Source organism: Dromiciops gliroides, chromosome 1, assembly GCF_019393635.1.
Source record: "Dromiciops gliroides isolate mDroGli1 chromosome 1, mDroGli1.pri, whole genome shotgun sequence".
Lineage (NCBI taxonomy): Eukaryota > Metazoa > Chordata > Mammalia > Microbiotheria > Microbiotheriidae > Dromiciops > Dromiciops gliroides.
The window spans coordinates 17389027-17677384 of record NC_057861.1 but is presented as its reverse complement, the minus strand read 5'-3'; the positions used below and the strand labels follow the sequence as shown (position 1 = coordinate 17677384).

General features: G+C 43.5%; 1 protein-coding gene and 1 pseudogene across 5 annotated transcripts; both read left to right on the top strand.

Moving 5' to 3' along the window:
* The first annotated feature begins 96242 nt into the window (after positions 1-96242).
* WSCD2 (WSC domain containing 2) lies at positions 96243-237696 on the top strand. Of its 5 annotated transcripts, XM_043975091.1 has the most exons (11): positions 96247-96446; positions 97263-97387; positions 99069-99257; positions 157411-158640; positions 184884-184998; positions 193204-193388; positions 204912-205033; positions 210694-210868; positions 216806-216970; positions 226957-227157; positions 234289-237696. In XM_043975091.1, exons 4-11 carry the CDS (start codon positions 158256-158258, stop codon positions 234639-234641), a joined length of 1701 nt encoding a protein of 566 aa, XP_043831026.1. In that variant the 5' UTR covers positions 96247-96446; positions 97263-97387; positions 99069-99257; positions 157411-158255; the 3' UTR covers positions 234642-237696. The 5 variants fall into 5 exon arrangements, with proteins under 5 accessions (XP_043831028.1, XP_043831026.1, XP_043831027.1 ...); XM_043975092.1 differs by lacking the exon at positions 97263-97387; XM_043975089.1 differs by lacking the exons at positions 97263-97387; positions 99069-99257.
* On the top strand, positions 212153-213688 carry LOC122734339 (annotated as a pseudogene).
* Positions 237697-288358: the final 50662 nt, after the last annotated feature.

The window sequence follows — 288358 nt, the reverse complement described above, 5'->3', positions numbered from 1 at the left end:
CAAGGTCCCTTCCATCTCTAAGGCTCTGATTCTGTGAAGCTCCTATTCCCAGATCTCAGAGGTCTGTGGATGCAGCCCTGATTTACCCTGTCCCTCTCACTTTTCAGATTTCACTTCTTTTAGAATTCCTACTGTGGGGGAAGATGGGGGGCAGGGATCCTCTGTTTTGCAGAGGTGTCCTCTGTTCCAGGAGATTCTTCTGTATTGAGAGATGGTGTGGAGGCGACGGGAGCAGCTGCGCTGAGTCTTAGAAAGCCAGCTGGAGTTTTCTCAGGTCTTTGCTTGGGGGAGTTACTGAAACCCATCTTCCTTCCAGACTCCCAGAAGCCTGGCTGCTTCATGGGAACAGACCTGCTGGGGAGAAGTCCTTGTTCTTGGCAGGAAGTACAAGGAGATCAGCCTCCCCCACAACCGTTTCTGAGTACTTAGAGCTTCTGGGCTCCCAGGGAACTATGAGAACAAGGCAGCCTGTGCAACATGACACCTGCTACTAAGCAGTGCCATGTCCTTTTGGACCAAAAAGTTGGTTGGAAACAGTGGGCACATTGGCTCGGGAATCAGAGGACATGGGGTTCAAATTCTGCATTTCCAACATGACCTTAGGCTAAGCACCTGAGCTCTCTGTGTCTCAGTTTCTTCATCTGTAAAATAAGGGGAAGAGTGATCTGACTTGATGGCTTCTAAGGTCCCTTCCAGCTCTTAATCTATGAACCAGGCCTCTTGGTTCCTGTGTGATCTTGGGCAAACATCATCTCTCTGGGCCTCAGTTTCCTTATCTGCAAAATGAGGGAGTTGATCCATTTGGCCATTGACCTCTCCTTCAGCTCGAAATCCACTAATCCAGTCTCAGCTTTTTCATCAGTATAATAAAGGGGAGAGGGGGAGGGTCTGACTTGATGGCCTCTGAGGTCTTTGTCATTGATAAATCTATGATCCCATGATACTCTAAGTCCTGTGACTCATTGGAAAGTGTCCGTGGAAAGGGCAGCTAGGTGGAGCAGTGGATAAAGCACCAACCCTGGATTCAGGAGGACCTGAGTTCAAATCTGACCTTAGACACTTGACACTTACTAGCTGTGTGACCCTGGACAAGTTACTTAACCCTCATTGCCCCACCAAAAAAAAAAGACTAAGGAAACTGTCAATGGAGAGAACTATCATGCCAGCTATTCACATTTATAGTTCTTACTCTGTGAACTCACATTGATATTGAAATCATACACATCACCCAGGTGACCTCACTTGCTGGGCAGCTGTTCTTCCTATCCCCCAGGGACCAGAGGATCCCTGTGGAAAGTACATTGGACTGATGGTCAGGCGATTGACCAACAAGTATTGATTAGGCACCAATTTGTGTCAAGCGCTGTGCTAGGCACACGAATAAGGACATCGGAATCCTGGGCTCACTTCTACTACAAAATTCTCCTATGACTCTGAGACCTCGGTTCCTCAGCTGTTCCAGTCTGCTATGACACGACTGGTACTTGAGGGAGGTGATGATGATGGTAAGTATAATCTATGTAGCACTTTCAGGTTTACAAAATACTTTATGTATGTTAACTTACTTGATCCTCACAACAACTCTGGAAAACAGGTTCAATTTTTATCCCCCTTTTACAGATGGGGAGACTGAAACTGAAAGGGGGTGAGGTGACTACATTCCCATAGCTAATAAATGTGAGAGGCAGGATTTGAACTTAGTTCTTCCCGACTCCAGGACTAACACTCCTTTCACTTCATCACTTAGCTTAGAGCACAGGAAGCTGATGGAAGACAGAATAGGCTTAATGAGAGAGGGACCTTTTAACTTTTATCTTTATATTATATAAATAATATATCATATCATACCATATATATATATATATGCCTGGCAAACAGTAAGTGCATAATAAATATATGTTGATAAATGGATATTTGTGTCAATTCTTTTTTTTTTTTTGGTGAGGCAATTGGGGTTAAGTGACTTGCCCAGGGTCACATAGCTAATAAGTGTCAAGTGTCTGAGGCTGGATTTGAACTGAGGTCCTCCTGAATCCAGGACTGGTGCTTTATCCACTGTGCCACCTAGCTGCCCCATTAATTCTTTATATATTTTTGAATATCAGACTCTTATCAGAAATGTTTTGTTCACTGAGTTGACTGTATTGTTCCTCAGACATTTACTAGCTGTGTGCAAGACACTTAACCACTGTTTGGCTCAGTTTCCTTATTTGGGAAATGGGGATAATATTAGACACTAGCTGTGTGACCCTGTGCAAGACATTTAACCTCTGTTTGCCTCAGTTCCTTCATCTATGAAATGGGCACAATTATATCACCTACCTACCCAGGTTGGATCAAATGAGGTAATCATAATGTGCTTAGCACAGTGCCTCACATATAGTAATCTGGTGTTGTTATTATTATTATCATTAATCATTCCACTGTTATAGCTGTGTGAGGGTGGTAGAAACTGAAGCATTTTAGGAAGAGAATTTAGGTCCCTTGCACCCCAATACTCCAGAGATTCTGGCCTCCTTTAGTTCCCCTAATGCTCCATCTTCCTTCTGTCTTCTTGCTGTCAGTCCCCTATGCCTGCTGACCTCTCCCTCCTTGCTTCCCTTAACATCCCTAGCTTTTTTTCAAGACTCAGCTCAAAAATTATTTCTTTTTTTTCTTGGTGTTTCTTTAAACAAAATTTCAATCCCAGTTACATGTAAATATAGTTTTCAACATTTGTTTTAATAAGATTTTGAGTTCCACATTTTTCTCCCTCCCCCCTCCCCCCAACAGGAAGCAATCTGATATAGGTTATGTATGCACAATCACATTAGATATATTCCTGCATTAGTCATGTCAAACATCATTTCTGCTGGGGGTGGGGGGGTGGGGGGGCGGGTTTCCTGGTCTCTTCTGTTACATGGGCCTCCCTTGCTAAGGTTACCTCCCTTATACTTTTTCCCTATCATGTATCGATTGAATTATTTACTCCTTGTCTCCCCCATTAAAAAGTGAGCTTCTTGAGAGCAGGGACTGTTTTCCTTTTTCTATGTATCCTTGCTCCTTTCCACAGTCTGCCATGAAGTAGACACTTAATAAACACTTATTGATTGATTGGTTGGTTAGACTGGGCTGAGCTCAAGTCAAGTCCCCTCTCCAAGTGTTCCTTATCTTAGAAATTACATTTGGGGCAGCTAGGTGGCGCAGTGGATAGAGCACCGGCCCTGGAGTCAGGAGGAACTTAGTTCAAATCTGGCCTCAGACACTTAACACTTACTAGCTGTGTGACCCTGGTCAAGTCACTTAACCCCAATTGCCTCACTAAAAAAAAGAAAGAAAGAAAGAAAGAAAGAAAGAAAGAAAGAAAGAAAGAAAGAAAGAAAGAAAGAAAGAGAAAAAAATTACATTTAAGCAGCAAGCCCCTCTAAGGAGGCAGGTAGCTTGGCTGTTATCAGAAGTGCCGTGCTGTGCAGAGTTGATTTCCAACGTTGATCATTAGGAAGGGGATGAAATTTCATGTAGGCAGGCAGTATAGTCAAGTGGAAGGAGCTTCCCAAATCTATGGGTTTAGGAATTGGCTGGGGCAGGGGGACTGTGCAAAAGTAGCAATGACAATTTAAGGCCACTTAGAGCTCACGTTCCATGTATTCCATCAGTTGATCAAAAAACATTTATTAAGCATTTAGTATGGGCCAGGAAAGGTAGCTAGGTGAAGAGAGAGCCAGGCCTGGAGTCATGAGGACTCTGGTCCTGTGTGACCCTGGACAAGTCACTTAACCCTGTTTACCTAAGTTTCCTCATCTGTAAAATGAGCTGGTGAAGGAAATGGCAAAGTGTTTGCCAAGAAAACCCTGACTGGGGTCATGAATACTCAGACCCAACTAATTGACCAAACACATGGCAGTCACTGTGCTAAGCACTTGGGATACAAAGAAGACAAAAGACCACCTATATCACCTTTAGCAAGTCCCCCTCCTTCAATGAGTAGGAGTTTCTTCCCCTCTCAAATGAGGGGGTTGGGATCCAATGATCTCTAAGGCCCTGTTCAGCTCTGACATCCAGTGAGTTTTTATGATCATAGCAGTATCTCCTCTGGAGTCTGAGAACAATCCAGTGTACTGATTTTCAAGAAGGCTCATCTTTTTCTGAACTGCCCCATCCCTCGGATCCTGAGGCGGGTCCCTAGATACTCTCCAGCCTTTTGCCCCTTGTGCAGCTCTATCACGAATCTGCTTCTGGTGTGGCTCCCAGTCTGGTTGTAATTACCCGCCTGCCATCCAAAGCCAGAGTATGTTGCAAATTAGGAAAAAATCAAAGCCAGCCACTTCAGACAATGCTTAGGCAGCAGGAAGCCAAGTAGCGACAGAACCACTCACCAAAGTTGAAATTAACAAGCTTCTTGGGTTGGAGGCTTTAATTAAAAATGCTAGAGAATTATTTCCTTAATTTGTATACTTCTTAGTAATCATTCTCTCCCCCCCACCCCAATTCCCCTCCCCCAACCCTGTCTATCTGTGCTGAGACTTCATCTACAGCTGCTTTAATAGATGGGTTCAGCTGTTTAGAGCTATGGATGCATAGTAGCTGGGATTCTGAGGAAGGGCTTTGAAGGAAGGTTGTTGAATCCTACTTCCTTACCCAATTACTCTGAGTACTCTGAAGATATCTTAGGAGATTGTCTACCCCATCCTACCCTGTGCTTGAAGGGACAGGATAACTGGGTGAACATAAGCTAGACAGAATGTAAGCTTCTGAAAGGCAGAGACTCATTTCATTTTTAACTTTGTGTCCCCAGTTCCTAGAGTGTTTGTTGGTTAATCACTGGAATGCTATTGATCACTGGGTTTACTGGATGAATGAATGAAAAAAGCCCATATAAAGTGTTTATTTGGGGGCAGCTAGATGGTCCAGTGAATATATCACAGGTCTAGAGTCAGGAAGAGCTGAGTTCAAACCCAGGCCTTCAGATACTTCCTAGCTGTGTGAACCTGGGCAAGTCACTTAACCTTTGCCTGCCTCAGTTTCCTCATCTGTGGAATGGGCATAATAATAGCACCTACCTCCCAGGGTTGTTGTAAGGATCAAATGAGATAATATTTATAAAGTTCTGAGCATAGTACCTGCCACATAGTGGGTGTTACATAGGTGTTAGTGGTGGTGTTGATGAAGATGGTGGTGGTGGTGACAACGACGGTGGTGGTGGTGGTGGTGGTGGTGATGGTGATATACCAGGCATTGTGCTAAGTGCTGGATGCATAAATACCAGAAGACAAGCTCCCATCCTCAAGGAGCTTATATTCTAATAGAAGGAAATAACATACATAATTTTGGCCAGGGAGAGGTGTTTTGGAGAGAGAAGTCAGGGAGAATTAAGATTGGAATAATATGATAACAGCTTGAGCCTGAGAAGTGGACCGGTTTTTGCTTTTGCTTTGTTTCTGCATGGCCTAGCACAATGCCTGGCACACAGTAAGCACTTACTGAATGCTTGTTAATGGAATGATTAGTGTGAGTTGGCTTGTATCTCTCCTTTTGGGAGGAGAGGTATGGAATGGGGCAGCCTGCTCTTAGCCCCTGTCCTTTAGCTCAAAGGGAGCTAGATGGACTGGGGTCCCTCATTAAAAAGCCCTGAAATGCTGTTTTATTTCCTTGCTAAACTCAAGTACTCAGAGGCACATAGATTTAGAATTGAAAGGGACCTGAAAGATCGCTTTTATAGGTGTAGACACAGCACCAGAAGGTTAGAGTCAGAGTCTAGATCTCCTGACTCCAATCAGGCCCTTTTCCAAGACACTTAGAAGATCATGGGTCTAAAGCCAGAAGGGATCTCATGGACCAGGCAGTCCAACCCACTCATTTCATCCATGAAAAACCAAGGTCTAAAACAATTAAGTGACTTGCCCAAGGTCACACAGATAGCAAATAGCAAAGGTAGGATTTGAACCCAAGTCCTCAGATCATCTCTGTTCCCTAGGACCATGCTACTTCCTTTCCTTTTTCTAAGACAGCATGGTTTAATATACTTGCCATTGTTTATAATTGTTGACTTCCTAGCTGTGGGACTTTGAACAACTTGCAAGGCCTCTTTAAGCCTCAGTTTCCCCACCTGTAAAACAGACTTACTAATACTTAGTTTATTAACTCCTGCCCTCCAACCAGGATTGTGGGGATCACGTGATATAATATAGAGGAAAGACTTTATAAATGCCAGCTAGTATTATTACCAATAGTTTAAAAATGACTTTATATTTGAATGTGAATAATCATTCCCCACCCCATCCTTCTTGTGGATTTCCTGATATTGTCTTTTCTTTCTTTGTTTCTTTGTTTCTTTCTTCCTTTCTTTCTTCCTTCCTTCCTTCCTTCCTTCCTTCCTTCCTTCCTTCCTTCCTTCCTTCCTTTCTTTCTTTCTTTCTTTCTTTCTTTCTTTCTTTCTTTCTTTCTTTCTTTCTTTCTTTCATTCTTTCTTTCATTCTTTTGTTCTTTCTTTTTTTTTTTGAGGCAAACAGGGTTAAGTGACTTGCCCAGGATCACACAGCTACTAAGCATCTGAGGCTGGATGTTAACTAAGGTCTTCCTGACTCTAGAGTCAGTGCTCTGTACACTGCACCATCTAACTGCCCCAGATCTTGGCTTTTTTTCAAAGATCCCTCTGCTGTAGTATTAAAATGTTACTATGTTATATTTTAATATAAATGATAAGATTTACAATGTAATATTATAACAAGGTAATATTATAATGTAACTTACAATGTAACATTATAATGATAAAATAGTAATATTATTTTATTAAAATAATTAAGAGGCCTTATGATGGGTTGTGTCCAGGGGACCTAAAGCTCAACATGATAATCAATGGTTTCTTCTCTATAAAATGATGGGGGAGGGTGGGGAGGGTAGATAAAATTATTTCTAAAGTCCTTGTTCAGGGGGCAGCTAGGTGGCACAGTGTATAAAGCACTGGCCCTAAGTCAGGAAGACCTGAGTTCAAATCTGGCCTCAGATACTTGACACTTACTAGCTGTGTGACCCTGGGCAAGTCACTTAACCCTCATTACCCTGCCCCCCAAAAATAATAAAATAAAATTAAAAGGAAACAATAAAAATGAAAATTTCTCAAGTCCACATTCTAATATTCTATGGTATAAAGTTTCTCCAAGATCTAACATTCTAAACTCTAAGGCTTTTCCTAGCTCCAATACTCTTTGTTCTAAGGTCCCTCCTTTTCTGAGTTAGAGGTTCTAACATTCTCTGTTCTCCGTTCTAAGGTTCCTTCTGGCTCCAATATCCTGTGTTCTAAGACCCCTTCCACCTCTGATGTTTTGTGTTCTAAGGGCCTTTCTAGCCCTGATATCATGTGATCTAAGATCACTTCCAATGGACAGTTTATGCTCTGATCACCTTTCTAACTTTCATCTAACATTGTTCTGTGTGCTAAGTTCTAACATTAGTCTAATGTTCCTTCCAGTTATGGCATGCTGAAATTTCTGGGTCTTAGAAAAGGAGAGCAAACTTTTGGAAGCGAGCCCAGCCTCCAGAATCTGGCCCCTGTTTGCTCACTGCAGGGTGTCTGGTAGCTTCTGTCAGCATCCAGGTACCCGATATTAAAATGCGCCTCGTTAGCAGTGCCCCCATCGCTTCAGGGACGAAATGGTCATTGTTCAGCTAGAGGGTGAGTCACCTCCAGCCTGCTTTTTCAGTGGCTCATGGGCCTGCTTGGCTGCCTCGGGTTTGGGGGGAGATAAACATGTTCAGGAGATGGAATCCCTTGATAAAGGCAGGGCTGTGATTCTAAGGATTTTGAAAGAAATCGCTCTTGCTCCAGCTTAAGACTACTTGTCTCACCTGCAAGATGCATCTGAAGCATAATGGGTGATGAATGAGAGTTATTTCTAAAGTATTGAAAAATATTGGGCTCCCCACCCCTCGGCAGATTCACACCTCGTGGCTAAAAGATACATCTTGCACCAGCTCCCAGCTCCCATCCATCTCTTCCTCTAAGCCTGGTGCCCACGGCAGGGGAGCCATCAATCTTGCCATCTATGCCTTCTCTCTCACCCTGAGACCCTCGCTGCTTTTGTGGTGTAATGATAGCTGAACAGTCAAAGGGGATCAGGATGCTGGCTGTGGGACACTGAGGGAGGAAGGCTGAGGGTTAAATCTGTGGCATCTCATTGTCATGCAGGTGAAAGCAGAAGCATCTGTTCTCGATTTCTCTGCCTCCTCTGCCTTCCATGAAAGGCAAGCAGCATGGTGTAAATGGGAAGGCTGATGAACTTGGAGTCCGGAGACCAAGAGTCTCAGAGACAGAAGACCTGGATTCTAATCCTGCTTCTGTCTGACCCTGGGCAAGCTGCCTAACCTTTTGGTAGCCCAGGCAACTCTGAGACTAAAAGATGCCTATATTTGCTGATTTGCATCAGTATGGGGAGGCAGCAAAATCACAGGTCTCGAGGAGTGGGTTCTGGGGGTAAAAAAATCTCCCCTTCCTAATTCCTTGAAAGGAAGTCAAGGTGGTAGAGTGGGGAAGGGCTCTGGACCCAGTAGAAAACCTGGGTTTGGATCCCACCACTGGCACTTTTTTGTGTCTATGGGCAAATCCTTGAATTTAGTTTCCTTATTTATAAAGTGACAAGAATAGTATCTGTAGCACCTACCTCATGGAGTTGTTCTGAGACTCCAATGAGATAATTTACAGGAAGGGCCATCTGAATGCTTGTTGTTATTTGGTCTTTGCCCTTTTAGGGGTTATACCAAAGTAGCCCAAGCATTAGGGTGGCATAGTGTGAAATCTGAAGATTTGAGTCTGAATCTTGGCTCCGCTAAGTAATAGTTGCATTGTTGTTGTTCAGCCATTTTTTTCAGTCATGTCCAACTCTTAATGATGCCCTTTGGAGTTTACTTGAGTGGTTTACCATTCCCTCCTCCAGATCATTTTATAAATGAGGAAACTGAGGCATGCAGGGTAAAGTGACTTGCCCAGCATCACACAGCCGATAAGTACCTGAGGCTAGATTTGAACTCAGGAAGATATCTTCCTGACTCTTTCTTGGTGATATTCATAAGATAATAGGAATGACAAATCTAGATCTTCAAGGAACCTCTGATGCCATCTAGTTCAACCTCTTCATTTTACAGATGAGGAAACTGAGGCACAGGAAAGTTAATTGATTTGCCCAGAGTTATACACATTTTCAGAATGGTCTTAAAGATATAGAATGAGTGAAGGCACTTAAGTAAAAACATCTCAGAACTCTACATTCCTCCCTCCCAAAGGAAATTCTAGAATAGTTTGCCAGGGTGAGGTGAGTGGGGCAGATGGGTGATGAGGTCCTAGGTAATGTGGGACTTGTAGAATATTGTAGGTCGAGCAGATTATTGTTCTATGCTTAAGTGCTTATTTATGGGCACTTAAGTGTCTTTTGTATTTTAAACCTATCTTAGATATGAAAGAAATCAATACCTATCTTATCGTGATTGAGCTCCTTGAGGTCAGGGATCTGTTTTTGCCTTTCTGGAACCTACTAGGCACTTGATAAATACTTGTTAATTGACTAACTATTGGACTTGTAGTGGGGGGGGAGTCTGGGTTCAAATCCTTTTTCTGCTACTTGCTAGTTGTGTGCCTTGGCTGGGGGTGGGGGATCAACTATTTTCTTTGGGCCTCAGTCTCTTCCTCTGGCAGATGGTGGGGGTGGGGATGGAGTGGGGCATTGGTCTAGATCATAGAATAATAGATTTTGAGCTGGAAAGGATTTTAGAGGCCATTATATACCTTTATTGTGCACATAAGAAAATTGATGCCCCCCAGGGGTCATAGATCTAGAGCTGGAAGGGTCCTTAGAGGTCCTTTCATTTTACAGATAAGGAAACTGAGGCCCAGAAAAGTGAAGCAACTTGCCAATGACGATACGACTCATAAGTGTCAGAGGTAAGGTTTGAACCCAGTCATTCCTGACTCTTAAGTTTCTTCTTCTAGAAGCTAATCATGCTGTGTCTGGAGTCAGAAAGACCTAATTACAACTCTCACCTCAGACATTTACTAGCTATGTGACCTTGAGCAAGTCATTTAACCTCTGTCTACCTCAGTTTCCTTAACACATGAGCCCCTAGGGATGTAGCAAGATTCAAAAGTACTGGGGGGTGGAGCCAAGATGGCAGAGAGGAAGCAGCAAGCTGCCTGAGCTCTCCTTCTGTTCCCTCAAAAAGAACATTAAATCAAGCCTCTGGACGGATTCTGAAACTACAGAACCTGCAAAGAGACAGAGAGACACAGTCCTCCAACCAGAGATAATTTAGAAGACTTCAGGAAAAGGTCAGTCTGACTTGGGCAAAAGGGAGGCCCAGCACAGGGCAGCAACCCAGCGCCGAGGGGGTCGGGGCAAGTCAGCAGGAGCTGTGGGCCACAGCCAAACAACTGAGGCCCCTGGAACCTGGTTCAAAAATCTGGTGGCCAAGAAGGACAGTGGAAAAACCTACCTGCACCGGCCGAGAGGGCCACTAACGGGTCAGGCGGGATCAGACGCCGAGATCGGGCACCTGGCTGGCCGAGCGCAATCAGACAGGAAGTGCAGGGCGGGGGATCTCCACACACCATAAAGGCCTCAGAGTAAAAAGACGGTCACACAACACCTATACCCCTGCACAAGAAGCCCAAAACAGGGACCCTGGTGCCCCCAGAGCAGACCTCAACTTAAAAAATAAATAAATAAGCTGCAATAGTGAGTAAGAAGCAAAAAAGAGCCCTCTCCATTGAGGGCTTCTGTATCAATAGGGAAGAAGCCAACACAAACTCAGATGAGGACAATAGCCTCAAATTGCCTATATCTGAAACCTCACAAGAGAAGGCGAATTGGTCTCAAGAACAAAAAGCCTTCCTGTAAGAGCTCAAAAAGGATTTTAAAAATCAATTGAGAGGGGGCAGCTAGGTGGCGCAGTGGATAAAGCCCCAGCCCTGGATTCAGAAGTACCTGAGTTCAAATCCAGCCCCAGACACTTGATACTTACTAGCTGTGTGACCGTGGGCAAGTCACTTAACCCCCATTGCCCCAGAAAAAAAAAAAAGGAAAAAGGAAAAAAATCAATTGAGAGAGGTAGAAGAAAAAATGGGGAGAGAAATGAAAGCAAAACAAGAAAACTATGAAAAAAGAATCAGCAGCTTGGAAAAGGAAGCACATAATTTCACTGAAGAAAACAAAGCCTTAAAAAATTCATTTGGCCAAATGGAAAAAAAGGTGCATAATCTCATTGAAGAAAAGACTGCCTTAAAAATCTCACTTGGCCAAATGGAAAAAAAGGTGCATAATCTCATTGAAGAAAACATTGCCTTAAAAAATTCACTTGGCCAAATGGAAAAAAAGGTGCATAATCTCACTGAAGAAAACAATGCCTTAAAAATTAAAATGGGACAGCTGGAAGATAAGGAATCCATGAGACACCGGGAATCAGTCAAGCAGAATCAAAAAAATGAAAAAATAGAAGAAAATGTGAAATACCTGGATCTGGAAAACAGATCGAGGAGAGACAATTTGAGAATCATTGGACTGCCTGAAAGCCATGACCAGAAAAAGAATCTAGACACCATATTCCAGGAAATTATTAAGGAGAACTGCCCTGATATCATAGAATCAGAGGATAAAATCATCATTAAAAGAATCCAACGATCACCTCCTGAAAGAGACCCCAAAAGGAAAACTCCAAGGAATATTGTAGCCACATTTCAGAATTACCAGGTGAAGGAGAAAATACTCCAAGCAGCCAGAAAGAAGCAATTTAAATATCATGGAGCCACAGTCAGGATTGCTCAGGACCTGGCAGCTTCAACATCAAAGGACCACAAGGCTTGGAATATGATATTCTGGAAGGCAAAGGAGCTTGGATTGTGGCCAAGAATCTATTACCCAGCAAAAATGTGCATTTTCTTTCAGGGGAAAAGATGGACATTTAATGACATTGGGGACGTTCAATCTTTCCTGGTGAAAAGACCAGGACGGAATAGAAAATTTGATCTCAACATACAAGACTCTAGAGAAGTTTAAAAAGGTAAACAGAGGGGGGGAAAAGGTTACCCTATTAGGGTAAACTGTTTATATCCCTACACAGGAAGATAATACTCATAACTCTTAAGAACTGTAAATGTATTTGGGCAGAGAGAAGGACTTTACATAGAGGGTATAAATATAAATTGTCTTTGATGTGGTGATACAAAAAAGAATTAAGGGGTTAAAAAGGGAGTCTATGGGGAGGAGAGGAAAGGGGAGGTGGAATGGGATGAATTATATCATATGAAGAGGTGAAAAAAAAACCTATTACAATAGAGGGAAAGAAAGGAGGGGGAACATTGTTTCAACCCTATTCTCATTAGATTTGATTCAAAGAGGGAATAACATATATGTTCATTGGGAGAAAGAAACTTAACTCATTCTTTAGGGAAACAAAAGGGGAAGGGAAAGGGGGGGACTGATAGAAGGGAGGACAAAATCAAGAGAGAAAAGGGTAAAGAAAAGAGAGGGGGTGATAAAAAGGGAGGGCAGATCGGGGGAGGCAGGGGTAAGAAGTAAAATGTAGGTGAGGAGGAATAGGGTGAAAGAAGGGGGAAAAAGTACAAAGGGGGTAAATAGAATGGAGGGGAATAGACAGTCAGTAATAATAACTGTGAATGTGAATGGGATGAACTCTGCTATAAAACGGAAGTGAATTGCAGAGTGGATTAAAAACCAGAATCCTACAATATGCTGTTTACAAGAAACACATTTGAAGCAGAGAGATACACACAGAGTAAAGGTAAAAGGCTGGAGCAGAATATATTATGCCTCAGCTAAAGTACAAAAAGCAGGGGTAGCAATCCTTATCTCAGACAAAGTGCAGGCAAAAATAGATCTCATTAAAAGAGATAAGGAAGGAAATTACATTTTGCTTAAAGGTACTATAGATAATGAAGTAATATCAATATTAAATATGTATGCGCCAAGTGGTATAGCATCCAAGTTCTTAGAGGAGAAGTTAAATGAGTTACAAGAGGAATTAGACAGTAATACTATACTAGTGGGGGACCTGAATCTCCCCCTCTCAGAATTAGATAAATCTAGCCGAAAAATAAATAAGAAAGAAGTGAAAGAGGTGAATAGATTATTAGAAAAGTTAGACATGATAGATGTCTGGAGAAAATTGAATGGGGATAGAAAGGAATATACCTTTTTCTCAGCAGTACATGGCACATTTTCAAAAATTGACCATGTATTAGGGCACAAAAACATCATAGTCAAATGTAGAAAGGCAGAAATAGTAAATGCATCCTTTTCAGATCATGATGCAATAAAAATTACATGTAAGAAAGAGCCAGGGAAAAGTAGAATGAAAATCAATTGGAAACTAAATAATTTCATTCTAAAGAATGAATGGGCCAAACAAGAAATCATAGAAACAATCAATAACTATATCCAAGAGAATGGCAATAATGAGACAACATACCAAAATCTATGGGATGCAGCCAAAGCAGTGCTTAGGGGAAAATTTATAGCTCTAAATGCTTACATGAATAAAAAAGAGAAAGAGGAGATTAATGAATTGGGCATGTAACTTAAAAAGCTAGAAAAAGAACAAATTAGAAATCCCCAATTAGACACTAAATTAGAGATCCTGAAAATTAAAGGAGAAATTAATAAGATTGAAAGCAAAAAATCTATAGAATTAATCAATAAAACTAAGAGCTGGTTTTATGAAAAAAACAATAAATTGTCCCCTGACAATGACCATGTCTTTACCTAAGCCCCTAATACAGCTATCCTTTCCACAACATGACTTTCCCCATCATGGTTTTGATATATCATGGGTTGGTTTAAAAAATTAAATGGGTGGGGCAGCTAGATGGCGCAGTGGATAGAGCACCGGCCCTGGAGTCAGGAGTACCTGAATTCAAATCCGGCCTCAGACACTTAACACTTACTAGCTGTGTGACCCTGGGCAAGTCACTTAACCCCAATTGCCTCACTAAAAAAAAAAAAAATAAATGGGAATTTTGGGAGAGTTTTGCAGAAGCCACAGACAACACACAAAGGCCAACAGTGACACAGAAAAAGTTTAGAAACTCAGAAATGCATAGAATATATGTATAGTATTGTATATTGTCAACATGTTGTATCTTTTAATACCATAATGACTCAGACTTTTCCTCTGGTATGAAGGGAGGGCCAAAAAATTTAATACAGATTTTCCAGATCACAGGGTACCACACCCCTAACCCCTGTGATATGGAAGAGATAATTATAAGAATATTAAATAGCACCAAGTACAGACCCCAGGAGCACTCCAGTGGCATCTCCTTCTAAAGTGACCTAGATGTATCCTTCCCTCAGTTCAGTGTCTCCATTCTACCCTGCACATAGCTGGTTTGTACATAGTTGTTTGCAGTTGTTTCCCCCATTAGACTGTGAACTCTTTGAGGACAGAGACTATCTTTTGCCTTTCTCTGTATCCTTAGTGCTTGGCGCAGTGCCTTGCACATAGTAGCTATTCAGTAAATGTTTATTGCCTGCCTGCCTGCCCATTCATTTGACCATTTCTGAATCCATCTCATTATCCTGGCCCACATCTCTATCTTTTTCACCAGAATAGTTTAAGAAACTTTATCAAATCATTTTGCTAAAACCTAAAACCAACATAAATTATAACCTAGGGCATTCCCCTGATTTACTAATTTAGCAACCTTGTCACCAAAGAAAATGAGGTTAGTGTGGCACAACCTATTCTTGATACAAGCAGGCTGGCTCTTTGTGATCACTGCTTCCTTCTCTAAAGGTTCACTAACCATCCCTTTAATATTATATTCAGGAATTTCAGGAGGGATCAAAGTCTAAGACAAAGACATGGGTTTATAATGTGCAGATTTCATTATTTTCTCTTTCTTGAAATTGTATTTGTATTGCATTTGTAATTGTATTGTAATTATATTTCTGCTTTCCTGTTGATCTTTCAGTCATTACTGGCTCAACAATAAAGTCTATCAACTATTTCCATAGCAGAGAATGCAGTTCATCAGAGCCAAGCAACTTGATGAAGGGCATATAAGGGTTCCCTCTTTTGGACAGTGGTGGTGTGAGTAGAGTGGAGGCAAGGACTTGGGTTCAAATTCAGCCTCTCATACTTACTAACTGGCTGACCTTGAGCAAGTCACAGCTGTTCTGTGAACATTGGTTTCTTCTTCTATAAAATGAAGGGATTAAACTATATGGTCTTTAAGGTCCTTTCCTGCTCTACATTTCTCTTTTTTAAAGCCTTAGTTCCAGTCTGGGGTTGTAGAGGTTAACTAGTCCTGGAAGCTCTTCTTCATTGGTGCCTTCCTCTTCCCTGGGCTATTATGCATGAATTAAAGTGCATTTGATCATTCGCGCCCTACAAATGTCTTGATAATAACAGGAGACCAGTGTCCAGCATTCTCCCTTGCTCTTCACGCTCCAAATTGAATTACATCCATCAGCCACAGCTCTCAGCACTCTTGTTCCTAGGGCCTCCCTGCCTTTAATTAGAATTTCCTTCCTTTCCCTGGGAGACAGAGGGAAGACAGAAGATCCTGACTTCTTTCACCTTGCCGGGGGACAGAGCCTGTGACTGTGTGGCAGACACATGGGTTGGCTAACTGAGCTGGGAAGCAGCAACAACAGAGACAGGAGAGGGAGAGGCTCCATTAGCAAATGGATTCTATAGCCACATTCATTATCCAGGCTGCCCCACCCAGGCTGTATAACAGAATTCATTGTTGATAGAAGTAATGACAGAAGGTACTTGACAACCTACCTCACACCCATCACTACATGTAGGCACGGAAGCCCCATGGGGCTGTATAGAGGCACACATATAGATACACACACACACACACACACACACACACACACACAGAGGACCATATTTCTCCTCTTCTCCTTCTCTCCCTAAAACTTCTTGGGAAAGTAAAGGAGAAAGGTGAAAAGATAGGAGGGGAAAGGGGAAAGAAAGGAAAAAGAGAGGACAAAAGAAAGGGGGAAAGGGAAGGGAAAGGGAAGAGAAGGAAGGGGGAAGGCAGGGAAAAAGAAAAAAGGGAAGAAAAGGAAGGAGAAGGGCAGAAAAAGGAAAGAAAGCAAAAGAAGGAAAGGAAGGGGAAGCTTAAATGGAAAAGGAAAGGGAAGGAAAAGGGAAAGAAGGGAAAAGAAGGGGAAAATGAAGGAAGAGGGAAAGGTAAAAGGAAGGAAGAGAAGCAAAGATGAAGGTGAAGGAAGCCAAATGGGAATGAGAAGAAGCAAAGGGTTGATGATGCTGAGCTCTGAGGGGCTCTCTCAAGACAGTCCTTTCAGTCACACTGTCCTTTACTGGAAGTGCCCAATGCCAATGAAATCACATGTCTGTAATGTGGAAATTTGTTTAACATGATTGTACATGTATAACCTATATCATATTGCTTACTGTCTTGGGGAGAGGGGAGAAGAAGGGGTGAGGGAGAAAAATGTGGAACTCAAAATCTTCTTAAAATGAATGTTGAAAATGATCTTTACATGTCATTGGGGAAAATATTATTAAGTTTAAAAAAGAAATTCTATGTTCAGTCCAATGAACACTTACTAGGAATTGAGGCACCACAGACACTGGGGTTCCAAAGACAACCAAACAGCCCCCTCCTTCAAGGAGCTAACATCTCTCCTTCCCCTACTTTTCTCCTCTTTGCTTTCAATCCTCTTCCCTGCATCCCCTTCCCCCTTCTTTAATTTCCTCAGCTCCTGACTCCCTCCCTCAGCTCCCCTTCTCTATCTCTCTTCCCTCTTCTCCTTGAATGAGACTCAACACCACTTCTCTGCACCCCTCCTCCCCCTTATCCTCTAGCCCAGCTGGAATGAAGAGAAGACCAGCTTTGGCTTGTCTGCCTAATGCCTTCAGAGACACTCTAGGCAAGGGTGATGATTTGCACAGCTGGGTGGAAGATAACAGCACCTGTGGGGGCCCCTCAGTCGGGGATGCGAGAAACTCCTAACTAAGTATCCAAGACTGCACTTGTGAGAATCAACACAGTTCTGCTCCACTGTTCCTTAGGGAGGGGAGGCATACATAAAATCAGGCCCTCAGAGCTACAAAACCAATAATCCCCTGTTCCCACCCCTCTCCACTTTCCACCCATAGAATCAAAAACTTCCTGAAGGGGCAGTGTGGTAGAGTAGCAAGAGCCCTAGATCTGGGAGTGGGCAGATTTGGTTGGAAATCTGTCTCTGTTGCTTATCTGCATTACCTTAGGCAAGTCACCCAGTCTCTCTGGACCTCCATGGCTTTTTAGAGACCTTTTAGAGATACCCATCACAATAGTCTAAGATAGTACCAATGATGGATACCTTAATTTAATTGCTTAATTTGCATGTGATAAAATGACAGAGGTATAATTTCCATATCTGATAAAGAAGCTTGTTACTGGTATAGCAATAAGTTTCTAGACTTACTCTTTCAAGCCTTACTCCCACTGGTAAGTTGGGTCTCTAGAGACTGGTTGCTATCCCCTCCCCCTCAGGATTCTAGGTTAACCCTGAGGGATTGGGGATTTTTCTAATATAATTACTCTCAAATCTCCATCCAAAACCCCAATATCAATGGACTATCTCCTCACTATCAACTAACCCATGATTACTGTTATTGTTCCAATATAATTTTGACCACTGATCTCTTCAACATGATTGCCAAATGGCTGATATCTCTGCAGTACTAATTAACCAATTAATACATCAGTTTTTACAAAGAAATATTTACCGAGAAGATAACAGGGACTGAACCAAACTAAAAGACCAGAATTAGACCTGAACTCATGATCACCAACATTCCCCCAACCAGCTTCATTAATGGCAGCTGCATAACTCATGGTTATGAAGGCAAGTTTCTCCCTTGCTTGAAAGACATGGTGTCTTGGCTGCTAGGTCCAGTCATAAGCAGGTTACTCCTCAGGTCTGGCTCCTCAAGGTTCTGCCAGCTACCAAGAACCTCTTTCATGAACTCTACCTGCTGGTGGCTTTTGGGACCTTTAGATGCCCATGAGGTTGTTTAATAGAGTGGAAAGACTTTTGGAGTCAGATGACCTGTGTTCTAATCTTGTCTCTGACCCTTACTGTGTGAACTTGGCCAAGTTAGCTGGTCCATCCAGCTCCAATCTTCATTCACCTAATAGCTTGAAGGAATATACGTAAGCGAGACAAAAAGAAACATAGGAAGGAAAGGAGAAGGAGGAGGAAGGAATATATTTTAGGCCCATACAAAAGCATAGAGACAGGAAGAGGCATGGTAAGGCCAGGAAATGAATGCATAAAGGGAATAATGAAAAACAGGTCTGGAAAGGAAGGTGAGAGCTGGATTGTGAAGGCTTTGAATGTCCAACCAGGGAGGTTTATTTCCTTCCTTCTGTTAAGGTTCAGCTCAAGGGCCCTCTCCCTACAAGAAGGAATTCCTCTTTGCTTAACTGCTTAATTCCTTCTCCCTCCTGAAGTTATTTTAAAATTCCCTTTATGTGTACTCGCTGCAAGCTCCCCTCCCCCACTTGGAATGTAAGCTTCTTGAGTGAAGATGCTGTTTCCCCATCTTTTTTAAAATTTTTGTTCTTCAGTGCGTAGGACAGTACCTTCTTTCTATGAAGCCCTTGAAAGAGGGAATTTGTAAATGAGTATACTAACTACCTTGATTTGCTTGAGCTCCCCAATTATTCAGGTAACGGAAAAAAGCTGTACAAGGACTGGTTGTATTCACTACGCAGAGTGACTTGACATACCAACAATCCTTTGCGGTGACCAAGAGTAAACCCACCCGGACATAGAGAAAACCAGCAACTCTGAAGCCAGCCAAGCTCATACCAGCTTTGAAGCTGACCCTGAGCTATTTGCTGGTTTATGGACCTTCAAGAGACATTCTTATCTTGAGAGACTCCCCCAACTGTTGGTTATGGGGCTCTCAGAAATATCCTGCTTTATGGTCGTTGGAGACATTTCTTATCTTATTGTCTGTGCACAAGCCTTGAACTTTAGACTGCTTATCACCAAAAATGCCTTCTGATTTGTGTGTCAAAGGGCCACAGCTCTGATACCTGTAATTCCCTACTTCTCTCTATTTCCTGAGTCTTCCTCTCCCCTTGGGAATGGTCGTCCTTGACTCATTCTTTTCCAGGACCTGCCCAACTCCCACTCTCCCCCCAATTCTCTGCCTTCCTTTGTTTAAAAAGTGTGTGTTTTTGCATGTATGTATGCATGCATGCATGTATGCATGTGTGTGTGTAAGATGTGGAGGATGTATATACATATATACATGCATGCATGCATACATGGATAGATAGATAGATAGACAGACAAACATCCTCCACATCCATTATTTAGTTGAGCTGTTCAGTATTAGGTTAACCACTCCCATGCCCATGTTTTACTTCCCTGCTTAATAAAAAATTTTAATTTCAAAGGCATCATCTTTCTCTGGTTTTCTTCCCTTTAGGGAAAAGTGGGGGGCTTAGATCTTGAGAACTGGCCTTTGTGTTCTCTGGGTATCTTCCCCCTTTGGGGGAAAGAGAGATCTAAATTCCCTAAAGAGAGTGTCTGCCTTGGTTTGCTCCCTCTATGGATATTTGATAAATAGAAAATTAATTGGGGTATGATTTTTGTCTGAACATTGGATTCTACAACATGGATTTGAAGATTTGGGAACAAAGGGCCTACTGCTTCCTCTTTTAGATTCATCTCTCCCAGAGGGACCACATCTTATAGTCCACTCCTGCGGAAATGAACCATTGAAAGGCAAATCATGGAAGGGGGGGGCAATAACTGCAAGCCTCATCTGTTCTCTTGCCTCTACTTGCTGCAAACTTGACTGTTGTAATGGGCTGTTGTAATGTATGGACATAGGACAAGGCTTCATCAGGTGTTGGCAGGCCTGAAGGACAAAATCACACTAAATCCTGATGGAGAGTAGATGTCGATGAAGGGTGTTTGAAGGTGCCTCTATCAGTTAAATCATTCAGAGGAACACTGACTTGGAGAGACAGAGCAGAATGTGAGAGCTGGAAGGGACCTTAGAACAGGGGATGTCAGGGCTGGGAGGGGCCTTAGAACAGGGGATGTCAGGGCTGGAAGGGACCTTAAGGGAGCTATAATCCAGATCTTTTATTTTACAGATGAGGAAAATTATATTTAAGGATATTCTATGACTTTCTCGTGTGTGTTGATGAGGCAGAGCCTGTTTCCTGAATCTTAACTCCCAAGATTTTTCCACTGTGTCCTGAGACCAAGCCCTTCATTATATAATATGGGAAACTGAGGCCTTGCCGGGAGGAATGACAGTCTCTCAACAGCTGTCAGCCTGGTGAATGTGGAGACAGTCATGGTCACACTGGCCTAGCAATGAACACAGGTGAACTGACCCCACCTCTCCAATGTCCAACTTTCTCTATCCCCTTTTTGACAGGCAGACTTTTGTTTCCTCTTCACTCATACAAGCCCCCAGAATGCCTTAGGTCTTTTAAAAAAAAAAATATATATATATGCATAACTAAATGGAACAAAAACCAAACAGGAGCATCGAATGCAAATCACCCCCTAAGCCCTTTAGAGAAGCCGTTTCCCAGTAGCTTTGGTGTCCTTGACTGGCCTCATTTCCTGGGTTAATTTCATTGGGAGCAGGGACATTCATAGAGTCACAGCCTGAAGTCTGGGCTTCCTTCCTTGGTCCCTGGGCTCCCAGACTCCTCAGGCTGGCCTAATAAGAGCTTTGTTGGAGCTGCCTGGGACAGAGGCGATTTCCTGGGGATTTGGGGTTCAATTGTCACAATTCTCTCTGGGTTTGAAACTTTAAATGCAAATCTCCAGTCCCAGGAGCTGGTGTTTGGGGAAGGGCTCGGGAGAGGATTAGTCCCCTTTTGCAGAGCTTGGTGTCTTGGCTTTTCAAGCCCAGCCAGAAGGTTGAGCTTCAGAGCTTCCATTGTTCCCGTAAGGAAAGAGGGGAACAAGCATTTAGGAAGCACTTACTGTGTACAGCCACCCTGTTCATAACTACTTTATAAATATTATCTCATTTGATCCTCACAACAACCCTAAGGAGGTAGGTGCATGCTATTATCATTACCTTTTTACAAATGAGGAAGGAGAGGCAGATGAGTTAATTGACTTGCTCAGTGCCAGGCAATTTGTGAGTGTCTGGTGCAGATTTTAACTCAAGTCTCCTTGACTCCAGACCCAGGGCTCCAACCACTGTTCCATCTGGCTACCTCAGCATTGAAATAGTTAGAAATAGATCCTGATCTCAAAGAGCTTATAATCTTTTGTGTGCATGCATATATGTGTACATGCATATGTCACATATATGTGTAAATTCACACAAATTTGTAAATACACATGTAAAGATGAATAAACACATATGTAAAGATAAATATGGAAGCTTTTTTTTAACCTCACCTTAATTGGGGGGGCAGGGCAATGAGGGTTAAGTGACTTGCCCAAGGTCACACAGCTAGTAAGTGTCAAGTGTCTGAGGTCAGATTTGAACTCAGGTCCTCTCAAATCCAGGGCCAGTGTTTTATCCACTGCTCCACCTAGCTGCCCCACCTCACCTTAATTCTTAAATATATTTCACTTCTCTACCCAGAAACTATCCCTTTTTAAAATTAAGAAAAATAAAAATAAATTTAGCAAAACTGATTAACAGGAATTTCATCTGACAGTATGCAGTGTTTCACAACCATAGTCCTCCACCTCTGCGATGAAGAGGGAGGTGCATTTTCTCAACTCTTTTCCAAGGCTAAGCTTAGTCAGTGTAATTAACAAGGAATGTAATTTCAGAGTGGGTTTTGTGGTTATTTTTCTTTGTCTTTATATTGTTGGGGTTATTGTATTTGTTTTCCTGGTTCTGCTCACTTTACTGCATCAATTAACTGATTTTTCTGTGCCTCTCAGAATCTCTTATAGTTTTCATAATCCTTCTTATAGCATAGGAATATTCCATTCCATTCCAAACCCACAATTTGGTTGGCTGTTCCCTAATTCACAGGAACCTACTTTATTTCCAGTACTTTGTTACCAATTTTATACATGTTTCATTGAATTGGGACCTTTGGGTTTTTTTGTCCCTGACCTGCCTGGGGGCATATTTCTAGCATGAAATACCTGAACCAAAGCAGATAGAATTTTAGTCACTTTTGAAACCTAATTTCAAATTGTTTTCCAGAATGGTTAGACCAATTATCAGCACTGCTAATAGTCCCTCCAACATTAACTATTTCTGCTTCTTGGTAGCTTTGATGATGAGAGAATTCTCATTGTTTTGATATTTTTTTCTTATTAGTAATAGGGAATTTACATTCTGCTGGGGGATGGGGATACATCTTGTAAATAGTAGTAAGTACCTTACAGGTAAAAAAAAAAAAAAAGGACCTTGTAGAATTCCAGGCATATAGTAGGGCTTCTAAATTGGATTGAATAGACATATATTTGGGGGGGGGGGTTTGTGTGGGGTTCTTTGTGAGACAATTGGGGTTAAGTGACTTGCCCAGGGTCACACAGCTAGTAAGTGTTAAGTGTCTGAGGCTGGATTTGAACTCAGGTACTCCTGACTCCAGGGCCGGTGCTCTATCCACTGCGCCACCTAGCTGCCCCTAGACATATATTTGTATTGTGTATTTATTTGTGTATATATCTTCCCCATTTGAATGGGAACTCACAAATTACTTCACCTTCAGAGACACAGATTTACTCATCCCTTTAGACTAGAAACGCCTTAAGGACAGGGTCTATCTTTTCCCTTTCTTTATATCTCCAGCTCTTAGCAGTATGTAAACACCAAATAAATGATTGCTGACTGACCGCAGAACCAATGCTCTGCTCACTAAACCAGGTTGTCAATCCCATCTCTTGGAAGTCTTCCATGACCACACCAATCCACAGAGGTCCCTCCATTTCCTGGATGAAATCCCAAAGCCCTCAGTTTTTGGACACACACATATAGCCACTTATCAGGGCATCAGCTTCCTTTTTATTTTCACTTGAAGCTGGACTAGACGAACGAATTCTATTTCTCAGCGGGGGGGGGGGGTGGAGGGGTCACATTTTTTTTTAAAACCCATCATATTTTGTCTATGTCACAATTTATGCTTCAGAGTTGTTGGTGGTGTTTTTTTAAAATAAAAATAGACTAGTTGCACAGTTGCATCTCACTTTTATGGAATATTATGCCTTAATTTCATAGAGCAGAAAGCTTGTTTCTAGGGGAATTTCTATTAAATAATGTTGTCATTGGAGGTTTTTTTTAAATTGGAGCTAGACTCACATAAAAATAGAACTAGAGGGATACTCAGAACAGAGAATGCCTGAGAAAGGGATAAGAACAGAGAATATCAGAGCTGGGAGGGGGCTTAGAACAGGGAATGTCAGAACTGGGATGAGCTACTTAGAATAGAGAATGTTCTGGGAGGGGACTTCGAACAGGGAATATCAGAGCTGGAAGAGCCTTTAGAACACAGAACAGAGTATGGCCAGAGTTACAATGTAGCATAAAAATCATCTAGTTCCATCATCTCATTTTGAAAAGGATAAAAATAGAGGTCAGCTAGGGGGCGCAGTGGATAAAGCACCGGCCCTGGATTCAGGAGTACCTGAGTTCAAATCTGGCCTCAGACACTTGACACTTACTAGCTGTGTGACCCTGGGCAAGTCACTTAACCCTCATTGCCCTGCAAAAAAAAAAGAAAAAGAAAAGGATAAAAATAAGACCTAATGAAGGATAACCTGCTCCCTTCTCTTTATGAGGGTCTGTCAGCAAGCACTGGGTGAGTAGGAATTGTAAAGAATTCAGTCACTCAGCACCCCCATGTAGCAGAGACTGTACTCATTTCTAGGGATACAGTGAAATTTCAAAACAAAACAGTCCTAATCTGCCAGGATTTACACTCCATTGGAGATTGTGACTTTCCTGTTCAGGAGCCAGTTGGGACGACCCGGCTTATGATGATGGTCCGGGCTCTGAGATCTTATGATCTTTCAAAGCATAGCTAAGGTTCCTGATTCCTCAATTTACACACTTTCCACCACACACCTGGAGGTTTTATTTTAAGGGGGGAAAACTAGCCCTGATATTTAACAATGTCAAAGTATCTCACTTGAAAATGCAGGAAGTATTATAAAATCACATTTTAAAGGAAATGGTATCTAATTTTGTTCAGATGCTTAAAATTAGGTGTCAGAAACCAAGCTATATGTGGGAGAAGAAACGTGCTTTCAAAAATTCCATCTCTTGGAGGCTGATAAAACCATAGATTTAGAACTGGAAGGGACTTTAGAAGTTTTGTAGTCCAACCCCCTAATTTCTTTTTTCTTTTTGTTTTTTGTTTTTTATTTTTTCCCACCCCCCTAATTTTACAGAAAAGGAAATTGAAGCCATGAGAGAAATACCATTTTTGAGGTCAGACAGAGTCAGAAACAGGATCTCTTTTTTATATACTAAAACAAATATTCACATTAAAAATTCCTGGGGGGCAGCTAGGTGGTGCAGTGGATAAAGCACTGGTCCTGGATTCAGCAGTACCTGAGTTCAAATCCAACCTCAGATACTTGACACTTACTAGCTGTGTGACCCTGGGCAAGTCACTTAACTGCCATAGCCCCACAAAAAAAAAATTCCTTCTTGAGGTCAGCTAGGTGGTGCAGTGGATAAAGCACTGGCCCTGGATTCAGGAGGACCTGAGTTCCAATCCAGCCTCAGACACTTGACACTTACTAACTGTGTGATTCTGTGCAAGTCACTTAACCCTCATTGCCCAGAAAAAATTAATACCTAAAAATTCCTTCTTACCAGACATATTATAGGATATCAGAGTTGGAAGGGACCTCAGAGGGCAAGTAGTCCAACTTGTCTCTGAACAAGAATCTCTCCCATAACATCCCTAAGGAACAGTCAGCCAGCTTCTAATTGAATACCTCCAATGATGGGAACCTCACTACCTAAAAAAGCAGAGCATTCCACTCTGGAACAGTTCTCATAAATGGGAGAACAAGATGATTTAAACTTTCTTATCTTAGGAAGCAATCTGAGATCTGAAGTCCTTAATTGGGTCAAGAAAGGAAAAGAGTGACCAGCCAAAGAAAAAATCCACACATATCCCTGGGATTTTAAATAGTGGAGTAATTCAGGAGCAAAGCAAATGAAACTGTTAAAGGACTACAGGCTTGGGAGTACCTTGAAGACAGAGACTCCTTCACCTTTACCAAAAGGTAATGGGGGTGGGGTATTGTGAGACCAGTGCTATACTTCCTTTTTGACCCTGTTTTGTTTTTTTTAAAGATCGGACCAGCTAGTACCACAGAATAACATACTAAAAAAATAACAACCCATAAACAAACATGCACACAAATGGATACACAAAGATAACCACACAAGGAAGGAAGCACCTTTGAGGATCATGACCCCTTGCACAAAAGGGCTGAATGCCAGCTATGAACAAAAAAACCCCAAAACTCCAATAACCAGGAGTTGTGAGTTTTCCCTCTGGCCACTAGTGTCCTCTCCAGTTAGAGTTCAGTCTTTCATGAATGTACTGTACTTGTGGGACAGCCTGCCACAGACTTTTACGGGAGGAAGGAGGAGTTTTATACCAATTATTTTTAATATACCACCTTAATAAATCCCTTTTTTCAAAAAGCTAATTGACGTCTACTATCTTGTTGAAATGGGAAGGACACCAGTGGGGGCTCATAAATTGGTTCTTGTCCTTAGTGCTTGAAGAGGACCAAAATGTTATCATAATGGTGGGGTCAGGGTGGTGTGTCCAAATGTGGCTGATCAGACCAATAGGAGCTTGGAAGACTACCACTGATCAAGCACAAGTAGTTCATATGAAAATTAGAAGTTCTGTTCTGCTCCTGACATTTCTCCTGAAATTGTTGGACAGCAAAAACCATATTGATCATTCCTCCACCACCCTTTCTGAAGTCACACTGGCTCTCAGGTGAATGTCCGAGCACTCCACAGCACCTGTTTCAGTCACCTTCAAAGTTGGTGTCTAATAAATATTGATTGATTGAAGGAGTTGAGGCTCAAAATGATTAAATGACTAGGTAAAAATAACACAGATACATGTCAGAGACATGATTTGAACCCAGGACTTGCTTGACATAAAATCCAGCCTTCTTTCTATTTTACTACACTGACTCTACAATACAATCCTATCTCTTGTAAGTGTGGTATACTAAAGGATTACCTAGATGATGTACTATGACCAAAAGCACCAATATATATGTATCTTAAACTTCCCTTAATTGGGCCTCACTTGAATGAAGAAATAAACTACAAAAGTATATCCTGAGACCTTAAGGTAAAAAGATATTAATACCTGGCTTTAAGCCTTTTCATTTGTACTATTTTCACTTCAACAAAAAAAATAACCTGTGAAAAAATATTTCTATTTTTGAATAGAGTGACAAGGACTAAGCTAATAATTAGAAGAGAAAAATGAAAACTTTGGGGGGACATTGTATCTGTCTCTGTATACCTTAAGGATCACAATAATGAAAAGGAAGTTGTCTTTGTTTGCTTGGCCCCAAAAGACAGAATGGAAATTACACAGAGGTAGATTTCAGCTAAGCAATATAAAGATGAATTTGTTAAGGATTAATGCTTTCCAATAATGGAACATGTGGCCTTACTGAGTAGTGAGCTTCCAGACACAGGAGGTGTTCAAGCAAAGGTTGGAAGATTCTCTATTACCTGTGCCTAGAATGTACTTCCTTCTCACCTCTGCCTTTTAGGATCCTTATTCATGGTGGACACACCTGTAGGAAGTCTGAGGCTGGCAAGTGTCTTGAGCTCAGTAATTCTGAGCTGTAGTGGGTATTATCAGATTCATGTGGAGTTTATGTGGCGAGTTCCCATCAGGTTCTGGGAATGTATAGGGTGGGGTTTTCTAAAGATGGTGGAAGCTATTCAGGTTAGAAAACAGAATAGGTCAAAAGTTCCAGTGATGGGCATGTGAGTTGCCTGTGCACTTCCATCTGGGAAAGATGGGGGCAGGGAGAGACAGACAGACAGAGAGACACAGAGAGACCAAGACAGGGAGAGACAGAGACAGAGAGACACAGAGACAGATAGAGACTGAAATAGATAGAGACCCCTACATGGCCCCTATAGTCCACATAGCTCCTTCTTTCTTGGTTTCAGGGAGTTTATTGTAGACAATTATGAGTTTAGTCACAATGGCTCTAAGCCCCTCCTGGTCTCTTTGTGGTTGAGGCAAAATTCACTTTATAGGAAATATTTTAATGAGATGGTGGATTATATTATAGGGTTTGTGGATTGTTGTTATTTGTCCTTCATTCTTTTTGTTTTGTTTTGTTTTGTGGGGCAATGGGGGTTAAGTGACTTGCCCAGGGTCACACAGCTAGTAAGTGTCAAGGGTCTGAGGCTGTATTTGAACTCAGGTCCTCCTGAATCCAGAGCCAGTGCTTTATCCACTGCACCACCTAGCTGCCCCCCTGTCCTCCATTCTTGAAGAGGACCATGGCAGATGTCATGACTTGGATTGAAGTGAAGGAGGGCTGTGCAAAGTCACCAGCCTCACTTTCTCCTCCAGAGCCATCTGGGTCCAGTGGCAAGATATACAGCAGGACGACTGGAGATGGCCCCGGATATTTAAGGCAATTGTGGTTAAGTGACTTGCCCAGGGTCAGAGACATGGAATGAATTTAGGGTGGTCAAATTGATCTTGAGGTGCCCCCCCAAAATTACAAGACTCAGTGACTCAATTTCCCAAGTTTTATTGCAATGCTGTAAGTAAACACAGGGAGAGAACCAAAAGAAATATAGAAAGGTATCTTTCCAATAAGGAAAGATAGAAAGTTATCGTATGGATAAATTGATTATCAGTCTCATTATAATAATCTCCACCTTAGGGAGGTACAGGGGAGGGCCTGTCCTAATTTGGAGTTCCCGGGGGCCTAAGCCAACTCCTGAGGCAGATACCTTTTTCCGTGGAGGTGTGTTTTTGGGGTTTACATGTCATAGGGTGAATCTGGGAACAAATTTGGCCTTTTCTGTGTATGTTTCTTTCTGATTCCCATGCCCTGTTTTCAAAATATCTTCGTTTATCATTTATTTCCAGTTTGATTTTCTATAGCCTGTCATTGTATCATTGTTATAGTCTAAGGTCTTCATGGCATGCCTTCCTATGTTCCCATTATGGGTACTGATTTATGTCGGTAAGAGAACCTAGCATCCTGACTTGTAAGTTATCCATTAACTGGGGTCTGAATCCCTTTTAGAGCTCATATCTGAATTAGAGCTTGGATCTTAGGTTTTTCTGTTAACCCCTTTTTTTTGCCTCCTACATCAACAGGGCTAGTATGGGTCTGAGGTCACATTTGAACTCAGGTCTTCCCAAATTCAGGGCCAGTGTTCTATGCACTGCACCTAGATGTCCTAGTTTGTGTATAGACAGGTGTCAGAAAGGGAAATTGGGGAAGAACCAATTTTTTCTTAGGACTTTCCTCAGGGCAGATCTTCTGTAAAACCAATAACTCTCCTTGATATCTCCTTTATCTGCCATGGATCAGCCTTACTTTTGCTTCTCAGAGGTAATGCTGAAATGTCATATGTGTTCCAATCTCTCTGCTTTCAGACCCTTGTAATCTATCTCTTCCTCCCTTTCCCCCTCTCTTCTCCCTTGCCCTCACTGTCCTTCCCCGCCATCTGTTTATACTAATTCCTTAGTACTGACCAAATCCCTCACAAAATGGCTTTGATTGATTATAAGAGGTGTTGGGGCCTGATTCACACAGGCTTCTGATTAATTGATTCAGTGAAAAAGAGTATTTACCAAACAATAAAAGGTAATTACTTTTAGGGAGGTAAGATAATCAATGGTGCCCCACTCTTAGACTATTTTGAACTCTTCAATTGCTAGCATCTCCCTTGAGAAATTAGTTTGTAATTGTTGTTAGGCCCAAAGGAGATAACATATGTATAGCTTTACAAACTGTAGAAAGCTATATAAATGCTAATTATTATCATTTTGCTGTATCCAACTTTTTGTGACCCCCATGGACCATACTCTTCAGGGGGTCTTCTTGGCAAAGATACTGGAGTGATTTGCCATTTCCTTCTCCAGCTCATCTTACAGATGAGTAAACCGAGGCAAACAGAGGTTAAGTGACTTGTCCAGGGTCACACAGCTAGTAAGTGCCTTAGCCTGTATTTGAACTCAGTTCTTCCTTACTCCAGACCTTGTACTATATTCAGTGAACCATCTAACTGCCTTGAGTTATTGTTATTTTGTGCTTATTAGTTCTCACTGTTTCTGTAGTCGTGATAAAAGCTAGTGTTTAGATAGCACTTTTAGGTTTTCCAACACGTCTGGGAAGTAGGTGCAAACAGAAGTTAAATGATTTATCCTAGACTACATAGTTAAGATGCATCCAAGACTAGATTTGAACTCGAGTCTTCCTACCTCCAGGATCAGCTCTCTGTTGACTGAGTCATCCTGCTGCTGATAGAAAGTCCTTGAGGGCAGGGACTGCTGTGCTGTTGTCTTTGAATCTCAGGGTCCAGCATGTGGCTTTTTGAATGCATAAGAGTTAGAGTAAATGATTTTAAGAAGGCCATTGGACTTGAGTCTGTGAATTTCCCTCACCATCTAATATCACAACTATGCCTCTTTATTATAAGCTAGGTTTGTTAAAATCCATTAAACAAGCAATAAATTCAAAAGTGCTACTTTAAAGCAGACTTTAGGAAAATAGATCGAGCAGCCTAGTCCCTCCTCTTGCTCCATGACCTCGAATTCGTTCTCCCATTTCACCCTGCATGGGGCCCTGATGGCCCCATCCCTAGGTGGTACCCCTTTTGCCTCTGTCTCAGGCTAAGTACTACCTTCCATCCTCCCTCCCTCTGCTGTGTTTCTCTTCTCAGTTTTGCTCCGGCTGCACCAATCGAAATTGGGCAGCTGAGCAAAAGAGTGTGTCCGAAATGTATAGCCCTGCTGAGGTCATTGACAGTAGCGCTTCCTAAACTTTTTCCACTTTCGACCCCTTTTTGCCCAAGAAATTTTTATGCGACCCCGGGGTATGTAGGTATATAAAGGAGGCAGACATAACCTTTTACTGTTACCAAATTTTTCCCAACCTTTACATTCACTTACTTGACCCCATGTGGGATCCCATCCTGCAGTAGAAGAGGCTGGATCTAGAGCATGCGCTTAGGCTGAATGGCTTTACATGGGTCCTTCCAGGCCCCGTACAATGCACTATGAAGATGGCAAGCACAGAGTCAGCAAATGATAGAAGTCTGTGTGTGTGACTGTGAATGTGTCTGTGTGGGGGAGTGTGTCTATGGGGTGTGTATTGGTGCTGTAAAATAAAAGGGTTGAACTATTCCCTGTTCTGAGGCCCCTCCCAGCCCTGACATCCCCTGTTCTGAGGCCCCTCCCAGCTCCAACATCCCCTATTCTAAGGCCCCTCCCAGCTCTGACGTTGTTTTGGGAATGGAAGATGGTTAACCTCTAAACACAACTGTGGCTGCCAAAATAAGACCAGAAGGGTCTCATTCTCTTATACAGACACGAATGATTCAAAAATCATCCCCCCCTTTGTTATTGTCTTAATTAATGTCAGCACACAGGATGCTGCCAAAAACTAAGACTGACCCTAATTCTCCGAAGGTCAAAGCCTCCTCTTCCCAGAAGCATTGTTGGAAGCAATTCCTCTTGATCCTTGTCAATGAACAAGAGAAAGAGCTTTCTGGAGAAAGCTCCCTTCTCTCAGTGACTATGGCAGCTATCACAAAGTCTCTAGCCTGTACTGTGCCTGCAAGCCCAGGCTAGGTTGGAGAGGCTGGAGGTGGAGGTGGGGGGTGGGTGAAGATGTGGGGAAGGAATCAAAGGAAGCAGTCCCTACCTTCGAGGAGCTTATGATTTTGTTGGTTGCTGGACCACAGCTTCACCCACAAAATTTAAAGATGGAGATATTTCAAACAACAGAATTTCACCATTGGAAGGACCATGGGGTCATCAACTCATAGATTTAGAGCTGGAAGAGACTTCAGAGGACAAGCAACTCCTTTTACAGATGAGGAAACTGAGGCTCGGGGTGATTCAGTGAACTGTCCTGGTCATCGAGCTCCACTTTCTCTTTGCAAAGCCACTGTCTTGAGAGCACAACGTAAAATAGAGACTGGGAAACTTGCATTTTGGAGGATTCAATTTCTGTCTCTGTATATTGGTCTGAAGTATAAGGCTTTACACGAATCTCTGCTTCATTTCATCTTATTTGATTTGGCCCAACAAAAATAGGTGACAGCATGGCATAATGGAAAGCCTACTGGCTCTGCGACTTATTACTCATGGGATCTTGGCCAAGTTAAGCTCAACGGGCCACAGTTTTCTTCTCTGAAAATGGGGAGGTTAGACTTAGTGTCTGTCAACAGATGAGATGGTCTCTGGGGTCCCTTCCAGCTCTAAATTGATGATGGTGGTTGTGATGGTAATGGTGGTGGTGGTGATGATGGTGGTGATGACCCTGATGGTGGTGGTGGTGGTGGTGGTGGTGATGATGTAGTAACTTGTCAGGTTCTTTCTGGATCCTGACTGCCTCCCAGTGTGTCTTCCATCTCTTCCAGATTTGTGTCATCTGTAAATTTGAAAGGAAGGCCATTTGTGTCTTTATATGTCATTGACGAAAATACTCAACAACCAAGAGCCAGGTACAGATCTCTGGGGCACTCCACTGGATACCTGCTGCCAAGGTGATGTCAAACACCTTGTAAGAGAAATATTCTTCCTTTCCTATTTTCACATTACCTGTCTTCATTCAATACAAACACATTCAAAGAAATGAACTGATTGGGTGTGTTCATGATAGGGAAGCAGGAGCATTGAAGTACAGAAATGGTTATGAACATATGAAACATAATCTTTGACCTCCAGGAATTAGAAATCCAGCTAGGGAGGCAAATGCATATATAAAGAATCACAGTTTATGGAATGTCACAACTGGGAGGGATATTAGGACAGGGAATGTCAGAGCTGGGAGGGGCCTTAGAACAGGGGATGTCAGATCTGGGTGGGATCTTAGAACATAGTCAGAGCTGGAAGGGATTTTTGTTGGTTTTTTTGTTTTTGTTTTTGTTTTTGTTTTCAGGGCAATGAGGGTTAAGTGACTTGCCCAGGGTCATTCAGCTAGTAAATGTCAAATACCTGAGGCTGGATTTGAACTCAGGTCCTCCTGAATCCAGGGCCGGTGTTTTATCCACTGCACCACCCAGCTGCCCCCTGGAAGGGATTTTTGAACACAGAACATAAGAATTAAGGAGCTGTGCTCAGAATAGAGACTGTCAGAGATGGAAGGAACTCTGTCTTCTTTTAAGACTCAAGTCAATTGCAGCCTTCTGCAGGTCCTTTTCCTGATCCTCTCAACTGCTAATGCCATTCCCTCTAAGGTTATTTTGTATTTACTCCATCTGTATCTGTATGTCTATATTTATCCACATATGGCCTATACTCTTGAAATGCAAGGTCCATGAGGGCAGCAACGATTTTTTTGCCTCTTCTTTGTATCTTCATTGCTTAGCTGAACACCTGGCACTTAGTAAGTTAATCAATGTTTGTTGATCAATGGATTGATTGAACCTCAGAACAGAGAATGCTGGAGCTAGAAAGGACTATAGATCAGACACTTTAAATGTAATACAAAGCTACATTGAGAGTCCTAGTTTCCAAGAATAGTCCCTTTGTCCTCTAACTTAGTCATACAACATTTGGAGTTCAGTTCTAAGCAGCCCAGTTTAATAAGGACACTGGGAAAATGGAGCGCATCCAGATGTGGATGGCCTAAGGTCTCTAGCCCATGCTATGTTAAAGGAACTGGGGAGGTTCAGCCTGGAGTAGATTCAGTGGGACTGTTAGCTATATTCAAGTGTCTCAAGGTGGGTCTTTCAGAGTGTCATTAGATTTGTTCTGTTTGGCTTCAGAAGGCTAAATCAGGAACGTCGGGTGGAAGTGTCAAAGAGGACAATTTAGATTCAATGTTAGGGAAACTCTTGTAAAAATGAAAGCTAAAATAGGGATTCTAAGCTGCCTTTGATAGTGGCAACTTCTTCTTTTGAGGTTAGTAAGCTGACTCTGTATAACCAATTACTTATTGGTGAAGATATCCTGTTACTCCCCATGCTCATTGTTCTGTGGAATAACTTGCTCTTTGGAAGATGGAAATGTTATGATTACTTAAGTTCTGGATTTGGAATCAGAGGACATGGGTTCAAATTCTGGCTCTGTTCTTATTAGTTGTGTGATGTTGGGTGGGGTCTGTAAGGAATTAATTGTGATTTGGGGTTTCCATGACCACATCTTTGCATCATTATGGTCAGACTGAAAAGATGTAATCTTGAAAAGCCTAAGAGAAAATGGGTGTGTACTTGAAGAGATTATGGAAAAGAACATTTACTGAGTCAAAGTATCAAACTAAGTATCTAAACCTCCCCTAGTAGTTCCCTTACGCCTACATGGGCCTGGCCAAATTATAATGGAGACAGCCCAGGGGGTATGTTGAACCAATTGGAGACTTAGCATGCCCAAGAACCTCCCCTTCCTGTGGGAGCGGTAGAAGAGGGGGGTGGGGAGAGAGAGAGAGAGAGAGAGAGAGAGAGAGAGAGAGAGAGAGAGAGAGAGAGAGAGAGAGAGAGAGAGAGAGAGAGAGAGAAAGAGAAAGAGAGAAAGAGAAAGAGAAAGAAAAAGAAAGAGAAGGAGAAGCTGGGTGGTTGAGCTTTGGACCAAACCAGGGAGAGACTGCACAGCTGACTCTCATTGAAACTACGGACTCCAGGTGGTGAATTTGTGTTGTGGAAGTGAGACCAGCTCTTTGACCTAGGTGAGTTGGAAGCAAGTTTGGGGTTTAAGTCAGTCTTTGCTAGAGCCAGGGAGCTTATTAGTTTTCTCTTCCCCTATTCCCTTTCTAGTTGTCCCTGGTTTTATTAACTTCACCTTTGTTGTAAATTTTGTTCCCATTAATAAAACCTGGTTTGTTTGTGGAAAAGAGGCTGTTAATCTCCTTTCTTATTAGTCTGGGAGAAATAACTAAAAGAGGCAGTTTGGAAGGGAAGAAACTTTGGATCTAGAGGTCTCTCATTATTTTCTGAACCCCAATATTATGGCAAGCTGCCCAATTAACTCTCCCCATACTGAATTTGGCCCTTACAGGTCAATTATATTCTATAAGCATCCTTTAATTCTTCTATAAAGTCAAAGGGTTGGGGCAGCTAGGTGGCATAGTGGGTAAAGCACCAGCCCTGGATTCAGGAGGACCTGAGTTCAAATCCAGCCTCAGACACTTGACACTTACTAGCTGTGTGACCCTGGGCAAGTCACTTAACCCTCACTGCCCTGAAAAAAAAAGATTAAACTTAAAAAAAGTCAAAGGGTTGTATTATTATCTCATAGAGCCATAGATTAAGGAGTAAAATTGAGTGACCTTAGAGATTTATCCATTTCAACCCTCCTCACTTGACAGATGAAGAAACTGAGACCTAGTGAAGGAAAGAGACTTTCCCAAGATCACAAAGATAGTAAGTACTTTTTTATCCCAGGTGATACATGGGACTTGAATTCTCATTGCCTTCTCAGTTCTAAATCCTGTTTCTCTGTTCCTTAGGAGAGGGAAGGCATTCTGAGTATAAAGGGGAGTGGTTGCCTTTGATTGATTGATACCTTGACAACTTGAGAACAAGTCTCAGTCAATCACCTGTAAGCTGTAAGTCCTAAAAGGTATTTGATGTTGCAAGAGCATCCTGTTCCTAAAGGTTAAGAGAAGCTGGTCATCACCTGGGGATCAGCCATAAATGAGCAAGTGAGTTCAGAAGAACTCACAGGAACTTTCTAGAGATTACTTTGTGTTACTTTCCAACACATCCCTGAGAAGGAACTGCCTAGGGGTGAGGTGGTGGGGAGAGGAAAGAAAAGCTTTAGTTTGGGGTTCAGTCTTAGCTAGGTCTTCCCCTCCCATCCCCCTATCCACATATCTTTTTTTTAAAGTGAGGCAATTGGGGTTAAGTGACTTGCCCAGGGTCACACAGCTAGTAAGTGTTAAGTGTCTGAGGCCGGATTTGAACTCAGGTCCTCCTGACTCCAGGGCCGGTGCTCTATCCACTGGGCGACCTAGCTGCCCCCCCATCCACAGATCTTTGAGAAGAATAGGCCCTTGAAGCTTCTGAAGATCCAAAGGAGACTGGATTTCCTTTCTTCCCAGTACTGTTCTAGCTATATCCTCTGATCAGCAGGCAGCAGGATCTGCACTGGGGGCCAAGAATAGCAATTTACTAAGTTGAAAAGAGACTCCCAACCCCTCAGGGGTATCCCTAGATCCCTTAGGAGGTGATATATATGGTCTGCCTGGGAGAGTAAGGCCAGATTAGTTAGATGACAGCTAGACCTCCTTTACTTCAAATAATGAATTTCCCCTAGAATGGCCAGAACCATCATTTGTATTCTAATTCTCATTATTTGAAGTTATAAATATGTAACATATGATCATTAGTTTCAGCTCAGTGGAAATGTGAAAGGCAAATTTGAATAAGGCAACCCATTCAGGGGCAAATTCATTATTCGCACTAATGGGGAACCTAACTTTACTCACTATGCTAACAAAAGGAATAGCTCTAGCAAAGGCCTAGAGGTAGGAAAGGGCAGGAGGGCCTGTTGGGAGATAAGGCCAGAAAGGGATAATGAGGTCATCTTGTGTTATTTGTGTTATTTCCTGTCTTGCTAGGCAGCTGCCGCCTCCCAGCCCAGCATGGGGGCTGCTTCCTCATTAGAATACAAGGAAATACAAAGGAACATGTTTTCCACAGCTGTTGGACAGTATTTGCATAATCTTCCTCCAGCCTGCCCCTTCCCCCATCCCATATTTGGGGGAAGGTGAGTCTAATGCTCGTCACTAGACTGACAGCCCTCTTGCTGTGAACAGACTGTATCATTATCTTGAAAGAGGCTAGAGTTGTAAGTGTGACAGTTTTATATTTCCATAGACCATCACAACTGGAAACATCTGGCTCTGAAATGTCTAGGAGTTCAAAGACACCATAAACAACTCAATATATGACATAAAGAATATAGAAAACAGAAACAGAGCCTGGTTGAGACCACTGTGACCTAGGGGAGGATCTGAATCTGAAATCTCAAATTCTCTTCTCTATCCTGCCAATGATTTGTTTTGGGATCTCCAAGTGGCTTCCCCCCCATGCATAGCCTGATTTCCACAAGATTTACAGCAGGAGGGAACTTTAGAGACCCTAGAATCCAATCAGTTTTTTTTTTTTTAGATAAGGAAACTGAGGCTCCAAGAGGTTAATGTAACAGGATTATAAGATTGCATATTTAGAACTAGAGGGGACCTTAGAGGTTGTCTAGTCCCATCTCCATGTAGACGCTTGGATGTAGGGGATTTGATTTCATCCTCTGTAATATGGAGATGGGGAGGGGGAAACTCTGAAGCCAACTATTTCAACCCACATATGAAAAAGAATGTGCTCTCCAAGGTGCCTGGAGTAAAGCTCATCCAGTCTCTTCTGGATGACCTTTCAATGAGCAGGAGCCCATCACCTCCAGAGGCAGTCCCTTCTTTTCTGGCCCAGATTTCACTGTTAGGAAGTTTCCCCTATATCAAGTCTTCCTTTGTCTTTGCATGTCTTCTTTGAACTCTGTGGCTGGTCAAATGACTGGGGCAACTAAGGTTCAATCTTCCAAGCATATTGATTCATTAAGCAATGAATGTCAATCCCTTGGCAAAGCAGGGCTTGGTCCATTCCTCAGCTTTGACCTAGACCCTAAATACAGGGGGAGACAGACTTTTATGAATTAAAAACAATTAATTAAGTAAGATCAATTAATTAAAAGGAAACTATACATTAGGTAAAATGATTTCTAATTGGATGAAAGATTAGGGACTTTCCAAGTTGGGAGGGGGAATGAACAGGTACAATTCCCTGAAATCAGAAAAGGAGCTGTCCCACTTCCCAAGTATCTGTAAACGATCAAAAGACCATAGAAAATAACTGATGGATCAGTACCAGACCAGTTTTCAGATAAGGCATATACATTGCTTGAGATGTACAATTGTGAGAAAATGCCTTGCATCAATCTTTGGATCTGATTGGCTTTCTGGATAGCATAACCTAGGTCCTTAGTTGTTGTTTCGTCATTTCATTTGTGTCCAACTCTTTGTGACCCATTTGCCAATTGCTCAGAAAAGATCTTGGAGTGATTTGCCATTTCCTTCTCCAGTTCATTTTACAGATGAGGAAAAGAGGGTTAAGTGACTTGCCCAGGGTCACACAGCCAGTAAATGTCTAAAAGGCAGGATTTGAACTTCCTGACTCCAAGTCCCAATGCTCTATTCACTGAACTACCTATCTGCCCCCTCCCCCAATGACAGCAGTCATGGTCTTTTCTTCTCCCAGTTATACATCCCAGCTTCCTTCATCAAAGTCTTGTGTGACATGGCATGGTCCTGAGGCCCTTTATGGGTCTGGTTGCTTTCACCTGGAAATTCTCCAGTTTATCAAGATTCCTCTTAGAATTATCCCTCATCCCAGGAAGAGTTGGATCTGAATTCCATCTCAGAAACATAATGGTTAGCCAAGTCCTTTAACCTCTCATTGTCCCCAGAAACTCTGTAAGATGATAAATGGCAGCAAAGGTCCTGACCTGAATTGGTGCAAGAAATTTCCTCACCTGGGAGTTCTCTACACCAAAGATTTCATGGGTCTAGTCCCTATGCTCTTACTAGCTTCAAACAGTATGTCCAAGGTCTATTAACATCTCTGAGCTCCCTTTTACTCCTCTGGAAAACAATGGGGTTGAATAAAATGAGCTTCAAGGTCCTTCGCAAGTACAGATCATACACTGCTTTGATCCTTTGGGTGAGGAAGAGTATTCCAAGAATTGGGAGGGTCACGAACCAAGGTCCAGCTCTAAATCCTGATATTGTGATTTGGATGCCTGCTAATAACAGAAGTTGCCATTTATAGAGTACTTAATGGTTTGCAAAGCTTTTTACATTCATTATCACCTTGGATCCTCCTAACAGCCCTGGGGGGAAGGTGCTAAAGCAATTTGCCGACATATAACAAATGAGGGAACTGAGGCTCCACTAGATGGAGTACCTTGCCCAAGGTCACTTGCCTAATAGAGCTTCTAACCCAAATCATATGTAGGGACCAATTTTTAATTGGGGAGTGTTAGCTAGTTGGCTCACCGCAATATTGGGGCAAGGAAGGAGACCGACAGCCTCCCTCAAAACAGAGCAGGATTTATTTAACAAGAACAAACTTAAAAAAAAAACAACACAAACAGGATCAGTAGGATTAAGGGAAAGGAAATAAAATGGGGAAAGGGAAATAATACAATCTGAATAACACCACCACCCAGGAATCAGTTGAGAACACACAGCAGTGTCCTGTCACCTTCCAGCTTCAAGCTAGAATGGCAAAAAACCTCCCTTCTTCCCAGCAGACCCCAGGCTGACCAAACACAGCCCCAAGCCAATTGGCTGGCAGCTCTGACTGACAGTTACATGACTGCCCTCACTGGGCTTCCAGTCATTATAATTTTGCCAGGCCCATGTAGGCATCAGCAAGTGGTGATGATGTGAGGTGCCAGCTCCATGGTAATGGCTACAACCAGTGGGTGGAGCACCATGCTGTTTGCGGAGGTGCTGGCCTGAGCCCCAGGCCAGTGTGCTCACTGAGGTTTTAAAAATTCTAGCCAAAAGATGGGGTCATAAAAGCCTCAAATAACAATTAATTCTATACGTATAGATAGGACCAGAGATTTAGACTTGAAAAAGGATTTTAGAGGTCATATAGTCCATATACCTCCTTATTTTACAGAGGAGGAAACAGGCATAGTCAAGACATAGGATCATAGATTTAGAGCTGAAAGGGGCCTTGGAGATCAGCTTGTTCAGTAGTGTCACACTCAAATAGAAGCAGGTTCTCTGTGTGATGCATATTGACTTAGAAAACTACAAATTAACATTATCTAGGTTTTATTGTATTTTTATTTATTTTGTTAAACATTTCCCCATTACACCTCTAAGCTAATTTCATTCTCCCTCAGTTTACACAGAAGGAAACTGAGGCTGAGGGAAACTCAATTGAGTTTAATTCATCAATGATTCAGTCCATCAGTAAACATTTATCAAGTGCCTCCTATGTACCAGGCCCCCTGACCCAAAGTCCACTCTTTCCATTCTATCATGATTCACATTGAAATGGTGCCTTCTAAAAAGTATTTTCCTCATGGTAGCCCAATGAAATAATAGTTCTAGCATTATTATCTCTCTTTTAAAGATGAAGAAACAAAGAAATGAGACAGCTTGCTTAGGGCCATATGGCCAGAAAGCATCAGAGGAAGACCTTCAACCTAGGTCTTTTTTTGCCCATACTGGGGCTTGTGCATGAGCGAACACACACACACACACACACACACTCCAGAGCTATAACTATCAATTCTAGTATCCAGAGGCAAACATTCCTCCCCCAAGCAGCAGGGCCAAATGTGTCCTCAAGTTAACTTTTGGGATACATGATGTGAAAATAATACAAGAATTATTAAGAGAAACTCAACTGAGTGGAATGGGGGATTAGTTCGCTAAAATGGCTTCTCTGCTTCTAAAGGACACCATGTGTTAAATTTGTGCACTCTCTAAATTTCTTTGCCCTGGGGAAGAGCCCTAGTGTCCAGACCTCAGTTATTGCTCTGACCACTGCCAGGATACCCCAAACAATGCCAGGAATTCATTTTGAATTACATGTAAACTTTGTTCCATATCAACTTTACAAAGCCCTGATAGGGTCAATATAATATTTTTCTTCTTCCAACTGTCTCCAAATCATGGAGTGAGAACCAACTTTCAAATGACTCCATGCCATCCAAGTGTTACAGAAATGCTCTCTGATAGTAAAATATTTATCATGCAGTCTCGCCTAGGATGGTTCTAAGTGCTATGTACAAAAGGAAGACGGGAATGCTGAGACACCATGTACTAGGGACATGAATAAAATATATTTCTTAAAGGCCAAGTCTTCAGTTGAACACAAGCTGGGCCCGCAAACGCATAGGACCTCATTTTCCCAACTTGGGCTGGAAAGAAGAGAAAAATATCACTGGTTGGCTGAGGTGATAAGCCTCCTCTATTTGATCCTTGCCCATTTGGGAGTGTGGTACATCAGGGATTGGGAAGAGTTTTATGTTATGACCTCTGGTTTGGAGCGGGGAGGGGAAATGGAAAGAGAAAAAGGGTCTGGGGAGAAGGGACTTGGCTGAATCTTTTTTTTTTTTTTTTTTTTTTTGGTGAGGCAATTGGGGTTAAGTGACTTGCCCAGGGTCAGACAGCCAGTAAGTGTCAAATGTCTGAGGCTGGATTTGAACTCAGGTCTTCCTGAATCCAGGGCCGGTGCTCTATCCACTGTGCCACCTAGTTGCCCCTTGGATGAATATTAATGGAGGTGCTTTTTTTTTTAAAGCACCAAAACCCAAAATATAATTCGTTCTGCTGACAAGGTTTCAAGGACTGATCTTCCAGGCCAATGGACTTGTGGTTGGTTTATGGATGGCCTAAATATTTTCTTTTAGCATTCAGTTCAATTGAGTTCAATTCATCAATGAGTCAATCAAGAAACATTAAAGAAGTACCTCCTTTGTGTCAGGCATTAGATACCTACTGTGTGTCAGTCATTTAGATAGAAAGACAAAAATCAACCAGCCCCTACCATCAAGGAGTGTATGTTCATCAATCAATCAATAGTTAAGCATTTGTTAAGCACCAACTTTGTGTCAGGCATTTTGCTAGGCCTAGGACACACAAGGACAAAAATGAACCAATTCTCAATGAGCTTTTATTCTAATGAGGGGATGTAACACATACATGCAGATAAAAGAAATATAAAGTGGGTTAAACATTAATTAAGTGCCTACTGTATGCCAGGTACTTTAATCAGCATTTGGGGAATAGATATTTTAATGATAAAAAAATGAAACAGTCCCATCCCAAAAAGGAATTTTCATCACTCCTTCCAAAACTCCTTTTTCTGGGTCTCCCCAAGTCCCACTCCTGTCTTAAACTGTAACAGAGGAAAATTTTCGAAACCTCTAAATCCATGACAATCTGAGCTACTTTTCCCACCTTCTGGGAATAGAAGTCAGTCTTCCTCTTCTCCCTTCCAAAAGTTTGTTACAGTTCAGGGTTGGTTTTTTGTTTGTTTGTTTTAAACATCACTATTCCATTTAACAGCCATGTGACCCTGGGCAAATCACTTTACCCTGTTTGCCTCAGTTTTCTGTGAGCTGGAGAAGGAAATGGCAAACCACTCTAGTATCTTTGCTAAGAAAACCCCAAATGGGGTCACTGAGAGTCAGACACAACTGAAATGACTCAACAACAACAAAAATTCCATAAGCAAGCCATCCTCTGCCTTCAAAACTAAAAGATTACAGGAGTTTTGTTGGAGATTTTATTTTTATTTTTAACACATGCCAGGTCGTGAGGAAAAAGGCATTTATATTGTGTATTCAGATGGGAACATTTCAGTCAATCTGTGCCTGTGTGTTCAATTTCCTAATCTTCTGGGGAAGATGTTACTAGGGGATGCCATGTCTTTAGTTTACATAAACCGTGTAATCTTTCCATTTACTCATCAAAGTCAACACTGAGACAGGCATGGCATGGGCGCCCAGTTTACACCGTGTCTTGGCACGGGCGACGTAGTTCTTGTAGCCCCAAGGACACCCGCAATGATGAGCAGAAGCGAAATGTTTACATGCCCGAGACAAATTATGTAGCAGGTGGGAACTCACTTTATTACTACATATTTCACTTAGGGTTTTAGCTAAAACTTATCTCTCGATTATTACCAACGAAAAATGGTACAGAAATATAATTCTGAGAATGTGCTAAGGAGACCAATACAGGCCTGTTTGGATAGAAAGATAAATGGCCTTGGAGTGAGGGGACCTAAATTCAAATCCCACCTCTGTCTGTAACCTTGGGCAACTGCTTTTCACCTCAGTTTCCTCCTTTGTTAAATGGGTTGGACTAGAATTCTGGGGTGTTTTCCAGCTCCAGATCTAGAAACTCATGCCCCTTTCTGAGCCTTAGTTTACTCATCTGTCAAGTGGTGATCATTAACATAGAGGTTCTATGATTTGGTGGGAGAAAGCAGTTCACCAGGAATTCTGAACTCTTAGAACCTGAGTTCAAATACCAACTCAGTTACTTGTATGATGTTGGGGAAATTACCACACCTCTCTGCCCCCTCCTCCATTTTCTTTATGCAGCCCTATGGTTTGATCCTGTGACCTAAAGATGATAAAGACTTTGGTCTCCTATGGCCATAGGCCCAGTCTCCCTGTGAACAACCCATATCACCTGTAGATGGATTTTTTTTTGAGAGGCCATCGGGGTTAAGTGACTTGCCCAGGATCACATAGCTTTTAAGTATCTGAAGCTGGACTTGAATTCAAGTCTTCCTGACTCCAGCACTGGTGCTCTATCCACCTAGCTGCCCTTCTGTAGACTGATTTTTGCTGCTGTCAGCCCCCTCTCCATATGGTCTCCCTGGCTTATATCCACTATGGGTGGCCTGTTTGCTGCAGGGAATTTGTCCTTGGCATGCTAGATAATAATAGCTGGCATTTACATAGGGCCTTCTATATGCCAGACACAATGCTAAAAGCTTTATAAACATTACCTTGGGAGGTTAACTTATTATGATGCCCATTTTACACATGAGAAAACTGAGGCTTAGAATAGTCAAGTGACTTGCCTAGGGTCACATAGCTAGAGTGCTGAGGTAGGATCTGAAGTAAGTTCTATGCCCAGCAATCCCCTATCCACTTTACCACCTAGAAGGAAGAGTGGGAACCTACCTGAAAAGTGTTATATGGACACACAGGGAACTCTCTAATCAACTTAGATTTTAAGAAGGTATGCACCAAAAATTGAAGTAAGGACAGATAAGAGAAATTTATCCTTTAAGATACACTTGTTAGGACCAAAATTCAGAATAAACTGAGGCTGGAAAGGGCAGCTAAAGATTTGGCTTTGGAAGCTATATTAAGAGAAAGAAAAAGGTCTGAGAAAGGACAAGACTGCCACTGAAGATGGGTGGGAAGATGAAAACTTGCCAAAAGATAGCAGGCAGGAGTCCTACTTAATTTTTATTTTGTTTCTGTTTCCTTTAGCAAGGAGAATGACTTTTGGACTGAGAGATCTATGGCAGCTAAAAGAGAGTTGATACATGAGATAGGAAGAGACCATGTAACTGCCCCTGATATATTCAATTCACCCAGACCAGAAAACTATATCCCCAGACACTGAGAGAACTGGCAGATTGTTTGCTGAGTCACTGTGTGTGATATCTGAATGATTGTGGGACATGGGAGACATGACGGAGGACCAGAGAAGGGCAAATATTGTCCTAGTTTTGAAAAAAAAAGAAGAAAATAGACTCTCTGACTAATGGGTAGTGACTTCAATCGTGGCAAAATTCTAGAATGGATCTTTTTAAAATGGTTCATGAATATCTAGAAAAGAAAATAATTCCTGCAATGAGGCAGCATGTCTTTACCAAGAATGAGTTACGATGGACTAACCTCATTTCCTTTTTCTTTTTTTTTTAAACTTTAAAAAAATTTTTTGTTTTGTTTTGTTTTTTCAGGGCAATGAGGGTTAAGTGACTTGCCCAGGGTCACACAGCTAATTAAGTGTCAAGTGTCTGAGGCTGGATTTGAACTCAGGTCCTCCTGAATCCAAGGCCAGTGCTTTATCCACTGCACCACCTAGATGCCCCTCATTTCCTTTTTCAACAGGGTTCTTAAACTGGTCTATCAGGGGAATGGTGGAGATAATTTGTTCAGAATTTAGCATGCTTTTGATAAAGTCTGTTAAAAGTCTTGTGTAAATGATGGAGAAGTGTGGGCTGCACAACAGGACAATAGCCACAGCCAAATAATAGTCACAAATGTTTTGGTGTCAGTTTGAAAGGAGGGATCTAGTGTCTGTGTCTGATCTAGAGGTCTGTGTCTGACCCTGTGCTTCTGAATAACAATACTTTGTTGTTCAGTTGCTTCTGACTCTTTGCAAACCCATTTGGGGTTTTCTGGGTAGGGATACTAAAGTGGTTTGCCATTTCCTTCTCCAGCTCATTTTACAGATGAGGAAACAGAAGCAAACAGGGTGAAGTGACTTGCCCAGGGTCACATAGCTAGTGAGTGTCTAAGGCTAGATTCGAACTGAGGAAGAGGAGTCTTCCTACCTCCAAGCACAGTGCTCTATCCACTCTGCTACCTAGCAACCTTCAACAGTAACAATCACTAGCGTTTATAGAGTATTTCACGTTCTGCAAGCCCTGTATACATTTTAATTTGATCATTACAACAACTCCATGAGGTAAGCATTAGTAAAATCCCCATTTTCAGTCAAGTAAACTGAGGTAGAGAAAGGGTAAGCAACTTGTCCAAGGTCCCAAGGCTAGCAAGTGTCTAAGGCAGGTCTTCTTGACTCTAAATCAAGGCTCTCAATCCACTAGGCCACCCAGATGCCTCAATACCTGTAATTTGGATGACATGCTCATTGAATTTGTGGATGACACAAAGCTAAGAGGGAGAGTTAACACTCTGGATAACAGAATCAGTATCCAAAAAGTTATGTATGGAATAAAAAATTGGACTGGGTATAATCAGGTGAAATTTAATTGGGATAAAGTTAAAGCTTTACATGTGGGTTTAAAAATGCAATGGAAGTTCAAGTGGAAATCAGACTTAGCAGTTTGTCAGAAGAGGACCTGGGGGTCTAAGTCAACTATAAGCTCTTTATGAAGCAGTAACTGTGACATAGCAGCCAAAACAACTAGGATTTCATCTTGAGGGGCAAAACTTCCAGGAACAAGAAAGCTCTTTGGCCAACAGCTACTCTTAGAACAGCTCTGGAGTTTCATGCTCAGTTCTGGGTGTCACTGGAGTGACATTAGGAAGGTAGAATGTGTCCAGAGGAGGGCAAGAAAGATGGTGATGGATTTTGAGTCCAAAATCATATGGTCATTGGTTGAAGGAATGAGGGATGTTTACTCTTGAAAAAAGGTTTGACGATCATGGTAGACATACTCAAGTATTTGTGGAAGAGAGAAGGAGACTTGGGTTCTAGGGCAGAACTCAGACTAATATAGGCATGATTTAGTGAAAAAAGATGGCTGGACTCAGATTCAGAGGACCTGGATTCAAATCCTGACTCTCCCACTTACCACATGTGTGAGCTTGGGTAAGTGTTACTTCCCCACTGTGGGCTAGACTAGATAGCCTCTGAGGTCCTTTCCACTCTAAATCTACAATTCTATGAAAAAAAATAAGGTTTGATGTATCAAGAAACTCCCCAGCAATGAGAGCTGCACCAAAGTTGGATGGGCTTTCTGAGGAGGTGGTGGATTCCTCCTTCTGAAAAGGGGAATCATTTTTATATAGCATTTACTATGTGCTATACAAGTATTATCTCACTTGATTCTCACAATAATTTTGGGAGGTACGTGCTGTTATTATTCTCATCTTATGTTTGAGGAAACTGAGGCAGACAGGGATAAGTGACTTGCCCAGGGTCAAACAGCTAGTAAGTGTTTAAGACTGGATTTGAACTGAGGTCTTACTGACTCTAGCATCAGCACTCTGTGCATGGCGCCACCTAGCTGCTGTAAAATCTTTGAGCAAAGACTGGGATATGGGTTAGTCTTGATGGATAGTGAGGTCCCTTTTAAACCTGAAATGATATGGTTTCCATAAGCCAAGTTTGAATGTCAGCTCTCTGCTCCTTGCTACCTTTGTGACCCTGGAGAAATCACTCAACCTTGTTCCTAACAATGTTTCCTCCGGGATTTCACAAAAACCCTAGTTTTTACTTCTCTAAAGATTTCGAGAGCTGGAAGGGACCTTATAATTCATGTAGCCCAACTCCTTCTCTTTACAGATGAGGAAACAGAGGATCTGAGACATTAAGTGAATAGTCCATGGTCATATAGAACTAATGGGTATGGTGGTGGGGGGGGGAGATTTCTGATCCTCTAAGTCCCAAACTCTCTCCACTACACCATGTGGCATCTCTAACAGGCTTTTAATGAATGCTTGTTGGTCAAAAAAGTGAATGAATGCATTGTTTCATTTAAGGGAGGCATTGTGATACAATGGAAAGAACACTGGACTTGGGGTCACAGGACCTGAGTTCAAATCCCAGCTCTGCCACATCTTACCTGTTTGACCTTGGGCAGGTTATGTCTGTGGACTTCAGATTCATTGATTCATCCTCTATGAAATGAGGTGGGAGGTTGGACTAGATTAGGGATTCTAATAGGTTGCAGTCTATGGACTTGTTTACGTTTTTTGTTTACTGTATTTCAATATAATTGGTTTCCTTTGTAATCCTGTGTGTTTTATTTAATGCACATACAAACATGATTCTGAGAAGGGGTCCATGGGATTCGCTAGACTGCCAAAGGTGGGAATAGGAGAGTCCAGACCACAGAAAATGTTAAGAACCCCTATACTCAACGATCTCTAAGTTCCCCTTGAGTTTTAGATCTATGATCCTATTCTCGATATTCTAACTTTGGGACTATAAGTGTCTGGCCTCAGTTTCCCCATCTGTCAAATGACCAGGCCAGAGTAGATGATCCCCAAGGTCTCTGGCAGTCAGTGCTCAACCTTATAACATGACAGACCTTTCCTCCCTCCTCTCCTGAGTCTCCTTTCATCCCAGATCATTGTCTAAGGCAGAGCCCAGGAACGATCAGACTGCTGATGATACATGAGATGCTCCAGGGTCTCCAGCTCTGACCCTGTGATTTATTCTGGGAGCCCCTCGTGACTGCCAGGGCTGTGATGACGGTCATGCCCTTTCTTTGAAGAGCAAGGGTTTGATGGGGGCTTTTTTCCACAGGTCCCTCTGCCTGTCACCAAGCCTTGGAAAGGGGCAGGTCTAGCCTCTTTGTTGCATTCTGCAGGGGAAAGGAAAGACTTAGCCCCTTTATGGTGTGTGTGTGTGTGTGTGTGTGTGTGTGTGTGTGTGTGTGTGTGTGGCGTGTGCGATGGCAGGGGGAGGGGAGGTGTGTCCAGGGAGCTGAAATCATGAAGTAATCACACACAAGGCAGCCCTGTCTGATGGCTTCTTCCTGGAACCCTCCTGCCCCACCCCGAACCAGTCCTTTCTCCTATTCAGTTCTTGGAATCCATGGCTGCTGCCACTTCATGGGTCCTGTTGCTAGACTTGTGGCCCGAAAGTCCCCATCATGCCTCTCTGCATAGGCTCCAGTGACAGGGCAAAGAGACCTCTTCCAAGCAGCTGCTGAGATGAGTGACTGGGACAGGCCCCCAAGTTTTCCTTTTGCGTGGAGGGACAAGAGGAGGTCACCCAAGACTTTGCCGACAGCAGCAAAATGGGTTCTCTGGAGGGTTGCCTGGGATAAATGTAATTGGCAGGGGCGGGACGGTTGTGCAATCTTGGGTCATATATTATCATAATTCAATAACGATGTTGTGAATACTGGAGCTGGGAAAGGGAGCTGCTGAGGACTGGAATGCTTAAGAAGCTTTGAGACCCAAGTGGGGGCCCAGCCACCGGCAGCGTCTGTTTTGTTTGATGCAGAAATTGAGCACTTGCATTGAAAAGAAGAAAAGGGAGATCAACAAGAAAGTGAGATGAGAGGAATGGGGGTATAGGGAGAGAAGGGGAAGAGACAGAAGGGGAGGGGAGGAGAGGGAAGAGGAGAATGAGAAATAGGGAGGGGAGAGAAGGGGAAAAGAAAGTAGGGAAGGGAAGAGGAGAGGACAAGAGGGGAGAGGAGAAAAGAGCAGGGAAAAGCAGGGGAGGAAATAGAAGGGAAAGGGAGGGGAGAAGGGGAAAGAAAGAAGGGGAGGGGAGGAAAGGGGAGAGGAGAATGAGAAATAAGGAGGGGAGAGAAGGTAGGGAGGGGAGAAGAGGGAATAGGAGGAGAAAAGGGAAGAGGAGAATAATGAGGAGTGGATAGGGATGAAGAGAGCAGGGAAGAATGAGAAGTGGGGAGGGGAAAGGAGATTAAGTAACTGTAACCAGGTCAAGAAGCCAGCCCACCTGTCTGTACCTGAAAAGAAATCCCTTCTACAGGATAGCTTAGAAGGGGTCACATGACTATCACTTGAAGCCTTCCAGTGATAGAGAACCCCTCTCTCCCTCAGTCAGCCCCTTCCACCTTGGGACCACTCTCATTGTAATGGAGCTTTCCCTTGGATCAAGCTGAAATCTGCCTTTCTACAATTTTCACTCCTTGATGATGGTTCTGCCCAATGGAGGTTAAGCAGAATTAATTGATCTTCAACTTGGCCATCCTTTAAATACTTAAACCCAGTTCTCATGTCCCCCCCCCCCCACCTTGAGTCTTCTCTTCCCCAGGTTAAGGATTCCCAGTTCCTTCTGATGCTTTTGCTATGACATAAACTCAAGGCCCCTCAACATCTTGATTGCCTTCTGACTGGTTGCTGTAAGCCCTGCTGACCTTTGGAGGTATCTGTAGAACATTGAACACCACCCACAAACAAATAAAAATAACATCAATCATTACAAGAGTAAAAATAACTCACATTTGCACAATGCTTTAAGGTAAAGTAGGCTATGCAAATGCTTAGAGAACACATGTGACAAAAGGTAACTCAGGGCTCTTAGAGGTCTTTTGGATAGACTCCCCAAGACCTTCATTCCTTTATAGAGCTTTTCTGCTGGGTCCTTGTAGGGACCTGAATCTGCATCCAATGTGTCCCTGGTTCTAAATGCAGATATGGGCATCAACTAATCCAGAGATGCTACAAGAACTCTGTTAGGAAGACCCTTCAAAGCTTGCAAGTTCCTGGTCCTGTCCCCCTCTCCTACCCTCTAGCTAACATGGGAAAGGGGAGAGAAAAACTGAGAGGAGACAACTATGACCACAGCAAAGACTGAAGCCTAAGGGTCGGTTCTAGCTCCACCAACTGATTCTTTCTGAGGGATATAATGGGGACATTTCCTCCACTTACTTGAATCTCCCTTGCAGAAATTGCTTAATATTTTGTAGACTACTCATAGGTTGTGAACAAATTTCCTAGGACATTGTGAACACCTTTCCTATGTAACATCACTCCAGGTGATCAAGAACCCCTCTCCCCATAACACACACACACACACACACACACACACACACACACACAGAGAGAGAGAGAGAGAGAGAGAGAGAGAGAGAGAGAGAGAGAGAGAGAGAGAGAGAGAGAGAGAGAGAGATATTCTAAAGCCCAGGAGTCACTGATTCAATAGAAAAGGGTTCTCACCTCATTAAGGTATTTAGGCTTAATATCTTGACACCATTCAAATGGGGTGGGGTGGTTTCATTGATTTGCTCAGTTGGGCTCCACCATTAGATATGACTCAATTCAACCTAAAAAGATAAACCTAATCCATATATTAAATACCTACTATGTACTAAATCCTGGTGATAAGGAAGATAAAAAACCACTATACCCCCTGTCCTCAAAAAACTTACATTCTAGTAATTCCTTCAAGCCACGCATGACCCAAGCAATCCAGAAACTGAAAAGAATCAATTCCCTGACTGCAATCCTGGTTAAGTTCATGGAGAGTAACCTAAGCCACATCTGAACACCAAAGGTGAAATATAGCCTGTAGGGGAGGGGTAGCTTGACTTGGGCAGAAACCCAAGGTCTTGGAGGGAGTCTTTGATGACCTGATGAGTAGGATCAACCTCTCACCAGAGTTGCAATAAGAGCTAATCCTTGGGCCCTTGGAGACAACACTCCTCGTTTGTGTCACTCCCAATGTGCACTGCTCTTTGAGGATGTTTTTCTAAGCGCAAGCTTTGGTCCTGGGAATCCATTTTAGCAAATGGGAAGAAGTCACCGTGGACACTCATCACCAGGTTGGTGCCTAGACACAAGATAAAAATCAAAAGGTAGAACTGGAAAGGATTATCTAATCCAACTGGGAGCTAACACTTCAAGAACGATGAAACCACAACAGAAACAAAAAAGATCTTCCTCCCCACCCAAGTCTTCTCCCTCCTTCAGGTCTTGGATGGCCAGCAGAACTCTCCAAGGTATGCTATCCTCTTTGGGACCTGTTGAAGCCTGAGATTCTGGGTTTCATGAATTTATCCTGAAGGTGGGATAGGGATTGGCATGGAGGGGGCAGTGTGTGGGAGAAATGAATAAGCAGAGCAGGAAAACCTGATATGTTTATTAAAGAGATTTTTGGATTATGTGGGGGGGGGGAAGGAGGATCAGAACTCCAGAGAAGAAGGTCTTTCCCAGAGATCAGCCTTTCAACCCCCCTCTTTAATCTTTCCCAATCCTCTTGCTTTCATGCTTTAATCCACACTTTGTTTTATTCTCCTGTCCTCTCTCCCTCCTTTCTGATAATCAGGGATAACAATATCCATGACCAGACGTCTCTCCAGCATCATGAGGGGAGGGCACTGGACAACTGCTGTCCAGCTCACTTCTGGGCCTTCTGAGCCAAATGACCCCATCTGTTCCTCTTGCTTTGCCCACATGTTCCCCCATGGGAACCATCCTGAGGAAGATGGATCTGGCCCTTGCTTTCCAATGAGGTGATGTCCCTTTGGAGGCCAGGGTGATGGTCTTGGCTTATGTCAGTGTTAATGAAAGCAAAACTATATGCAAGTGTCTTTGGGGGAGTGGGATGGAGAGGGGAGACTGATTCCTTGTTATCCCACAAGCAAAGAGATATTTGTTTTGTTTTTTTTAATCAACCCAATTCCACTCTTCTTGTTTCCTGTAGCTCACCAGTGGGGGCCATCTCCAGTCATCCTGATGTATATCTTGCCACTGGACACAGATGGCTCTGAAGGAGAGAGTGAGTTTAGTGACCTTGCACAGCTCTGCCTTACTTTAATCCAATTTACTGCAAATCATGACATCACCTCGGAATGTCATGGTCCTCTTTGAGAAAGAAGGACAAACAACAACAGCTCACCAGAGCTCCCCTTGGTATGGAGAGTCTACTACTCTCATCAATCAATCTACCTCCCAACATGCATTTATTAACTGCCTACTGTGTTCTAGGCATTGTATTAGACAAAGAAGCAAATAATCTTTACTCTCCAGAAGCTTACAAGAAGAGACAATAAGTCAACAGAGAATAATATAAAGAGAGCAAAGACAAAGAAATACCAGATAGTTAAGGGAGGGCATGAGAATTGGAGAGAATAAGAAAAAGACTTCATATAGAAGATGATACATGAGCAAGGTCTTGAAGGCATACAGGGAACCTATGAGATGGGGGTGAGGAAGGAGAACATTCCAGGCATGGGGGATGGCCAGTGCACATGCAGAGAACATCCTCCTCCCAATGGGAGGATGGATAGAGAAAGGACCCTTCTTCCCCTAAGGCAAACCTCCAGAGGGCCACCTGCTATAGACTTACCATGATCCAACCCCTTCCTGGACTATGGTTCTGTACTGAGATAGAATAGGGTTGAACTCAATTGATCCTCCCTTTAAATCAAATGTGGATGTTGGCCCTGGGCATGGTGTAGTACAGAACACAGGACCTGAAGTCTGGAATGCCCAGTTCAAATTCCACCCAGCACTTAGAGTCAGGAAAGTCAATTAAAATCTCTGAGCCTCAGTTTCTTCACCTGTAAAAAGAGGAATTTGGACTAATGAGCTCTCTCCCAGCTCTAAATCTATGATCCTATGATTTGTGATACTTTGAGGTAGTGTCCACCAGCCATTGACAGATCCAATGAAGAAAACCAGAGTTCAAATTCAAGTGACAGATCCAAGGATAAGGGAAGAGAGTGTCCCCCCCCCCACACACTTCCCCATTACTTTCTTAAGTATAAACAATCAACAAAACAATGAATCAAGCCCTGATTTACAGCATTTGCTAATTTCTGAAAATTCAACAATTAACTTTGAGTCCAGCACATCCCTGGATAAATCTATGCTAAAAAAATAACAAATCTGTCCATTTATACAGGACCTACTATGTTCTGGGTACTGTGCTAAGTGCTTTACAAAAATTATAGCATTTGATCCTCGCAACCACATGGGAAAATAAGTACTATTATTATACCCATTTTCCAGTTGAGGAAACCGAGGTAAACAGAGTTTAAGTGACTTACCCATGACCATACAGCTGGTAAGTGTCTGAAGCTGGATTTGAACTCAGGTCTTCCTGACTCCAGATCCTGCTCTCAATCCATTGCACCACCTATCTGCCTACAGTAAGGCTCTATGTGCAGGAAGACTAAGTAAGGAGATAAACAGATAAAGACCATCTGGAGTAATACAGTGTGAACCAGCTAACTGAAGCCCTGGGGACTATGGATGAGAGTAGTAACAGGTAGGAAAAAGAGCCTTGAGCTGAGAAATGGGAGCTTTGAGATACAACCCCACCCCAGATACTCAGCTACTGAGCTGCTGTGGGGATCTTGAACAATTTCTCCTCTTGGGGATGTGGTTTTTCCCCTGCAAAATGAGGAATCTGGACTTGGGCATCCCTGAGGTCCCTTCTGGTCCGGACTTCCCCTCTCTAAGATTCTTTTCAGGTTTCATATTTTTAGCTCTAAGATTCTTCCTGTTTCTAGCATCCACCCCTTTCTCTTCATCCCCACAGCCACTGTCCTAGGTCAGGCCCTCATCCTCATTATAATGGCCTCCTAATTGCTCTCCCTGCCTCAAGTCTCTCCCCTCTATAATCATTTCCCCATATGGGCATTATTCCTTAAACACACAGCTGACCATTGTTCTCTCCTGCTCCATAAACCCATGACTTCCTTTGCCTCTAGGATCAGATGTGAACTCTGTGGCTTTCAAAGCCATTCACCCCTTGGTGCTTTCCTCCAAGCACTCCAGGCCTGGTATTCTTATTTCTTACATACAACCTTCCAGCTTCTGTCTCTGTACCTTTGCATAGGTTGTCGCCCATGCCTGAAATGGCCTCCTTCCTCACCTCCTGCTTTTAGAATCACTAATTTGCTTGGGAGCTCAGCGCAAACACCACCCCTACACGAAACCTTTCCTCAGCTCCTCAGGTGCTAATGCCTCCCCTCCCAAATGAGCAGGTGATTTTGTAGCTGTTTTGCATGCACTTATTGAATATACTTCAATCAATCACTTGATCTGTGTTTGTTTAAACCCCTACTATGTGCCAGGAACTGTTCTTGGATGCTAGGGAAAGGTAGGAGGGAAGGAAGAAAGGGAGGGAGGGAGGGAGGAAGGAAGGAAGGAAAGAAGGAATGAAGGAAGGAAGGAAGGAAGGAAGGAAGGAAGGAAGGAAGGAAGGAACAGAGAGAGAAGGAAGGAAGGGAGGGAGAGAAGGGAGGAAGGAAGGAACAGAGAAAGAAGGAAGGAAGGGAAAGAGAGATGGAGGGAGCAAGGGAAGGAAGGAAGGAACAGAGAGAGAAGGAAGGAAGGAAAGAAGAAAGGAAAGGAGGGAGGAAGGAAGAAAGGAAGGAACAGAGAGAGAAGGAAGAAAGGAAAGAAGAAAGGAAGGGAGGGAGGGAGGAAGGAAGGAAGGAAGGAACAGAGAGAGAAGGAAGGAAGAGAGGGAGGAAGGGCAGGGAGGAAGAGAGAGAAGGAATCCTTGCATTCAAGGATCTGACATCACCAATATTGTCACCATATCTCTTACTGGTGCCCCAGGCTAATCTCTGAAAGTAAACTCTTGAGAGTGGGAATTTTTCATTCTTTGCCTTTTATCCTCAGAGCTTGGCACATAGTAACCACTTAATAAATGTTATGAGTTGCTGACCTTCGTTGGTAGAATACCTATATTGGTGAAATCACAAGTCTTTCCCTCAGATTCCCCTCCCCCCACACAAATGTACAGGGCAGTGTGTGTTTTAGGACCTAAGGACAGGGCAGCTAGGTGGCACAGTGGATAAAGTACCAGCCCTGGATTTTGGAGGACCTGAGTTCTAATGCGACCTCTTGACACTTACTAACTGTGTGACCCTAGGCAAGTCACTGAACCCTCATTGCCCTGATAAAAAGTACTTAAAGTTATGTAACAATCCTGCAGCTAAAACTATGAAAAATAAGGATACAAGAACAAAAAGAAAGAAAGAAAGAAAGAAAGAAAGAAAGAAAGAAAGAAAGAAAGAAAGAAAGAAAGAAAGAAAGAAAGAAAGAAAGAAAGAAAGGAAGGAAGGAAGGAAAAGAAAAGAAAAAAAGTACCTGGAGTACAAGGAGCTTACCTTTTAAAGAGGAAGACAATATAGCAACCAATGAAGTCAATTAATAAGCATGTATTAAGTACTTACTGCATGCTAGATGTACTAAGCTCTGAGGGTACAAAGACAGGCAGAAGAACAAAAACAAAACCAAATAACCCAGCTCCTGCCCTCAAGAAGCTCCCAGTCTAATGGGGGAGATAAATTATGCAAATAAGTATGTACAGACAAGCTATATATAGGATTAATTGGGGATAGTCAACAGAGGGAAGGCACTGGCATTAAGGGGGAGAATGTGGGACTTCAGCTGAGTCTTGAAGGAAAACAATGAAGCCAGGTTATAGAGACAAGGAGAAAGAACTCTAAGGGGGGGAGTGCAGCCAGAGAAAATGCCAGGAGTTGAGATAGACTGTCTTCTTTGAAGAACAGAAAGTTCAGTGTCATTGGATTAAAGAGTATAATGAGGGGGGTGTTGTTGCTCAGTTCTTTGAGTCCTGTCTGACTCTTCATGACCCCATTTGGGATTTTCTTGGCAGAGACACTGAAGTGGCTTTGTCATTTCCTTCTTCAGCTCATTTTACAGATAATAAAACTGAGGCAGACAGAGTTAAGTGACTTGCCCAGGGTCACATAGCTAGTGTCTAAGGCTGGATTTGGATTCATGAAGGTGGGAAGTAAGGTGTAAATAGACTGGAAAGGTAGGAAAGGGTCAGATAAACAAACAAAAAAGATAAACAAGATAAGTATTAATTTTCTCCCCACCCACACAGTTACTGACTGGGTTCTTAGAAGTGCTCTCTGGAAGTAAGATTCTCGAAAACCGGGATTATTTAAGTTCTCCATCTTTTTCTCCCTAGAGCCTATAGGGCACAGAGCCTGCCACACACTAAGCATTTAATAAATACTGTTGACCAACTGACTAATGAAGGAGTTTCAGTCTCTACTGGAAATGTTATAGCCTCCATATACCTTCAGTTCTTGTCTGAGACCCAAGTCCTTCATAGATGATCTGTCCAATGTGCTGGAAGCCTCCCTTTTATTCTTTTGATATTTTTTGAATGTCAGCGGCCACAAATTGTGCCACAGTGGATAGAGCGTTGGGCCTACTGTCAGAAAGACCTGAGTTCAAATCCAACCACAGACACTCCCCACCCCCACCCCCACCCCTCTACCTGGGGGGGGGGCAGAGGGGAAAGCATTTTCCCTCTAGGGCAAGTCGCTTAATCTCTGTCTTTCTCAGTTTTTCCAACTATAAAATGAGGAGAAAAATAGACCCACCTCTCAGGATTATTGTGAGGATAAAATGATAGTATTTGTACGAATTTGTCAGTATAGTTTCTGCTACACAGTAGGTGCTATAGAAATGCTTATTCTCTTCTCTTCCTACTTGGGATCCATTGATTTTTCCCTCATTTTCCAGTCCTCTATGTTACAGAACCACATCATGTGAGAGTGGGAAGGGACCTTAGCAACCAATTTATAGATGAAAGAGCAACCAGGTGTTACAGTAGATAAAAGTGCTGGGCCTGGAGTCAGTAAGACTCGGGTTCAAATCTGATCTCATACACTTGATAACTGTGTGACCCTGGGCAAATGACATCATCATTCTGTGCCTCAGTTTCCTCATCTGTGAAATGGGGATAACAATAACACCTACCTTCCAGGTTGTTGTGAGGATCAAATTAGATAATATTTGTTGTGGGTTATATAATGTTGCTTCTCCTCCTCCTTCTCCTCCTCCTTCTTCTCCCCTTGTCTTCTTCTCCTCCTCTTCCTTCTCCTTTTTCCTTCTTCTCTTCTTCCTCTTTCTCCTTTTCTTCTCCCTTTCCTTCTCTTCTACCTCCTCATTATTATTTTCTTCACTGCAACATCTTCTACAAGTGTTTGCCCAGCCTTTGCTTGAAGACCTCAAATGATCAGACCCCTAAAGTAATCTATTCAACTTTGGGGCAATACTCATTATGAGGAAGTTTTTGTGCCCACCAGCCTAAAGGAGCCTCTTTGCAATTCTTCCCCATCCCCACCATTCCTAGTTCTGTCACTTGGGGCCAAGCTAAACAAGGTTTAATCCCTCTTTCACATGACGGACCTCCAAAGACTCAAAGATAGCTTTTGTGTTCCCCATGGATCTTCTCTTTCCCCAGCTAAACACACCAAGTTCCTTCATTTGGTGTCCTTGTAATGTCTTCTGTGTCACTTCTGACATGGGCATCATCAATCAATCTCTCTGTCTCATCAACAAGCACTATGATGCACCTACTCCTTTCTAGACACTGCAGCCAGCTGAGAAATCCCTGAGGCATCCCCATCTTTCTAACATCCTTGGCTCCCACCCAAGTTCCCCAATGGGATCACATTTCCAAAGTTACTGGAAGAGGTGAAAAGAAATGAAAGAGCCATGTCCATTTTAGGCCATATTATAAATATAAGCCAGACTGTTTGCCAAATGGAAGAGCTGCAGAATTCATGGGGAAAGAATTTATTGGAGAGTGGGATGGAACCGGCAGGCCCTCTGGGTTGGGTGATTTACTCAGAGCCTGGGCAGGAGGAACAAACTGGCAAATGGCCATTCAAAGGGAAAGGGCCCATTGGAGACAATGATTATCATAATACTTTGTAGTTATGTATCACCTGCTCAGAGAGGCCTTTGGAGCCATTTTCAGGGGTTGGAATGTGATTAGAGGTATTCCTTTGGTATTTTTTAGTGAATATTTTGGAGGCTGAGCTTGGTTGTTCTGTCGGTTGGCATCTAAACCAGCCATTGTATAGTTGTATTTATTGTGGTGGTGGTGGTTGGTGGTGGAGGGAATCTGAACCTGTGAGTTCAATTGTGTGTGGATCTCCCAATTTTGGAAATTATATCTGTGAATGAAGACGGGCAACTTCTGTGTAATGAAGGATCAGAGACTTAGAGTTGGAAGGGATCTCATAGGTCCTTGAATCCAACCTCCTCATTTTGCAGGCAAGGAAGCTGAGGCCCAGAGAAGTTAAATGACTTATCCAAGGTCACCCAGGCAGTAAATATAAGAGGTGATGCCTTCAGCAAGAAGCCTGTTTTGTTCTCCCTACTTCCCTAATGTCTTCCCCTTTAAGATTACCTTCTGATTATTTCCCATGGAATACATGTATACATGCATATATGTAATTCACACACATACACATAACAAAAATGCACACATATGTAAATACAATAACATACATTGTGCACATGCACACACATACACATACATATTCACACATATATACACACATGCAGATACACATACACATTCGGAATTTGAACTCAGGCCCTCTATCTAGAGGGTCAACATTCTTTCCCATACCACACCTCCCCATCATTCTAAAGATGAAGAAATTGAAATCTAAAGAGATGAATGACTTGCCCAAGGTCAGTCAACAAAACCTTTATTAAGTACCTACTATGTGAAAAAAGTACCTACTATGTGCCAGGCACTGCACTAAGTGCTGAGGATATGCAGACAGGCAAAAAGATGGGTCCCTGTTCCCAGGAAGCTCAGAGCCACATCAGCAGCTCTGGATAGAGAAGATCTTTAGAAAAGAAGTGGAGAGCCATCTCAAAGGAAAGATCCTATCAGTGCTGAAGACTAGGAAAGGCCCTTTGAAGAAGGTGGGATTTTTGTTGAGACTTGAAGGAAATCATGGAAGGACTTGCCCAGGGTCACCCAGATATAGTAGAGAAGGACAGCGTTGTAATGTTGCTCTGTCCCCACTTCACAGGGAGTTTGTGAGGCACAGATGAGATTGGGGCATTGCCAACTTTCAGGTGCCATGTAAATGTCTGTTCTCCTGACTGCTGCTGAACCTCCTGGACTTGGTCATGCTCCCAGGGAACCTTCTCTCCTCCAGAGATTAGGAAGCTATGCCACCCTCATTCCTAGTTTTTCTGACTGGGTGTCAACTAAGGGAAAATGCTTTCCCCTCTGCCCCCAATCCTGTCTGTCCAAAAAAGTGTGTGGATGGCAGATTGCTGAGTCCTGAACCCAGGCATCCATCTTCCGCCCTAGTCTGGGGAGTGTTCACTCTCTCTGAGACAGTCTGTCAGTTAGTGTGCACACGTGTGGCCAGCTGGAATGGTAATTTCTCAGTCCATTTTCCCCTGAGGTAGGAAAACAGCCATTCCTTTCTCCCCCATCCCATTCTCTGTCCCCTCCTTTCCTTCTTCCTCACCCCCTTCCCATGCCCATTCCTCATTTCAGAAGAAATAACCAAATAAAAGCAGCCTGGCCATTGGCCACTGAAATCCCAATTACCAACAGTCTAACACATCCATTCATTTTCCCTTTACTGACATTTTTAATGGCCAGATGCCAGGGCCCAGCTGGCCATTCATTTTAGGGGCAGTTGGTCCTCATTAACCCAACAGAGCCTGGATGGCATCAAGGCACAGTGAGCTTCCAGATGGAGAGACTCTGTAATTAGCAAAACTGAAACAAGATGGGGTGTTATTTTTTTTCAGCTGTCAACTAGGGAAACAGTGTGACACAGTGAAACATGAACAGAAATTGAAATCATAGGATGTGAGCTCAAATCTTAGCTCTCCTTTAAGCTAGCTGAATGACCTTGGGCAAGTCATATCTCTGGGCCTCAGTTTCCTTTTTTGAAGTGAGGGGGTTGGACCAAATGGCTTCTGAGGTTTTGCCCAGAGCTAGGAGCCTATAAGGATTTCAAGGAGATTTAATAAATACTTAAATCACCTAACTATGTGCCAGGCACTGTCCTCATGCCTGGAGAGACAGAAAAACTCAAGCTAGTCTTTGCCCTCAGAGACCTTTCTGCCCATCTTTTCCTACTCCTTCACTCTAATTAAACTCATATGTCCCATTAATAATGCTATTGAAGTTCAGAGTTAGACCACACATTAAAATGTAAGTCATGCCCCATTCACAACAGCTCCGTGAGGCGGGGACCACCGACCTTTTTAGAGATTTTTATGATGACCAAATGGAAACCCACCCAAGTGAAATGTCAAGCCCAGAAGTCAGAGCTGGCTTCTGATTGCAAGTCCACTCTAATTCAATTCAGGACCTGTGGTCATTAGCATGGAGACCTTCCAATAAGGGCATTCCCTCCACCAGCACAAATCAGCACCTTTTCTACAACTTAGAGTCACAGACTTGCTTGGGGGTACACAAAGGTAAAGCAGTTCATCCAGGGGCATGCAGCCCAGTGCACCCCCCAGGTCTTCCTGACTCCAAGGTCAACTATCTATAACATCACACATGTAACACACATATACTATGCATAGATAACATAACACACATATCTGTAATCTATATGACCATATCTAACACAAACATCTCTAACATATACATGCATGTAACAAAATCTCTAAAACATATAAAACATGTAAATAGCTCTAAAATATACATATATACACATATAACATAACATCTTCTAAAACAGGCACGTATACATATGAATCTCTCTAAAACAGTGTATATATATTTATACACACACATATACATATCCACCACTTCCAACATCAACCAGTGTAAAAATGTTAACAGCTTTGGGCCAGGTTTAGCAATGGAAACTTCCCTTAAAAGTTCTGATAGAGCCAAGTGCATTCTGCTTTATACTCCTCCTTTTATTCTGGTCCCTGAGAAGGACAAACAGACAGAACGAGGAGAAACATTTGGAGAAACTGGACAGAAATACAATGTACTTTTTGTGGGCTACTGTTTATCTCATGATCAAGGGCGGCTTCTTGCATCATGCACAGATCTATAGGGAGAATTATTAGAATCTTGCAGCTTTAATATTGTACTGCTCCAAAACAAACCCAAGGACATCTGAAGTCTGATTTGAGGCAAGTGGGTGGGAGTATTTACTGTGAAGCACCTCGTCTAATTGCATCATATGTATACGGTCTAAAACACTTATTCATAAGTAAGATGAGGGGGTTAGACTAGATGACCTCTGAGATCTCTTCCAGCTTGGGATCTATGATCCTGTGATTCCTCTGGGCCTCAGTTTCCTGCTCTGTAAAATAAGGGCTTTGGATTCGATGACCTTTCAGGTGCTTTCTGGATCTGGCTCTAGGATCCTATAACAAATGTATCGTATTTTAGGCATCCGAGGCAGTGTGGTGCAGTGGAAGGGATTATGAAACTGGAATCAGGAGAGGCTTGGGTTTGAATCCTACCCTTGATGCTTACTCATTGTATGACCACAAACAATTTACACTCAGCCTCAGTTTTTACATCTGTACAATGAGGATAATCTCTCTCACAGGGCTGGGCTCAGGGAATTCCCTGTGTCAATAGGAGCTGGACATAGCTGTGTGATCTTGGGATAGTCATGACTTCTATGGTCAAATTTTCATCATCTGTAGAGTGGGACTACTAACAACGAACAAACAATAACTTCATCAGAAAGGCAGGGCTGCTTAGTGAGGGAGAACTGGCATGCATTTGGCAAGAGGCTGCTGGGAAGCAGGGTTTGTGCTTGGGCTATAATGAGAAAGTGAAACTGGCCCTGCTCTCAAGAAGCTTCCATTCTAACAGAGGAGACAACATGGAAATAGATAGTTAAATACACAATACATATAAAATAAGTGCAACTTAACTCTGTGTGTGTGTGTGAAGTTGATGGTCCAATGGACAGAGTGCTATGCTGGGAGTCAGGAGGACCTGATTGAATTCAAGTCTAGCCTCAGATTGTTTTACTAGCTGTGTGAATGGTAAAATCACTTAACCCTATTGGCCTCAGTTTCCTCATCTGTCAAATGAGCTGGAGAAGGAAATGGCTAACCAGTCCAGTTTCTTTGCCAGAAAAATCCCAAATGGGGTTATGAAGACCTGGACACAACTGAAATAACTGAACAACAGCAACAACAACAACAACCTCAAAAACCTTAGAGGGAGCAGCATTAGCAGCTAGGAGCTAAGACAGGTCTCCTTCAGAAGGTGGTGCTTGAATATGACTCTTAAAGGAAGTCATGAATGCAAATTAAAACAACTCTGAGGTACCACCTCACACCTATAAGATTGCTTATATGACAAAAAAGGAAAATAATAAATGTTGGAGAAGCTGCAGAAAAATTGGAACACTAATGCATTGTTGGTGGAATTGTGAACTGATCCAACCATTCTGGAGAGCAATTTGGAACTATGGCCAAAGGGCTATGGAACTGTGCATACCCTTTGACCCAGTAATACCACTACTAGGTCTGTATCCCAAAGAGACCATAGAAAAGGGAAAAGGACCCACATGTACAAAACTATTTATAGCATACTTCTTTGTGGTGGCAAAGAATTGGAAATCGAAGGAATGCCCATCAATTGGGGGAATGGCTTAAGAAGCTGTGGTATATGAATGTAATGGAATACTATGGTGCTGTAAGAAATGATGAGCAGGCAGATTTCAGAAAAACCTGGAAAGACTTAAGTGGACCGATGCTGAGTGAAGTGAGCATAACCAGGAGAACATTCTGCACAGCGTCTACAACATTGTGTGATGATCAAGTATGATAGACTTGACTCTTCTCAGCAACACAATGATCCCAGACAATTCCAAAGAACTCATGATGGAAAATGTTCTCCACAGGCAGCAAAAAGAAGTGTGGATTGTGAGTGCAGATTGAACCATACTGTTTCTACTTTTCAGTTGTTGTTTTTTTTCTTTTTTGAGGTTTTCCCCTTATGTTCTGACTCTTCTTTCACAATATGACTATTGCAGAAATAGGTTTAATGTGATTGTACATATAAAACCTCTATCAAATTGCTTTCTGTCTTGGGGAGGGAGGAGGGAAGGGAGGGTGGGAGAAGAAGTTGGAACTAAAAATTATATGAAAACAAATGTTGAAAACTATCTTTATGTGTAACTGGAAAATAATAAAATACTTTTATGATTAAAAAATAAAGGAAGTCATGAACACCAACAGGTGAAGGTGAGAAAAGAAAGGATTCTAGGCATGGGGAACAGCCAATGTAAAGATTCAGAGATGGGAGATGGAGTATTGTGTGTGAAGAAAACAAGTGGGACGGTATGGCTGGATCATAGAATGCATAATGTGTAAGAAGACTCGAAAGAGAGAAGGGGCCAAGTGATGACAAGCTTTATATGCCAAATAGAGGATTTGATCTTAAAGGTAATAGGGAGCTCTTGAAGCTTCTTGAGCAGGCAGGGGTGTGATTCAGTCAGACCTGTGCTTTGGGAATATCACTTTGGTAGTTCCTTGAATAATGGATTAGAGTGGGGAGAGACTTGAGGCAAGGAGACATCAGGAGGCCATTTCAATAGTCTAGGCAAGAGGCAAAGAGAGTCTGGATTAGGATGGAAGCTGTGTGAACAGTGAAGAGGGAACATGTACAAGGGAGATGGAAATGACGAGATTTAATGCCTGGTTGGACATGGAGATGAGCGGGAGTTGAGGATGACACCAAGGCTTCCAACCTGGGAGACTGGAAGGGTGATACCCTTAACAATAAGAGGGAAGTTCAGAAGAATGGAGGGTTTGGGGGGATTAGGGACAGGAGCTCAGGAAAGAGACTAGGGCTGGGTGTATAGATCTGGGAGTCATCTACCTAAAAAGTATAATGGAACTCATGAGTATTGTTGATTTTATCAAATGAAAGAAATAGAATATGGGGGGTGCCAGGTCAGGTTCCTGGGATACATGTTCAATTTATGGTTATGACACAAATGAAGATCCAGCAGAGAAGCTTGAGAAGGAGCAATCGGACACAGGAGGAGAGCCAAGAGAGTATACAGTTGTGAATTACCAGAGATGAGAGAGTAGGCAGGAGGAAATAGCAAGTGAGTGAAAAGGGATGTAGAGAGATGGAGAATTAGAACTTAGAAGAGGTCACTGAATTTGGCAATGAAGAGATTACTGTGGGGAGGGTGAGGAAGAGAGACAGAGACAGAGAGGAAGAAAGAGATTTTCTATTTGAATGATGAGGTCAAGTCACATGGCAGAGGGTTAAGAGAATGAGAGGAGAAAAAATGAATGCATCAAGGATAGATGGTTTCAGGGTCAGTGAGGTGGCGCAGTGGATAAAGCACCAGACATGGATTCAGGAGGAGCTGAGTTCAAATCTGGACTCAGACACTTGACACTTACTAGCTGTGTGACCCTGGACAAGTCACTTAACCCTCATTGCCCCCCCCACACACACACATAAAAAAGGATAGATGGTTTCTCAAGGTGTTTGACTTATAAAGGGAAGAGAGCTATGGGGTAATAGCTCCTACGCATGGTGAAATCCAGTAAGGGTTTGTTTTCTAAGATGTAGAGGAACCTGGGCATTGTTTATATGTATTGTTTATAGGATAGGAACTGGTAGGTGAGGACGTGGTAAAGAGTAGTGTGAGAAAATAATGGGTTTTGGGATGCCCAGAGGCCCTGCTCAGGAGGATAATATTGGGATTGATTGGATTGGTTTTGCTGATGAACTCACTTAAAGTTGGCTTGATTGAAACCACAGCTACCTGAGAGCCTGGCCCTCAGGGAGTTTGTTCTCTGAACTCTGACCTCGGCAGTTCTGCTCATGAACCACCCTCAAGTCCAGTGAACCAATGGATTTGGGTGATGCTAGCCAATTAGCTTGAAGAAATGTGTAAGAACTGCCTCTTCTCCAGACCCAGAATAAGCCTCCACACTCAGACATGCTCTCTGATGTGCTTGTGGTGGCCAGATAGGCTTCTTAACTTCCTGAGACAAGTGTTCTCTCTTTACTAAGATTTGTTTTAATAAATGCTTAATGCCCCCCAAACTGGAGCTAAAGCTTTTAATTTATAAGTAACAAGTATATTAGAAACCCCAACTAATTTTCCCCAAACTTGGGATAGAAATAAGGCGACCATATATAGTTTTACTCACTGCAGTAGATAGAAAATAGAAGTAACTATGGGAAGGATCTAGTGAAGAAGACTGATGGGGATGTATATAATGAACTCTGAAAGTCTTGTAGCACTATGGAAATGTCACTATTAACTAAGAGTTTAGTGTCTTAGATGTCAAGGTCATACATGAGTTAATGATAGAAATAGAGCTCTAATTGTTCATTTATTTACTTATTCATCTATTCATTCAACAGTGAACACCACTGTTCTTGGTTCTTAGGTAAATACAAATGTTAGATCTGGAAAGCAACATGGAACATAGAATTCCAGGTGTGGAAGGGACTTTAGAACATGGGATGTCAGAGCTGGGGAGGGTCTTAGAAAAGGAGTCAGCATTGAGAGGGATTTTAGGACATGGAATGTCAGAGCTGAGAGGGGCCTTAGAACAGGGAATGTCAGAGCTGTGAGGGGTCTTAGTACATGGAATGTCAAAAGAGGGAGGAACTTTAGGACACAAAATGGGAGACCTGGATGGGCCATAGTATCTAGGATGTCAGAGCTAGATGAGATTTTAGAATATGGAACACTAGGGGCAGAACAAAGGCAGTCCTGTCTACAGAAACACCTCTTGGTTTAGGAATTTGGAGTATGTTTATTTTTGTCCGCTGTGTTTGTGGCTTTGCCGCAGAAGTGATTAAGGCTGTGGGGCCCAGGGAAGGCAGAGTCCCATTGCAGCTTGGATGGTCTTGAGCCTGGTGAAGTGAAATCCTTGGCTTTCTGGTCATAAGGAGTGCATTCCTGCGTGGTGAGGGCTGGGGCTCTTGGGACAAGACCTAGCAGAAAACAGGCTTGGTTTCAAGAGGCCTCTGACAGATTGGAAGCTGGATTAACGGGCCTCCGTTTTTCACTACATGGTAGAGACATTATCCAAGCACTCTGGGGCTGATGGGAGGGGAGTGGGTTACATCTGATCACTCCCTAGGAAGGAGGCTAAGAGCCAGGGCTGCTCTGACACAGCCTGCTCTGTCTGTATCATTCCTTGGCCTTGGCTGGGGTCAGCTCCAAGATCTCCAAACCACATGTCAGGGCAGCAGTTTGTTATTTTGGTTTGTTTTATTGATGCTTTTTGGGTCACCTCCCCAAGTTATTCCTCAGTCGATTCTCTCTCTATTCACCCCCCCTGCCACCCCCATTGAATCCTTCCTTGCAAGGAAGCAAATGCAACTTTTCAAAATGCCAGTACCTGGTGGCATATTCAATATTCTGTACCCATTGTCCACTACACCTTTACCAAGAGAAGCATCATTCTCCATTAGCTGAGGTCATGATGGGTCATACTTTGCTATGGCTGAGTATATTGTCCTCTTTTACCTGCTTTCTTCACCAATGGTCCTAGATTTAGGGAGATGGCATCCTCAGGTGGCCTTGGCAGAGCCCATTCAAAACCAGAATGTCAATGAGGGAGTATGACTTGGGCCCCTAAGAATTCAGTTGCCCTTTAAGCTGGATAGAATTTCTATACTTGCTATGAGCTAGACACTGCTAAGCGCTTTACAAATATTATCTCACTTAATAATAATGAGGAGATGAGTCCTCATTATTATCCCCATTTTATAGGAGAGGAAACTGAGGCAAACAGAGGTTAAATGACTTGCCTAAGGTCATACAAATGGTAACTATCTGAGGTCAGATTTGAACTCAAGTCCTACCAACTCCAAACCCAATGCTCTATCTACGACAACACTTGGCTGCCCGAGTTAAGGCCAGAGATTCTTAGGCCAGCATGGGTAGCTCTGACCCAAGCCTTCCTATCCCCATTCTGACTTGGTTTCCCATCCCTGACTCCATTGTATTTGTTCTGGCATCCCTGATAAGTTGTTCTTTAGTCTCAAAAACATTTCACTTACTATTTATGTGCCATGACTTTGGACAAGCCACTTACCCATTCACTGTCCCAAGCAATCCTCTAAGGCTATAATTGGTAGGACAGTAGTGAATCTGCATAGTGGAGGGAATTTCCATACCAGGAATTTCTCATGCCAATGAAATCACAGGTCCAGATTCCCTGTTCCGACCATGTCCTTCCCCCAAGAGAATAACATTTTTAGCACCTAGCTTACAGTGAAACTTCATTATCACCTATTAGACTGTAAAATCCTGGAAAAGTCAGTGGCTGCATCTTATCGAAATGTTCTATCTCTCCTTAGGTCTTGCATGGGTGCTCTGCACAGTCATGGGACTTGGTTTTGTTTTGTAGTCTCTCATTGCAGCTCTTCATTCTTCACCAGCAGAGTGGAGTGAGTGAGCACCTGCAATACGCAAAGTTGAGTAGAAGCTTTCTCCCCTGGGTATTTTATAGCTGGTTCTCTCTCTCTCTCTCTCTCTCTCTCTCTCTCTCTCTCTCTCTCTCTCTCTCTCTCTCTCTCTCTCTCTCTCTCTCTCCTCTCCTCTCCTCTCTTCTTCTCTCTTTCTCTCCTCTCCTCTCTCCCTCTCTCAATATCCTTTGTCTCTCTCTCTCCCTCTCCCACCTCTCTCTCACATACAGATATATACTATATATATATGTGTATATATATATATATATATGTGTGTGTGTCTGTGTATATATATATATATATGTGTGTGTGTATGTATGTGTATATATATATCCTACTAACTCAGAGTTTCTGATAATTCCAAAGCAGGAACCCTAACTCATCTGAAATTCAGTTCTCTGGTAGGGTCCCCTTCTCTACCATGGGCCTAAGAGTCAAAAAGGAAGTCAAAAAATTAAACCATCTTAGATACCAGGACAGAAGTCCCAAAGCTCAGGCATTTTACTTGAAGGGGAGCCCACCAGTGCTTGCTCACTCAGTCTGGTTAATTTTAATTGACAAACATTTCTAATAAACCAGTTAGCTGGCTTCTCAGTCTACTCAGCAGATTTAAGGATTGATAGAGGGAACTCCAAGATAAGGAAGCTCCCTCTACCATCAGAGAGCAGCACTTTCTCTGTATCCTGTAGTCTTAGGAGAGTGGTCAGGGGAGCACTGTAAGGTTAATGACTTGCCCAGGGTAACACAGCTAATGTATGTCAGGAAAGAGACTTGAACCCAGGTCTTCCTAAATCTGAGGCTAGCTCTCTACTCGGCAGATTAGAAATGGCCAGTTAGAAGGAGGAAGTCAAGTGGCTGTAGTCAGAAACATTGATAGCATGGCATACTAGAAAGGATGCTGGGCCAGAGGTTAACAAGACCTGGGTACAAATCCTACCTTGGGTACATAAAAACTGTGTGCCCCTGAGCAAATCACTTACTTTTGCTAAGCTTCAGTTTACTCTTTTGTAAAGTAGGGATAAAGATGCTGCTTACCTCATAGGACTGTTAGGAGAATCATATGGGACAGTGTATGCTGAGCACTTTGCAATCCTTCAAGTCCTTTTTAGATGCCTCTTCCCTGGAGGTGTTTGAATACAGGATATGCTCTAGCTCTTCTGTGGATGGAGCATTCAGGGAATAGTAGAACCTGTGTTGTGAGGGCATGGGCAGCCTTTTTCAGGGCTGCTTATCCACCTTTGGTGTCCTCCTGTCACCTAACTCTCACCTGTGTCTCCAAGAAGCTCTAGCATGCACATCGGCCACACCCTGCTAAAACCATCTCAGCAGACAGGCTAAACCAGATTAAAGGTAACTGATGAGCCTCAAACCCATCAACTAGTTAGGGGAATGCCTACCCTAAGCATGAGAAGACTTTCCGTAGTGGAATGTGTAGGTAAGAATAATTTGTTCCAACAAGCCATTGAAGGTGGCTGAAGCAGGTACTGTGGAGAGCTTAGAGCTTGGTCAGATGTCAAAGACACCAAGGTTATCTGCTGCTTCCAGACCATTGCCAATCATCCTGACTTTTTCCCTGACATTGGACTTCAATGACTGGAAGAAAGAGGGAGGCTGATGACTTTGTGAAACTCTGCCTCACTTCAATCCAATTCAAGATATCAACTTATTATATTATTGGTCCTCTTTCAAAACAAAGGATGAACAACAGCAACATGTTCTAGCCTTAGTTTTAGGATTTCTTTGGGGTCTAGATTGAACCATATGCCATTAAAATGTCCACGAGGTCTAGATTTATGATCCTATGACATAAAAATAAAAAATATATTCAATGTAAATACTAAGTATTTTGGATGGGGGTGGATAATAACTAAAGAGATTAGAGAAGGTATCATGTCTCTACTTAGCCTTATCTTCTCCAAGGGTAAAACTCCCAGGTCCTTAAGTTGATTCTTTTATGGAATGATTTTGTGGCCATTCATCATTCCCCAAATAGAGCCTTGATCTCTGGGGGCCATCATGGCCCTTGAAAGCTATGGGGTAAATTGATGAGGGATTTGAAGTGTTGGAATATTTAACAGGTTTCAAGACCCAACAGAAGGAAACACTAATGGTGAAAGCTCAGGTACTTGGATAGGCAGCTGAGGAGAGATACCACAGAATTACAGAATTTCAGAATCAGAAGGGCCTCAGCAGCCATTCACAAGAGCAATCTCTGCTATAACATTCCTGACAAATGGCCAACCTCTGCTTGAAGACATCCAAGGAAGAGGAACCTACCACTTCCCAAGGAAGCCCATTCCATTGGGTGATTTATCAGGAAATTTTCCCATGATTTCCAGTCCAAATTGCCCCTATGCCTGGTTCTGCCTTCTAAATAGAGCAAATCTAATCTCTCTGACAGTCCTTTCAATACTTAAAGACAGCTAATCATGTCCTTCCTGAGTCATCTCATCTCCAGTTCCTTCAACTCATTCTCATGTGACATTGGCTCAAAGCCCTCCACCATTCTGGTTGCCATCCTCTGGACACTCTCCACGGGCCTTATCACACTGTGGCCAGAAAGGCGTTTCCTGGTGATGCTCAAATCAGAGAACCACAGGACCTTAGATCTTGAAAGTCTTTTTAAGTAAATTAAGTACAACTTCCTTATTTTACAGAGGAGGAAACCAAGGCCTAGAGAGAAGTGACTTGTTTATGGTCTCACAGTGAGTCACTGGAAGCACTCAAACTCATTTCTCTTGCTTTCCAACTTCCTCCTTTTCTGTCAAACCAGATCTGGTAAATGGTCACCTATAAATAAGTCCAGAGACAACACCCTGAGGTTAACTATAACACTCAATTTTTTAAAAATCCATTCATCTATTTTTAGAATTTTTTTTAATTGAGTTCCAAGTTCTTCCCCTCCCTCATCTCTTGAGAAGGCAAGCAATATAATATCAATTATACAAGTGAGGTCAAGCAAAACGTTTCCATATCATTCCTGTTACCAAAAAAGGCAAGAAAAATTAAGAAAGTGAAAAAATAGACTACAATCTACATTCAGAGCTCATCAGATCTATCTCTGGAGGTGGATAGCATTTTTCATCATGGGTCTTTTGGAATTGTCTTGGATCATTGTATTGATCAGAGTAGCTAAGTCTTTCACAATTGATCTTTGTTACAAAATTGCTGTTACTGTGTACAATGATCTTCTGGGTCACTTCACTTTGCATCAGTTCATATAAATCCTCCCAGGTTTTCCTGAAACTATCTTCATAATTTCTTATAGAACAGTTGCATTCTGTCACAATCATACACTACAACTTATTCAGCCATACCCCAATCAATGGACATCCCGTTAATTTCCAATTCTTTGTCACCACAAAAAAAGCTGCTTTAAATATTTTTGTACATACAGGTATTTTTCCTTTTTGTTTTTTATTATAAAAGTATTTTATTATTTTCCAGTTACATGTAGTGATAGTTTTCAACATTTGTTTTTATAAGATTTCTAGTTTCAAATTTTTCTCCCTCCCTCCCCTCCATCCCTCCCTCCCCAAGACAGCGAGTAATCTGATAACATCAAACATATTTCTGCATTAGTCATGTTATAAGAGAAGAATAAGAGCAAAAAGGAAAACATCAAAAAGGAAAAGCAACAGCACCAAAGCCAAAAGGAATCGTATGGTTCAATCTGCATCCATATTCCAAGTTGTTTTTTTCTGGATCTGGAGAGCACCTTCCATCATGAGTCCCCTGGAGCTATCTTGGACCACTGTATTGCTGAGAAGAATCAAGTCTATCACAGCTGATCAACACATAATTTTGATGATACTGTGTACAATGTTCTCCTGGTTCTGCTCATCTCACTCATCATCAGTTCATGCAAGTCCTTCCAGGTTTCTCTGAAATCTGCCTGCTCATTGTTTCTTACAGCACAATAGAATTCTATTACATTCATATACCACAACCTATTCAGACATTCCCCAATTGATGGGCAGCCCCTCAATTTCCAATTCTTTGCCACAACAAAAAGAACAGCTATAAATATTTTTGTACATGTGGGTCCTCTTCCCTTTTTTATGATTTCTTTGGGAAAAAGACCCAATAGTGTATTGCTGGGTCAAAGGGTATGCATGGTTTTATAGCCCTTTGGGCATGGTTCCAAATTGTTCTCTAGAATAGTTAGACTATAACACTTTATTTAGAAAAATAATAACTTTAAAGAGGCTATTCTCAAGGGAAAAATCCTTTAACTCTGAATGTCAGTGCCTTGGAAGAGATAAGCAGAGGCCATCCAGCTTTCTGGAGAGAGTAGCTCTCAGACATCACCCTCTTGAAAGGCTGTATAACCAATTCTTGCCCCAAGAGAGCAATAGCTAGCTATCAGGCAGCCTAATGGTTTAATTAAGAAAAATTAGGACAAAAGAAGCTCAGATCTCCTGGGGAACTTGTTTTTAGTTTTGGACCTTAGTACAAAAATCTTATTTTTCTACAGAGACCAATGGGAAGAAATCTTCATCCAGTATCAAATGAAAAATAGAAGTACCTATGGAATTAGGTAAATGAATCAGAGAGAACCATAGGGAAGGTGGCCTGGGAACTCCTGGAGAAGAAACAATTCCATCTGTATCAGGCTGGGATATATCCCCTCAGGATCAACTACTTCCCAGCTTTGATGGAGTCAAAGTCATGTATCAATATCTATCTATTCATAGCTTGCATACTGTATACTAATAAAAATAAGTTCCTTAAGGGTGGGGATTATTTAGTATCTGTCTTTGAATCCTCAGTGCCAGACACAGAGTTGGTTTTTAATAAGTGCTTGTCAATTGCTTGCTTGTTTGATGACAGAGACCTTGGTAGTAGGGGTGATACAAAGTTTAGATGCCTTGGTGTCCAGCCTCTTGGAGCTCAGTCTAGGTGATAGATAAGATAAAAACTATAAAGTAGGAAATGACATAATAAGCAAATTGTAGCTAGTAAAAGGTAACTATGGTTTTGTCCCAGGGTCCTGAAAATTGACTCTCTTTACTACATAATTGCTGTCCCCAAGACTTGCCCATGTTGCTACATGGCACTATCAACCCTATAGTCAACCCACCAATAAACCTCTTTCCTTGGATTAATTTCCAACAATTATAGGAGTAAAAGGTTTACTCTGTGGGAAAGCCAGTCCCTTCTCCTGGCATAGCTGCACCCATTGTTAGACTGTCTTTTACACTGCGGTGCCCATCTCTGTCTGAATTTGCTCCAGGTACAAGAATTTCTAATTACAACTCTGATGATTGATGCATAAAATAAGTGCTAATGAAGTACACGGTGAAGTATGAGGGGAGAAGGAAGGCTAAGTAGAGGAGGACACATCTGATTTGGTCTTAAAAAGGATGGGTAGGGGGCAGCTAGGTGGCGCAGTGGATAAAGCACTGGACTTGGATTCAGGAGGATCTGAGTTCAAATCCAGCCTCAGACACTTGACACTAGCTGTGTGACTCTGGGGAAGTCACTTAACCCTCATTGCCCCACAAAAAAAAACAAAAGCAAATAAAAAGGATGGGTAGGGGGGCAGCTAGGTAGCACAGTGGATAGAGCACCAGCCCTGGAGTCAGGAGGACCTGAGTTCAAATCCGACCTCAGACATTTGACACCTACTGGCTGTGTGACCCTGGGCAAGTCACTTAACCCCAATTGCCTCACAAAAAAACCAAAAAAACAAAAAAGGATGGGTGGGAATTCAATAATGAAGGTAGGTAGAGAGGACATTTCAAGGGAGGTTAACCTGAGCAAAGGAGGGCAGGACCTTCCAATGTATATTTGAGATGAATAACATTATCTAGCTGTCTGAAGTGAATAGAGTATGCAGAGGGACTAAATATGAGATAAGGGTACAAAGACAAGGTGACACCAGGTTGTGGCAGATCTTCGATGCCAAGCAAAGATGTCTGAGTTCTATTCAAGAGGTAGTAAGTGTCCACTGGAGTTTTTTTTTTTAATTGGAGGAGTAACATGTTCAGATCCATGTCTAAGAAAGGCTAGTCTGTCAGGGTATGAAGGACAAACTGGAATAGAAGGAGAAGCACCTTTAGGAGTTTACTCCCGTATTTTGAGTGAGTGGTAAGGGGGGCTTAACTAGGATAGTCTCCAAGGGGGATATAGAGAAGTGGATAGATATGAGAGATATGGCAGATCTGGGAAAAACAAGATTTGGTTCAAATAATGTCATAGGATCTTAGCTTTAGAGTTGGAAGAGACCTCAGAGACCATTTTGCCCAACTCCCTCATTTTAGGAAGAGGAAACAGAGGCACAGAAAGTCTAAATGACCTCATTCACACAGCTAGTGAGTGTCACAGGGGGACCCACAAGTTTCTCCATCATATCCGCATCATACCATGCCTTTGACTGAATCTGTCCCTAGCACACCACATTGCTTCCTTAATGAGAGAGACCACTCCAAATCAATTCTCCTAGCCATCCACATGGGAAAAGCCAAGTGGATGAAGAATGCATAAGATCCAGATAAGGACATACAGTTGACTGAGCAGCCCATGGGATTAGTTCATCAGTGTGTATCTTGGACAGGTGCCTTGGTGGTACTATATGCTGGGCCCAGAATTGAAATTGGAGAAAGAAATTGAGCTGGATTGCCTTAGGGAAATTTTATGCTTTTAATGGTCCCAAGCGGCCACAAGAACACATTATTTTTCATGGCAATGTATTCCCAATGGGGCTACATGTCTGCAAACTATGGAACAATTCTAACTCTTAAGGACACAAATTAATTTCTGGGGATATTAAAAGCAATGAAAGCATGCCAGGTGGGAGTTTGGAGACTGCAGCACATAATCAATGATCACTGGCCATTGAGGGATGGTTTTAAGGACATTAGTAAGGACATTTGTGACCACAAAAGGAGATGGCTTGTTCATGTACTAAGAACAATGGATAATAACAGATGGGCAGGTGAAAGGAGTGACTAGTATGCAGGAAAAATTCAGGGGATCAGAAGATACCAAGTGACTCCATCTCCTGGCTTCTTTCAAGGGTCAACTCCAATGCTACCTTCAGTAGGGAGCATTTTCTGATCCCCTCTTCTTGCTCCCCCACCTACTAGTGCATTCTCTCTCAGAAATATATTGTCTGAGCATAATCATCTGCACATTATCTACCTCATTGGAATAGGAGCTCCTTGAGGTCAGAGTCCATGTTTTTTGCCTTTCTTTGTATCCCTGGTACCTAATACAATGTCTGTTGTATATTAAGTGCTTAATAAATGTTTGTCGACTGACTCACTAACTTATTCTCCTATCAATCTTTCACACAGTTACTAAATTGTTATTCCCAAAGCACAAATCTGATCAGGTCACTTCCTTGCTCAATAAGTTCTAGGGCTTTCTACTGCTTTTAGGATAAAGCAAGGCAAATCAAGTCAAGCATTTATTAAGCGCTTTGTTGTATGGCTGTGTCTGACTTTTGGTGACCCCCATTTGGGGTTTTCGTGGCAGAGATACTGGAGTGGTTTGCCATTTTCTTCTTCAGCTCATTTTACAGATGAGGAAACTGAGGTAGACAGGGTTAAATGACTTACCCAGACACAGCTGAGACTGGATTCGAACTTAGGTCCTCCTGACTTCAACTCTCCCTCCTGCCCCCTGCACTTTATCCACTGTACCATCTACCTACCCATTAAGCACTTACTAAGTACCAGGCACTGTGCTAAGCACCAGGGATACAAATATAAGCAACTAAAAAGACAGAACCTGCCCTAAAAGGACTTACATTCTAAGGAGGGAAGACAACAGATAAAAGTGAGCTGAAGATTTTGGGGGTGAAAGTGAGGAGAGGAGTTACTGGCAGAGGAGCACGGTGGATAAAGAAACTGGAGAGGAATGAAGGAGTGAATATGGTTGGCCTGGGCACCTCCTTAAAATGGAGTCTCTGGGAACAAGTGACCAATCAGAGGGTGGAGAGATCTTCCAGGGTAAGACCTAGAACCAGGATGCTGGGTTCAAAGGCTGAAATAAAATATAAGCTCCTCTGCCTCCTCCTTAAAGCCCACTTCCACCAAATTCCAACTCACCTTTCCATTGATTGCACATTACTCTTCCTAATGCATTCTACATTTCAGTTAAACTGGCTTGCTTTCTCTACTTCCTGCATGGCATTACATCTCCTTTCTTTGTGCTTTGGGACAGGAACATATCATACCTAGAATACCCTCCCTTAGAACAGAGATGTTCAGAGCTCAGAGGGGCTTCAGAACACAGAATGTTAGGGCTCAAAGGCATCTTAGAATAGAAAATGTCAGCACTGAGAAGGGACTTAAAACAAGGAATGTCACAGCTCAGAGGGTCCTTAGAACAGGGAATGTCAGGGCTGGGAGGGAACTTAGAACAGGGGATGTCAGAGGTGGGAGGGACCTCAGAACACTGAATATCTGGGCTGGAATGAACATTAGAACAAGCAATAACAGAGCTAGCTTAGAACAGAGGATGTCATAGCTTGGAGGGACCTTAAAATAATAACAATAAGGGCAGCTGGGTGGTGCAGTGGATGGAGCACCGACCCTGGATTCAGGAGGACCTGAGTTCAAATTTGGCCTCAGACACTTGACACTTACTAGCTGTGTGACCCTGGGCAAGTCACTTAACCCCAATTGCCTCACCAAAAAAGATAATAACAATAATAGTAATAGCTAGCATTTATACAGCTCTTTGTGGTTTACAAATCACTTTGTATATGTTAGCAAGATTGATGCTTGCAAGGTGGGTGCTATTATTATCCTCATTTTTACAGAGGAGGAAACTGAGGCTCAGAGAGATTGTAGGCTACAAGCCTACAAAGACAAACTTTGAACCCATGTCCGTAGCTTCAAATCTGTGCTTTGTTTTCTGTGCTAACTCCTTCTTTATCACCCGGTACAATCCCTTCATTTTATAACTGGAGAGCTGTTACCCAGAGAGGACACCCAACCAGCTAGTGGAGGGATACCTTGCCTGGCTTGAGTCTCGGTCCCCTGACTCACAGTCCAGCTGTCTTCCACTACAGCACCCTCTCTAGCTCAAATCTGGCAGAATGTGCCTTGCACATAGTAGGAGCTCAGCCAATCTTATTTGACTGACTATGTTGCCGTGTCAGGCAGATGTATTATGGTAGAGAAAGATCTATGGCCATTGGCAAGAAGAGTTCAAAACAAATAACTCAGTGTCTAGAATTGGCAGGAGAGTTTGCAGATGAATCCCAGATGTTATGGAACCAGGAGTAGGGGGAGGAGTAGATAAATGGGGAAATCGAGTTCTGAGTGCCCATCAAAAGATCACCAAGGGACATGTCTAGCTGGAGGAGACAGACAGCATGGTGGAGGGCAAGATCATGGGACTGAGTCAGGAGAAGTGGATTTTAGTCCAATCTCTGCCATGTATGAGTTGTGTGACTTTGGGCAAGTCATTTAACCTCCAAATGCCTCTGTTTCTGATCTGCAAAATGGGGATGATAATCCCTACCTGCCTCATAAGGGATTTTTGCAGTGATCAAGTGAGGAAATGCCCACGAGAGAGCTTTGAAAAGTATAAAGCCTGATACAAACACGAGGCGGCATTGTCCTCAGCAGCAGGGAAGCTCAGGAAGGCACTTTTAGCTGTTAGAGTGATATGAGGACATAGAAGGGAAAGGGGCCTTTGCCTGCCCTGACAAGTACTAGTTCTGAAATTCCCTCCATTCTGCAACTCAGAGACTGCAGAACCACTTCTGCCAAGGGGGAGAATGTGGAGCCAGCTTCTCTCGCTGGCTCTTGCCAGAACTGGCTCTGAGCACGATGGAGACACTGCAGATAACACTGGCACTAGAAGTGGGCCCCATTCCCAGAAATCCTTCCCTGTCTCCCCCTACAATTCCTCTGACCCATACAAGAACCTCTGGGTCTAGAGAACAGCAAGATGAACTGAAGAATAATTGAGAATTTGTCCATCTCAGATTGGCCCTGGGTAACCCTGGAGCAAGTCACGGAACCTGTCTCAACCTCAACTTTCTCCTCTGTAAACTGGGGATAATAATAGCTATTGTACCTATCTCACAGGGTTTTTTTGAGGATAGAATGAGTAAATGTGGGTGAAGTGCTGTGCAAACCCTAAAGTATTTTAGAAATGTGAGTTGATTCCTCAAAACTCATGTTCCACTCCAAGCCTAGGAACAACAACAACAAAAAAAACCTTCCCTGAAGAAAAACCTTAAGATTCAGGCTTTAGAGCCAGAAGGGACCATCTTCTCCAATCTTTTGTTTCTACAGATGGGGAACTTGAGACTCAGATGCAGATCATAGACTTAGAACTGGAATGAAGCTTAGAGCCCATCTAAACCAACTTCCTCATTTTACAGAAGAGGAAACTGAAGTCCAAAGAGATCATAGGATGATACATTTAGATCTGGAAGGGATCTTAGAAGCCACAAAGTTCGATTTCCTCATCTTTTATTAGATTTGCTGGTTTTAATTGATAAAAATCTATTTTCCTCCCTTTCATTCCTTCCCCATTAAAAAAGAAAGAAATATTTAACAAATATGCATAGTCAAGCAAAACAAATGCTCACATTGGCTGTGCACAAAATTATGTCCCAGTTCATCACCTCTGAATTATATCTAATTGCCCAGTAATGGAATGAGCTGAAGTGCTGAGCTCCGCATCACTAGAGGTATCCAAGCAGAGACTGGATGACTACCATTCAGAGTTTATAGGATCCCTTAAAGGTCATTTAGTCCAATATCCCCATTTTATGGATGAGGAAACCAAGGTCACGAAAACTAAAGTCTCTTTTTCAAGCACACAGGGACAGGAATCAGACCCGGATCCAATCCATTGTGCCCTGTTTGCTATCAAAGAAACATGGAGGCCTTTTCCAAGCTTTAGAATTTTATAGATACTAGAAGAAAGCATATCAAAGGATATGAACAGGCAATTCCCTCCTACCTTGTCAGTCTTCTAGCACATTATTCCCCATCTTTGCAATCCCGTGACACTGAACTCCCGGCTATTCCTTGCATAGGTTGCTCAATCTACCAATTCTGGGTATTTTCCCTGGATGTCCCCTGTGTCTGGAATTTTCTCACTCTTTTCTCCTGGCTTTCCTAGTTTCCTTCAAGTTCTCGCTAAAAATCTCAGCTTCCCCTTAATACTATTGCCTTCTCTCCTGATTATTTCCTATTTATCCTTTCCAGGGAAGCTAGGTGGTACAGTAGATAGAATGTTGGGGTGAGAGTCAGGAAGAGCTGAGTTCAAATCAGGCCTCTGAGACAGTAGCTGTGTGACCCTGGACAAGTCACTTCACCCTGTTTGCCTCAGTTTCCTCATCTGTAAAATGAGCTGGAGAAGGAAATGGCAAAACATTCCAGTATCTCAGCCAAGAAAACCCTAAATGGGGTCACAAAGAGTGGTATGCAACTAATTAACTATTCTCCTTTCTATAGCTTGTTTGTATATAGCTGTTTGTATGTTGATGCCCCCATTAGAACTTTCAGGGCCATCTCCAGTCATCTTGATCTATATCTTGCCACTGGACCCAGATGACTTTCAAGGAGAGAGAACTTGCATAGCTTTCCCTCACTTAAGTTCAATTCACTACAAGTAACAACATCACTCCGATGTCATGGTCCTCTTCAAGAATGAAGGACAAGGGGCACCTAGGTAGTGTAGTGGATAGAGCACCGGCCCTGGAGTCAGGAGGACCTGAGTTCAAATCTGGACTCAGACACTTGATACTTAGCTGTGTGACTCTGGACAAGTCACTTAACCCCAATTACCTCACCAAAAAACAAATGTTAGTAAGAACAAAGGACAAAGAACAACAACTTCCATTAGAGTATGAGCTCCCAATGTTTTTTGTATTTTTTTTTTTTTTGGTGAGGCAATGGGGGTTAAGTGACTTGCCCAGGGTCACACAGCTAAGTATCAAGTGTCTGAGTCCAGATTTGAACTCAGGTCCTCCTGACTCCAGGGCCAGTGCTCTATCCACTGTGCCACCTAGCTGACCCTGCTTCCAATGTTTTTTGCCTTTCTTTTCATCTCCAGCACTTAGCAGGATGCCTGGAACATAGTAGGCTCTTAAATGCTAATTGACTGGTTGGCTATCTGCTTCCCATTCTTTAAAAATAGTTCTCAAGAATATTTTTGAAGTGTTCCTTATCCCACATTCCTTCCCTGTCTACCTTTCTCTCTCTATCTTCTCCCCTCCTCCCACTTTGAGTATCTTTCTTTGATCAATTCACAAAAAAGAACTTAAGGAGTCTAGATGATTGGCATCTTGCTCCAAGACACTATCTATGACCTCAAGAGTTTAATCTTACCTTGCTGGTTGGCTAGTGCCATGCCTTTGTTTCTCTGGGTATCAGTTTTCCCATATGACCTCAGATTGTAGGCAGCTCATTTTGGTGGCTTTTTAAAAAGATGCAGGCTATAAGAATGTAGCAGCAGGGGGAGGGGAGGTGGGGAGCTCGTCTCGCTCCAGGCATTTTTTAATTACCCAGGCTCTCAGGAGATACCAACTGGGGTGAGGCATAAAAATTGGGGATTTCAACACATAATGACAATCATAAAACCAACTGGAGAAAATCACTCGGAGGATTATTGAGTGGTAGACCCCCAGCACTTTAACCAGGATGTTTGAAAAGATCTCCAGCATAAAGTTAAATTGATGACTTGTTGCCTTTTTTTAAATTCCAGCTATGGTTGGATGCTATAAATTAGTTGAAATGTGTTTTTAAATAGGTTTTCACAGGAAGCTTCACAGGACTCTTCACTGAAGTTCAGTGTAGGTGCTGTCCTCTAAGCCCACTCACTGTAGTTGGCAAGCTCTCGTAGGGGGAGAATGGGGAGAATTCTCCTTTCATCCAGGGTCTGTCTTGTTTTTGTGGGCAACTAGGTGGTGTCATAGAATATTGGGCCTGAAGTCAGGAAGACCTGAGTTCGAATGTGGCCTCAGACATTTACTAGCTATGTGACCCTGGGCAAGTTACTCCATCCTGTTTGTCTCAGTTTCCTCATCTGTAAAATGAGCTGGAGAGGGGGCAGCTAGGTGGCACAGTGGATAAAGCACTGGCCTTGGATTCAGGAGTACCTGAGTTCAAATCCAGCCTCAGACACTTGACAGTTACTAGCTGTGTGACCCTGGGCAAGTCACTTAACCCTCATTGCCCCTCCAAAAACAAAAAAACAAACAAACAAAAAAATGAGCTGGAGAAAGAAATGACAAATCACTCCAGCATCTTTGCCAAGAAAACCCTAAACAGGGTGGCAAAGAGTTGGACATGACTGAACAACAACAACAAAATGGGGATAATAATAGTTTGTGTGACCTTTACCTCAGTTTTCTGTAAAATGGGGTTAATAATAATAATACCTACTTCACTGGGTTGTTGTGAGGATCAAATGAGATAAAATTTGCAAAGTGCTTTGCAAACCTTAAGTTGCTATATAAATGTCAGCTATTAATTATTAATTTTTAGTGAGGGGCAGCTAGGTGGTGCAGTGGATAGAGCACCAGCCCTGGATTCAGGAGGACCTGAGTTCAAATTCGACCTGACACTTGACACTTACTAGCTGTGTGACCCTGGGCAAGTTACTTAACCCCAATTGCTCACCAAAAAAATAATAATAATGAGACCTGTAATTTTATTGCTGTAGGGAGCCCTACATGAGAGACTTCCTTTCTCAACACAGATACATACCTTCTGCAACTTACAGAATTAATGCAACAATGATAACAACAACAAAAAACCTAGCTTTTATATAGTACATTAAAGTTTGCAAAATTCTATATATGTTAGCTTGTTTAATCCTCACAACAACCTTGGCAGGAGGGGAGGTGCTAATATCCCCTTTTTGCAGATGAGAAAACTGAGGCACAGAGAGGTTAAGTGACTTGCTTAGGGTACAGAGCTAATAAGTATCTAAGGTAAGATTAGAATTTGGGTCTTCTTGACTCCAAGTATGGCATTTTACACACACACACACACACACACACACCCCAAATTAGTTTCTCATGTTACTTTACTGATTAAAGGAAATTCCCAGCATGGAAAATCCCTCTACCACTGCTGATGGGTGCTTACTTTTCTACATTTAGTCTCAGTTGAATGGGGGCCCTGAGAGGCAATTTTCCCAGGATCACAAGCCAGTATTTGACAGAGACAGTAGATAAGCCTCTGTAGGCAAGTTGCTAGGTAGCACACTGGATAGAGAGAACTTGGAGTCCAGAAGACCTGACATTTAATTCTATCTCATACATTTACTAGCTGTGTGACTCTGGACAAGTCACAATCTCTCTGTGCCTCAGTTTCCTCATGTGTGAAATGGAAATAATAACAGTACTTACCTCCCAGGATTGTTGTAAGAATCAAGTGATATGGTATTTGTAAAGTACTATCTAAATGCTAACTATTATTTCCCGTGTTTTCCTGACTCCAAGGACAGGTTTCTATATTATATTATGCTATCATTTTTTAAAAATACAAAATAAATACATGTATACAAGATGAAAGACTGTCCTTTGCCTCTTTGTATCCCTAACACTTAGCACAGTGCCTGACACATAATAGCCACCCAATAAATGTTTTTGTGTAGATTGATGTTAAGAAAGAACTCCCAAAGGAGTTAGAGAGTCTAAGAGGTAGAGGAGGTGGTGCATTTCAGGTGTAGGGCAAAGGCACTAGGACAAGAGACAAGGTGTTGCATTTAGCTGTCCAAAGGACCCAGACACTCCCAATAAATTGAGGAAAAGAAAGACAGGAAGCTTGTCAGAGCCTGAGTGGGTTGAATCCAAGTGCTGGCAACCCAAAGAACAATGCTGACCTTCATTCTTCTTTCTGTCATTCCCCGAAGCACATAATATCTGAGACTCCAGCGACTGAGATGCTGTACTATTTACCCCTTCCAATCACCAAGACCTGGTTGTATCCAGTGCTTCTAGCCCCCACTTCCCACTGATATCTTAACAGGCCTTAAGTCTTCCATTGTTTGAGACACACTATAATAAAGGCTAATTGTTTTATGGTTTGTAGGTCTGCTTGGTTCTTTTTTTTTCTTTTTTTTTTTGGTGGGGGGGTGAGGCAATTGGGGTTAAGTGACTTGCCCAGGGTCACACAGTTAGTAAGTATTAAGTGTCTGAGGCTGGATTTGAACTTAGGTACTCCTGAATCCAGGGCCAGTGCTCTATCCACTGTGCGCCTAGCTGCCCTTGGTTCTTTTTTTTAAAAATTATTTTTGTTATGAACTAAATAGTCATTAATAATCACAAACATTTCAAAATACAAAGAACAAAAAAGAGAAATTAATATGAAGCTGTGAGTTTCTGTTTCTCTAGGTGGGGTTTTTTAAGTATATTCAAAATCAGGCCGGGTTTTTAGGTGTGTATGTTCCCTTCTAGACATCTTTATATTTTCTTCTGTGTATTTTCAAATGTTCTATTGATCTTCTTTTCTTTCTTTTTGCATCTCTACCCCAATCAAACTCTCCCCTATAAATATAGTCAAGCAAAACAAATCATCATATCGGTCATATCACTGCTTGGTTCTTTTTTTTTTTTGGTGGGGATATACCCAGTATCACAAAGCTGGTAAGTGTCAAGTGTCTGAGGTCGGATTTGAACTCAGGTCCTTCTGAATACAGGACCAGTGCTTTATCCACTGCGCCACCTAGTTGCTCCACCCCCCACCCCGCCCCCGACGGCTTGGTTCTTTTTTTTTTTTTTTTTTTTTTTTTTTAGTGAGGCAATTGGGGTTAAGTGACTTGCCCAGGGTCACATAGCTAGTAAGTGTTAAGTGTCTGAGGCCGGATTTGAACTCAGGTACTCCTGACTCCACGGCCAGTGCTCTATCCACTGCGCCACCTAGCTGCCCCCGACTGCTTGGTTCTTTATGAAAATATACTAGTGCTTGAAAAACTGGAACAGAAAGATGTGGCTGAGGGTTTGTATGGGCTGCAGGCTTGATAGAAGTATGTGTGACAGGCAGCCAAAGCAAAATCTTAGTGCATAGCATCCTTTTAAGGAAAATGGGGGCAGTTTGGTGATGAGAGGGACAGAAAAAAAACAAGATTTGTGTACAGGAAAATGATGTATCTAAGTTGTTAAATGATATGAGCTATTGCCCCGGTTATAGATGAACTTTTGGGTAGTTACTAAAAATAGAAAAATAACTCTGTTTTAATAAACACCACGAACACCTACCCACACAACTTTCAGAAGGATGTTGAAGAGAAAATGACCCATGGTCTAAATGTGAGGACTCGGATTCCTTATTAGTGATGTGGAGTGATGACTCACTTAGGTGTGAAAAGTTTAATTTCATAAACAGGCAGAGAAAGAGCTTCTACTTATTAAAATCTAGAGAAATATGAGTGTAAAGAAACACAATTTCAAGGGCACCAAATGAGATGGAGAATCTTATTAAAGACTAGCTGCAAAGCATAATGGTTGCTTTGCATAACTCTTTTCCCTTTGGATAATTTTCATACTCGTTTTCTGATTTAAAAGGGTGGACTTTTTAAAAGGAGAAAGTGCATGTATATTTGAAGACATCCATGATTCAAAAAGGACTATCAATTTGATAGGGGACACTTGGGGATTTGTGACTTTTAAAGTGAAAGGTAAGTGCCCAAGAGGGGACAGGAGGCTGTCTCTCAAGTAAACTGCAGGAGCTGGAAACCTGAGAAGACACAGGAGGGGGACTGGAGAGATGCTTTATGGAGGGCTAGAAGATTCAGAAGCAGTCAGAGTAATGGGCTTCAGGGAGTGATTCTACATTGGTCAAAGAGAGATTTGGCTTCATTGGCCAAGAGCTGCAATGATAGTTATTACCCTTCTGTGTTGCCCATCATTGCAAAGGGATGAGGCTTTTCACTTGTTGCTCGCTGTTGTTCAGTCTGACTTGAAAAGGAAAAGCAGAGGGGGGTTTGCAGCTGCTCTGGTATCCTGGTGAGCTGGCTTAAAAGAATCCACCTGCACAGAACTGTTTTGCTGTGAGCTCAATTCTGATTGGACAGGACAGCATCCATGTCAGTGACTAGTTACATAAACCAGAGACAGCTAGTTTGCATTTCTTTGGTTTAAAGAGAACTGCTGCCACATTAAGAGCGAATGCTTTCTTGTTTCTTTTAAAAATGTTTAACCAACTTTTTTTCTATTTTATTTTCACTTTTGAAAATTTTCCCTCCCTTCTTCTTCCCCCCCACCCCATTGAGAAAGCAAGAAAAATAAACCCCACTAACAGAGATTGTGTATTATCGTGGGAAACAAATTCCTACATTAGCCCTGTGTGTGTGTGTGTGTGTGTGAGAGAGAGAGAGAGAGAGAGAGACAGAGAGACAGAGAGACAGAGAGAGAGACAGAGAGAGACAGAGAGACAGAGAGACAGAGAGAGAGAGAGAGAGAGAGAGACAGAGAGACAGAGAGAGACAGAGAAGGAAAGGAAGGAAGAAAGGAAGGAAGGAAGGAAGGAAGGAAGGAAGGAAGGAAGGAAGGAAGGAAGGAAGGAAGGAAGGAAGGAAGGAAAAGACAGAGAAACAAAAAAGGAAAAAAGAAAGATATAGAAAGCAAAAAAGAAGGAAAGAAAATATACCTCAATCTGTACTCTGAGTCCATCAGTTCCCTATCTTGAAGTGGGCAGCATATTTCATCATGAATCCTTTGGAATTATGACTGGTCATTCTGTTGATCAGACTTCCTGTCTTTCAAAGTTGATTATCTTTATAATATTGTGCTAATACTTTCTAAACACACTTTTTTTTTTGCGCTGGGCAAAAAGGGTTAAGTGACTTGCCCAGGGTCAAACAGCTAGTAAGTGTCACTGACTGAGACGGAGCCTATTTGCTTCATCCATTGCATCACCTAGCTGGCCTCTAAACACACTTTTAAAGGTGTGGACTATTAATGAAAGAGTTTGTAAAGGCTATGTTTGAGTAGAGACAAGAATCTTCCTAGCTGAAAAGTGCTGAGGACCAACCCAGTCAAGCAGTGAGCAGAGAAGTAATTTTGTATGTCACATATATTCCTGAATAGGCCAATAACATTGAAATCTGTAGTGAAGTTATGAGTTACTCTGAGTTTTTCTCTCATATTCATCCCTTTCAATTTCCTATAAGTGTGTATCCATTATTTATCATAGCTAGCATTGGTGGGAGAGTGTGATCTGGGTTTAATTTGTGTATTGTGATTGATGTATTTTATTATTTATATATTTACTATAAAATGTTCTATGTATGTGTCATCTGTAATATTCTCTTGCTTAATTAACTTAATAGTTATGTTTGAGATCTAAGTGTCAATATTATAAATGGTTCGTTTGGAGAATAGCATGCACCACATGAGTTTGTTATCTCAGGAGTGGATTAGCTCAGTGCTCGGCACATAGTAGGCACTTAATGTGTATTGATTGATTGGTTATATAAATAGAAAATACATGGGATGGGGGCTTGAGCTAGGGTAGTGAGTAGTGTAGAACTCAGAGTATGAACAGAGGTATGCGCTAATGGTCTATCTATGAGAACTTAGATCTGCTAATATAAGAGAAGATTGGACTAAGCAAGCCAAACCCAGAAAGAACAAGATGAGAGATGCGAGGCTCCTATACAACATGGGGCTTGACTATATGGTACTCTTTCTGTGACTTATGCCCTCCCCATTACATACCTTAGCCTTGTTGCATTTGGATTTATTAATAGATATTTTAGAGTGCAGAATGACGGACTCTTGATATCCACAGCCTGATCAGATTGCACGTGGAAGATCGTGTAGAGTTCTAGGAGACATTTTAGGGAAGACATTGAGAAACTGGAAAGCACCCAGACGAGGATGACTAAAATGGTGAAGGAACTTGAAACCACACTGTGAAGATTATTTGAAAGAAGGAGGAATGAGAAGCATGGAGAAGAGAAGGCTTGGCTGGTAGTAATGGGGAATGCATGCTGGTTTTCTTCAAATGTTTGAAGAACTGTTGTAATATCTGGGTCTTGGGGTGATGGGGTTGAGGTGTGGAAAAAGTTGAATGATTTGCCCAAGTTTGTGAAGATTAATAGTGCAGGGACAGTGTCAGAACTATTGCTCTTTTCCCAAGTAGCATGGCATAATGAATGGTGAGCTGGTTCTGTATTCAAGAAGACCTGGGTTCACATCCTTCACTAGCTACAAGAATCTGAAGAAAGTGACAACTTCTCTGAGGTTTGGTATTCCACATCTACAAAATGGGTATAACAGCACCAATTATAGGTACTTCACAGAGTTATTGTGAGGCTCAAATAGGATTTCGGGGTGGGGGGGAGGTCCCAGATCTGTGATTTTACTCATAAAGGGAATTCCAAGTGAGGAAACTCCCTCCACTGATGCATATCACATGCTGTTCTGTGTATTATCTTAGACCAGGGCTTCTTAAACTTTTTCTACTTGTAATCCCTTTTTGCCAGATAAATTTTTACATGACCCTGGGGTATGTAGGTATATAAAATAGGTATACATAACCTTTTACTGTTGCCAAATTTTTCATGACCCCCACATTCAGTTATGGGACCCCACATGAGGTCTCAACCCACAGTTTGAGAAGCTTTGACTTAGACCACTGAGACGTATGTCCAGGCTCACATTGCCAAAATGTTCTGACCTTGGTGCCTCCCCAGTTCCTGCTTCTGTGGAGCTGCCACTGCTCCCTGGCTTTGTTCCAGAGTATCTGATAAATAACTGGTGTTTGTATAACCCAGAGCAGTGGAAAAGGCACAGAATGGGAACTGTCTACTATGTTACCTTGAACATGGTGAGTGCTCAAGAAATATTTGTTAACAGACTGAGTGAGATCTGGATTCTGCCTCTGCCTCTTCCTTACTGTGCGACCTTGGATAAGTCCCTCAGACTGTCTGGCCTTCTCTTTCCTTCTCTAAACTGGACACAGAGTGGATTGGACTAGATAAGGTCTAAGGTGCCCTCTGCTGCTAACATTCCATGTCCTTGTCAGTGTAGCCTTGTATCCGCCATCCTGAAATAGCTGAGATTTCCGGAGGATCACCTGATGGCTCAGAGACACCGAACTATCATTGTTGATGACAACCCGGGCCAGATTTTGCCAATAAAGCAGAAACACAGATCGGGAGATCGGGGGGAAGCCAGACAAAGTCATCTCACCCAGGCTACCCACAAGTCTGGAGAAGAACCAGTGTCTGGAAGGGCTTTTGTTTTCCCACCTGCCTTTGGTTCTTTTGCAATTTAACAAGAATTAGGGAAGCAGGAGAAGTGGCCTTTGTATGTATCTTGTTCCTCTTGGGGAGAGAGGGTATGTTTAAGGGTCTTGAAAGAGAGGACTAGGGGCAGCTAGGTGGCACAGTGGACAAAGCACCGGTCCTGGATTCAGGAGGACCTGAGTTCAAATCCGACCTCAGACACTTGACACTTACAAGCTGTGTGACCCTGAGCAAGTCACTTAACCCCCACTGCCCCACAAAAAAAAAAAAAAAAGAAAGAGAGTGCTTTTGGCCCAAGCCTGTTAGACACACAGGCAGTCAAATCTCTCCCCTGCCCCCCACCACGTTAGCAAGAGGAAGACCCGGGGTTCGAGGTCTGATACCAACATTAACTCATTGTGTGACATTGGGTAAATCTATTAACCTCTCTGTAAAATTAAAGACAGATCAGAAGAGCTTCAAGCTTCTCTCTAGCTCTAAAGTTCTATGATCTAAGGCCCCTCCCACCTCTGACATTCCTTGTTCTAAGGCCCCTCCCAGCCCTGACATTCCCTGTTCTAAAACCCTCCAAGCCCTGATGTTCCCTGTTCTAAGGCCACGCCTAGCCCTGACATTCTTTGTTCCGAGGCCCCTCCCAACTCTAATGTCCTGTAGAGTCTATGGCTCAATGTCCCTGGGTCTGTGGAACTTCGTAGAACTTTCATATATCCTCTTCTGAGCTATGTTCTAGTCCCTGTTCTACCACTAACTTGCTGTGGGATGTTGGGAAATGACAATCATGACTGCTCTTGATATTGCACACTAAGCACTTTTTCTGCTTAGTCTTGGTGGAGCCCCCCCAACAACCCTGTCAATGAAGCATGGTGGCCATTATTATCCTCCTTTAACATAAGAGCAAATGAGAGCTCAGAGGGTTGTGCCCCAGGTCATACAGCCAGGAAGAGTCAGAATCAGGATTTGAACCCCAGTTTGTTCTGATTTCAAGTTTAGAACTCATTCCACTATACCCTAGTGCCTTCTCATCAATCTGAGACTCAGTTATCTCATCTGTAAAATGGGGACATAAAATCGATGAATGAAAAGGCATTTTCCAAGCACCAAGTTAGGGGCTGGGGATACAAGGACAAATACAAAACATTTCCTGCCTTCAAAGGTCTTATATTCTGATACATTTGGTGGAGTGATGAATAGTGAGCTGGCCTGGAAGCTGGCAAGAAGTAGGCTCCCATTCCTCCTTCTGATACCTAATAGCCACCAAGTAACTCTGGGCAAGGGATATAACTTCTTGGTGCTCCAGACAATTCTCTAAAGCCATATGTTTAATAAAATGTTCCTCTCCCTGTATTTATAGAGGAACTTCCTTCTTGGGATTCCCTTTTAACCAAGTAAATGATTTTTCCAAGTCTCCATCTGCCTTCCAGCTCTCCTGTGTGTTTTTACTCAAGCACTTCTCTCCCCCCCCCCACACTTTTTTCAGGGCAATGGGGGTTAAGTGACTTGTCCAGGGTCATACAGCTAGTAAGTGTCAAGTGTCTGAGGCCAGATTTGAACTCAAGTCCTCCTGAATCCAGGGCCAGTGCTCTACCCACTGTGCCATCTAGCTGTCCCCTACTCAAGCCCTTCTTAAACATCTTCAATGTTCCAGGCACTGTCCTAGGTACTGGGGATACAAAGATAACAATGAATCAGTCCCTGCCCTCAGGAAACCTGCACTCTACTAGGAAGCTATTCACAGATAAATAAATACAGGATGTAGACAAAATGCAGCATGAGTTTTTGAAAGTGTAAAATGTGGGGAATAGTTGGGGAAGGCCTTTTGGGAGAAGGGAACTGTACTCTGGAACAATATCAAAGAGAGAAGTTACTGTCCAACATGAACACTGATGTAACCATTGATTTCCAATATTGGACCCAAAGTGATTTTAGAAGCCTTAATGAAATCAACAGTGATGTGTTTGTCTGTTGATTCTTTCTTGAAATCAGCTTTAAAGAGTCCCCGTCATCTTACCCTCAGAAACTCCCTCAAACACACATCTATGTGTGTTTCTGACTTAACTTTTCAGGCCTTTCTGCTTTCTAAGTCTTGCCTTGGGCCCAAAGCAATAAAATTCTGACCTGGAATGATGACCCATCTGTGAAATGAGCCTCATCTCTGAACACTGGGGACAGATTGGCCACGACAAGGATGAGTGGAGAAGGGAGAAGGCTTTGTTTTACAAACATTTTGTGTAGTCTTTCATTGCCTGTGTTTGGCAAAGTTGGAGTAAGGTTTGGAGAGGATGGACAGTGAATGTGTCCTTTCCCCTGTTGGTATTGATTGACCAACTGTTTCTTACAAAAATTAAACATTTGTTCTACTCTCCACTTATGCTTCATCAGCTGTTTGTGCTTTGAGGACCACCAGCTTGACTAAAAAAGAGCCCTGTGGATGCCCTGCATAAACTTGAGACATGGGGCAGAGGTGGGGGAGCTGAGACAAGGGGAAAAATGGGGAGGAAGAGTCTGAACTGTATCATCTCAAGGATTTTGTTCAGCTTTTTTAGTCTGTGAGAATAGAGGAGAAGAGGAAAGATACAGAGGGAAAATGGGAAAATGGATAAGAGAAAAAAAAGTGAAGACTGGGAAATAGAGGCAATCTATCAGTTAATCAATAAACATTTATTAAGTTCCTAAAATTAAAAAAAATTTAAAAGTTCCTAAAATTCCTCTGCCCCAGGGCTGGGAATACAAATTTCTGTTCCCCAGAATAGCATCAACAGCATTGTGTGTTGATCAACTGTGATAGACTTGACTCTTCTCAGCAATACAATGGTCCAAGATAGTTCCAAAGGAATCATGATGGAAAATGCTCTCCACATCCAGAAAAAAAAGAACTGTGGCATCTAGATACAGATTGAACCATTACTATTTCTATTGTTTTTTGTTTTTCCCTTTTGCTCTAATTCTAATTCTAATTCTTCTTTCACAGCATGACTAATGCAGAAATATGCTTAACATGTACATATATAACCTATATCAGATTGCTTGCTGTCTTGGGGAGGGGGGAGGGATAAAAATTTGAAACCAGAAATCTTATAAAAATAAATGTTGAAAACCATCTCTACATGTAAATAGAAAAATAATAAAATACTTTTATGATTAAAAAAAACAAATTTCTGGGGCAGCTAGGTGGCACAGTGGATAAAGCACTGGCCCTGGATTCAGGAGTACCTGAGTTCAAATCTGGCCTCAGACATTTGACACTTACTAGCTGTGTGATCCTGGGCAAGTCACTTAACCCCCATTGCCCAGCAAAAAATTCTGCTTTCAGGATGCTTGCATTCTTTTGAGGGAAACAATATGCACTTTTAAAAGTATATATAGGATATATGCCCCCAAAATACAAAGCAACTTTTTTTAGCAGAAGGGAACTCATTCCCTGTGTATCTTAAAAGGTTTCATGTAGAGGGAGGTGCTTGATCAGGGCTTTGAAGGAAATGGGGGATTCTTATTTCTCAATTTTTAAAAATAGATTTTGATTGATCTCTGGTATTTGAGATCATCTGCATTTTCCACTGTTTCTTTTGCCCCTCTCCATCCTGGAGAACCATCCCTTATACCAAAGAAGAAAAGAAAAAGAAATTTCAGCAAAACAATCATGGCCAAAACCGTTTCACATGAAGTGCAGTATTCAACACACAGAGACCCTCACTTCAGTAAGGGAGTTGGAGGCAGGTCATGGCTCTTCTTTGAGGCCAAGCTTGCTCTTGATAATTCCAAGATGCTCAGGTTCAATTGGTTTGTTCTTGTTGTCATTCTTTCCATTTCTGTTGTGGTCACTGGGTAGGTGGTATTCTCCTTACTTCACTTTGCATCAGTTCATATAGGTCTTTCCATGTTCCTCTCTATGTAGCATATTCATAATTTCTTATACCCCAGAAATATTACATCACATCCATGGACCACAACTTGTTTAGCTAAGCCAAGGTCAATGAAGAACAAAAAATTCTAAGAGACGGAGATAGAACCAGAGACAGACAGGTAGGAGGAGTATGGGAAGGATGGAAGAGAAACAGACAGACAGCAACAGAGAGAGACAAAGAGGAGGGAAAGAAAGGAGAGAGAAAAAGAGAGAAAATGGAGAGAGGGAGAGAGGGAGAGGGGAGGGAAAATGAGAAAGAAGGAAGTGAAGAGAGATGTTGTGTTATATGTAGGGTAGTGGAGGGGGAAAAGAACCCTGAACTTGGAGCTGAGACCTGTGGATGTGAATCTGGGCTCTAACACTTAGTTGATACCATGATAAATTACTTGACTTCTCTAAGCCTCAGTTTCTCCCTTTGAAAAAAAGAAGATAATAGCACTTCCACTCACAGAGCTGTTGCAAAGAATGTGCTTGATGCACCTTAGAGCAACACAGAAATATAAAAGTGGAGAATATAAAAAGATACATATATGGAGTGATAGATATTAAAGAATTATAGATTATCGGGACAGACGAGGACTTTAAGATCATTCAGTCCAAATTCCTCATTTTACAGAGGATGGATTTGAGGTCCATAGAGGGGAAATAACTTACCAAAGTCACACGGGGTTAAAGACAAGAACCCAGGCCTCTTGGCTGCCAGGTCAGGGTTCTTCCTACTATAGAATGAGTTTAATAATTACCAAGTGTATTTTATTCTATATGCTTCTGCACTCTAATATTCTCTGTTCTAGAGCTTCTCCCAGCCCTAACATTCCATGTCCTAAGAGTCACTTGTTTCCTTCACTTCATGTGCTTTAAGATTCTGTCTGGGGGCACAGTGGATAGAGCACTGGCCCTGGAGTCAGGAGGGCCTGAGTTCAAATCTGACCTCAGAAACTTGACACTAACTGTGTAACCCTGGGCAAGTCACTTAACCCCAATTGCCTCACCCAAAAATAAATAAATAGGTAAATAGATAAATAAATTTAAAAATGAATGAATAAATAAATAAGTAAATGAATGAATGGATGGATGGGTGAATGGATGGATGGATGGATTAATGAAAAGAAAAAGTTAAAAAAAAAAGATTCTGTCTGACTGACACTCTATGAAACTTTTTGATGTAAGTGGGAGCCACCCCGAGGACATGGATGTGAGCATGGTGTAGCAGTGACAGGCACTCTGTTTTCCTAACTGCGCTGAGGACCATATAAACCAAGAGAAAAATGCACATATGTATTTAGGGGTGCTCTGGGATGACCCAACTGAAGCACATCCTACATTGACTGAGATTCTCTCAGTTCCCCTTCTTCTCCTCTTCCTACCTTGTGCTGCATTGGTGGCTCCAACAATTAATGCACCAGAATTGCACTTAGTGCTTACTAAGCACAGAACACAGTTCTAGGCACATGAGGAGGGGCCAAGCTAAATTAGACACGGTCTCTGCCATCATGTAGGTTACAATCCGAATGAGAGAAATAAGTAGGAACACAAAGTCAATGTGGTATAATTAAAAGATTTATTGACCTGGGTCAGGAGAGACCTGGATTCGAATCTCACCTTCCATCCTTAATCCATTAATGGCTCTAAGCCTCAGTTTCCTCTTCTGCAAAATGGGGATACAAATAGCTTCCTTTTCCCAGAGCCATTGCTGGGATCAAATGAGGTAATATAGAGAGCTCTGCAAACCTTAAACCACTATAGAAACATCAGCCATTATTTTTAAAATAGAATGTGATAAGTGTAGATGAGAGATCATAGGTTTTAGAGCTGGCTGGGGACCTTAGCGATATCAAGGATAACTGGCATTTCTAGGGGCTGCAAGGCATAGTGGATAGAGAGCTGGTCTTGGAGTCAGGATGACCTGGGAAGTCTGCCTCTGACCTGTGCTGGCTGTGTGATCCTGGGGACAGGGCCCAGAGATGAAAAGTAGCAGAGGAGATGCATGGGGAGAAAGAGTCTGTATGATTATAGATTTGGAGTCAAAAGGGACTTTGGGAGAAGCCATCTAGCCCAATCCCTTCATTTTACAGATGAGGAAACTGAGACCCAGAAAGATGACATGTCTTTCTCAAGATCACACAGGTTGTACAAGATGCTGGATTTGAACTCAGGTCTTCTGACTCCAGAACCAGTGGTCTTTTCAATGGACACTGTTCTGCTTATAGACTGTCCCCAAGACAATCCTATGATCTATGTAGGGAGATACGGATAGGGAGTAAACCTGTGATTTCTTTTGGGTAGGGAATTCCCATATGAAGAAACTCACTCCACTAATGCAGATAGGGACCTTCTCTGCAACTTGGTTATGTAGAGCATTGAGATATTAAGTGACCTGCCCAGGGTCACACAGCCAGTATGTGTCATAAGCAGGGTGTGAACTTAGGTGTTCCTCATTCCAAGACCAGCTCTCTTTACCCATTATACCACACTGCCTCTCAAGGTGGTGCCAGTATAATTATCTCCCTTTTACATAAAAAGAAACTGAGGGGCAGCTAGCTGGCACAGTGGATAAAGCACTGGCCCTGGATTCAGGAGGACCTAAGTTGAAATCTGGCCTCAGACACTTGACACTTACTAGCTGTGTGACCCTGGGCAAGTCACTTAACCCTCATTGCCCTGCAGAAAAAGAAGAGGAGGAGGAGGAGGAGGAGGAGAAGGAGGAGGAGGAGGAGGAGGAGGAGGAGGAGGAGGAGGAGGAGGAAGAAGAAGAAGAAGAAGAAGAAGAAGAAGAAGAAGAAGAAGAAGAAGAAGAAGAAGAAGAAGAAGAAGAAGAAGAAGAAGAAGAAGAAACTGAGGCAAAGGTAGTGAAGTGACTTGTCCAGGATCCTGTAGCACAGGTTTGAAACCTATTCTCCTGTCTCCAAAGCTAGAACTCTTTTCATATTTTCTCCATCCCATTTGACAGATCATAGGATACTAAGTCTAGAATTTAGGGTTTCTTAGCCTGGAGTACCTAAATTGGTTTGGTTTTGTTTGTTTGTTTTAATGTTGATAGTGATTTTAATATAATTTGTTTCCTTTGTAATGCTCTGTACTTAGTACATTTAAAAGCATGTTACAGGGGCAGCTAGGTGGTGCAGTGGATAGAGGACCGGCCCTGGATTCAGGAGGACCTGAGTTCAAATCAGGCCTCAGACACCTAACACTTACTAGCTGTGTGACCCTGGGCAAGTCACTTAACCCCAATTGCCTCACTAAAAAAAAAAAAAAAAAGCATGTTACAGGGGGCAGCTAGGTGGCGCAGTGGATAAAGCAGTGGCCCTGGATTCAGGAGTTCCGTGTAATCCTGGGCAAGTCACTTAACCCCCATTGCCCCGCAAAAAAGCAAAAAACAAATAAATAAATAAAAGCATGTTACGAGTAAAATTAAATGTGTGACCCTATTACTGTCCCAAGTGTAGGGAAAATTAGCTGGGGTTTCTAATATATTTGTTACTTAGAAATTAGTGGCTCTGCACCAGTTTGGGGGCATTAAGCATTTATTAAAGTATATTAAATATTAGTAAAGAGAGCGTACATGGCTCTGAAAAATAGGAAAGCCTAGAGAAGATAAAAAATGGGGAACCCCAGAGGGTTGTGTCTACACTCACCCAGTTCCCTCACTAAAAAAAGAGTGTCTCTGCAAGCTTGCTGAAGGCAGGATCAGAGCCCACCCATAAACATTGTTCAAAGCTAATTGGCTAGTATCGCTCAAATCTATTGGCTCACTGGATGCACAGGTAGGTGTGGTTTTGAGTGAGGTAACTTCCTGACTCTGGGCTGACCTTAAGAAAGATCAGGCCCAGCTCTCTCAGCAAACACTATTATTAATAATTTTCTCACAAGCGTTATGCTAAGAAGGGGTGCAATGGGCATCAGCAGGCTGCCAAAGGCATCTAGCACACACCCAGAAAGGTTGAGACCTCCTCCTGCTCTAGAGCCGAAGAAGGAACCAGCAAAGTGAAGCCATATGTCCAAGGTCAAACTGGTAGCAACTGTCAGAGGCAGGACTTGAATCCAGATCCACCCAGGAGAGAATCAATGCTCTATTGTACCACAGCTGTCTCTGGAATGATAGTGGGTCTGCATCAGTCAGTCGACAAGTATTAATTAAGTGCCTGCTGTGTGCCAGGCACTGGGACAAGTACTGGAGTTACAGAAAAAAGGGACTTCCTTTAAAGTGCTATATAAATATAGTTTACTATTAAAAAAAAAAAAAAAGAAAGAGTAAGATGCTATCAGAAAAATGTGGAAAGACTTACCTGAACTGATGCAAAGTGAAATGTACTGTATACAAAATAACAGCAATATTGTAAGATGGTCTGCTGCAAATGGCTTGGTTATTTGCAGCAATGCAATGATCCAGGACAACTCTGAAGGACCTGTGAAAAATGCAATCCACCTACAGAGAAAGAACTGATAGTACCTGAATACCGATGGAAGTATACTTTGTGGTTGTTAGCTCCTTTTTCTAAAGTGTTTTTTTTTGTCTGCTATGTTTTTGCACGACTGCACATGTATAACTTATATTTAATTTCTTGAGTTCTTAAGGGGGGGAGATAGGGAGGAAGGATGAGATTTGGAACCAAAGTAAAGTGGAGAAAATTCTAAGTAAATAAATTTTACAAAAAAAAAAAAAAGGAAAAAAATAGTCCCTGCTCCCAGGAAGCACCATCTGATATCTCCTAATCGTATAGGGTACTTCTGAAGCATAGAAAATTGTTCTGTGAGACAAGGCATAACTAGCAACATAAATATATACATATAAATCTGTGTATAGATATAAATATACAGGTGTGTGTATATGTTGTGTATGCATGTATGCGTAGATACATACAGACATAGCGGAATCATTCTTCGTGGGGGGGTTAGCTGAGGTGGGGAACATTAGAGAAGATCTCTTGGTGGGGGTGTGGGGAAGACTGACTCAGATTTCCCACGTGGGAAGGTCCTGGAGGGTACGGGGTGGGGGTGGGAGTGGGGGACGTTCCCCAAGGGCCTTCCCGGCCAGACTCTGGCTGTCGGTGCCTTCCTTGGGCATCCCGTCTTGCGCCCCCCAGCCTGGTTCGCAGCAGCCGGGAGCTGCCCAGGACCCCCACGCCCCCACCTCCCGAGCGAGCTCCGAGCCCGGAGCTTTCCCCGACCGAAAAGCCAGCCTTTAAGGAGTTAAGCGGCAGGCAGTGCTGTGGGCCTGCTGAATAGAGGGGCAGCGCAGGGAGCTGCAGCAGCAGCAGCAGCAGCAGCCGAGAAGAGAGCGGAGCCGAGCCCGAGCCGAGCCGAGCCGAGCCCAGGCAGCCCGATAGAGATGTTAACTAAGGGAGAGCCCGTGAGGCTCCCGGAGCATCAGTAGCTGGGCTCCAGCCTCCGCCTCCTGCGTGGCTCCCACGGCCCGCGCCCCCTGCCCAGCCCTCGGGCCCCCGATCGGTGGCACGGGCTGCATCCCTAGCGGGCGGCTGGCTGCCCGGGATGGGCACGGGCACTGCCCCCTGGCCAGCCTCGGCTGCGTGAGTGAGTGGAAGGCTGCTGCGGTCACCGCTATAGCCAATCTGGCTGGAGGGGCTCGGGCGCTGCTGCCACTGCCGCTGCTGCTGCTGCTGCATTGGGGGGCGCAGGCCCCCCACCCCACCTCCGCTGCTCCCCACACTTACTTTTCCTCCCCCTGCGGCTTCTCGCCTGGGCAGAGAAAATAACAGTGAGCTCAGCTGGGGGAGAGCTTGCTTTTTTTTTTTTTAAACACACATAATTGCACACATACGCATACGCGCGTACACACACACACACACACACACACACACACACACACACACACACACACACACACACACGGATCTCCTCCGTGCGATTGCAGCAATCTTAGACCTGGAAGGAGCTCGGGGCACCGCGGAGAGCCCGGCTGGGCTCCGGCGCTGAGGGGGAGACACTGGCCAAGCTCCCTGCCACAGCTACTGGCAAGAGTTGGCAAGCTCCTGGCGACCCCACAGGTAACAGGGCAAAGGAGGAGGGGGGGGGTGGAAAACTGAAAGATAGAGGTGAGGGTGGGCAAGAGCCAAAGGGACCAAAGTAAGATTTGAAGAACTGAGGATTTCATCCCAACGAGCTGGAATTGCATCTCCAGGCAACACCCTCCCCCCACCATGGGGGTGGGGGAACCGAGCCATTGGTTCATTATTAGTCAGGGATGGCTTGGGGAAGGTGACAGGCAGACCTGAACAGGTTCAGGGAGAAACTTTCACTTCCCCAGGGGAAAATGAAGTGGCATTTGGAGCAGAGCAGAGCTCTGACTGTGGGCAGGCATGGAGGGTGTTTCTCTGCTGCGTGGAACCCGGCTCTTTATCCGAGGGCAAGTCGGACAGCTTTAGAGACCTTATTTTTCAAAAGGAACGGTGTCATAAAGGATAAATGGATCCTTTCAGTTTCACTTGTTAAAAGCCCCAGAAAGGGATATGATAGGGGTTGTCTGGGAGGCTCAGGGGAGGGGAGAAAGTAATAATTTTTTCTCAAGTTTGTGGTCGATAATGGGATGAGATTTCTGGAGATGAGACCTTCCAAGACGATGAGCCAGGCAGGATTTGGGGTAGGTTGGGGAGGAGGCTGGGTATGGTCACTGCCGTCCTGTTTTCTACCAGTACAGAAAATTAAATATAAGAGATTTTAAGATTAGATGAAACTGGGGACTGCTAACATGGTTGTTGTGTGAGCGTGCGTGTGTTGGGCTGGGGGTGTTGTAGATCAAGGGGTGAAAAACAACCAAATCTCTGCTCCTCCTTTCTCATGAAACCCACTCATTGTTCGTTCAGAGCCCAAACAGCTGAGAGTCTCCAAAGATCCTGCTGGCTCCTTGCGTGTACACAACATAGCTACTGGGGGAGAGGAAAGGGTGGAAGTTTGCCAGCAATGAGAAGATTCAATCAAAGGGCTCAAGGTATAGTCTCATCCCTCACCCTCTAAGGGAAGGGATTTTGTAGAATTGCAAGAGGACCTTCCCTAGCATAGCATCTAGTTAAATCCCCTAGTTTGAGAAAAAAAAAAAAAAGGAAATTGAGGCTCAAAGAGACTTCAGGGCAGACTCCTCATTGGAGTTGAGGCGGGAGAAGGTCAGAACCAGAGAAGGCCAAACTTTTTTGCAAATGAAGGGCCGGGATGGGGGTAGTAGTTTGAAGGTGGGTGGGCCACCACCCAACATGTGGCAGTTTCATCTTGAGAACCCATAACAAAGGATCCTAGATCTGGAATAGGAAGGGACGCCAGAGACCATAGAGTCTATTTCCTTCATTTTACATATGGGGAAACTGAGGCCCGGAGTGATAACCACCGAAGCATAGATTGAGTGCTAGAAGGAGCCTTGGAGGTCATCTAGTCCACCACCCCATTTTTTTCTTTTTGCGGGGCAATGAGGGTTAAGTGACATGCCCAGGGTCACACAGCTAGTAAATGTCACGTGTTTGAGCTGGATTTGAACTCAGGTCCTCCTGAATCCAGGGCCAGTGCTTTACCCACTGTGCCACCTAGCTGCCCTACCACCACCCCATTTTAAAGATGTTAGGATCGTTGATTTAGGGCTAAATGGGACCTTAAAGGCAGTCTATTTCATCCCTGTCATTTTATAGATGAGGAAATTGAAGCTGAAAGAGATATAGTGACTTGCCCATGGTCACACAGCTAGGAAGTGGGAAAGCAAGAATTTGAATCCATGTTCTCATCCCCCCAATCTCTTGTGAGAGCCCTAAGCCACCCTCCTGACCCAACCTACACTGGCTCACCCCTACTCCTTGCCGCACTGTGGCTGGGAGCCATGGGGGACCATCGGCCAATGTGTTAGTCTAGCCAGAGGCTAGAACCTAGCAAGATGGATGCCTTAAGCACATGCAAACATCTTTTCTGCCCCATGCTCCTCACTGAAGTGCTCTCTCCTGAAGCCCTTGGCTCATTCCTGGAGTTCTAACTCAAGTAGACTTTGCTTTCCCATCCTCCTGTGGGCCACTCCGTGACAACATGGGGAGAGGCTCTGAAATAGAGTGGGGTTGATTTTCTGCCAAGCCACTGGAAATGTTAACTAGACCTCCCCCCAATCCCATGCTGGCCCTGAATGAAGAGGGGTGATTGTGTCCTATAGTTTGCCTGAGAAAACAATCCCATTCTGGCCTCTAGACAGGCCACAGGGGGCATTCCTTCAAAGCCAGGGGGTGGGGGATGACCACCACCCTGGAACTGGCAGGGCCACCCTAGAAGGGGCCAACCTCAGAGTTATTTCTAGAAGGCCAGGTGTCCAAGGCAGACACAAATCCCAGACAGCACAATCAAGTTATATCAGCACTCGACTGAGAGTTGAGGGAGCCAGGCTCTTGCTCAGCTTCTGCCACAAGCCAGTTGGGTCTTGGGCAAGTCACTCAACTGCTCCATGCCTCAGTTTCCTCATCTGACACATGGATGAAGTCTCCAAGGTCCTGATTTTCCAACACTCTTTTAATACTCACTATTCTAAGGTCCCTCTCACCTCAGACATTATGTTTTAAGGCATCGTCCATTTCTGACATTCCATACTGTTTTCTAAAGTCCCTTCGAGGGACTGAGCCATTCTCAGCCTTGACATTCTCTATTCTCAGGACCTACCTAGCCCTGACATCCTGTGTCCTGAGGGTCCTCCCAGACCTAATATTTGGTGTTCTAAGGGCCAACCCAGCTCTGCTATCTTCCGTTCTAAGGTTCTTGCCATCTCCTGCACTCTCTGTTCTAAGGTTCTTGCCAACTCTGATGTTCTATGATTCCATTCAGCAGCCACGGCTTAGGCAGGGGTGAGTACAATTTTCCAGATGGGCTTTTCCACGCTCGCGCCACAGCACCTGCTGTCCTGCTGGGGCCCTGCATGGCTAAGCCAGCTCTACCCATAGCACAGGTGAGGTAATCTGGCAGTCCTGCCTCCTCCCTTGCCCAATGGCCTTATCCCCGAAGGCTCCACCCACCCCAGCTCCTTATAAATCCCTGAGTGGGGAGCCCCAATGGGCAGTGAAGGAAGCCAGCTGTGAGAGAGTGGGAAAGCTGGAAGCACCCAGCCAGCTGCTGGGTCGCCATGACAACGTGAGGTGGAGGTAGGCTGTCTCCGATGGCTTTGGCTGGTGGGGGTGGGGGTGCCTCCCTGGGAGCCAGGTGGAAAGACTCGGTGGCTTTGTGTTGTCAGCCATCCCTGTTGCTCGTTTGTGCAGAAAGATTTTCCCTGACTGCTTTGCCCAATGCTAGTGAGTGAAGCTTGTTATTCCCAGGCTGGAGAAGGAATATTAGAGACAGAAAGAGCCTGCAAGCCAAAAAGCAACAGGGGGGGGGGGGCGGGGCGGATGAGAGCTCCAATGTCACTATGGTAAGGGGCAAAACAGTCAGGGTAAGGTTAGCCCAGTCTGGATGCATGATCTTGGGCAAGTCACCTAAACTCTCTGGTCCCAGCTTCCCCATCTGTAAAATGAGGGAGTTGGAACTATATGTCCTCTGAGTTCCTTTCACGATACTTTGAACCTAGGTCATCCAGACCCCGGGATCTGCTCTTTTCAGCCACGATGCTTTCCTATCCCTGTCTGCAAATGGGAATGGTACCATTTGTGTTTCCTGCCTCACAGCACTGCTGTTAGAAGGAAGCTTCGTCAGCTTAGTAGTGCTGGAGGAAATGAAAGCTGGGATCCTGAAGAGCTAAGGATATGGGGTCCTTTCCCAAACTATGGGCTTCAAAGATAGCAACTCTGAACGTAGGGGTAGGGAAGCTTGACTGACTTGGAGCCGCTAGGGAAGATAGTAGAAGCCTTGTAGAGATAGGGAAGTTTGGGGTTCACCTCTCCCATCTTGGAAAAAAATTTCTTTCTAGTTAGAGTGGGATTTGGGGCAGCTAGGTGTCACAGTGGATAGAATGCTGTGCCTGGAGTCAGAAACACTTGTCTTCTGCATTCAAATCCAGCCTCAGACACTTACTAGCTGTGTGACCCTGTGCGAATCACTTCACCCTGTTTGCCTTAGTTTCCTCATCTGTAAAATAAGCTGGAGAAGGAAATGGCAAACCACTCTAGTACTTTTGCCAAGGAAATTCCAAATGGGGTCCCAAAGACTCAGACACCACTAAATAGCAATAGAATGGGATTCAATCCAGTTGTTGTTCAGACATTTCAGCAATGTCCAACTCTTTGTGACCCCATTTGGGGTTTTCTTAACAAAGATACTGGGATGGTTTGCCATTTCCAACTCATTTTACCAATAAGGAAATTGAGGCAAACAGGATTAAGTGACTTGCCCAAGGTCACACAGCCAGGAAGTGTCTGAGGCTGGATTTGGACTCATAAACATGGGTCTTCCTGACTTCAGACCTGACACTCTATCCACTGTACCACCTATTTATCCAGCACTGAAGAGGGAAGGAGGCTTAGACCATAGAGAGCTGACCTTGGTGCTGGGAAGACCTGGGTTTGAGTCCCACCCTTGACTCATACAGTCTCCATGACTATGGCTAACCATTAGCTTACTGGTTATTTCAGAAGACTCTAAGTTGCTGAGTTATATTGGTCCTAGTTTAACAGGGGGTGGTGGGTGCATGGGAAGGGAGCATGCCCTGTTCCAGGTGAGGAAGATAATAAGACAAAAACCCCAAAAGGATCCTGGACCTCAAAGAGGTTACTTTCTAATGGAGAGAACATGGGACATTAAATGTCAGAGCTTGACAAGACCTTTAAACAGAGAATGTCTGAGGTGAGATGGACCTTCAAACAATGTAATTTCTAGAAAGAAAATGTTGTTTAACTAGGGGTCTGGGATAAGAGATAGCACTGGTCCTCTGCTTGGATGGTAGCTCTGTGTGTGTGTGTGTGTGTGTGTAAGTATATTAAGGTCTCCTTTTCTCTTATGGGGATGAGAAATAAGCATTTATATAGTGTCTACTATGTTCCAGGCACTGTGCTAAGACTTACCTGATACTGAACCCTTATTAAATCTCTAAATATGGACCTTCGAATTTCATGTTTGTTTCTGAACACAATGAAATAACAACAGCAATTGCTATCTTTAAGGTTTGCAAAGTGCTTCACAAATATGAAGTAGGTGCCATTATCATCTGTATTTTACAGAAGGGGAAGCTGAGACCGAGAGAGATGAAGGGACTTGTTCAGGGTCACACAGCTAGGAAGTGTCTTAGGCAGAATTTGAACTGAAATCTTCATGCCCCTAGGCCCAGTGTTCCATGCATCTTGTCTGAGGTGAGAATTTTGATGAACATGTTAACCTGAAAATTAATTTTAAAAATCAATATAACAAAATTAAGGTCTTTAATCAGTTGCAGCTCGAGGCATTTCATAGCAGATGCCGAGAATGTCTAAAGATGAGGACTGGGGACAGGGTTTATATAGGGGGTAACAGAACAGAGAGGGAAGAGATTGCATCTGGGAAGACTAAGTTTCTCACAGATAGAACCTATCCAATGCAAAAGAGCCTTTTGTATAATAAGCTAAAGTCCAAGAAGTAAGCCTGGGAACCCAGAGGTTTCTGGGAGGGGATAGTTTGAAGATCCAAAAACCAGAGAATTGACAAAGTCTGGCCAACCCCAGGCAATTCATTGACCTGGGAATGGAGACCAGGTGAGGATCAGTCAGTGCTTGGTAAATTGTGTTTGTCAAACAGAAGGCCACTTGGCCCCACGTCGCCTCCCTTAAATTTTATTATTTATTAAATTAAATTTTATTTAATTTCTTAATAATAATTTATTTTTCCCAATTCATGTAAAAACCATTTTAAACATTTTTTAAAATGTTACTGAATTCCAAATTCTATTCCTCCCTCCTTCTCCTTCCCCTATTCCCTGATATGGATTATGCATGTATTAATAATTTAATAAAGTTGTCCCTGATAGTTCTTTTTTTGTGGGGCAATGAAGGTTAAGTGACTTGCCCAGGGTCACACAGCTAGTGTCAAGTGTCTGAGGTTGAATTTGAACTCAGGTTCTCCTGAAATCAGGGCTTCCCCGACAGAGTTCTTGGATAGGGAACTGGACCCAGAATGAGGAAGCAGGTTTTGGTCCTACCTCTGACCCCTTCTAACTGTGTAACCCTGGGCAAATTGCCTTTTGGGGCCTCAGTTTCCTCATCTGTAGCAAGAGGGATTGGACTCCATGGCCCCGAAGGTCTTTCCCAGCTCTCAATCTATCAGTCTAGCCTAAACAAAACACAGAAAATGTGGTCATTTTCCTTCTATAGGATTCAGTGTGAATGAGTGTGTATGTGTGTCTTTGCCTATGTGTGTGAGAGACCAAGACAGGGGTCAGAAGGGTCATCACTTTAAATCCATCCTTCCAATATGCTCTTCCACTAAGTAGACTGCCTCTCTTCGTTGGCTCATTTTCTGAAGGGTTGCATAGAGCTGGATCGGAATTGATGACTGCTCCAGAATGGTTGGTTGGGTGTTTTTTCGTCCTTTCTTTTTTTCAGCCAGTTAATTTTTCCCAAAGAGCTGCTGTCTTGCAATCCTACAGTGCCTCATGTATTCCAGAGCTTTCCTCTCTTCCCCTCTCCCTGGCCTTATTAAAAGGGGACACAGCTCCTTTCCTCCCTCCTTTATCTTCCCTTCCTCCCCAATCACACAAACCTCTCAACAGAAACCTCCATTTGCTGGGAGTTGCTGAATAAACCTACAGATGTTCAAAGCTCAGGTATAATTTTAGGCAGAACATCTGAAAATAGGCAGCCTGGGAGTCAGTAAAACATCTTGACATTAGTGTTTCTAATTAGGAGAAACTTGTTTTCCTTAAATAAATAAATCAAGGGTAAAAGAAGACAATTGTCTCTTATCGGTGGCTCTCAGGTTCCTAGCTGGATGTGGGGAGTCTGGGGAAAGGCAAGGGAGAGGTCATGGGTCCAATCAGGGAAGGATCCCCAATAAGGTTTTTATTTAGAGCTCATTAAAGTATTAAGATGTGTTCTCATGGCAAGAGTTTTTAAAGAGCTGATTAGACAGCTTCTGAAAATGACAGCTAACCTAAGGAATAATGAGAATCACAGAATTTCGGAGCTAGAAAAGGACCCTGAAACAGAGTGTCAGAGCTAGGAGGAACCTTATAACATGGAATGTCAGAGCTGTGAGGAGCCTTGGAACAGGGAATGTCAGAGATGGGAGGACCCTTAGAACATGGAATGTCAGAGTTGAGAGGGACCTTAGAACAGAGAATTTACAGGACCTTGATGGCTCTTATAGACCATAGAATGTCAGAGCTTTGAAGTGCCTTAGAACATGGAATACCAGCATAGACAAACACAACATAGAATGTTAGCTTTCAAAGGAACTTTGGAATCATAGAAGACATAACATTACAGAAAGAAGGGAGCTAAGAGAATGTATAGTCCGATCTTGCCTTTGGACAGATGGGGACATTGAGACCAAGAGAGGCCAAGTGATTTGTCCAAGATCACACAGTGAATTGGTGCCAAAATCAGAAGAAACTGGAAGTGATTATTTAAATTATATTGCAATAAGAGTAGTTGTTTAGTCACTTCAGTCTCTTCATGACCCCATTTAGGGTTTTCTTGGCAAAGATACTGGAGCGGTTTGCCATCTCCTTCTCCAGCTCATTTGACAGATGAGGAAACTGAGGCCAACAAGGTGAAGTGACTTGCCCAGGGTCACACAGCTAGTAAGTGTCTGAGATTGGATTTGAACTCAGGTGTTCCTGATTCCAGGCCTGGCGCTCTGGGCACTACAGCGCCACCTAGCTGCCCCATTGTCATTGTGATAAGACCATCTTCCAATTTAATTTGGTTGTGTTGTGGACTCTAAGTGCTCACACTGGGAACTCTCTGAAGTAATGAAATCATGGGTCCTATCCTACCCCACCCCCAGAATGTATGAACAAGATGTCATGCTGAGTATTTGCCAAATTCTCACTGGGAGGCTCCAAGCAAAGGCTCAATAGCAATTTGTTGGTTTGTCATAGTGGAGATTCCTTTTCTTTGTGGGTTGGACTCAATAATAATCACTAGCATTTACATAGTACTTTAAGGTTTGCAAAGATCCTTATAGATTTTTATCTATAAAAATGACAGTCCCTGACTTCAAAGGGTTTATTGTTATGACAATAATGCTAATTCTAATAATAATTGAAACAGCCAAAATTTATAGAGAACTTATTATATACTGCGAACAGTGCTAAGCACTTTACAAATATTTTCTCATTTGATCTTCACAACAACCCTGGGAGGGAGGTGCTATTACTCTCTCCATCATACAAAGGAGGAAACTGAGACAGAAGTTAAGTGACTTAGCCAGGATCACACAGCTAGTAAGTGTCTGAGGCTAGATTTGAATTTAGGTCTTCTTGATTCCAGGTGCAGCCCTCTACTAGGGATGGGGAGAGATAGGGCATATATATTCAATTTTATGATCCGAGGTGGTGTGCTATAGGGACAAGGAAGAGTTATAGGCAAAGTACTCTGGGTCATGCCCACCTCTGCATCAGGAGCTGAGTGGAATGTTGCCACATTGCATGTGGGTATTTTTCACAGATGGCTCCTTTGGGCAATCTTAGCTTCTAAGAACTGAAAGGGATTACTTCCTCTAACCTCATTCTTTTAAAGAGGAGGAAATGGAGACCCAGAGGTGTTAAGTAACTTGGCCACCATTACAAGCATCATAGGTGGTCAGGCTAGGTCCTGACTCCAAAGTCAGTGTTCTTGCCACTATGCCCCATGTCTTCAACACTGCATAGTAGGCATCCATATGACTTCTCTTCCCGAGGTCCTTCCCTCTTTGTTTGTAAGTCTCTGAATACAGTCCTAGTCATGCCCTCTGGGTCAACCAATCTCTTTCTAGTCTTCTGTGCTAGGACATGATCCTATGAGTTACAGAGCTTCTCAGACCCTGATGGAGAAAGCTGGAACCATGAACCCCAAAGCGATGCCAGACATGCTTCCAGCCCATCTGCATCTATTCTTTTTTTATTTTTTTTTGCTGGGCAATAAGGGTTAAGTGACTTGCCCAGGGTCACACAGCTAGTAGGTGTCAAGTATTTGAGGCTGGATTTGAATTCAGGTCCTCCTGAATCCAGGGCCAGTGCTTTATCCACTGTGCCACCTAGCTGCCCCTTTTTCCTTTTTTCCCTGCATCTATTCTTGAGGGGAGAAATTATCATGGAGAGAGGACCCACTTTCCTCATCACAAAATGCAACAATTGCAGTTCAACTTCCACCAATAATCAGATGGGCACAGGAACACTGACCAGACCACTGATCCTGCTTTCAGCCTAGCTGCTGCATCTATTTTTGAGGGAATGAATTATCAAGGAGAGAGAACCTACTTTCCTCATCACAAACTGACTTGCCCAGGGTCACACAGCTAATAAATGTCTGAGGTGAGATTTGAATTCAGGTCCTCTTGACTCTAGGGCCACTGTTCTATCCACTGCGCCACCTAGCTGCTCTGATAGGAATGTAAAGAAAGAAGATACCTAGGGCTCCTAGGCCTCTGCATTCATCGACCCCTCACCTCCATCCATCAGATTACTTCCAGGTACAGGGAGAGGGGCTCCTGCCCTTAAGACTCCATTCCATCCCTGCTATGTGTGAGATATAAAATTGGATACTAGAGCATTAACCTCCCCTTTTAACCTTTCCCTTATTTATCTCCCAGACTAGTAAGTGGAAGAAGCCTCTGGTCTTTATTTAGAGCTTTTATTGTTTGGAAATTACAAGGTGATGTTGATTAGAGAGATAGGGAAGTCCACTTCCTGAAAGGGTGGTCCTTCATTTTTTGCTAACCGACTGTTAAAAACTTTCACTTTTTACCACATATGCCACTCAGCACACCCATGCCAGCTGCCAGCTTCCAGCCTCCAGCCTCCCTCTACATCACCAGTCTTGCTACTTAGATGACACAGTACAGAGAGCCAAGAAGACCTGAATTCAAATCTAACCTCAGCTATTTACTAGCTGTGTGACCCTGAGCAAGTCAGACAACCTTTCAATGCTGTAGACCAGGGCTTCTTAAACTTCTTCCACTCATGACCCCTTTTTGCCTGAGAAATTTTTACACAACCCCAGGCATTTAGGTATAGAAAATAGGTCTAAAAATCAAACATTTACTGCCAAATTTTTCATGACCCTCACATTGAGTTATTCAACCCCACTTGGGTCCTGACCCACAGTTTAAAAAGCTTGCCTCTAGACAAGCCCCAAAGTCTATAAAATGCAGATCGCATGTCAGTCTGCATTGAGTGAAGGGGCTTTCTCATCCTGGAGTTCTGAATAGAAATGAGATCACATATCTAATTTCTCACACACTGGTTTTCAATTTTTATGGTCTCAAGGACCCCTTTACCCTCTTAAAAATGTTTGAGACTCCCCCCTCCAAAAGGGATTTGTGTGGGTTATGGCTAGATACTGCAGGAATTTTATATATATATATATATATATTATATACATATACTGAGTATATATACTTGAGGGGTACACACACACACACACACACACACACACACACACACTTAAAAATGATTGAGGATCTCCCTAACGAGGGGGTTTCTATGGGTTATAGCTATGTAGGGCAGGTATTACCACCGCCCATTTTACAACTAAGGAAATAGTTTTAGAGAGATGAAGCCACTTGCCCAGAGTCACACAGCCTGTGAGGATTGAAGGTAGACTTTAATGGCAGGACTCCTGACTCCAGGGCTAACATTCTATCTACTGAAGTCTGATTGATCAATGAATCAATGGGCAAGAATTTCTTAAGTGCCCCTCCTGTGTCTGACACTGGGCTGGGTGCTGAGGGATCAAGTGGCTCCAAGGAGACAGAGACATGAATGGGCTGGGAAGACCTCATGGAGGAGGGGGGCAGGATTGGCAGGAAGAGCTTAGACAGGTGGAAAGGAACAAGGAGGGCATGATGGGGGTGGAGGGACAGCCTGAGCAAAGACCCAGAGGTAGGACAAGGCATTGTGTGAACACACAGCAGGGAGAAGAGCAGCCTGGCAGAAGGTGAGGAAAGAGGAGGAGAGTTCACATTTCACACACCCGATACTGATCATGGAAGAGCTCCAGTTCTGGGGAGCCCAACTTTGCCTTCCATTCCTCGACAGAACTTTTCTTCTTAAAGAAGAAAGACTTCCTCTGGAGCTGTAGTGAGGGGAAGGAGGCCTAGGACCCGAGTCAGGAGCCCAGAGTGCTGGGTTCTATCTCTTTCACTGACCAGATGTTAGACTTTGGACAAATCCCATCCCCTCTCTAGACCACCATTTCCTCTTCTATACAGTGAGAGAGTACCACTCTAAGGTGCTTCTCTCCTCTGACATCCCCTGTTCTGAGGCCCCTCCCAGCCCTGATGTCCCCTGTTCTAAGGCCCCTTCCACTTTTTGTAGTTTTTGCATTTAGCCACACACATATGCACAAGAGTGTACTCATACACTCACACACACACACACACACTCACACCAGCCTGCTGTGCCTCCCTCTCCAGCCCTACTACTGAACTGCAGCTTTAGTTACCTCCTACTCTATGTCAGTGTAGGCACCCAGAGGCACCCAAGTGAATTCCTTCCAAGAGCCCTAAAATAGCGGCTGGGTGCCCACCCCCATGCTGTCTGCACTCAGAGGGATGGGGCCCTCGGGAGCTGCTGTGCTCAGGCACCTTCCCCCACAGGCAGCCCACGGGCCTCCTCCCCCTCCCCCATCCCCTCAATCTTGGAGCTGGCTGCTAGTGAAAGGGAAACCTGCATGTTCTTTCATAAAAGAGAATTGTAGACAATTAGAGCTGGGCAGAGCGCAGCAGTCTCATTAAGTGTCCGTTGTCAGGATGTCAAGATGATTGATGGGCCCTGTCCTGGAGGCTCACTCCTCACTGCATCTTCTGACTCATCAGCCTCATCTCCAGGCCTGGGCTGAGTATTCAGAGAGGATTCTCTGTAACTTCTCCATGATCCCCAGCAAATCTGGCTAAATTGTTCTGCCAAACTATGTCATGGGCTCTGGCTATGACTGTGGTCTAGAGTTCAGGCTTAGAGCCATAAAATGTCCCATCTGGGAAAGGCCTTAGAGCATTGAATGTGAGAGCTGGAAGAAACCTTAGAAGAGGGGATGTGAGAACTGGGAGGGGCCTTAGAATAGGGGATGTCAGAGCTGGGAGGGACCTTAGAACAGGGGATGTCAGAACTGGGAGAGGCCTTAGAACAGGGGATGTCAGGGCTGGGAGGGACCTTAGAACAGGGGATGTCAGAACTGGGAGGGGCCTTAGAACAGGGGATGTCAGAACTGGGAGGGGTCTTAGAACAGGGAATTTCAGAACTGGGAGGGGTCTTAGAACAGGGAATTTCAGAATTGGGAGGGGCCCTTCCAGCTCTTAATCCTACTTTGGGTTCTTTAAAAGAAACAAACCAAAAAAGAATGATAAGGGCAGGCCTGCCCACTTCTCCTGGGATTTCAGGTCCTGTGTAAGCCAGTCAGGAGAGCCTTGAAGGGTCTTCATTTTGCTGTTAACAGTGTGACTTTCCCTTAAGCTGCCATCACCCCAACCAAAACAAACCAGACATCTCCCCTCAGGAGCCCACTGTAGGTGGTGGCCAAGGAAGGTGAGCATGACTTCGGAATGGGTTCAGATTCTCGCCTATGACCCTTCAGGTGAGGGGTCCACCAGCAGCCATGCTGATTAGTTCAGCCCTGGATTAGTCAGTCCTACATTATAATGGTAGCGTGCCTCAAGGTTCTCTTCCGATGCTTTAAATCCTACTTCAATCCATTTTTCTGGGATTAGGTGGAAGTGGGGGCTCCATTCACAGGCCTAGATTACCACCCTTCTATGTCTTCTCATCTTGTGTGGTCTTTCTGGTATGTTTGTGGGGATGCAAGGGTATGTTGAAACCAGCTCCAACTAGATCAAGAGAGCCAATTGTTAAATTTTCAGTGTGAGCATTTATAACTCAGAAATGGGCAAACATTACAGATCAGAGCTTGGTTTATTGTTTTGTTCATTTTCTCAAACTTGAAAAAATTATGGAGAGAATGTTAATAATGAATATTACAATTATTAAATTAAAATTAAAAGTATTTTAAGTGTGCTTCCCCTCCTATACCCCAAGAGCTGGTTCTTAAACATATACCAGAGGGGGCAGCTGGGTGGCGCAGTGGATAAAGCACCAGCCTTGGATTCAAGAGGACCTGAGTTCAAATCCAACCTCAGACACTTGACACTTGCTAGCTGTATGACCCTGGGCAAGTAACTTAATCCCCATTACCCCGCAAAAAAGCAAAAACAAAAACAAAAACACAAAATCCATATACCAGAAATAGAAGGAACCTTAAAGATCATCTTGTTCAACCTCCACATTTTACACACGGGGAAACTGAGGCCTGTAAAGGTGAAATGATTTGCCTTTTTGGGGGGGGCAATGGGGGTTAAGTGACTTTCCCAGGGTCACACAGCTAGTAAGTGTCGAATGTCTGAGGCCGGATTTGAACTCAGGTCCTCCTGAATCCAGGGCCTATGCTTTATCCATTGTGCTACCTAGCTGCCCTTTTGTGTGTGTGTGTGTGTGTGTGTGTGTGTGTGTGATTTACTATTAAGGAGCTAAAAGGTAAATTACGTCCAACCCCTTCATTTTTGTTCATTAGCTTGTTCGTTAGCTACTAGAAGTCACCTACCAGGATGATTAGTCTATGGGATGGGGATATCTTTGTTGCCAACAAAATTATTGTGGTGTAATGGGGACTGGTGTTCTCAATACCACCCCTATTACTTAATGACTTTTTAGCCATGAGTAACTCACCTCAACTCTCTGAGACTCCTTTTCCTTGTTTATAAAACAGGAGGAGGATGGGGGTGGGAACAAGCATATTTGCATTTGATCCTCACAACTGCCCTGGGAGATGGTTGATGTCATCTTACAGTTGAGGAAACTGAGGCAGACAGGTTAAATGACTTGCTCGAGGTCACACAGATAGGGAGCGTCTGAGGAAAGATTTGAACTTAGGTCTTCCAATTCCAATCTGAAACTTCTATCTACTGCACCACCTAGCTGCTGGCTCAGTATGGCAGCTTTGGGGTTTCACACCCAGGCTGGTTGGCTCACTCTTCAGCCTGACTTTGGGGTGATTCTTCCAGCTCCTGATGCATCTCTCTTCACCACCCCCCAACATTCCATCATATATTTTGTATATATTGAGACTATTTAATTCTTTGTTTTCACTGTACCTAACACAATGCCTGACACACGAAAAGTATTTGAATAGTGCTTTCTGATTGATTAAGCAATAGGTTGAAATGCATAAGGTGCAATAGAAATAGGCATAAATCTGGAGTCCTGCCATGAGATTCTAAAAAGTCAATTCAACAGACTCAGTATGGGAAGATGTGACTAAATAGAAGCTCATTTAAGAAAAATCTAGGGGTGGTAGTGGACCACAAGCTCAATGAGGAAGAAACAGGAATACTGAGTCAACAGAGTGACATCAGAATAAGCATTTATATAATATGCCAGGCACTGTGCTGAGTGCTTTTTACACATGTCATCCATTTGATCCTCATTATAACCCTGCCTCCCAAAATTGCCTCTATTTTGGAAACTCCAGCATCAGAATGACTAACAAGGGTTTGATAACCAAGATTAGCCAGGAGATAGTAAGGGAGCATTCATCTATCCTTGATGAATATAAGTTGTCTGACACAGATGCCTCTGGCCCTGAAAGAATTGATCAACTCGATGGCTGACCCACTGTTGGTGATATTTGAAAGATGATAAGAAATGAGAGGAAGCCCAAGATTAAAAGAGGGTGAATGGGGGCAGCTAGGTGGTGCAGTGGATAAAGCACCAGCCTAGTATTCGAGAGGACCTGAGTTCAAATCTGGCCTCAGACACTTGACACTTACTAGCTATGTGACCCTGGGCAAGTCACTTAACCCCTGTTGCCTGCAAAAAAAGAGGGTGAATGTTGGTATGATTTTTTTAAAAAAGGAAGAGAACTGAGTCTGAAAACTATTGCCCATGAGGTTGCTTGACTTCCATTTCTGGGAAAATTATAAAACAGATCATTAAATGTTGGTGAACATTTAAAAGGAACTGGTGATTGTAGAAAATCAAGCATGGTTTCATCAGTGACTAATGATGTCGAACTAACCTCATTTCTTCTTTGGATGGGATTCTGAAACTAGAATGCTGTGGTTAGGGTTTATCTAGATTTTTAGCAAACCTTTCGATAAAGTACTGCATACTATTCTTGTGAAGAGAAGATAGAATGCTCTTGAGAAGACAAAAATACAATAGAATGACTTGAGAACTAACAATTTGTTAACAGTTCAATGTCAAGTGGAGTACCTTGGGGATCTGTACTTGGTCCTGTTCTAATCAACATTTTTGTTAATGACTTGGATAAGGGGAGGTCATCAGATTTGCAGAGGACATCAAGCTGGGAAGGATAGCTAACACAGTGGCAGACTAGAACATTGTATTGAGTCTAATAAGACTAAATTCCATAGGGATAAATGTCAAGTCTTGCACTTGGCTACAAAAAAAAAAATCAACTTCAGAAATACAAGGTGGAGGAGGCATAGTTAGACAGCAGTTATTCTGAAAAAAATATCTGGGGCTTTTGGTGAATGCTTGCAATCTCAAGATGAGTCAGCAATGTAATGGGGGAGCCCAAAAAGCAAATGTGACTTTGGGTTGCATTGAGAGGGTCATAGTTTCCAGGAAAATGGAGCTGACAATCCTATTGTACCCGGCTTTCATCAGACTTCATCTGGAGTGCCTGGTACATAATAGGTGATTAATAAATGCTTGTTGACTTTTGTATTGTATTCAGTTGTAGACACCATAGTTTAAGAATGCCATTGATAAGCTGGACTATTCAGAGGAGGACTTTTGGTCCATGCCATATGAGAATCCATTGCAGGAAAGGGACATATTTAGCTTGGGGAGGAGATGACTGAGAGGAGGTCTTCGAGTATTTGAAGACTGTCATGTGAAAGAGAGATTAGATATTGTTCTATTTAGCCCCAGAGAGAAGATCAAGGAGCACTGAATGAGTTTCAAAGAAGCAAATCCAATGTGATGTCCCAGAAAACTTCCTAACAGTTGGCACTGTCCTGCAGTGGAATATGTTGTATTGAGAGATGGTGGCCCCTCTCTCCTTGGTGTTCTCCAAGCAGAGGCTAGAGAACCCCCAGCCAGGTAAATTGTACTAGGGATGCCTTTTGTGTAGGGGTTAGACTATGTGGTTGTGGAGGAGACCTTTCGACCTCAGAGATTCAGCGATTCCAAGAAATTGCTTTTGGCCCCTCCTGGGCTTTTGAGCCTTTGTTTGTGGGGATTTGAGTGGCTGAGAGTTTGCCATTTCTTCAGGAAAGACTCCAGGTCACTTGATCTATAGTGGCCATCAATAAAGAAAACAACCTTCTACTGGAACTGCCTTAAAGTGGAATAAATATGTAACCAGTCTTGGTGTATGGCTTAGCTCAGCCACCTTGAACAAGTCATTTCCTCTGTTGAGACGTTGGTTTCCCCATCTGTAAAACAGTCCATGAAGCTCTTCCCAGCTCTAACATTGTGTGTTCTAAAGGCATGCTCAACACAGACATCCTCTTTCCTAAGGTCCCACCTCCTCTCCCTCCCCCTAGCTCTGACATTTTATGGTGACACAAGATTTTGTGGTTCAGCTTTGTACATAGCCTCCCTTTGTCCCCCATGCCCCAGCCTCAGTCCAAGTTTCAGCTCTTTCATCTTTCCTAGAATATTTTCTTTCCTCCCCTTCCTGCTTTTCCCACACACTAAAATTCTCTGCACTCAGACAGAGCTGAAACCCTGACTTCCCCACTCAAATCTTGTCCTTGTTTGAAACATTTTCTTTGGTATTTAGCTAATTAAATAGGAGCATTTGGTTTCCGCCTACAGACGACTATAATCGCCTGTGTGTGCATAACATGCTGAGCATGGTGCATGCTTCTGGCTGGTGGGGCTGCCAGAACTTCACAAGCCCCGCCCAGTGCCACCAACTCACTGAGGAAGCCAGCTAAAGGGCACTGGTGCACTAATCTTCAACCTCTTCTTTGGAAGCTGGAAAGGACTCTGGAGATGATGTCCTCAAGCCTCCTTATTTTACATGTGAGGGAACTGAGGCTCAGAGATGGGGAGTGACTTACCCAAGGTCACACAGAGATAGGACTTAAAGGCTGAGCCCAGGTATGCAATGTGGGAGAGTAGAAAGAGTTCTGGATTGAAGGCGAGTGGGCCTGGCTTCTGATCCCATTTCTGCTGCTTGCTGTGTGACCTTGGACAGAGCAGAAATTCTTTGGACCTCAGTTTCCTCGTGTGCAAAATGAAGAGGGTGGAAGGACTAGATGACTTTCAAGGTCCTTCCAGTTCTAAATCTGGGATCCTACAATCCAGCACTTTGGCTAGCACCTCAGGGCACCTCTCTGGTCTAGCCTTTCTTTGGCTGCTGGGTGCAGTCTTTCTGCAACATCAACAATCTTTTCCTCTACTCACATACAGTCATCAAGTGTCATACCCCTAAGTGACCCTAAGCCTGAGACACCTAGACTGTGGTCCAGTCTTACTCCTGCATTTCACAGATGAGGAAACTGAGACTCAGAGAAAGGAATACCTGTCCCTGCTATCACACAGCAGAGCCAATGTGAGGACCCTGTTGTATTGACTTTTAGTTTGGCGTTTTTTCCTCTACATCCTAAGGGACTTCTTCCCTGCAGCACCCCCTTCTAGAGCTGGGCACATGATCATATCCTGAGATCCTAATTCTCTGAGACCTGGATCTTGCAGATGGTCATTTGTGGGGAGATGCCATCTCCTTGGGCTTCCTCATGCCACTCCCTCCTCTTCTGTCCCCTCCTCTCTTCCTTTCCCCTCCCTCCTCCTCTCCTCTCCCATCCCCACCCTTCTCCTTCCCTCCTCTCCTCTCCTCTTCCTTTCCTCTCCTCTCCTCCCCTCTCCTCTACTTGCCTCTCCTCTCCTATCTTCTTTTCTCCTCTCCTCTTCCTCTCCTCTTCTCTCCTCCTATCCTCTCCTCTTCTTCTCTCCTTCCTCTCTTCTCTCCTCTTCCTCTCCTTCCCTCTCCTCCTCCTCCTCTCCTTTCCTTTCCTCTCCTCTCTTCCCTTCTCTTCCTCTTCTCTCCTATTCTTTTTCTCTCCTCTTCCTTTTCTCCCTCCTCTTCTCCTCTCTTTCTCTCCTCTCCACTCCTCTCCTTTCCTCTTATCTCTTTTATCTGTTTCTTTCTATGTCTCTCCCTCTGTCTCTCTTTGTCTCTGACTCTCTGTCTCCCTCTGTCTCTCTCTTTGTGTCCCTGTCTCTCTGTCTCTGTCTGTCTCTGACCCTGCCTCTCTCTGTCCCTGTCTCTCTGTGCTTCTCTGTGTTGCTCTCTGTTCCTGTCTCTGTCTATTTCTCTGTCTCTGTCTGTCTGTGTCTCTGTGCCTCTATGTGTCTCTCTCTCTCTCTCTCTCTCTCTCTCTCTCTCTCTCTCTCTCTCTCTCTCTCTCTCTCTCTCTCCCTCCCTCTCTCTCTCTCCCTCCCCCCTTCAGGCAGGAGATCACAATCCTTATACCTCCTTCCCTGGAATGCTAGGAGGATTAATTTGTGACTATTTGCAAAGTGCCTTTTGAAGAAGAAAAGGGCCACGTGTATTATGATAATACCCCTTTACTCTCACACAATGCTTTCATTTTCTGCTTCCGTTGCCCATATTAATAAAGTAAGACTCACAACATACCTGTGAGACAGGAATTAATTTGTATTAGTCTCTTAGTCATCCCCCAGCTCCTGGCCTGCAGCCATTCCCTCTGTGTGCTCTCATCATGCTGGATGCCACATGCTGAGGTGGCTCAGGCCAGACTTACTGGCTGGCAGGGCTGGAGAGACTTCTAAATGAGATTAGGGTTCAAGAGTCGGGGCTTGATGGGAGGGATCCATTCTGTGGGGGGATTCTTTGAAGAATATACAGTATCACAGAGATGCCTGATCTCCCTGCCCCTTCTTATTCTTCCTCTAGACCTTCACTTAGGGCAAATCCTATTAGGACACCCACCTTCCCTCAGTAAACTGTAATGGTCTCCTATTACTTCTCAGATAAAATATAAGCTATTGCTAGGCACTTAAAGACCTTCCAAAGCTAACCCCTTTCTACCTTTCCAGGTTTCTGACACCCTTGTTGTTGAGTCACTGTAGTTTTCTGACTCTTTTTTGGCAAAGATAGTGGACTAGTTTGCCATGCCCTTCTCTAGCTAATTTTTCAGATGAGGAAACTGAGGCAGACGGGGTGAAGTGACTCACCCAGGGTCACACGGCTAGTAAGTGTCTGGGGCCAGATTTGAACTCAGGGAGATGAGTCTTCCAGGCCCTTCCTGACACCTTACTCCCCTCTGTGTACTCTAAGAGCCAGCTATGCTGGTTGTCTTTCTATTCTTCCCACACAAAGTTCCATTTCCACCCCTTTGACAGCTTGCCATGGGTATAATGCTTTCCCACTTCATCTCCACCTCTAAGGATCCTCGAATTTCTTCCATATTCAGCTCTGGAGACCCCCTGCCCCCACCACAATCTGCTCCAAGGTTGCCCTCTCTCTAGCTGTGTGCATGTTATATGCCCTGAATTATTTACATTTTGTTTTCTCCATTAGATTGTGAGTTTCTTGAGGGCAGGGACCGGATTTGCCTTTCTTTGAATTCTCAGAACTCAGTGCAACACCTGGAATAGGAAGCACCTAATAATTGTCATGTAATCTAATAATAATTGATTGATTGAAAGAGCTTGAAAGGACTTTAGAGGCAAGTGGCCCAATCTCGTCATTTCACCAGTCAGGAAACTGAAGCCTGGGTTGGCCAAGTGATTTGCCCAGGGTCACAGAGTATGTCAGAGGCAGAATTTGGGCTCCAAAACTAGTGTTCTTACCATGTGTATTCTATTATACATCAGATGAGCAGACTCTTCATGGCCATGGTGCCAGGTTGGTACAGATACAAACCTAGGGTGAGACAGCTGAGGCTCTGTCTCACAGAACTAACATACTTTCCCTTCTCCCCTATACAGAGTGAGACCCAAAGCCTTCAATCACTAACTTTCTCTTGCTCAGTAGCAGTCTTAAAATACCAAGTACATTGGATTGAGAGTCAGAAGTCCTGTATTCGAATCTAGTCCTTGTTGCAAACTACCTATGTGACCTTGGTCCAATGCATTCTCTTTGGGCCTCAATTACTATTCATTCTACCCCAACCCAAGACTCTAAGCAGGCAGGTCAGGCCGGCCATTTCCATGGGCTTGGGCTGTTTCCTCTACCCAAAACAGAGACCCTCCCCATATCTCTGGGCAGATATTAGAGGATCAACCAGGAGAATCCCATATGGGAGGGGAAATCTGAGTATTTAGGGACACAAGAGGCCTTAGACATTTTCTAATTCAACCCTCTCACTTTATAACATTAATTCTATTCTGATAGAATTCAATAAATGTCTGTTGATTGATTGATAGAGTAGGGAAATTGCAGCTCCATAGGGTAGGTGACTTGCTCCAGGTCATACAGTGAGGATGTGAACCGGGTTCTAGCTTCAACATATTTAGTGATAGACTCTTTGGAATTTCAGTGGAGGAGAGAAATGCTTGATGATTTCAAAATTAACTAAACCAAAAACTAAAAAAGCCTATATCTTTGGGTCAGTCCCAGCTTCAGACAAAGGATGCCTTGGTATACCATTTGAGGACTCCCAACTTTGGATGAGTGTCCATCACTGATCTCTGATGCGGGTAATTCCATCCCCTTGACCTAAATCTCCCCAAGTGTCAAATGAAGCTTGTGAGGGGAAAATTGGCTGGGAAACAAAGCAGACTGATAGTGGATGTCCTTCTCAGCCTTGAATGCCTTTGATGCTGGGCTCCAAAGCCCTGCCTTCCTGAAGACTGGCTCCCATCCATGTTATCTCTTCTACTCATCCAAGGCCAACCAACCTTTAATGTAATTTGACAAGCACTTATTAAGTATCCACTGTTTTCAAGGCACTCTGTAAGGCATTGAGGATGCGCAATAAGAATGGGGATTCCCTCCATGTAGGAGCCCCCTCCATCAATGCAGATTGTAACCCATCTGTGACTTATTTTCCAGAGGAGGAAACTAAGTTCCAGCGGTTTAAGTGCAGCTAGGTGGGACTGTGACTAGAGTACAATGACTGGAGTCAGGGAGACCGGAATTCAAACTTGGTCCCAGAGACTTCCTAGCTGTGTGGCCCTGGGTAAGTCACTTCCCTGCTGTCTGCCTCAATCTCCCCAACTTTAAAATGAAGATAATAACAGCATTTACCTTGCAGAGTGGTTGTAATGATCAAATGAGGTAATATTTGTACAGTGGTTGGCACAGTGCTTGACACAGAGTAAGCCCTATGTAAGTGTTTGCTATCATTAACACCTTAGGTCATACACATAGCAAGTACCAGAGACTGGGGTGGGGGTGAACAGTTTGGTGGCACAGTGGATAGAGCACTGGCCCTGAAGTTGGGAGGACCTAAGTTCAAATCTCACCCCAGATAGTTATTAGCTTGTGACCCTGGGCAAGTCACTTAACCCCAATTGCCTTAAATAGTAGGGGCCATCTCCAGTCATCTGTTGCCACTGATCTTGATGGCTCTGAAGGAGAGAGTGAGGTTGGTGACTTTGCACAGCTCTATCTCACTTAAATCCGATTCACTGCAAGTCATGACATCACCCTGATGTCACAGTCCTCTTCAAGCATGAAGGACAAACAACAACCAGAGACAGGATTTCTGACTCTTTTCACCTGTTCTACTCTGCTACAGGTAGGACTGGATGGCCCCTGAGGTCCAGTCTGGTCTGAGGTTCTGGGATTCAGTGACTTGAATTCAAGCTGGAAAAACTATTTGTTCTGAACTTCATTAAACAACAAACTGACAAGGTAAAGAACCAAATTCTCAACCATTTTTTGGCATTCAGTGCCCTTTGCTGAAGAAAGGTGGGTGAGAGGAAGAAGAAATGCTCACAAAACCCCCTTGAGCCAGAAGCCAGATACCCACCTGTAACAGCAGGAGCTCTGGAGCCCACAGAGGCCAGCTTTAGCAAGCGGGGAAGCCCAGCTGTTAATGCAGAGGCCTTTCTGTGGGAGACAGAATCTCTGGGAAAAAGTCAACACATTAGTTATTTAATCCCCTCTAAGTTGTTTGAAAGCCCCCCATCTCTCTGCATTGTAATATAATGGCCCGCGGGTTATTTTTAACATTTATTAGAGGATTTTTGAGTTGGTTAATTACAGGAAGGGTTTTTTTTTCCTCCTGTTTTTTAAAAACGAATTCTGTTTTGATAAGATAAAATTAAAAGCAGCGCCAGGGAAACTACACCGAATACTTTGATTCTCTCCTTATGGCATCTGGACTGATTTAGATAATAATTAAATGCTCTATTTCCATTCTGCCTTTTCCTCTACAAGGTGTTAGTGGTGCTTGGCAAACACACTCTGCTGAATGCAGCCCACGCTGAGCCCAGCTCAGGAGAAGGGTAGAGATCCCCCTGGGGGAATGGACTCCTTCACACCGGGAATCTCAGAGGGGCCCAGCCAGGCCCTGGCACCTGTCTAATGGCACAGAGCACATGGCAGACCTAAATGCCATGAGCCCTTTGGGCAAAGAAATAAAGCAGGAATTGAGGACTAGAGTCACAGTCCAGACCCTAATGCCTTATCTTATGGTCATCATTAACCTTTGAGGCTTCCATTTTCTCCTCTGTAAAAAAGAGAGGGCTGGTCTAGACAGAAAGTAATAAGTATTTATTAAGGTCCCACTAGGGGCAGCTAGGTGGCACAGTGGACCTGAAGTTGGGAGGACTTGAGTTCAAATCTCACCTCAGATACTTAGCTGTGTGATCCCGGGCAAGTAATTTAACCCCAGTTGCTTTTAACATCCGGGGCCATCTCCAGTCATCCTGGAGGAGAGTGAGGCTGGTGAACTTGCACAGCTCTCCCTCACTTAAATCCAATTCACTGTAAGTCATGACATCACCCTGATGATGTCATGGTTCTCTTCAAGAATGAAGGACAAACAACAACAAGGGCCTACTATGTGCCCCAGCACTGTGCTAAGACCTTTACATATATTGAACCTCACAATAACACTGTGAAGTAGATGCTGTTATTAACCCCATTTTACAGTTGAGAAAACTGAGGCAAACAGGGTTAAGTGACTTGCCTAGGGTCACACAGTTAGTAAGTATCTAAGGCTGGATTTGAACTCAGGTCTTCCCAGTTCCAAGTCCAGAGCTCTATCTACTCTACCCCTAGTTAATTGTTGATTGACAAGACCTATGGAATTGAGCACTTCATCTAGGGATAGCCAGAGAGGAAGGACTCAGTGGGTGGGTCAGAAGCAGTATTTGTATCGAGTGGCAAGGGTCCTATGGATCTCAGGGTTGGGAGTCTGGGTCTCAGAAGGTCTTCACCGACAAGAGTGGCCAGAATTCCAGGCCCTAGTGTGTGTGCTCAGTACCTTGGATCTGCTGCACCCCAGGGGGCTTCGAATAAACCTTCTGAGAACAATTCGGTTGAGGGTGGGGGGAGACAGAGACCTCAGCACAACATCTCCCCCATGTACCCCAGGACAAACCCACCCTGGGACAAAGTGAGAACACTGCCCTAGGCTTTGGGAAAAGAGCCAAGCGTGAGGCATTGGGGGTGGCCGGATTTCTACTTAAGTTAACTATGCTTAGTCAGTTAGATGCTGAGCTCTGCTTTTCAAGTCCAGCCAAGTCAGCAAACATTTAGTAAGCACTTACTGTATGCCAGGCACTGAGCTAAGTGCTTCAGACACAAAGAAACTGAAAATAATCCCTGCTCTCAAGTAGCACCCAAACTAATGATGTTCAAACAACTATGTACATTGGTAATATATGTGTATGCATATATATGTGCATGTGTCTGTATACATACATGTATACATGTATGTGTGTGCACACAGTGTGTATATTTATGCATGCATATATACATCTGTGTATTAATATGTAGATGTTTGTATATATGTGTTTATATATATATATATACATATATTGCCTGAAATTACCTTCATTTTATCCTACAAGATATATTATAAAAATACCTTTATTCATAACTCCATATTATCTATATCTATATCTCTCTCTATCTCTCTTTATCTCTTTCTTTATCTCTGTCTCTATCTCTATATCATCTATCTCTATCTCTATGTCTGAGGCTGGATTTGAACTCAGGAAGATGAGTCTTCCTGCCCAAGTCCGACCCTCAGTCTGCTAGAACCTCCCTGGTTGCCACTCTACCAGAATGGGAGCAGTTGTAATTCAGCAATAAAACAAGGGGTTGGACAAGATGGTATCTCTAAGATCCCTCCCATCCCAGAATGCTCTGTCCAAAAGCCCCTTCCGGCTCTTGCAGTCTTAGTTCTAAGTTCCTTCCAAACCTGATCTTCTGTGTTTCCATCATTTTAAGCCTCTTCTCTTTTCAGGGTCTCCCTTGCCTCTCCTGTAGGCACTGGGTTCTGCAAACCTAAGGCTTCCTCCAGTTTTGACAGCCCCCATGTGTTGCTAGAGTATCAAGATTTCTCCAGCTCCGGGACAGTCTAAGATGCTATTTTCCAAGGAAAGCAATTATCCAGCTCAGAACTGGCTATTTCCTCCTTCTGTTCCCTCCCAGAAGCTCATTTACATAAGGGAGGACTCCCCGGGATCTGGGGATCTGTCTTTGTTCTCCTAACACAAAAGATAGTTGCTCGAAGGACACAATTAGCCCCTCTCCTGGCAGGCTAAGGATTATGGTTGATTCACCCAGAAAGCCCTTTCAAGTGCCCCATTAAAGGAAACCCTATGACCAGAAGATGAGATGGAGAGGGTCAGGTAACAGGGAGCCTTGTGTTTGGCTCTGGATTGGTTTAAATTAAGGCTGTGAGACGATGTCACTGAGGGATAAAGGAACAGGGATTGAGTTACGGGTCACGGAGACGGGATTCCATCTTGTTGAGGGGAAAATTTCTTTGGGCCAATTGTACTGAATGGCCCTGGTTCTGAACACTGGAGGCTGCTGGCTGATTAGGGATTTCTGTGAGCAAGGAGCTGTAGATACGATCTTCTGAAAAGGGGACGAAAGGAAGGAGCTGGAAGGAGGAGACACAGATGACTTGCCTGTGTGCCCTCAGGGAAGTCGTGTCCCTTTTCTGAACCTCAGTTTCCCCAGCTGTCAGATAAGAGGATGAGACTGGATGACTTCTAAGGTCCCTGCAAGCCTTTATATCCTAGAGGCCCTAGAGGCTTTAGAGGTGGAAGGGATTTTAGGGACCAAATAGTCCCACCCCCTGGATTTAGAGCCAAGGAAACAGGCATGGAGAGGGAAGGAAGCCCACTCACGGTCATCTAGAGCCAGGAATGAACCCCAGAGCAGCCCAAATATCCCCTCTTGTGTATTCTAAGGCACCTCCAATCGTGTCTTCTATTTATTTTTTCTGAGCTTCTTTCCATCTCTGACATTCCCTGTTCTATGGCCCCTCCCAGCTCTGACATTCATTGTTTTAAGCTCCCTCCCAGCTCTGATTTTCTGTGATTTCTTTGAGAATTCTCCTTGACAACTTCCTTGAGGAGGAAAATCTCTGTGATTCTGAACAGTGGGTAACCAGCTAGTCCAAGGTCATCTATTCAATCCCTGTCCATATTGATTAGCTTTATCTCCAAAGCCACAGACTGCCACCCCCAAACTCTGCCCCATCCTGCTCCAACCAAGCCAGCCTTTTCCCAATAACCAAATGCAAACTGCAAGGGGTGCTGGGCAAAAGAATGCAGACATCTCCTTGAAACTCATCCCTGCTACTGATCCAGGTCCCCAAAGCACCATGGGCATATTTGGTTCAATGCTCAGTGCCTCTGCAGGGCCTGACATTGTGCTAGGCACTGGAGACTGACCTTGTCCTTGATTTCGGAGCTCATATCCTTCTGGAGGGCTTCAGCATTATTCAGATAAGTATGATGGAGGTAATTTGAGAAGGGAGGGAACACTGATGAGGGGTCGAACAGTTGAAGGCTTTATAGAGGAGAAAGCACTGAAGTAAGCCTTGTAGGAAGTCAATGATTCTGACTCCAGGAAATGAGGAGAGAGGGCATTTTAGGCACAGAGGTGGGAGATGGAGTCCGGCATCTAAGGGGCAATGAATTATTGAGTGTGGCTGCGACAACAGTTTGTGAAGGGGAATAGTATTTTTTTAAAAGAACTGGAAAGTTAGATGGGGGTCAGGTTAAGAAGGGTCTTAAATGCCGGATTAAGGACTTTATAATGTAGTCCATGGGCAGCTAGATGGCACCATAGTGCATAGTGCCAGACTCGCCTTCCTGAATTCAAATCCAGCCTTTAATAGCTATGTGATCCTAGGAAAGTTGCTTTACACTGTTTGCCTCAATTTTCCCATCTATAAAATTTTCTGGAGAAGGAAATGGCAAGTCACTCTAGTATGTTTGCCAAGAAAACTCCAAATGGGGTCATGGAGAGTCAGCCATGACTCAATAACATGGATAGCTAGGTGGCACAGTGGATAGAATGCTGGTCCTGGAGTCAGGAGGACCTGAGTTCAAATATGGGCTCAGATACTTAGTATCCATGTGACCCTAGGCAAGTCATTGAATCTTCTTTGCCTCAGTTTCCTCAACTGTAAAATGAGCTGGAAAAGGAAATAGCAAACTGCTCTTGTATCTTTGCCAAGAAAACTCCAAATGGGGTCATGAAGAATTGAACATGACTAAAAAATAATATATTTTATAAACAGGAGAATTGTATAGTGAATAGAAAGCAAGCCTTGAAGACAGGAAGGCTTAGGGTCAAGTCCTAACCCTTGACCATCCTAGCGGTGGGACCCTGTGCAAGCTTCCTAACCTCTCTGTGCCCCAGGTAACTTTCTAACACTAGACATTGCAGATAAAGTACCCATCTGCACTGGTAGAACGATTTTCTTCATCAGGAATTTGTTACTCTGATGACATCACAAGTCCAGTCCCATCATGCACCAGGGAGCCAGTGAAGGCTCTTGAGCAGGGAAGGAAGGAAGGAAGGAAGATGATTTTTGGTAGCTATGGGCAGGGTGGATCCAAGAATGGGAGAGACTGGTCCAGGCAAGAGAAGTCAAGGACTTGAACTAGGTGCGTCGGCCTTGTAGGTAAAGAGGAGAGTGAATTTGAGAGATGACAGGCCTTGGCAACTGATGTGTGTGATGCAGGCAGGTGGCAAGATGATTATCTCTCTTTGCTTCCAGCATTCTTCCAGCCTCACTCCCTGGCACTGATAAGGGCGGGGGAAAGAGGGGACCACCCACTGGAGTGAATTCCATCTTACTCTTGGAGGCCAGCAGAGGGATGATGAAAAGGCTCAAAGAAAAGCCCCCACCTGAGGCGCTGTGTTAATATACCGGGACACATCTCTCTGGACTTTAATTATTTAGGGCAGTGTTGCTGAGCAGGTGCATCTCTCTCCTATAGCATGGAAAATTAATAGAGACCCAGGAATCAGAATCCGCCCTGTGGCCTTTTTTACTTTAAATTTCTTGCTAAGAAGTGGGATGAGACCAGTGGGATTTGGGGAGAATTATCAGGCCTGTGGATTAGTTTTGTGAGAATCAACAGAGAGCTAGATGTCTGAATGCTGGATAAACAATAGGGAACCTTATGGCAAAGAGAAGTTTTTTCCCCTTAAAAGAAAACACAGCTCCCCTAAGCTTAATTGAACACCTGAGCTGAAGCCTAGGAAGTTAATTTCTTTCACTTCCTTCCCAGTTTCCCCTGCCTCTCCCACCTTGTGAAGGTGACTCTGCCACTGGGGTGGAGTGGAGAGAGTGTCTGACGGAGAGTCAGGAAATCCACATTAAAAATCTGGCTCTGCCCTGTGTCAATCAGCTAATCAGCATTTATTAAGCACCTACTATGTGCCAGGCATTGTGCTAAGGGCTGAGAATACAAAAAGAGGCAAAAGACAGTTTCTACCTTCAAGAAGCTTATAGTCTAATGGGGAAGACAACATGCAGACACAGACACACATATACATACACACATATATACACATACATGTATATACATACACATATATGTGTGTACATACACATACAAAGCAATCTCTATATGCGTGTATATATGAATGCACATACATGCATGTGCATGTATACATGTGAAGTCATATGTAGGTACATACACACATGCATGTGCATGCATATATATGTGTGTATATGCCCATGTACACATACAAAGCAAGTTATAGATAACTTTTATAGAAAATAATGAAAAGAGGGAAGGCACTGGAATGTAAAGGAGTTGGGAAATGCTTACTGTAGAAGGTGGGATTTTAGTTGGGACTCAAAGGAAGCCAGAGAGGTAATCAGTCTGGGCTGAGGAGGGACAATCTTCCAGGCATGGGAGCTGGACAGAGAAAACGCTTTGGGTGTACTGAGTTTGAGGTACCTACTGGACAACCAGTTTGAGATATCTGAGGGGCAGTTGGAGATGTAGGATTGGAGGTCAGCAGAGAGGCTGGGGCAGGAAAGATAGATATTTGAGAATCATCAGCACAGAGGTGGTCATTAAATCCATGGGAGTTGGTGAGATTGTCAAGTGAAGAGTCAAGAGGGAGAGGAGAAGAGAGCCTAGAACAGAAGCTGGGGATGCCTTTGGTTAGAGGGACTGGTCTGAATGAAGAACCAGCAAAGGAGACAGAGAAGGAGGAGGAGAATGGAGGGGGGTGGCGTGGTTTGACTTTGAACAAGCATCTTTGTGTCTCTGAGCCTCATTTTACTCATATGTCAAAGGGAGATGGCCAAGCATTCATTAAGCAAGTCATTTGCAGCATTTAAGGAGCTATAAAAACACAAGTTGTTGCAATTTGATTTTTTTTGTATTCAGTGACTAACAGCATGCCCAGCACATAGCAGGAGCTTAATAAATGGTAGATTGACTAAGTCTTCATAGGGGAATTTCAGAACTTGAGGACCATTTGAGGCAGGGTAGAGCCACGGAGAGGAGGGAGGAAGAGGGGGAAATGACCGATGAAATTGACCAAAGCCAAGACTGCTGAGGCCAATCTGGTCAGAGATGGGGTTCCTGCTCAGAGGGTTGATGACTGGGTAATGATGATGATGACAGGGTTAACGATGGTGATGGTGATGGTTCCCAGTAAAGTAGGCTAGATAACTGGCCCATTTGTAACTTTTAGTCTTAGAAAGTTACCTGTGGCCCAGAAAGATTGAATATGTCTAGCATCACATACTTGTAAATGTCGGATACAGGATTTAAACCCACGTCTTTTTGATTCTAGATCCAGTACTTTAGATGTTGCCTCTCCCAGCTCCCCCTCCCCAACTCCTCCCCTGTCACTTCCCACAGTGTCTGTTAGCTAGATGGTGAAGTAGCTCTAAGTCCTGGGTCTAGAGTTAGGAAGACTTGAGTTCAAATATATACATAATACACACACACACACACACACACATATACACATGCATATATGCATACACAATACATATATACACACAAAACAAGCTGTGTGTCATTTCCCCCCAAGACACTTATTAAATATGTGATCATTGACAAGTCACTTAAATGTCAGCCTCTGTTTCCTCAATCATAAAATGGGAGCAATAATAGAACCAACCTCCCAGTGTTATTGTTAGGCAAAAATGAGATAATATTTTTAAAAATGCTTTGCAAATCTTAAAGTGCTATATAAATGAGAGCTAGTTATAGACCCTGCCCCATGTTAGCACCTCAAAGCAAAACCCAGTGGTCCCGTCTTAGTTACTGTTCTGCTTTGTGGATGAACATTTCCACAACAGGAACAGGAGAGGCAGGTAGGGGGTGATTTGCTCACTGAAGAAATCACAGCCCCTTGAAGTCTTGACGTAGAAACATTGCTAGGATTACTCCAGGCTTGGCACTGAAAGTTTTTCTTCCCTCTCACTAGTGTTCTGTGGTCTTTGTAAAAGGAATCCAGCTCGATGGGATAATAATGGCCTATTAATTGCTCCCATTGGCCAGATCACATCTCTCATCTTCGTTTGTAGAAAGCATTTCCCCCCTCCCAAAGTCAAAGTCATTCCTTCCAACGACTCCCTCGAGTCACTTGCCTCTGCCCCTCCAACCATACGGGCCCACACAGTGAGAGCAACCCCAGATAAGGCTGTCGTCAATCCCTTTTCATTGGCACCTTGGTTGATCTGAGACCATTTTCAATGGAGGTATTTAATAGAACCTGGTCCCCTGAGACCTTCCGTACAAAGCTTCCAGAAGGATAAAGAGTTGGAGGTGGAAAACACACTCTCACACAGACATACACAGACAATTAAAAAACAAAACAAAACAACCCACTCTTTCATTGACTGAAGGAGACAGACTGGTTGATGCAAGATGTCTCCTCCATCTCTGATTTCAGGGGTTTTGCCGACTGCTTCTCTCCAACTTGTTTTCTTTCCCTTCCCCCTCAGTGGCCCTGTTCTGAGACAGCGCCCCAGAGAAGACAAACTAGAAGGTCCATTTTCTCCCTAATGATTCTATTTCATCAGGCAGGGGGAGTGGGTTAAGAGGTACAATGGGGCTGGACGGGGCTTTTGTCTTCTGCACAGCAGGGCAGGCTTAACAAGGCCTCTCGCTGTTCTTCTTGCCAATGAATGGAGAAAGGACTGATTCCCACAGGCTCAACCTGTAGGCTGAAGGCAATCTGATTACAGTGCTCTGGGCCAGAGAAAAATAGCAGTGGGTGTTAGAGGGAGGGAGGATAGAGTCATGGAAGAGGGGAGGAAGAGAGAGAAAAACGACTGGTGAAATTGACCAGAGCCAAGATGGCTGAGGCCAACCCAATCAGAGAAGGGGTTTCTTGCTCTGAGAGTCAATGGACCCCATTATGATGATGACAAAAGGATTGGGGATGGTGATGGTGATGGTACCCAGTAGAGCAGGCTAGATAATTGGCCTCATATAGAGGTAGACACAGATTCAAATCTCCCTTATAGCTGTGGGACCCTGGGCAAACCAGTTTACTTCTATGAGTTTCATTTTCCTCATCAGTAAAAATGGTTTTTTAAGGTCTTCATAGCTTTTGACCTATGGTTGTTGAGTATGGCCGACTGTTATACAACTTTTCAAAATCAATCATTTGACCTTGGAAGCACCAATCGACCTCTGATAAAGAGTCAATGTGTTGTCCCAGAAAGAGCAGTGTACAAGAAGAAACCTAGGCTCAAATCTAGCCTCTGACATAGGCAAGTCAATGTATCTCTGCAAGTCTCAGTTTCCTCACTTGTAAAAATGAGAATAACAATACTTTGACCCCTTACCTTACAGGATTGGGTTTTTAATTTTTCATTTTGTTGAGGAAAATGCTTTGTAAACAACCACATGGCATAGTGGATGGAAACTAGGTTTTGGAATCAGAAAGCCTTGGGTTTAAATCCTACTTCTGCTACATACTGGCTGTGTGATCCTGGTTAAGCCCCTTAACTTCTCAGTGCTTCAGGTAGTTCTAAGTCTATAAGTTGCAGAATAAGTGCTGATCATCATGGAGACAGGTAGTCTCTTACTGGGAGTTCACTATAAAATCATGGATCAAGGGCCAGCTAGGTGGCACAGTGGATAGAGCACCAGCCCTGGATTCAGGAGAATCTGAGTTCAAATTGGGCCTCAGACACTTGACACTTACTTGCTGTGTGACCCTGGGCAAGTCACTTAACCCTCATTGCCTGGCAAAAACAATAACAACAACAAAATAATGGGTCAAAACCAAAATATTATTATTGTTATTTATACATTATAGGTTTATAGATTTATATAGCTTGATTTTATTATTTATTTTATTATAGAAGATATTTCTATAATGTTTTAAGGTTATTTTTTATAAGGTGCTTTGTATCCATAAGCTCCTGTCATCCTCAGCACAGCTCTCTGGGTAGGTGGATGCCACAACTGTTTTTATACATGTTTTGCCGAGGAGAGAACTGAGACTCAGAGAGATTTGGGAAGTAATAGGTTCCCCCTGATTGGAGGTCTTCAAGAAGAGACTTAATGACAATCTCCATAAGCATTTATTCAGTGCCCACTGTATGTCAGGCACTATGCTAGGTTGTGGGGATGCAAAGACAAATGCAAAACCAGTCCCTACCCTCAAGAAGCTTATATTCTATCCAGGAAGACAAAATGTAAACGAATTTATAGGAATAGGAACCATGACATTGGGGTGATGTCATGACTAGCATCGAATTGGATTTAAGTGAGGGAGGGCTGTGCAAAGCCACCAACCTCACTCTTTCCTCCAGAGCCATCTGGGTTCGGTGGCAAGATATATCATCAGGACTGAAGAAGGTCCTGAATGTTTAAGGCAATTGGGGTTAAGTGACTTGCTCAGGGTCACACAGCTAGTAAAGGTCTGGGGTGAGATTTGAGCTTAGATCTTCCCAACTTCAAGGCTCTGAGCTAATTACTTCTCAGTGCTCTTGGAAACTCTCTAAGACTCTGGACATTGCAAAGAAGGTATAGATCTCCACTGGGGGCAGCTAGGTAGCACTGAAGTTAACTTACTATCCACTATGTAATATGGCCCCTTTGTAGATAAATATATGTTATCTATAAATGTATGTGTGTGTGATACACACATAAAAATAAATACCAGCTTATTTGGGGGGCGCTTCACCTGGGAATTTCTGGAAAGACCTCACCTACAAGATGGCCCATGAGCCGAGCTTTGAAATAAAGGAGAGCTTCTAAGAGATGGAGGTGAGGAGGGGAGAGCATTTCAGACAGGGGAACAGCTGGCTGGTGCAGCACTTTACAGACCTGAGTGCGTTTGAGCCTGCCCATTTTACAGATGAGGAAACAGACTCAGAAATGAAGCGTCTTGGCCACTGGCACAGAGCTAGTAAGTTTCAGAGGCAGGATTCAAACTCAGGTCCTTCTGACTCCAGTACTCTTTGTGCTTGCCCAAGGATACACTGCTTCTACTCAGGGCTAAAGTTAGTTGCAGCTGGTTTTATTTACAGAGCAAGATAGATAGCTACTGGCATTTCCTTTCTGGGAGCCACTAGGGAGGCCCTGTGTGTGGGCTGGAGAAGGAATGAGCAACAAATGAGGTTATTGTAGGAAAACTCTCTGCATCAATGCCATGATTACCATCAGTGCGCAAAGGCAACGACGTTGACCCTGGACCAGATGTTGCCTAAAGGATAAGCTTCTTCCTGATAGAGATTTTATTTCCTTGGGAAAGTCACAGATCGCGACAGGGAGAGCATGATCCAGGGCCACCCAGCCTCGTCCATTCCTTAGCATAAGAGTCATCTGTTGTCTCTCTAAATCTCAAGGTGGGCTAGAGATTTGGCCCAATCTCCTTTGGCCACCATTTGTTTGGGGTTGGTATTCCATCCACTGAGACTCATTAGGGAAAGATAGTGATGATAGAGGCTGAAGATCCCTGTTGTAATCCCACCTCTAATGATGGCTATTTGAGTGACCTTGGGCAGTTAGCCTACCTTGGGACTCACTTTTCTCCTCTGTAAAATGAAAGGGTGGAGCAGATGATCTCTGAGGTCCCTTCTATATCAGAGAGCTCTTGGAACCTGCATTCCAATTCTTCTTCCCGTGATTACTACTTGTGGGAACTAACCTCCTCCAATATAAAATGGGAACTGGGATGGAATGATCTCTAACTTTTCTTATAGCTTGAAATCTCTGACCTTCTGATCCTCTCTAACCCAGAAAGTGGTTTCATCAGATGGTGTGGCCAAAAAGCTCATTCCCTGGTGGCAACCCTTTCAATGATGAGACTCTCCACACTGAGCTAGCCTCATCCTTGGGGAGAACATTACTAGGCACAAACTCCTAGTCTTTCTAATCTAATCCAATCCACTCAAAGCACTGAGCCTAGAATCAGAGGACTTGGGTTTGAATCTCAGCTTCCGCTTACTACCCATGACTTTGATTGTCCACCTTTCTGGGACTCAGTTATCCCCTATGTAAGAGGGGAATGGGAAAAGGCAGAAGGGGTTTAGTCTTTTCCAGTCTAAATCCATGTGTGTACAAGGGGGCATGTTAGATATTAAGGAATACAAAGGTGAAATGGATAACCAAACAGGTCCTGCCTCCCTAAATCATTCACCTTCTACTAGGGCACGTGACATGTAAATGGACAAGTACATACATGGCCATTTGAGGATTGGAGGGGTTGTATGGAGAATAAAAATCACTAACCTGTAGCACTTTAAGGTTTACAAAACATTTAATCTCATTTGATTCTCACAACAACCAAGTCATCTGCTATCTCTGGGCCTCAGTTTCCCCATTTGCCAAATGAGGAGGCTGGACTAGATGACCTCTGAGGACCCTTTCAGCTCTAAGACTCAATTTGTCTCTGATTCCAACCAAGTAGAATGCAAGTTCCTTGAGGGCAGGGCATGCTTCATTTTGGCCTGTTTCCCCAAGCATTTATTAAGCAACTATTGTATACCAGGCTCAGAGGTTACAGAGACAAAGGGGAAACAGTCCCTGCCCTAAGTTTGCATTCTCTCAGGGAAGACAACATCAGCACATATATGTATAAAATGCAAGAAATAAACAAAGCAAACCCATGGTCTTAGGCAGGTTGGTGCTCACAGCTTTGGATAGACTTCCTGCCAAAGGTGACTCTTGATCTGAGTTTTATGGAAAAAATGGGAAATCAAGAAGTAGAAGAGGAAGAGATGGAAAAATCAGCTCAGCATTCTAGGCAGGGGAATAGTGAGTAAAGGGAGAGTGGTGGGCATGGAGTATTACAGAGATAGACGAGGGTGGCTGGTTCAGAGAGCGGTAGAGGGGAGCTAAGGATAAGATGCCCAGAAAGGTAGGATGGGGCCAGGGGATGCAAGGCTCTAAAAGACCAACAGAGAATTTTAGTTTGGTCCCAGATTTAAAAGAGAGCCATGAGAGTTTACAGAGTAAGGGGTAGGGGTGACACAGTCAGACCTGTACTTTGAGAAAATCCAGTTGAATGGAGATTGGATTGGCATGGGGAGAGATTCGGGGCAGGCCCATCACTGGCTATTGCTGTAGTTTCTCCTGAGCTAACATAAATCTAATCCCTCTGTTTGGGGCAGTGGTGGTTTGTCTTGGTGTCTAGGATCATAACAAAGACATCGTACACCAGGCCAGCAACTTGATAGGTCCAGCTGTTACTGATCCCAGAGTCACTCAGAAGCTGCAGGTGCCAAGCTAGGTATTCTCACCAGCAAGTCACTATACCTCTCACATACCCGAGGATAGCTAGCAGTTAACATGACCCCTGAAGCCTCCTCTTCTCAAGGCTAAACATTCCTTATTGCTTCAATTAATCTATATGATATAAACTTGGTTCACTTTCAGCTCTGAAATTCCCTGTTCTAAGACCCCTCCTAGCTCTGACATTCCCTGTTCTAAGAACCCTTCTAGCTCTGACATTCCCTGTTCTAAGGCCCCTCCCAGATCTGACATTCCCTGTTCTAAGGGCTTTCCCAGCCCTGACATCCCCTGTTCTAAGGCCCCTCCTAGATCTGATATTCCCTATTCCAAGACCCTTCCTAGCCCTGACATTCCATGTTCTAAGGCCCCTCCTAGATCTGATATTCCCTGTTCTAAGACCCTTCCTAGCCCTGATATTCCATGTTCTGAGGCCCCTTCCAACTCTGTCATTCCCAGATCTAACATTCCTTGTTCTGAGGCCCCTCCCACCTTTAATATCCTGTGATGCTTAGGTTCCTTCCAGTTCTAAGAGTCTCTTCATTTATGGGTCTGTGTTCCAGTGAAAAGAAAACTAGATTTGGACTCACTGGATCTAGGTTTGAACTGTAGCTCTACTCTCTTCTGTCTGTGACTTTGACTAAGTCACTTCCCCTCTGGCCATCATTTTCCCCTTCTGCCAAAAGCAGGGGGGTTGGACTAAGCAGTCTTTAAAGTTCTGCTCGTTCTCAGTGCCTGTGAAAGCAAAATCCTTTACACTGGGCTCTGGTGAGCCATGTTCTCTGCCTCTAGTTATCAGGTCCCCAGAAGGCAGATTTAGCTGGTATTGGAAGAGGGAACATTTTGGGGAGGGTTAGACTTGGCAGAACTCAGAAGAACAGGCTATGGAAAGCCAGGGGTGGGAAGTAGGCATCCCAGGCATCCTGTAGGCATAACTGGCTGGGAATGAGGAGGGGACCCCACTGATGCCTGGGGGGCCTGCCCCGGTGCCAACTCATAAACCAGGAGGGCCATAGGAAGAAAGAGCTAACAAGGCTCTCTCTGTTTCAGGCCAGCTAAGGTTTCAGACAGATTCTTTAATTGGTCAACAGCCCTGAGAGATCTAGTACCTAGAAGCCTGTTCCATGATCTGGCTGGCTTGAGAGGTGGAGAGGGGTGAGGTCTCTGATCAATGGGCCCTCTTATTAGGTGGGGAGTTTGGGGGCTGGGAATAAACTTTGGAAAGCCTACAACTCCCTACTTTTTCCTCACTCAAAGCATTCTCAAAATAGCCATGTGTTTCTGGCCATGGTAAGATAGACTGCCAAAGAAAACTCCATAGGTTTGGATTTGAGGTGTGGGCCTCTGGACGTGTGTGGGCGTGCGCATGCGCATGTATGAAACACTTCTTTCAATCCGGCCTCCTCCTCTCTCTCATCTCAGTGTTGTAATTTGAACAGTCCCTTGGAATCCTTTTGTTTGTTGTTGTTTGTCCATTCTCAAAGAGGACCATGACATCAGGAGGTAATGTTATGACTTGCACTAAATTGGATTGAAGTGAAGGAGGACTGTACAAGGTCACTAGCCTCACTCTTTCCTCCAGAGCCATCTGGGTCCAGTGATGAGATATATATCAGGACAACTGGAGATGGTCCCAGATGTTTGAGGCAATCGAGGTTACACAGGGTCACACAGCTAGTAAGTGTCTGAAGTGAGATTTGAACTCAGGTCCTCCCAACTTCAGGGCTGGAGCTCTATTCACTGGGCCACCTAGCTGCCTTGGGATCCCTTTATGAGGCTTCTAGAATAACCCTTTAACATCAGGCTGAAAGAATGCTAGATATCAGTTCAGGAGAGACCTGAGGCCAAATTCCACCTCCAACTCTTTGCTAACTAAGGCCATGGGCAAAAGCACTTCTCCAAGGCTCGAATCTGTACCATGGGGATGGTGGTGCTTGTGGCACCAATCTCAGAGAACTAGAAGCAGTGAGGCAAATCTCCTAACTTCTGTGGGTCTCAGTTTTCTCATCTGTAAAATGAGGAAGTTGGACTCAATGATTTCTAAGTTCCCTTACAGCTTTAAATTTATGCTCCTATGATTGATAAACTTTGGTGAGGATTTAATCTAATGTATGTTAAAAGACTTTAAAAACTTTAAGGAAAAAAATCAGGGGCAGCTAGGTGGCACAGTGGATATAGCACTGGCCCTGAAGTCAGGAGGACCTGAGTTCAAATCTGTCCTCAGATGCTTGATACTTACTAGCTGTGTGACCCTGGGCAAGTCACTTAACCCCAATTGCCTCACCAAAAACAAAACAAAACAAAAACCTTAAGGAGTTATATGAATGTCAGTGTACCACCTCCACCCCCATCAGAATGTAAGCTCTCTGAAGACAAAGCATGATTTTTTTCTTACTTCATGTCCCCAGCAGCTAGCACAATATCTGACCCATGGTTGGTGCTCAATGTTTATCAAATTGTTTTTGAATATTGTTGTTGTTGTTGTTACTACTTATAATTAAAACCACCCTTTTTGCTAATGCCCTCCCCTCAAAAATTTATATGGTATTTTGTATACTTCTATATGTATTTCCTATAATAGAAGATAAGCTCCCTGAGGGCAAGGGTTTTGGTTTTGTCTTAGAATCTCTTCCTTGGGGCAGCTAGATGGCCCAGGCCCTGGATTCAGGAGTATCTGAGTTCAAATCCAACCTCAGATTCTTGACAGTTACTAGCTGTGTGACCCTGAGCAAGTCACTTAACCCTCATTGCCCCCCACAAAAAAAAAGAATCTCCTTCTTGAATACAGGTCCCATGCTCATGGTATTCCACCATCTTAAGAATCAGTTACTGGGGGGGCAGCTAGGTGGCGCAGTGGATAGAGCACCGGCCCTGGAGTCAGGAGGACCTGAGTTCAAATTCGGCCTCAGATACTTAACACTTACTAGCTGTGTGACCCTGGGCAAGTCACTTAACCCCAATTGCCTCACAAAAAAAAAAAAAGAATCAGTTACTGGGGCAGCTAGGTGGCACAGTGGATAGAGCACTGGTTCTGGATTCAGGAGGACCTAAGGTCAAATCTGGCCTCAGACCTTTGACACTTACTAGCTATGTGACCCTGGGCAAGTCACTTAACCCCAATTGCCTCACCAAAAAAAAATCAATTACTCAATCAATATTTATTAAGCATCTACTAAAAAATGGCAAAAGATAGTCCCTCCACTCAAGAGGCTTACATTCTTTTGGGGGAGGGGGGCAATGAGGGTTAAGTGACTTGCCCTGGGTCACACAGTAGAGGCTTACATTCTGAGAGAGGAGATAATACATTCCAAATACAAACTAGTGTCCCCACTTGGCAACAATGGACATAGGACTTGAATCCTCAACTTCTGACTTTAAATTCAGTGCACCCCTTCCCCCCCATCAGGCTCTGACCTTGATCCTACTTGATCTCAATAGGTTCTTTCAGCACCTGAAATTGGATGGACCTGTGAGCAATCTGAGATTAGTTAGCATTAAATGGGTCTAACCCATTCCCAAAGAGCTGATGAGATATTCTCTTCCCATCGCCCTGCTTAGGCTCAGCCTAGTCTGGTAAAAAGGGATGTTGGAGGGAAAGTTCCAAATGGCTTTACATTAGTATGTAAGATACCTCAAAGGTATCGACTCTTTTGTTTTTAACTGTTTCTGTAGCTCCCATTTCCATGCACTCAGGTGGGGCACATGGCTGAAGAATATCACCTATATTTTAACATGCATCTGAATGGATTTGTCCCCAAATAGCCTGCATGTCTGACAGACAGTAAGCTGGACAGACAGTGAGCAGGACCCAGAGTTGAAAAGGAGGAAGAAAGTGGGCTGTATTGTTTTGTGGGAAATTGCAAAGCCCTTGTCAAGTTTCCAATTATGGCAAAGGTCTGTCTCTGCAACAGAAGCGAATTTCTGGTGTTACTGTAAGGCAGTGAGAGTCAGAACACTACCTCCTGAAATGAACTAACAATGGACTTATGGAAAGCAATGGAGGGGGCTTGGCAAGTGTGAGCAGGATGCAACTTCTCATCAGTGAAGGACCCTGGTAAAGAGCAGGTATAAAGGATAGCAGTGAGGAATAGGACAGGAAGAAAAGTTGGGCTGATCACATTGTCTGAGTGAGGATGATGGCTGAATAGTATGAGTATTCTACTCATACCCTTAGGCTATTGAGAGAAAGGGAAGATTTTCAGGTTGTTGGATGGAGCCCTGTAGCAAACTTTTGGAGGGTTACAGTTAAGTCATGTGGATGAATTGCAGTCTTCAAGGTTGGAGAGAACTCTGGAATAGATGAGATCACAGATCCATTGAACCATTTCAGGACTGAGTGTCTTCAGCACCTAGGACAGTGCCCAGGACATCCTATTCTGTCTGATTCTTCATGACCCCATTGGGGTTTTCTTAGCAAAGACACTGGAATGGTTTGCCATTTTCTTCTCCAGCTCATTTTACAGATGAGGAGACTGAGGCAAACAGTAAAGTGACTTGTCCAGGGTCACACAGTCAGTAAGCGTCAGAGGCCAGATTTGAACTGAGGGAGATGAGCCTTCCTGATTCCAGACCCAGTGCTCTATCCACTGCACCATCTAGCTGCCCATCTGAGACAGAATAGGTGCTTGGTGATAGATTGCATGGAGCACTCATTTCCCAGGCTGCCCAAACCAGTGGCATTCCCACTGGGCTGGCATTTCTAAACACTGACTGTATTTAAATGCCATCTGAGTGCATATGACCACTTGAAGATGACTGTCCTGTTGAAAAAAGGGGCTGAGAAGGAGAGTGCTCTTCAAAGGCTCAGCATGAAACATGGATGTATTTGAATAGAAAAACAATCTCAAGAACCATTGGCTAAGCCTTGCTTCTTGCCTCCCTCGGGTTTCCATTCTGCCTGCCAGTTCCAGCCTGGCAGAGGCACAGGTACCTCTCTTGTTGCTGGGAATGGCAGCCAGGACAAACATCCTCTTCCTGGGGAAGTCTTAGTCATCTTTTCCAACTGACCCTGATGCCACAGAAATCCAGCTGGCTAAAACTAACAATAACAATAACTAATATTTATATAACTCTTAAAGGTTTGCCACATGCTTTACATACATGAACGTATTCAGTCCTCACAACCACCCTGTGAGGTAGGTGTTATTATTATCCCCATCTTATAGATGAGGAAACTGAGGCTAACATACGTTAAGTGACTTTCCCAAGGTCTCATAGCTAAAAAAGATTTGAACCTAGGTATTCTTGATTCTGAGTCTAGTGCTCTATCTGCCAAGAGCTAGAGATATTCTAGTCTACTGCCTATTTTAAAATGTAAAAAAATATTTTTAGCTCATGGACTGTACAAAAATAGACAGTGACTGGATTTGGACCTCGGGCAGCAGATTTTGGTATATTTCCGCTCACTTTGCAGGGGAGAAAGCTGAGGTTGATAAAAGTAAAAATGACTAACCTAGGGTCACATAGTTCAAACCTGTCTAAGGTAGGATTTGAACACAGGTTTTCTTACTCTGGTTTTAGCAGTCTACTTACTAGCCCCCTCTGAGGGGTCAAGTTTTCATTCACAAACAGGAGTCACTGTAAAATAATCATATTAGTAGTTCACATTTCTAGGAAATTTTCAGGTCTGCAAAGCACTTGACATCCATCAGTTCATTCAAGTGTTGGATGGTTGACCAGTATGTTCTGGTAAGACTTCAAAGATATCTGGCTAGCATCAATAAGCCTTTTGCATGTTCAGACAACTGTAAGTGGTACCGGTCTAGTCTCAACATGAAAGGAGATTGGTGAATCCATCCACTCACCAACAATTCAGCAGGTTCCTATAGGCTGGAACCCACAATGGGTCTTTATTTTAATCTCAATGACACAAGGTAGCAGGACTACAAAGGAAGTACTGTTGGCTGTTCCAAATAGGGGCTTGTGGGTGGGCATCTGGGATTCCACTCCCACCCTGCCTTGCTCTTTGTGTAGCTTTGCTGATGCCACAAAATCACAGAATCTTGGCTAGAAGGGACGTTGGTGTGGTAGGTTAGAAAGAGCTTTGCATTTAGAGCTAGAGAACTGGGTTTCGAATCCTGGCTCATCCACTGACTTCTCGGGTCACTGTGTCCTCATCTGAAAAATAGATTAGATTATTTTTGACATCAGGAAAATTGTTGTAATGCTTAGACCTACCCAAAAGTAGAATGAGTGCCTTGGAAGATTGGGGGAGGGTTCCCCCTCACTTGACGTCTTTAAGCAAAGGTAGGATGACCACTTATCGGGTATGCTTTGGAGTTATGGGTTGGATTCTCAGTCTTCTTCCTATTTTGAGATTCTGTGATCTCTAAAATATCTTCTAGCAATAAGACCCTATGATCTAATGCACACCAAAATCCTGAAATGCAACACCATAAATAGTGGTCATCTAACTTCCAGTTGATGGGGAACTCACTACCTCCCAAGACAGGCCATCCCATTCCTGAACAGCTCTCATTCTTAGGACATGAATTGCCTTTGGGTTTTTCTGGTGTCCAGCTGTGCATCTTCATTTCGATGACGAGATGGCTTTCATTTGCTTTACAATGAGTTTCCTCAGGGGGAGCTGGGAAGTTTTAGCCAAGAAAAGGGAAGACTGAGGGGAACATGACTGTGTTTCCTACCCACTGAAATGATTTTGCATTACTTTATATTTTCTAGTCATTGGTCTCTTGATACATGCCATATTCCCCAGACAAATGGAAGGTAGGACATAAACAACTTTCTTATATTTTGGTATACCAAGAAGCTGGCACTAAGTAGGCACTTAACAAATGTTTATTCGTTTTAATTGAAAACCTAGAAAAAGTGCTCTAGTGAAAGAGGAAATAACTTGCCCTATTTGACCATAAGAGAGAAGGAAGACAAAAGATGAAGGAAGCTCAGAAAGTAGTCAATCTTTTTGAGGGTGTTTAAATATCCCCACCAGGTGGTGCTGCTTAGCAAACCAGGCAAGCCTAGTGGTCACTCTTGAGCCTTGGACCTGGAGTGTGTGGATCTAAAAAACTCACTTCCTTCTCCTCTCACAAGAACAACCCCCTAGCAACTCACTCCCACCAGGGTCACCTATTTCTTTGCAAACCCATGTCCTCTGTCTATATGTACCACCACCATCCCCTTCTCCTCCTTGCTGCTGCCACCATCCTGGTGCAGACCCAGCATCTCACATCTGGACTACTGGAATAGCCTACTTGGGGATGGGGGAGGGGTCTGTTGCCTCAGGTTTCTTCCCACTCCATTCTATCCTCCATTTAACCGACAAAGTGATTTTACAACGTGCAAGGCTGACCATGTCACTTCCTCCCTCATCAGTAAGTTCTAGTGCCTCCATTCACCTCCAGGATGAAATATAAACCCATTGTTTGTCATCAAAAGCCCATTACATACTAGCTGTGTGACCTTGGGCAAGTCACTTAACCCTCATTCCCCCCCAAAAAAAACCCGCATTACAACCCACCCCCTTCCTACCTTTCCTGTCTTCTTATACTGTATTCCCCACCCCACTCTCAGTATACTGTCCTCCATGTTGGTATTCTGCTCACACCCTCTCATCTCCTATTTCCAGGCATTTTCACTGGGGACACATTCTCTCCACTCATCTCCACCTTCTGGCTTCCCCAGCTTCTTTCAAATCTCAGTCAAAATCCCACCTTTAACAAGAAGCTTTTCCTTCTAGAACTTCCTTAATGCCAGTGCCTTCCCTCTGAGACTACTGCCAGTTTATCCTGTCTCTATCTTGTTTGGGGATAGCTAGGTGGCACAGTGGATAGAGCAATGGGCTTAGAATCAGGAAGCCTCGGGGCAACTAGGTGGTGCAGTGGATAAAGCACCGACCCTGGATTCAGGAGGACCTGAGTTCAAATCCGGTCTCAGCCTCTTGACACTTATTAGCTGTGTGGCCCTGGGCAAGTCACTTGACCCTCATTTTCCCTCAAAAAAGTATATAGAACCAGGAAGACTCCTCTTTGTGAGTTCAAATCTGGCCTCAGACGCTTACTAGCTGTGTGACCCTGGGCAAATCTTTACCCTGGTTACCTCAGTTTCCTCATCTGTCAAATGAGCTGGAGGAGCAAATAGCAAACCACTCCAGTATCCCTGCCAAGGAAAACCCAAATGGAGTCATGGAGAATCCGACATGACTGAAAAACACCGACACAACAACATCTAAGAACCAGCTCAAGAAAGTAGGGATGTTTGGCCTAAAGGAGAGAAGACTCAGGGGGAGCTGATGTTTTCTTTGAAGTGTTCTTTGAAGGGCTGTCACGTGGAAGGTGGATTCCACTTGTCCTGGTTAGCTTCAGAATGGGGAAGCAGAGGCGGCACAGCATGGCCATGAGAGCAGTGTCTCTCTCTGAACTGAACAACAACAAATATTTTGTTTGTACCTCGTTGTATGTTGGTTGTTTCCCCCATTGGATTGTGGGCTCCTTTAGAGTAGATTGTCTTTTGCCTTCCTTTGGATTTCCAGTGTTTAGCACAGCTTCCGGTGCCTAGTAGATGCTTGATAAATGTTTGTTGACTGACTGATTCCAAAGAAAGAAACATGGCTGCCATCTCCTCTTCACTCCCTCCCTCCTTAGGTTTTATTAGCTTTATTTTATTAGCTATGCCTGACAAGGGTCTCCATACTTTGTGAAAGCACAGGAGAGCCACTGGAAAGCCCATGTATTCATTGGCATCCATTATAAGATCACAGAGGTAGGGTTAGAGGAATCTTAGGGGTCTCTTAGACCATCCTCTCATTTTCCAAAGTAGGAAACTGAGGTCAAGAGCAATGATTTGTCCAAGGTCACAGGGGTAGATAATAGCAGAACCCAGATTTGAATTTAGAGTTGGATTAGTTGAGCTCTGAAGTCTCTTCTGAGTCTGACATTCCATGATTTTCCCATTATCGAGAAACAATCCCCCCCACCTGTGTGTGCCTTTATGTCTGGGCACGTGGGCATGTGTGCGCATACATACTAGGTCGGTGTCTGGAAGTCTTTCCCCAGGTGATGTAGAAGGAATGTGATGCCCCATTCCAAGTGATGCTTTTCCCCCAGCTGCCATCCAGATAATCTCATCTCCTCCAGTTTAATAGAATCCATGCAGCAGCAAGTATAAAACAAAGCCCTCTTCAAATGTGTTTTCGTGTAAACACAGCATGGGGTGGTGGCTGCCTGCAGAGAAGGAGTCTTGGAAGAGAGATGGCATCAGCCCCAAGTAGAACACTGACAATCATTGCTCCTTGGAGCTGAGAGCAGGGCCTTCCGCAATGGGGATGGAGAGCAGATGTTTGAATGGCTAGCGGCCAGAGTTTACCTGCCCATGAGGTCTCCAAATAAGTTGTAGGATTATAGGATGGTAATCCTAGAGCCAGAGGGCACATCTAGTACTGCTCCCTCATTTTACAGATGAGGAAACTGAGGCCCAATAAGTGACTTGCCCAAGGTCACATACCTGGTGATTATAAGCAGTAAGTAACGCCCTTTTTGTCTCATCCTAATTATGACTGTGGAAGATACTGATTGCAATGTTCTAGCACAGTAAGATGGTGTAGTAGAGAGAGTTCTGGGCTCGGAAACATGAAGACTCATTTTCCTGAGTTCAAATCTGGCCTCAGACATTTACTAGCTGTGTGACTCTGGGAAAGTCACTTCATCCTGGATGCCTCAATTTCCTCATCTGTAAAGTGAGCTAGAGAAGGAAATGGCAAACCACTCCAGTATCCCTGCCCAGAAAACCCCAAATGGGGTCTTGAAGACACTAAAATGACTGAACAACAACAAACGAGATAAAAGAATCATAAGATCAAAGATTAAGAACTGACAAAGACCTTAGAGGTGATTAAATTTTATAGAAAAGAAAACCAAGGTACACAGGACAGAAATGAAGTATCCAAATTTTTTCAAAGTTCTTCAACTCCAAATGCAGGATTTACTCCAATACCCTACACTATTGATGCCAAGACTCGGGGCTAGGACTCCTGACTTTGGTTCACTGTTCTTTCCCCTACACCAAATTTGCTTTGTCCTGCCTCATAGAGGATATGGATGTCTTCCCAAAATTCAGCTGGGAAGGTGTTCCACTCTGCAGTTTAGTGTGTTGGACCCGAAGTAAAAACATCCTGGGGCTCCACAAAATCATAAAGCAGAATACTGTAAAATTATCATGATGAGGCTTAATCCCAAAGAAGAGATAGAAGACACCTTCCTTCTCTTTTCTATAGAAGGAGGAGCGCCTATTGTGGAATACTACATATAATCTCCTCAGACTTCTTGGATAGTTTTATAAACATTTGGTTTTCCCCTCTTCTTTATTAGATGTTATTCACAGGTAGGGCTAGAACAAAGACTCAGGTTAGGGGATTCACAGGGAAAAAAACCTCCACCATTATATGGCAATATAGACAGTCATGTGGCCCCACAGATGCAAAGAAATTCAGCCAGCTTGAGGGGGAGAAAGATACAGGTAGTTGCAAAGACCTGGGGGGCGGGGAGTGTGTGCTCAGAGTTGGGGGTCTGAGCAGGGAAGTTTTATACCTTAAAAATAGGCTTGGTTGAGAATAAGTCACCAATAGCAGATGTAAAAAGAGAGATTCTTAATCAGACCCAGATGTGATGGGGAATTCTTGGGGTCACATCAATTCTAGTCTTGGGTAGGAGTTTCCTTATCTGGATCAGAAATTGGAAAAGAGGTTGAGTTGGTAATCTGAGACTGGGGAGGTGAGGGGGTGGGGGAATGGGTGTGGTTCACAAGGCACTTCGAGAGTCCTAGCCAATCAGAAACTGCAATCAACAGATCAAGATCAATCCTTAAGGACTTAACTCAGGGTCAGAAGGGGCTAGAACAGCAGGCAAGCACAAGTGTCTATCATTGCTTATATGTTTTATGGACATGAGACCCACTTAGCCTAAGTGACACCATACTCAAATCCTATCATTTCTAACAACAACATCAAGTAATATATTTCAAAAACAATTATCACAGTTATCAGGAGAGGTAGCAGTTAAAACACTCTGCAAACCTGAAACTGCTTCATCATGTTTAGTTATAATAAATTATAATTATTACATCTTGTAATAAATTATAAATAATAATAAACTTTATGGATTGTTCTTTGGGAGAAGGTGCATGAAGGACTCTAGCAGGAAAGAGATGACAAAAAATATAACAATGGAATGTGACATGACATGATACAATATAATTAAAGTAACAGTCTAATATAATATAATGCAAGATAATATACATGTTACATTTCATTACAATATAGTATCATATGGTACAGTAGTATTAACCTGAAAATTAATGAAATAATATAACAGAATTAAGGTTTTTAATCGGGGCAGAGGAGTTATAACACAAAGCAGATTGCTAGGAATACCCAAAGATGGGGACTGGGGACAGAGTCTATATGGGGTAACAGAACAGAGAGAGCTATGAGACTGCCCTCAGGAAGAGTAAGTTTCTCACAGTTTCACAAGGTAAGTTGTTTTATATAACAAGCAAAAGTACATTAAGTGGGGCAGGGAGGTGGAACATTGGATAGAGCACCGGCACTGGATTCAGGAAGACCTGAGTTCAAATCCGGCTTCAGACCCTTGACACTTACTAGCTGTGTCACCCTGGGCAAGTCACTTAACCTTCATTGCCCAGCCCCCCTGCCAAAAAAAAGTACATTAAAAAAGTTTGGGGATCTCTGGATAGGAGAATTTTGGAAGATCTACAAAATAATCAGAAGCTAGAAACTGACAAAGACTGGTCAGCCCTAGGCAATTCATTGGTTAGGGAATGAACAATAGATGTGTTTGTCAGTAGGGAAAGGTATATGTGTGTACATATATATGCATACACACACACATACATATATACGTACAAGGGTTAGCTAGGTAGCACAGTGGATAAAGTGATAGGCCTGGCATCAGGAAGATCTTAGTTCAAATCCAGTCTCAGGCACTTTCTAGCTGTGTGACCCTAGACAATTCACTTAACTCTGCTGGCCTCAGTTTCTTCAGCTGTAAAATGGACTGGAGAAGGACATGGCAAACTACTTCAGTACATCTGCCAAGAAAATCCCCAGTGGGGTCACAGAGATTTGGATACAACTGAAACATGACTGAAACAACTCAACAACAACAACAACAACAGTGCATTCGCACATATACTATATTAAATAGGTTTGAATGTTGCTTGTGCCATTTGCTAGCTGTGTGACCCTGAGTTAATCATTGAACTTTTCTGGGACTCTGTTTCCTTGACTATAAAATAGAGTCAATAATAAAATCAGTCATGTGGGGAAGTTCAAAGAAGACACACGCAGTATGTAAAGGGCTTTTGCAAATTTGAAAAAAAATTGAAAGAATTTCAACAGGTATTATTATTAACCTAGAGTTATAAATTTGTACTTGAACTCTCTGTTGTATTGTTACTTTTTCTTTTTCTCCTTTTAAAAACTGGACGTATAATTTCATTTGGTGTGGGAGTCCTGGGTGAGAAACTCTCTCTACCAATGTCCCAGGGTTACACAGCCAGGATGTGTTTGAGGTATATAAACTTAGCAGTGGTAATTGAGGTATCAAAGGGTATGCACAGTTCTATAGCCCTTTGGGCATAGTTCCAAATTGCTCTCCAGAATGGTCATCTCCCTCATTTTAGAGAGGAAGAAACTGAGGCCCAGAGAAATTAAGTAAGCCTCCAAAGTTCCTACACTCTACGTTAGGTCTAAAAATCATAGCCATTTCGGGGGCAGCTAGGTAGTGCAGTGGATAAAGCACTGGCCCTGGATTCAGGAAGACCTGAGTTCAAATCCGGCCTCAGACACTTGACACTAGCTGTGTGACCCTGGACAAGTCACTTAATCCTCATTGCCCTGCCCCCTCAAAAAATCATAGCCATTTCTCAGGGATGTTCTAGAAGGATTTCTTGTTCATGTTTGGATTGGCCTAGAAGTCCTCCCAATTCAGATGTTCTGTGTTTCTTAATCTGAGGTCTAAAGTGAATTGTTAATTGAATGTTTCTCATGAATAGAGAGTGCATTTATTTACCTCTGGATGATTTGATTTAGTGTTGGGTAGATAAGACCTTCCATTTTGGTTACAGTACATTAAACCATGAGAATATGTCAGAATTTCAAATCAACAAGTCCAGACTCTAGGGACCCAGGATGTTTTAACCTTTTGCTATATAAATGTATATAAGTATTGATATATAAGAACTGAGCTTGGCATATTAGAAATAGTCTGAGAATAAAAGAACTTCAGTTTGCAAGGATTCTCAGGAGCCGTCCAGTCCAACTGATAAAGAGAGAATCCCCACTACCAATATTCAACAAGAGGACCATTCAGCCTCAGTTTGAAGACCTTCAGTAAGGCAGACCCCTGCCCCATTGGCTTCTTTTCTTTTCTTTTTCTTTATTTCTTTCTCTTTTTTGTGGGGTAATGAGTGTTAAGTGACTTGCCCAGGGTCACACAGCTAGCAAGTGTCAAGTGTCTGAGGCCAGATTTGAACTCAGGTCCTTCTGAATCCAGGGTCAGTGCTTTATCCACTGTGCTACCTAGCAGCCCTCCTCCCTGCCCCATTTTCAATCAACTGGCTTTTTGTTTGGCGGGGGAGGGCCTCTCATTTGTGAGGCAGTTTTTCCAGACAATGAGTCTAAATGAGCCCTTTTGCAAACCTCTTCAGATGGAAATGACCATAGCTAGAGCTTCCTTCAAGACTCAGCTCAAATTCCACCTTCAACTGAAGGCCTTTCCTAATCCTCCCAAAGCTAATTCCTTCCCCCTGACATCATACCATAAATATCTTGTCTGTACATAGTTCTTGGCAAGTTATCTCCTGGATTAAACTGTGGACTCCCCAATGGAAGGGGCCATGATTTTGCCTTTTTATAGTGTTTAGGATGGGGCTCCATGTAAAAGTAATTCAAAGGCTTTGTGATGGAATTAAACTACAGGAAGGGGCTGGCCAGCATACCATTTCAAATGATCTAACCCAATGTGGAGAGATTGGCTCACACCCCAAGAATCTGGGTCTTGGATACCACCAATGTACATTGAAGAGACTGGAGTAGGGTTATCGCATCATAGTGCCCCCTAAAAGGTCATTTCTAACATTCCATGTTCTTAATGACCCTCCCAACCCTGACAATCTATTCTGAGGCCCCTTCCAGCTCTGCCATTCCCTGGTCTAAGTCTCACCCTATTCCCCGATCTGCTCTTCTATATTCTAAGGTCCTTTCCAGCCATGGCATTCCAAGTCCAAGTTCACTTGTGCTTACATGTGAGGGTTCGAGCAGGTGATGCCTGTGTGTGGAGGGCCTCCTGTCCCCTCGGACTTCTACTTCATGCACATTGTTAGCATCAAGCTAAACCCAGGCTGCCCTCTCCCTCTGCTCCCAGGGCAGCCCTCTCACCTCACTGTCTTCCCAAACTCACAGTTCGCTGCCTTCATCTCTTTCCATTTATCCTGCTAAAAACTGAAGGAAATAAATGGGGATACTAAGTGCCATTAGCTTAATGGCCTCGAACGCCCTTGCCATCTGTCGTGACTTAATTAAATAAAAAAAGGAAATATTGACGGAGCATATGGTGCACATTATAAATAAATATTTTAATGTTGTTTCCTTGGGTAATGATTCTGATATTTCTTGCTCCAGGGTACAAATGTTATGGCCAGCCTCACTTGTTGAGGGATGCCTGGGCTGGAGGCCTTGGGGGAGAATTTTAGCACAGCAGGCTGGATGGTTGGGACAACACCATTTGGGGGAAATCTGGAGTTTGGTGCCTCATTGTGAGTACTTCATGGAAGAAAATGCATTGAGAAGCTGAAACCTATTAGGAGGAGGTCTGTGAGGCAGAGGCTCACAAGAATTAGAGAGGGGTACTGGGAAGTATCCAGGGCAGGACAATTGGGAGTTTGAGGGCTTAGAACCAGTCTGGGTTAGGGTGGTGGGGTGGGCAAGGGGTGAGTGGTTAAAGGGGCAGAGATTTCTATTTTTCATAAGAAGAGACTTTCTAATGATCGCAGCTGTCCAAAGTTGGAACAGAATATATAAATAAGTAAAAAGTTCATTGCCACTGAAGGTATTCAAACGGAAACTGGATGATTCCTTTTTAGGGGTATTGTACAGGCAAAAAGATTGGACTAGATTGCCTGTGTGATCTTTTCCAAGTTGGGCATTGTGGGTTCTAAGATCTCTCCCAGCTCTGCTGGCCTGTGGCCCCAGATCGTTCACAGCTTTGGCATCCTAGGTGGTAGGGTCCTAGGTGTGACCTCTGTTCTACATTCCTTCCACCTCTGACATTGGATGTTCTAAGGTCTTTTGTTCAGAACATTCTCTCATCTAAGGCCCCTCATAGCTATAAAATTCTATGTAGTATTCACCCACCCCACCCCATCCCATTCCAGTCCTGCCATTCTCTGTCCTAAGCAACACCCCCCCAGCTCTGACATCTCCTGTTCTTAGGCCCCTCCCAACCCTGACATTCTACTTTCTAAGGACTAATGAGAAGGGGTTGGGGGCAATGAGATGGAGGACTTCCCACACCTCAAGCCCCCCGCTGAGTGGGAAAGGGGTGAGATCTAGCTGAGGCAAAGCCAAAGGATTCACCTGAGAGGCCTCCAGCATCCTCAGCAGCTCAATATGACCCCGGATGCAACCTTCAGGAACATCCAGGAGAAGCCACAGCTTTGGGAACCCTGGCATTAGCAGCCAGAAGATGGGCCTGGTTTTCTTTTTCTAAGGCAGGCAGGGAGGACCATTTTCTCAGCTGGGAACTGAGCAGAGCCGAATCTTCCTTTTGGGTTCGTGGGAAGAGGTGAAGAGTTTGAAGGAGGGTCTTAAATCACTATCATTAAGCCATCTGGAGCTCATCCCTCCCCACCAGGAGCTGCTGTGTCTAGGGTCAATTAGTGCACATTTGCATCTATTTCATTAATACTTCTGCTAATTGTCTAGAGGAGATAATGGACTTGTCTTATTGTTTCCAGACAGGGAATGTTTACCGACATCCACAGTTAAATGACACCCCAGGTCTCTGCCCTCTCTCAGCCCAGCTGCCTCTGGGGAAAGACAGAGAGCCTCTGGGGAAGTGTAGGATGGTCCCACAGAAAGGAGAATGTCTGAGCTGGTAGGGGGAGGGAGGGTTTAGAACTGGGGATGTCAGAGCTGGGAGGGGCCTGAGAACAGGGGATGTCAGAGCTGGGAGGGGCCTTGAGACAGGGAATGTCAGGGCTGGGAGGGGCCTTGAGACAGGGAATGTCAGGGCTGGGAGGGGCCTTGAGACAGGGAATGTCAGGGCTGGGAGGGGCCTTAGAACAGGAAATGTCAGGGCTGGGAGGGGCCTTAGAACAGGAAATGTCAGGGCTGGGAGGGGCCTTAGAACAGGAAATGTCAGGGCTGGGAGGGAACCTAGAACAGGGGATGACAGAGCTGGGAGGGGCCTTAGAGCAGGGGATTCTGGCCTGTCCTGATGCTGTTCCTTCCAGGAAGATGTTCCTTAGGGACCAGAGCTATCTTTAGTATAGGCCTGATGCTTGTCAGGAGATAATTAAATATGACCTGAAATGATGAAGAATCACAGGACTTTCTGCAACAGCTCAGAGCATCAGATGGGGCAGAGACGTGAGGAAACTGAGCTAAACAGGGTTAAGTGACTTGGCTCAGGGTTATACAGCTAGTAAGTGTCTGAGACTGGATTTGAACTTAGATCTTCCTGAGTCTAGGCCCAGCACCACACCACCTAGGTGCCCCATTTTAATAATAATAGCTAAGATTTATATAGATCCGGGCACTGTGTTCAGTACTTTCCAACTGTTATCATATTTGATCCTTGCCACAATGCTGGGAGCTGGGTGCTATTATTATCCCTATAAATGAGAAAACTGAGGCAGAGCTTAAGTAACTTGCCCAGGGTCACAGAGCTCCTAAGTGTCAGAGGGAGGATTTGAACCCAGGTATTCTGGCAAGAATCCATTACACTGAGGTGATTCCCTACCAAAGGGTCAGCACCAAAGGTCCAGACAAGTGGGAGAGGAGAGAGGTTACTCTAGGCTGGGGTCATCAATGAAGGAAAAGGCAGGATTTGATGGGTCTTAGGTAGCATTTCATGGGTCAGGAGGCTAGTTCTGATGGCTGGGGCCCTAGACAGCTGGGGGCCAGCTCCCATTCCTAAGCTGCTGTGGCCCAGATAAGGGGGAATAGACCCACCTCTACATCGGATACCATCAGTGCTACAGAAGCTGTCCTAAATTTGGAGTCTCAGAACCCAGGGCTTAAAAGGGGGGGGGGGAGGAGTGGGGTGGGTATTGATCAGTGGTGGCATGAGCCCCCAGGCACTGTCTAGTGGCCTGAATTCCTAAGTCTGGGCCAGATCTACATGTGTCCTGCTGACATTCCATTTCAGTCCCCTCAGAGTGACATTCCCTCAGGGTAATGATCACCACTTCTCCACGGGAGCTGGTTGGCAAGGAAGAACAGGAAAGCTGATGAATTTCTCTGAATGGACCAAAGAGCCTTCCCTAAAATTGGGCTGACTAATGAAATTCTGGGCTCATAAAAGATGCCTAGAGCAAAGCTTCTTAAACCGTGGGTTGTGTAACGGAATGTGGGGAAAAATTTGGCAGCAGTAAAAGGTTACGTAGACATATTTTCTATACCTGTATATCCGGGGGCGTGAAAAATTTTTTCCAGTGAAAAGGGGTCTCTCAAATGGGAAAAGTTTAAGAACCCATAGCCTAGAAAACAACCCCAAATCAGTATTTCCTCTAGCCCTCACAGGCTATTTCATTATGCCCTTTGCTTAAAATAGTTGGCCACGCTAGGACAAGGAAGACTTGGTATAGGTTTGGAGTTGGAATGACCCTTCTCTAAGAAGGCAGCGAGGTACAATGGTCGCAGGAGTCAGAAGGCCCAGATTTAAATTCCCTCTCTGAAGGGTACTGCCTATCTGACCTTGGATGAATTTCCTTAACTTCAGAGTGCTCCTTTGACAAATGAAGGGGTTCAACTGAATGGCCTCTGGGGTCTCCTCTGGTTCTAGAGTTATGAACCTAGTCCAGCTCTCTTATCCTACAGAAAAGAAAACTGAGGCCTAAAGACTTTGAATGACCTGATCAATGTCCTAGATCTAGTGAATGGCTAAGCCAGGATTGGAAACTGAGTCTTCTGACTCCAATGACAGCCAGAAGGTGGCACAACAATGGCAAAACAAAGAAAGGGAAGAGAATTACAAAGCACTGGGAGAGAAATGCAACAAAAGGGAGAGGATTTGGGAATAATGGGGCATCAGTAAGATATACAGCACCCATCCATATCTGGCATATCATTTTGCAGACCCTGGTATTACTTATCAGTGTACTGAGGTCATGCTCTGCCACACCTCATAGGGGGTTGGGATCTTTTGGATTTCTATTTTTTTTTTTGTGAGGGGCATTGGGGGTTAAGTGACTTGCCCAGGGTCACACAGCTAGTTAAGTGTCAAGTGTCTGAGGCCAGATTTGAACTCAGGTCCTCCTGACTCCAGGGCCGGTGCTCTATCTACTGTGCCACCTAGCTGCCCCTCTTTTGGATTTCTTAGGGCCCCACTGCATTCCCACAACATTTACAGAGCTAGGATTTGAACCCAGACTCTGATTCCAATGAGCTTAGCTATAAAGAACTATTTTACTCCCCTACCCCCTTCTCCTTCAAACTTGTCAATAAGCACCTACTAAGTGCCTAGCACTAGGGGGAGCACATAAAAAAGTAAAAGACAGTCCCTGCCCTCAAGGAGCTCATGACCTAATGGAAGAGAGAACGTAAAACCAGTTATGTGCAAATAAGATCTAGACTGGAGACATGTTGTTTCCTTTAGCTGGATAGGAAGTTCCTGGAGGGCAGAGATTTTGAGGTTGTTGTGCCCCTGGAACACAGCTGATCTTTAATAAATGCTTGATGATTGATCAGTGAAGAATCAAGAGGTAGGCTGGTTTGGTATGAGAGCAGGGAGAAAGTCTTGACAAACAGATAGGAGTCTTACCTCTTGGTGTGGTTCAGTGTGAAGGGGGAAGAGGGGAATGACATCTTGAGTGACTTCTAGCCCTAAGGAATTTACAATTTCATGGTTTACCCTCCTTACAGTATCTTAGGAAAAAGCAAAGTTCTTAGACCTGAGCTTTGCAAACTTGTTTTTATAAAATATAGACATCCTGGGGGCAGCTAGGTGGCACAGTGGATAAAGCACCAGCCCTGGATTCAGAAGTATCTGAGTTCAAATCTGGCCTCAGACACTTGACACTTACCAGCTGTGTGACCCAGGGCAAGTCACTTAACCCCCATTGTCCCACAAAAAACAACAACAACAAAAACTAAAATAAAATATAAACATCCTGATAATTGTATTCTAGTGGCAATTGCTTGGTTTCTTTTGTAACCCTCTGCATGTTGTTTACGAATTTAAAAACACTCTGAGATAGGCTCCCTTCTCCCTACACACAAAGGTTTAAGAGCTCAGTATCCAGAAATGGAGCCAATATGGTCAAGAAAAGGCAAGGTCTCCCCTGAGCTCTTCCTAAAACCCTTCCAAAAATTGTAAATAAAGTCTCAAGACAAACTCTGGAGTTGCAAAACCCACAAAATGAGAGGGTGAAACAATTTTCCAGCCCAAGACAACTTAGAAGGTTGGCGGGAATGGTCTGTCACAAAACACGGGCTGCAACAGATCAGACTGGGTCCCAGCAAACCAGGAGCAGGCCTTGGGGTCAACAGAGTCTGTGGTGACAGTGGCAGTTTCAGGACCTCTCAGTCCACAGACAATAAGGGGGTCATGCAATTGGCCAGGAGATTAGTCATCTCTTTGCAGGCACTAGGGGCAGGACTGTGAAATGTTGCCCATACTTGGATCTGGTTTGAAGACCTTGATCTCAGTCCCAGGGTAAGAAGGAGTACTAGACCACCAAAGCTTGTGACCACCAGCCCCCGGTCTCACAGTTCTATAACAGAAAAGAGTGCTTGTGGTCCCTCACAGACCAAAGCACAGACCAGGTGAGTAGTAAAAGCATCTCTCCTTAAATCATGCCACCTTGGAAAAACTGAAAACTTTCACTTTGCCAGAATTACCTCTGAAAACAGCTAAAACTTGAAGCTTGGGACAGTTACCCCTCCACTCTAAAAGCAGAGTGTAAAGAAATAGTTTGGGAAAAATAAACAGAAAGATCCTGACTTTAGAAAGCCACTGTGGTGACAGAGAAGGTCAAAACATAAACTCAGAAGACAACAAAGTCAAAACTGCTACATGCAGGGGGCCAAGACAAGATGTCAGAGAAAAGGCTGGTCCGCATACTCCAAAAAATAATGCCATAAGACAACTCCTGGAGCAGCACAACCCACAAAAGAACAGAGTGAGACTATTTTCCAGCCAAAGACTGCTTAATTAGGTGCCTGGGATCACCTGCTATTTGGGGTGAGAGAGGAGGAGCTCAGCACCTGGCACAGGCTGTGCCTCCAGAGCCTCAGAATCTTCAGAAGCTCCTTCTGAAACTCACCTCACTGACTGGTGAGGGGGTTCAGCAGCCGGCATTGGGGGGAAATAGCTGAGGTCTCTGCTGGAGCTGGGGCAGAGAGCCCATATTCTGAACCAGTAAGCAGACTCAAGTGGCAGTGGATCAGTGGGGAAGGGGCACAGGCACACCAAGCATCTGACCATAGAGAATCAAATTTCAATCAGACTTCTGCTTCCAATTCAAAGAGAAAGTGGGCCGTAGTTACTTACAGGCCAGGCAGGCTTAGAACGAGCCTAATCATACCCCCTGGAACCCACTGTAGCTTGGGTCAGTGCATCCTGGAAGCAGCACTACACGTTAAGAAGGACTTAAAGCCAAGAAATAGGTGGTCAAGATGATCAGGCAGAGAAAACAGCAGATCATCAAAAGCTTCTTTGGTGGCAAGGTATATCAAAATACATCCTCAGAAGAAGATAATAACAAAGTCAAAGCTCTTACATCCAAAGCTTCCAAGAAAAATAAGAATTATTCTCAGGCTATGGAAGTCCTCAAAAAGGACTTTGAAGGGAAAGTAAGAGAGGTGGAGGGAAGATTTAGAGAAGCAGAGGGGAAAAAATGGAAAGAGAAATGAGAGTGATGCAGGAAGGTCATGAAAAAAAGTCAACAGCTTGAAAAGCCAAATTGGCCAAATTGAAAAGGAGGTACCTAAATTCTCTGAAGAAAATTATTGATTAAGAAGTAGGATAGAGCAAATAGAAACTAATGACTTATGAGAAATCAAGACACAGTAAAGCAAATCCAAATGAATTTAAGAAATAGAGGGGGACAGCTAGGTGGTGCAGTGGATAAAGCACTGGCCCTGGATTTGGGAGGACCTGAGTTCAAATCCAGATTCAGACACTTGGCACTTACTAGCTGTGTGACCCTGGGCAAGTCACTTAACCCTCATTGCCCCGCAAAAAAAAAGAAAAAAGAAAAAGAAATAGAGGGCAATATGAACTATCTTCTTGGAAAAAACAGTTAACCTGCAAAATAAATCCAAGAGAGATAATTTGAAAATCATTAGACTACCTGAAAACCATGGTCAAAATAAGAGCTTAGACATCATCTTCCAATAAATTATCAGGGAAAATTGTCCTGATATTCTGGAAGCAGAAGGTAAAATAGAAATTGAAAGAATCCACCAATCACCTCCTGAAAGAGATCCCAAAAGGAAAACTTCCAGGAATATTATAGCCAAACTCCAGAGATCCCAGGTCAAGGAGACAATATTGCAAGCAGCTAGAAAAAAGGAATTCAAATACTGTGGGGCTACAGTCAGGATAACACAAGATCTAGCAGCTTCTACATTAAAGGATCAGATGGTATGGAATATGAGATTCCGGAGGGCAAAGGAACTGGGACTACAAACAAAAATCACCTACCCAGAAAAACTGAGTATAATCTTTCAGAGGAAAATATGGGACTTCAATGAAAAAGAGGACTTTTAGGCATTCATGATGAAAAGACCTGAACTGAATAGACAATTTGACTTTCAAATACAAGACCCTAGAGAAGCATAAAAAGGTAAACAGGAAAAAGAAATCATGAGGGATATTAAAAGGTTAAACGGTTTACATTTCTACAAGGGAAGATAATACTTCTAACTCATAAGAACTTTCTAAGTATTAGGGCAGCTGAAAGAAATATACTTAGAGGGCACAAGTTTGAGTTGAATATGAAGGGATAATATCTGTAAAGCATTTATTTTTTGTTTATCCTTGTTTTTTTGTGGGGCAGGCAGGGTGAGGTGGCTTATGTCTGGGGCTGTATTTGGGCTCAGGGCCTCCTGGGTACAGGGCTGGTGATTTTTCCACTGTGTCACCTAGCTGACCCATGATGACATCTTTAAAATAAAGTTAATGGGTAAGAGGAATGCACTGGAAGAAAGGAAAGGGAGAGATGGAAGATGGTAAAGTAGCTCACGTAAAAGAAATAAGAAAAAGCTTATGGAGTGGAGGAGAAGATGGGGAAGGAGCAGGGGAGTGAGTGAGCATTACTCTCATCAGAATTGGCTCAAAGAGGGAAAAACATACACACTCAAGTGGGTATAGTAATATATTTTGCCCTGAAGGAAAGTGGGAGGGGAAGGGGATAAGGGAGAGAGAGGCAAAGGAAGGGAGGGTAGATTGGGGGAGGGGCAGTAAAAAGCAAAAACACTTTTGAGGAGGGATAGGGTGAAAGAAGATAGAGAATAGAGTAAATATCAAGGGGAGGGAATAGGATAGAGGGTAATACAGTTAGCAATAGTAACTATGAAAGAAATGATGAGCAGGGCGCTATCAGAAGGATATATGAAAAATGCAAACCATCAACAAAGAAAGAACTGATGGTATCTGAATACAGATTGAAGTATAATTTTATTTGTTAGTTCCTCTTTCTAAAGTTATTTTGTCTATTTTCTTTCACAACCTGACTAATGTGAAGATATTTTGCATGACTTATATTGAATTGCTTGATTTCTTAGGGAGGGTTGAGGGGGGAGGGAGAAAGAAAATTTAGAACAAAAAGTTTTAAAAATCAATGTAAAAAAATTGTTGATTTTTTTTACATGTAACTTAGGGAAAATTCTAAATAAAAAATTAAAATAAAGTCACACACACACACACACACACACACACACACACATGCAAACCCTGCTACATCCAAAGCTTCAAAGAAAAATATGAATTGATCTTAGGCAAAAGAAGAGCTCAAAAAGGATTTTTCAAAATCAAGTAAGAGAGGTAAAGGAAAAATTAGGAAGAGAAATGAGAATGATGTAAGAAAAAAGAGTCAACAACTTAGTAAAGGAGATACAAAAAATACTGAAGAAAATATCACTTTAAAAATAGGTCAAATGGTAAAAGAGACACAAAAATTCAACAAAGAGAAGGGTGTCTTCAAAGTAGAATTGACTGGATGGGAGAGGGAGTACTTTAAAAGCTCAAATAAGAAAATAATTCCTTAAAAATTAGAATTGGGAAAGTGGAAGCTAATGACTTTATGTATGAGACATCAAGAAACAATAAAACAAAATCAAAAGAATGAAAAAATAGAATAAAATGTGAAATATCTCATTGGAAATGCAATTGACCTAGAAAATAGATACTGGAGAGATAATTTAAGAATTATTGATTTTAAAAAAGAGCCTAGACATTGATATTAGGTCTGGAGTACCTCTGAAGTTTTCTGAGGCAACTCAGAAAACTTTCTTCTTGAGAAGCTAAACTAAATGATGGACATACCTTAGAAGCAAGGGAGAAGAAATAAGGACCACCACCCCTCATTCCTCCAATAAGGGACTTTCCACTCTCAAGTGATCACCCCATCAACCCTCTGTAAAATGGTTGTTTCTAGTCTGGTTGGTGGAGGTAAAAGTTCTAAACTTTCCTTCTGGCCAGGTTCCCTCATATTGAATAAAACCGTTCTTTTATCTTTAATCAGGACATGTTCAAAAGTGCAATTCTTTATAGAGAAATACCTAAGGATCCCCACCAACTATTTCCCTTGTGACAACATCATCTTTCAAGAAATTATCAAGGAAAACTGCCCTGATATCTTGGAATCAGAGGGTAAAATAGAAATTGAAAGAATCCACCAATCACTTCCTGAAAGAGATCACAAAATAAAAACTCCCAGGAATATTATAGCCAAATTCCAGAGCTTCCAGGTCAAGGATAAAATATTGCAAGCTGCCAAAAAGAATAATTAAAATATCATGGAGCCACAGTCAGGATAACACAAGATTTAGTGCTTTCTACATTAAAGGATCAGGCAGCTTGGAATATGATATTTTGAAGGACAAAAGAGCTAAGATTTCAACCATGAATCATCTACCCAGAAAAACTGAACACAATCTTTCTGAGGGAAAAGCAGATATTCAATGAAATGGGAGACTTTCAAGCATTCCTGATGAAAAGATCAGAGCTAACTATAAATACAAATGTTTATTACTTAAAAAAAGAGAAAAGACCAGAGCTAAACAGAAAATCTGACTCAAATAGCAGACTCAAGAGCCCAGTATCTAAGTGCTTAAGATATAAATGAGCTGCTGACCTGAATTAGTGCAGAGAATTTTCTCACTGGGAGTTTCCCCAAACCAATGAAATCATAGGTTCAGATCAAACAACAGCAATAACAATACAAACAGCTGAACATGTGCAAATGCGTGTGTGTGCATCTGCCTCTGTGTATGTGCACATGTGTGTACTGGAGGGAAATTATAAGGCACAGTTCTGTGAGGTTAAATCCTGGGAATCACGCTGACTTTTAGTTCCTAGTCCTTTGTTCCAGAGTGGGGAGGGGGGAGCTCAGCAGACCTTCTGAGGTGGGGGGGACCCTCTGCTCTCTCAAGTCAATCTAGGGACCTTGGGAGGTCTGATTTTCCAAGGCAGGCAGCCTTTGAGTGACGCATAAAATGAGGTGAGCTCCAGTGGTGTGTCCAATCCCTAGCACTTGGACCCCATTCAGACAATTGAAAACCACTGAGAGTAATTCCTGAAATTGCTTGCTCAGGGAAGGGAGTGACTGCCCCAAAATGATGTCCTGTGCTTATAACTTTGGTAGAGGGGATCTAGTTTGCCAGGGCCCTTTAAAGGGGCTTGTGCTCCAGTGGTTTTCTGTAGAACTAAAAATAGGCTGTGTCTCGATGCTCAGGGGTTGAGAACAGGATGCTGGATGGTCAGACACTGCCCTTCCAAGCATCAGCCTTCATTTCCCTAAAAGGAACCAGTCACTGAGTTGTAAAGGGTCTACAAGGTTTTGTAACCCTGGGATCTAGGTAGTCCTAGCCCTGCCATGAATTTGCTGTGTGACTTTGGGTAGTCATTTCATTTCCTTGAGCCTCAGTTTCTCCCTCTGAAGAATAAGGTAATAGAACTGGATAACCTTGAAGATCTCTTTCAGTTCTGTCATTTTGTGAGTCATGGTGGGTTGAAAAGAATACTAACCTGCTTTTTTTCTCTGTATCCCCCCAGGGCCAAGCATAGCATTTGGTATACAGCAGGCACTTAATATGTGCTTGTTGATTGGTTGGTTCAATCCAACCCAACAGAGAAGGAAACAGGCCAATAGAGTTTAAGTCACTTGCCCAATGTCACAGAGCCAATATTTGAACCCAAGACATCTGATTTCAAATTCTGGTTCCCTAGCCCTACCTTTATGGCTTTGCATTGCTGGGAAATATTTGCTTATGTGCAGCCTGGGATAGATGAGCTGACCTCTGATCTTTGATTTTGTTGGCTTTTCAGGCACCTGGCCCCAGGACAGGAATGCATGGATTTCCATCGCTGGTGTACACCTTGGAGAGTACACTAAGACTTTACCCTCTGTGGAGAGAGTCAAAAGAACCAGGTCCCTGGATGAATACCCCTACAATCTCCGGCTGAGAAACTGGGAGAAGAGACTTGAACCAGCAATTAGCTTTCAAGCTGCCTTTCCCCACTTACATCTTTTTTTTTTTTTTGGTGAAGCAATTGTGACTTACCCAGGGTCACGCAGCTAGTGATTGTTAAGTGTCTGAGGCTTGATTTGAACTCAGGTCTTCCTGAATTCAGGGCTGGTGCTCTATCCACTGCACCACCTAGCTGCCCCCACTTACATCTCTTAACAAGATCCCTCCTTCTCTAGAACTTTCAGTGAGGAAGAATCATATGTAGCGAAAGGGGGATGACCATGATATGTTCTGAGGACAGAATCCTTCTTTCCTTATCTCAGAACATCCAGCAGAAGTCCAAGTGAAATTCACCTCTGACCCACCTTTTCTAGTTTCTCCTTCCTTGAAGATCCTGGGGAACCATCTTCAGCCAGTGTTGGACATGAGCTAACAGCCCTGCTGGACTGTTCTTTGTCATTTCAACCTGAAAATCTCCCTTGGAAAGAGGTTTTGAGCTTGATTGTGTTAGCCCAGACTTGTGGAGACTACAGGATATCCCTAGTTCTGTCCAAGCGATATCAACCAGGACATACCCGCCTTGAATCTAGAACTGCCTGCTTTGTGTGAGAATTCTGCTCTCCCAATTCTCCACCCCATGACTTCTTTCCTCTTTGATCCCCAAAACTAGATCCCAAAAGGTGAGTCCGGAATGAACCTGCTATGGCCAAACTCTGGGTCAAGTTCCAGCGGTATTTTCGCAGGAAACCAGTCCGTTTCTTTACCTTGGTGGCTCTCTACCTGACGGCTGGCAGCCTGGTCTTCCTGCACTCTGGCTTTGTGGGTCAGCCCGCGGTGGCCGAGAATGAGCCCAACCCAGTTGTCAGTGCCCCTGAGGGAGCCGAGCTGCCATACCAAGACCTCCTGCACCCAGAGAGGGGCTTCCGGGAGACCCCCGAGTCGCCCAATGCTGTCCGCAGGTATGGCTCTTGGCTTAAGAGTACCTCGACAAAGGATTCAACTGAGCGGGGTAAGCTGGGAGACTACGGTGGGACCTGGAGCCGGGCCCTCAAAGGGAGAGTCCTCAGGGAGAAAGAGGAAGAAAGAGGTAAGAGGGTTGTGATGAAGAGTGAGGAAGATGGAGGAAAGAGGAGGGTGGGGGCAATGACAGGTGGCCACATTGTGAAGGCAGAAGACCAAGGCCCAGATCCTCCTTCTGTTGATTTCTAATGGTGTGACCTTAACTCCTCCGGGACTGTTTCTTTATCTATGAAGAGGAGAGTTAGTTGGATTTGATCTGAAAAGTCTCTTCTTACTCCCAAGTTCTCTGATCCTGTTAGCCTTTGTTCTCCATGACCTGGGATGGGAATAGCGCCTTGGATGTTGTAGGCATTTGTTCTATGAAGAGCGTAATGGACTGGGGAAAAGTACCAGGGACTAGGCGATTCTATGCAGGTTATTTGAAGTATCCCTTTGGATGCAGGATGGCTTTGTGGAGTGATCACCAGGATACCTCCCATTGGCCCCAGGTACATCAGAGTTGTGGATGCACCATCTTCCCCATTAGTATGTGAGCCCCCTGAGGGCAAGGACATTGTCATCTGTCTCTGTGCTCCTCACAGTGCCTGGCACAAAGTAAGTGCTTAACTTATAGTTGTTGACTGGTTAGGTTTAAGGCCATCCCAGAGTTGGCCAAGATTAAACAACAACAAAAAAGTTAAATTCTCCATCCTATTTATGACCATGGGCAAGTCACTTCAGTTCTTCAGACCTCAGTTTCCCTATCTGTAAAAGGAGGGGGTTGGTTTAAATGACCTCTAAAAACTTTTTCCCCTTGAACAGTCTAATGAGATACTTGGAGAGGGCTATCACAACCTGCTTCAGTCTTTTCACTGCCAAACAAAACATCCTTATTTGCACAAATTGATCTTCTTAAATCCTTTCCTTTGTTATTCCCTCAATCTTCTTGCACTCACTGAGACCTGGCTCCCTCCTGATGACACAGCCTCCCTGGCTGCCTGTTCCAGCACTGGCTGCATTCACTCATTCCCTCCATTCATTGGTCAAGGTAATGAAACTTGAACACTCCCTACTCCTTATTGCCACTTTCAGCCTCACACTCTATGCCCATCACATAGTAACCTCTTGTCTTTTGAAGTTCACTCGATTCATATCTACTTTGTTTTTGATTTTGTCTGTGTGGGGCAATGAGAGTTAAGTGACTTGCCCAGGGTCACAGAGCTAGTAAATGTCAAGTGTCTGAGGCTGGATTTGAACTCAGGTCCTCCTGAATCCAGGGCCGGTGCTCAATCCATATCTACTAATCAAAATCCTTGTAGTTCTTGTCTATGGACCTCCAGGACACTCTCCTTCCTTCTTTAGTGTATTCAGTGCTTGGCTCACAGTCTTTCTCTCCTCCTAAATTCCTGTCTTCATAGTAGGGGACTTCAATATACATATTTATTCTCCCTCTCAGTTCCTCAACTTACTTATTTCCCATGACCTACTCTCCACCCTGACTCCACCACACACAGAAATGGTCATAGCCTTTATCTTGTCATCATGGAATTCCATGTTCATGGACTCTGTAATTCCCTTATTTGATCATAAGCTGTTGTTGATGTGGGATGGATTTAGGGTCAAATTGATTGTGAGTCATTCCAAAGGAATTACAAGATTCAGTGACTCAGTTTCTCAAGTTTTATTGCAATACTGTGAGTGAACACAGGGAGAAAACCAGAAAAGTGGAAAGGTATCTCTCGAATAGGGAAAGAAAAGAGTTATATTTATAGTATGGATAAATTGATTATTAGTCTCATTATAATAATCTCCACTTTAGGGAGGTACATGGGAGGGCTTATTCTAATTTGGAGTTACTGGGGGCTTGAGCCAACCCCCAAGGTAGGTACCTTTTTCCATGGAGGTATGTTTTTGGGGTATACAGGTCATAAAGTGAATCTGGAGACAAATTTGGCCTTTTCTGCGCATGTCACCTTTTTATTCCCATGTCTATTTTCAAAATATTTTCATTTATCAGTAGAATTTCTATGCCCTGTCAATGTATCATTGTCATAGTTAAGGTCTCTATGACCTGCCTTTTTATGTTCTTGTTATGGGTGCTGATTAATGTGGGTAGGGAAAACCTAGGCCTTGACTTGTGTCAATGAAGACTCAAGTCTTAAGTTATCCATTAACTGGGGTCTGAATCACTTTTAGTGCTCAGATCCAAATTAGAGCTTGTCTTAGGTTTTTCTGTTAACTCCTTTTTTGCCTCCTACATCATTGTTATCCCACCACTCTCTGCCAACGCCACTCCAAACCCTGTTCTTCATCCTCACCATGACCTCTAATCTTTCTGCCCTTCAGTTCTTTCCCAGACTATCACTCTCTTCCCTTTTCCATCTTGACTCTTTGGTGAACCAGGCCAACTCTATGCTGTCCTTTTCTCTCAAGTCCTTTGCCCCCTTATCCTATTTTGAATCTTGCTCTGCCAAACCTCAGCCTTGAATTACTCTCACCATTCACTACTTTTGCTTATACTTCTGCTGCTAAAAAAGCTGGAGAAAATTGGGAAACTGTGCTGACTGAAGCCACTATAAATTTATATCCCATGACCTCAACTGGGCCTTCAGTCCTGCAAAGCAATTCTTTTATGCCTTGTGTCCAAGTGGGTGCTGACAAAGATCTGAGGAGCATTTCTTAAGTCAGGATGTCTCCTGACTGTAGAGAAATGAAGATTTGAACATAAAGTCCAACCTCAGACTGTGGGGGCTTACCCAACTCAACTGAAGACAGAGCAGAGGGCACAGTGCACACTCCACCCAGGGAGTCCAAGAGCCAAATGAGCAGCCCCCTTTTTACCTGTCATTTTAAGGTTTTGGCACCAAAATATTGAGGGGACTTGTGACCTGAGTTTGGGGGTAGTGGCTACCTCACCCTAAGAATTGGAGGTTCATCATGAATCTTGTAAAATAAAAAAGATATTTATTAGGAGAGAGGAATATATGGCAAGGAGACAGAATCACTATAGAGAACTATCTCAGGGGTAGCTAGGTGGTGCAGTGGAAAAAGCACCGACTCTGGATTCAGGAGGACCTGAGTTCAAATCCAGCCTCAGACACTTGATACTTCCTAGCTGTGTGACTCTGGGCAAGTCAGTTAACCCTCATTGCTCTAAAAAAGAAAACTATCTCACTGGGTAAGAGAAGACCTGGTCTTTTTGTATGTTTACAAAACAAAGGGGAGGGAATCACAAAGCAACAGTGAGGGAAACCAGGATGGGCTAAACAACTGGGAGATTTTTGAATAATGGGGCGTCAGTAATATATGCAGCACCCATCCATATCTTGCATATCATCTTGTAGACCTTGGTATTGCTTACTGGGGTCTTGCTGAGCCATGCCTTTTTCCTGAGGTGGGAGGCAGAGCTATTTTTTCCTTGGGAAAGTTAAAGGATTCCTGGGATTTCAATGAATCTTTAGGTTTCTTGGGGTCTCATTACAGTAGTAGTTATATTAGTAATATTAATATTAGTATTATTACTACCTATGTACTAGGCACCACACTGGAGATACAAAGACAAAAAGAAATGATTCTAATACCCTTCTTTTAGCCTTAGTTCCCTCCTCCATAAAATATGGACATTGGAAAAATGGTCTCTATAGCCCCTACCGGCTTCCAGACCTCTGATCCCTACCCTGTTTTGAAAATTAAGCAAGGTAAGAGATGTAGAAATCATTTCAGAAGCGGTAATATCCTGGGCACAAGTGAGCAATTATTATGAAGGCCTCATTATACATAGTACTGTTAGATATGGGATGAAGGAACCCACTGGTCCAAACTGATTAAACAGAACTCAGTGAAATAGACATCTGGCTTTAGCAGACCTGTTGGGGCATCTTCTCTGAATGGCTTTAAAGCTATGCCCATCCGGGAATAGTCCCTTGCTTGTCAGTTTCCCATTGACAATACTTGACCTTGAGTCCATGGGCCACCCTTCTGTCATGAATGGATATGACTCAGTGCCAGTAAGTAATTCAATGTGAGGCTTTTTTCTCTCCTCCCATCAGCAGTTCAGTTGGGTTAACACTGAGTCATCTTCACTTTCTTCTGGTCCCCTTTTTCATGGGGAGCCCACAATTGTGAGACAGCCAGCCAATGTAAAGCATCTTCCAGGAGTTTAACCCTGAAACCAGACCAAGTTTGTTGGGCCACACAGGGATCAAGCCCCTGAACTAGATGTTTGTACCTTGGGCTAACCAGTTGATATACCTGGAGCTTAATGAGAATGTGCCAGCCTCCCTCAGGGCCTAATGACCATGGACTTGGTGCTGAGACCAAGCCCTAGATCTTAGTCCCCGGCCCAGCCCTCCCCCATCTTGTCCCACCCAGATCTGCCCAGAGCACTCACTGGAGGACAGCATTAATGGCTACAATTCATTAGATTAATTAGAATTGACATTTCCCGAATCTCAACCAGATGGTTAGTGAGAATAAACTGTCAGTCAATGCAAAAAAAACCTCCTGAGTTCTCATTTCCAGCCATATGCACCACGTCCACTGCTATTAACCTCTGGGAAAATGGCTTCTAACTCTTAGTGAGGGAGTCTGGGTGGATGAGCAGTGAGGGCTTTGTTGTGAGGAGAGATGAGAAACTGAAGGTCAAGGTCACGTCCCACATTCTCCCCCACCATCCGCATAGCTCTGAGCTGTGTTGGCTGCCAATGGCTTTGGCTGGTCCCTTCAGAAAAATCCCCAGCCATCTGAGGCAGAAAGGCCAAAGCATTCAGGAGGGAAGTTGTCTTTCTGACTCCAGCCTGGGCTGCAGGGAGGGTGCCTTACTGGACCAAGCATGGGTGCTTATACATTGGAAGAGAGTGTAGAAAGAGCTGGGAATCAGGGGCTGGAGAGTTAGAGTCCCTACTCCTCCAGGTGTTTGTTTTTTTTTTTGCGGGGCAATGGGGGTTAAGTGACTTGCCCAGGGTCACACAGCTAGTAAGTGTCAAGTGTCTGAGGCTGGATTTAAACTCAGGTACTCCTGAATCCAGGGCCGGTGCTTTATCCACTGCAGTGCCACCTAGCTGCCCCCAGGTATTTTCTTACTAGAAGACCTCTGAGCCTCAGTGGCTTCCTCTGCAAACTTAGATTGTTGGGCAGGAGGTGGGGTGGGGTTAGGTGAGTCTAGATGACCTGTCAGTTCCCTTCCAGCTCTATGTCTCATGATCCTAATAATTCTAATTATAATCTTTCATCCTTTAAGAAGCTAATGTTTGTAAAGTGCTTAGCACTATACCTGACACATAATAGGCATTTAATAAATGATTGTTCCTGACATGGGAATTGGACCAGCCAGCTATCAGGAGGGACACATCTAAGAAGAAGAGGAGGAGATTAAATTCTGTAGCAGGAAAGTCAGTTAGGTGCTGGGAGATAGAGAACTCCAGAGATCAGGACTATCCAAAAGAAAATCCCCCTGACTCTCAGAAAGCTTTCACCACCCCCAAAGAGAACTCTCCAGTCAAGAGGTCACCCCATCCATCTCCCTACCATAAAGGCTTTGGCCTCCCTTTTGGTGGTGGAGGAGAAAGGTGTCTCAGAGAATCAGGTCTCTGAGCCACTTTCTCCCCTTGAGGCAAGTCTTTGACGTCCCTCTTGGTCACTAAGCGCCCAAATAAAAGACTATTTTATTCTAATTGAATTGTGTGCAAGAGGGTGTATCTAAGAGGAATATCTAAGGACCCCCACCACCTATTTCCCCCAGGACATTCTCTTCCTCCTTCCTTTCTATTTACAAAGTGCTTTCTAAAAATCATTAATGAGTATTCATGACTTTCCCCCTCCATTTACAAGGAAAAGAGGAAGGAAGAAAGGGAGGGAAAGAAGGAAAGCACCAACAGAGGAAGAGAAGAGGGAAGAAGGAAGAAACATAGGAAGGAACGAAGGAAGGAACAGAGGGAGGGAGGGAGGGAAGGAAGAGAGGAGAAGGAGGGAGAGGAAGGAAGGAAGGGGGAAAAGGAAGGAAAGAAGGAAAGAAAGAGGGAAGGAAAGAAAGAAGGAAGGAAGGAAGGAAAGATAATAATTGACATTTATATGGTGCTTTACAACTTGTAAATTTCTTCCAATAAAAGATCTCATTGTAGCCTCAGAACAATCCTATCAGGGAGAAGCAATTATTCTCCCCAATTCAGAGATGAGGAATTTAAGGCTAAAGAATATCCAGGGAACTGCTCGTGATCACTCAGCTAGTAAGTATCAGACAACAGAGCTGAGGCCAGATCTTCTAAGTTTATCTATGGGACCCTGGGCTGCATTAAGTAAGAATCTCCCAGAACTGGGAGCTAGTGTTCCCCTGGGCTTGGACCTCCCCAGACCTGTCTCTAGGAGGTCCAATTTGGGGTCCCATCTTTTAAGCAGGACATAGATAAACCAGAGAGTGTCTAAAGGAAGGCAGCCAGGAGGAGCACCTTGAGTCTGTGTTCTATCAGAGTCAGTTGAAGGGACTGAGCATTCATTTTGAATCTGGAGAAGAGAAGACTGGGAGGGGGCACCGTGGCTGTCTTCAAGTATCTGAGGAAGTGACATTAGATTTGTTCTACTTGGCCCTGAAGGACAGGGTTAGATATGGTGATTCTGATGTATGGAAATGAGAGACAAATATACACCTGATGTCAGGAAGAACTTCCTAACCATGGAAGCTGCCTGAGGTGGAGGTAAGCTCTCCATCCATGGAGGTATTCAAACTAGAGGTTGGACCACAACTCATTGGTGAGTATTAGAGTGGAGATTCCTTCTGGGCATGGTTTGGTTGCTGAAGCCCTGCAAACTCCCAAATTCCAGGGGTTCTACCAACCTCCAAAGGAAAAAAAAAAATCAGCACTCTAACCACTAGACCATACTACCTTGAAGAAAAAAAGAGAAAAGTATAAGAGACCCTGCCCCCACCCACACAGCAGGGCTGCCTGTGGAATCAGGAGGCATCAATCCAATCTGTCCTTGATTAACTTATTCAGAGCTCAGCAACTGAAACCAACATATTCGATTAATGTGAATCATAATGAGATAAATTCCTGACGGATGCAGCATGCACTTAGTTTTCACCCCACTACCCCCACCCCCAGAGGGGAGCAGGGTCTACTTAATGGTTTAACAGCTTTCAGCAGCCTTTAAGTGGGGAGAACTTTGGATCCCAGGGTGCCAGGGAGGATGGGGTCCTCTGCGGGAGAGATGCCTGGGGATGCGCTGGGCACCGCAGGGAGGCAAGATGAAGCGGGACCAGTAAGATGCCATCCGCTCCACAAACCATCCCAGCCTGGAGAAATTCCTTAATCGTGCTCTTCATCAACTCAGCAATTAAACAGCATGGGCCCCCAGTGGAGAGCCAAGCCGTTCCTTCAGAGAAAGCCAGGGCAGTATCTTCAGCCAGGAAAATGGCGCCAGGTCAGAACCCGGGCCCTATTCATCTGTCTAGAGGTCACACCCTGTGGATGCACCAATCTAACATGGTGGAAACAGGAGCCTTGGATCATGAAGAGGAAAATGGAGCTTTGAATGCTCACTACAAGCCCAAGAAGGAAGAATGGCCTTTGCCAGAATTGTTTTTCCTATTAGAGACCAAGAAATCTCAACAGCTCTCCCACAGAGGTCAATGTAACCAGAATGCACTTGGCAGAGGGGGAACTGGAGGCATGGAGGTATCAAAATTGAGCAAATATTCAACGCTGCTCCATTTAAGAAGCATTTATTAGACACCTCCTATGTGCCAGGAGTGGTGCTAGGTTCTGGAAATGCAAAAAGAAAAATTTAATTTAAGCTCACATGCCACTGGTAGGGGGAGGTTAGAAGAGGGGAAGAACTTGTTCTAAATAGATACAAAATGGGGGGGGCAGAAAGGGCATTGAATTCAAGCCTCTTGGGCTGAGTCTCAAAAGGAATTCTGGATTCCTAAAAGTGATGTCACAGGGATGGAGAGTATCCTGGGCATGGTTGACAGATTGCCTATCCTAAGGACAGGAAGTGGGAAGTAGAATGATGTCTACAAAGGACACATGGACAATTTGGCTGGAATATAGAGTACATGAAAGGGAGAAATGCAAAATTAGTCTGGAAAGATAGGTTAGAAGCAGACTGCTGAAGGACATCAAATGCCTAACAGGAATCCTATTTCATCACAGAGGCAATAGGGAGCTACGGAAGCTTACTGAGCAGAGGAGTGACATCATCTATTTAGTGCATTACAGTTTTCAAAGCTCTTTCACACCCATTACCTCAATGGGTCTTCTCAGCCTCCCAAAAGAGCAATGCAGTATTAGCATCCCCATATTATAGCTTTTCACAAGGCCACACAGGCCCAAGTCATCTGATTCATGGGACAGATCATGGGCAGAAACATTTCCAGAAATGTGATGAGCTCTTTGTATCTTCAGACCCTCCTCCCCCACCTCAGTTTTCCCATATAAACACAACTTTCTGAGCTTGAGAAAGTTACTTCTGCTCATTAAGCCTCAGTTTCCTCTTTTGTAAAATGAGAAAGTGGGCCCCCACAATTCCCTCTCACTTTAGAGCCTATAAAAACCAAGACCCCTGCCTAGACTCGCAATGACTTTGTTTACCTAAATGCAGCTATTTTCTTTGTCCCAGTGGACTCAGATCTTAAGCCTTAGTTAGCAGATTACAGTGGAAAGAGCATCACTGACTTTGGAGTCAGTTACTGATTCTGCCACTTACTACCTGTGTGCCCTTGGTAAAGTCTCCTTACTTCTCTGTGCCTCAGTTTCCTCCTCTGGAAAGGGAAGAGATTGCACTTTAGGGTTTTGAGGTTCTTTCCATCTTTAAGTGTATAACTGCAGGTGCCCCCAGCTCATAAGTCACTTGGCCTTCTGCACTGCTGAGCCTGCTTTGTCTAAAGACAAAGATACCTGCTTATTCTTCAGATACCTGCTTATTCTTCCTCTCCATGTTGACTTGTAGCTTCTTGGTCTTGGACATACTCTTGACTGTGGCAAGTCCTTGTCCTGCCTTTTCTTCTCCAGGCCATACAACATGCCCATTCCTTCAACCAATCCTTAAACAGTGTGGACGCAAGGATCTTCATCATGCTGGTCACTCTCCTTTGGATTCTCCCCAGTTGATCAATATTCTTCCTACAATATAGCACCCACAATATATCCTGAGGTAGGCCATCCATTTCGTTTGAATCTTGGCATCCCATAGCCTGTGCTCTCGGTGTTAGGCAGTGTCCGGTAACCCTCTTCCCATTCTAATTGGGCTCCTGCTTTATTTCTCTCCCCTCCTTTCTTTCTCACGCTGTTCCAGATGCCATTCGGATGTGTTGTAGTCTACATATGTCAAGAGTTTCATTCTGGGGAAAGCACACATCAGTCATTGGACCTGGGAAAATTACTAAAGAGGTCCCATATCTGTTAGATTTGTCATGGACAAGATGAGCTGACCTGAAACCTGCTCAGCATGGTGGAAATGCCAAGTTATGCTGAAAATAATTGGAAGCAATGAGCTATGACTATGGAGTGGGTAGAGGGATTGGCCTGACATTTCTCTCAATCATTCCCCTTTTCTTCTCCACCCTCCAGAAAGAGAAAGTCTTAATTAGGAAGAGGCATTAAGCTGGTACAGACTGCTGGTCTTCACCCAGATCTGCTAGATCAAGGCCAGAAAGAAAAAGTCAGATGGATTCCACAGGATCAGGAGCTGGAAGGGATCATGGAGACCATCTTATTCAACTTTCCCATTTTACAAAGAAAGAAACTGAGTATCAGAGATTCGTGGTGACTTGTATAAGGTGACACAGGTAGTGGTCTAGGATTCAAATACAGGTCCCCTGACTCCTTTGTCATGCTGCCTCCTCAGGCTTTAAGAAGAAGGGCATCTTCTTTCAGATGGACACGTATGGAGGGGACAGAACAGAGGAAGGGAAGGACAATGGGTGAGGACTCAGGAATCCAGGATCCTGATGCTGCCTTTGTCACTGACTAGATGTGTGACCTGGGCTTCAATGTCCTCTTTGGTAAGATAATGAATTAGATTTGATGATCCTTAAAGTCCCTCCCAGCTCTGACATCCCCTCTTCTAAGGGCCCTCCCAGCTCTGACATCCCCTGTTCTAAAGGCCTTCCCAACTCTGACATCCCCTGTTCTAAAGGCTCTCCCAGCTCTGACATCCCCTCTTCTAAAACCCTTTCCATGGTTTTGGCATGGGTAACTTGGCATTGGTTATACTTCAGATAATATCAGCAAAGTGCTTAGCACAGTGCCTGGCATATAGTAGGTGCTTAATAAATGTTCCCTTCCCCTTTTACCTAGGATTTCATACCTCCATGACTCTTCCTTACATGTGTTGCTTCTAACTCAGTGCAACCAAAGGATGTTAGAGCTGGGAAGACAAGCTCAGGATTGAGAAGAGTCTTGGGACTGTGAAATACCATAGAACAGAAACCAGGGAAGGGAACAGAGCTGGGGAGGTCCTTAGACATGGCATCTTAGAACTAGAAGGGATGACAGAACCGAGAATGCCCAAATCCTACCTCAGATACTTTCTGTGTAGCCCTGAGCCACATCTTCATCTACCTCAGTTTCCTCATCATTAAAATAGGGATAATAATAGCCTCTACCTTCCGTTACTGAGGCTTTGCCAACCTCAAAGCACCACCTATCATCTATCTATCCATCCATCCATCCATCTAACTAGCTATCATTATCTATCTATCTATCATTATCTATCTATCTATCTATCTATCTATCTATCTATCTATCTATCTATCTATCTATCTATCTATCTATCTATCTATCAGCTATTATTAATAATGTCAGAGTTGGGAGGATTCTTAGAACACAAAATATTACAGTTGGAAGTGACCATCGAAATGAGGGTGTCCAAGCTGGAAGAGACCTTATACCAGAGGAAGTCAGAGATGTACAGTGCCCTAGAGATTATCTAGCCCATCTAACAGATGAGTTAACTGAGACCCAGGGTGACACAGCATGGCTGAGCCCAGATCAGAACCCAACTCCCGGATTCTGTCTTAATAAGTGAATCTACGACAACCCAGTTTCTTTGGATGTTCCAGGATTTAAAGCAGCTTACTTGATTTGCCCTGTGGCTGAGCTAACAGACTGTGAAAATCACAACTGCTGTGTCCCCGAAGTCTCAATACGCAATATCGTCATCCTCTTGTCCATTTTTTAGGTCAGCATCATTCCCCTTACTCCTGAGAAACTCTGGCTTGTGAGTGAAAGGTTTGGGGGCTGGCTTCTTCAAGCTTTTCTATAGAGGTTTTACCAACTCGTAGCTAATTACTGGGCTAGAACTCGGTGCTAATGATAACAGCATTAAGTGTCTAATCTTGTTGGGCCCTGCTCTCCTGTTATTGTAGCTCTGGTTCATTGGCATGAGATGTTCCCCTGGCCAGAGCTTGCTATCTCCCAGATGTGCACAGATGTTAGCCATCACTCATAGGTGGTTCTTGGGGAGGGGGGCTGTGATGGAAAAGAGATTGTAAATAGCTTGGTGAAGAATCGTCCCCTGGAGATGCGCCATGATGGATTGGAAAGGAGACTGAGGTTATGGTCAGAGGGCTTACTTCTAATCCTATTTCCCCACCAGTCCTAATTACCAGCTACCCAAACAGTAAGTCAGTTCTCCTCTCTAGGCCCAGTTTCCTTCTTTATTATATAAAGGAGTTGGGCTAGGTGATTACTAGGGCTCCTTCCAGCCCCATATCCTTTTTTCCCAAAGGATAATGATGATGAAGAAGAAATCATTTCAGTTGTACCTGGCTCTTTGTGACCCCATTTGGGGTTTTCTTGGCAGAGATGCTGGAGTATTTTGCCACTTCCTCCTCCAGCTCATTTTACAGATGAGGAAACTGAGGCAAACAGGGCTAAGTGACTTGCTCCCTCAGGGCTTAGGGCAGTCCCCAGAACATAGTAGGCACTTCATAAATTTTAGTGGATTGATTTATTGGCCTTGAATCAGTGGCTGTCAGGCCAATAGACAGTCCAGGCCTCCCCATTAACTTTTCTCACCCTCTTACTTCACCTTTCATCCCTGTGCCACTATACAGTAAGGAAATGCTCATAAGGTTCGGGGCTTCCAGTCTTCAGAGATTCTAGTTTCTGCTCAAAGTGGATAGCCAGTGCTTGGGCATCCCCCCTCTTTTACTCAGAGATATCAGCCTCCAATTTGGTCTGACCACCCTCAAGGAGCTCACAGTCTAATGGGGGAGATGACATTTAAACAATTATATACAAATAAGATATGTATAGGATAGATTGGAGATGCTTAGCAGAGAGAGGGCACTGGGATGAACAGGGATTGGAAAAAGGCTTCCTGTAGAAGGTGGGGCTTTAGAGGAATCGAGGGAAGCCAGGAAGCAGAGACAGGACCTTAGTCTTTCCTCTGCCCCTGGCTCGAAGGGCAGACTTGAGCAGGTCATTCCTAAGGTCAACAACCAACATGTGACAAGCAATTACTCAGACCAGTGTTTTGGTTTTTTAAATCAATGATGCTACTCCTTCCAATGCGTTGTGATGGCTGGCTGTTTTTCTCTTTTCATTTGTAGTCAGCTCCTCTTTAGGCTTCATTTTCCTTCCCTATAAAATGAGAGGGTGGGTTCTATATGGGGACTCTAAGGCCTCCTTCATTTTGGAAATGCTGTTTTATGTTCTTCCAGTTCTAAAATTCTGTGTTTGTGTATAAGTGCGCTCTCTCTCTCTCTCTCTCTCTCTCTCTCTCTCCATTTCTCTTCATATTTCTCTCTCTCTCTGTCTCTCTCGGTCTCTCCATCTCTCTTCATATTTTTCTCTCTCTGTGTGTGTTTCTCTTTCTCTGTCTTTCCATCTCTCTTCATCTCTCTTTCTCTCTGTGTCTCTTTCTCTGTCTCTCCATCTCTTTTCATCTCTCTGTGTCTCTGTCTCTGTCTCTCTGTGTCTCTGTCTCCCTATCTCTGTCTGTCTTTGTCTCTCTGTCTCTCTCCTGTCCCCTCTCTCTACCCTTCTCCTTCCCTCCCCCCCATCTTTGATATTCTCTGTCCTAAGGGCCATTTATACTCTATAATTCCACATTCTATTATCAAGGTACCTTCCAGTTTTAACATTGTGTTCTGTTTTCTGAAGCCTCTTTGGTTCTCTCCTCTGATTCAGACTGAGTGAGTCAGGGCAGGACCCCTAGCCCTTCCCTGCATTAGTCAATTCTCTCAGCCTAAGTTGCAGACATTAACAGAGGAGGCTTCTTCACCATTCATACCAAAGAACCACAGGCTTAGTGCTTATCTCTATCTCTCTGCACTCCAGTATTTTGTGCCAGGGGCCTTTCTGTGTCATTTATGTTCTAGGGTTCCACCCATTCTGACATTTTGAATTTAAAGGATTCTTCCACCTCTAATGTTGTCTGTTCTGTGGTTCCTTCCTACTCTAAAAAGCTTAATTTTATTGACTAAGGTCCCTTCCAACACTGAAATTCCATGTTCTAAGTTCCCTTTCAGGCCCAACATACTATATTCTGATTTTCTTTTCTTTTTCTTTTTTCTTTCTTTTTTTTATTGCAGGGAAATGAGGGTTAAGTGACTTGCCCTGGGTCACACAGCTAGTAAGTGCCAAGTATCTGAGGCCGGATTTGAACTCAGGTCCTACTGAATCTAGGGCCAGTGCTTTATCCACTGCATCACGTAGCTGCCCCATATATTATGCTTTTCTAAGGGCCCTATGAATGCCAACATTCTATCCTCAAAGATCTTTCCAACTCCAGATTTTTGTGTCCTAATATTCCCTGTCATTTGTTTTTGGGTCCCTTCCAGCTCTTATATTCTGTCCAAGGCCTTTCCTATATTTGATATTCTAAGCTCTAAGGTCCTTCCCAGTTCTGATATTCTCTGGGTGGGGGAGGGGGTTCCTCTTTTTACAATTTTTTTAAAAAGCATTTATTCACAAGTGAATAAACACCACCAAACACAAATGTTTCCATATTTAAAAGGAGAACAGAAAAAGAGAATTGAATATGAAACCATGAGACTCATTATATATTGCTTGTTTTTTTTTAATGTATATGCTCAATTCAGCAATTAGTTCCAAAACTGTCTTACCCAACCACGTTGCCTTCTGAATCTCCTAATCACTTCTGTGCATTTAAAAAATGCTTCGCTGACACTTTTCTTTCTTCCTTTTTCTGGCATCACCATTACAAACTGCCCCTCTTTCCCCACCCCAACCCATTCTTCCTCCTTCACTTCCCTGAAAAAAAAAAGTTAGCATAGCCAAGGAAGGCAAATTCATACATTGACCTTGTCCAAAAATGTATGTCTCACCCTGCACCCCTCTAAATGGGAAAATGCTTCTTCATCAGATCTCAAGAGTTGATTGGTCATGACACCATCTCTATAAGGGGAGGTTTGACTGAGGAAATCAAGCACCACCTAAAGTGGTCACCAATAAGGTGTCCTGATACTTTAATGAGGTGAGAATCAGCCAACCGATCAAATACTTTCTATCAAGTTGTAAGTGTGCTTGGCTGACTTGGAGTGGTATTAACAGAGTGTTCCAGTTATCTCAGAAAACTGAATTATACCCTGTGGGTCACATATAAGATAGAAGACCAGTTCAGAACTCAAATGATTGGAGCATCTGGCTGAGATCCAGATTCCAGTAAGTTATGAAATAAGAGAACGCATACCAATACTCTCTCACCAAGGAGTGACTTTGGTGAGCTGAGGTCTGGGGCCAGGGAGAGGGAGAAGGAGAAGGATGGATCACTTTGGCTTTTGTTTCCTCCCCCTTTCACCCTCTGCTTTTGCTGGAGGAGGACCTTTCAAATTTCAGAGGTCTGAAGGATTCATCTTCCCAGGGATATCTTTACAGCATCCCTAGAGTAACTAGTGGTCAGGGACAGACTGGACACAGATTTACAGCTCTAGAAAGAGCTCAACAATGAAGCTACATATACCACACACAAGAAGAATGTCTTGAGTATGTCACAAATGGGAGAACAGGACTTTGAGCAGCTGAGAGCCATGAGTTACCTCTTTCCTCTAACTTTGTATGTACTTGTGTGTGTGTACTATACACACTCTGAGGGGAATATCAACTATATCACTTTCATAAATATCCTTTTCTAAAAGCTACTTAAATCTAGCTGACTAAATGACACTCAGCTGCTAATAATGATGGCAAATACATTGGTGGGGGCTCATGAGCTAAAGCACTAGAAAAGATGCCCTCTCAAAGGTAACTTGAGATCCCTAAGTGGACATGATAGACATGCTTGGTGAAAGGGAAGGGAATAAGAATATATATAGCACCCACTATGTGCCAGCTATCATACTAAACACTTTTTATAAATATTATCTAATTTTAACCTCACAACAACCCTTTGAGGTAGGTATTATTATTATCCCCATTTTACACTGAGATGAATGGAGGTTAGGTGACTTGCCCAGGGTCACACAGCTAATAAATGTGTGAGGCTGGATTTGAACTCAGGTTTTCCTGACTCCAGACCCAGTGTTCTATGCCACCAGATGCCTAAGACCTGTTTGGAGGACCTAACTTGTCAATATATTTGAGTGTTGGGAAAATAATCTTAGAATATTTACAATACTGTAGTTATTATATAATTTTCTCTTGGTTCTACTCATTTCACTATGCATCTATTCTTACAAATCTTACCAGGTGTCTCTGAATCCTTCATTTTCATTATTCATTTTGGTATAATAATTACAATGTTCATATACTCTAATTTGTTCAGCCATTCCCCAGTTGACACACATCTCTTAGTTTCCTTGCTATTACAAAAAATATTATTATAAATATTTTTTAAACATAGGACTTTTTATTGTTTTATCTCTTTTGAGAAGAAAGGTAGTATGTGGTTAGTATAGGGTGGGTCTGAAAGTCTGTGCAGTTTAGTGACTTTTTATGTATAGTTCCAAATTGTTTTTCAGAATGTTTTAGCCATATCATAGCTCCACCAACAGAGCACTTTTTTGCCTGCCCTCTAATAGCCATTTCAACAATTGTCATTTTCCTTCTTGTCATCTGTGTCAACCTGATATTTGTAAGATGGAACCTGGAAGTGATTTTGATTTACACTTCCCTTATGAGTGTAGTTTGGAATATTAGTTTCATATGGTTGTTGATAGCTTGCTTTTCATCTTTTGAGAATTATGTTCTTCTAAAAATGGTTATAGCCTTTGACCTTTATCTATTGTCTTAGATATCAGATCTTTATCAGAAATTTGCCTCAAAGATTTTTCCTAGTTAATCATTTCACTTCTAATTTTAGCTGCATTTATTTTATTTGTGCAAAGTATTTTCAGTTTTACGTAATCAAATTTTTTTCCATTTTATCTGTTATGATACTATTTTTCCCTCATTTGGTTCAGAACTCTTCCCCTATCCAGCAATGCAAAAGGTATCAACTCCATTATTCTTCTACTTTGTTTATGCTGTGACCCTTTATATCTAGCCATAGATTCATTTGGATTTTATTGAGGCATGTGGTATGAGATATTGGTCTAAACCTAATTTCTAATGCTTTTCACTTTTTCCAGCAGCTTTTTGTCAACTAGAGTCCTAATTCTAGTAGTTGGGATCTTTGGACTTATCAAACATTATGATATTGTGTTCTTTAATTCCTAGACTTAGCATAACTAATCTGACCCCTTTTGATGATTACTGCTTTATGGTATAGTTTGAGATTTGGTACTTCAAGATCCCTCTTCTTCCTTTCCATTCTCTTCCATTGTTTCCCTTGAAATTCTATATCTTTAATTCCTCCATGTGATACATTTTGTCATTATTTTTTTCTTTAAGAAGTAACCCATTGGTAGATTTATTGTTATGGTGCCAAATAATGAAATTACTTTAGATAGTATTGTCATTTTTATTATTGGTTCACTCAACCATGAGCATTTAATATGTATCCAATAATTTATGTTTGCCTTTATTTCTGTAGAGAATGTTTTATATTTGTATTCATATATTTCCTGTTCATGTGTATTGATGAGTAGACCACCTAATATTTTATACACAGCATAGTTATTTAGAATGGAATTTCTCTATATTTTCCTCATGAGTTTTATTGGTAATATACCCCAAAAAGGGTAATGATTTGTGTGGGTTTATTTTGTAACTATTAACTTTGATGAAGTTATGGTTTCAATTAATTTTTAGTTTTATTTCTAGGGTACTCAATGTGTCCCAAATCATTTCCAAAAAGTGATCGTTTTATTTCTTCTTTGTCTACATGTATTCCCTCAATTTCTCTTTCTTGTCTTATTGCTATAACTAGCATTTCTATAACTATACCAAATAATGGAGGTACTAATGGACATAGATGATTTTCACTCCCTATCTCTTTGGAAAGGTCTCCAATGTTTTTCTGTTACAAATGATGTTAGTTCTTGGTTTAATTATATACTATTCATTATATTAGGGAAAGATTTAGTTATTCCAATGCTTTTATGTTTTTAACAGAAATCAGTTATATTTTCTCAAAAGCTTTTTCTGTATGTGATTTTTATTTCTTCTGTTGTTAATATGGCCTCATATTTATACTTTTCCTATTGTTGAACCAAAGCTGCTTTCTTAGTATAAATTCATACTGATATAATCTTTTATATATGCTGCTGTGGTTTCTTTGCTAATATTTTATTCAGTGTTGTTGTGGTTATTTGGGGTTCTTGTGACTTGTCGGTGTGTTGCTTTCTTTCTCTTTGATTTTCTCTGGCTTAGCTATCAAGATCAGGAATTTAGTTGAATGCATCCTTTGTCTATTTGTGTAAACAATGTATGTAATATTGGAATTAGTTGTTTTTTGGATGTTTATTAGAATTCACTTGTAAATCCATCTGTTCCTGGGTTTTCCCCCTGTGGGGATATCATTTATGACTTGTTTTATTTCTTTTTTGAAGATCGTGTTGTTTAAATTCTCTCTTTCTTGTTCTCTCAATATGGGTACTTTGTATTTTTATAAATATTCAGTCATTTTGTTAAAGTTATTGATGTTGTTAGCATATAATTGGGCAAAATAGTTTCTAGTAATTCCTTTATTTCCTCTTTATTTGTTGTAAATCCTCCTTTTTAGGTTTTGATATTGGTCATTTGGTTTTCCTTCCTTTTTTTTTTTTAAAAAAAAGCAGATTAGCTAATGGTTTATTTTTTGAAAGTTTTTTAAAAAGCAGCTCCTAGTTTTATTACTTCAATATTTTTTTGTTTCAAAGTCATCAGTTTCTGATTTTCAAGGTTTCTATTTTCATGGTTACCTGGGGTTTTATGGCTTTTCTGGTTTTTATTTTTTAGTTGCCTGCCCAATTCATTGATTTCTTTTGTGATCGAAGCATTTAGCAATATAAATTTTCCCCTGAGAATTTGGATGGATCCAAATCTTTTCGTATATTATTTCATTATTGCCATTTTCTTTGATTATCTATTATTTCTATGATTTTTTTACATATCAGTTCTTTAGGATTAAGTAATTTGGTCTTCATGTAAGTTTGAATAATTTCTTCTAAGGCCCTTTATTAATTACATTTTACTGTGTTCTGGCCAACAAAGGTGAGTTTAATATTTCTGCTTTTCTGCATTTGTTAATGAGGTTTTTAATGACCTAGTACCTGGCCAATTTTTTAAGGTGCCATACCAGCTGAGAAATATGAATGTTATGTTTGATTTCCATTCAGCAGTTGCCAGCTATCTATCATAGCTAACTTTTCTAAAGTTCTATCAAGGCTTTATATCATCTCTCTTATTTATCTTTATTGTTAGATTTGTCTGTCTGAGAGAAATGGAAATCCCCAAGTATTATAGATTTGGTGTCTATTCTTCCCTGTCATTTGATTAATCCATTTAAATAATTAGATGCTATGCCTTTACCTATTTTCAGGGATTTGCTGGAACCATTTTGAACTAGCTTGAGAGAGATGACTGTTAATTTTCAGCATGGGCTTTTACAACCCAGAAATCAATAAATGCTATAAATCTGGATTTGATTTATTATTTTGTTGATTTCTAGACTTTGAAAAGTGATAGAGAAAATGCTAATAATGTAGATTAAATTTTAAAGTGTGTCATGTATACTTTCCCCCCCCAAAGAGCTGGTTGTTAAATACCAGAACATGCTTACCTAATTAAAGCAGCAATATTTCTGTTGTCTATGGTCCTTTTTATCATAATGTAATTTTTCTGTTTATCTCTTAACCATGTCTATTTTTACTGTTCAATTATTTGAGATCATGTTTGTTAGCCATTTTTATTTCTTAGTTCATTTGAAGCATAATAAATTTTGTTCCAGCCCTTCATCTTAGCTCTGTGTGAATCTTTTTGTTTCAAGTGTGTTTCTTGTAAACACCATCTTGTTAGATTCTTATTTATAATCCATTTTGCCATCATCTTCCTTTTTAAAAAAAATTCATCTCATTCACATTCATGGTTATGATTGTTAATTGTCTATTTACTTCCATCATTTCCTTTTATACATTTCCTTCTTGAAAAAAAAAAGAGTATAGTAAAAGAGAAGGAATGTGATCAGCACCAGCAATCTACAGTTGAAAAGGTCTGTTTCTGCTTCACTGCACTTCTTCCTTCCCTCACCAAGACCTTGATCACAGCTTCTTGCACTTTCTGTCTTTCCTTTTAATCTCCCTTTACTATCCTTCCTCTGAAAATAAAGTTTGTTTTGCTTATGACTATTCCCTAACCAATACTACCCTTCCTTTTAAGCCTCTGTCTCCTTGCCTTTTTCCCTATTGAATTTAACAAATTACTACATCAAATTTGGGGTGCATGAGCTAGAACAAACAGACCTTCTTTATCTGCTTCAGATATGAGTGAGGTTCACATTCCTTCTTCCATGTTTGTATATTCATTTTTTCAATAACCCAAATGAGGAGGTATGAAAAGTTCTATTCTCTCATGCTTTCCCTAATGTATTCCTTTTTTCCTTCTTTTTTCTTCCTTTCTTAAAACTATCAGAACAAAACAAAATCACACCCAGTATCATTGTTTGCCTCACTTGATCCCTTCTCTGGTCCTTGAAGACACTGTACTTCTGAAAGGACACTAGTCTTTTCTGTTATTATTAAAATGCATGTTCATCATGATTTCACCCCCAAATATATTGCTAGGTTTCTCTTGCCTCATACTTTTACAATTCAAAATATCTATTCAGTTCTTGTCTTTTCATCAAAAATGTTTGAGATTCTTTTATTCTATTAAAGATATACTTTTTCCACTAGGATTATACTCAGTATTGTAGAGTAAGTTATTCAGGCTTGTAAACTTTATAATTTGTCTTTTAGAATATCATATTCCAAGATTCCCTTTACATTAAAGTAGCCACTCCCAAGTCTTGTGTGATCCTGACTTGCAATATTTTTCTTTGACCTGGAAACTCTAAATTTTGGCTATGACATTTCTGAGGAGTTTTCATTTTGAGGTTTCTTTCAAGAAATAATCTATGGAATCTTTCTATATAAACTTTTCCCTTTTGTTTTAGTAAATCCACACAGTTTCTTTTTATGATTTCTTGAAAGATAATATCCAGACTTTTTCTTTTGTCATGATTTTTAGGAAATCTGATGATTGCTAAACTATCTTTCCTTAACTCTCTTGCCAGGCCAAGTTTTTTCCCCCTTTATCATGGATGTTTAATGTTTTCTTCTTTTTAAAAAATCTTTCTATTTTGTTCTAAAATTTCATGTCTTGTAGAACTATTGAGTCCTCTTAAGTCTAGTCTAATTTTCAGGGCATCCAATACTTCAGCAAGGTTTTCCACTTTCTGTTCTAAGCTATTCATTCTCATTCCAAACCTTTCCTCCAGAGCTCCTCTTTCATTTAAAATTCCACTTTCTATCACTTGCTTCATTTCTTCCAGATGTTCTTATAATCCTTGTGGTCACACAATTTTTTCCCTCTGGGTCTCTGGTAACAGTTGCTGTGGAGTCACTCCCTTCTGGGTTTATAACTTAAGTGTCTCTGGACCTGTGATATTCCTTTATAATGTTTGGTATATTCTTCAGTTTAGGCATATCTCTAACCTTGGTTCTTGATTGGGATTTGGGGGCCAGGCTCTTCCACTCCCTGAACTTTTAGATAGGGTGGTCAAACCCTGTTACTTACTTATTTCAATTTCCTGGGCTTTGACACTGGAGTCTATCTCTCTTGATTCACCCATGTTTAGAGTGCTAGCAGGCTTCAATGTCTCTGGTCAGAGCTCTGTCCTTGGTTGTTCTGGTAAGGACACTAGTCAGGGATCTGCTTGGGGTTTCCATCATCCTTGGATGCTCCCCAAAATGGGCATTTCTCAGTGTTTCTAACCCTCTCCCTCTCCTTCACCTTCTCCCAGTCTCCTCAATATGCATGCTACTATGGGCTTTTAGTCAATCCACCTGAGCTCAAACTGATTTTCTTGGCAGGATGCTTTGTCTAGTGCACATAGCTTCTGGCTGATTTTTTGTGATGTACTGAGCTGGAAGAAGGCCTTCTATATGCTTCTTGTTGGATTTCTTGGTCATTGTTCGATCTAATGATTTGTTAAGATCATTTCTGAATTATATGTGGAAAAGTTAAGTTCCTCTATAACATTTCATATGGATATTTGAAACAAAAGTCTTAAATTCTGCATTCTAGGGTCCCTTTCGGTACTATCATTTAGTGTTCTTAGGGTCTTCAACTCTGACATCCTTTGTTCTAAGGCCCTCCTAACTCTGACATTTTCCCTGTTCTAAGCTCCCTCCCAGGTCTGACATCCCCTGTTCTAAGACTCTTCCCAACTCTGACATTTGCTGTTCTGTCTGTCACAGCCCTGATGCTCTTTGAGTTCTTAATGCTTTAAAATGTCATTATTAGATAAACCCTTGTGAACTGCACAACTGTTTAAAGGATCAGGGGTGAGAAATTGATGTCAGAGGGCTGGTCCCAAACAGGAGCAGGTCTAGCATAGGAGAGCCACAGTGATGGCCCAGATGGACAGGAAAATCTCTCAAATTCAGACTACTTTGGATCTGCTGGTTAATAGCTTTAGAATGTCTGTCTCCTGTACCCCGGGAGGAACTGGGCTGTCAGTCAAGAGTCTTTTGATGTTCCTGTCTGGAGTGATTCCTGAAAGACAATGGGCCATGATGCAGGGGATAAAAGAAAGGACCAGCCTGTGTGAGGGTTTTGCCTGTGAGCCTGCAAAGATTGGCATTGTGGATGCTTCCCCCACCCTGAAGATCAGAGAAAAAGGAAAAAGGAAGCCCAGTTAGGACTATAAAATCATTCCAAGAGATGGGAAGTGGGTCCTGTTTGTCCATAAATGTAAGAAGAATAGGACATGATTGGAGAACAATAATAGCAGGTGTGTGCACAGCATTGTCCAGAAAACATTTCTGGGATCCAAAGCCTGGCCCCATTGAATAACTGACATTTGATGAGAAGTATTTTCCAATCCATCCTCTCTCAGGAACCTCATAGTAGTCCTGGGGATAATGACTGCAGGTATGATTAATACCATTTTGCAAAGGGGGAAACTGAAACCCAGGCAAATGAAAGGACTTGTCATTGGTCACGCAACTAAGTATCAGAGGTACTGACTCCTCAGCCCAGGATGTTAGCCAATGCTCTCCATATTACCCTCACTCTATGCACAGTGCCTGACATATAGTTTGAGCTCAATATATGTTTACTGATTGACTGATCAATTAGATCCAAGTCTTCCTAGAGATCTCTTCCTTCAGCAGAGTGCTAGGTGGGGCGGGCCTTGCTTTGTGTGAGCTGAAGCTGATAGATCCCTGGACATTGATGGAATGTGTGCTGGTGAAGGAGAGAGGGTGTTATTATTCTACCTCCTGTTATTCATCTGAGACTATTTCTTTTCTTCTATGGATAGAACTAAGTCTGGGCCCTGGGCAAGCAACCTGAAATTTTTTTTGAGCTGGGAATTAGGTCTATTATTGTCATTCCTGAAATAGCCTATAGGTCACACTGTGAAATCCAACCATACTGTCCTTTACTTTGTCCCTCATGCACAGTGGAGGACTGTCCTTCATGGAGTAGGTAGGTGGTGTGATGAATAGAGTGCTAGGCTTGGAGTCAGGAAGAACTGAGTTCAAAGATGGCTTCAGACATTTACTAGCTACATGACCCTAGGCAAGTCATTTAACCCTGTTTGCCTCAGTTTTCTCATCTGCAAAATGACTTGGAGAAGGAAATGATAAACCACTCCAGTATCTCTGCCAAAAATCCCAAATGGGGTCATAGAGAGTTGGACACAACTGAAATACCTGAAAAATAACATACACAGTAGTCCATTTCCCATCTCCATGCTTTTGCATTGACCAACCCCCATGCAGTCCCTCCTTGCCTCCACTTCATGGAATCCTTCTCTTCCTCCAGGGTGCAGTTCAGCACCACCTTCTACATAACACTTTCTTGATCTCTATGCCTCCTGACCCCATCCTTCCCTAACTACCTTGTAATTATCCTGCATAGACCTCCATCTATACATGTGGCCTCCCCCAGTAGAAGGTAAGGTCCTTGAGGACAGGGACTGTTTCATTCTTTACATTTGTATTCCCACCACAGAGACACAAAGAAAGGCAAAAATTAAATTCATGCCCTTAAGAAACATTCTAGGGCAGCTAGGTGGCGCAGTGGATAGAGCACCGACCCTGGAGTCAGGAGTACCTGAGTTCAAATTCGGCCTCAGACACTTAACACTTACTAGCTGTGTGATCCTCACTTAACCCCAATTGCCTCACGAAAAAAAGAAACATTCTAATAGGGGGGACATGTCAAGAATTTTTGTTGTAGGTCAGTCGCTTCAGTCATGTCTGACTCTCCATGACCCCATTTGGAGTTTTCTTGGCAGAGATACTGGAGTGATTTAATTTCCTTCTCTGGCTCATTTGACAGATGAGAAAACTGAGGCAACAGAATGAAGTAACTTGCCCAGGGTCACACAGCTAGTAAGTGTCTGAGGCTAGATTTGAACTAAGGTCTTCCCAACTCCAGGCCTGGCACTCTATCCACTGTGCCACCAAGAATAAATGGAAGTTATCTGAAAGTTATCAGGAAGTAGAAGTACCTGGGGGGTCCAAGGAAGGCCTCCTACAGAAGTTAGGGTTGGAGCCAAGTCTTGAAGGGAGCCAGGGAAGTTAAGAGGTAGAGATGAGGAGGGAGACCATTCTAGGCATGGGGGAACAGCCATTGATAAGGTAACAGAATGTGGTGTTTGAGGAATGCTGGGTAGGACAGTGTTGCTCAATGAAAGAGTGTGGGGAGGGGAGTCCAGTGTAAGGAGGTTATCAGATCGATAGTTTCTGCCCTTAAGGAGCTTATCTTCTATCAGGGAGAAAACATGTATGATTTGGAAGGGGCAGAAAGAGGCACCAATATCTATGGCAAGGATTCTTCACCTTGTTTGTGTCATGGACCCCTTTTTGGCAATCTAGTGAAGCCCAAAGACCCCTTCTCTGAATTGTGTTTTTAAATGCAAAGAACACAATATGTAGCATTGGAAAGGAAACCAATTATTTTGAAATAGTTATTTATATATATATATACACAAGTATATTTATCTTAAAGTATTTTATTATTTGCCAGTTACATGTAAAAAAGTTGTCAACATTTGTTTTCATAAGATTTTAGTTCCAAATTGTTCTCTCTTCCTCCCTTCCCTCCCCCCTCCCCAAGACAGAAAGCAGTCTGATAGAGGTTATATACGTACAATCACATTAAACATATTTCTGCATCAGTCATGTTGTGGAAGAAGAATCAGAACACAAGGGAAAAAACTCAAAAAAGGGGGGAAACAGCCCCAAAGTAGAAACAGTCTGGTTCAATGCACATTCAGATTTCACAGTTCTTTTTTCTGGATGTGGAGAGCATTTTCCATCATGAGTTCTTTGGGATTGTCTTGGATCATTGCACTGCTGAGCAGAGCCAAGTCTGTCACAGTTGATCATCACACAATGTTGCTGTTACTGTGTACAATGTTCTCCTGGTTCTGCTCACTTCACTCAGCATCAGTCCACTTAAGTCTTTCCAGGTTTTTCTGAAATCTGCCTGCTTATCATAAAATATATATTTTTAAAAACAAGTTCAAAGACCCCAGGTTACGATTCCCTGATTTGAGAGGATCTAGAATAGATTTATGTAGTGTCATGGTATTTGAGTTGAGTCTTGAAAAAGAGAAATAATTCTTTTATTTTTTTTAGGGCAATGAGAGTTAAGTGACTTGCCCAGAGTCACGTACAGCTAGTAAGTGTCAAGTGTCTGAGGCCACATTTGAATTCAGGTCCTCCTGAATCCAAGGCTGGTACTTTATCCACTGCTCCACCTAGCTGTCCCTGTGGGTTAGTTATTCTTATAGAGGCAGAAGTGAAGAGGAAGTGCATTGTAGGCATTGAGGACTGCCTGGGCAAAGACATAGGGCCTGGAAATAGACTGCCATGTATGAGGAAGGGTAAGAACACTGGTTTGATTTGACCATAGGGAGCATGAAGGTGAGTAATATATAATAAGGTTGGAAAGGTAGGGTGGGGCCAAGTCATGAAGGGTTTTTCATGCTAAACAGAACAGTTTATATATTTGATTCTAGAGATAATAGTAAGCCACCTGGGGTTTATTGAGAAGGGGAATGATATGGTCAGACTTGTACTTTAGGAAAAAACCTGACAGGAATTCCCAAAATGATATACTTGACAAATGTTCATCTAGCCTGTGCTTGAACACCAATGTAGGACCTGATTCATGCTGATCCCAAGTCTAAAGCTTCTTTCCATTCTATCCACTGCTGCCCACCTGCAGAGATCAAACCACCCTCCAAAATGCCACTCCTACCCTCTTACTTCTGTGTCTTGGGCTTCTTAGCTGGATGGAGGAGGTGGCATCAAGACAAAAATGAAGATTCAGAGATTTTGATCTCAAAGGGTCCTAAGAGTCCATATAGTTCAACGCTACTGTTAAACTGAGGCCCAGGAAAGTTAAATGATTTGCCTAAGGCAACACAGACAGAAAGTAGTAGAGTGAACTCGTCTTCCCTTTTCCTTTGACTCCAAAACCAATGCTCTTCCCACTGTCCTATCTAGTCTAGATTTAGAGGTGGAAAAAAATCTTAGGATTCATTTCATCCAATCTCCTCATTTTTCCAATGAGAAAACTGAGGCCCAGGGAGGGTCAGAGAATTGCCCAAAGATACTTCAAATCACTGAAAATTGTGGTGTTAGAGTCAAAGTCAGGTCCACTTACTCCATCCCAATCCATCTCTTTGGACACTCCCAATACCATTGCCAGGATTGTTCTTGGCACAGTTTTTCTTTTCCCACTAAGCTTCATCTTTAGCTGGGTCTGTTTTTTCTCCCCCCAGCAAAATACGTCGGCTGCTACTTGGACAACCCCAGCAGACGGGCCCTTCGAGGATTATCCTTCTTTGACTACAAGAAGATGACAGTCTTCCGCTGCCAGGACAGCTGTGCTGAGCGGTAGGGTGGGATGCAAGCCCAGCTACCCCTAATGATGCCCCTCCATCCCCCAGCCCACCTCCCCCCACTTGGTGCTCTTTGCCTTTCTGTCTGTGGGGGGCTTGGAGTGTGCAGGTGTAAGGGCACAGGAGGTGTGGATGTGGGGTTTAAAGGAAATGCATGGGTGCGTGCAAGTTAATCAGGGGCTCCAGGGGGCTTGCTGCTCCTCCCCACCATCCAGTAGCAAATACTGTCAAAACAGGTGATCTCCTGGCAACCCCAGACAGATGAAAGTGAGTCAGCCCATGAAACTTACAAATATGATACCAAATTTATGAAAATGAGAGCTTATGACATAATTAACCAGTTCTTGGCCTTGTGCCAAGGTGCATTAAAATATGGGCAATTCCCTTTGGAGACTAGATCTGTCAGGCCTGCAGGGTCTCTGGCATCAGATCCACTGCTGAACCCACCAGTGAAAGTGCTGCTCATTGGAATACAAGTCCATGAAGGGAGCAGTGGCCCAAGAGTGAGGACTTCTAGCCCTGCATGGGTTGGTTATTTTCAAGCCTCTACCCCTCTAGTTGGACTCATTTGAAATAGCATGGCACAGCGGACAGAGAGTCTTAGATTTGGAAAGCTGGGTTGGAATCCTGGCTTTGATATTTATCAGCTGTGTGACTCTGAGCACGTCATTTCAATTCTCTCAGACTCAGTTTTCTTATTTATAAAATGGGGGTGATAATGATAATAGTGTTCACCTCACAGGGTTGTCGTGAAGATCAAATGAGATATTATACACAAAGTGTTTTGCAATCCTTAAAATGCTGTAGAAATGTAGCTGTCATCATCACCAGCATCATTTATTACATTTACAGGGTGAGGGAGAGAACTTTCTTCCCCAGTCTTTACCTCTTCTCAATCTTTCTTTGGATCTTTGGTGGGGTGACAGGGTCAGAGGATCCTAGATTTAGAGTTGGAAGGGAACTAAGAGGCCATCAAATCCAAGCCCTTCATTTTAAAGATAAGGAAACTGAGGCACAAATGGTTAAGTGGCTTGCTCAAAATCACATAGTTAATAAGCATCTCAAGTGTGATTCCATCCCAACTCTTGCTGATTCCAAGTTCAATATTCTATCCACTAAATCACCTTACCTCTTTGGGGTCAGAGGTGTTATCCATTGACCCCATTCCCAATCCATGCATGGGGAATATCACGACTTAAAATTGGCTGAGATGTTGAAGGGGAAAAAATTGGGGGTTTGCGGGGAGAGGAGGAAGACTATTTGGCAAGACAGATGGATAATAATAACAGCTAATACTTCTATCAGGTGTTAAAGGTTTTCAAAGCACTTTGCATGCATTATCTCATTTGACCTCAGTTTCTTCATCTGTAAAATAAAGACCTAGACCTAATCTATAAAGTCACTTCTAGCTCCAAAGCTCTAATCCTCACAACAACATCAGAAATACACACTGTTAGTCCCATTTCACAGATGAGGCTTAGAAGGGCTAAGTGAATTGACCATTGTCAAATAGCCATCCTGTTCCCCAGGCAGGCCTTCAACCAAGTCCAGCCCACTGGCCATTACACCTAAGGCCCAACCAAAATCCCAACTTCCACAGGAAGCCTTCCCCCACCTCAATTCATTTTGATGTCTTTCCTGGGTTAATTATTCTGTTTACCCTGGAGGTAGCTTGCTTTGAATATGTTGTTTGTATGCTATCTCCTCCAATAACCTCCAGAGCTCCTTGAGGGAAGGGACTGTCTTTTACCTTTTTTTTGTATCCCCAGCATTTAGCAGAGTGCCTGGCACATAGTAGATGCTTAAAAACTATTTCTTGATTGAACACAGCCTGCAGTTTAAGCAGAAAGCAAATGGAAGGAGTTTTTCTTCATTTTTTTATTACTTATCTAAAGCACTTCAAAGGTCAGTCTTGTGACCTGTTTATTAGCCTCAATTTCTTTCTTCAGGACTAAGAATTTAAAGCCATATATAAAAGCAATTTACAGAGGGCATATTTAATGCTAGAGCAGGAATTTCCAGAACTGGGGCCTCCCAGTTGGATGAAATGAATTAATAAATAAATATGGAAGGATTAGAAAAAGCTTCCCCATTAAAATGAATATATGTTTGTTAGGGTGTGTGGTCTTGTGCATTTGAGTGTATTTGGGGATGTGAGTGTGAGAGTACCAGTATGTTTTTAGGTGCAGAAGGGCTGTTATGTATGGGAAAATATGAATGTATGCATTTAGGATTATATGTAAATGTAGTTAGGGGAGCATATGAGCAAGGGTGCATGTAGAAGAGGGCATGTAGATGTGAGGACACAGTGTGTGTGAATCTGTGCTTATATGTATGGGCAAGAAAATGTTTGAGGGCTGTGTGATTCTGCCCAAGTGAGTGCATGTATGAAAGGAAAAAGAAGGGAAATAAGCATTTATTAAGTACCTACTATGTGCCAGGCATTGTGCTAAGGGCTTTACAAGTATGAATTCATTTGATTCTTACAACAGCCCTGTGAGGTAGATAAAAGGGAAGGAATTGTTAGTGTACCAGGAATGAGAGTTGTAGGGGCACTTGAGCATGGGTGGAGACATGTGAGTATCTCTGTGTGGGGGTGTTTAAGGATTTCTCTGAAGGCCTTGTTTTCTTTACAATGAGAGGCAAACACATGGCTAGACACAGCATTCTCATCCAAAATGAAAATGATATTCATGATTAAAAATAGTTCATTGAGGGGAAAGAATTGTCTTTCAAGACAGCAGCCCTGGACATAGTGGGTCAAACCAAGAATTCTAGATTCGGGCTCTCTAAAGGAGAAACTCGAGGGTGCCCTGGCTGCTCCTTGGATCAAAGGATAAAAGCAGGAGGGATCTTGGAGACCAGCTGGTCCAACAGCCTTCTATGCAGGAGAAAAAAAGGAATCATCTCAAACTGGTCACTTTGGCCAAGTCCTTTCTGGGCTCTGCTCTGGTTGGAGGGAGAGGGTCACTAGAGCTGAAACTTGGCAGACCTGTATTCTCCTCCTAGCTCTCACTCACTTTAGGCAAACCAGTTTCCTTCCCTTGGCCCGCCTTTCCCCATGTGTAAACTGAGAAGGCTGTAGTGAGTGTTCACTTCTCTCTCTCTCTCTCTCTCTCTCTCTCTCTCTCTCTCTCTCTCTCTCTCTCTCTCTCTCTATCTATCTATCTATCTATCTATCTATCTCTCTTTCTCTGACATTCTAGGTTACAGGGGAATAGACTGAGGGCTGTAAGGGGCTATAGAGGCTCTTTGTTTAACCCCCTGAGTTCACAAATGAAGAAACTGAAATCAAGTGGCTTTGCCCAAAGTCACGTGGATAATAAATACATAGAATAACCAAGATTTTAACACCGATCCTCTGATTTGAAATCTAGAATTTTTTTCTGCTGCACCACTCTGGCTCTCTCCTAATACTGACATTCTATGACCTCTGCGCTAAGACCCTTCTCAGCTTTCACATTCTATATCCCAAGATCCTTCCTGACATTCTTGGTTCTATGATCTGGTCCAGTTCTGATGTTCTAAGGTCCCTTGTGCTATATTCTCTCCCAGCTTTGACATCTTCTGTTCTAATGCCCCTTGCAGTTCTGACATTTCACTTTCTAAGGTCTCTCCCAACTCTGACTTCCTCTGTTCTAAGGTCCCTCCCAGCTCTGAGATTCCTTCTCAGCTCTGACATTCTGTATCCTAAACTCCTTCCTAGTTCCCAGAACATCCTATATTCCAGGGTCTCTCCCAACTCTGGCATTCTCTGTTCTGTGATTCTAGGGTCCTATGAATCCTCTCTTGACAGCTTCCATTTGCTTAGGTACTTCCCTGATTTAGTCCTGAGAATCCTGGACCAAGGCTTTTTAGAGTCAAACAAGGTCTTGGACCTATGCAAAGTCTCTGCCTCCCCCAATTCTCACCCCAAATTTATCTAGGATTATTACCTTCCCTTCTTACCAATTACCATTAGGGGGGTGGCCCAAAAGCGAAGGACTTCTCCATGAAGGACATCTAGGTCTGGACCCACCAACAATTAGAGATTTGCTCAGGATCACACTGTCAATGTGTGTCCAGGTCTTTCTGAGAGGAGTTCAATATCTACCACACCATGCTGTCCCTCAATAATAAAACAGTAGTGGATATTTACATAGTGTTGTAAGGTTTGCAAAGCTCTTGGCATCCATCATCTCTTTTGAGCTGCCCAATAACCTAGTGAGATAGATGCTATTATTATCCCCATTTTTCAGATAAGGAAACTGAGGCCCAGAGAAATTAAGTGACCTATCTAGGCTCATATAGCTAGTAGGCAGGTTCCTGAATGCAAGTCCAATGTACCACCCGCTTGGCCATCCTTCCTCCCCAGTCCAATAAGAATCCCCTCTCTAGAATCCCTGAGAAATGACTCATCCAGTCTGGGTTCATCTTCTATGATGAAGGGACACCCTCCCTCCTGAGGTTGCCCACTAAGATCATAGGGTCATAGATGTAGAACTGGAAAGGACCTCAGGGGCCAGTTAGTCCACCCCCTCCCATTTTACAGAAGAGGAAACTGAGACTCAGGGCAGGCACACAAGTGGTAAGTAGACAAGGCAGGATTCAAACCCAGGTCCTTCCATGCTACATCTCACAATCTTCCCACCACTTTATCCCCATCCCACTTCTAGACCTCTCCAATTCTAGGAAGTCTTTCCTTACACCCACTCATCAAAATTGTGTCCTCCTTTTACCCTCTGAGGCCAGACTCCTTGAAATCAGGCAGAATGGCCCAATCTGCCCATGGTGACAGTCAGTCCCCAGTCCTGCCTGGTGCCCAAGCTCATAGCTTCCCTCCCTAGAGAGCCACAGAATCTCTCCATCATTTCCTAATTTACCTCCAACAAAGGCACAATCCTTCCTGCCTCTAAGTAATGGGGCTGCCTCTTGCCTTATGATCTATCACACCTGTGAGGCCTTTTTTCTTCCAAAGTGATGCTTCCTTCAGCTGAGGCCCAGTAAATCACCCTCTCAGGACTCACACTGTGGGGCCAGGTTCCACGGAGCATTGGAGGGGAAGCCCAGGGGAGAAGTTGTGGGAAGTAGAGAGTCCCAATGCCTTCCCAGGACAGCTGCCTGAGGGGAAATGATGGTGGAGGAGGGGGCTTGGTAAGGAGATTTAACTGTTCTGAGCCATTTCCACATGGTACGGAGAACAGCTGGCATGCTACCCAGAGGATAATTGTGTGGTGGGAAGGACACTAGATTTGAGGATCCAAGGAGCCTGAAACTCTGATTCATTGCCTGTGGGACTATGGACAAGTTCATACCTTACTCTGGGGCTCTGTTCCCTCTTCTGTTAAAAAAAAAAAGAGTGGAGGGCACAGACTATCAAAGACTTAGCCTGAAGTCCGTGGTCCATGAACCCAATTGGATAAGAAAAACATACATCTTTATTTCAATATAACAGTTTTCCTTTGTACTCCTGTATAATTTATTTCATTCATGGAAAAACATGTTTCTGAGAAGGGAAACTTAGGCTTCGTAAGTGGGATCACCAAAGGGGGAACACAGATGGGTAAGAATCCCTGGACCATTTGGTCTCTGAGGTTCTTGTCAGCTCTAAATCTATGATCCAAATAAGGAGGTTGGGTTGAATTATTGACTGTTGTTTGGGGTTGAATTAATGGGTTCATAAGATCTTTGGATTTAGAGCTGAATGAAAACTCCCCTCCCTCTGACTTTACAGAAGGGGAAACTGAGGCTCCAGAGAAGAGAAAGGGAACAAGCATTTATCAAGCACTTACTGTGTGCCAAGCTCTGTACTAAGCACTTTACAAATATCCCATCTGGTCCTTGCAACAACCCTGTGATCTAGATACTGTTATCATCCCATTTACAGATGGGGAAACTGAGGCAGACAAAGGTTAAATGACTTGTTCTGGGTCACACAGCTAGTCAGTGTCTGAGGCCAGATTTGAAGTCAAGTCTTCCTGACTCTAGGCCTGATGCTCTATCCACTGAACCACCTAGTTGTCTCACAACTAGAAGGAAAAGGCTTTGCTCAGAATCATACAGGTAGTCAGCAGCAGAGTCAGGATTTGAACCCAGGTAGGTCTCCAGGCACCAAATCAATTGATCAACCAACAAGGAGTCAGTCAGCATGCATCTACTAGTACCAGTTGCTGTCCTAGGTGCTGAAGGCACAAAAACCAAAATGAAATGGTCTGTACAGTACCTTCATGGGATCCGTTAGTGTATCATGGAGGATTCAGCCTATGTCTCAGACCAGATATACAGCACCCAAAGCAAAGTGGAAATTGGAAAGTTTTCTTATGGATTCCTGTGCTCTATCTGAATAATTAAAAGCCTGAAGCAGAATTTTGTGGGGTTTTCTGTAGGGAGGTGGGAAGAGAGGTGGAAAATTACCTGACCCAATTTGTCTTCTCTTTGAGCTAGGCATCCATAGCCTCAGTTTTTCTATCTTTAAAATTGAAATTCTTTGTCTTCCTCTTAGTTTATACTTTCTGCCCAAGACTTCCCTGGGCTCTGAACCAGGAGTTAGGAAGACTTAAGTTCAAATCTACCCTCAAACACTTACTGGCTGTGTGACTGGGCAGATCACTTAATCTCTCTATGCTTCAGTTTTCTCTTCAGTAAAATGGGACTAATGATAACATCTACCTCCTGGGGTTTTTTATAAGGATAAATAATTTATTTTTACATATCCTGAGTTTTAAAAGAGATTTTTATATCTTTTATATTTTTATTTCTCTCCTGAAATAATATTTCTAGAGCATTTTGCAAACCTTCAAGTGCTACATAAATAATAAAACAATAATAATAGCAATTATAACTATCATTATCATTATTTTATTATTGTCAGGACTAGGCAACCTTCTCAAGGAGAGAATGCTGGGAAACATTTTGTAAAGGAAAGGATATTCAATAGAATGTAAGCTCCTTGAGTCCAGGGGCTAGCCACTCATGTTTTTGTTTGTCTCCCCAGTGAGAGACTCAGTATTCCAAATCTGACTGATTACCCCTCTCTCTTCATCATTCTCCCTTCATTTCCTCCACTCTCTAACACCTCCTTTGGACTAAACAGCTCAAGAGAGATCAGAAGATTTGGCTCTCCAAGACACATTAGAAGTCACCTAGTCCGATGCTTTCATGTTCTAGATAAGAAAATGACTTGCCCAAGAACAATCCCACCAATGGTAAATGGCAGAGCTCAGATTCAAACCCAGGTCTTTTGACTTCAAGACTGGTGCTGGATCTACTGTCAGAGAATCAGAGTTTTAGAGACTGAAGGGACTTCAATGGCCATCTAGACCAACTCATCCCCAAACAAGAACTCTCTATGTGATATATCAAGCCAACAGTCAGGCTGTCTCTGCTTGAAGACTTCCATGGAAGGGGAAGCCAGCATCTCTCTCAAGAAGGCCTGTTCTACTTGGGGACAGTTCTAATCGTTAGGAATTTTTCCCCTCACACCCAGACTAATTTTTCCTCCCTGCAACTTATACCCCTAAAGGTATATTTTTATTCATTTAAAATTTTGTCTTCTTAAAAAAATATTTTAAAATTTTTTTTGGTTTGCTTTGCTCTTGGGCAACCAATCAGAACAAGACTAATTCATCTTCCATGAGACAGTCCTTAGAATCCTTGAAGATAGTTTTCATGTCACCCCTGAGTCTTCTCTCTTCCAAGCTTACCCTCCCACAGTTTGTTTAATCTATCATCAGTTGACATGAATTCAAGGTCTTTCACCCCATTGGTCAATCTTACTGGACCCTCTCCAGTTTGTAAATGCCCTTCTCTGGTGCCCACAACCTCATCCCAGGTGCTTCCCAAGTACCAGACTCACCAGCATCCTCTCCTTTCTCCTTCAGAGCAAGAACCATCTCCAGTTGCCCAAGGCCTGGTACATAATAGGCACTTAATAAATGCTTTTTCATTTATTCAGGTATTCTAGCAGTAAAAACATGATACCAAAGGGCTATTGTCTGCTTGAGGGGTAGTATAGAGGATGGCATGGGAGATGGGGGTGGAACTATAAGGGAATGAGGGATTGCCCAAGAGCCCCCAGAGGGAAGGAGATGGCAAACTTCAAAATCTCCATTGTTACTCCTTTCCTGAATGAGGCACCAAGACCCTGAATCTCCCCAGTGGAGTGACAGATGTCCCTGCTATTGGTCTATACACCTGAGTACACCAATGTTCCCTTCCCTAGGGGTTACCTGTATGCTGGGCTAGAGTTCGGTGCCGAGTGCTTCTGTGGCCACAAGATCCAGGGGGCAAATGCAAGCCAGGCTGAATGCAACATGGAGTGCAAGGGTGAGAAGAACAACATATGTGGTGGTGTCAACCGACTGTCCATCTATCGGCTTGAGCTGGCCCAGGAATCTGCCCGGAGATGTACGTGAGTCTGTCTGCCTGGCACCATGCACTGAGTGTGTGAGAGGGGCTGCTGGGGATAGGGAGGAAGTGCCAGAGGGCCAAAGATACCCTCTGAGAGCTTAGTGGGCACTCAGATGGAGGCCTGACAGCCCAGACCAATGAGAGGTTCAAGAGGATGGACTGGGACCCATTGGAATATACTGACATGAACACTGATTGCGACTCACAATCAGATGCCTGCATGACCATGGATAAGTCACCTCTCCTCTGTAGACCTCAGTTTCCTTTTCTGTAAAATTAGAGGATTAGATTAGATGATCTGCAAGACCCTTCTAATGTTGACATTCATTGTTCTAATGTCTCATACTCCTCTGACTTTGTATGTGCTAAAATTTGTTGGACTGGAACCGCTTCCATCTCTGAGCTCTGAAGGTCCTTTTCAGTGCTGACATTACATGTTCTAAGATCCCTCCCAGTTCTGATATTCTATGTTCTCAACTCTCTTCTAGCTCTGACACTGTGATTTTTTTGTTTTAAGGCTTCTATCAATTCCAACATTCTCTGCTTTAAGGCCTCTCCCAGCCCTGACATCCCCTGTTCTAAGGGCCCTCCCAAGCCCTGACATCCTCTGTTCTAAGGTCCCTCCCAGTTCTGACACCCCCTGTTCTAAGCCTCTCTCAGTTCTGATATTCTAGGATTCTAAGTTCTAAATAATTTTTGAACTCAGTAAAAATGTTGTTTTATTCATTTTTATTTTCTGGGTTTTGCTTTTAATCCTTTTTGTTCACTTAAATCTCAACCAATTTTTAAAAATTCCATTTCCAATTTCAAAATCTATGAATCAAGATTATTTCCCCCAGCATTTGGGCAGGCCTCCTCTGACGATCTTAAATAATCCAGTTCCTGCACCTGGACCACTTCATACATACTCCTTTGGCAGCATCAGCATGAGGTCATCCTCAAAACAACTTATGATTTCCCTCCTTCAGCCCAAACTTTGGACACAGATAACAAAATGATCTTTGGGAGTTTAAATATGGCCTTAGACACTTACTAACTGGGTGACCCCGGGCAAGTCATTTCACCCCGTTTGCCTCATCTGTAAAATGAGCTGGAGAAGGAAATGGCAAAACATTCCAGTATCTCAGCCAAGAAAACCCCAAATGGGGAAATGAAGAGTCAGACACAATTTGTTTGTTTTTCGCAGGGCAATCAGGGTTAAGTGACTTGTCCAGGGTCACACAGCAAGTAAGTGTCAAGTGTCTGAGGTTGGATTTGAACTCAGGTCTTCCTGAATCCAGGGCTAGTGCTTTATCCACTGTGCCATGTAGCTGCCACATGTCAGACACAATTGGAAAAAAAAGTTGAATAAAATAATATTACTAAAGTAAAAATATGATCATGGCACTTTATAAGTCAAAAGTCTTGCAAATTCTTGAAAGTCTAACATAGGCAATAGCCTACAGGATAAAGCCCTTCACAAACTGGCTTCAGTTTCCCTTTCTGGGCACATTCCTTTCTCTCATACAGTCTACATTCCAACCAAATGGGTCCACCTGCTGTTACCTTAATTCAGCCTTCCCTCACCCCCGCACCCCTTTCCAACCTAGAGTGTCTTTCATTCCTGAGATGTATTTGTTCTCTCCTCACCTCTGCTTCTCTGAAAGGATCCTTAACCTCCTTTGAGGTTCAGCGCAGGGGCTCTGATCTTGTGGGAAGCCTTTTCTGATTCCACTAGTTGCTGATGACACTTTCTCCCCTTTCAACTTCTTCTCAAGTTATCTCTGTGTCAATGTTGAATTTCCCAGTATAATGGAAGCTTCTTGGGGGCAGGGACCGCTTTCTCTCTGTTTTGTCTTTGTATCCCTAGTGGCTAGCATCACATCCTTCATATGTTGTTGTTCAGTCGGTTCAGTCCTGTCGACTCTTCATGACCCCATTTGGGCTTTTCTTGGCAAAGATCCTGGAGTGGTTTGCCATTTCCTTTTCTTTTTTCTTTCTTTCTTTTTTTTCAGGGAAATGAGGGTTAAGTGACTTGTCCAGGGTCACACAGCTAGTAAGTGTCAAGTGTCTGAGGCCAGATTTGAACTCAGGTCCTCCTGAATCCAGGGCCAGTGCTTTATCCACTGTGCCACCTAGCTGCCCCCTGCCATTTCCTTTTCCAGCTCATTTTCCAGATGAGGAAACAGAGGTTAACAGGGGTAAGTGACTTGCCCAAGGTCACACTGCTAGTAAGTGTCTAAGGCCAAATTTAAACTCAGGAAGATGAGTCTTTCTGACCCCAGGCCTGGGGCTCTATCCACTGCATATAGTAGGCACTTAATAAATGCTAATTGAATAGGATTAAGTTGGAGTAAGAAGAGCTAAAGAGCTGTTGTCTCTGGCTTAGTTAGGCTTCCTATCCGTCTTTGGATTTACCTACTTTATCATCATTAGATAGATATTGAGGTTACCCTGTTCCCCATAGACATTAATCACAAGGCTGTGCAGTATAGCAGAGCTGCAGGCTGAGTCCTTACTACCTTTGCCGCTGGGTTCAAATCCTGTTTTTGTTGCTTTCTACTTGTGTGACTTCGAGAAAATCATTTTTAACCTCTCTGAGCCTCAGTTTCCTCATCTGTAAAATGAATCAATGGATTAGATGGCCTCTTTGTGCTCTAAATCTATGACTTCTAACATTTGTGGAGCCAGAAATGCAATGCTGTTGGGGAAACCAGTGGCATTTAAAAATAGGCTTTCACCAATGGGATGATTCATTTGGATGGGATCTTAGGAACCATCAACCCATTCATCTTACAAAAGAGGGAACTAAGGCAGAGAGAAATAACTTACCCAAAGTCAGAGCTAGTAACCAGTAGAGTAAGACTCAAAACTCAGTTTTTTTAAACCCCAAGTGGTCTCCAGGTTTTCTCTCCCTGTGCAAGGCTGCCTCTCCAAATACAATGTTTGTTTGGTCTGAAGGGTTCCTTTGGGTCATAAGAGAGTAGAAGGTTATAAACTCAGCACTATTAGGGACTTCAAAGGTCATCTAGTCAAACTATTTTTACAGTGAGACCCCGAAAGATGAAATTACTTCCTTAAAGGTCACACAGATGGTGATAAATGTGGGCTTCAAACCCAAACCCTTTGACACCCCCCCCATCCTCCACTGTCCCATGCAGCCTCCTTCATTTTACGGAGGAGGAAAACTTAAATGATAAGTGATAGATGTGTCCTTTGACCCCTCCCTCAAACTTTGATCCTTCCACTCTCCCATGTTGCCTCTCTTATCTCAAAAATGTTTAAACCCAGGACCTTCTCCATCTGAAGTAGACACAGCCTCTCCTCAATTATGGACAAGATCCATGTGGCTAGATGGAATTTGACTCAGCCTAGACCCTGGTCAATCCTGAGGTTGTCTGGTATATCTGGACACTAGCCAGAGCTTGCCTGTACCTACTTGCACATGTTTGGTATAAGAAATTTGATCTGTGTGAGACCTTTTTCATCACCCAATCAATGGGAAGGGAGCCAGAGTCTGTCTCCTTCAAGACTTGCTCTTTTCTGCAAGGGGAGATACCAGGTGACCTGTTGGCTACGAGACAAACACTAACAATGCCATAGAATTCTCACATGAGAATTGCCTCTTAGCTCAATACCTCCATGGTTCTGATTGTTGGTTTGTTTTTAAACAGTATCATTTGCATTAAGAATGTGCCAGGGAAAAAATAATCTCCTACACCAGCAGAAGAGTTAGGGATGCTTTGGTCCTAAAATAGTCACCATTTCTTTGTGCTAAAAGGCAAACCCAGGCAAGTGTTTGTCCCATTCTTCTGGGAAGCCCTTGCTGAGACCTTCAAAAAAGAACAGCCACCCAGGGAAAGATGAAAAGACTGAAGTGTGAACTGAATTTAACCTCAAAGTCCAGGACCAAAAACAGAACCCTTAACAAGAAAGAGAGCAGCTCAGATGAGGAGAAACAAGTTGTCCAACTGGGCTTTCAGTCTAAGCTCCTCTACTTCCTCGCTATGTGACCTTGAGCTCCAGAGGACAGAAATAGGATAAGGGCAGGGTGGATGCAGGAAGGCAGTTTGTAGCTTGAGAGAGAGGAAAACTTCCTAATAATCAGAGGGGTCCAAAAGTAGAATGAGCTACCTCAGGGGCTACGGAGTTTGTCCTCCCTGGAAGTCTTCAGGCAAGGAAAAGGGAGCAATTTGTGATTCCTCTGGGTCTCATCAGCAGATCAATAGCTAGGAATTATGGTACCCAGGGCAAATTTAATTGATTGGGGATGGGAAGGACAGGGGATGGTTTGTCCCATTTGGATTCAGTCACACCAAGAGAGGGGTCAGCCAGTCCCCTAAAGAGGCCAGCCCCAGCCCTCACAGACTATGGCTGACAACCCCTGACCCTGACCCAGCCACATCTGTGAATTCAGAAGCAGAGGAAGTATCATGGCAGGCAGTTCTACTTTCATCTGTCTGTGTGACCATGGGCAAGTCACTTTCTGTCCCTGAGCCTCACTTACCTCTTCAGGTAAACAATTAGATTGTAATCAAAAGTTCTCTCATGTTCCTTCTAACTGAAATCCTGTGGTTAGCATGTGTTCAAAGTTAGAGGAGCCTGACCTAAGGGATTTTACTATACAAACATCTGGCTGAGAATCACTCTGTTCAGGATGTTCCTTTTAGACTTAAGATGTTCTGCATATAATTTTGAAGGAGCTAAGTGGCACTAACTGGAAGTTGACTGTGGTCATGATATTAGCCAGATTCCTTGGTTAATGCTGAGATTAGCCAATGAATCATGACATTAGGTAGAATGTGTGGCTTTTAACTGCTACACACACACACACACACACACACACACACACACACACACACATAGTTGTGGATATTCAGGAGAGAAATGTTGGTCTTGTGAGGACTTCAATCACCTGGCAGATAGGAAGCCTGACAGCCAAATAAAATTTCTTGCCTAATCCCTTAAAATAATAACATTTTCTAGAGCCCTCTTTTCCTCACAGGGTAACTTCCTTATTCCCAAAATGAGTAGGAAACCACTGCAACAGAGGTAATCCTATAAAGGACATCTTCTCCTCTGCTCCTGCATATCACTGTCAAGACTCCCAAAGCCCATGTTAAGGGAAGAGGGAGACATATATCTCTGCCATATTCCAATTTCCTCTCTCCTGCAGGGGATGCTCAGACTTTGTTTCTAAGAAGCCTTACCTCAGCCAACTATAGATTGAGAGAATCAAATCCCCTCTTCTCCTGGATACTCTCTTCTCTGTAGGTTTTTGTTGCACTTGGCTGTGCTCTTTCCTGGTTCCCTTCCTACCTGTCTGAGCACTCCTCAGGCTTCTTTGCTGGCTCCCCATCCAGGTTGTGCCCACTGACCTTGGGTGTTCCCAGAGTTTCTGTCCTGGGTCCTCTATTCTCTTCAATGCTCTTTCCACTCTGCTATCTTCCTCCCTGTATTCTCTGAATCTGATACTTAGGATGGGGAAGGGCACAAAGAAACTCTCCCCTTCCCATTTTGCCCTCTCCTCTCTCCCTGCTCTCCAAACCCTAGATATCATAGGCAACAAAGTGAACTGAGGATTCATTGTTTGTGACCAGATCTGTAACTTAGTGGGTACCAGGAACCCTCAGCAAGGAAACTCCCTCTAGCACTAGAAATGTGCTTCTGACCTGTAACTTACAAGATTATCTGGGACACTGGCAGGGGTGGGGGTGGGGTGAAGAGACTTGTCTTGGGTCACATGGTCAATCCAGTCTATGTGAGAGGCAGGTATGGAGCCCAGGGGCTCCTGACTCCAAGCCCAAAGGTATATTCACACTGCCTCATTCAGAGAGGTCACATCACTTAAACTTCTTGTGTTCAATTGAATATTTTTAAATTTTATTTTATTTTTAATTTATGAACTAAAACAATTTTCATAACATAGCATAACTAAAAAGATGATTGCAGGGGCCACTAGGTGACACAGTGGATAGAGCACCGGCCCTAGATTCAAGAGGATCTAAGTTCAAATCCAGCCTCAGACACTTAACACTTACTAGCTGTGTGACCCTGGGCAAGTCACTTAACCCCAATTACCCCACCCCCCCAAAAAATATGATTGCACATGAAACAGCAATCTACTATGTACAACTTGCTATTCCTGCCAAATATACAACAAAGTTATCATGTAAATTTCTTTTTTTTCTTCCCTCCCCCCCACCCTAGAGATGGCCTCCATTAGATGCAAATAGGTGTGTGTATGTGTGTATACATATTTGTCTATACACAAACACACATATATATGTGTGTGTGTATATATACATATATAATTATTCTATACATGGTTCTATTTATCATTTCTTCCTCTGGATGCAGATAGGATCTTTCTTCAATGTCCTTTATATTTAATTTGGATATTTATAATAGTCAAAAGAACTTTTCATTAATTCAGTTAATTCAGCCATTCTTAAAACAATATTGCTGTTACTATACACAATGTTTTCTTGGTTCTGCTAATTTCACTCTTCATTATTTCGTGCATGTCTTTCCATATTTTTCTAAGATCATTGAGCTCATCATTTCTCATAGCACAGAAGTATTTCACCACAATCATGTACAACTTGTCTAGCCATTCCCCAGCTAATGAATATCCCCTCACTTTCTAGTTCTTCACCACCATGAAGAAAGCTGCTATAAACATTTTAGAACATATAGGTTCTTTTCCTTTTTCCCTGATTATTTTTGGAAATACCTAGAAGTGGTATTACTGGGTCAAAGTAATTTAATAACTCTTTGGGCATAATTCCAGATTGCTCTCCAAAATGGTTGGATCACTTCACAATTCCACCAACAGTGAATTAGTGTCCTAATTTTTACACATCCCCTCCAACATTTGTCACTTTCCCCTTCTATCATTTTAACCAATCTGATGGGTGTAAAATGATATCTCAAAGTTGTTTTAGTATGCATTTCTCTAATCAATAATGATTTTAGAGCATTTTTTCATATGACTATAAATCGTTTTGATTTCTTCTTTGGAAAACTGCCTTCAATTCAATTTAATTCAATTGAATCTTTTGGTAAGGAGGGGAAGGGGTGGTATTTGGACCCATGATTTCATAGGTAGAAGGAAATTCTTTGATCAATAAAGACTAGCATCTGTTTTGTTAGTCTTAAGAGAGCTAACAGGATCACATAGATTGAATTTGTCAGCAATAAGATTTGCCCTCCCCCCCAAGTCTTCCTGACTTTGAGGCTGGCTTTTTCTCTTTTATATTAGATTTATATATGTGTATGTGTGTATGATAGATAGGTAGACAGACAGATAGATGGATGGATGGATGGATAAATAGATGGACAGACAGGCAGATGGAAGGATAGACATACAGAAAGATGGAGAGACACAGGAAGGGAGAGAGAGACAGAGACAGAGACAGAGACAGAGACAGAAGGATCATGGACCTATGCTTTTTTTGGGGGGGAGGGGCAGGGCAATGAGGGTTAAGTGACTTGCCCAGGGTCACACAGCTAGTGTCAAGTGCCTGAGGCTGGATTTGAACTCAGGTCCTCCTGAATCCAGGGCCGGTGCTTTATCCACTGCGCCACCTAGCTGTCTCATTGATCTATGATTTTATTGATGTGAGAAACTCCCAGGGAGGAAATACCCCCCCATCACTGCAATTGGCAACTCATCCTGTAACTTAAAGTCTTGAAGAGTTTTCTGGGGCAAACTATACTTCTGTTACCTAAATCATAATTTTTTTTTTTGTTTCTTGGAGTCTTGGTTTTTGTCCTGACCTATAAACTCATGAGGAATCAGTCTCATGATTTCATGTCTTTTTTCCTCCATAGAGTGGAAACTCCTTGAGGGTGAAAATTATTTTATTTTTGTTCTTGCATCCCATCAACTTGCACTTTGGCTGGCACACTGTAGGGACCTAATAAATTCTTGTTGAATTGAATGATTGGCAGTGAACTCCTGGTGTGGAAATCTCTTCCTCCACTGGCGCAACTCAGCTGCATTTCTCTAATTAGAGTCTTAGAAAGTGACGTGGAAGGTTCCATGGCTGGTATGTGTCAGGAGCAGGACTTGTCACCAGGGAGGACTCCAAAGGTAGCCCTCTATCCATTTGGTAGTGAACATTTATATAGTACTCAAGGTTTGAAAAGCATTTTATAGATGTTATATCATTTGACCTTCATAACGGCCCTCTGAGGTAGATGCTATTATGATCCTTATTTTACATATCAGGAAACTGAGTCTGGCAATAGTGAGATGACTCACTCAGGGTCATACAGCTAGTAAGAGTCTGAGGGCAAATTTGAATTCCAGATCCGGTGCTCTCTCTACTGTTCCACCTGCTTCCATTCTATTTATTGTAAGAGCTGACATTTTTTAAGTATTCTAAGGACTTAATCCACAGTATCTCACATGAGCTTCCTGACAGATCCTACAATGTAAGTACTACAGGTCTTATTATACCAATTTTACAAATTAGGAAATTGAGGCATAGAGCAATAAAGCATCTTGTTTATAGACTAAGAATTCATAAATGTTGGACTTTTGTTTTTTGGGGGGTTTTGGGGGCTTTTTGTGGGGCAATGAGGGTTAAGTGACTTGCCCAGGGTGAAACAACTAATAAGTGTCAAGTGTCTGAGGCCAGATTTGAACTCAGGTCCTCCTGAATCCGGGGCTGGTGCTTTATCCACTGCACCACCTAGCTTCCAAATGTTGGACTTTAGAAGTCATCAAGTCCTCATTTTATAGAGACATAAACCAGGGCCCAGAGAGGGCAAACCATGATTACACAGGGATGGGTTTCTACCTCATTTTCCTGACACCAGCCTATTCATGCTGCCCTTTATAACTGCTCCATAATCAGTATTCTCTATTCATGATGCTTGGTATGGACCCAAAGATCTACTTCTCCATGCCTGGAATGGTCTTCCTCCTCCCCTCTAGCTTTTTCATCTGGCTTCCTTCAAGACAATCCCAGCTTCTGAAGGTCTTTCCTGATCTCTAGCTCCCACTCCCCTGCTCCAACCTCCTCCAACCCCCAACTCATGAATGTCTTCCCTCTCTGGTTACTAACCATTTACATTGTATACATCTTATATGTGCCTTGTTTTTTACATATTGTCTCCCCCATAAGACTGTGAGCACCTTGAGATCACAGACAATTTTTGCCTTGCTCTGTATTCCCGGTCCTTAGCACAATGTCTAGTACATGGTAAGTGCTAGTTGACTGACTGAGTGACTGACTTCCTCCTATAGTGAAATTCACCCGTTTTCAGTCCCCTGCCCTGTTCCTGGGGGTGGCTTCAAAGTTGGATATCTGGGAAGCAGTTGAAAATTCCACCAGGCTGTAGGTTTCTTTGTTAGTCACTAAAAATAGAGGGTTCGCATTATCTCTGGATCATTGGGCTAATTCAATTCATCTCTGATTATAGGTAGCCTTTAATAAGCCACAGTTCCATGGCCTGGTTCATCCCCCCACTGTATTCTTTAACACAGCAGAGCCCAGCCTAATTACCCAGGGGGCTGGCTGCTGTCTTCATACCAAAGAGAGCTCTGCCCCTTCTCCCCTTGACGCTGCGCCTCAGTGACATGGGAGCAGCCATTTCGAATCCCCAGAACAATGACATGATAGGATTTCTCAGGTCCCACCCGGTGGATCTCAGCTGCTCCCATTCTCCAGCCCAGCAGTCATCCTGAATCAAAGAGCAGTGGCTCTGGTCCCCTTGAGCTCCCATATAGCCAGGACCAAGGCGGTACAAGAGCTGTCCCAGCCGTGCTGGGAACGCAGTATTGACATTTATGGAATCCAGGTCACTGGGACTTTGTCTCCTCTAATCACCCTCCCCCCATCCTCCCCATATTGGGAGGCCTGTGAGAGGGTTTCTGGGAAAATCAGCAGGGCACCTGGCAGTCATAGAACCAAGAAACCCCAGAGCAGGAAGGTACCCCACTGGCCACAGACTCTAAATGGAGAAAGAGTCCTGATGACAGCACACCCAACCTACCTGACATCCCGTTTATCGGGTCTGAGACTATATCCTGACCCTTCCTGCCTCAGTGGCTCTGACAAATCATTTGGTTCCATGGGACCTAGTCATCTTTTCTTTTTTGTATACATATTCCTCAGACCTTAACATAGTGCCTGGCACATAGTAGGCATTTAATAAATGTTTATCGACTGACTGACTTTCTTATCTGAAAAATTAGAAGGTTGGGTCATTGTATCATAGATCAAGAGCTGGAAGGAACCCTAGGAGTCTTACAGTAGGGGATCTCAGAGCTGGAAGGGGCCTTAGAATAGGGAAGGGCAGAGCTGAGAATGAGAAGGCCTCTTAGAACAGAGGATGTCAGAGCTGAGAGGGGTCTTAGAAATCGTCCAATCTAAACCTGAGTCCCAGAGAAGGGTGCTTACTTGCTCAAAGTAAAAAGGCAGGAGCTAAGCCTGAGATGCCTTTTTTTTTTTTTTTTTTTTTTAGTGAGGCAATTGGGGTTAAGCGACTTGCCCAGGGTCACACAGCTAGTAAGTGTTAAGTGTCTGAACTCAGGTACTCCTGACTCCAGGGCCAGTGCTCTATGCACTGCGCCACCTAGCTGCCCCTCAAGATGCCTTTCCTGAGCCAGATCTCTGCCTGCCTCCCTCCCCCCACCTCCAAGCACAGGCAAGACTAAGCCCATAGCTCACTCCCTGAGAGAAGAGGCCCTGGGTTCCATCCATTCGCCTTTTGCTTCCCTCTGGGCAGCTGAGCTCCTGACAGCTGACAATGAGGGGCATTGTCTCCATGAATAGGGAGCTGCAGCTGCTGGGGAGGCGGGGAGAGGTTCCGTCTGAGGGGAGCACAAAGCACCAGAGTATCCAGGTGCTCATCAAATCCCCCTAGTCCCCCCACCCCATTCAGGCTGACAGCATCACTGAACTCTATCAAATCCAACACTAATAATGGGTCCTCTGGTCTCAGTAGCTCCGACAGTTATAGATCAAATCTTGCTCTTCTACTTTCTACCTGGGACAGCTCCGTCTGGTCTCTGGGGGATAATGGAGAGAATACCGTTTGTACTTCCTCACAAGGCTGTGGAGGGGAATACACGTGGAAGCCTAAAAAATCATAGAAATATCAACTGAGATTATTCTTAGAATCAGGGCACCTCAGTCCTTGCCCCAGCTTTGCAACTGACTTGCTGACGTCTTAAATAAGCTGTTAGCTTTCTCAGGGATTTGACTTTGGTTTTCCCCTGTGCCTGACACATAGAAGGTGTTTAAGAAATGTTTGTTGACTGATGGACTGAGAGGGTATGGGAGGAGTTTAATTCAAAGACATCTTCTGGTTCTAGTGTTCAATGCTTCTATAGTAAAACAGTAGAATTGGGGCTTCAGGATGGATACCACAGCTTCTTTTCAGCATTTGCTAAGAATTTGCTGTGCGACTTTGGGCAAGGTGGTTAACACCTCTGTGCCAAGTCTTAAAGAAAAGTGTTTTGATTGACTAACCCTTCCTTTCAGACCCCCAGGGGTTAATTCTTCTCTCCTTTTGGTTCTGCAGATGGCAGTGCCATTTTCCGAGGCTGCTTTCACAGGCCTGACAACCTGTCCTTGGCTTTACCTGTGACAGCCATGATGTTGAACATGTCCGTGGACAAATGTGTAGACCTCTGCACAGAGAAAGTAAGTGGACCAGTCATATCCAGGCTGGAGTTAATGGGGGAAGGGACGGGGAAGGAAGGGAGGGTGGGTAAGTGTATATGTGTGTATAGATGTTTTATGGGAGCAGTCCATGGTGATTTGATCATCCAGTGAATAAACTGAATTAATTTAAGTATTGACTGATTTGACCTCCTTGCATATGAATAGATGGATCAATGACTGTATGAATGAATCAATCAATGAATGAAAAAGCATTCATTAAGCACTTAGTATACCAAATCCTGCACTAAGCACTGGGACAAAACTAAAGATAGTCCCTGCCCTTTGGGAGTTTGAATTCTCTTGGGGAAGCCTCAGGAGTAAGGCAGTGGTGCCCAGAGAGGGGAACTGGGCCTGGAAGTTACCAAGAAGGGGATTAAATTTATGCCCCTGGATCTCCAGCTAGACTGTGAGCTTCGCTGGGTAGGATCTGGGTCATGAAATTTTCTCCATCCTCCAAGGTGCCATCACGGACTGGGACCATAAGCAGAAGTTAACAGAGGTCTTAAGCCCAAGAGCTGGAGGCTTTAGGAGAGTCCAGTTAGCCCAACCCCTCATTTTTTACAGAGGAGGAAACTGAGGCCAAAGAGCAGAAATCATAAGAGCACACATTGATAGCTGAAGGGAACTCAGAGGTTACCTCATCTAACACCCTCATTTTACAGAAGAGGAAACTGAGGGCTGAGAGGTTAAGTTATAGGTTCTTAGACTTCAAATATCATCTGGTCCAACCTTCTCATTTTACAGAAAATGAGGCCCAAAGAGATGAAGTCATTTGCTGAAGGATACACAGCTATGGTCGTAGACTTATAGATTTGAAGCTGGAAGGGAACATAGAAGCTATGTTGTTCCATTCCCTTTTAAACTGGAGAGACCTAAAACCTAAAGAAGCAATAGTTTCTCCAAGGTCCCCCAGGTACTAAGTTTCAAAGCCAGATCTGATTCGAAAGCCAGCCAACCCTCCTTCTGCAGTTCTTCCCTCCAAGTGGCTGTTGATTTCTTCCTGTAATTGAAATTGAAGGCAGCTGTGCCCTTTTCCCAGAATGAAGTAAATGTAAATCCTTTGTAAATCCCTTTTGCTCAGGAAACAAAGAAATCCTGGGGAAGGAGGAATGTTTGATGTTTAAAATCTAAATATGTGGTCACCTTAAATTAGAAGCTTTAGCACCAGTATTTGGGCATTAATCATTTGTTAAAGCATACCAGGTATTAGTAAAAAGAGAACACGTGGAGTTAAGAATGTTAAGAAAAGGCCTATCTAGCCTAGAGTTCCAACCTGGTCTGGTTCTTCCTCAAGTCCTCCACCATGAGCCTGCTTCAACCATGAATTGCTCCAGAAAACTGAGTGTGGAAGCTTTTTATAGGTCCAGAGCAGAGGTGGTCCTTACACACTGCTTCAAGTTGATTGTACAGCATCATCCAAATCCATTCACTGGACTTGAAGGTGGTCTCAGGTTGAGTTCAAAGTCCTTAGCTTCTGAAAACAATAACTTCTTAAGGGCTGGCCAGATGTGGTTACAATCTAATTAACTTTAAGTAGGCTTAGGGGCAGCTAGGTGGCACTGTGGATAGAGCACTGGCCCTGGAGTCGGGAGGGCCTGAGTTCAAATCCAGCCTCAGACACTTAACAACTTACTAGCTGTGTGACTCTGGGCAAGTCACTTAACCCCAATTGCCTCACCAAAATCAAAAACAAAACAAACAAACTTTAAGTAGGCTAATCAGCAAGCTCAATCACTCTCACTTAATTCAATCAGTTTAGATTAATCTGCAGGGAAACTTTTGAGCATCTGCTAAATCCCATTATTTTCTCACAAAGGGGAGTGGGAAGAAGAGGGTATGGTTGGATACTATGTGGGACTTATAATATTCCATAGCTCAAAGGACTATTAGAACATGGAATATGAGGGCTGGGAAGGACTTTAGAACAGGGGATGGGGCAGCTAGGTGGCACAGTGGATAAAGCACCAGCCCTGAATTCAGGAGGACCTGAGTTCAAATCCAGCCCCAGACATGACACTTACTAGTTGTGTGACCCTGGGCAAGTCACTTAACCCTCATTGCCCAGGAAAAAAAAAAAGAAAAGAAAAAGAACAGGAGATGTCAGGGCTGAAAGGGGCTTTAGAACAAGGAGTGTCAGAGCTGGGAGGGGCCTTAGAATAAGGAATGTCAGAGCTGGGAGGGGCCTTAGAATAAGGAATGTCAGAGCTGGGAGGGGCCTTAGAACAGAGAATGCCAGAGCTGGGAGGGGCTCTAGAACAGGGAAAGTCAGAGGTGCCTTAGAACCCAGAGTGTTAGACCTGGGAGAACCTCAAAACCAAAAAGATCAGAGTTGAGAAAGATCTTCCATTTGGACCACATAAACTGTCCACTGTGTTCATCTTAATACAGATGAAGAAACTGAGTCTCAGAAAATGGAAGTCACTTTCCTAAAGACCCATCAGTAACAGAACCACATTTAGGATCTAGGTCTCCTCACTCCTGGGATAGGACTCTCTTCACTCTAGCACAAGAGCCTTTAATGGACACATTCTAATACATTAGTGCCAACCATCTAGCCAGGTCCCTAGAAAATGGAACTTAGTCTGGTCAAAGTATGAGGGGAGAAAAGACTGGAGGCCTGGGGTCTAGATATTATTATCTCATCATAACTATTGCACAAGGTGGGTGCCACAGGTGTTATTATGCCCATTTGACAGAGAAGAAAATTGGCTCGGTCAAAGTGACTTGCCCATAGTCGCAAGGTGACTTTGCAGCATGTTTAGTAAGTGAACCCAGATCCCCCCAATTCCCTTAAATCCAAAGAAGGATTTAAGGCTTCCTTCAGCCTTCCTGCCATGAGATTGAGGGTGTACAGGCCATCAGCACCAGTCAACACAGGCAAAGAAACACATCAATGTATAATGGGCATTTTTTAGGCACTAACTATGTGTAGAACATTGCGCTGGACCCTGGGGGAGATAGGAAGTTTAGAAAAAAGACACGATCCCAGACTTGGAAATTACAGTGTGGTAGGGGAATGAAACACTACTGCAGGTGGCTAGAATACATTATTCCATGAGAAGTGCCTTAAGGAGAGCTATAGAATACAGTCCTATGGGAGAAAACCATCACCCTTCAGTTGGACTTTAAAGGATGGGGAGGAAATCGATGGATGCAGAAGGGGCGGGAGGGCACACCAGGCAGAGGGCACTGCTTGAACAAATACATGGAAGCCTTAGAGTATTGGAGTCAGAGGATCATAGAATTTAGAACTAGAAAGAAGCTGCAAAATGAATCAGTCCATCTCAAGTTTTTCTCTAGCACACTAAGTCTTTCAGAACACTTTACACACATGATCTCATTAGAGTCTCACTATAATCCGTAGATGTCGAGTCTGCAAATAATTATTATCTCTGAGGCTCAGAGGTTAGGTGACTTAGATAGTCATACAGTTAGCAAGGGTCCAGGGTGGGATTTGAACCCAAGTCTCTCTGATGCCAAGTTTGCCACTACAACATACTGGTTTTCCAAATTAAAAAAAAAAACCTGACATATCACACTTTAATATTTGCCTATTGCTTTGAATAACCATTAGGTTATTCAAGCCTAACAATAACCATAGGAGATAGGTACCAAAGTCATTATTATATATCCATTTAATAGATGGGGAAACTGAGGCTCAGAGATGTACAATTGCTTCACCCCACTAGTAAATGTCAGAGTCAGGATTCATTCCCGGATCTCAGTCTGATCCAAGTCCAGCATTACCCACTAAACATTCCTACCACTATGATTTGGGCTCTCTCCCTAAAAGAACAGTCCTAAGTGCCCAGAGATGTCTCCCTGCCTGCCTGTCCCCTGCAATTAAATCTGAGCCATAACTGGGCACCCAGTTCCGGGCGGTGTGGCTGCTCCCTCTGCAGGCTGGCTGAGCAAGGTGTAAATAAAGCAGGGCCCCTGATTAACCTGCCACCACTGAGGCCCGGCTGCGAAATTGCCTGTCAGTCCCAGAATGTTCCCTCATAACTCTGTGCTTTAAAATCCCAAATGAGGTCACGGAAGATGCAGTCCCCGGGCTTTTAGTGACCTGCCTCCCAGTGACAAATTCACACATTATTCAGCTGCTTTTGGAAAGAAGAATAGAGCAGCAGATGTATGCACATGTAAAAGGATTTGTGGGGAGGAAGAGAGGGAGAGAGAAAGGAAGGGGAAAGGAAGGAAGGAAGGAAGGAAGGAAGGAAGGAAGGAAGGAAGGAAGGAAGGAAGGAAGGAAGGAAGGAAGGAAGGAAGGAAGGAAGGAAGGAAGGAAGGAAGGAAGGAAGGAAGGAAGGAAGGAAGGAAGGAAGGAAAGAAGGAAGGAAGGAAGGAAGGAAGGAAGGAAGGAAGGAAGGAAGGAAGGAAGGAAGGAAGGAAGGAAGGAAGGAAGGAAGGAAGGAAGGAAGGGTGGAAGGGTGGGAGGGTGAGAGGGTGAGAGGGAGGGAGAGAGGAAACCATATAAGCCCTGTGCTAAATCCAAAATAGAAATGAGACATTTAGAAAGGTTCAACCTCAGGGGAAATGGTAAAGATCAGGAGCCCTGTTGTGCTTTTTTTAAGTGCATAATGTGTCTGGCACTGTGCTAGACACTGGGGCAGCAGGGAAGATGATGGTAATGTACAGCAGTTAGAGGAAGCAGCAGTAGGGCAGATGGTAAGGCTGATCCTTGAAGGAAACTAGGGAGTTTGAGAGATGGAGGTGAGAAGAGATTATCTTCCCAACAGAGGAGACCTCATGCACATAGGCTGAAGAGTTAGCATGTCAAATGTGGAGAATAGCAAGGAGGCCCGTGTCTTCAAATATGCCTCTATTCTGATGCAGAGGAATCAACCTGCATTGGGAGAGGAAGGAAGTCAAAGTCTTGGCCCATCTATTCCTACAGTTCCTGAGGGCACTATGGTCCAGGTACTTACCCAAGGTCCCACAGCCTGTATGAGTCAGAGATAGGACAGGAACCTAGGTCTTTCTGACTCTCTGACTAAACTCTCTGTTCATGATGCCAAGCTGCCTCATGTTTACTATTCCTATTCTTATTAATTCCTATTGCTGCTTCTACTACCACTACTAATTATAATAACTGATATTTACAAAAGAAAAGATAAAATAATAATGAGGAGTGAACCTATCAAAAAGAACTTAGATTCTAATACTTTCATTCAACCACAAAAAAGTCATATCCCCCCTATGTGAAAAAACTGAAAAACTCAATATAAAATGTTCTCAAAGTTTTAGTTCAGTTTTAAGCTATTAAAGCTAGCCTAAGAGGAGCTTACCCTCTGTCAAACAAGAGGACAGTAATAAAAATATTAATGATGACAGTAATAATGATATTTACATTAGGTTTTGCAAACTGCTTTTGGTACTTTATCTCATGGAGGTCTACACCAGCCTATGTATTGTGGGTTCCATGGGCACTATCCTCATTCTGTAGATGAAGAAGCTGAAACACATAGAAAGGTTGAGTTACCCAAAGTCACACAGCTTCTAAGTATCAGGAATGGGATTTCTGAGTCCAGATCCAGCTTGATGGTGGTAAGAACATGTAGGACCTGAGGCTGGCTACTGCTGTCCTGCCATCTCCAAGACCTGATCCAGGAATCACTGATTCTCTTTTCTCCCCCCAGGAGTACCCCCTGGCAGCTCTGGGGGGGAAGGCCTGCCACTGTGGTTTCCCCAATACTCGCTTCCACCTTCATGATCAGGAAGATGAGCAGCTCTGTGCCCAGAAATGTGGCGGTGAAGAATATGAGAGCTGTGGGACAGCCAATTATTTCATCGTGTACCAGACACAAGTGCAAGGTAAGTCTGACCTCTGTCCCTCAAGGATCCCCCTCCTGTCCTCCCAACCCAGCATGCCCCAAGCACGGCAGAGCTTGGACTAGACTTCAAGCCTGCCCCCATCACCCTGGCTTCATGGGTCAAATGAGATAATATTTGTAGAGTGCTTACTTAGCAAAGAGCCTGGCAAATTGTAAAGCCCTTTAAGAAGGCTTATTCCCTCTCTCTTTCCCAAGCATCAAATTACACTGTATATACTTCCTACATAGTTTGTATTTACTTATCATACACTTATGGAATATAAATTCCTTGAGAATGTCTTATTAAATTATGTTGTTGCTAACTTTTTTGTGGTTGGCGCATTGTGTTTGCTAAATTATTGGGGGATTAGGCTGGCTTTTGTAAAATATTGCTACTTACATATTAATTGCTATTTATATAATAATGGCTATTGCACCAGTTTAAGCAGTATTATTTTCTGGGTAACTAGTCATTTTTATTAATCATGCTAGCATATAATTAATAAAAGGGGTCAATGTCTTTTTTTGTGGGACAATGAGGGTTAAGTGACTTGTCCAGGGTCACACAGCTAGTAAGTGTCAAGTGTCTGAGGCCAGATTTGAACTCAGGTTCTCCTGAATCCAGGGCCAGTTCTTTATCCACTGTGCCCCCTAGCTGCCCCACAGTGACACTTTTGAATGTCAAAGATGGAACCCACTGAAAGGCTTATATGCCTTTGGAAGAGTGGGTGTTCCTGAGGGTAACAATTGACTCTGATTGGTTAACAGGTAATGATATTATAATGAGGTGGGCCTATTCTAATCAGGGACTGAGGAAGAGTAAGTATTTATTATTAAAGTATATTAAATATTAGAAGAGTATTGACCACGTGGCATTTAACACAAGCTGAACCCCCCCCCCCCCAGCGCCATATTTCTAAGAGAGAGCATATGTCCTAACAGCCTACCTTGTCCTAAGAGGGGAGTGCTCACCAACCAACAACAGATCCAGATCAAGAATGTGTTCCAAGATGGCAGGGGCTGGGAACTTCGTGTGGTCTCGACTTTTATTTTGATAGAGGCGTGTCACTACACACTGATCAAAGCTAATTGGTTAGTGTCCTTCATTTTCATTGGTTGTCGTGACTTGAGGGTGGTCCATTTTAAAATGAGCTGTACCATGAAGTGGTGCTGTGAGGGCTGCCGGCCTGGAGGTCCGTGAGGGGACCGAGCAGACGAAGTGCAACAGGACGGGGAGAAGGAGCCTGGGCTCCGGGCAGACCCCAGCCCCCACCCCGCAGCCGCCATGGGGAAGCGAAAGCACCAGAAGGATAAGATGTACATAACATGCGCCGAGTACACGCACTTCTACAGCGGCAAGAAGCCCGATCTCCCCCAAATTTCCGTCACTTACCTTTTGATCACTGCAGCTTGTCGCTGCAGCCGTTTGAGTATCGGGTGTGCACTCCCGACCGAGTCGTCTTTGACTTACTGAATATTATGTCTTGGATAAAGAAGGGTGGGACCAACCTTGGCTGGATGCCAAGTCTCTGATCAAGCTGAACTTCGCCAAGAATAATGAAGGTAAATACCACTGTCCAGTGCTGTTCTCCGTCTTCACCAACAACTCCCACATTGTGGCGATCAAGCCCACCGGCAACGTGTACACGTACGAGGCCGTGGAGCAGCTGATCCCCAAGACCAAGAACTTCAAAGCCAGCTGACAGATGAGCCCTTTACGTGCCAGGATATCCTGATGCTGCAGGATCCCACGAACCTGGACAAGTTTGATGTCGCCAATTTCTATCACGTTAAGAACAATCTGAGAGTCCTGGGCCCGGATGAAGAGAAAGCCCGGCAGGACCCGACATATTATCTGAAAAAACACCAATGCTGAGACCCGAGAGACACAGCCGGAACTTTACAAAATCTTCAAAGGGGATGAGATCCTGGCCGCAACTATGAGGGCTCCGGAGAAGAAGAAAGTGGACAAGCTGAATGCGGCTCATTATTCTACTAGGAAGGTCAGCGCCTCCTTCACATCCACAGCCATGGTGCCCGAAACGACCCATGAAGCAGCCGCCATTAATGATGATGTTGTCCGGTATGGGCTTGTGAAGAAGGGTTATGTCCGGCTGCACACCAACTAGGGGGGCCTCCACCTGGAGCTGCACTCCAAAAACATGTGAAAACGTCATCAAACTGCAAAAAGAATTATTACAACGGGACGATCTTCCACAGGTCAATTCGAAACTTTGTGATCCAGGGTGGGGACCCAACTGGTACACGGACAGGGAGCGAGTTCTACTGGGGAGTTCCAGCCCAACCTGTTGCACACAGGCCAAAGCATCCTCAGCATGGCCAACTCTGGGCCTAACTGCAACAAGTCCCAGTTGTTTTTTTTGTTTTTGTTTTTGTTTTTGATATCACTTTTCAGTCATGCGCTTACCTAGACAAGAAGCACACTATCTTTGGAAGAGTCGTTGGTGGTTTCCATACCCTCATGGCCTTGGATAATGTGGTGAGTGACCCCAGACCTGACCAACCCAAGGAGGAGATTCGAATGGAATCTGCCACGGTCTTCGTGGACCCATATGAGGAGGTGGATGCTCAGGTGGCTGAATAACAGAAGAAGAACAGGCTGGAGGAGGAGCTCTCAAGGTGAAGGCGATGGCGGTCTGTCAAAGCCGGACACTTCAGGGCCTCAGGCTTACCGTCAGGGAGTGGGCAAATACATTTCCCCCAAGCTATGAAGCAAGCTGCAGAAGAGCCCTCCGCCAGCGCCACCGGAGCCGTCAAAAAGAAACCCAGTAGGGGCTTTGGGGACTTCAACTCCTGGTGACAGCCTGGGCCTGGGACACCGCCTGAGCCGGTGCTTGAGGCCCAGCACATGCCTTGGCTTCCAGGAGGATTAGGGAACAGTCTTTGTAGAGGGGGGCACCAACAGAAGGGGGGTCATCCTGAAATAAAGCAGGATGCTTTAAAAAAAATGAGTTGTACCATGATGACATCAGGGTCTAATGGGAGAGACCCCCTGATCAAAGCCATTCAGATGGGTGTGCTTTGATCCCCTCATTTCACTGAGATAGTCATAATGGATTTCTTGGGAGGACCCAGTTCTGGTTAGGTTTCTCTTCCCCTCTGCCCCCCCCCAACCCTTTAGAGAGGTAAATTTTTAGGAGGGAGTTCTAATCCTGTGCAGGACATACAATAGAAATCCATTATGAATAATTATTGTCTCATAAGAACATGGACTGTCTCCTTTTTGTTTCCTTATTCCTGGTGTGGGTTGATAAATGCTTGTGGAACTAAATTATATAACGGGCAGCTCACTACCTCCCAAGGCTGCCCACTCCTCTTTTGGACAGATCTCATTGCTAGAAAGTTCTTCTAGTCATCATGCCTGAATTTGTCTATTTGCATCCCAGTTCTGCCCGCAGATATTTGGGGATAGAATAACAACAATAATGTCAATAATAGTCATAAGGGGTAATCATATATACACACACACACACACACACACACACACACACACACATATACCTTGAGTCTTGCCTCAGACATACAGAACAGTAGAAATGTCACTGTGGCTGAAGTTAGAGGATTTGCATTCAGATCCCCTCCTAATTAACCATCTGAGCCATCTCGGTCAAGTCTTTTACCCTCTCTAGGACTCAGTTTCCTCATCTGCAAAATGAAGGCATTGGACTAGACAGCCTCTGAGGTTCCTTCCCTCTAGAACCCTATCCTAGACAAACCAGCTGGGTGACCATGAATAAATGAATATAAAAGCATTTATTAAGCTCTCCCCATATGCCTGGCTGGGTGGCCCTGAAGTGCATAAAACACTGGGCTTGAAACAAGAAAGCCTCATCTTCCTGAGTTCAAATCCAGCCTCAGACACTTACTAGCTGTGTGACCCTGGGCAAATCACTTAACCTTGTTTGCCTCAGTTTTCTCATCTGTAAAGTGAGCTGGAGGAGGAAATGGCAAACCACTCCAGTATCTTTGCCAAGAAATCTCCAAATATGGTCACAGAGAGTCAGACACAACTAAAAAATGACTCAGCAACAACAAATACACCCTGCACTTTGTTAAGCTTTGAAATAGAAACAGCAGGACAATCCCTGCTCTCAAGGAGTTTGCATTGAAATGGGGGAGATGACACATCGAGGAAGGCTCAACTTTAGATAGTCCAGAAAGGCTTGAGAACCTGATCACGAAGCAGCAGGGTAGATGACAAGGTCCACAATTCACTTAAACTCTCTGTGAATAGCTCTCTAAGACTCTAAATTGCAGGGCAGTTGCCAACCTTTATTAGGAAAAGAAGTTTTACTTCCAAACCAGGAGTTGCCTGTACCATGAAATCGCAATAAAAATATTATCCCAAGGGATCATAGATTTAAAAGTGAAAAGGACCTCAGAAGAAATCTAGTCCAAGCCTGTATATAATCACATTACCTGGGTACAAGTCCCCCATTGAAAGTTTACTGGCCTTGTGACCTAATTACATTTCTGATCTCAACTTTGATGGGCCTTTAACTATCCATCTCTCATTGGATCCATAAAGTGGGCAGAGTGGGATGAATGATATTCATTTGACAGATGAGGAGATGAGATACATAGAGGTTACAATGATTTGCCCAAGGTCCCATAGTTAATCAATGGCAGAGGCCAGAAAAAACTAAAATTCTATTGGTTCATAGAATCACTCAGTAAGACACTGGACAGAGGCCAGCCCATGCCTGTGTTTACCAGATGTCCAACATCGTTCCTATTCCTCCTGACCCCCAGTGTGCCATGTTGTACATGCTCCCCCCAGACTGAAGCTCTCTGCTATCGCTCCCCTTACACAGAGGAGCCAACCAGGCTTGGCAAGGAATTGGCCTACCTTGCCACCAACAGCTGGGGGGGGGGGAAGAAGCATGTCTTTGTTTTCTCTTCTTGGCTGCCTTTTCTTAGCCTTTTCTGTGGGTTCCCGTGGGTCCACTTACAAAATCTCTTTCTTTCCTTCCCCAATTCTAATCAAGGATCACCCAAGTATCTTCATAGACCTTAAATGTAGAATGTCAGAGCTGGGAAGGGCCTTAGAACACAGAATGTCAAAGGACACTTAGAACAGAGAGTGTCAGAGCTGGGAGGGATCTTAGAACAGACAGTATCAGAGCTGGGAGGAACCTTAGAACAAAGAATGTCAGAGCTGGGAAGGGCCTTAGAACAGAGAATGTCAGAGCTGGGTGGGATCTTAGAACACAGAATATCAAAGTACACTTAGAACAGAGAATGTCAGAGCTGGGAGGAGTCTTAGAACAGAGAATGTCAGAACTGGGAGAAGCCTTAGAACAAGGAATGTCAGAGCTAGGAGGAACCTTAGAGCACAGAATGTCAAAGGACACTTAGAACAGAATGTCAGAGCTGGAAGGAGCCTTAGAACAGAGAATAGCAGAGCTGGGAGGGACCTTAGAGCACAGAATGTCAAGGGACACTTAGAACAGAATGTCAGAGCTGGGAGGAGCCTTAGAACAAGGAATGTCAGAGCTGGGAGGGACCTTAGAGCACAGAATGTCAAAGGACACTTAGAACAGAATGTCAGAGCTGGAAGGAGCCTTAGAACAGAGAATAGCAGAGCTGGGAGGGACCTTAGAACATAGAACACAGTATCTCAGAATCATAACCTTTGGGAGGTAAGGAAACAATCCCAATGAAGTGAAGCATCTTACCCAATGTGCCACAGTCTGCAGCCAATCCAGGACTAAAGCGACCCGGCTCTCCTGACTCCACATTTCATGTCCCCTCCATCTACCCCCTTTCTCTCCAGAGAATGGACCATTTGCTCTCAAAGATCCAGTGCTCTGTTATACCTCGCCTCAACCCTGACCCTTTCCCCAACCTCCCTGCCCAGGTCTTCAATGTCAGCTCCCTCCACTTACCCAAGCCTCTGACTGTGCTTTCTTTGCAGACAATCGCTGCATGGACAGGCGGTTCCTCCCAGGACAGTCCAAAGAGCTCATTGCCCTGGCTAGTTTCCCTGGGGCAGGCAACACATGGGCCAGGCACCTCATCGAGCTGGCCACTGGTTTCTACACGGGCAGCTACTATTTTGATGGCTCCCTCTACAACAAAGGTGAGACTGGTCATTTAGAAGGACCTTTCAGTATGTTGGGGGTGGTGAGGAAAAAGAACACAAGATGAAAAGTGCGATGTTTAAAATCTAAATGTGTGGTTGCCTTAAATTAGAAGCTTTAGCACCAGTCTTTGGGCATTAAGCATTTATTAAAGCATACCAGTTATTAGTAAAAAGAGAACATGTGGAGTTAAGAAAGTAGAGAAAAGACCTATCTAGCCTAGAGTCTCAGTCTGGTCTGGTTCTTCCTCAAGTCTTCCACCACAAGCCTGCTTCAATCATGAATAGACCGAGCAAACTGAGTGTTGAAGCTTTTTATAGGTCTGGAGGAGAGGCAGTCTTTACACACTGCTACAAGCTGATTGGTCAGCATCATTCAAATCCACTGGGTCACTGACTTGTGTTGGTGTCATAGGGAGTCAGCCAGGTGGGGCTTTAATGGAATTAACTTTAAATAGGTTAGGGGCGGCTAAGTGGTTCAGTGGATAGAGCACCGGCCCTGGAGTCAGGAGTACCTGAGTTTAAATCCAGCCTCAGACACTTAAACACTTACTGGCTGTGTGACCCTGGGCAAGTCACTTAACCCCAATTGCCTCACTTAAAAAAAATAAAAAATAAACTTTAAATAAGTTAATCAGCAAAGTCAATCACTCTTAATCAGTCTCACTTAATTCAATCAGTTCTAAATTAATCTCAGGTGGGGCCTTTGGGTATCTGCCAAATCCCATTATTTTTTCACAAAAGGATGGAGGGTTCTGCAAGAAGACAGTCATGTTGATGGGGGTAGAGGTAAGGTCAAGGAAGGCTTTGAGATACTGCTTGGAGAGGCATGGAATTTCAACTTAGAACATTGTCTTGCTCATGAACGACACCATAGACCAAGCCCAGACTGTAAAGTCCAAACAAAAGCACCATTGGGGATGAGGAAGAGGTGCCATCCCTGCCCTCAGAGGGCTTAGAATCTAATCATAATGATTTTTCACATTTCCATATAACTTAGAATTACAAACTACTTTCCAAGATTTCAAGATTTACTCTTAGGCCCAGGTGTGGGCCCCCCTCTATTCCAACGAGTCCCCTACCACTCCCAAGCACTTTATGTCAGAGACTTGACCTAGAACTAGTGATAGGCAAAGGTATTTAGAAATCAATTCTTACCCCTCTGTCTGGCATTGAATATTGATCCATTATGACAAGGAGGGAAGATCATCATGACAGCTGAAGGTGAGGATGGATTGCAGTGGAAAGAGAATTGAGGCAGGGAGACCTAGGAGGAGGCTGCTTCAACAGTCCAGGAAAGAGGTGATGAAGGTGTGAACTAAGGGGGTGGTTGTGTGAGTGAAGAGGAGACATAGGTGAAAGTTTCTGAAGGGAGAAATGGTGATAGGTTTGATCATAGGTTAAAAATTGGGTGAGTGTGAGTGAGGACTCAAAGATGTCACTGATGTTGGGAGCCCAGGTGGCTGAGAAGATGGTGGTGCCCTCAACAGAATTGGGGACTTTCAGAAGATGGATGGGTTTGTTGTTGTTCAGTCATTTTTCAGTTGTGTTCAACCCCGTTTGGGGTTTTCTTGGCAAAGAAACTGGAGAGTCGTTCACTATTTCCTTCTCTAGTGAGGAAACTGAGGCAATCAGGGTTAAGTGACTTGCCCAGAGTCACACAGCTAGTAAGTGTTTGAGGCTGGATTTGGTCAAAGACAGTACACTTAACAAACAAACAAATTATACACACAGATATGTATGTGTAGATAGATAGATAGATAGATAGATAGATAGATAGATGTGTATATATACACATTCTATATATTTTATATATCAGACACTGTTAAGTACTTAAATATAATCATATAAGTAAATCACATGAATATTTATACATAAATATATATATATATATATGATTAATTAGTGAAATGTCTTTCATGAGATGATTTTTCAAATCCCTTCTTCAGTAGCAGGGGGAGTGTAGTTATTTTTTTTGTTTTGTTTTGGTTTGGTTTTTGGTGAGGCAATTGGGGTTAAGTGACTTGCTCAAGGTCACACAGCTAGTAAGTGTCAAGTGTCTGAGGCCAGATTTGAACTCAAGTCCTCCTGACTCCTGGGCTGATGCTCTATCCATTGCACCACCTAGCTGCCCCTGGAGTGTAGTTATTAAGGATCATCTTACCTGGGTGTCCAACACTGCATCATCACAATCAGTCTCTGCCAATCTCCCCAGTGAGAAAACCCAGAGTGAAAACTGAATATGCTCCTCAGAGCTCTGTAGACCAAGAGGACAGTAGCTTCCAGGCAGACAGGTAGGGGTGATGTGGAGCCAAGCCTAGGGGTGGGAGCCCTCTACCTTACCTGCCTCCTATTAGGAGGCCATGGAAATAGGCTTAGCCAGTCAAGAGGGAAGCTCTGGTCAGTGTCCTGGTTTCACACTGCCTATGCCCCACTCTGTGCCATCAATTATCAGGGCATTGCTCGGCTCCCACTGCCTGAGTGTAGAGTTCTACATCAGAAAATCCTTCAGCTTGGAATCAGATTGACAGAATTTGAGTCCTGCCTCCTCTATTGATTGGTGGAAAAAATGCTCCCTCTGGAATTGGAGGACCTGGGTTCAAATCTCAGCTATACCACTTAGTAGCTGTGTGACCTTGGACAAATCATTTGATTTCTTTGGACCTTACTTTCATCATCTATAAAATAAGGATCTTGGACTGACTACGTAGTTTCCAAAGTCCCTTCCAGCTCTAGAAGGGGATTGGACTAAAGTTGACTACTTTTTTAAATACAGACTTATGATGTTATTGTTATGGAAACTCCCCCTCCCCTCCCCATGTATAAGAGGCTCAGATGAGATGGTCTTTGAGGGTCTTTCCAGCACTATGTCTATGATCTCAACGAAGATGGGCAATTTGTGATTTAGAGTCTTAGAGAGTATCATTGGGTCACTTAAAAATGAAGTGGGGAGGGGGCAGCTAGGTGGTGCAGTGGATAAAGCACTGGCCATGAATTCAAGAGGACCTGAGTTCAAATCCAGCCTCAGACACTTGACACTTCCTAGCTGTGTGACCCTGGGCAAGTCACTTAACCCTCACTGCACCCCCCCTCAAAAAAATGAAGTGAGGATTCAAAGGAAAGCAAATAAAACAATACTTGCCCTCAAGGTGATTGCATCCTAATTGGGGAGACAAACATGAAAACAGCTCAGCATGTACAAGACATTTTAAAAAAATAAACAAAAATTGGGAATGGATTCTTTTTTGTATTATTTATTTTAATAATATTTTGTTTCCCTCCAATTACATGTAAAAACAAATTTGAACATCCATTGTTTTTTTTAAAGTTTTGAATTCCATATTCTATCCCTCTCTCCTCCCCCCCCCCCGACAGTAAGCAATCTGATAAAGGTTATATGTGTGCAATCACTATAAAACATTTCAAGAATAGATGGGCAGTAGTCTCAGAGGGGAAGGCTTAGTGTCTGGGGGGACTGCAACAGGTATCCTGGAAAAGGTTGGATTTGAACTGAGTCTTGAAGGAAGTCAGGAGGCAGGGTTTGAGAGGGTGGGGCATTCCAAGTAGCATCAGAGGTGGATTTGAATCCAGATTCCTGGACTCTGGTAAGACTCTGTACGAACCCTCTCTCATTCTGCTTCCGTGTAGTTACTTCCAGTGACGGACACCTCACTGTGTTATAGAGAATCATTGATTGTCAAAAGTGTGCCTCCTTATGGAGAGTCAAAAGTTGCCCCCCTCTTCTCTTCATTCATTGCTCTTGCTTTTTTGGGGTCGAACAGAACAAGTCTAGTCCCTTTTCCCTATTAAGATGGTTGGGTCCAAATCCTACTTTTGCTTCCTGAGCCCTCTGTGACCTTGAACAAAGTATTTTGGCTATTTGGGCCTCAGTTTCCCCATGTGTAAAATAAGAGGCATGAGGTCCCTTCCAAGTCTGGCTCTATGATCCTTGGCTAAGGCAGGCTAACTGGTAGATAGAACCTTGCTAGAAATGAGCTTGCTCCAGGGCTAGACACCAGACAGCTTGTGACGATTAAAAATGTGAGACATAGTTTCTGGGTAATTCAATCATTTTATTAATAAGGCCATTGGGTTATCAGTAAAATGAGGTCTATAGCCATCTCTCTCAGACCAAAGATTCCTAATGGTGGCAGGGTCCCAGATTATATGCTCTTCGAGGAGGAGGTGTTCCGGAGGGATGCCTAATCACTTCTGATTGGTCAACTTAATTTGGGAGATGGCACTCAAAGTTGGGATGGGTGCTCAGGAAGCTCAGACCACCATCTGTCTCTCTCTTGCCTTAAAAATTCTGGGGAGGCAGCTAGGTGGTGCAGTGGATAAAGCACCGGCCCTGGATTCAGGAGGACCTGAGTTCAAATCTGGCCTCAGACACTTGACACTAGCTGTGTAATCCTGAGCAAGTCACTCAATGCTCATTGCCCCACCAAAAAGAAAAAGAAAAAGAAAACCGCAGACCTCTTGCTCCATCATTGTGTTCGTTGTCCTTTTTCATTCTAGAATCTGTGGTCTTGTCAGGACACACCAGGGAGTGGAGGAGACATATTCCTTCTCCCCTCATACCTCCACTGAACCATCCTCAGTCCATCTTCTACAAGGATCAAATGAGATAATATTTGTAAAGTATTTAGCACAGTGTATGACATATAAAATATATGGAATGTACACATGCATGTGTACACATGCATGTATACATATGTGTGTATATATATGTGTGTGTATATACCTACACATATATTTGATAGATAGATAGATAGATAGATAGATAGATAGATAGATAGATAGATAGATAGATAGATAGATAGATAGTAGGTACTCTATGAATGCTTATCCCCCTCTCCATTCTACCCTCTGCAGACCTAAATATGAGATAGAGTCATGGAATGCTAGATCCAAAAGGGATGAATGAATGAATGAATGAATGAATGAATGAACAAAAAAATCTATTAAGTGCTTACTATGTGCTTTGTACTGTGCTAAGCATTGGGGATTCAGAGAAAATTGAGCAAGTTCATGGGTACCAGGAGCCCAGGTCCTAATAAAGGGAAGCAGGACATATCGGGGGGAGGCCAGGAAAGAATGTTTGGGTCTGGGAAGTTACAGGAAGAGGACATGGGACCATATGACCATGGGTAGTTGTGTTCTTTCTGGGAATGATCACGTGGACTTATTGCTCAGCTAGACGTGGAAAGCTGAAAAACTTGGGGAGGGGTGATTGGTGCTATACTATGACAAAGGGTAGAGAGTCACTGTCTGGGATCAGCATTGGGTTATAGAGGAAGAATTCTCCTTAACTATTCTGCAGTCACCTAGTTCCAGCCTTTCATTGTAAAGATGAAGAAACCAGGGTCAAGAATGGGAAAATCACTTGGCCAAGAGTTACACAGAAAGTTAATGGAAGGTCAGAGAATAGGAGCAGGTCTCTCAACTTTTTTAGTGTCCTTTGCACCATACACATCCTCTTACTAAAGGTGAGTAAGAGGATGTACCCTCTCACCATCCCCTGCCTCTTCTCTTTCCTTTTCTCTCGTACTCTCTCCATCTTTTCTGAGGAGGGAGGGAGGGAAAGAGGAGACAGAGGAAGAAGACAGATAAAAGAAATAAAGAGGAGGGAGAGAAAAAGAGACGGGGAGAAGACAAGAAAGAGGAGAGAGAAGAAAGGGGAGAGAGAGAAGGAAGAAGAAAGAGAAAAATAAAGAAGAAAAAGAGAGAGAGGAGATGGGACAAGGGGACAAGGGGAGAGGAGAGGAGAGATTCTCTGTTCTCTTTATCACTCTCCATATGCTCTCTCCTTTGTCAGTCTCCTCTTCATCTTCCCTCTTTTTTTGCAGGGCAATTAGGGTTAAGTGACTTGCCCAGGGTCACACAGCTAGTAAGTATCAAATGTCTGAGGCCAGATGTGAACTTTGGGTTTGGGGTTTTGTTTTGTTTTGTTTTTCATCTTCCCTCTTTCTAATCTCTCCACCCTCCCTTCCCTGATCTCTTTCTTTCTCATTCATTCCAATCTCTTTCTCTCCTTACCCTTCCTTTGTCCCTCTTTTCCCCTTCTATCTCCTCTCTTCCCTTCACTGTGCATTCCCTTCTTTCATTTGCTCTCACTTTTTTCTCTCCCACCCCTTTCTCACACTCTGTCTTCCTCCCTTCTCCTTCCTCTCTTTTTTCTCCCTCCCACTTATACACAGGGCACTGAATGCCAAGCTGATATTTCAGTTCTGTTGAGACCAAGGTCTCTGCAGAACATGATCCCCACTGGGCAGCCCCTAAGGAGATCTATAAGGACCTCTTGCTGGCTGCTAGGAGAACAGCAGAACTCCCCCTGCCATGATCTGGAAGTGCCTGGGAGCTGGCTTTCTTTCACCCTGACTGACACATAAGAGTAATTTACTACATTAATATTATGCTAGGAACAAATACCATTTTTCTGCCTCCAGAACTCCTGGAGGGACAGCAGTGGCAAGGATACAATGATGTCAAAGCCAGCCCCACTGCTGCAGCCAGCTTTACAAACTGCATTGAGGCCTGAGGCATAGAGGCAGAAAATCTTCAGATCCAAGGCCTTCTGCTTCTCAGAGCCCAGCCCAGGACAGTCATATTGGGCCCCTGGCTTGAAGAAATGCCCCTAGTCCCATAGGGAAATTGGGATGTCGAATTCTTTCCAGGCACCATATTTCAGGAAGGACAATGATGAACTAGGGAGGGAAGGACAGCCAGGAAAGGAGGAAGACATCCAAGATGGATAAGTGCCTCAAGTACGTGACACATGAGGTTGTGTTGAGGGATGGAAATATGAAGGAGAAAAAACTCAGGGAGAACTCGAGAGCTGAGACTTTGAGTATGCCCAGGGTTGTGGTACAGAAGAGGGGCAAGGCTTTTCCTAGTTGTCCCCAGAGGGAAAGGAAAGGCCAGGAGAAAAGTGGGGGAGTCACAAAGAAGGAAACAGGCTCTTTATAAGGCAAACCATTGTCAAGGAGAGCCTTGGCAAGTGGGGAGCTCCCCATTACCTCAGACACTTCGAGGAAGGTGGGACAGTCCCTTCTCAGATTTCTCAGATATGTTCTAGAGACGATTCTATTCAGGTGTGGGTGGGAGTAGATGGGCACTAAGCTTCCTTCCAAACCTGAGATTCTCTGTTCATGGTGTTCTTCAGTCATTTCAGATATGTCTGACTCTGTGACTCCATTTGGAGTTTTCTTAGCAAAGATACTGGAGTGGTTCACCATTTCCTTCTCCAGCCCATTTTACAGATGAGAAAACTAAGGCAAACAAGGTGAAGTGACTTGCCCAGGGTCACACAACTAGTAAGTGTCTGAGCCTGGAGTTGAACTCAGGAAGATGAGGCTTCTGACTCTATGCCTGGCACTCTATACACTATGGTGCCACCTAGCTGCAGTTGGTGCTTGATAAATGTCCATTGCATTGAATTTGTAAGAGAAGCCTTTTGTACTGGATGTTTGCCTGGTCTAAGGAGTTCCTGGCTCTAATTCCTGTAAGTGACTTGCCCAAGGTCACCCAGCTTTGAAGTGGCAGAGTTAGGTCTCCTCCTCCAGCCTCCAGACCCCTGGGCTGCCACATCCTGCTTTCCCTCTTGGTATCTTAACAAACACCATTGCCTCCCCCTTCCTCCTCAGGCATGTTAATAACCAGAAATACAAAACATTGGATGTTTTCCCCTTTATGCAGGAAGGAAACCAAGCAGAGCCTGCAGGCTTGATGAGAGAGAATTAGCTCCCCAGCATCTGATTTTATCTGGGCTCAGTCTGTGGGAGGCCCGGGATTCTGTCCTGTTCTCTCGTTTTCTCTCCAGCACTTCCAGCCCATGGGGTTTAGCGATGAGGATGCTAATCCTAGCCCCAGCAGGGCCAGAAGAGAAATGGGCAGGGAGGACTGTTTGTCTCCCTCCCTGCCTGCCAGACCGTGTAACCCCTGAGGACAAGCAATATATCTTGGGGCACACACAGCTCAGGGAGGAAATGTCCCGTTCATGGAGCTGTCTGTGTATATAACACAGAATCTGAGAATGTCAGGGCTGGGAGGGGCCTCAGAACAGGGAATGTCAGGACTGGGAGCGCCCTGAGAACAGAGACTATCTGGGTTAGACCAGAAAGTGTCAGATCTATAAGGAACCTTGCAGGTCATCTAGACTAACCCACTCATTTTATGGATTTGGAAACTGAGGCCCAAAGGTGAAGTGAGTTTCCCCAGGTCCCACAGCACACTAGCATTAGAACTAAGACTAGAACCAGGGCCAGTGCCCTCCTTGCTGGGCCAGGCTGGCTCCCTAGTATTTGGTGATGGAATCTATCACAGAAGCAAACAAGGCCGAGTTGGCATCTTCCCTTCATGCCCCACAGGCTAAGATAGACCATCAACTGCACACACACCGTAGGAAAGGGCAGCAAAATAGACAGATTAAGCCAGACCATTTCATGGCTCCATGGAGAGCCCAGACTGGGGCTCTGTGGATCCAAGGCCCCTGACGATGCTGATGACCTAAATGTTTGTGCGTTGAAGGCAGGGTCTGCTACCTGGGGTCCCAGCTTAAGAACAGTGGCAGACCAAAGACACACCAGTTCATGAACCTTGAGGCCACCCATGGAAAAGTAGAAAGTATCTCAGGCCTGGAGCCAGAGAGCCCGGGTTCAAGTCCTCACTCTGTACTCAGCAATGGTATGACCTTGAACATGTCATGATATGTCTGCTGTAAAATTTTAAAACCACACTTGTACTACCCACCTCATATAGAGCATCCCAGCTCCTACCACCATGCCTTTGCCCCTGCCATCCCCATGCCTCAAATGCCTTCTCTCCTCATGGCCACATCATAGAAACCCTGATTTCCTTCAAAACTGAGCTCACGTACCACCTCTTACATGAAGCCTTCCCAGATCTCTCCAGCTGCTATTCAGTACCTCCCCCATTGAAAAAATAAACAAAAATGTCCTTGTGTTTTGCATTTACTTTGTATATACTTAAATATACACTGAAATAAAATGTATGTTCCTTGAAGGCAAACACTGTTTCACTTTTGTCTTTATATGCTCCCTGCCAGGATGGTGCCTGGTACATTTTATTGTTGTGTCCAACTCTTCCTTACCCCATGGACCATGGCACGCTAAGGCCCAGTTGGGTCTCCACTATCTGCCTGGTACATAGTAGGAATTTTATCAAAATTTGTTTTATTTACAAAAACATTTATAAATATTTGTCTATAAAATAAATATACATCTTTGTTTATAAATATTTGATTGATTAATGTCTCCAATTCAGTCCAATCCATCTTAAGGTCTTCCTTTAAGCAAGGCACTGTCCTAGGTGTTGGAGATACAAAGACAAAATCAAACCTGCACCTGCCCTCAGAGAGGTTACATTCTCCTGGAGAAAACAACATGCAGATAGTTCAGTATAGAGTTGAGAATTTGAGGGGGCAAGAGAGACTCTCAACAACCAAGGGGATCTGGTTTCCTCTGGAAGGTGCTTTATGAGCTGAGCCTTGAAGGAATGCTAGAGGTAGAGGGGAGGAGGAAGGACACTCCAAGCAAGGGGCACATCCTGTGCAAAGGCACAGAGGTGAGGGATGGAATACTTTTCAGGGCACACCAAGTAGGCCAGGTCAGCTGAAAAGGAGAGTGAAGGGAGAGTGAGGTGAAATAAGACTGGAAAAGGAGGCTGGAACTCAATTGAGCTTTAAATGCCAAACCCAGGAATTTGCATTTTATCCTAGAGAGGATAGGGAGCCACTGAAAAGTGTTGAGCTAGAGTGGAAAGACTGTGCCTAGGAAGGTGATGGGATAATAGGTATGAGAGCTCTTTATCAGGATGATGTGATAAGCTGTTATTGTTGAGGGAAGATCCCATGAACATCCCTTCCTCCTTGAGGATGTAAAACAGTTGAGGATGCTGTAGGAACTAGGGGACTTCTTCTCTTGTCCTGCTGTTAATGAATCTCTTTGTCTTCTTCTTCTGAGCAGGGTTTAGGGGTGAGAGGGACCACTGGAGGAGTGGGAGGACCATTTGCATCAAAACCCATGAGAGTGGCCAGAAGGAGATCGAGGCCTTTGATGCAGCCATCCTGCTCATCCGAAACCCTTACAAGGCTCTTATGGCAGAGTTCAACCGCAAGTATGGTGGCCATATTGGCTTTGCCTCACAGGCCCACTGGAAAGGCAAAGGTAAGGACCATGAGTGTTGCTCCAGCCCAGCCAGGGTCGGACCACCCACCCCCAAAAGGTCTGAAACAAGCTCAAGAAGTTGATCATCTTGGGGCAGAACCTCTGAGGATAGTAGCTAGTCCTTGCAACATCCCTGCAGTGTGCATGGGAATAGGGAGTAGGATAGGGTATCCTCTCTATGATAAACTCATTTATAATACCCCTTTGGATGCATACTATCTGTTTAAAGCAATCTCATTTTTAATAGCCTCCCTTGAAAATCTTCCTATCAGACTCTCTCCATCTCCCCTAAGCCAAGCCTCATCTTTTGAGATGCAGACTCCCCATGCCCCCTATGGGGGATGGGGTTTCTTCCAGGCCCTCCCCCACGGGCTCCCAGCTGCTCCTGAGTTACCACCTTCTCCCCGGTGCTGCTCAAAAGCATATTGTGGGATGCTGTTAATTATAGCACTTTACAAATTGCTCCCATGGAATTGACGCCATTGGAAAGAGTTAAAAACCTCTAGCTTCATTGAACATCTGCTCCCTTCCATTCCACGTGACTTTAAAGGGAATGTCTGCTGAGTCCTATAACCCCAAACAGCTCCCTGCCTGATTCCTGCCCCAGCAGGAACGGGGAATATGAAGAGAAAGGAGATGGGGATGGGCTCACTTCTCCAGAGAAGGAGGGGTTGGGAGGTTTGGGGGTTTTAGTTTTAGTGGCTTCAGCCAGGGCCAGAGCCTGAGAATGATGCCCTAAGAAGCATTCCCAGAGAGCTTAGAACATATATAGTTAGAGTCAGAAGGGACTTGGAAATAATGAAAATGTTAAAGTTGGACAAAATCATCAAAAAAGAATGTCAGAGCTGGGAGAGGCCTTGGAACAGGGAATGTCAGAGCTGGGAGGGGCCTTAGAACAGGGAATGACAGAGCTGGGAGAGGCCTTTGAACAGGGAATGTCAGAGCTGGGAGGGGCCTTAGAACATGGAATGACAGAGCTGGGAGAGACCTTAGAACAGGGAATGTCAGAGCTGGGAGGGATCTTAGAACAGGGCATATAACAACTGGGAGGGGCCTTAGAATAGAAAATGTCAAAGCTTAGAGAGACATTAGAACATAGAATATCAGAGATAAGAATGGGCCTTAGAACAGGGAATGCCAGAGCTGGGAGGGATCTTAGAATATTAAAATGTTAGGACTGGAAGAAACTACAGATCATAATGGTTTTTAGCTGGCAAGGCTAACCATATCACCCCCATACTTAGCTCATAGAGTGTTAAGACATAAAACATGGAAGATTTGTGCTAGAAGGAACCTGAAACATAGAATGGAAGGAGAAGACAACCTCAGAGGCCAGACTGATCACAGAGCTGCCAAACACCGGGACTGTTCCAGAAGCCTTGTTTTGTTCCACACTGCTTTTAAAGTCAGAATTTGCTGCTAAAACTAACATCACTGGATATGCGATTTGAGGAGGTGGTTCCCCTAGGAAAGACCAAGCCAGGCTTCCTCCGTGACCCTGATGCACAGTTTCAATTGTCCAGGGATGCCTCCTGCCCAGAAATAATCTCTAGACTTCTCTGAAACAAGTTGGGTCCAGGTTCCCTCCCAGGCCATCTTTAGTTGGACCATCAGCTGGATATAACCCCAAGCTGTTCATTTACAAGAGACCTAAAGAGTCTATAACAGCTGCCATTCAGCCCAGTGCTCTCTCCAGTGCCATTAGACATGCTTGCCAATGTACCCTTCTTACCCACCACTCCTTCCTCTCTTTACCTCTAAAAGCCCTTACAGTGGAGGACAGAAGGACATTTCCCATTCTGATCTCTATCTCCGGAGCCTACTTCAGGGTACAAGTGCTCTACACCAAGGAGGTTTCCTTGGGGAACTCAATCTTTAGCCCTCCTTGGGTCACCTGACCCAACTGGAAGCTTAAGTTCTCCACCTGGGCCATTGCCACTCATGTGCCTGCTCATTGTTCTTGAGCCAAAGTCTCAATTCCCCAAATATCTCTAGACTTTGTGACAATTAGACTTGGTAGGAAAAAAATTACATCTTGAGTCAGAAGGCCTGGATTCTGACTTCTACTGTTTGCTGTCTGTGTGACCTTGGACCAGTCCTTTCTCCTCCCTCTTCCATCTGCCTAAAATGAAGCCATTAGAGTAGATGAACTCCAACAATCAATTACAAGCATTTATTGAGTACCTACTGCATGTCAGGCATTATAAAGACAAAAAATACAAAGACAAAAGTGAAGCAGTCCTTGCCCTCGTGGAGCTAAGAGTCTATCAGAGGAAATGTCATGTCCGTATGAAATATATACAGAACAGAAACATTAAGACATTTTTCAGTGTTGAGTCATTACCAGCCAGTAAGATTGAGAAAGGTCTCACTTAGGAGATGACAGTTGGCCTGAGCTTTGAAGAAAACCAAGGGTTTTATGAAGCAGAGAAGGATTCCATATAAATGCATGGAGGTGGGAGATGACCTCCAAGGTCCCCCCTGGCTCCAACATTTTAAGGATTTGGAGGGAACAGAAACTGTGGCAGAGAAGAGCAAAGAACCTTAAAGAACTTTTCATTCCAGGCTCACAATTCACTTAAATCTCTTCCAGTCTTCGATCCTAGAACTAATTGATCTCAAACATCATTCCAGATCTGAGTTCCTATGGCTAAGTTCTGTCTCCCTTTTTCTCTCCTCTTCTCCTCCCTCTTGACTAGCCTTTCTCCCCTAGACACAGTGGAGCTAAGCTATGATTGTCTTCACCTTCTCAAAAAAAAGTAGAAGAAAAAATCTGTTAAAGAAAGAGCCTCAGGTCTGTCATTTGAGGACATATTCTATAATTCTACTTCTGGTGGTGTGACCAGTTATTGCAAGTTATTTCACCTTCTGGACCCTAGTCATCTCCTCTATCAAATGAAGAGATTGGACTACATGACCTGCGGATAGATTCAGAGCTAATAAGAATTCTATAGGTTGCTTAATCCAACACCCCTCATTTCACAGATAAAGAAACTGAAGCCAGAGAGAGATCATAGATTTGGGGTTACAAAGGACTTTATAGGTCACCTGGTCCTACTCTTCTCATTTTACAGAAAAGGAAACTGAGGCCAGAGAGAGCCAATAAATTTAGAGTTACAACAGGTCTCCTTCATTTTATAGATAAAGAAACTGACCCTAGAGAGGGATCACAGATTGAGAGCTACAAAGGGACATTAGAGGCAATCTATTCCAACCCCCTTCATTTTATATATGATGAAATTGCGGTCCAGGGGTGGGGGAGAAAGACTGGCCCAAGATGATGTAAGTAGAGGTAGAATTCGAACCCAAGTCCAGAGCCCATGCTCTTTCCAGTGTAACTGACTTGTCCAAGATGACACAAATAGTAAGCAACAAGGCTGAGTTTCGAAGTCAGGTCCTCCAACTCCTACACCAGTCCTCTCTCCATAGCTGCCTCTCCTTTCCACTTAATGATCCTTTGGGTTCCTTGCTTCCAGAGTTCAGCCCTCTCTGAGTTTCATCAATACAGAGGACTGAACTGAGCACGATCAATGGGGCTGGGTTTTGCAGCGAGCTGGCGGGTCCAGCTGTTGGAGACACAGCTCCGCCTCTCGCCACCACACACAACCCCCATTCCAGCTGTGCATCTCCCCAACCCAGGCTGAAGGCCCCTGTAAAATCTGGATTTTGTTCCATGACATTAATTTTATGATCTCCCTGGAGCAGATCCAAAGCAAAGTTTTATGTGATATGATTACACAAGGTGAATTGTCCTGGATCTGTGTAATGAAACAGATACTGTGTTTAATGATTCTTTGGGGAATTAAGTGCAGTTGGGCTATTAATCAGGCATGGGTTCCTGCAGGAGAATGAGATGGAGCAGAAGAGACCCAGAGCTCGCATGCCTCGGGAGCCAGAGGCACGTGCTTGCATCCCAGAACCCATTAGCAATATTTATCACAAAACATGCACGCTAAGATCTGTTACCAAGAATCCAGGTATAACTGTGGAAGGGCTTCCCTTCTCCCTACCCTGACATTACCCCAGGAAAAAGCACTTGGAGGTGAGATGGCTCAGGGACTTTGGAGGGGCTGAGGTATGGGCCAAAGCTCACTGAGGATTGTAGAATAGTACAATACAGCTGGGGGAGGTCTTAGAGGCCATCAACTATGCACCCCCCCCTCCCCTCCAATTTTCAGATCAGAAACCTGATGCTCAGGTGAAGAGACTTGCCCACGGTCACACAGGGCAATAAGTACCTGCTTCTGGATTTGAACTCAGATCTTCTTGACTTCAGTCTCAGTGTTTTACCCAATGTTCTACCCAGCTGCCTCTGGGAAAGAGCCACATCTGGAAGCAAGAGACCTGGATTTGAATCCTGACTCCGTCAAGTTCAAGTGAACAAACTTTCATTAAGCACGTACTACCTGCAGGTTGGAGACAGCTGAGTGGACCTTGGAGTCAGGAGAACCTGAGTTCAAATCTAGTTGTGGGAATCAAGCTGGGCAAGTCACTTCACTCTATTTGCCTCAGTTTCCTCATCTGTACAATGAGCTAGAGAAGCATACAGCAAACCATTCCAGTATCTCTGCCAAGAGAACCCAAATGGGATCATGGAGCACCAGCCACAAGTGAAATGACTCAACAACACATGCAGGGCACTGCTTAACATTCTGGGGGTCAAGGACGCTCAGGGAGCTTACATGCTACTGAGGGGATACATCTTGTACATCGATAAATAGATACGAATATTGTCAATCTTCAGAAGACAGAGAGAACACGAACCAGGGGGAGGGGGCTAATGAGGAAGGGTCAGGAAAGGCCTGAGCTGAGGATATGAGCTGTGTGCCCATAAGCCAGGTTACCTCCCTGGGCCTCAGTTTTCTCATCTGTAAAATGAGGTAATTGTAGCTCTTTTAGCTCTAAATGCAATGGAAGCTATTCTGCTCCTATGGCTTTGGGTAGAGTAGAAGCCAGGATCTAAGAGAAGGGCCTGGGCCCTAAGGAGAGGGCACTGTGGGTGAGGCAGTTGCAGTGGGCTAGCCAGAATAAAGACCAGACCTGGGACATTCTCCCAGGGTCTGCCAGGTTGTTGGGAAGCCATCCTTGGTCATCCATGTCCCTGGGTGGGAGAGGTCTCTTTATTGTTATCATACGCACTGGGGATTGAACGGAATTCCTCTTAGAATAGAAGCTCTTTGGGGGCAGCTAGGTGGCGCAGTGGGTAGAGCACTGGCCCTGGATTCAGGAGGACCTGAGTTCAAATCTGGCCTCAGAAACTTGACACTTACTAGCTGTGTGATCCTGGGCAAGTCACTTAACCCTCATTGCCCCACAAAAAAGAGGGGGAAAAAAGAATAGAAGTTCTTCTAGGGTAGCTCTTCTGCCTTTGTCTCCCCAGCACCTAGCACAGGCATTTGCAGATGGTCAGTGCTTGAAAATGTTTCTTGGCTTGAGTTGAACTGGAGTCAAGGGACCTCAGCTCCTTCAGGCCAGCCATGGCATGTGTGTACTTGGCAAGATCGTAGAGCCTCTGAGGTGAAGGAAAACATGGAGACTATACCAAAGCAGAAATCCCCATCTTCAGCATCCCTGACAAAAGTTCTCCCAGCTTTTCCTTAAAGACCTCCAAAGACAGGGAACTCACTGTGTGAAGCAGTCTGTCCCACTTTTTAGGAAGTCTAATTACAGCTAGGTGGCACGGTGGATAGAGTGATGGCTCTGAACTCAGGAAGGCATGGGTTCAAATTTGTCTCAAACACTTCCTACCTGGGTGACCCTGAGCAAGTCACTTTACCCTGTCTACTTCAGTTTCTTCATCTGTAAAATGACCTGGAGAAGGAAATGGCAAACCACTTGACTATCCTTCCCAAGAAAACCTAAAATGGGGTCACGTAGAGTCAGATATGACTGAAAAACAAGTGAACAGCAGCAACAACTTATGACTCCAGGCCCAGCCTTCTCTTCACAACACCCTTGGTAAAGCATGTGAGAAAAAAGGAGCCCCTGGGCTGGGAAATTGCACCCCTGGATAGTGATAGTGTGACCTTAAGCAAATCTCTGCAGTTCTCTAAGCCTCTGCTTTCCTGTCTGTAAATTGGGCATTCCAACAGTCCTTTTGTTTGTTTGTTTTCTGGGGCAATGAAGGTTAAATGACTTGTCCAGGGTCACACAACTAGTAAGTGCCAGGTGTCAAAGGCTTGATTTGAACTCAGGTCCTCCTGAATCCAGGGCTGGTGCTTTATCCACTGCACCACCTGGCTGCCCTGGGTCCAACAGTCTTAATTCAGATTTAAGTGATTGAAAAAAACACCTTAAAACTTAAAGCTGCACTAAGATTGTTGGAACACCCACCCTGTAAACCTTGTAGAACTTGTGAGGGTTCACAGAAATAAGGAGTGGGAAAGTACTTTGAAAATTGTCAAAGCTATATAAATGCTAGATCTTTTTTAATCATTCAGATGCATCTGGTCTTAACCCATTGTAACAGTGTGGGCCCAATTAGGCAGATAGATTATGATAATATGTTTCTGTGATTTTAAAAAAATCTCCTTGTTATGGACATAAATACTTCCCAAGCATCCAGAGCATCATGGAGGTGGGCTAGGATGAAAGGGAAAGCATTGAGGGGAAAAAGAAGTAAGATCTTTATGGAAAATATATTTCTTCTGTCATTTAGTATCTAGAATTTCAACTAATGTTCCTAGGCACGGTCTTCTGAAAGACCTCTTGGAGTCCCAGGTCATGGATTGTTCAAGCTAGGAGCCCCCTCATTTTAGAGAGGAAGAAAGACCCAGAGAGGGGAGAGGCCCTGGCCAAGGTCACAAAGCAAATCCGGGACTTGAATCCAGATATGTTTTCCCCCCATCATAAAATTAAACTCCACAGGGAGGTGAGGTTTTCTTTATACCCTTCTTCCCCTAAACTGGTCCACAATGAGGGTTAGTTAGATAATGGATTTAGAACTAGAAGGAACATCAGAGATCATTGAATCCAACTCCCTCATTTTATAGAAAAGGAAACTGAGGCCCAGGGAAGTGACTTGACACTGGGGGCAGAATTTGAACCCAGGTCTTCTGACTTGAAATCCAGTACTGTATTACTCAGTACATCCTCTGAAGGCTCACTCCCTCTCACTTCTCTTCTTCACAGAGTGGCCAGAGTTTGTGAGAAATTATGCACCATGGTGGGCCACGCACACTTTGGACTGGCTGAAGTATGGCAAGAAGGTCTTGGTGGTACACTTTGAGGACCTCAAGCAAGACCTGTTCACCCAGCTGGAGAGGATGGTCAGCCTCTTGGATGTGGATGTCTTGGAGGACAGGCTCCTGTGTGTGGAGGGCCAGAAGGATGGAAACTTTAAGCGCTCAGGGTTGAGAAAGCTAGAGTATGATCCTTATACCCCTGAGATGCAGAACACCATCAACTCCTACATCAAGATGGTGGACAGGGCCCTCAAACTGAGGAACCTCACCGGAGTCCCGGATGACTACTACCCAAGATGATGATGAGGCATGTGGGGTGACCAGGAGAGCAAGGGGAGGGAGGGAGGAGGACCAGGGATCTCAACAGAATGGGCCACCTCCATAATTTCAGAGCTAGCTAGACAGTTGGGCTAAATTTCAGTCTTGGCTTTTGGGACGACCCATTTTGCTGCTATTTCATTCAGGAGTTCCCTGCAAAAAAACCACACATCCCTAAGAGGTTGTCACACATTTCCACCAATCCAATAGGTTGTTGAGGTGCATGAATATTTTACACACACACACACACACACACACACACACACACACACACACACGTGCCCATTTCTGTCTTCTTCCTCTTCATCCTTTTCCTCCTCCTCTTTCTTCTCCTCCTCCTCCTCCTTCTCTTTCTCCTCCTCTTCCTTTTTTCTCTCTCTGTCTGTCTCTTCTTTCTTTCTCCATCTGTCTCTCTCACTCTATCTCTGTCTATCCCTCTCCTTTCCTCTTTCTTCTTTTGTCCCTACCTATCTCCCTCTTTTCCCACCTACTTTCTCTCCTCTTTCCCCCACTCCCATATGCCTCCCTGTCTTTTTTTTTCTTTCTCACCCTCCCTTCCTCTTCATGACCATTGGAAGTTATGACAATTCAAGACCTCTTCTATCAATCTTTACTCTTGCCCTTCATGATTGTTTCCACCACACCCCACACCCCCCAACTGCTACAGTTTCCACCTGGGAGTGAGAAGGCACTTCATCCTCTTGGGGATAGAAACAGGAAGAGAAGTGGTTATCCTTGAGACCTGGCTACAGACGAAGGGGGAAAGGGCCGGTGGTGATAAACAGAAGAAGTCTCAGATCCTGCCCCACCCACCCAGGCTGTTCACCTGATATCCACCTGGCTCTTCCCTCATGCCCAACCTGAGAATCTGAAGGTATGAGATGGATAGTGTTGGGCTTGGAATCATGAGAGACACAAGTTGGAATGCACCTCTTACTACTTATTAGCTGTATGACCCTGAGCAAGTCACAACCTTTCTGAGCATCAGTTTCCAAATCTGTCAAATGGGAAGAATTATACCTGCAACACCTACCTTCAAGGGATTGTTATGAGGATCACCTGAGACCACAGATATAGAGTGTTTTAGAAACATTAACGTTCAAATCTAAATGTCGGCTATTATTATTGTCTCTAGGTCAATACAGAAAGAGTGCTGGATTTGGCATCGGGAAGTCCTGGGTTCAAATCCCACTTCTTACCTTTACTAGCTGGCTAAACCACTTAGCTTCTATGACTTTGGTGGAAAGGCATCCCACACAGGGAAGTTCTCAAGGCTAATAACATCCTAGATCCCCTGGGTTTTTGTGAATCTGGGCTTGTTCTTAATAACACATCTATCTTTACTTGTCAGTTCCTATTCCTAAAATGTGGGTTGGGGAGTCTCAGAGCAAATCCTTTTCCCTCTTAAGGTCCCCAGGCTTGCTGGATGGGGTCTAGGGAAAGTCAGTGGGCAAGAGGACAGCAAGGAGGAGACCTCGGGTTCCTGTGGCCTTCAAGAGTCAATGACATGTGGGATTTAATTCTTTACCTTCTTCCCCAACACTGCACAGGCCTAGGGGAAATGATGACCACACTGTAGACCTAGATGCCCACCAGAGAGTGAGAGGAAGGGCACACATGAATGGCCACAGGGAGATCTCCATGGGAGCCAACAGACAGATAAACCCCCTTTAGGTCCCTGTCGTTTGATGTCTCCTTATCCACTCCCGGGTCCAGAGAATGCATGTGCTGCTGGGACAATTAAGGAAGCCACCACCATAACGCCCATTCCTAGGGAGGCAGATGGAGAGCAGGCCTGGGAGTGAAAAGTCATGCCTTGGCCACCTACCAGCAGTATGACCCTGGGGAAGTCACTTCACTTCTCTGGCATGCCACAGAAAACCCCAGGATACTGACAAACCGGCAATCTGCATCAGAGGGGGGAATTTTCACTGCAAGGAGCTCCCCAGGCCAATGCAATCCTAGGTCTAGAACATTTAAGACACACTCCTCCGGCAGTTTAACGTGCTCTCCCCTTGGAGGTGCTGCAGGCTTTATTATCCCTACGGAGGATTTAAGATGGGGAGAGGGTTAGAATGTATGGTGATCTGGCAGACTAGAACAGGAATACTTAAATCTCACCAGGTCCCCTTGCTCTCCCAGCCCCACCCGCCCGGCTTGACTTCTACCTCCAGCCCTCAGACCTGCCTGTTTTTCTTGGAGAGATTTTTAAAGGACCGGATGGGGGTGGGAGAGGAGAGAAGGAGGCATCTCCAGCCAAAAACTGCTTTTTCATCCTGGAGGCACCCAACCAAAGGATTTCAGGGGGCCTGAGTCACTGGAACACCCAGCCCACAGAGACGGCTTTCTTGGGCTCAGCACGGGAAGGTGCAGACCATCCCCCAGCCCAGAGCCCTCCTCCCCATCTTCTCACCCACGAAGGTCCTCAGTACCACCTTCGAATGTGGATACTAAAGCCATGCAGTGTCCACAGACTGTCTGGCCAATATATGCAGCTTCCCCCATTACTTGGAATGTTCCCTTTCCCTTCATGCTCCGCTCACTCCCAGGAGAGAGAAGCGCGCCTCCAAGGTGGCTGGAGGCCAACAAAGAAATATATTTTTTTAAGAGGTGGATGAAGAACCTGCTTCCCTTTGGGGAGCTCAATCACACAAAAGAGGGGATGCCCTTAGCCCCTTGATTCTCCCTCACCCACATTCCTTGACTTGACTTAATCCCTCAGAGCCCTTGTCTTCATCCGAAGGTGGACATCTGTACACCAAGAGACACCCCGAGCCCAGGGGCCTAGGGGTCTCTGAATGTATTTTGTATGCAGTTCCTTGGACTGATTTTTAGTCTTTCTTTAGTAAATCAAGGTGGGAGGGGGAATTCGGGTGCCCTCACCCTGCTTGGATGCCAGCTCTCCAGAGGGCAGCATGCCCAGAAGATGGACACCCGGGAGCTACCTCTGCCCCGGGGGCTTGGCCCAGCCGCCCACCTCTGTCTGAACACTCCTCAGGTTAATGCCATCATTAAATGAGCATTTTGTCGATTTTTCTCTGATGTGGTTGCGGCCTAGTGTGGTACCTCATTGCTTGATGTGTTCTACAAGTCTGTGCATGCATTATGTATGATCGTGTGTGATTGTGTGTGTGTGTGTGTGTGTGTGTGTGCGCACGTGTAAGTGTAGGGACAGGTAAAGGTCAGCATCCTGTGTGTTTTTGTTTGATTCAAGTATGATTCACTATGAGTGACAAACTCAGGTCTTGTGTGACTGGGTGAGTGACTGCCCTTCTGTGTGCATTGGAATGGGTGTGGGTCTAGAGAAGGAGGCCCTGTCTCCTGTGTGTTGATATTTAGAGCACATTTGGGGATGGGAGGGGTTGTTTGGAGGGGACCAGAGCTGGCGGCGAGGAGTCCCATGTGTATGGGTGGGTGCCCACGTCAGCAAACTCCCAAATAGCTTTTCAAAGAAGATACTGTGTTTCACCGTGACCTTGGGGAGGTCGTGCCACTTCTGAAGAAACCTGATCCCGGGGCCCCATAGGAGGGCTTCTTCTGTAGCCAGCCCTGAGCCTGGTACAGCAGGAGGGAGGGAAGAAAGATAGGAAAGAGGTCAGATGGGGTTGTTTTCCAAAGGAGGTCTTTTGAGGGCATTGCTGGGGGAGCTAACAGCCAGGCAGCCCCAGGCAGCTGAATTCAGAGAGGAGCATCCTAGACTATCGGAGCTGGAAGGATCTTTAGAGACTATTCTTACTGCCACATTTTAGAGATGAGGAAATGAAGGTCCCAAGTGAGAAAGTGACTCATCTGAATCTAGCAAGTGGCAAAGCTGACACTTGAACCCAGATCTTCTGACTCCCAATGTTTCCGCTAGGCTAAGAGTATTCCTTACTCTTGCAAGCAAGTAGTTCATTCATTGCAGGGCAGTCAAGAGCCCATAAGCTGATGAAAGCCTCACATCTTCCTTTCCAAGGTCAGGGTGGAGCTAAAGAGAGAAAGGAGCAGGGGAGCATTTCAGGGTCCTCCTGGGCTTGAGCTTTCTTCCAGCATGGGGGAATCCAAGCCCTTCTCTGCTCCTAAAGCAGAATGTCACTTGCAGCTGAAAATGTTGTTTCTCCTTCATTCTTGAAGAGGACCGTGACATTGGGAGGTGATGTCATGACTTGCACTAAATTGGATTTAAGTGAGGGAGGGCCGTGCAAGGTCACAATAGGAAGGTATGGATGAACAGGTGGACAATTTAAGGATAGTAGCCTATATTTTACAGCCTAAAATGTACTAGATTGTATACTATAAAATAGGGACAAGACTAAGACCCCCTCCCAGGAACTGGCTGCTGTTTGGCACATTCCTTTTTTTTGCTTTGGCCACAAACTGATCCCCTAATACCAAGTAGAGACCAAGTCCTAACCTCAGCCATAGACTAAATCATAAATGTGGACACAGAATACATCCAAGCCCTTTTCACAGGTCGAGGCCCAACTCTGTCTATACCCTGAGGTCTTACCCTGGATACAAACTTTACTTCAACCTTGGTCCCCTAAGCCCTAACCCTAGCAGGTCATCTCTCTAACAGGTTGCCTTGGGTTACAAGGGGATCCACTTGATTTGATACATTTATGATCAAGGATATGGCTGGCTCTACCCAAATCCCTTCTCACTGTTAGAGATACAATCCAATGAGCCTGCCTCTTCATGGCAAGTGAATAGTGTTATCTTTGGACACAGGGATAGGGAAGCTGACTCAATATTTATTTAGGCCAGTAAATCCTCAGAGGGATTGAACATTTAGCTTCAGTAACTCAGAGTTCTCTCTGGTTTATCAGGAGATCAGAGAAAACCAGCTGGTGGGGGATATATTTGAGGATGGAGGGGAGGGTTTTGCTACATTCCATCATATTCCCTCCCTACTCTAGAGGCAGCTAGGTTGCACAGTGGGTAGAGCACTAGATGTACAGTCAGGGAGACCTGAGTTGAAATGTGGCCTTTGACCCTTGCTGTGACCCTGTGCAAGTCACTTAACTTCTGTCTGCCTCCATTTCTTCAACTGTAAAATGGTGATAATAACAGCATCTACCTCATAGGGTTATTGTGAGAATCAAAAGAGATAATAATTGTAAAGCATTTAGCACAGTGCTTGGTACAGGTAGGTGCTAGCTATACAAATTGCCATTACCTTCCCCTTATTCTGCCTTCCTGGGACTATTTTTCGGGGGGGGGGGGGCTGGCCATGGTTCTCAACTCCAACAAAAGGCTCCCTCCCATAACATTCCAGGGCTGTGCCCAGAACAAGTGCTTCTGACTTTGGGTTCCACTGTGGGAAGAACAGGTCATCAAGGGTAAAGGTTCTTTCCCTTGGTCTCTGCTTCCAGCAGAAACAACTAAGGGGTATGGGGGTGGAAGGAGTATGGAGGTACTAGAAAGAAGACAGTTTCACTGAAGATTAAACAAAAAATGTGACCCTGGCCAAGTCACTTCCCCCCTTTTAACTTCAGTTTTCTCATTTATGTAACAAAAGGGTCAGACTAAATGATTTAAGGTATCTAAAATTCCTTCTATCTTTAAACTCTGTGACCCCTATGGTTTCTTTGATACATGTGACCTATAACCATAGAGATTTAGTGAGTACTAGGGAATTAGGGGAGGGAGGGATGACAAAGTTGATTAGATCTTGACTCATAGTATTTTTTTCAATATTATTTTATTTTCCCCCAGTTACATGTAAAGTCTCACAGTGTTTTAAAGTTGGAAGGGATCATAGAGATAATCTATTCCAACTCCCTCATTTTACAGGTGACGGCCCAGAGATGTGCTTCACACAAGGTTCTGAACTGGAGAAAGTGGCGATTTAAGTAAGGGGGTACAAATGAGAAATGTTGTTTAAACAATATTGGGTGAGGAAGAGATCTCTTTAAAAATTCAAGGGGCTGTCACATGGAAGAGGATTTCACTTTTTTCCTGATTAGACCCAGAGGATAGATCTATGAGCGGGGGCTAAATACTAAAGAGAGTCAAATTCAGGTTCGATGAAAGGAAAAAAATCAAGAAAGCAAATGGATTTCCTCTGAAGGTAGTGGTTTTCCTTCCCTGAAGGTCCTGAAGCAAAGACTAAATGGCCACTTGTCAGGAATGTAGCAGAAGGGCTTCTTGGGTAGGTGTGGGTTGGACTCAGTGTTTTCCAAAGTACTATCTGAGTAACATTCTATAATCCCTTAGGCTCCCTCTCAATAGACATCTTCAAGAATGAGCTGAACAACCATTTTCCATAGATGTTCCAGAAAGGTTTCCTATTCGTGTATGAATAACAGTCTCTGAGGTCCCTCCTACATGTGAGGACCTATGATTCTGTGATAACTAAAGCCCTCCCTCTCCCAGAAGAACAGATGTCAAATTTTTAAGCTAAAGAAATAAAGCTCTAACCGTGGAGTTTCAGAGGCCATGATTAGGTGGAAAGGAATCCTTTAAAGGGTCCTGATATCATGCCATGATGGTGGTTAATTCACCATGTAACTTTAGGCTGGTCAGTTTCCATCTTTGTAAATTGAGGTGGGTGGGGATAGGAGGAAGAAGGACCAGATGATCCTTAGGGCCCCAAACAACTTGAATATTTGATTATATGATTTCATATACAGCAGGGCTCTTTGAGGGAAGCTTGGAGCCAGTGTGTATTCTTGGGCTGGGAGTTGGAATGCAAAGGAGGTGGTAGGCAGCACCTGCAATGAGATGGCTTGCTTTCACCAAGGTCCAATGTCTAAATCAGCCATTGGCTTTCATTGCTCTTTGTGTCCCTGTCCAGTCCTTGCCCTAGAAGCCTGTGTAGCTCATGCTTGATGCCAAGTCCTTTCATTAAGTTCATGCAATGTAGAGTCAGCAGAATTACAGACCACACAATTGTCCTTGGTGCTAGAAGGTTGCACGGTGCCCCTGCTATCCGCGAGCCACGTTCATCGAGGCAAAAGGGAGAATCATAGTTCTAGAGCTGAAAGCAGCCTCAGAGGCCATCTGGTCCAGCCCCTTTATTTTACAGATGAGGAAACTGAGAACAAATGGAGTCAAGTGGCCTTGCATGAGGTAACACGGGTAGTAAACTGAAAAGGTAGGATTTGAACCCAGGTCCTCAGATTCTCATGCTGGTGTTCTTTCTACTGTACCATGCTGCCTCCAAACTGAAGTCCATCTCCTACAGGAAGCCTTCCTTAATTAACCCTAGACACACAGTCCTTGAAAAATCCCCAACAATGCCAACTTAACTAAATATCTCTCAAAATCACAGCAAAATATTCCATTTCAGAGGTCCTTAAGGGCTTGAGGGCTAACTATCACCCATACCATAGGGTCATAGGTATAGGGTGAGCTAGAAAGGGCCTTAGGGATCATCTAGAAAACAAGACTGAAGGTCTGAGAAGTTAAGTGCTTTGATCACAGTGACGCAGTGAATAATTGTCAGAGGAAGATCTTCCTGAAGCCAAGTTCAATATTCTATCCACAGTGCTACATTGCCTCTGTTTTCTACAGAAACATTTCCTAGTACCTTCATAGAGAAGTAGGATTAAACTTTGACTCAGACAGTTGATGTTAATCAAAGAAAAAGATAAGCGTGATGGGAAGATCCCTGGGCTGGGGAGTCAAGTGATCCAGGTTCTACTTTGGGACAGGCCATGGGCAAGTCATTTCCTCCTCTCTGGGCCTCAGATTCCTCACCTATAAAATAGGTGCTTAGATTAGATCATCTCTAAAGGTTTCTTTCATCCTGAACGTATTCTGATTCTATAGCTAGAAGACAGTCTCTCTTATGGACATGCCAGCAGGTCCCCTTCCCTAAGAAGAGGAGAGTCTGCTCAAATAGATGGGGAAGGAAAAGGCAGGTGCTAAGAGAAAGCAGCTTCATTAGTTGGCTCACCAACATGAAGAATCTCTCTCTCTCTCTCTCTCTCTCTCTCTCTCTCCTCTCTCTCTCTCTCTCTCTCTCTTCTTTCTCTCTCTCCTTTCTCCTCTTTTCTCTCTCTCTCTCTCTCTTTTCTCCTCTTCTCTCTCTCCTCTCTCCTTTCTCTTTTTTCTCAGACAATGAAAAGCCCAAGAGACAGAGTTTCTGGGTAATTAAGCATCAGTTTATTAATTAGACTACCTGATAATCAATAGATTGATGGTCAGTGGTCTCTCTTGGTAACCAAAGACAAAACCATGGAAATCGCCAAATGCTTAAATACTTTTGAAAAAGGAGGTGCCCCTGACAGGTAAGAATCATCCTCGATTGGTGAATAATCAATAAAGGGGTGGACATATTAATGAGGAAGTGGGGTAAAAGTCTTCAGCTCCTCCTGTTGAAAATGTAGCTTAATCATGAGACTCAGCTGCCTCCAGCAATCTGGACAAAGGAATCCATCTCTACCCAGACCACTCTGGTTGTTTTTCTCCTTTATGAGTTGGGTTACCCTAGACCACAATGGGGGGGGGGTGGAACTGCAAGGGCATAGACTTATTTCCTAAAGACAACAATTCACCTATATTAGATTCTGTTTACACTCTAAACAAAAGTAAGGTTTTCTCATTGGGTGGGGTCCCTCTCAAGATCTCAGAGCATATACCCAGAAGATTTGGGCAACCTTGTCTATCAGCAATGTCCTTCAGAGACTAACTGGCCTATAGGGGTTGGTTCCTGAATGAGGAAATAAAGGGGGAAAAACCTTAATTCTAATTTAATAACTGGCTATTTATATAATTGAAAACAATAATCCCCCCCTACTTCCCCCTCCCATAAATACACAGGAACAAAGTTCTGCCCTCAACTTAATCCTTGACTATTGGCAACCAGTGCTTGCCCTTATGGAAAAGTGCCAGGATCCCCAGAGACCAAATCTTCCTTGGGAAGATGGATGGCAGAGTGGATTTGTAACAGATAAAAAACCTAGCACAAGCTAGCAATAAGAAGACCTGACATTTATAGAGAGTTTTTACAGTTTTACAAGCCACTTCAATGTACATTGTCTCAGTCAATCCTCATGAGAACCTTATGAGATAGGTAGTGTAAGTCCTATTTTTCCATTTTACAGATGAAGGCACTGAGGCTTATGGGAATGAAGTGGCTTGCCCACAGAATCATAGGATCCTATACTAGCTCTAACTAGATCTTGCTCTAGAGCTATAAGGGACCTCAGGGGCCAGCCCATTTTACAATGAAAGAAACTGAGACCCTAGGAAACAAAGAAAAACCCAATGAAGACATGTCTTTCTAACTCCTGGTCCAGTGTTCTTTATCACTGTTCATGCCACATCCTCTCTTCTTTTGAGAAAGTTAATTAATTATTGCCCATACCAGACTCCTGGACTCAGTGATGGCCATGTCAGCCTAGGGAAATTTTGGCTAACCCAGAATTTCTACTGTGAAGAGATAAATTTTGTGAATCCTAACATGCCTGCAGACACATCAAATACCATCATTGATTCATTGGCACAGATGACACGTGTTTTTACCTAAAATATACAAATAATTACTCTTTTTTAAACATTTTTTAGTGAGGCAATTGGGGTTAAGTGACTTGCCCAGGGTCACACAGCTAGTGTTATGCGTCTGAGGCTGGATTTGAACTCAGGTCCTCCTGACTCCAGGTCCGGTGCTCTATCCACTGAGCCACCTAGCTGCCCCAAATAATTACTCTTGACCATAAAAAACTGATTGAATTTCATTTTTCCCAAGCCAATACTCATTTCCCAGTGCCTCCAGGATGTAATTATTCTTTTCTTCTCTAGGACTAGCTGTATTGCTTCAATAGAATGCAAGCTCTTTCAAAGCAGGGATTTTTTAAAATTGCCTTCAGATCCATAGAACTTAAGACAAAGCCAGCACATAGTAGGTCCCTTAGCAAATGGCTTTTGTGCCGTATTGGATTGGTCATACATTAAGCAATCCTCAATTATCTGACATGAGATTAGAAGAGCAGAGTGTCCCCCTCCCCTAAGGATCCATAATGCTTTTAAAATCAACAGATTATATAGGAAAAAAATTTTAAGCACGATATTTTGTTTTTCCGACCTAGGTTAGATTCATGGTTCTTGACACTAATTTGCCATGTGACACTGAGCAAATCAACTAGCCTCTTCGGAAATCAGTATTTTTGCATCTTCAAAAAGAAAAATAATTGACTAGAGGACTTCTAAAGTCCCTTCCAGCTCTGTCTTATGATCCTGTGATTATGTTAGATGTCACTGTCCTACCAATCCCTACAGCCATTTGGGCAGGTATAAGGGTGAGGGCTGAGTTAATCTCATTAAGGAAACAAGGCTCCATGCGGATGAGTACAGCCTGGAGCCCAAGGGAGGCAGGGGGAGTCCTTGCGTGCTGTGGGGAGGAGGCCAGGATTCAGATGGTGGAGCTGACTTTCTGCTCCATACAGATAAAAATTATTCGTGGGTGTCTGGTCTCAGTGAACACAAAGTATAAGGGTTTATAGTTGACTGATCTGGGACTCTTATCTGCTGGGGCTGTGCTTCCTTCTAACTACCTGAGTCTAAGGGGTTTCCATCCCATTCTCATTCATTCTCCATCTCTATCTTTGTTTTTCTGTCTTTCACCTCCCACCTTACTCCTTGTTCTCTCCCTCCCCCCTCCCCTCTCTCCCCTCTCTCTCCCCATAGATTTTCTCTGTCTTTTTCCTATAACTGTTTTTTTCTCAATGTCTTTTCTTCTTATTAGCACTTCTTTCTCTCTCCTTTTCCTTATCTCTATCCTTCTCCTCTTCTCTCGATATCTCTTCCTTCCTCCTTCCTTGCTGTCACCTTTCCCCCTTCTCCTTCTTCCCTCCTCCCATCTCTCCCTCCCTCTCTTCCCCCCTCCCCACTGTCTCCTCATTTTCTTTCTGGGGGAGTGAGGACAGCTCAGCAGGAACCAGACATAAGTGAGACAAATGCAACCTGGGCTGGTAACCAAGGAACTGGTTTCCTTAGCAACCAAATCTGCTCCTACTTGGAGCTTGGCTCTTTAGCTATTGTTGCCTTCAGTCTCCAAGGTGCCTGAGTACTCAAGGAAAGAAGCCTTCCCTCCCCTCCCCTTTCTGTTCTCTTTTACCTGGCCTTTTTCTTTGAGTCAGAAGATCTTGGTTAGATTTCTAACCATTACTTATGATCTGTGTGACCTTGGACAAGTCATTTTCCTTCTATGGCCCTCTGTTTCCTCATCTGTTAAATGAAGGGATTGGACTTAATCATCTCTAAGCTCTAAAACCTTAAGACCCCAATAAAAGCCTAGAACAGGGGAATTAAAGTATATACCACATTATTCTTCTTACCTATTGGATTTCTGTAAGATGTCATTTAACACCATGCTCTAAAGCCAGTACGCCTAATCTGTAATGGCACTGGGCAGGCAGAAAACTCTAGAAGAGATACACAAGCCCCTTCCCCTTCTTCTTCACCCTCATTTACTCCTCTATTGTCTTTTCTCCTCTCTTCTCCTCTCCATCTCTCCTTTCCCTTCCCCTTCTCTTCCTCCTTGCCAAAACCTGTTCTTCAGAAGGAGCTGACCAACTTATCTCCCAATGAGGACAATGAGAGAATCTCATGGAAAAGACTTGCATTTGACCATTGCAAAGATCTAAGTCAAAGAAATGAAGCTGTTAGGGGGAGATTTCACATTAGGAGGGCCTTCAAGGCTCCCCTGAAATTCCACAGAACAGATGGAATTCCTGTCCTTACAGCATCATAACAGAAACAAAACAAATTCATATGGACCTGATGTAAAATATAATCAGGGAACTCTGAGCCTTGATAGCTGTGTGTCAGTGGGTAAGTCATTTCACCTCAAGGCCTCAGTTTCCTGATTTGTAAAAAGCAAATAACAATACCTGAAAGACCTATTGTTAGAATAAAATGGGGTGATTATATATTTCAGAAAGACCTGAGCAAATGTCAGTTATTATTATTATTATTACCATTGTTACTCTCCCCTACCTCACAGGGTTGTTGTGAGTATCACAATCAATCAACACACATTTATTAAAGACTGACTATGTGTAGGGACCTACTATACTAGGCATTGCATGAAACACTGTATAAATATTCATTGCTGCAATGATGGTAAAAATTATGGTTTTGATGATGGAAAGGACCTTCAGTGTCATATAACAGCCTTCAATCAAAGAACCTCCTAACCCTGATGGTAGGGACATTATCACTTTTCTCTTTGTATGCTCAGTGCTTATCACAATATCCAATACACAGTGGGTGCTTAATAAATGCTTGTTGAATGAAGAAATGAAGTTAAATTTGCATCAAATTCACCTCTGTTCCTCCCAGAAGAGAACAAAATGGCTATTCCCTTCAATCTGAGGGCAAAGACCTCTCATTGCCTGAGAGCACAGTGCCTACCATAAAGTCAATGACCAATCAATGCTAGTTGATTAATTTAATATTGTTGGGATTTCTGTTGTGTCTGACTAGAGGACCATTTGAGGTTTTCTTGACAAAGATACTGGAGTGGTTTGCCATTTCCTTTTCCATTTCATTTTACAGATGAGAAAACTGAGGCAAACAGGGTTAAATGACTTGCCCAGGGTCACACAGCTAGTAAGTGTCGAGATTTGAACTCAAGTCTTCTTGACTCCAGGCCTGGTAATCTATCACCTAGCTGCCTGATGATGACGATGATAGCTAATATTTATATAACACTTAAAAGTTTGCAAAATGCTTTACTATGTTATCTTAGATCAATCACTTCCGCATAAGCATTTCTTGTTTAAAACAAAAGTTAAACTCCCCAAAAATAACCCTTGGGTCTGATTGCACACATGACTTTCTGTGCTTAAACTTGACCAATTCTTAACTGAGAGAAAGAATGTGTATTTTAACCTCAGTCATCTAGAGCCTTGGTCAGTCATTATATTTCACCTTAATTCTATCTCCTTCCAATGTTGCCTATCATAGTTCCTGAGTGTATTGTCCTCCTGGTCTGCTTCCTCCATTCTGCATTAGTTCACATGAGACTTCCCATGATTCTCTTAATTCTTTATGTCTGTCATTCTTCACAGCTTGATAATTGTCTGTGACCTTCATAACCCATCATTTGCTCAGCTGTTGCTCAGTCATTGTACGCGTGAGCTGTTTCCAGCCTTTTGCTACTAGAAATAGAGCTGCTATGAATATTTTAGTACATATGGGGCCTTTCTTTTCCATTTAACTTATTAACTTTCAACATATTTGGAGGAATATTCAGGAAAGAAATGCCAGCTCTGTACCCATAAAAGCACAGAGACACCCCCTTGAAGGGTGCTATAATGGGAGCAAGCTATAGAGTTCTTAAAGGGAACCATTAAGAAAAATCTAACCAATGAAAGCTCCAATTTGCAAAACAGATCAATTCAGGGTAAGTTTTTGCTTTAAGCAAATGATTCATTATGCTCTTCCTCTTAAAAAAAGAAGAAACTTCCTCCCTTCCCTCATTTAAATGTAGGAAACAACACAGTATAGGAAAAAAGGAACACTGGACTTGGTAAGGGGAGATATCTGTTTTCGAATCCTGTCTCCAACTTTTACTATTGTTCTTCAGTCTTATCAGACTCTCTGTGACCCCATTTGGGGTTTCCTTGGCAAAGATCCCAGAGTGGATTGCCATTTTCTGCTCCAGCTCATTTGACAGATAAGAAAACTGAGATAAACAGGGTGAAGTGACTTACCCAGGGTCACCCAGCTAGTAAATGTCTGAGACCGGATTTGAACTAAGGAAGATGAGTCTTCCTCATTCCAAGCCCAGAGCTCTACTACACCACCTAGCTGTGTGAAAAGGAGCAAGAGACAGGACCTCTGTGGGCTGCAGTTTTCTCATCTAGAGAATATAGATAAGAATACCCTGTAGTACCTGCCTGTTGTGAGATTCGGTCAATCAATACTTATTTAACTTTTAAATGTGTCAGCAACCAGAAAAACAAATACATGGATTCATGCAAGATTACATTTATAAACGCCCCCCTATTATCATTAAATGGTTGTTTTTCAGTCTTCTGCCACTGGACAAAGAGACTTAGGGACAGAAATATAATGCTCAATTTTTTTGAAGGATGGAGGGGGTAGTCCTACTGGAGATTTTTTAGACATAATGATATAGCCTCTTAAAAATGGCATTAACAGTAGATTGGAAAGTGGGATCCTGATTCTGACACTGCCTCACCTCAGTTTCCTACTCTGAAATAAAGTTGTCGGACTAGATGGCTACTAAGTTGCTTTCCAACTCTGACTTCTTTGTCAACTGTGGAGCCAGCAAAATAGCTATTCTAGATTGAAGGTAATACATGGATTCACATCTACTTCAGATCTAAATAAGGATTCACATTCACTCCCAAAACTATAACTCATGAGCTAAGTATAAACATAATGGTCTGACCTACCTGCATCATGCTTTATGGACATCTATGCTCATGAGCCCCCACTGGTGTGTTTAGTTTTCCCTCTAGTCATAGGGCACAATTGGTTCAAAGCAAAGACATTTAATAAATAGTATAGTTATAAAAGTTAAAATAAAGCACTCTCCCTCCACCTTAAGCCTAGGGTATACTCTCTCATAAGTACACACACTATTGATATACTGGGCACCTGTTGGGATTATACATGAGAAACAGTCATATAGAGAAAACACATACCCAGAGCACACACATGGAAGGACAACTCAAGCTTTTGATGCTGCAGGAACAACAATGTCTTCTGGTAATATCTTCAAGCTTCTCTCACTGGACCTGCTTCCCAAAGACATCATAACTGGGTATGTTGCTTTGCTAGTGCCTGCTTGTCTAGTAGTGACTCCTAGGCTTGTAGTCTCTGCTAGGCATTGCTCCTTGCTATCAGCTTTTATGCTCATCTCTTGGATTACCTTGTAAAGGGATTTGAGAGAGAAAAGGAAGTAAAAAAGGAAGGAGACAATATCTTTTGATGCATATCTCTCAGGAGAAAAATCAATTTTTTTGTGGGGCAATGAGAGTTCAGTGACTTGGCCAGGGTCACACAGCTAGTAAGTGTCAAGTGTATGAGACCAGATTTAAACTCAGGTCCTACTATGTATCAGGCACTGTGCCAAGAACTCTAAAATGATCTCAGTTAATCCTCACAACAGTGCCAGGGGATAGGTGCTATTAGGATCCCCGTTTTACATTTGAGGTAACTGAGGCAGAGTTCTCATGACTTGCCTGGGATGACACAACTTGTAAGTGTTTGAGGCAGAGTTTGAATTCAAATCTTTGTGACTCCTGGGCCAATGCTCTACCCACTGAGTCACCCATTTGTTTCTAGGTCTAATAATCTACATTCTGTGTTTTAAGATTCCTTCCAGTCATAAAATTCTATGTTCTCCAGTCCCTTCCATCTCTGGAATTCCATGTTCTCATGTTCCATTTTCAAGAAAATCCACCTCAGAAGCAACATTCCTGTTGTCTGTTACAAAAAGCAAGAGACATTTGTCAAGGATAGAGGAAAGCGGGTACTTTGCACATTTGGGGTCCAGACCTTTAATTTCATCTATATTGGGAACTTCCAACATGTAAACTTCTTTCAACAATGTCAGTTACCTACCTGTTTGTAATTTAGACAGTCTTAGAATATTTCCTGAGCCACCAAGATGTAACGTGACTTTCCAAGGGTCGTACTATCAGCATGTGTCAAACACAGGAACTGAATTCAGGTCTTCCTAACTTTAAGACTGGCACCCTAGTCACTATGCCAGGCCTGCCTCTTGCCTTACACATTTTACATGTTTAACAAATGACCTCATAGTGAGGAGGGAGAGGGAATGGTAGGAGTTGGGGAGGAAGGGAGAGACAGAGACAGAGAGAAAGACAGAGACAGAGAGAGGCAGAGATAGAAAAAGACAGAGAGACAGAGACAGACAGAGAGAGAGAGAGAGAGAGATATGGAGAGAGGCAGAGAGAGAGAAGAGAGACAGGGACAGAAACAGAGAGATACAGACACAGAGAGACAGACGAGAGAGAGAGAGAGAGAGAGAACAACTTAACAACTTCTTGTCTCTGGTCTGGCATCTTTCATCATCATAGGGAAAACAAAATATATTAAGGTTTAGAAAAATAAGAGATGAGAGGGAGAAACCCCTCTTCCTTCCCCCACCTCCATATACACAGAGCATCAGCATCATAGCTGTTGCAGCTATAAATAACCATCCCCTAAGAAGAACCAATTGTCAAGACTCATTCCTTTTCAGAGACAAATTGTGCACCCAGTTCATGTTGATATTTAAATGAGTGAGGTGGGGTGGGGAGAGAGTCAGACAATAGAACATGGAGGCCAACATCAGGCCTTTCCTGAAAAGCAGTGAAATGGATGGGAGATGAGAGTTGTAAATCTGAATGGGAAGAATATCCATCGTTACAAAAGGAACATGTTTATTTATCACTTTTACTATTTTCCCTAAAATTTACAGTCTGCAATCTGCCTGGAACGCAGGAGAGAAAATGTAAATGGCCTCTAACCAGCACTGCAACGGCGAAGGAGAAAATGATAAAATATTTATTCTCCCCCACCACTACCACCCTTAAATCCAATTTCAAACAAAGGCGATGATTTATCCAAGGTGCAAAGCAAGGCTCTATTTCAGCCACTGACAGCTAATTGAAAAGAATGCTCATTATGGAATGGAACGGATTACACCAAAATGATTTTTGTATGTTCGGGAGTAATTTTCAAAACAATTATGGAGAAGGGAAAAGTAGTCCCAAGGTTGCCAGTGACTGGTGATTCCTAAGGAAACCTTTCATTCCCGCCCAACCCGAGAGGATGTAGTGGTGGGGGAAGCTCTGTGTGGAAGTGAGGTTGCAGCCCAGGTCTTGGGCTATCCATGTTATGAGGTGGAGCAGCCCAATAGGCACTAACTGGAAGTTGAGGGAAATACACTTGCTAGTTAAGCAAAGGTCTTGAAAAACTCGGTTAGCCCAGAGCATACTCCATGTCCAGACTCCAGACATTTTCATTGGCTGTTTCCATTGGCTGTAATATTCTTCCTCATCTGGGCTTCCTGGCTTCCCTGGCCTTCTTCAAGTCCAAGCTAAAATCTCACTTTCTCTGAGAAGACTTTCCTAGCCTTCCTTAATGTTAATGCCTTCCCTCTGTCAATTATGTCCAAAGTATCCTGACAATATCTTGTCTATACAATACAATAAATATTTATTAAGTGCCTACTATGTGCCAGGCATTGTGCTAAACACTGGGGATACCAAAAGAGGCAGACAGTCCCTGCTCTTAGGGAGCTTGCAATCCAGTGGGGGAGATAGCATGCAAACAAATATATATACAAAGCAAGCTGTTGACAGGTTAAATGGGAAATAATTAGCAGAGGGAGAACACTGGAATTAAGATAGGATAAAGAAAGCTTCCAGTAGAAGGTGGGATTTTAGTTGGGACTTAAAGGAAGTGTGTCTGTGTGTTACATGCTATCTCCCCCCCCCCCATTTGAATGTGAACTCCTTGAGGGAAGGAACTGACCATCTTTTTTTAATCCCTATCACTTAGCACAATGCCTGGAACATAGTCAATACTTACTGAATGTTGACCCACCAGGAGTCAGGCACCACCATTGGCCGCTTTATCCACCGCGCCACTTAGCTGCCCCCTACATGGCTCTTTCAACAAGCTGCCTCTCTCCCTTCTTCCAAGAGAATCCAAGAATCAGAGTCCATGAGGAAACTGGAACAGGACAAAAGAAACCCCATGCGATAGGGTACTGTCAGAATCTGAGTTCCTTTACAGCCAGCGCCGCCCAATTTAGCACTTAATTATACACCGTCTGGACAGCACTGTAATTGTTTCCTGCTTGCTAGTCTCAGTTTCCTGTCAAGGCTGGAAGCAGGGACCATGTTTTCAGTTTGGTTTTGTTCCCTGAGATGTGCCTGGCAAAGGTTTAGTACCCAACCCATCAAGAGACAGGGCTGCCCGGCCAACCAGACCTCTTCTCCCCCTAAGCATTGCTGCTCTTTCTGATTAAAGGTAATGACTAGGTAGGACAGTTAGGTGGTATGGTGGATAGAGTGTTGTCACAAGGAGCAAAAGAGACATTTGTAAAGCCTGGTATGTAGTAGTTGCTTAACAAATGCTGGTTTCCTTCCTTCCTGTTTCTTCTATCTTGGCCTAGGGCTGAATACACTGTAGAAGGTCAGTAAAGGTTTTTTGGTTAATTGATTGAGGAGGGCGAGTCATCTGTTTTTCTGCATCCCTCATTGTGCCTAGCACAGGGCTGAGAATGCAGTAGGGAGACCATCATAGATTGGTTGATGAGATCAAGCCTTCTTCTTCTTGGTATGACTCAGGGCCTGGCACAGAATGGAGTAGCCAGTAGACACTTGCCTAGGTCTGAAGGTGCTTTGGAGTTTGGAGGCCAAGTTAAGTAAGGAGGCATTCTTGCCTTCAGGCACTCTACATTTCTGTTGCAAGGCTTACTCTAATCTCTGATAATTGGCCGCTGATCGTCCTCAGGGACACAAGGGTTATCTAGGTGGCCTAGGGAATGGATTGCTGGACATGGAGTCCAATCCTGCCTCAGTCAGGACCCTTCTGTGTAACAAATCACTTAACCTCTCTAAGTTTCCTCATCCATAAAATGGAAATAATCACAGTACCTACCTCCTAAGGACATAATGAGGATCAGCTGAGACAATATATGGAAAGTGTTTTTGCAAACCTCAAGGTTTGCTATGGCTATAGAAGACACCCCACATTATGTGAAGTATTCATTCCTCTGTTGCCAGGGGTTGGGGCACTGGATCTGGAATCAGGTTCAAATCCTGCTTTAGACCCATGCCATGAGGTCCTGGTCAGGTCCTTTAAGCTCTTCCAGTCTTGATTTCATTATTTTTGAAGTGTGGATAATAATCTCAGGGTTGTCATGAGACCTAAATGAGATTACATATGGAAGGTGCTTTGTATACTTCAAAGCGCGGAATAAATGCTAGTTATTATTTAGCTCCTGCAGGCTGGCTCAGGAGGCTTGAGTTAAGCCAGAAATTCAGGCCATGAACAATGTGGTCCCACTGTTTTTTGTTTGGCCATAAAACTCTTTATCAAACGAGCTCTACCTCTCTATGAGGAGGGAAGAGCCCAGAGGCACTGAAAAATGTGCAGATAAATGTTTTGTAGAGTCCAGCCAAGATCAAGAAGGGGATGATGAATTTTCAAAGTTGGTCTCTGTCCCTTCTTCCTTTTTTTCACTCTTCTCTCCATCCCAACCACCTTCAGTGCCCAGAGATCCCAAAGCATGGATCTGGGAGGGGAGATAAGACATAACACCTTGCTTCCCCACCAACCACTGCCCTGGAAGGTGTGGTAAAACATCCCTAACCTAGAAAGAAAGCTGGATGATCACTTTGGTTGCTGCACCCTCAGGAGATGAATTGGCACTTGAGATGGCTACTCAGAGAGCTAGTGACACCCACCTTGAGACATATAGCTAAAGACTCAAAAAATCTCCCACTTCTTTTTTCTTTTCTTTTCTTTCTTTTTTTCCCCAGGGCAATGAGGGTTAAGTGACTTGGCCAGGGTAACACAGCTAGTAAGTGTCAAGTGTCTGAGGCCAGATTTGAACTCAGGTCCTCCTGACTCCAGGGATGGTGCTTTATCCACTGCACCACCTAGCTGCCCCTATGGTGATATGTAGGGATGCTTATGTGGGCTGTAATTGTCCCATTTCTATTTTAGATTTTTTTTGTTTGCTTTTCTTTTCTTTTTGTGGGGCAAAGAGGGTTAAGTGACTTGCCCAGGGTCACACAGTTAGTGTCAAGTGTCTGAGGCTGGATTTGAACTCAGGTCCTCCTGAATCCAGTGCTGGTGCTTTATCCACTTCACCACCTAGCTGCCCGGGTCTCCCACTTCTAGCCCTGCAGACCAAAGCTGGCTATAAAGAATGTCCCTAAATGAATCTCCAGTCAAGTCAATCAGCATTTACTGTCTTTTACTATATGCTAGTCCCTGTGCTAGGCAGTGGGGATACAAAGAAAGAGAGGCAAAAATGATGCTTTGCCTTCAAAGAGCTCACATTCTAATGGGAAAGATAACATACGAACAACTCACAGTACCTGGTAAATCACTAAGTCACTTTCATTCGTGTGCAACTCTTCATGATCCCACTTGGGGTTTTATCAGCAAAGATACTGGAGTGGTTTTGCCATTTCCTTCTCCAGCTCAGTTTACAGATGAGAAAACTGAGGCAAACAGGGTGAAGATATTTGCCCAGGGTCACACAGCTGGTGAGTGCCTAAGACCAGATATGAACTCAAGAAGATGAGTCTTCCTGACTCCAGGCTCAGGACTCTATCCACGGCACCACTTAGCTGCCCTCTGGCATATAGTAGGTACTTAATAAATATTTATTGAATGGAAGGTACAGACAAAATTAAGAATATCCTTCGATAAATATTTTTAGAATTTTTGTGCTTAGACTATTTCTTTCTTTTTACAGCCATGGTCACTGATATATTATGAAAATTTATTATGACTTAGGAAATTTAGAGAGGCATTTGCTACTAAATAGTAGGGAAATGTGGAAGGGAGAGGTTAAGCCCCTCCCCTTCCAATTAGCTTTATTAACTCAGGAAAAATTTACTAATTCTTGCATAAGTTGTTCCTCAAATTTAACTCCATTCTATCTTTGTACCTTTGCATTATCTATTCCCCATGCCTGGAATGCACTCCCCTTCTCACCCCCACCTTTTAGAATCCCTCCCTAGTTTTTCTCAAGACTCAACCAACAGTGACCCTGGGCAAGTCACTTAACCCCAATTGCCTCACTAACAAATAAATAAATATTTTTTAAAAAAAGACTCAACCAAGCTGCCCTATACTAAAAGTTTTTACTTGTCTCCCTGTTTTTTAGTGTTTTTTCTTCAATTAACATGTGTATACTTATATATTTACATCTTATATCCTTCTAGTAAAGTCCCTTGAGAGCACTGTTTTTCATTTATCTTCCTGTCCCTAGCACCTAGAACATGGTGCCTTGTAACAACATAGAAGGTATTTACTAATTTCTTATTTAATTGGATTGCATCGAGATGACATGATGCATTACAAGCCCATGGGACAACAAGTCATTTGTCTGAGTGTTTGAAAAGTTTTCAGCCACACTTGACAAATAGCAGGTCTGCAACTGAAAATAAAGTTACCCTCTAGATGTTTAGAATAGGGAGGGAGTAGGCAGGGGTAGAAATACTCATCCTGTCTTAATTGGGCTCCAACCAGAATAATAGACCTTCACCCCTTTCTCATATTAAAAGGAAGCCCTTCTCCTTGCCAAGGTAAACCCCTCTACATGCACAATTGACCCCAATTTCATCCCATCTTTTCTAGCAGATTGTCCCTCTATCATCCCACTCTTCCACATCTTCAATCTCCATGTCTATCGGCTGATTCCTTGCTGCCTACACACATACCCATTATCTCCCCATCCTTAAAAAACCCTCATTGATCCATCCTTATCTTCCCTTTTGTGGCTTATTTCCTCAAGATGGACATCTACAATAGGTGCTTCCACATGCTTTCTTCCCACTCTCTTCGCAGACCAACTTCTGACTTCATCATGAAACTGAAACAACTCTCTCCAAAATAATTTCTTTTTTTGGATGCAATTGGGGTTCAGTAACTTGCCCAGGGTCACACAGCTAGTAAGTGTCTGAGGCCTGATTTGAACTCAGGTCCTCCTGACCCCAGGGCCAGTGCTCTATCCTAGCTACTCCTTATGTCTAGCCTTGCATCTCCAATTGCCGACTGGACACTTCCAGCATCCTGTAGCTATCTTAAACTTAACACATCCCAGACTGAAGTCATTTTATTTCCCTCTGAAGCCTCCCTTTTTCCTAACTTCCATATTACTGTCAAAGGTACTACCATAATCTCAGTCACCCAGGCTCACAATCTGGGTGTCAACCTAGAATCATCATTCTCTCTCACTCCTCATTTCTTTTTTTGGGGTGGGGCAATGGGGGTTAAGTGACTTTCCCAGGGTCACACAGCTAGTAAGTGTCAAGTGTCTGAGGCCAGATTTGAACTCAGATCCTCCTGAATCCAGGGCCTATGCTTTATCCACTACACCATCTAGCTGCTCCTCACTCCTCACTTCTAATCTCTTGTCACATCCTGCTGATATTGCCTTTGTAACTTCTTTCAAACCCTCCCCTTTCTCTACTCTGATACCACTGCTCTAGTATAAGCCCTCATCACCGTGACACTTCATTTCCCCACTCCTAGCATTTGCACCAGCTATCCCTCACGTCTGTAATGCTCTTCTCCTCCCCTCTGCCTCCTTGATTTCTGTCAAGCATCAGCTCAAAGTCCACCTTCTGCAAGAAGCTTTTCTCAGTCATCTCTGATCTTAGTTCCTTCCTTCTGAAACTACCCTTAATTTATCTTGTTTGTCCATAGCAATTGGCATATTATCTTCTTCATTAGACTATGAGCTCTTTGAGGGGAGGGACCCTGTTTTTGCTCTTTGTGTGTGTGTGTGTTTGTGTGTGTGCATGTGTGTGTTTGTGTGTGTGTGTTCCCAGTGCTTATATAGTGCCTTAATAAATGCTTGTTGACAAAATGATTGACTTTCTAGATGGGCCCTGACAAGCTCCATAGATTAGATTAAAGAACTACCATTCTATTTGTAAACAGGACAGAATCCCCTTGATTCAAAACTTACTTGTTCCTTGGAAGGGGGGGTTGGTATCTCTATTGGATTGAGATTCTGGGAGGTCCTAGAATGTCAAAGTTAGGTTCACAGGACACAGGATTATGGATCTAGAACCAGAAAAAACTCAGAAGCCATCTAGCCTATCCTCTTTCTTTTACAGATGAGTAAACTGAGGCCCAGGAAGTAGAAATGTCTTGTTTAAGACACTCCAAAGCCAGTGTTTTTTCTTCTGTCCCTCAGTGTGCAACTTAGCCCACATAGACCCCAACATGTAGAAAAGTAGTAACGATGCCTGACTTGCTTTAAGGTTTACCAAACAAATGTATATTATCTTTATAGATTCTCAGAAGGGCTCTGTGAGATAGGTGTTTTTCTCTTCCTCCATTTTACATAGGAGGAAATTGAGATTCAGAAAGGTTCAAAGATTTACCAGTGATCACACAATGAGTAAAAGTATCACAGGTCAAATTAGAACGCAGGGCTCTCTTAACTTTTAAGTACAAGACATACTCTGACACCACACACACTGCCTCTCCATTCAGATAGGGCTTAAAGGGGCAGCTAGGTGGTGCAGTGGATAGAGCACCAGCCCTGGAGTCAGGAGGACCTGAGTTCAAATCCAGCCTCAGACACTTGACACTTACTAGCTGTATGCCCCTGGGCAAGTTGCTTAACCCCAATTACCTCACCAAAACCAAAAACAGATAGGGCTTAAAGACATAGGTTCTCTGAAGTTGCTTTCCATCTCTCTCTCTCTCTCTCTCTCTCTCTCTCTCTCTCTCTCTCTCTCTCTCTCTCTCTTTCTCTCTCTCTCTCTCTCTCCTCTCTCTCTCCTTGTTTCCCTTTCTCTCTTCCCCATCTATCCTTCCTCCTCTGTCTCATTATCTCTGTATCTCTGTCTCTTTTTCTCTCTCTCCCTCTTCCCCTTCTGTCTTTTTCTATCTCTCCTTTTCTGCCTCTCTGTCTCTATCTCTCCTGTCTTTTCTTCTCTCTTCCCCTTCCCTTCCTCCCTCTCTGCCTCTCTCCTTCTGCCTCCTCTTGGTTTCCCTCTCTTTTCATGATGGATCAGAGAGCAGTAGTTTTTTTTTCCAGTTCCCTCTCTTTCTTTCCATCCCTTATGGAACAGAGAGTAGAAAGCCCTTTATTTTCCTTATTCCTGGCAGATACCTTGGACTGTGTGTTCCTTTCTGGTGGCTGAATTTTGGAGGATAGGTATGAAATGGGAATCTATTGCCATTCTCATTTTCAGAAGGCTTGTGTGTCTTATCTTTATCTTTATTGATAAGGATAAATTTACAGGAATAGTCCAGTAGAATATAAGCTTTTTGAGAGAAGTAATGAGTCCATTTTTGTCTTTGTTCCCTTAGCACCAAGGATAGTGCCTACCACATCATGTTGTTGTTGTTGTTGTTGAGTCATTCAGTTGTGTCTGAATCTTTATGACCCCGTGGACTAGACAGAACACCAGACCTTTCTATCTTCCACTACCTATTGAAGTTGGTCCAAGCTTATGTTTATTGTTTTCATGCCACTATCCATCTGATCCTCTGCTACCCCCTTCTCCTTTTGCCTTAAATCTTTCCCAGTATCAAGGTATTTTCCAATAAGTCCCTTATTATTATAAGGCCAAAGTATTTCATCTTCAGCTTCAGTATTTGATCTTCTGGTGAGTAGTGTGAATTAGTTTCTTTAAGTATTGACTGATTTGATCTCCTTGCTGTCCAAGGGACTCTCAAAAGTCTTCTCCAGCCCCACAATTCAAAAGTGTTGATTCTGCAGTATTCAACTTTCCTTACAATCCAATTCTCACAGCCATACATTGCTATTGGAAAAGCCATAGCTTTTACTGTACAGACATTTGTTGGCAAGGCGATGCCTTTGTTTTTTTTTTTAACATGCTGTCCAATTTGCCATAACTTTCCTTCCAAGGAGCAGGCATCTTTTAATTTCATGGCTGCAGTCACCATCTATAATGATCTTTGAGCCCAAGAATATAAAGTCTGACACTACTTCTATTCCTTCTCCTTTTATTTTCCAGGAAGTGATAGGACCAGGTGCCAAGAACTTAGTGTGTTTTTTAAGCTTCAAGCCAGTTTTTACATCCTCATAAAGAGGCTTCATAATTCCTTTTCCTTTCTGCCATCAGTGTGGTATTGATTGCATATCTGAGATTGTTGATATTTCTCCTAGTAACTTTAATTATAGCTTTTGATTTATCCAGCCTGGCATTTCAAATAATGTACTCTTCATATAAGCAAAAAAAAATCAGGTGACAATATACAGCCTTGTTGTACTTTTCCAATCTTAAACCAATCAGTTGTTCTATATTCCATTCTAATTGTTGCGGGGGGGGGGTGAGTTTTGGCCACATATAGGTTCCTCGGGAGACAAATAAGGTGATATGGTACTCCCATCTCTTTGAAAACTATTTTGCTGTGATCCATCAGTCACATGCATTCAATGAAGCAGAAGTAGATGTGTGTTTTCTGGAATGCCTTGCTTTCTGCATAATCCAGAAAATGTTGGCAATTTTGTCTCTAGTTCCTCTGCCTCTTCAAAAGCCAATCTACTCTTCTGGCAATTCTTGGGTCATATATTGCTAATGTCTAGCTTGCAGTATCTTAAGCATAACCTTGCTGGTGTGTGAAATGAAAGAAATTGTTTGGTAATTTGAACATTTTTGGCATTGCTCTTCTTTAGGATTGGAACATAAACTGATCTTTTCCAATCTAGTGGTCACTGTTGAACTTTCCAAATTTGCTGGCTTATAGAGTGCAGCACTTTAACAACATCATCTTTTAGGATTTTTAATAACTCAGCTGGAATTCCATCACCTCCATTAGTATTGTTAGTAAGGCTTCCTAAGGCCCTCTTGGTTTTCCCTCCAGAATGTCTGGGCCCTAGATGAGTAATCACACCAACATGGTTACTGGTGGTGTTAAGATCTTTCTTGTAGTTCTGCTGTGTATTCTTGCCACCCCTTAAGCTCTTCTATTTCTGTTAAGTTCCTAACATTTTGTCTTTTATCATGGTCATTTTTGACATGAAACATTCTCCTGATGTCTCTAATTTTCTTGAAGAGATATCTTGTCTTTCCCATTCCGTTGTTTTCTTCTATTTCTTTTCATTGCTCATTAAAGAAAGCCTTCTTCTCTCTCCTTACTATTCTCTGGAATTCTGCATTCAGTTCCATATATGTTTCCCTTTCTTCTTTCCCTTCTCTTCCTTTCTTACCTATTTGTAAAGCCTTATCAGAAAGCCATTTTGCTTTCTTGCTCTTCTTTTTCTTTGGGATGTTTTTTGTTGGTGCCTCCTGTACAATATTGTGAACCTCTGTTCATAGTTCTTCAGGCCCTCTATCTACCAGATCTAATCCTTTAAATCTATTCTTCATTTTCACTTCACATTCATAAGGTATGTCATTTAGCTCATACCTATATGGTCTGATGGTTTTCCCTACTTTCTTCAATTTAAGTCTGAATTTTGCAATATGAAATTCATGTTATGAGCCACAGCTCTTATTTTAACTGACTAAAAAGTGCTTCTCCACCTTTGGCTGTGAAGTATATAATCAGTCTGATTCTTATTTTGACCATCTGGTGATGTCCATGTGTATAGTTGCCTTTTGGGTTGTTGAAAGAGTGGTGTGTTTTTTATGACCAGCAAGTTATCTTGACAAAATCTATTAGTCTCTGCCATGCTTCATTTTGTACTCCAAGGTCAAACTTGCCTGCTATTATAATTATCTTTTGATTTCTTACTTTAGCATTCCAACCCCTTATATTAAATGTGACACTTTTTGGTGTTATTTCCAAAAAAGATGTTGTAGGTCTTCAAATCTAGCATGGATTTGTATTACTGTGACACTGAATCATTTGCCCTAGATTTGAACAGATAATATTTCATCATTATGGCACATGATAGGGACTTAACAAATGCTTGTTGAGTTGAATTGATTTTGATCAATCTATATATTTGTACTAAGAGAAGAAATTCCCTGTTTGTGGGCTAGGTAACAGGACAATAAACTGGTATTGGTTGAATGGCTATACTCAAGAAGTGGCCATTAATGACTCAATGACAACTTGGAAGGAGGTCTCCAGTGAAGGGCCCCAGGGATCTGAGCTTGACCCTCCATCCTTTAACATTTTTATTAATGACTCATGTTGTTCAGTCATGCCTGGTCCTATGTTGTTTAGTCATTTCAGTTCTGTCCTATTCTTTGTGACCCCATTTTGGGTTTTCTTGGCAAAGATACTGGGTGACTTCTATTTCCTCCTCCATTTTACAGATAAGGAACTGAGGAAAACAGGGTGAAGTCACTTGCCCAGAGCCACACAACTAGTAAGTGTCTGAGGCCAGATTTGAACACAGGAAAATGAGTTTTCCTGACTTCAGGCCTGGTACTCTATCACTGCGCCACCTAACCACCCCTCAATGACCTTATTAAAGCAAAGAAATAGCAACCTTACCAAACTCACAATGGCATATATCTCGGAGGGATAGGCAATCCAGTGAATGACAGTTATTATCCAAAAAGATCGTGATAGACTGCAAAATCACCCTTGAATTTTAAAAAATCCATTTCACAAGCACAAGAGAGGGGAGGCGTAGTTACACAAAAATTTCTCTTAAAAAGATCTGGGGGTCTTAGTGTACTTCAAACTCTATATGAGGCAGCAGTGATATGGAATAGTCAAGGGAGCATGGGGTCAGCTAGGTGGCACAATGGATAGAGCACCAGCCCTGGATTCAGGAGAGCCTGAGTTCAAATCTGGCCTCAGACCCTTGACACTTACTAGCTGTGTGACCCTAAGCAAGTCACTTAACCCCAATTGCCTCACCAAAAAAAAAATAGTCAAGGGAGCTGATGGGATGCATTAAGAGGAGTGTGGCTTCCAGGAATGAGGAAGAGTATTGTGCTCAGCTCTGGGTGACAAGGTTTATGAAGGACATTGGTAAACTGTCAAGTATCTAGAGAAGAAAGACTAAGATGTTTAAGTACCTTGAATTCAAATCATATGAGGAATCATTGAAGGAATTGGGGGGTATTAACCTATCAAAGAGAAGGCTCAGGGGACTAAACATAACAGCTATGTTCAAGTTATCTGAAAGATTGTCATGTAAAAAAGGTGAAAGGACTTGTTGAATTTGGCAACACTGGAAGAGACAGCAGAAGCTGCCAAGAATCCAACTGAGGCAGGATGTTATAAAAAGCTTCATAATACTGAAAAGGGTCACAAAGTGGATTGGGCTACTTTAGGAGGTGAACTCCCCCACATTGGAAGTCAGTGAGCAGAGGTTGGATGAGCCCTTTGGAGTGTGATGCTGTAAGGACAGGTTTTCTAGAATCAGTCAAGCCAGAGAGATGGCTGCTGAGATTGCTTCTAGATCTAAATTCTGGGAGCCAATGTGACCCAGAAGGAGCTCCTTCTGAGTGAGGAAAAAATCCCCACTTTCAAGGAGCTCTTCGTCTAATGGGGGCAACAACATGCAAAGAACTGTGTGCCAACCAGACAGGATTGACTAGAGAGAACAACAAAGGGAAGACACTGTGACTAAGGAGGATGGGGAAAGACTTCTTGTTAGCTGAGACTGAATGGAAGTCAGGAGGGAGAGGATGAGGGAGATAATTCCAGACACTGGAGATAGTATAAATGTCTGAAGGCTTATGGAATGTCTTATCTGAGGAACAGCCAGGAGCCCAGTGCCACTTGATTCCAGAGCATGTAAGGGGAATGAGGTATAAGAAGATGAGAAAGGCAGGAGGGAGCCCAGTAATGATAGGCTTTCTAAAAGCCAAAGAGAGAATTTACTACTTGACTCTAGAAGTTACCAGGGACTCACTGGAACCAAGCATGACCATCAGGGGACATTCTATCTGACTCATTGCGCTGCTGAAGTGGCAGTAGCCTTTGGAGAGCTGTGGCTAATCAGGGATAATTAATAATTGGCACTGCTAAGTTCTCCTTTGGATGAGAGCCTGAAAAGGGTCTCCTACTTTGATGGCCCTGACAAGGGGAATGCCACATGAGGTCATGGAAAGAGCCCTGGACTTTGGGCCAGGAGACTTGTGCCTACTGCTTATACCTGTGCCTACAGACAAGTGCCTTCCCCTCCCTGGATATTAGTTTTTTCCACTGTGAAATGAGGTAGTTAGATGAGATCATCTCTGGGAGACAAAGTAGCCTCAGTATTTTTATTTTCGGTTTCTAGGGATAACTGTTCTCACTGTTTCCCAATTGGAGGAGTTAATCTGCATGTTGCACCAAGGGCAAAATGGCAAGCCTGAGGAATTCAAGTCCTTGTTAGGCAGGCCCCATGGCCTCTCCAAGATGCATTGACCTCTTCTGTAGAGAGAATGAAGATGCCACCCTCCTGCTCATTGGTCCTCTTCAAGAACAAAGGGCTAACGGGGCAGCTAGGTGGCGCAGTGGATAGATCACCGGCTCTGGAGTCAGGAGTACCTGAATTCAAATCCGGCCTCAAACACTTAACATTTACTAGCTGTGTGACCCTGGGCAAGTCACTTAACCCCAATTGCCTTGCTTAAAAAAAAAAAAGACATGGAGACAAGAACAAAGGGCTAACAAACAAATGATATCTGCACCATCTCCCTCACAGGATTTTTCTTTTACTTTTTTTTTCTTTTGGGGGAGCAATGAGGGTTAAGTGACTTGCCCAGGGTCACACAGCTAGTGTCAAGTGTCTGAGGCTGGATTTGAATTCAGGTCCTCCTGAATCCAAGGCTGGTACTTTATCCACTGTGCCACCTAGCTGCCCTCCCTCCCAGGATTTTAAAGGTAGGAGAGCCCTTAGAGGCCACCTTAGAGTCACATAGAGGAGGTCTTAGTCTTGCTCTGCTTAGCCCCAAAAGTTAGGACCAGGGGAAGTTTCAAAAAACAGATTCAGGACTAATGGGGGAGTCCTTACAATGAGAGCTGTCCAGTGGTGAAAGGGGCTGGCTCACCCACCCACATCTGTAAAATGAGGGAGATGGACTCTCAAGATATACTGAGGAGACAAGAGGCCTGCAAGCCCAGCCTTGGTGACATTTATCAGGTATCATGTAGAGGGGGACAAAATGGCAGCTGAGGAGCCTTCCAACTCTGAAATTATTTTATTCTGAATTCACCTCTAGCCCAATCCTCTCAGTGGATTCCTGTGTTCCACTCCTTAAATTAGGAACCCTGAGATGCAGAGAAGTGAAAAGACTTTGCCAAGGTAACACAGCCAGAAAGTGTTGGGAATAAATTTGAACCTAAGTCTTTTTTACTCCGAGGCAAGAAGTGATGAGTTCTTGAACTGGGGTGGTAGGTATGTGAGTAGAGAGAAGGGGGTTGGGTTTTGAGGTGGAATCAAGAAGATCACAGCTGATGGGATGGGGGGTGGTGAAGGAGAGAGAAGAGTCATGGATGGATCCAAGATTATGAACCAGGGAACTGGAAAGTTAGTTGTATCCCCACTAGAAAGAGCAGATTGGAGAAGGGACAAGCTTGGGTGGGGATAGGCGAGTGGGCAATGAGATTCCTTTTGAAATTGTTTCATTCAAGATGTCAATGGGGCTTCTAGGAAGAGATGTCCAGCCGGGCATTAGTAGCAAAATAATCATGGATCCGGAGCTGAAAGGAATCTCAGAGACTACCTGCTCCAACTCCTTCATTATATAGATGAGGAACTGAAAGAAGTAAACCCACTTACGTATTAAGTAGTAGAGTCAGGATTGAAACCCAGCCCTTTTGACTCCAAATCCACCCCTTCTTTCCTCTCCACTGTACTGACCTCCTTCTAAATATACATCTTTTCTTCTCCCAGCACTTAGCACAGTGCCCGGTACATGCTACCAACAACCACCTACTTCATTGACCAGACTGAAGGAAAGATGAAGTAGACTGAAGGAAGCTTTCAAGCCAAGTTTTCAGACTGGCTGCCCATCCCAAGTATGATATTTTGTTTCCTTCCTTTTTAAAGACTTCTCAACAAATTTTAAAAATTAAAATTAAAAAATACTTCTCTCCACCCCCTTGTTATCATGAACTATATGCTTAGCAAATCAAGAAGTCATCTCAGTATGCAAGAGGGTATCTGCCCAGGCACCCATCTCCCCAGGTTCCCTGAATGACAACCACAAGGCAAGAGAGTGAGAAGTCCCCCCAATTCCCCAGAGCTCTGAGTGCCAGGAGAGAGCTTACACAAGAATGAAGGGATAAGGTTCAGGGAAGCTCCCCAGAAGACATGGTGTCACATGTCCAGGGCAACAGAGACTCCATTGTCATACCTCATCTACTCACAGTCTTAAAAGTCCATTTTTACTACTTTAGAAAAGCAACACTGTCCCCCTATTCTACATAAAGGAGGAAATCACAGCATCCTTTGGAGATGGGATGAGCCAGATGCCAGATCAGATATCTCTCCATGCCTCACATGGGATGAGCTGGATATTTATACAGAAATCAACCGCATCTCTAGAGAAATCAAAGACAGAGAGACAGAGAGGACAGAGATCTAGAGATAGGGAGACTAAACCTGTGGTCCCTTTAATGCAGAACTCCCTGTCACATCTAGTCTTAGAAAATTTCCTAGATCACAGAGAGGTTAAATGCTTTGCCCAGGGTCACACAGCCTATGCGGCAGAGGCAGTGCTTGGACCCAGGTTTTCCTGACTCTGTGGACAGTTGTCTACCTAATTACTTTGCCCTGCTGCCTCTCATACCAGTCAATCAATGGACAAGTATTTGAGCACCAACTGTGCGTTATTGATATTTTCCACCACTTTCTTCAGTCTAAACAATCAACAAAAGAATAATGAATCAAGCCCTGATTTGCAGTGTTTGCTGAGCTCCAAGGTACAAATGCTCACACTGAAATTTTAACAACCAGCTCCTTTAAGCCAGTAGAAGCTGCTTCCAGCACACTGGTTGGGGGGTGGGGAGAAGGGCTCTAATAATTGTTGTTGTTTGTCCTTCATTCTCGAAGAGGGCCATGACATGAGGTGATGTCATAACTTGTTCTGAATTGGATTTAAGTGAGGGAGGTCACCAGTCTCACTATCCTCCAGAACCATCTGGGTCCAGTGGCAAGATATACATCAGGATGACTGGAGGTGGCCCCAGATGTTTAAGGGAATTGGGGTTAAGAGACTTGCACAGGATCACACAACTAGTGTCTGAGGTGAGATTTGAACTCAGGTCCTCCCAACTTTAGGACCAGTGCTCTACCCACTGTGTCATCGAGCTGCCCTTAATAATTAGAGGGATCAGGAAAAAGGGCAGGTAGATGATGACCTGAGCTACATCATAAAGGAAGAGAGGCAGAGGTACGGAAGGAGTGCCTAGCAGGCATGGGGGACAGCCAGTACAAAGACAGAGGTAAGAGATGGAGGGTTGGTTGTGTAAATGGAACAGAAAGGTCAGTTAGTTAGGTTACAAAGTAGAGGGAGCGATGTTCATTGAGCCTGGAAAGGTAAATTGGAGTGGATTCTATTGTTGTTTTTTGGTCATACCCAACTCTTCATGAGTCCATTTGGGGTTTTCTTGGAAAAGATACTGGAGTGAACTCCTTCTTGAGTTCATTTTACAGATGAGAAAGCTCAGGCAAATAGGGTCAAGTGACTTGCCCAGGGTCACCCAGCTAGTAAGTATCTGAGGACAGATTTGAACTCAGGAAGAGTGTGTAGGACTTCCCAAACTAAACAGAGGAACTCATATGGATCCTAAAAGCAACTGAAAACTACTAGAGTTTGTTGAGTGGTAGAATCAGCTCTGTGTTAAAGAAAATTGCTTTGGCAACAGTGTAAGATGGAATGCAGTGGAGAAAGATGAGACATGGAAGCCAATTAGAAGGTCATTACAATAATCTAGGTGAGAGGTGATGAGGGTCTGATGAGGTCAGTGAGTAGAGAGAACTCAAATTAAAGAGATGTTGTGAATGTAGAATTTTCCAGATTTGGCAACTAATTGCTTCTGTGGGCTAAGAGTGAGTGAGGATGAGCAGCTAGTGGATAAAGCACTGGCCCTGGATTCAGGAGGACCTGAGTTCAAATCCAGCCTCAGACACTTAACACTTAATTAGCTGTGTGCCCTGGGCAAGTCACTTAACCCTAATTGTCCAACAAAAAAGAGTGAGTGAGGAATCCAATATAATGTTAAGGTTATGAACCTGGGAGACTGGAAGAACAGGGGTGTCTTTGAGAGAAATAGAGAAGATTGAAAGAAGGGAGAGTTTAGGAAGAAAGATAATGAATTCTATCTTGGACTTGTTGAAATCTCTCTGGTCCCCTAAAAAAGAGGGGAACAAAATTGATGGGGAATCAAGCCATTAGAGGAAGAATCCCAGTGCCCCTGGGGGGATGGGGGAAACCTAGGAGGAGAGCTAAATATAATGGATGTGGCCATGAGAGGGGGAGCAGAGTAAGAACCTTGTTCCGTGTTGACGTCTCTTTTGGTATCTAAGCAGCATGCTGATTCTTCCTTATTGCCATTGATAAAGAAGAGGTTTTTGTAAATACTATTGAGAAATCACAATCATGCCTTGGAGAGAGTGGAAACAGTGCATCTTCTGCTCCATCCCATAGTATAACTTTACTTACCTTCATCTCTCAACCAGAACATTTACATTTGTTTCTTCATTCCTTCAAGATGTAGTTCCTACACCATCTTCTACAGAAAGCCTTTCGAAATCCCCCCAACTGCTCCTGCTCTGACTCCCAGTCTATCTTGTATTTACCTGCTTTGTATGTGTGCATGTGCATGCAATTGTATAAAATACATATAAGATATTTAAATCTATGTATTTATTAATGTTATATTTATGGTGTATCTATATTTTTTATTTGTCTTTATTGTCTCCTCCGCTAGACTGTAAGCACCTTGCAGGTTGGGGCTGTCTTATTCTTTGCATTTATATGCCCAGCACCTTGTACAATGCCCAGCTTATAGTAGAAATTCAATAATGTTTGTTGATTGATTGATCTAGTTAGAAATGTCCAATTACTTATTTGAGACTGAAGCTCAGGAGAGAGACTTGGGCTGGCTATATGGATCTGTGAGTCATCTGATGTTGTTGGCTCTCCCTCCTAAGGCGGGAGGCAGTTGGAGAGGCTCTACTCTTTTGCTATTGGTTTGATCCCCCACCTATTCTGTTCCCCTCTTTTGAGGGGGCCAGTGAGGTCTAACAAGTCAAAACTAAATTCATTTGCTTTCTCCCTAAACTCTCCCTTCTTCTAATCTTCTCAATTTCCCTCAAAGGCACCTCTGTTCTTCCAGTCTCCAAGGTTCATAACCTTGGCATTTTGTTGGACTTTTCACTCTCTCTTACTCCACAGAAGCAATTACTTGCCAAATCTTACCATTTCTATCTTCATGGAATCTCTTGCATTCAATCTCTTTTCTCCACTCACTCAGCTACCATCTGAATTCAGACCCTCATCACCTCTCACCTAGATTATTGTAAAAGCATCCTAATTGGCTTCCATGTCTCATCTTTCCCCACCCTATTCCATATCACAGAGATGAAAACTAAACCCATGGGACCTGTTGAGGTTATCTAGAATGTGTAGAGGGGACATAGGACAGAACCTTGGAGAGCACCCACAGGTGGGCCTGTGGTACAAATGAAGATCCAGCAAAGGAAACAGGTGAAACAGTCAGACATATACAAAGAGTGCCAAGAGAGAGCAGTGTTATAAAACCCAGAAAGGAGAGAGTACCCAGGAAAAGAGAGTAGTAAACAGTGTCATTTGTGGCAGAAAAGTCAAAAGGGATAAGAATGGAGGAAAGAACATCAGGTTTAGCAAGCAAGTCACTGGTGATTCATACATATGAGTGTGTGTTTGGGTGTGTATTATGTGTGTATGTTTGTATGTAAATGTGTGTATGTGTGTATATGTGTTTATATGTGTGTACATGTGTATTATAAATATTTAAGGTTTGCAAAGCACTTGACACATATTATCTCTCAGAGGATGATGGAAGTTATTCATATCTCCATATGTAGCCAAGACCAGACCCACCACGTTGGTCTCTGGATATCTACTTGCCAAGCCATCACCTGTGTACCTGTCCTCCTGTCCCCCTCCCCTCCTAGCTTTCCACCTCTATCTCTGAGAACAATAATTAATCAATACAACCCTTCTTGGAAAGGATGAACCAATCAATTGACCCATGGCTCCTCTCACTATCCTTGTGATTTCCCAGATTAAAATACCCATACCTGGTCATCCTTCCCCTCTATGTGCAGCCTAACCCTATTAGTGTACAAGTGCTTAGGGCAAGGAATGTCAGTCTTTGTTATTTGTATCCTTAGTGCTTAGCACATTGCCTGATATATAATAAATGCTTAACAGATTCTTTCTTTTTCATTCATTCTCATAGAACCTCCATCCATTTCACCACTGTGCCTCTCATATAAGACATGTGTGTATGTGTGGACACACATGTAGATACATTTGCATATATGTATCTACCTATCTAGATATAAGTATATCAATATAGATATATGTCTATTGCTATGTTTGTATAATATATTTATAATAATATATAATGTATTACATATGAAACATAATACATATAATATTATATATTTTTAAGGTTTGCAAAGCACTTGCATATATATTATACCATCTAAGGAACCCAGTAAATAGAGTGTTAGGCTTACAGTCAGGAAAATATGAGTTCAAATTTGACCTCAACCACTTAATAGTGTATGACCCTTGACAAGTCACTTAACTTCTGTCTGTCTTGGTTGTCTCATTGTCAAAATGAATATAATCATAGCACCTATCTCCCAGGGTTGTTGTAAAGATAAAATTAGATAATATTTACAAAGCACTCTGTAAACATTAAAGCACTATATAAATACCAGCTATCATCACCACCATCAGTATTCTTGTAATCATTTTTTATCATTATCCTGCCTGAGACACTTACTAGCTATGTGACCCTGACCCTGTGACTCTCTCTCAACTTCAGTTTTCTCATCTGTAAAAAGCAGGGTACTATTAGCATCACAGGGCTATTGTGAGGTTCAAATGAGCTAAGATTTGTAAAACATTTTTCAAATCTACAGTCCATGGGGAGCCACTGAAGTTTCATGAGCAAAGGAGTTTCCCAGTCAGACCTATGCTTTGGGAAAATCCCCTTAGCAACTGTGCAGAGGATAAATCAGGAGGGCAGGGAAAGCTTTGAGGCAGGAAGACCAAATTAGAGTCTATTGTAATAGTCCCAGTAAGAGATCATTGGTGACTCTGAAGGGAAGAAATGGTTTCAGTTGAGTAACAAGTCAAAAAGCATTTTGTAAACCTTAAAGTTATATAGAAATGCAAGCTATTATCATACTTCATAATATTATTTTCTTTTCTATCATTCTTTTAAATATAATAGGTAGTGGGGCAGCTAGGCGGCACAGTGGATAGAGCACCGGCCCTGGATTCAGGAGGACCTGAGTTCAAGTCCGACCTCAGACACTTAACACTTACAAGCTGTGTGACCCTGGGCAAGTCACTTAACCCCAATTGCCTCACCCAAAAAATAATAATAATAGGTAGCCTATTTATTTTTCTTAATGTATTTTTTTCTAATTTTTTATTCTTTCTTTCTCAGAAAAAGAAAGAAATGTACTAACAAGGGAAATCTTTCAAAACCCTTAAAGCACCACAAAAATGGCAATGAGTTAGTTGTGGCCTCTGTGGGTGTAGGTGCATGTGTAGAGAGTATGACATACTGGAAGGAAGGCTAACTATGGAGACAGAGGACTTGAAGGTCAAAGCCAGCATCCTGCAGGATAGTCACTCTTCCCTGGGCCTCAATTTCCTTATCTGTAAACTGAAAGAGTCAGACTAGATGGATTCTAACATCTCTTCCAGCTTGAGAAATAGCCCTCTGTGATAAGATACAGAGGATCCTGGACTGCTTTGTAAGCCTTAATGCATAATACAAATGCCATCCATTACCTAACATTAATATAGCACCTTGAGGGTTGCAAAATACCTAATATATGTGTACATAAAATATATGTAATATATGAATATTACATATCTAATTTGTGTGAATTGCACATATAAATGTGCGTGTGAAATTTAATCCTCACAAAAATCCTGAGAGATGGGTGCATTATAACCCCCATTTTACCAAAAAAGAAACTGAGGCTGAGAGGCTACATAACTTGCTCACAGTCAAACAACTACTAAGTATCTAAGGCTGGATTCAAACCCAGGTCTTCCCAACTCCAAGTGCCAACAAAATATCTACTACTCTACAAAGTTAACTGACTTCCCCACTCTCAGTGTTAGGGATGGGATTCAGACCCAGATCTCCCCCATTCCAAATCCAGCATTCTCTTTACTACACCAAACTGCCTGTATCCTGACACTTACAGGTTTCTGGTGCAGCTGTTCGTAGGTGTGCTCCTCTATGTGTTCTGTATTTCTGGGTTTGCTTTTGTCTTTGTAACCCCTAGCACTGAGCCTTGTGGAATTGGTGAATGGAAGACCCATTGGGCATCATTTTGTTCTGGGTTTGAACATCTGGAGGAATGTGGACTCAGCAGAGAAATGAGTGGTAGAAGCAATTTCAGGGGGATAGAAAGCCCGGGTCAGACACAGGCTCAGTGGTTTCCAGTTTCCTTATTCCCTTCTGTGTTAAAATCACATCTTGTTCTGACCCCCCTGACCACCACACCTCCCCCGAAGTTAGTATAGTGAGTTTATAGGCAACCAGTACAAAGGAGCAATAGCAGGAAGTAAGATTGCAAAGGGCGACTTGGAAATCACATGCAAACTGTCCCCAAGATAAAAGGTGCATAATTTACAAATTGTGTCATATATTAACCAAAATATCTGGTTGGGGTTCTGGTCTTAGAAAAACCCCAGACAAATTCCCAGTCTCCACATTCCAGACCAGCAGGATATCAAAAGGTGTTGATAACTTTGAGGTGACAAGGATGTGTTAACTTTAAAGTTTCATCCATAACTTTGAGACGACTTGGATGTGCTAATGAACTAAGCCCAAGGGTGGCACAGAGGAGAATTAATCTGCTACCCCAAAACTCTACAAAATGCAACCTCAAACTCCTGCTCCCCAAGAACTCTTCCCTCTCCATTGGGTCCATGCTGCCTAGTGCTACCAACTCTATTGCATGGTGATGTGAATGATTATCTGTGGCTTGCCCCACCCCCCATCCTTTCTCTCATGCTGCCTGCCTTTCTTCACCATCCCATCCCCTGTGCCCACACCATCTGCCTCTGTTCCCCTTTCACGCTTGTCTTGGTACCTTCTGTGCTTAATTAAAGTGTGATTGCCACCCTGTTTCCTACTGCCGGTCATGGGCTTTCCCAGTGAGTACCCAAAGAACCAGGCATGCCTGCCCCCATTTCATCATTTCATCAAGTAATTATCAATTCTCCTCCCTTCGATGCTGCCGTGAAGTGAGAACGAAGACTTCAGGAACTCCTTGACAAGGTGTTGACAATAATAATGATTCCTCTAATCATCCAGACATGCCATTTGCATGATCTTATCTCCCAGAAAATGCATGTATTTGGCAGGGCTCCCCAAGATATTACATGTTGCTCCATGCCCTGATTAATGAGGGTTGGAAGGAGGAAGAGTGGGCAGCATGTATGAAAAAGCAGACAGGCACCCCAGTCTGCTCCAAGGTCACAGAGGAAAGCCCTAACCATGGCCTTTTGTTGTTGTTTGATCATTTCAATCAAGTCTGGCACAAAATTTGGGTTTGCTTGGCAAAGATACTGGAGTGGTTTTCCATTTCCTTCTCCAGTTCATTTTACAGATGAGGAAATTGAGACAAACAGAGTGAAGTGACTTGCCCAGGGACACACAGTTAGTAAGTGTCTGAGGTTGGATTTGAACTCAAGAAAATGAGTCTTCCTGACTCCAGGCTTAGTGTTATATCTATTGTGCCACCTGGCTGTCTCCCCTTTCCTAGAGTCTCAAAAATGCCTCTGATGGGGGCAGCTAGGTGGCACAGTGGATAGAGCACCGGCCCTGGAGTCAGGAGGACCTGAGTTCAAATCTGACCTCAAACACTTAACACTTACTAGCTGTGTGACCCTAGACAAGTCACTTAACCCCAATTATCTCACCAAAAAAAAAATGCCTCTGATAGAGAGAGGGAATGGCCCAGTATAAATTCAACATAAACTCCTCCTTGATGGCAAGGTTACAAAAGGTGAGATTTAGACCTGAGTTCAGCTGGGTGAAGCCAAGATGGCAGAGGACAAGCAGTGACTCCTTGGAGGGCTCCCCCAAATCCCTCCAAATCCCTTCAAATAATGCCATAAGACAATACCTAGAGCAGTAGAACCCACAAAAGGTTGAGGTGAGATTATTTTCCAGCCAAAGACAGCTTAGAAGGTTGGCAGGAGGGGTCTGCTGTGCTGGGGTGGGAGTAGAACCCAACCCCAAGGTCGTGCCAACACAGATCCAGCCCCTGGCAGGCTGCACCAGAGAAAGAGACCTCTGGAGCCTCTGAATCAACTGCAGCGCCGGCTTCTTCTGGAATTAAGCTCACAGTCTGGTGAAAGGTCTGAGCGGTTCGTTGGGGGAGATTACAGGGTTCTCTGCTGGTGCTGAGGCAGAAATCAGTTGTTTTACCCCTACTGGGAACCCGGAAGCAGCCTTGAGTGTCAGAGGCCCAGGTGGGAGAGGGGCGCAGGCTCGCCAGAGCTAACAACCAAGCAAAACAAAAATTTTGTTTTCTGGTTGAAGAGCAAGTAGGCCTGGGGTCATTTACAGACCAGAGCACAGGCCAGGCAAATGAAGAACCTGCCCCTCCTTAAATCGTACCACCTTGGACCCCCTGAAGCTTGGGACAGTGCAACCTGGAAGCAACGCCCCACTTTAGGAAGGAGTTAAAAGTCGAGAAGTAGATGGGCAAGATGAGCAGACAGAGAAAGATGTGGACTGTAGAAAGTTTCTTTAGGGACAGGGAAGATAGAGGTGCACCCTCAGAAAAGGATAGCAACATCAGGGCTCTAAGGAAAAAACCGCTTCCGAGAAAAATATGAATTGGTCTCAGGCCAAAGAGTTGTTCAAAAATAAAAAAGAACTTTAGACCTGAGTTCAAATCTCACCTCTGATATTTGCTACCTATATGACTTGGAAAGTCATTTCACTTCCTTGGCTTCATGTTCTGCACATAGCAGAAATTATCCCAATTCCCCACTCATCCTGATGACATCATACCTAATGCCTGGCTCCTCGGGCCTCTATGGACAACCTTAAGGGACTGGGTGTTGTCTGCCTAATAATATAGAGCTCGTGAGCCCTCACTAGTATATCTCCCTTCCAGTGATCGGCAGTGATATTTAGTCAATCAGACTCCATTTGTTTTATTAGAAAGAGGTATTTACTAAGGTAGTATACTAAGAATAGTGGCAAGCAACTCCCCCCAAATTCTGTCATACTCTCCTCCTCCACAAGCACATACAGAATCCATAGAAAAGTGGGTTCTAGATTAAAGAGGACATATAGCAAAAGGATAACTCCCAACTGCTAGAAGTCCTTGTGGTGGAGTCCTAAAACATTTTCCTGAAGTACAGTATTTTTCTTCTTTCATTTTCCTTCTGGGCTTGTTATATAGCCTTGAGATCGTCCAGTTTGTCCTTAGTTTTCAATGCTGGCACTGTCACCAGTGGTTGCTATCTCAGGAACAATGCTAGGTAGGACACCAATGTGAAGAACAGAAATCAGAAGTTCAAAATCCTCTGGATCTTTCATAACTTTCATAACTCCTAGAGTTCTCTTCCATTCAAGGAGAAGGGAAGGTGGAAACTCCAACCTCCAACACTTAATCAGGCCACCTGCTCTAAATGTCACGAATAAAGTTCTTCAGCCAATCTGAAGACACCAACTGATTCTGATCCTATATATACTGTTTCACACCCATAATCCTCCACTTCTCCAGTCTTAATTGGGATACTGACATCACCACTTCCTCTGGCCTTGTAAAATTTAAACTACTTTTTCTGCCTCGGTTTACCCTTCTATGAAATGGGATCAGAGAATCATTTTCCTGTAGTCTTAGAGTGACAAGAGGCTTAATTAATGAATGCACCTTCGAGGCAAGTTGCTTTAGAAAAGCCCTATTTAAGAGCTAATTATTGTTATCATTGGCTACTTTCCACCTCATTAAATAAATGGATTCATTAATTGTTAGCTAATTCTCGGAGAAAAGTTGGAGACACATCTTGTGATAGAAGTGTATCTCTCCCAGAGAGCAGATCCAATTCTAGAACCAAGGCACTGGTCAGGATTGTTCCCATGAATCCTCTCCCCAGAATGTACCCGGTCTCCTGAAAGGTTAGGCATAATGGAAAGAGGTATCAAGCATTTGGAGTCAGTAGGTCTGGGTTGGAGACTGTCCTCTGACCCAAACTCACCTTTTGCTAATAGGCTATCAAAGCTGGATGGGCCTGAAGAGCATACAGCACAGAATATCAGAGCTGGAGGGGCCTTGGAACAGAGATGGGAGGGCCCTTAAGATCATGGAATGTCAAGGCTGGGATGAGCCTTAGAACACTGAATGTCAGAACTGGGAGGGGTCTTAGAACACAGAATGTCAGTTGGAAAAGAACTGAGGAATCATCTGTTACAACCCCTTCATTTTACAAGTGAGGAAACAGGATGAAAGTATGTGGCCCTAGGTCACCTAGTGAGTTGGGGGTCATGCCATCACATGGGGCCAGAGCTCCTGAATACCAACTTCATCCAACTTCTTTGTTACTCAGCTTCAAAGCAGGTGATGCCAACAGCACCCTCCACCACCACCAATAATTAACCCCTTATTCCTGCCTTCTTCTGTGACACTAATGAGATAAATGAGCATGATGAGGCCTCCTGCATGAGCGGCCCGGCAAAGTCTTCTGTGCCAGCCCGGGGCACGTTGGCAGGCCCTCCACACCCAGTGTAGCTCTCCTACCTGAGAATCCTCCTGGTGGGGGGTCAGGGGATAGGACACGGTCCCACCCTCCCAGAATTCACTCTACACCAGCTTAAGAGTGAGAAGGCCAGACACAACCAATTTTTACATGAGTAGAAGATAATGAGGTCACTGGGTGTATCTTGGTGTAATTAATGGAAATACTAGGGAATACCAGGAATACCAGCCAGAACAAAATTGCTCAACCAACAAACATTTATTAATACCTACTAAGGGCCAGACACAGGGTTGGCAATACAAAACAGAACAATCTCTGCCCTCAATGAATTTACATAAAATACAATGGAATACAAGGTAACCTCAGAAAGAAGGGCTCTGTCAGCTGCGGGGTGCAATGGATAGACCTAAATTCAAAATCAGCTTCAGACTTGGATGTGATCTTGGGTGAGTCCTTTCATATCTTTATCAAATGAGAAGAGGAAGTAGGGAGATGAAGAATAAGTATTTTTAATAAATTTAGTATGTGCCAGGCACCATGCTAACTGCTTACAAATACCTCAAATAATACCAGATTGGAGGAAGAGGAGGATCTAGACCTTAGCTCCTTAACCAGTGGGTCACAACCCCATATGGGGTCATGGAACTGAATGTAGGGGCTGTGAAAAATTTGGAAACAGTGAAAGGTTATGTGTGCCTATTTTATTTACCTATATACCCGGAGTCGCATAAAAATTTCTTGGGCAAAAAGGGGTTGTGAATGGAAAAAGTTTAAGAAGCCCTGGTCTAGACCAGGGAGGGTCAGCCTATAACACTCAGCTTTTTGGATTTCAAAGCGATCCAAGGAGGTTTTTCAGGCACAGAAGGTAAAGTGGTCTACCTGTGGTCACATAGCAAATATGAGCTCTTTTTTTTCCCCCCAACACTGTCACTCTTGCTATGCCACCTCTCAAGTAGGGATTTTTTCCTACCCCATAGACAGAAAACTCAGGCTAAAAATATCCCTTGATATGAATGAAGAAGTATCTGTGACCACAGCTATGCCAGAGCAATGGGTATCCTTTCTCTCATCTCAAGAAGTCATGATCAGCCTTGAGCCTGATGAAATTAAGTGCTGAGGGCCTGGCACAGGCTTGAACAATATTTTATTGGGTCTAGACATTTATTTGCTACACTCTGGGTCTGAACTCTGAGTGACTCACCACCAGCACCCCTTTCTCTTTTAACATTAAGAGAACTCGTGTTGCAGCGGTTGGCATATTTGACCACCTGGCCTTGGCTGGGGGACATAATAACTAATTAAGTAATGAAAGGGACAGTCCTGGAATCCTATTAGCTTAACATAAACAGAGGTCACAGCGACACTTTCTGCTGTGCATAGAGAATGAAATGGGTTTGGGGGAGGGAGGTTATGGATTATGGAAATTAACCGCATGTGGCCATCAGAGGAAATGCCAGGTCGCCTTGTGTCCACTGTCACCAAAGAGCTGGTGAGGCAGGGACAGCAGGGGATGGATGGCATGGCATCCTTGGTGCAGAGTGAAGTAAAGTAATATACACAGTTTTTCACTACAAATATATCAAGTGGCTTCAAAGACGGGACGAAGAACACATTTAAAGCTATTAACACCTTTGTGATACCAGTCATAACATTCAGTTTTGAAACAGTAGAATGGATGACAGTGGAATTCAAGAGAATCCAAATAGAAATCCATACAATATTAATGGAACAAAGGACCCACCATGCCCAAGCTAGTCACAGAACGACCAACAGTTCCTCATCTAAAAGGAGGAGGAGGATTGATGGATGTTTCCATATTTCATGATAAAAAGCTGAGAGAAACCCTTTCCCAATGTCCCTGGACATTGGAATACAATCAGTAATGGTCTACTTCGGGGGCAGCTAGATGGCTCAGTGGATAGAGCACCAGCCCTGGATTCAGGAAGACCTGAGTTTAAATCCGGCCTCAGACGCTTGACACTTACTAGCTGTGTGACTCTGGGCAAGTCACTTAACCCCCATTGCCCCACTAAAAAAAACCAAACCAAACCAAAGCATGGTTCACTTCTTTATGGAGCCCATGAAATGGCTAAGATCTCACAGTAGAATCAAAAGATCTTCCATGGGCAATATCCAAGTCAACTCACCCAACAATATGTTTACAAAGTTGTTTAGCCATTTTTCAGTCATGTCTGACTCTTTGTAATCCTATTTGGGGTTTTCTTGGCAAAAATACTGGGGTGATCTGCCATTTCCTTCTCCGGTTCATTTTACAGATAAGGAAACTGAGGCAAACAGGGTGAAGCGACTTGTCCAGGGTCACCCAGCTAGTAAGTGTATAAAGATATTGTCCACAATGGCCTGGATATAACATCAGTCCATAAAAATTTGAAAGCAATGCTTTTAATAGTGGTACACCAGAAACTATAAACTGTGTGGACTAGATCACTTTAAAATAGAGATGTAGGAGAAGAAATCAGCATCGTGCAGGAACAGGACATTTCCATTTCCTCCCCATCACCCTCTCTGTTGCTGGTATTGTCCCAAAGATTCTTTTACAGTCTTGGATAACAGACCAAAAGAGGGCTAACTTGACCATAGTCACAGAGACAAGACCTGAACCCAGGGTCCCTGACTCCAAATATTGGATGTTTGCTCTCAAAGACTCAGCAACAGAGAGCTTGGATGAGAGGGCAGGAAAAAATGTTGTCACTCAGGGCCTATAGAAATGTGTTATGAACAGGGGCAGCTAGGTGACACAGTGGATAAAGCACCGGCCCTGGATTCAGGAGTACCTGAGTTCAAATCCGGCCTCAGACACTTGACACTTACTAGCTGTGTGACCCTGGGCAAGTCACTTAACCCCCACTGCCCTGCAAAAAAAAAAAAAAAGAAATGTCATGAACACAGTCCAGGCAGAGCTAAAAGGGACCTTAGAACTCAGGACATAGAATGTCAGAGCCAGGAGAAGCTTATATAATACAGCATTTCAGAACTTGGAGCTGGTGCAGCTTAGAACATAGAATATCAGAGCTGAGGAGACAGGATTGTCCAGTCCAACCCCCTCCAAGATCACCCAGTGTCCAACCCTTCCATTCCAAAGAGGAAACAGGGGCCCAGAAAAAGGTACTGAAAACCTTTGGCTCTTAAAGATTTTCCTTTCTCTAGGAGGTCTATATAAAAGCTGCTTCTCCAGGAAAGGATAATATTTCACTGACAATGATAACATTTAGTGATGCTTTTATCCCCAGATGAAAGTTGTCAAAGCATTTTCCTCTCTTTATCTCATCCAACACCCCAAGCAGGAATGGAGCTCTCTCCAGTAGAATTGACTTCAAGAGATGGGATCCATAGGATTGGATTCAAAGAGAAAACAGGGAAGGCTGGAATGTGTTTAAGGAAGACCTAATGAACTGCATCTTACCCCAAGGCCAACTGGGATGCACCGAGGGACACTTCTCAGTCTCTCCTCAACTGATTAAAATAAGAATCCAGAGCTGATTGTGCCCTCATCTTTCATCCCTAACAACAGTTTCCAGAGTCCTTCCTTAACCCCTTAATGTAGGTACTTTTTTTGTGGGGCAATGAGAGTTAAGTGACTTGCCCAGTGTCACACAGCTAGTCAAGTGTCTAAGGCTGGATTTGAACTCAGGTCCTCTTGAATCCAGGGCCAGTGCTTTATCTACTGCACCACCTAGTTGCCCCCAGTGTAGGTACATTTGCTAGAGGGGCTGGCAGCTTTGGAAATCCAGCTTATGATGCAATCTGGGAAGACATTTCTCCCTGTAACTTTTTTTTCTCTCTACTGTATTTTTTTTGGCAAGGTAATGAGGGTTAAGTGACTTGCCCAAGGTCACACAGCTAATAAGTGTCAAGTGTCTAAGACCGGGTTTGTGAGCTGTGGGGTTCTTCAAATAACCTTTCTTGTGGTTTGTTATATTCATATCCATCATCAATGCCAATTAGAGTCTCCTCAATATCAATTAACCAATTAACATAAGTCAGTTGTCATTTTGGGGGTGGGGGTGGAGGTGATTAGGATGAAGCAATTTGCCCAGGGTCACACAGCTAGTAAGTTTCTGAGGCTGGATTTGAACTCAGATCCTCATGGCTCCAGGGCTGGTGCTCTGGGCACTATGGTGCCACCTAGCTGCCTCATAAATTAGCTTTAAACACACACACACACACACACACACCCCTTAGTATCTTTGCCAAGAAAACCCCATGTGGGGTCATGAAGAGTCAGAAAAAGGACCTACTAAGAGCCAGACAGTGTACCAAGTACTAGGATCAAATTTTTCAAAGGGAGAGAGAGTTGCCCACTTAAGTTCCCTGACCCCTGTCTCCTCCACTATAAAATGGGGAGATCGGCTTCTCAGGTCCCTTCTAGATCAAAATCTATGACCTCATGAAAAGACAGCTCAGAGGAGGTGGTTGCCTGAATACTTATCAGCATTTTGTGCCATTTTTTTTCCTTGGGATGGCATGGCCCCTGACTCATTAATATAGAGGAGGAGGGAGACAGGAGGGATTTGGAATGTGGTTTTTTCTCCCATCATCATTCAAGCAGAATACAACATGTTCCTCATCAGGGGATTATTTTCTGAGCAATTCACGTTTATGGGAAGACCTTGGCCCTGAGCTCATTCACAAACTGAGAGTTTATGAAACATTAGCTCACCTTCGGCAGCAGCCGCCGCCATCTTGGCACCCCCCCCCCACGAAAGTACGGGAGCATCGCCCACAAGCCCCCACCCCCGCATGATGGTGCCTTAGCTCGGTCCAGGTCCAGCTCAGATGGATCTGCTCAGGACCCATCAGGCCCCAGCCCCAATCTTGGGACGCTGCTCTCTTCACTCTTCAGAAGTATGTCCAACAAGTGCTGCTTCCCCATCGCCCTTGTCCCCCAGCTGACCCCCGGAGCCCCAGGCCCGATGGTCCAGTGCTAAGTGCCCCCACCAAGTTATCTCTGCAGGCAGCAGGAAGCGGACACTGTTCCTGGGCCTCCCTGGATCGGGAAGGCATCAAGGAGGGGCCAGAACTTAGCCAGGACGTGACCCCATGGTACCTCCAACTCTGTCACTAACTCTCTTGGTGAATCTGGAGCTCACCTCCCTGGGCCTCAGTTCCTTGGGGAATGGAATAAAATAAACAATCATTTGTTAAGGAAGTACTATGGGCCCAGCCTGGGGAGCCCCAAGAATGAGGGAAGCTCTCAAGGAACTTGCATTCTAATTAGGGGAGGGGAGGGGAGAGAATTGGATTAACTAACCTCTGGAGCCCCTTCCAGCATCAGATCTAGAATCCGGGGGAGGCCCCTTCATACCAGCATCCCTATGATGGGGATGCTTCAGGCTCAACCCTGCAGTTCCTGCTCTGCTTTCGGCAGATGCATCTTGGCAGCAATGGGGAGACGGCAGTTACCAGGCCTATCTGTGGCTCTTGGTTTGCCGAGCTCCCGGTGGGGAGCCCCTCACATTAGCACAAAGTGCAGGCATCAGATAGGGGACTTTATCTCTAGCTGCAGCTTTGTGATCAGTCTCTCCCATGATCCCGTTCAAGAGCTAAGGGGCCTGACAGTGACTCTATCCTTACTCCTTTCCTTCCCCCCATTCCCCCTCACCAGAAGCCTGGGCTCCATTAGCAGTCCCACGAAGTTCAGTTACAGGTTGGATATTGGTCTCTCCCCTAACTCTGCTTTCCTAGCTGCTTCTCTCTGCTCCCGGATCTCACATTGTGGACACTCATCATTGTTACTATTGCAATCACCCAGAATTTGAACCCAAGTCCCCTGACTCCAGCTCTGACATCCCCTGTGCTAAGGCCTCTCCCAAGTCTGACATTCTAAGTTCTAAGATCTTTCTTAACTCTGACATTCTCTCTTCCAAGGCCACTTCCAACCCTGCCATACTATATTCTAAGATCCCTCCCCAGATCTGATCTTATCGAGGGGTTCTTGAGGTCTGTGAGCTTGTCTTTTAATATTCTGATAATCATCAAGCCAAGTCCACTAGCATCTATCAAGTGCCCTGTGATGTTCCAGATACTATGCTAAACCCTAGGAACATAAGATCAAATAAACTGTGCTACCCTCAAGGGGTTTATATTCTAGTTGTCAAAGTGAATTGCGTACTGCACCTGGAGTCAGAAAAATCAGAGTTAAAATCTGGTCTCCAGACATTCATTTCCCACCTGCCTGAACTCTTTGACTGGACTCCATCATGGGCACACCCCTGGGAAACCTCATCAGAAGACTCACCACCTTTCAAGATGGCGGCACCTTGGCTACTCACTCCTTATCATTATTCTCAGGACCCTCCATTTGGAGGGATAGAGGGCAGGGAAATTCCTCTCAAAGCCTCGAGGACTCCCAGCCCCCATCTCTTCACTTTCCACTAACTCATACTCCTTGGACTGAGCTCCATCATGCCCTGGAACTGGCACCTTCCTCCTCCTCCTCTCCATCTTTTCAGTCTCCTTTTGTGTTCTCACTTCCCCCATTAGATTGTAAGCACCTCAAAGGCAGGGACTGTCTCTTTCATATTTGTATGTTCAGCACTTAGCACAGTGCCTGGTATAGAGTAGGCAGTTAATAAATGTCTATTGAATGACTGAATAACACTACATTCTGTAACCCTAGACAAGTCATTCCATCTCTATCTGCCTCAGTTTACTCATCTATAAAATGGGGACAATAACAGCACCTATCTCCCAGGGAGTTTGTAAGGATAAAATGAGAGAATGTATGAAGTGCTATATAAATGTTACTACTACTGCTACTACTAATGCCACCACTCCACTACTACCATTACTACTACTCCTATCACTACTACCACTACTACTATTACTATTACTCCTCCTTCTCTATTACTACTACTACCACCACTAGTAGAAAGACAACATGTTAACTGTTTACAAACAAGATATACACAGGATTAATTAGAGATTCTTTCAAAGGGATCTAATTGCTTTCCATTTCAATCCTATGTGTTTTATCTCTTGCATTTAAAAACCTACTTCTAGGTGCAGCTAGGTGGCACAGTGGATAAAGCACCAGCCTTGGAGTCAGGAGGACCTGAGTTCAAATCTGACCTCAGACACTTGATACTTACCAGCTGTGTGACCCTGGGCAAGTCACTTAACCCTCATTGCCCTGCAGAAAAATAGAAAAATAAATAAATAAATGGGTGGGTGAATAAATAAATGAATGAATGAATGAATAAATGAATGAATGAATGAATGAACAAACAAACAAATAAATAAATAAATGCCTCCTTCTGAGAAGGATTCTATAGATTTCAGCAGGTGGTCAGAAGGCTCCACAATAAAAAAGACACTAAGAACCTCTGCCTTTTATGTTCAGAGATGGACCGAATGATCCTTGAGGGTAGAGACTATTTCATCTTTAGCCTTTGTATCCCCCCAGTGCCTATCACTGCGCCTAGTATATATTAGGCATTTCATAAATGCCTGTTGATTGACTGACTGACTGACTGACTGACTGTCACTGCCTCAATTTAAACCTGGGAGGTGCTAATGAACTGGAAGATGCCAGAATCCTAGAACCTTAGAAGCTACTTTGTCCTGCTCTGTGCCTGTGCCCCACCCCTTCATTTTGAGGCTCAGATGCAAAGATTTTTCTTAATTGGATTCAAACAGGCGTGTTTACACTTATCACTTATTTATTTTGTTTGTTAAAAATGTGCAAATTACCCAGCGGCCTCTGGGTCCACAGCACCAAGAAACATCAATAAAACTATTAAGTTAAATTCAATTAGGCACAGCTTCTGAGAGTTACATGTCATAGGGCAGCACATGAATGAGGAAGCCCAGGGACTTGTGGGAATGGTGTAATCCAGCTGGAGACAGGGGTCTCTCAGTCAACCTCCTCCAAAGAGTCCTGAGATCCATAGAATGTTGGAGCAGAAAAGGCTCTTGGAGATCATACAGTCACACAGAGAAGGGAAGGCACTCACCCACAGTCATGCAGCAAGTTAGTGTCAGAGCTGGGAACTCAGATTTCATGGGGCCCACCCAGAGCTCTGTCCACTGAAATACAGAGGAAGGTTCATCAATTCACTCAGTTGTGACTGGGGCAGAAGCTGGGCTGAGACCTGAGGTTTGAATGACCGACTAGGACCAAATGCATTATGTTTTCATTGTCTGGGAATGGGATGGGGTCTTAGACTACAGAAGGTAAAAGGTGGGAGACCTTAGGGCTTAGAATGCTGTAGATGAGAAGGGCCTTGGAGAATAGGGGATGTCAGAGCTGGGAGGGGCCTTAGATCCTCAACCTGTCTCAAACTTCATCGCCAAGATCTACAGAATCTCTAGGAATATCCTGGTAAAATCAGGTCTCTCTCAGTTCTAAGCATCGATTCTATAAGGTCCCCTAGAGACAAGTTAGGGTGGGAAGAGCAAAAATTCTAAACTATCGGGGGGCGGCTAGGTGGCGCAGTGGATAAAGCACCGGCCCTGGATTCAGGAGTACCTGAGTTCAAATCCGGCCTCAGACACTTGACACTTAACTAGCTGTGTGACCCTGGGCAAGTCACTTAACCCCCATTGCCCTGCCAAAAAAAAAACAAACATTCTAAACTATCACAAGCCATGTAATAGGTATCAGACACCCTAGATTCCAGTCCCAGTTCTCCCCCTAAGTAGCTTCCCTTCTCTCAGACTTGGTTTCCCTTCTTGAAAAATGAGGGATTGGACAGAGAACTCTCCAAGACCCATTCCAGGTATGTGGCACCCACCCCAGCCAGGTCAAAAGGGCCCCATACTTAGCCAAATATCCAAAGCAGCAGATTTGGGGACAAGCAAAAACTGGAAAGAAAGTGGGCATCTAACGCCTAGGTAAGAGCCAAACCAACTGTGATCTATGCAGGTAATGGGATATTAGAGGAACTGAAGGAATGATGGCTACCTGCAAAGACATATATGAAGTGCTACTGCATGAAGTGAGCAGAATCCAGAGAGCAATAAATGGTGGCAATTATGTCAAGGAAAATCATTCAAATGAAGCTGAGAAATTGTAGTGACTCACCTTTGCCCTGGAAGAAGGAAGAGCATTCTTCTTATATGGTCCTCAAGACAATGGAGACTGTTCTCTTCTTTGCCTAACACAGTGCCTGGCACACAGTAGCCAAAGCCCAGCGTTGACAGAAGTCGAGATGAATGGCGATGGCCCAGGATAAAGTGGGTGACCTTGGCTTCCATGACTGACCAAGCACTAAGCACTCTACGGCACCTTCTTCAGTTACAACTTATTTATAGGGACAGCTCACTGCTGCAGTGGATAGAGAGCTGGACCTGTACTCAAAAAGACCTGAGTTCAAATCTAGCCTCAGAGCCTTACTACGTGGCTATGTCACTTAAATTCTACTTCCCTCAATCTTCTCATCTTTAAAATGGGGACGACAATAACGCCTATCTCCCAGGATTGTTGTGAGAATCAAATGAAATAATATTTGTAAAGTGTTTTTCACGGTGCCCAGTGCATATAAATGTTAGCTAACATAGCTCTTATTATAATAACTAGTTGTGTGTCTAAACTCAACCAATTTTTTTCTTCAGATAAGTTTCTTGGTTAAGTTAGTCTGCAGTGGGACTGTATTCCAGGGCTTCAATGCTTGATCCAGTATTTGCCCCCCCTTCCAGCCCAGTATTTGGGATCTGTCAAGGAGCCAGCTGGTGCCAACTCATGAGAGCCGGTTGTTAAATTTTCAGAGCGAGCAACTATGCCTCAGAAAGCAGCAAATGCTAACATTAGAATTTTATTTATTGTTTTGTTCGTTTTCTTCACTTAAAATGATGGAGAGAATGTCAACAATAATGCAGATTAAAGTGTGTCATGAATACATTTTTTTTCAGAAAGCAGGTTATTAAACATTTACTAGCACACCACTGGATTCTAATCCTTAGCCTCTGTTCCTTGGACTGGGGCAGAACCAGCATTACAGGGCAAATGAATCACCAAGGACAGCCTAAGATTGGTATGGGGTAGATGTGGGGAGGGCCAATTGAGGTCTCATCTCTTGGTAAATGGTTGTTGTCATTGAGTCATTTTCAGTCATGTCTGATTTATTGTGCCCCCTTTTGGGGTTTTTCTTGGCAAAGATACTGAAGGGGTTTGCCATTTCCTTCTCCAGCTCATTTTACACTTGAGGAAACTAAGGCAAACAGGGTGAAGTGACTTGCCCAGGGTCACACAGAGAGTAAGTGTCTGAGATCAGATTTGAACTCAGGTCTTCCTGACTCCAGGTCTCCTGTTTTATCCACTGTGCCACCGAGATGCTGGTTAAAGGTAGAAGTGACTATATGTGGATTCCCATTTAAACCTCAGGATATTTTTAGCACCACCACCTTCTCCACCTGATGCCTTTTGATCAATAACCAGAGTAGAACATCTAAATGGAGGTGATGAGACTGATTCATTTATTCATATCCCCTGAATTCAGTAAGCACCTACTATGTGCCATGCACTATATTAGAGGCTGAGGTTGCAAAAAAAGAAAGGAAGGAAGGAAGGAAGGAAGGAAGGAAGGAAGAAAGAAAGAAAGAAAGAAAGAAAGAAAGAAAGAAAGAAAGAGAAAGCTCTCAAGAGGCAGACATTTTATCAGTCCTCTGTTTCCTCATCTGTAAAGTGGGGATTACAGGGGTTACTCTCTTCCTCTCAAGGGGTTATTGTGAAGTCAATGCTGTGTAAACCTCAAAACCCTAAAGGAATTTGAGTTACTGACTATAATTCTTCAAATTCTCCAAAACTGGCTCCAACCCAAGGACATTGGAGCCTACTTCTATTCAACAATTTTGGTCTTAGAAGAAACAACACCCTACCCCTGAGACAAGCCCCCTCCCAACCACCTTCCCAGCCCCACCCACATCTACACTTGTATTACGAAATATCCAAACATCTGTAAGGAAACTGGAAAAACAAACAAAAAACAGCAGACAGACATGTTTTGGTCAATAGGATGCCAAACATCTGGGTGGGGAATGAGGAAGGGGCAACTTTCAGGAAGGGAAAGTCCTCAAACATCCAAATGCTTCGACTCCATGGTGCCAGACATCCGGGTATTGGGACACATTTGGATGTTTGGAGTCTACCATCTATTGGAGAGAACTTATCTTATTGAGGCATCACCTTGGTCCTTGGCCAAGGTCACACCCTATGTGTGAGCCCGTTCATGAAAATACCCCAGATGTTAGGTAGGCAGATATGTGGAGACACATCTGGTTCCTTTTGTCCTAGAATGGGTGGAAGAAGGATGAGGTTCAGGAAAAGGTCCCTTCTCTCTGGTTTGGAAGAGTTCACTCGGCCATTGGGCTGGGGTTTGGATCTGTTCTTATCCCCCAAGGCTGGGTGGAAAAGGCTTGAACCTGGGAATAGAAGGCAGTTTGGGAAGATGAGAAGGAGAGAGAAGACCTGACTTCAAATCCTACCTTGGATACTTACTGCCTATGGGACAAGCCACTTCATCTCCTGGGCCTTGGTTTCCTCATGTGTAAAATGGGGGGGGGTATACCACAGGGCTCTGGAGCTCTCTTCCAGCTAAGCCTATGACCCTGTGGCCTCCACCCACTCTCTATTCCAGCCAAACTGGATCACTATCTCTCTGCTCCATATGTCCACCTGCCCACACTCTTTTCCTGTCTCCCTGATGCCTGGTGAGGCCGCAGTGCCAAGGGAAAAAAACCCACCATCTGGTAGATTCCTATCTTAACTAATTATTCCGGCTAACTAGGTGTTGGGCTGGGTCGCTTCTACCTGCTGGGCAAAACAATCACGACAACTTTCCAAATACAAGATGGCTCGGGGAGGCAGGAACAGTAGCCTGGGGAGGGGGGCAGGGGAGATGAGGTCGGAGTTCTGCTGTCAGAGGGGGGAAGCAGGAGGGGGGACCTGGGGGTGGGAGGCTGAGCTCCTCTGGGAGGAGGAGAACAGCCAGGATTCAGGCGGCGTTGTTTGGGGCTCCTTGAGCGTAGAGAGCTTGGAACCCTCTCTATCCAGATCCCCGCGGCCTAGCACAGGCCTTGGCAGATGGTCCGCATTTAATAAATTGATCGATTGTCTGTCAAAGGAAACTCCTCCCCCGGGCCTGACCCCTCCTCCTCAGTCTCCTTTACCAGTCCTTCTTCCAGGTCCTGTCCACTAATTGCGGGTCTCTTCTCCTT

Bases quoted from the DNA above. Each gene is read 5' to 3' on its own strand.
- WSCD2 (XM_043975089.1), top strand. From the start codon at position 158,256: ATGGCCAAACTCTGGGTCAAGTTCCAGCGGTATTTTCGCAGGAAACCA. The intron at 205,034-210,693 runs GTAAGTGGACCA...TTCTCCCCCCAG, and splicing joins TAGACCTCTGCACAGAGAAA to GAGTACCCCCTGGCAGCTCT. The intron at 210,869-216,805 runs GTAAGTCTGACC...CTTTCTTTGCAG, and splicing joins GTACCAGACACAAGTGCAAG to ACAATCGCTGCATGGACAGG.